Raw genomic sequence first — 226,072 nt, 5'->3', positions numbered from 1 at the left:
TTTGAGATCCTGCAGTCATTTAAGGTGATAAATTAGCCTTCATTATCCTCAAGGAGCTTGAGAAACCATGAAAGACTCGTCAGAGGATCATGCTGAAGATGCAACAGGCAGCATCTTGCAGAGAAAATGTCCCATGCAGCACAAAAGATGGTCAAATGCAGAGGATGATGATCGAGGCCAAGCCTATCCTCCTCCCCATCCTTCCTGTGGCCCCCTGTGATGCTCCTCTGGCAGTGGGAGAGGGTTCTCCAAATTCCTGATGGGGCTGGGAAGGGGGAGTGCTTGGATTTGGGACACCTGCAGCAAGGTGATCATACCTGGCACCCAGCTCAGGTATCACCCCCCTGCAGATACCCCTCAGCCAACACTCAGGGGCTGCCATGCCTTGGATAAATGCCTAAATATTCCCTAAAAGGCTAAAAAGGATTTTTTTTCTTTCTTTTTTTTTTTTTCTGAGCATCAAAGGAGGCTTTGAGGTGAGCATCTTAAATATAAACATCTCCAGTTAAATGAGATGAATCCTGCCCTGTGACTGGTGTAGCAGAAGAAAAATGGCCCTGTGAGGTTCTTGCTGGGACACCTTGTTCATGGTTCCTGCTCAGTGAGCATTTTGTGATGTCTAAAGAGCAGAAAAACAGGGGGAAAAAAAGAAGGAAGAACAGAGTCTCTCCCCACACCCTGGGCAGGTGGTCCATGAACTCAGGTCTCCCACAGCCACAGGCTGAAAAAACACTTCTGCCCTTGCCAAAACAGCCTGGGAAGAAACTGCATTATTTTGCCTGACAATTTTATTTTGTGCCTGAAACAAAACCGATTGCCAGCTTAATGGCACTTGTATGCTGGCTGGTGGAGGTGGATCTGGGCATCAGGAGGGCTCAGCTTTGCCCTGGCAGGCTGGTGACCTTCAGATGGGAGCATATCCCTGCTTCCACCGCTTCTCTTCTCAAGTTTGGACTCAATTTTGGAGCTGTTTGCATCCAGGGCTGCCTCTCATTATGTATGTGGGTGCTGCCTGCCACAGCAGAGATGTGATCTTGCTTGTGGCCTCTGCAGCTCCTCTAGTACAAATAATAATTTCCATCCCATCTATTCTTTTGTTTGCTACTGATCTATATTAAACAGTTGGTGATGACTACATTTATGGGTGATTATTGCACTTATGCTGTGTTAAATCTAAATGTTTGTTTATCTTTATGTGGTCTCAGTGTATATGTTTGCACGGCTTTTAACTTTATGTATTGCAGAGTTCCTTAATTATGAAATCAATAAATTTTTTAAACTTGTGGCTGTTGCACAGACAGAAAACCCCCACACACACACTGTCCGTGGCTGTTTGTGACAGTGATCCTTGTCTTGAGCTTGTGGCAGAACACAGAGCTCAGCTACAGGAATAGATAGTTTGGTTTTGTTTTTTTTTTTTTCAGTTTGTTTGGTGGTTGTTTTTTTTTTTTGTGCTGGTAGCAATTAGTTCTTTGTTAGCTTGGCTCGTCCTCTAGTTCTTATCAAAGCCTTCCTCCTGCAAGCTGTTCTCATCTCCCTGGAGGCTTGTGGACTTCCATGAAAGCCATGACCTGTGAAGGTCAATGCCCAGCGGTGCCTGTGGAGCCAAGGAGATTCCACAGGCACCAGTGGACAGAGGGATTCAGTGCCCAGCTTGGCCATGGATGTTTCTTGACTCACAGGCCACTGACAAGGATTCATTCCAGACTTTCAGTAGCTCAGTATAGAAGCCATTCCCTGTGTCCTGTCCCTCCAGGCCTTGTCCCCAGTCCCTCTCCAGCTCTCCTGGAGCCCCTTTAGGCCCTGCAAGGGGCTCTCAGGTCTCCCTGGAGCCTTCTCTTCTCCAGGATGAACATTCCCAGCTGTCCCAGCCTGGCTCCAGAGCAGAGGGATCCAACCCTGGGAGCAGCTCCGGGGCCTCCTCTGGACTCTCTCCAACAGCTCCACATCCTGATGTTGGATGCCCAGAGCTGGATTCCATGTGGGATCTCACCAGAGCAGGGCAGAGGGGCAGGATCACCCCTTTCCCTTACTGCCCACGCTGTGGGATCAGTCCACAGAGGGGTTTGGGGCTGTCAGCACACAGGGCTGGGTCATGTGGAGCTGTATGAAGGAATTAGGATTCGCTGAGCATCAAAATCATCTTTCCACCATTCTGGGAGCAACACACAACACCCAAAGCACCCATTTGCTTGATTTAGGCTCTGCTCCCACTCCTGTTTCCCCCTGGCTGTGCCTCCGCTTCCCTCGTGGGGTTGTAGTAACACGGGAGCACGTTACAATCATCAACATTTCTCCCACTCCCGAGAGTCCTGAAGCTCCTCCAGACGATTAAAACCTGTGAATTGACAAATCCATCAGGCAGTGCCCACTGCCCAGCACTTGGTGCTGCCTGTCACTGGTGAGGAGCTGCCAGCCTCCCACGAAGCAGGAGCTGTAGCCACTCATGTAAACACGAGCTAATCAGCAACCAGCATTAGAGAAGTGTAGTCAGGTGGTGACCCCAATTTCTTTTATTTCAGGCTGTATTTCTCAAGCAGCAGCAGCAGCAGCTCAGAGCAGCTCTGACTCTTTCTTTGCCACTTACATCTAATTAGGATCCATGCCCACAACGAGCAGAAGCATCTATAATTAAACCAAACCACAGTGCAGGGGTGAGTTCGCTGAGGTGGCTGAGTGTGGCAATTTTTGGCGTGGTTGGAGGCCAAATGTTTGGTGGGAAATGACCACAAAGCCTCTCACTGTGGACAAAGAGCTGCTGGGAGTGGGGGCACACACTCCTTCCCAAAGTGCTGCCCAAAGGATGGGTCTGGAAGGGACATCCTGGAGTTGCTAGAGATGCCACAGCCAGGATTTTGGTTAAACCCTGTGCATGGGCTTAACCAAACTGCCAGTCAGCCCCAAGCTCAGCATCTGTAGCTTAGCAGTCCTGTTTTACCACCGTTTTGGGGGTAAAAATGAGGAAGGAAAGCAGAGCCATGTTAGCACACAATGTTAACTCTCCTTAAAATTGTGATATTTACACCAGTATGGGTGTATTCTCTGTCAGTACAGGTAAATTCACGCCCCCCACACACATCTAATTAATAATTACAATATGATGTTTGGGAATGTGCACGTCTGAGGCCAACCTAGACCACTGATTTAATCTTTAAAACCCCATCTTTAAGCACGCAGCGATTCCACCCCTAGAAAATATCAACACAAACATGTCAAATCTCACGCAGGCTTGCCTGAGATTGGACAGATGATTCACAGAATCGTTAAAAAGGAGGGGAAAAAAATCACTTCACTTAGCCAAAATTTATTTGGTATCACCACACAGCTCTCAGTCTCTCCAGCACCAACCTGAAATCACCTTTCTCGTGTTAAATCAGGAATAGCGAGGGGTTCTAATTATGGCTGAAAACCGGGGAGAAGGAACTCCAGATCCAACTGCAACTCTAAGGGAAACGTGGGAGCACAACTGACATCCAAAAGCAGCCTGTGGATGTAAATCCCTGCTTGGAGCCGAAGGCAGGAGTCAGGTGCTTCCAGGTCCCTTTGGTCAGAAATGTGATATTACGACTCACTGGAAAACCTCAATTTTGTTACAGCATTAAAACACACCAGTGGCAGAGAGGCATCCCAGGGACTGGGTAATTTGAAAAAGACACATTCCAGCAATTACCTTTTTTTTTTTTTTTTTTCCTTTTTTCTTTTTTTTTTTATTCCCCCCTTTGAAATAAAAGCCGATCTTAATGGTTTCAATTATTTTTCGTCCAGTTTGCTGCCCTAGGACGGTGCGGAGTTTTAAGTACGGGCAGGAAATAATTTCCAAGGGGACATTAAATGCGTGTTCGTGGAGTAAAATATGTATAAATGCAGACCCCGAGAAATGGACTGCAAAGCATTTTATGGAGCTAATTCCATCAGGGGAGGGAAGGAGCCCACAGGTTCACTTGCACAGTTTGTAAGGTCAGTGCAATCCCTCACTGGGAATTATTTGCTTCTAAATAACTGTTGCCTGACTATTTTTCTGAAGCAAATCCCGAGTCTTCCAGGTGGAAACTGATACTGGGCTAAAAGCTCCCCTGCACACAACCTGCTTTCCCTCACCCAGAGAGGAAATGTGGGCCTCCTGAACGTGAAAGTAGAATCCAGGAGCTCCAATATTCCTGGTACTGGGAGATGTCAGGAGCTACAAGTCTGCTGGGTGATATTGGGAAAGACTATTCCAACTCCAGCCTGCCTCCTCCTGCAAGAGCTGCAAGGAAATGTTTCACATAACTCAACCCACACTGTTTTAAGAAGTCAATCCAGGAAGGTATTTGAGGTTTTGATAGTTTTCCAAAGGCAAGGCAGGTTTTTTTAAAATTTTTTTAAATTTTTTTCTTTTCTTTCTCAATCTGGAAGATGTCTCCTGAGACAGGAAGATGACTTCCAAGCCGGCTCTTGAACCATTTACGCTCCACGTGCTTCCAGATGAACTCCCTGTGAATCCTGAGGCTTCAGGCACTTGGCCAAAGGGAGCTGCAACCTGCAACCCACAGGTTACTCCTCACACCCCACCAATTCAGCCACCCTGAGGAAACTGGGACGGATCTGCTGATGGAATTGGGACAGGTTGCAGGGCTGGTAACACCCACTCACCTGAGCTCTTACTGGGGAGAGCTTTCATATGAGGACATCACCATCCCCAGAGAAATTCTGCTGACAGAGTGGCCAAATTAACAAATTCCTGTGATCAGGTTTCTTCCCTGTGGAGACTTCATGGACAGTAACAGAGTGACTTAGATGAACAGGGGATCCTGCTCCAGCAAAGTCAAAGCTTCCCCTAGGACTGAAATCCGTGGGAATTTCAATCAACAGGCAGCTATTTTGGATACTCAACCCATTAAAATTCATAATTCCCTTTGTAAGATTGGTGCTGTACTTAGCCAGGACAGAAAAATGTTGATGGGACACTCAGCAGAGGTTCTCTGTGGTCATTCAGTTGGCCTTAAATTCCATGGCCATTATCCTTAGGGCAGTTTCAGGGGGATAAATCACCCTCGCTGACTGATCAATCCTGCCAGAAGCTCAGAGACTGGAAGAGGCACAGCAAAGATAGATGGCTCTGTGGTTAAAACATGGGTTTATACCAACAGGAAGAGCAATTCCTGCCACATCTTCCACTGCAGCCTCACTGCAGACCGAGTTAGAGGGGTTTGGGTATTCGGACTAAAAACTGCTGGAGAGCAGGAGGCTGCACCTCCCAGAGGGATGGAAAGGCATTTGTGCTGGCTATATGTAAAATTTACTGCAATGAGATGAATAACAACAATTATTTCCTTTCTTCAGCTTTTCTGGGGTTGGTAAAACCAGGGAATCTCTGGCTGAACTGGACTCTTCCACTCAGAGAGCACAGGATTTAGCCAGGCTCTGGCTGAGGATGCTGCACAGACTTGGGAATACATGATGGAGACGAAGCTACAGCCCCTTTGGCCTGCCTGGGATTTGGTGCCTGCAAGAAAACAGGGAATTGGACCTGGCACTGATCTTTTCCTTTATTTTAGCCTGTTGGGAACCAAAATACCTGCCTTTTACTACACCTGAGTCCACACGACAATGGGGTCTTCTCCTCCCTGGCTGAATCTCTCTCAGCTCCCTGTGGGAGGTAAAGATGACCAGGATGGATCCTCCCCATCTGAGGGGATCTGCACCCAAGGGGTGTTTGTGCTTCCCTCTGTCTCATGCTCTTTTCCATTCCCTGCATGTGCCGCTCGCCTGTGCCAAGCCAGTGATGTAGTGAAGCTAAAAACTCACTGATGCATATTTATGAACGCCAGATAATATGTTAATTACGCTTTGCAAACACATTTGATTAAAAACAACAAAAAAAAATCAAACCAAAACAACAAAAATCACCAACACAGGGCCACCTTGTTTTGAACTGTGCTCTTCCCAGTCTCTCCAAGGAGGAGGTTTTGCCTGGTACAGGTTCTGTGTGTCAGCTCCTGTTTTGTCCACCCACTCCCATAATTTGTTTCAGATTTTTGACAGAGCCATAACTTGTTCTTTATTTCAGATAGGCCATAAGTTTCTGCTCTGAATGAACCTCTGTGCCTTGGAACTGGTTCTCCTGAGGTTGTCTCTACATCTGCAGAGTCCTCTTTGATAGGAGCTGTTCCCAAATGGATTTGCAAATATACTGTCAGGAATTATGGCAAGATTAAATGCCTTTTTAAAGCTTCATGGCTGAAATAAACACAACAAAAAGCAAAGAAATATTGTTTGGGGTGGATTTGATCAGAACTCATTCTTCTGAAGGGGAACTCCAAGACACCTGGAGAGGGACTTTGGGCAAGGGCATGGAGTGACAGGACAAGGGGAAATGGTTTCACACTGGTGGAGGGCAGAGTTAGATGGGATATTGGGAAGAAATTGTTCCCTGTGAGGGTGGGGAGGCCCTGGCACAGGTTGCTCAGAGAAGCTGTGGCTGCCCCTGGATCCCTGGAAGTGTCCAAGGCCAGGTTTGGACAGGGCTTGGAGCAACCTGGGCTAGTGGAAGGTGTCCCTGCCCAAGGCAGGGGTGGAACTGGGTGATCTTTCACGTCCCTTCCAACCCAGACCATTCTGTGATTTTGTGACTCTCAGACTCACGAAGAACTGGAAATAAGTACAACCAGTTAGATGCATGTTGGCCACAACAAACTCTTCCCTTTCACCTCTAAATATCTTTAAGAAATGAAAATGTTGACAGAGAAGGGCCATTCTCTCTCCTTACACTCACAGATACCCAGCTAGGTAAGGTTGTGCACCTTGACTGTTAAAAGAGATCCTATGTGGGCATCCAGGGACCATCTTAAATTGGATTCAAAGCAGGGATTTAAACAGGGCTCTATCCTCTTTCAGGGCAGTTCTACTGAGAGACAGAAGATCAGGCAGTGTGGGGTGTAATGTCTGCAGGTGAGAGAGTTTGGAGTGTGAGGAGGGGCTGCAGTGAATTCACATGGCTTCGAGTTCATCGCATTCCCACAAAAGGCTCTGCCCCGTCACACCTCCAGATTAGGGGCAGTGGCTCAGAAAGGATGTGGAGAAAAGAGGGTTATGTTCTGAAGAGGTCACCTAAATGGCATTTGGCATCTTCTACCTGCCCTCAGAGCAGGTGTGGCCTTGGTCAGCCTGAAAAAAATCCCCAGAGCAGCTGCCATCACCTTGTTACACCCTAGGGAAGAGTCTCCAAGCAGGAATCAATGCCCTCAGAGGGGCCTGGGGCTGCTCACCATGGTGCAGTCAGAGGCCTTGGCCCAGCCTTGGCTTTCCAAAGTGGGATACATTCCCATGAGGTGATCAATTATTACCTAAAAGTCCATAAACAAAGAGCAGTTCCCAACATTTTGCAGCAGCTCCAAACTGGACACGAATGCAGGGATTGTATCTTTCCACCTGCAGCTGAGCCAGGACAGGCTGCCTGAGCTGCAGAGGTGTTTCCAAACCTTTTTTAGTCAAGCACCAAGAAAAGATATTCAAAAACTCTTTCTGAAATTGATTCTGTTGTGATCACAGAATCACAGAATCACAGAATCACAGGCTACGCTGAGTTTGAAGGGACCCACAAGGAGCATCAGGTCCAGCTCTTAGCCCTGCACAGGACCATCCCCAAGAGTCACACTGATGTTACAACAGAACTTGAAAATAGAGGTAAAATTCACTAACTGCTTTGATTTCTCCCATTTTATTTGTTTGTCCATTTGTGGGTTCAGGCTTGTGTGGATTCATACAAAAGGGAAGGTTTGAAATCACGTCCCAGAGCTTCTCTGGGGATCTGTAGCAACACTCAGAGACCCATCTCTCCATCCAAAGGCTTTGCAATGTCCCCACAGTGTTTGCATCCCCATGGCACTGCTTTTCCCAGCCCTTTCTGTCCTGGAGGAGCAAAAAAAAAAAAAAAAAAACCCAAAAAAAAAAAACCAAAAAAACTGGAGCAGGATGAGAAAAATCCTGTGAAAGGGAAAGAATGATTCCTGGCCGGGTTCCATCCATCCGACTTTGTGTGTCATCAGTAGGGGATGCGTAAATCTGAACGAGTTGTCTAGACAGGCTTTTATAGCCGATGGAGAGAAAGAAGAACTTCCAGGGTGCAATTGAGCCCAGCTGGGAGAGATGAATTGAGCTCCAGAAGGATCCATCCCTCTTCTCCCGGCCGTAAAGCGACGTGGCGGCGATAAAGCCGCTCAGACATAACCGCCCACCTCTCGGCGAGCTGCAGTCAGCTGTGAAAAAGTCCCACTCAAAATAACCCACAAACAACTGCCAGCTTCCCTGAACAGAAATTAGGGAACAGAGTAGGAGCATCCAAGGGGAGAGAACTGCGTTGTGGCTGTCAGCTTCCCACCGACCTCAAAGCACGGTGAACTCATCTGACCTGCTCCAAACCATGGGTTTGATGCGCTGGATCAATTTAGGACAAGAATTGGGGATTGTGTTGTACCAGAGGGGTTGTGCTCGCTCAGGTTATGGTTTGGCAGCAGCAGAGAAGTTGGAAAGCATTAAAGAGAAGGCAAACCCCTGGTTTTGATTCACTGGACCAGAATTTAGGACCAGAATTCGGGATTGTGTTATACCAGAGGGGTTGTGCTCGCTCAGGGTATGGTTTGGTAGCAGTTGAGAAGATGGAAAGCATTAAAGAGGATGCAAACCCTCCCAGGGTGCTATGGGCTGTGCCATCTAACTCCATGAGATACGAGGACAGACCACTGAATTACACAAGGACTGCAATATTGCTGCAGATTTTCCTCACCAAAGGGGCTCCATCTTTTCCTCCTTCCCAAACACAGGAAAAAATCCTGAAAATATTCTCTCTTCTCCATCAGAGGCTCCATCAGTGCAAACATACACACACACACACACTAGATACACAGTCATTCTCCAGGTTTGCTTTTCAGATTTGTCTGTTGACATTTCCCCTCCCTCCCTCCCTCCCTCCCTGCATCTCCTGATTTTTCACTTCCCCCACTCCACGGAGGCACCGGCGCCACTCGATCCTTTATATCATTCGCCGTCATTGGGAGAAGCCGGCTCTGCTTTGAAAAATTATAACGAGGAAAAAAAAAAAATTTAAAAAGGAAAGAAAGGGGGTGAAGAAATAATAATAACATTAAAAAAATAACAGGGAAGAGGAGCAGAGGAAAAAAGAGAGATGGGGGGAAAAAAAAAGAATGCCTGTCAGCTCCAACCTGCTGCCGAGCCGGCGTGCACACAGGTTGCCTTTTGCTCGGCGCACATCAATGCCTCTTATCCTCCAAAGTTATTTCCCCTGGAGTGAACCTATCAAAGATTTTCAGCCTCTCTGGAGAGAGCAGTTCCAGATAACACTGGATTCCCTTGTCAATTTTTGCCTACCAGGCTCTGGCAGCGTTTTCTACCTGACACTCTGATCTTGACACAGGCAGGCTGGAGCAGCGTGTGTGTGTGTGTGTGTGTGTGTGTGTGTGTGTTTCTGGAGCTGTTTCCCCCTCTTTACAAGCAATGCAGATGCTTTCAGACTGCAGAGAGGAAGGGAAAACCCAGTAACAGTTGGCATCTGTACACACCCTACTCATCTGTGATTCCTGTGGTGTCTTGCCCTCCTTGTAATTACAGTAATTAATATAATTATACTAATAGTAATGATTGTTATTTAGGGCGTGCCAGATCTTTCCTAATACAGCTCTTTCCCTGGAAATCCTGGGCCTATATTTGTAAAAGAAGTCACTGTAAGATTTCCAAATAAACTCTCCTCACAAAAATCCTGCTGCTGCAACAGCTGGGAATTGAGAAATATCCATCCCCTCTCCTCTCTTGTCTGTGCTGGAAGGACCAGCAACTCCAGCAGGTTCCCAGAATGTCTCCGGTGGTCAGACAGGCCTTTCTGGTCACTTGTGATTTATTTTTGGTTGGAGGAGAGAGGTTGGTAAGATCTGATGGGACTGACAGCCCAGCTGGGTGGTTTGCTCAGCCTTCCTCAGCAAAGGAGCTGAGGCAGAGGCTGGTGAGAGGAGAGGCTCAGTGCAACCCCTAAATCAGCATCCCAAGAAGCCATGTAATTACCTAGAGGGCCCAGAGCTCATTAGCCTCAGCCATAAAATCAGCAGTTTGTAGGTGCTGTAACTCAGGCTGGACCAAAGGGTCGGCACGAGGTGCACGGCACAGCTGCTGGGCTGGAGCCTCCTCCTCGACCAAGAGCTTCCTGAAGCTCCAGCACAGCTCACATCTCCTGTGCAAAACCAGTCCCCCCAAACCCAAAATCATAAGTGCCAATTGATGACTTCCTTCTATGCTGTGGGTTTCTCACGAGCTCTGTATCCCAGGATGACTCTGGTGGGTCACCCGACCTTCCTCCTCCCTCTGGAGCAATGCTGTCCCCATCCCATGGTGGAAGTCACTGCTCTGTGATTATTATTTGCCCCATGTATGATCTTCCAGCTTTCTACACGTCACCCAGGTCCTGCCCTGGAAGCAGCACTGCCCCAAGGGCAATGTGAGGCCCCCTGAAGGTCTCACTGGTGTGGGAGGAGGATCCTTGATTGCAATCAACAGTAGCTGTCTCCAACACTAAGTCATTGAATCACAGAATCATAGAACGGTTTGGGCTGAAAGGGACCTTAAAGACCACATAATTCCAACACCCTGACATGGGCAGGGACACCTTCCACTAGACCAGGTTGTTATTGGGGGATGTATAAACAGCAAATGATTCCTGAAGGCCTCCATGCTGAAACCAAGTTTGAAACTCAGCAGCTCAGTGGAGCCCCTCAGCAGCAAATCCAGCCCTGGAGAGGACAGTTCTAACTGCAAGCTTTGCTCAAGGGCTCACCTGTGTTACTCCAGCCCTGCAAATACACTTTGGAGACCTGGGCTTCTGGTTGGTTCATGCTGTTCCCCTTCTGGGAATTTCAATGTTTGTCAATTCCAGGAACACCCAATAACATTTTAAAGGCAGGATGTGAAATTGGATTAAGTGGGACTCAGCCTTTGAGCAGAGAAGGTGTAGTGGCTGTGCTTAAAGGCCAACAGCAATCTCTCCTTTTTCCCTGCCTGGGACCTTCAGTGAACCTTGAATGGTGAAGCTCACAGTTATTCCATTTCACCTTGCAGCTCTCCTGCTATAATTGATTATCTTTTTCAGCTTACTTTTTCTTTTTGTAAATGCCATGAATGGATTCGTGCTGCACATCCCTGTAAACCAGAGTCGCTGCCCTGCAACAATTGCTCCCTGTTATTCTCCCTTTTGTGCTCACCATGGGAGAGATGCATCCAAATAGGACAGAAAAATATCACTCTATAAACCCTGAAGTAGGTGTGCAGCATCTAATCCAGCCATCCATCATCTCCCTGCTCTAATCTGCCTAAAGTCAATGGGAGGGAGAGGGAAGAGGCAGGCAACAATAACAGTATCATGGTAACGAGGAGAGTGGTGTTGGAGTGGATTGTCTGCTCGGGGAGCACTGGGAGGGCTGTGTAACCTCATGCACACCTTCCCTGGGCTCTGTGTCCTGGGCAGGCATTGATCAGACACAAAAGGGCACTTGCCACATGAGAATAACTCTGTTATTATTATTATTATTATTATTATTTACTTCATGTACTGCTCTGGCTCCCTAGGCAGGTTGCAGCCTCAGTCTGTTCCTTCAGAACCCCAAAACAGAGGAGTTCATGGCTAAGAGCATGTTTTGCAGCCTCATTTCCAGCTCTGCTCAGGGGTGGCACTTTGGGGTCAGGCAGCTCCTTGGGCAGTCAGGAGGTGATTGTGCCCCTGGACATGGGGTGTGGAGCATCCTTCCCTCCCAGAGCCCCAGGAGATGTTCCCTTGGGATGCAATGGCAGCCACCATCCCGCTTAAGATCCAAAGTAAAAATGATCTCTGACAGCTTCAGCTTTGCAAAACCTCCATTTTCCCACCAAATATCATTTCACAGAGTCACAGGATGGTTTGGGTTGGAAGGGTTCCTTAAGACCATCTTGTTCCAACCCCTTGCCATGGGCAGGGACACCTTTCACCAGACCAGGTCAAAGGGAAGCCTGGAACAAACCAGCTCCCTGCTCTGCTCTGAAAAACCCCATTCCTGGTGTCCCAACAAGCTGCAATCACAGCCTGACACTCCTGCTGCCTCCTCCTGTCCCAGGATGTGTCTGATGGTGTCAGAGGGAGTAATGTTGGCACAGGAGTTGCACTCAGACCTTCTGCAAATGGCACCACCTAATGTGAACTCAAAGATAAACAACCATCCAAGGGCTTTCTCCCACGGAAATCAGGCATGAAAGGCACAATTTCATCTCCTTAGAGGGTTGTTGGACTTCTCTAGTCCTCTCTGATGCCCAGGTACCCAGGAAGAAACAAAGGGATTCTGCTGTAGGAATTAATAGGATACCAAGGAAAAGGATCTTTAGAAATTATTCCAGTAAAAAACAAAAAAAATATGAACAAACCAAACAGAAACAAACCTCAAATAACCAACCAGGAGCACTTTGGGGCTGTATCCTCCTCTCTCCTCCCATCTTGGTCTCACAGTGCAGGCTGCCCTCTTGAAAGAGATGACAAAGACAAGAGGTGAGGAGAGATATCAGAGCAAACACACATCCCCAAGGGCTGGGTTGCAGGGCTGCTCCTCTCTGAGGCTTTTCAGGAGCTGCAGGGATGTGGCAGCAAAAATGCAGCAACTGGAGCTCGAGAGCTGCCAACATCCTGATGGTGGAGCGAGAACACGGGACCCAGGAGGAGCTGTTAATGCAGGGTAGGTGCTGAAGCAGCCTTAATCCATTTGGCAAATTGGTGCCTGACACTGCATAAAACTGTGCACTGAGAAATCCAGACAGTGTTTGGGTGAAGTTTGGCAGGGTGTGATTTGCGTTCGCTAATGCACGGTCTGCGACAGCAAGGGAGAGGAACCCTGGTGTGTTCAGAGGAGACAAACCCTGGTGTATTCCTGCCTCTGCAACAATGAGGCATTTTAAGGGGTGCTCAGGCTGGATCTGGAAGGCAGAGGTGGCTCCCATGCTGTTCCCTCTGCTCTGCTTTCAGGGCAGGTCTCTCCAGTTTGCACATTTGGGTTTAAGGGCCTGGCTCGCCAGCAGATCGTCACACTCAGTGGTTCGTGGATGGAACTGAGCCCAAATCCCTCTTCTGGATACCCAGCTCTGCCTCTGCTATTAAACCTAGATAACAACCAAGTTTAGTGGCTGCAAAAGCTGCCAGGTCATTGCAGCTTTATTCAGTCACAGAGCAGGTGCTTTTTGGGAAGTGAGTTTTGCAGCCTTCCCTTAACCATTGTATGCCCACAGCCTGCCTGCAAGGTTAATCCATCCCTGCAGGATTAGGAGTGGGAAGAGCAGTCCTTTCCACCCCTGGCAGCCAGCAGAGGATCTGCTGCAGGGAATCTTTGTGCTGGAGGTGTTCAGGTCAGAGATGCCCCCAGGGCCTCTGAAGTGTCTCATAGTGAGTTTGAGAACTGGTTGCCAGATCTGAGAGCACCAGAAGCCCTGGATGGGTGGACAGATGGATTACTGGGTGGACAGATGGATCAATGGGTGGACAGATGAGTGGATGGATGGATGGATGGATGGATGGATGGATGGATGGATAAATGGTGTTACCCAGCACTCAACACTGCCTAAACCCCAGAATCACCATGGCAAGTTCCTATCCAGCAAGGACCCCACTACAAATGCCTGGGAAAGGGACCTCTCTATTTAGGAGGCACTCAGAACTTTTGCTTTTCTCTCAGGAATTTGTCCAGCAGCTTTCTGAACCCGTGAAAATACCTGCTGTGAGAAAGCAGCCAGCAGAACCCCACCCCACCCCAAGGATGTCCTGGTGTTTGTTTTCACCTGGTGTTTGTTTTCAACTCGCTCTCTGCAAAGTGCTGTCTGCCTGGCAGAGCTGATGCCTCCTGGTTATTGTATTCCTCGGTGGTATTCATGGCTTTACAGATGTCTACAGGATGTCATTCCTGGCTCTAAGCCACAAACCGAGCAAGATTTGCAAGGAAATGAGAAACTTTGCCATGCCTGTGCTCCTGGCTCGCTGCAACTCACTCTTGCCTCCAACAGCAATTTATTTGGGAGCTCTGTACACACCACTTGAAGGTGGAATCACCTCCCCTAACTGTTGAAATCTGAGGCATTTTACAAGCCATACATACCTGCTTTAAGGGAGTAAAAAATCCCTCTGTTGTCTGGCAAAGGACTTCGACCACCAGCTCTTGCAGAGTCACCTGCATATCTTGGCTGGCTGGATCCCACCTGTAGGGCATGGGGAGGGAAATTCAGCCTCCTCCTCCTCCTCCTCCCCACACACCTCCTTTGCCACCTCAGCTTCTCCACCTCCTGGCATTATTTAGAGGCTCAATTAGTTAATGGCTGCAAAGTGCTGGCAAGATGGATAGCACTGGAGGAGCACTGTTCTTGGGAAGTACTGCCATGGCTTTCTTAATAATGAAAAAAAAGAAAGGCACCTGAAAAATCTGTGGCTAGAAGGGCCCAGGATGTCAAAAGAGATGGACAGTGAATAACTGAGAAGGGGACTGGATTCTAATTCATCTTCCAGTTGGTATTTGTTTCATTTTTCTCTTCAGTTTAAGTGTCTAAGAACAAGGTAAGAGGAAGAAATTTTGTTGTTGACTTATGTCTCTGATAAAGGGCAAAAAACCCTCCAGTGCACAACTGAGACCCTCCTCTGCCTTCACTGCTTCTTCATGGTTTTGCTATTTCTAAGGTGAAAAGTGGGCAGGGAGGAAAAAAAACAGCTGAAAAAACCCTCTTCAGATTAGTTTTTAATATCATAAATAAGTGGGAAAAAGTGCTAAGGCTGTTAATGTTCTTGTCATAGAATCAGAGACTGATAGAGTCATACAGTCATGGAGTCATAGAACCATTGAATCACACAATGGTTTGAGTTGGAAGGGACCCTAAAGACCATCCAGTTCCACCCCCTGCCATGGGCAGGGACACCTTCCACTAGCCCAGGTTGCTGCAAGCCTTGTCTAACCTGGCCTTGGACACTTTCATGAATCCAGGGACAGCCACAACTCCTCTTTTCCAGTCAAAACAAGTCAGGAAGGTGAAAATTTCTCTCCAACATGTTTTTGTTTTTTTTTTTTTTTTTTCTCTGCTTTTGGCCCGTGGCCCTTTCTCTAAAAGCCTGGCTGGTGTCACTCCCCAGCACTGAACACGCTCAGGACTTCAGGCCTCTTTGAGCTTTTTCTGCAGCAGCTGAACTCCTGCAATACCTGAGCCAGCGCTGAGCCTGGTGCAAATTCCCCCCAGCAACCAGGAAATCCAATTTTCTGGACGTGGCTAAACGTGTGCGGTGTGTTGGTGGATTAATTCACGGAGCTCGTTGCCTTCTCAGTGCTGTAATTCCAGCTCTTCTCTTCCAGGGGAGAGAGGCAGGCACGGGGATATTTTCACACCATGGGGCCACTCACAAGTACCACGGTGGGGTGCAGGAGCAGCAGGTAAGATTGGGCCTGGCTGGAGGTCAATATGACTATTATAGCGCTGCCAAAGGTTTTAAGTGAGCAACCCAGATGGGTTAATTCTGATTTCACAGATATTGATGGATCAAAAGGTTTCCAGCCACTCCAAAGACAGTATGCATGTATGTATTGTCCATTATGGGATATTTCCTGAATAAATTGGCCTAAGTCAATAAATCACACCTGCTTTTTTGGGTCAAGATGGAGAGGAAGAGCTTTTATTTAGGAGGCAACACTCTGGTTACGCTGTGATACTGCCCCACATCCTTCTGCTCTTTGCATTTGTACAGAGGTTTTTCCCTCTGTGCCCAAGGACAGCTGCAGGTTTTGCTCTGTCTTGCCTTTTATCCAGGAATAAGGTAGCACCAGTGGATCCCCTAAAAGCATCTTCCCAAAAGCAGATATAGAATCACAGAATCATTTAGGTTGGAAAAGACCCTTAAGGTCGTCGAGTCCAACCATTAACCCAGCACTGCCGAGGCCAGCACTAAATGGTGTCTCTAATACCACTATTCCTGCACTGCTGGAGTCCCTTCCATAAAAATCAGAGCCAGAGAACTTCACTTCCTCCATGTAGGGCTCTTTAATGGTAACACCACTCCCAGAGACAGGAAGATAATTGATGTTTCCATCCTCCTTTACTTCGAGGAGGAAACTGAGGGCCAGCACAGCTGTGATCTGTGGACATTGCAGTGTGTGTTTCCCCACGTCCAGAATTTCCTCCAACCTATGTTTTTTCCACCTTCACAAGGCTTTTTTCTACTGGTCCTGCTGTGGGAGGACCCACCACGGTCAGCAATGTCACCACTGTGTCCAGCCTTCACCTGACACACGTGTGACATCTGCTTCCTGTGTGGTGTGACCTGCACTTCCCTTGTACAACACAGAGGACAAGCTCTCTGTCCACCAAGAAGCTGGACAGTGTCAGTCCAGCTCCTAAATCATCAGGGGCACAAGTGGTTCATCACAGGACCCACTGCAGTCATGCCCCAGAAGGTGCCAAATAACCCTGCGGTGCCACCAGGGGCACAGGGTCACCAATGCAGGAACCTGAGTTGGAAACCATCACTTACACCTTGTTTTTGCCTTTGCAGTGAAATTTTGGGGACCCTCAGGAGCTCAGCTCAATGGGATCCATCACCTGCAGCCTCCCAGAGCCTGCACAGGTCGGGACATTTCTGCCAGCAGACCAGTTTGGTGTTGGGGTGGATCTCAGAGCACACCAGGGAGGGTGGAGGAATAGTTTTTGCTCTGTTTCATGGGTGGGCAAAGTGAGAGGTCACCAGAGACATTCTGGGCTATGCAGGATCAGCTGCAGATTTGGGAACACACCCAGGAAAGGGCTGGTGCACGTGTGAGTGAGTGTGTGCACACAGGGCATGGCCCCATCAAAGCAACCAGCAGAACCTCCAGTGTCTTCTCCAGAGCAAGGATTTCACCCAGCAGCTCAACCCTTCTATGATTTGAACACCCTGCACAGCCCTGATGGCCAACCAGTTCCTGCATCCCACCCAGTGCCCCCATTCCTGCACCAATTACAGCATCCCACAGGTTCTGTGGGGATTCACTGGAGCTTCCTGGGGCTTGATGGGAAATGGTAAAATTGGAAGCCTAAAGAGGCCTTGAGGTGATGGAAGCTTATCTTAGATAAGAAAATGAAAAAATGTGCATCAGATGGTAGAAAGAAGGACCTTATGTTATCATACAGGACACCTGAAACATCTTACAGACTGAACGTGTTCTGTCCTTCCTGCTCCCAGTTTATACCCAGTCTCTCCCCACCCATCCCTGTTTTCCTTCTAAACTCTGATTTCTCAAACCTTCTGGAAGCAACCAGACAAGAATGACCTTCCACTCCTTCCATTAAAGCCATTCTCCCTCTCCCTTTCTTTTTACACCTGTTTATATCCGTTTCAGACACATGGAGAACCTCACCCACAGTGTTTTCCTGGGATATTCTTTCACAAAATGGACCATTAAACCTAATGTAATGATATTAGCAGAGTCTGTGGTATTAAGCAGAGTAGCATTTAGCACTTAAAAAATATATTTAGAATATTAGAGATTGGGATTGTTTTCTCTTTGCAATGCTTAAAGTGAGGGAGAAGCACATCAGCAGAAGAATCGAGTTGGGATTCCAGTCTGAAGAGTTAAAGCTGCCTGGACCACTGTGATTTTGACTCCTCTAGGTCATTATTCTATAATACAAGGCCTATCAGTATTTGAGAATATTACACTGGGCTTTGGGAACTTTAACTCTGCATTTTCTTGCTCTAGTGGGTTTAAATCCTAATCTAATGTTCCATTCAAATAGTTCTTTTTCTTAATTTTTTCCCCCATTAAAATAGCCATTTTTCTTAGGTTTTTTTATCCCAACCAATTAACTTGGAAAGATTTTTGAGAGTGAATTTTAAAATGTGGGGAAACTGGAGAGATTGACTAAATTCCTAAAAAAAAAAACCAAAAAACATTTTGGGGTTACTTCAAGGGAAAAGAACACACCATAAACCCACTTTTTTTCAAGGTGTGTGATGTAACAAGACCTTTGTAGGAACAAGATTCAGATTCAGCCTGTTCACAAAGACAGAGCAATAAGCCCATCAAAGGAGCTTTATTCATTTTGTTTCGTGTGAAAGTATGTTTCAAAATATGTAAAATCCCCCTCCTTGTGTTCCTACTAAAAAAGATTTTTTTTTTCCACCTTTCTGTCCTTCCTCTGCGCTCACCTCTCCTCAAATCCTTCCTTCTTTGTTCTTTTACCAAGTAATTTTTGCATCACCCTCTGATTCCACGTCCTGGGTTTGCCCCACTTCTCCAGTCCCTGAGGACTCACAGGTTTTATTTAAAGATCTTTGAGACACAAAGATGTTTCTGTGGTTTTTCAGAACACTGGACAAATATTCAGTAATTATTATTATTATTATTATTATTATGATTATTAATTCTCATGGCTTGTGAGCAGGGTTGTAGCTTTACAACCATCCAGCAGTTTGCACCATCTATTTTAGATGGCAAAACTATTTTAGACACTATTTCAGACCCACTATTTTAGACATTCCTCATCCATGTGCTGCTTATCCAGCTCATCAGAGAGAGCAAGGAATACACTGTGCTGCTGCTGGATGTGGTGTTGTGAGCAAGAGATGTGCCCAAGGTCACTTATTTAGGTTTATTTGTTACTTACCTGGACACCCCGACTCCTCCTGACTTGTCCAGGAGTAAAATGCTACCAATTTACAACAACACAGCTGTTAATAGCAGAGATGTAAAACTGAAGAGGGTTTAATGGATAAAAATGGTTTTATAAAGATGGAAAAAAGGAGTGGCAGGCACTGCTGGTTCACAGGACACAGGGTCCCTTTTCATTCCTTGCATCCAGTGATGCTGCACCAAGGCCAGCTCTCACATTCCCAAACACGTTGAAATAATGCTTCCAATGTAAGTTTATCCCCAAAAAATACAAGGAGATCAGCAGGGAAAACTAATATATCCAAAAATATTCAGCATGGAAAACAAGTAAACAAATAGTTGGAGGAGAGAACGGGGTGACAAGAACTTGGCAAGCTCTGAGAGGGGATTGAGTGGATGATCCAGGAGCACATCTGGATCCCACAATAATCCAAGCAGCTGTAATCATAGCCTGACACGAGGATTGTTGTTTTTATTACTATTACAAACGTTAATGAAATGCTGAGTACTCCCATTAATTCCTTTCCTACCACCCTGACCTCAAAGTCTGCTGGAAATCAGAGGCTTCTGTTGTTTCCAAACAGCCTTGGGATCAGGACATTTGACCCTCAGGAGAAGCCTGTTGCATTTCAGAGCTGTAACAAAGATACCTGGAGGGGAAAAAAAAGCAGGGAGAGAGTTAATATTTTGCTGTGTGAGGCCTGAAAAAAAAAAAAGCAAATCCTTCTGTGAAATAAACGGGGACAAATGTTGAGACAGTGTCTGCAAAAATGGCATCCATTGGCCACTGTTCTCCTCCTCATTATTCCTCATTTGTGGAACAAAATCAGGCATTATCTCCAGGGATGTTTTCAGACATAAACAGATGACTAGGCATGTCCAGATGATTTCTGCCATCGCCAGCGTTTATGTTTCATATCGTTTCATGGGCACACTTCAATCAGATTGTATCAAAACCCGTGGCCAGATCAGGGGGGTTCTGACTGAAATGAAGATAAAATGTTATTCAAGACGATTTACAGCTGTCCAAAACTAGATCTGGAAGGAAGCTGAGCCATTTGTTCACTTTCAGGGCCTCAGGGGTAGAAAGTTTTGTGCAGATTTGTATTTTTTTTTCTCTATAGTCTTACCAGCACTCACTAATAATGGCAATTTCTCATCTCCTCAGCGTATGTAGGACACCAACATTTCAGTCTTCAAACCAAGGGGCTAAATATGAGCAGATTTACATCTCACTTTTACATCTCTGCACATCCAGAGCATCTGATGGAGCCACAGAGTCTGAATCAGTCCCACATTTTTAGGTTTGCAGAGTCACCTCCCAGCTGTGTCCTCCTCTTTGTCACCCAGATGATTTGTGCTGGGCTTGAATCATACCCAAACACAGCCAAACTTCATCAGCTTGAGCTCTCAGTTCAAGTTTTCCAAGATACAAGTAACTTTTTGGCATATTTTTGCTCAGTCCCTGAGTTAGAGCAGATATCAGGACTCAAAACACAGCATTCCAACAGGGCTTTGTTATTGATGAGCGGGGATAGTTTGGGGTCTGGTGGGCATCACCACAGTTATGAACCACTCAGAATTATCCCAAAGTAATCTGTTGTTGAGGGCTTTTTGCCAGGGGAAGGGTTCAGATTGGGCACCATGTGAGCTGGGTATTTTGGAGACAGCAGGAATACTCCTTGGTCCGTTCATCTTCAAGTTTGGACATTGTTTGCTTGATCAGATCTAAGTGACTCTTTGGCACCTGTTTTCCATGGTGCACAAGCTGCCCAGTTGGATGAGGGGCAAAGAAGGTCATGAACTTCCTATGGATTTAGTTTCTTAGGGCAAAAGTGGAAGCTGTTGTGCTTGCTGCTCAGTCTGGTGGTGCAAGGAAAAGGCAAGTCAAGGACTCATCCTGCCAAAGGAGAAGGATCTTCTTAATTTGCTGCAAGTTTGCAGCTCCTGCACAGTGCCATGGGAAAGCTCTGAGGCTTTCATAGCTCCTCCACAAGATGGGTTGGAACCATCCTCTTATACAACAGGGGAAAACACATCAAAAGAGGGTTCCTTAATGAACCGCACGTCTTAACTTAAATTACATTTTTTTATTATTCCTTTATTTTATGCTGTTGGTTCACATCTCACAGCCCTTTTGCTGTTGCTGACTCTCTGTCCCCAGCTGATGAGAACCAGGGTGGTGCATCTTCCTCTCGCTGTTGCTGCGTGAAAGAGTCCTCTCCGTCGCGTGCAGATGAGACTCGGCTGTCACCCACACAGCAACCAGGGGGAAACCCACAGGAATCCACAGCTCCCAAGGTGGAAAAAGTATGAAGGAAAAGAAAAAAGTCAAACAACAGGCTGGCAGTTAGCAGAGAACTGGTGGAAGGGACTGGTGCTGCTCTGCCAGCGTTTGCAATTTTCCCACCGGCCCCGCGACGTCAGGCGGTGTCTCGAACCCAGAGAGGGATGGTGTGTTAAAAACATTTTGCTGAGGAGCAAAGCCAGGGCACGTGAGCCCTCCAGGCTGTGAAAGCAGAGGGCTGCAGAAGGACCCCAGGTGTCACTGCTTTTCAAACCCTGTTTTCCTTTTTTTTTTTGCATCTCGGAATGGCACTGGTAAGATTAATGCCCGGACCGTACCTGTGTTCTCCAAAGTTTCTCGCTCTGATGTCTGATCCCTGAAGATTATCCCCCACATCTTCTTCAAGCTCTTTCTATTTAAACATTTCCTTTGCAGAGTCAGCTTTCAAGCCCTGCATTTGAGAAAAAAAAATATTAAGCTGTTTTGACAGAGAAGAGACACGTATCAGAAAGGGGCTCTCTCTGCAGCAAGTGCCTCAGACCTCCCCAGCTTCTATTTATGCTGCTTTTTGAGCATAAGGAGGGTTTGCTTTTATCTGTCCGATGGATTTCTGTTGCTGTGATCATTTCTCCCCTGGGAAAGGTGTCTGTGGCTCTTTCCACCACCACAGAAACACAAAAGACCCCTTTTCTTTTTAGTTGAGGAACCAGTGTCGAGAATTTCCTGCTCTCTCACTTGGGGGGTAGGGACTGACACGCAAAGAACATCTCAATTGAGTATTGGCTTCCCCAGATGAAAAACCACTTACCCTCCTCTTCCCAGTGCCATGAGCACAAATGGTCTCTCCAACCACTATATTTGCTTCGTGGTAGGTTGGAAAAAAAAAAAGAAAAAAGAAAGGAGCAGCTTTGCTGATTTGTGGTTTAGAAGGATGTACAATCCATGTGTCTCCAGTAGATATTAAAGATGACGGATTGCGAGCGGAGCCGCCGAAGATGAGCACTGGGGGATGATAAATCGCCCTCCGACTTGGAGCAGAGCTGCATCGTGGCTCAGAGCGCAGGGAAAAGGGAAACCAGAAGACCCAGTCCTCACAATTAGTGTGAGCATCCATCCCACAAGTGTGGAGGGCTTTCTGTTTCCACGTGGAGGAAAGTGAATTAGCGTGCTTGGGGGCTGATAGCCCCACCAGATACTGCCCTGCTTGCCTTTAATGCTTTGATAAAAGGATGGTGACAACAAGATAGATAGAGATAATGCTCCAGGCTTCTTGCAGGAGAGCCATTATCATTAACAGCATTAATTAGCCCATAATACACCCTACAAAACACACCAGATACAGCCAGTCTAAAGGGAAGCAACCTGACAATTGTCAGTAATGTGATAGCTTAGCATTAGCATGCACTGATCACTGAATATCTTTATCTTCCTAACCTGGCCTTTCTGAGAGGGAAGGATTCCCAAGGCTGCCTTGCAGGCAGCATCTCCAGCCAAGTCATTAAAAAGATACATGATTATGGAAGTGGGAGCCACGAGGAGATTGGTAGCAGACTCCAGAACCTTTTGCTGTCAAGGCAGCCCCTGCAGGACTGGTTCAGTTGTACCCTTTGGAAACTATTTGCACTTCAAGGCACTTTAAGGTGGGACTGAATTGTTTCTAAACCTGACAGTCTTTCCCAGCAGAGGCTGGTGGTGCCTCTGGAAAGCAACTCAGAGAGATCTGGGAGGGGAAGGGCAGAGATTAACCCACAGGAGGTAACACAGAGAGACAGAGATAGAATTAGAAGTAGAACTGGAATTAGAATCAGAATTAGAATTAGAATTATCTATATCTCTATAGATGTACAGGTAGAATTAGAGTATAGCCCTAAACTAGGAGGTTTCACCCTAAAATCAACCTTGTCATCCTGTGGATGTGCAGAGATGATAATTTATACTAAAAGAGGATGAAGAATTTTACTCTTACCCTTGGTGAGCAACCGGACAAGAATCCAAGGCTCATTTCTCTAAGAAGAGACATTTACTGTGCAATCAGGTTTTTTTTAAGGCAATCATCTTCCTTTGCAAGGGATGTATCAAGTCCCAGAATCGCAGAAATACAGGTGAGTCCCTCAGCTCAAAGCTGAATCAGGGCCATGTAGATCACTCTCAGCAGAAGTTTATCCAAACTGTTTGTGCAAACACCTCATCACAGAATTTTACAGCCTTCCCTGCTAAGCATTTTGTTGTGAACATGAATTCTGGTCTCCCCTAGTGTCCAAACTAAACCTTCTTTGCTGAAAATTAAGCTCATTTCTCCGTATTTTTCTCCCAGTGGACTAGAAGAACTGCTCTCGTTGCTGTTTTTTTGAGCATTTTCAGCCTCCTGGAAGACCATTATTCAATGTCTGCTTGGCTTCTGTTTTCTCAGCTAAAGAAATACAACTCCTTCAGCACCTTTTGCTGATTACACAAGGAATCAAACTAAACCTACCAGAGAGGGTTCCCTTGCTCTGAGCACAAACCCTCTCTCAGTGAGGGGCTTTCTCTCCTCCAGCCTGGGTGAGGCTTTTCCCCACCAGCACTTCTGTGCTGAAAGGAATGGAGAGCTCTAATCTGACTGTTCCCGGTGTCTCAACAGCCTCTGGGAACCCTCCTTGGGTTCTGGGGAGGTCCCTGGGGTTTAGGCTGAGGTTTAAGCTGGTTTCTCTTGCCTGGCACTGGAGGTTGTCACAGGACCCTGAATCAGCCTCAGCTTTGAGAGAACCTTCACAGGGAGCTCCCAGAAAGAGTCTGAGAGGGTTTGAAACTCAGAAGTCCCCCAGTCTGATTTTAATAAAAACACAAAAGTGACACCTCTGGGGCATGTTTGGTCCCAGATGTTAAGCTTAGACTGGAATGAAACTCTGCTGTTGTGGAGAGAGACCTGAGCTTTGTTCAGCCTGGACATCCAACCTTTAGATGGCCTACATTTGATGGGATGGGTTAGGACTCTTATCTTTCTTTTTCTCTCTCACAAGCAGCTCCAGTCCAAATAGAAGGGAAAATAAATTTATTTATTTATTTATTTATTGACTTATTTATGCATTCATTTATTTATTTATTCAGTGGTAGAGACCATATTTATGTGCCTATCCCTTGGGTTGCAGCCCTTTTACATCTAAAAGTGTTTCTTTTGCTTTCACACAAACTGCTCCAGTCAAAACAGATGATTTATCAATTTATTTTGTGATAGAGGCAACATTTGTGCTCCAGATTCCTCGGGTTCCTTCACTTTTACATCTAAAAGCATTTCTTTGGTTCCTTAAGTGGGTGCTTTGTCCAAACAAATCCTTCCAAAATCCTTCGTGGACTCACTGTCTACATGGTCCCACGCAGACTGTGGTTATCAACACCACTGTTTTTCTCTTGGGGACGTGGTTTAGAGCTGGGCTTGGATTAATGGTTGGACTCAACGATCTTAGAGGTCTTTTCCCACCTAAATGATTCTGTGGGTGTCCTGTGAGAGGGAGGACAAACCTGTTTTAAAGGGGAATATTCCTCTGGACCTCAGGTCTTGCAATGATAGGGCATTGACACCGAGGGTTGTTTTATTCCAGCATTTTAGTGGTCATCTGGTAACTGCTTCAGCGAGGAGCAAAAAGAAATGCTGCCCATTCTGCTTGGGAGGAAGGGAAGGGAGGAATGAAATCTTCCTTGGGGGATGGAAAACACGGAAAATGAAACAGAGCAGGCAGCAGAAAGTCTGACAGCTGGAGCCTGCTGGATCTATGACTATTGACTGTAAGCCTGGTTAAGGTGGCAGTTATCAGTTATAGCATCATCCCACCTAAAAGCAGAAGAGAAATATCAATAATGAAATGTTAAAGGCACGAGGAGAAAAAGCAGAGCAGAGAGAGAATGTGAAATAATGGGACTGCAATGATTAAGACAGACAGAAAGTGATGGTGCTGCAACAACTCCTGGCAGCGCTGGGAATGAAAGTCTACATTTCATTGTGGGAAAACATAAAAGGAGATGGATTTGCTCTTGTGCTGCCTGCAGATTTTGGGAGACTGTAAAACAGTTTTCCTGGATTCGCTGAAGGAATTGCTTTGAGCAAATATCCAAGTCAGGAGGGTTATTCTTTTTTTTTTCCTTACAAAAGATACCTGGATATAGTACCTACACCTCCAGCTCTGGAGCAGAGGGATGGATCCACACCTCTCCTTGTACATTATAAGGTCTGAAACGGCCTGAGGTCAACGGTTTCTGAAAAAAAAGATAAATATTGAAGCAATCAGTTCTTTCTTCTTGAACTTGGTGTGTATTTCCCATTTCTGGTGGAGAAATTCAGCCCTGAAACACTCAACATGCATCAGTGTGTGTGAGCAGGGGTCAGGTGGGCACAGAGCATTGTTATAAATAAAGGGGAAATGTGTCCTTTCCCATTGTGCTGGGAACCAGGGCTTATTTCCCCAGAGCTCCACATGTCCCATTTTATTTATGACCTCTAATGGCACCGTCCCAAATGATGGCTGCTCCACAGATGGGCCTCGCTCCCCGAAGGAGACTGTCCCACAAATGCAGCTTTTCAGCAGCACCAGCCACTCCTTCCTCAGGATTTGGTGGCCAGCAGATGTGCTGTGAGCTGTGGACACCCTGAAGAGCCCCTTCCATTAGGATCAGGCTCATTTTTTTTCTCTCTAGAAGAAATACTGGGCAGTCACAAAACTTGAGGGTGTTTCTGAAGCACCAGGCCAAGTTACATTTCCTGCAAAGAGTTCCCTTGCAATGAAAGGTTTGAAGATTCCTGTGCTCAGGATCAGCATCCTAGATCCGTGGATCTCCTCCCCTGTGGCAGCTCTAGGTCTGTGAGTGTTTCTCGCAGGGAAATGCCACAAAATCTCTTTTCCTGATGTGAAATCAGCTTAGGAAACCTCTGCCTCACTGCCCAGCTCCTTTTTCCCACATCCACAAGGTGGGCCAGGAGACCTGCTGGTGGGACAGCACCAAAAATCATGTCACTGAAACAAAACAGAACCTCCTGTTGGTTGTTGGTGCTCTTTTGGAAGAGGGGTTGTGTATTTAAGGGTTGTTTCTCCACCAGGTTTATTTAGCAGGTTTTCAGAATCATCCCTACTCAAAAAATCAAGTTTGTGATGGAGCAGTCTCTGTCCTTCCCTCCTAAGATGGAGGCAGCTGCTCTCCCTCATTCTTTTACTCCCAGACCAGCCCCTGAAGTCCCAGAAAGGTTATAAAAATTAATGGTGACAGCAAGAAAAAGGGATCTGCCCTGACTATGCAACATCTCACCCCTAAAAAACCCGTGAGCGATGCCTGTGCTGTTGCTGATGAAGAGCCCTCAGGAGAACATCCCTTCCACCCCCACCCTGCTGAGAAAGCACCCACGTCCTCCTAAGCACCCAGAGAGAGACTTGATTTAGGTCTGGCTTATATTGCTTTTTTAAGATGAATGGGAGGGAGAAACGGGGAGAAAATCTTATTTATAGTGGCATTCAGAAGCAAGCCCAGGGGGAGCACTTACCTATGCAAGAGCTTTCATGCCCATCTGAGGCTTTATTCCATCTAACCCTGATTTTTTTTCTTGCCCAGTTTTCTAGGCTATTTCAGGTGCTAAAGCTAATCCTTCCTGCACCTTCCACCTCTTCTCCCTTCATTTTTCACTGTGGTTGGAGAGAAAGGTGAAAGCCAGATTTCCTCAGCAAGGCAGAGGAGAGCAGTGATGCAGTTACAGCTCTCAGATTAACATTGTGCAAAGACTCTTGTTAATAGCCAAGTCTGTCCATAGGATGGGGGTTCCTGTGTTGTCCTGACTCTGTGTTCAGTTTTGGGCCCCTCTCCAAAAGACTTTGAGGGGCTGGAGTGTGTGCAGGGAAGGGAAGGGAGCTGGGAAGGGTCTGGAGAACTCCTGAGGGAGCTGGGGGGGCTCATCCTGGAGAAAAGGAGGCTCAGGGGGGACCTTCTGGCTCTGCAAGTCCCTGCCAGGAGGGGGGAGCTGGGGGGAGCCAGGCTCTGCTCCCAGGGAACAGGGACAGGAGGAGAGGGAACGGCCTCAAGCTGTGCAAGGGGATGTTTAGACTGGATATTGGGAAAATTCCTTCCTGGAAAGGGCTGTCCAGCCCTGGCACAGCTGCCCAGGGCAGGGGTGGAGTCCCCATCCCTGGAGGGATTTAAAAGCCATGCAGGTTGTGCACATGGTTTAGTGGTGTCCTTGGGTTAATGATTGGACTTCATGATCATAGAGTTCTTTTTCCAAGCTAAATGATTCTATGGCTGTCTTGTGAAAGAGAGAAAAGAACCTGTTTTACCAGGGGAACGTTTCCTCAGCTGGCACAAACCACTGTAAGGACGCACTTCCAAAGGCCAGGATGGATGACGAGAGCCCCAGGATTCCCCACAAAGCTTCCCATGTTCTGGATGAAATAAGCACAGTTCATTGCAAGTCCTTAGCAAAACAAGCACACAGCTTGGTGCTTAAATTTCCCCACCATCCCTGCAATTTTTCTGTACAGCCAGCCAGGGCCATATTTATTTTCCCAGCATCAGCCCCTGCTTGTTTTACAGGAGCAGGACTTGACATACAGGGTGTCAGGCAAATAACTCGCCCAGTGCTTCAAAAAGTCACTGCAAGAGTCAGGAATCACAGCCTGGCACTGTGCAAATAAACACATCTCTCCTCTGGCTGTGTGGAAAACTGCAGGCGTGGGATTTAAGGGAAGGTGGGGAATTGGGAGTGGGGAGAAAGGTGTAAGGAAAGGAGCTGAGAGCGGCGCCTGTTCAATGAGTGTATTTGAGTGGGAGGCAGTTTTAAAGGCTGGCTTGTGGTAACTGCATCACACATCCACATTCATCTCTCTTTAAAACAGTCTGAGTTTCCTTTTTACTCACTACCAAGGCAACTAATTCCTGCAGGGAAACAGGGTGGGCTCCCACAGAGTGGTTGTAAACAGCAGCGATTGCAGACACTCCTCAGTTATTCAGAGGCAGTGGTCAGGCCCAGAGCAGCTCAGAAGGCACAGAGAAAACTTTCTGCCATCTAAAAACCCCTCCCCACAGACCCTTGGGGTCGACCCACTGAATCCACAACAGTGCAGGGTCCACCAGTGTGGACAGATGGGCACAGGATTGGTGGGTCAGATGTGCTGCTCAGGTGCTGATGGGTGCTCAGGCTCGCTCAGCTTCAGTCCAGGGTGCTGACAGTGCTGGCAGGAGTTTTCCTCCTCTCATCAGACTCCAAGCTCCTCTCCCCCAGCTCAGCTGCTCCGAAACCTGAGGAAGGAGGGGTGGTTTTGAAGGAGCTGGGAGCAGAGGGTGAGTTACACAAGGCATGTCTGCTCACACCATTAACAGGATTGATCTGACTCGTGAGCACTGCGGGTGTCACAGCCTGGACTTGACCCTTGGCATCCCACACTGGGACAGGGATGTCCTGGGAGGAGTCCTGAGCCAGGTAGCCTGTTGTGACAGGACAAGGAGGGGCAGCTTTGGCAGTCACCTCTCCCAGCAGGGCTCACAGACCTCAGGGAAGGAAGGGCTGGAGCTCAGCTGGTGGGGCCTTGGCTTAGTTACAGCATCAGTGGTGACCCCGTGGCCTCTGTGAGAAAGTGTGTGAGAAAGGTTGGACACCTCTGGCTGATTTATCCAGAGGCTCTGACACAGACCAGCAAGGTCCCAGCCCGGGGAAGTTTGTGGAAGATGGATAACATGGCACAGATATTAATGGGCCATAAGGGAAGGAGGCACAAAATGGCAAGAAGACACTGTACCTGACACTTGCCTTTCAAACATAATTGCCCTTTGTCTGGTTGATGGAGGGGTTTGAACCTGGAGCTTCTTATGCTGGAAGAACAAATCTCTGGGGGCTGCATGAAGGAGTGAGGACATCACTGTGCTGCTGACCCACCTTTCTGAGGTTCAGACCTCGAGCCCCCAGCCAGACATTCCCAATTAACCACCAGAACAGATGAGAACAGCATCTCCATATTAACCCATCATCACTGTCTGCCCTTGGACAAGCCTAAGAGCAACAGAGAGTTTCCCCACACGCAGCACCAGCCTTCTGGGCAAGTTCAAAGTCACCACTGGCACAGCCCCTTGTTTGTAGCTGTGCTGCAATCCACAGGGATGGGTTTCCATCCCACCAGCCACATCCAGACTGATCACCTGGTGCTCCCTCGAGACAAATAACCGCAGGTAAGTGCTACTCAAAATGCAGATGGTAAAAGAACCAGTCAGCCTGAACCTTGGCAGGAGTTTTCCCATTTTTCCTGTGATGAAAGGCTGAGAGGATTGGGAATGCTCAGCTTGCAGGAGGCTCCACGGAGAGCCTGTTGTGACATTTCAGTGCCCAAAGGGGCTCCAAGAGAGCTGGGGAGGGACTTTGGATAAGAGAATGGAGTGACAGGACAAGGGGGTATGGCTTCAAACTGCCAGAGGGAAGGGTTAGATGGGATATTCTCAAAAGCAACTGGAGATTTTTGGGTGCTTCCTTTCCACAGGGCCTATTTCATGTGGATAAAGAGGATGGAGCTTCAGGAAGCACAAAGCCTAATCTCCTGAGTGACAAAACCCTCTGAAGTGTTTCCCACAGTCCACCTAAATATTAAGTCCTCCAAATTCCCTCAGAAGTTGATTTCCAGTCTCTGTACTCCAGTCTCCATTTTTCCACATATCCCATCATCTACAAGGCCTGACCCTTCTCAAGGTTTGTCCACTGTGTTTAAACTGAAGATTTTAAAACAGGTGAAGGACAAATGGAGGTCTTAAGTGCTCCTCCCTCCCCATTTTCTGCTGGCACTGTGATTTGTCTTTCCTGGGACACACAGTATTACATGATTTTTGATTTCCAGATGAATAATGATAATGAAGAAGACGAGAAGAAAAAGATTCACTTAATTTTTCTCTGTTAATATGATTCATTTTATACTCCTGCCTCCCTCCTCCTGTTTACTCTGAGCTTTCACTGATTCAAGGATCTGTTCCAGGGTATTCACTGGAAACAACTCATCTCTCTTTGCTGTCTCTGCAGGAGGTACTATTACCTCTCACAGCTTAAATTCATTTTTTTTCCCCGTTTCTTTGTCTTCCTCCATCTCCAACCTTCCTCCTCCAGCATTCAGCTGTGCCAGAAGACAGCTCACCCCAAGTTCAGTGAAAGCACCACCAGTCTGAGGATGCTGGATAAGGCTGATGGTCTTTGCTAGTACCTCAGTGTCCCTGTTTGGGTCAGCACCTCTTCTCTCTCTCTCTCTCTCTCTCCATCTATCTATCTATCTATCTATCTATCTATCTATCTATCCATCCAACCATCCATCCATCTATATATCCATCCATCCATCTATCCCTGCCTAAGGAGACTTTCCTGGAGTGGTGGATGGAGAGGGCACAACTGACCCAGCCCACTGCAGGATGCCAAGGGCAGAGAGCAAAGGGGTCCCATGGCCATGGCAGAGCCAAGGGGACAGAAAGGGGAAAGCTCAGCAGGGAGACTCGTGGAAAACAGGCTGTCATTGCCTGCACTGACCCTTTCCCCCAGCTGAGCCAACGCTGCAGTTTTCATTTCCAGGCAGCAAGCTGGAAACCTTTCCTTCCCTGTCTGCAGATGCCAAAGGTGCCTGAGCCGAGCACAGGAGCTTTCAGGGCTGCTCATCCCAAAATGCACCACCCCAAACACTCCCAGGGCTGGAGTGGTGCTTTCCCCAGGCACTGTTTGTGTGTTCTGGCCTCCTGTCAGGAGTGGGACAGGCACAGCCTCTGCCTGTCAGACTGGGGGATTTCTCTCTCTCCCCTGTCTCGGTGCCTTTGGTGCAATGCAGTATTTTCTGCTCTGGCTGCTTCGCTCGCTGGAGCCCTGCAAGAGCTGGAGGGAGTGAAGGGGTTGCTCTGCAGACCTCTGGTCGTGCAGCCACCATCTCCATCTTTGGTGGGTCCCAGCAACCAAGCAGGAGCACAAAGAAGGAGTTTTACACCCTGCTCCTGCTGCTCTCAGCAAGGTGAAGGCTGGCAGAGGAGGACCAGCAAAGATGTCCAGTGAGGGGGCCAAAATTTTGGGGAGTTTGTGTTCAGAGCAGCTCAGAAAACATCTCGAGATGTTTCTTCTCGTGTCGGCTGATGCGGGGTGGGATTAGAGAAGACACCAGCAGTGCATCAAGTGTCACATGTGGGGTGGAAAAATGGGAAATTCAGAGGATTTCTGGCCAGCCAACAGGGAAAGGCCCATGTGCACCTCTTTGGCCAGGCCATGTCCACACCACAGAGAAGGGCTTGTCCAGGACCTTAAGGCACAACAGCCATGGATAAGGAAGGGAAAGGAAGGGAAATTTTGGCATAGACCTCCATTTCTCTCCTCCTCACTCCTGTCCCCCTAATGAGAGGCAAAGTTCCTCCTTCCCCAGCAGCCTTGGAGCTTGTTTGAAGCAATTTGGAGGCAATTGAATGCAAAGGAATAAATGAGTGGATATTGCAGTTTCTGGATGGCTGAGTCAAACCCACAGGCAGTGATTAGAGGCCCACAGTCCCTTTTATGCCCACAGTAAGAAAATGACTTAAATTTGTTCCATTTTAGCTCCAAACAGGAGGCAAAGTTGCAGTGGGCTGGAATGTCAGTTGTGCCACCTTTTAATATTCATCTGGAGGAAAACCAAAGCCGAACAGATTTTTTATTTTAATTTAAACAAAGTGTCAGCCGATCCAAAGCAAATTTCTCTGGCTTTGATCCTCTCCTATTAGTTGAGATGCAAAGAAATCACGGCAGGGAAAGCAGAGAATACACAAGTACAACTTCCCTACTGTTTCTCCCACCTTCATTTGCCCTACAAAGTTTCCAAGGCAGCTGTTTGCCCACCTGGTCCCTTTTTTTAACACCATCTATGGTGGTTCCTCACCTTTTTCCTCACCTGTTTGCAGTTCCAGGCTGAACAAAAACAGCTCCAAAGTGTGGACAAGTTGAGAAGGTAATAAGAGAGTTTATCTAAAGTCTAGTTTAGATACTGATTTTCTAAGTAACTTTGGGTAAGCCACTGGATTTTTTTCCCCCCTAAAACACAAACCTGCTGGTTGTACTGCCATAAAGCAGCATAAAGTGAACTAGATGATCTTCAAGGTCCCTTCCCATTCTGAAAACTGCAGGAAACTGGACTGGAAAATGCAGGGCAGCACATTTGATGCTTTAATTGTCCTTCTGCAGCTGGGACAAAAAAAAAAGAGACCCCAGTGCTGCACCTTTAGGGTTGATCCTAAAAGATCTCTCAGACCTCATCCATGTTGCCTTGTGGGTTGTGGGTTTGATCTCAGCATGGGCCCTTCATATAAGAGCTGGACTTGAGGATCCTTGTGGGTCCCTTCCAACCCAGAATATTCCATGAAATGAGAGGAGAGGGGAAGTCTTCTCTCACCAGCTTTACTCTCCAGATTTGGGGTTGTTTATTTGCTAATGCAGATAAGACACAGCAAGATTTAAAATGCATTTGTCAGCTCACAACTCTTGCAGTCGTGTTTTTAGGTCTCCTGGGACGTATCTCCCATGGCATCCAAGCCTGGATCATGGACATGAAACCTCCTCCTTTGCAAACTGATGGAAATTTCACATTTTTTTCAAGCCTTTCAGGGAAATTACAACAACAACAACAACAACAAAATTAGAAAAAAAAAAATCCAGAACAACACAGACACTTACATCATCAGCTGCTCAACACATATCCCATTTTCAATGGATTAAAAAAAAAAAAAAAAGGAAAAATAAAGTTAAACACCTCCTGGATGATGAATCTTCTTGCTGCTGTTGGTAACTCTCATTCTGGTCCTAAGTGCTGCAGTATTTGTGCTGCTGTTTTGCCAGTTTGAACGTGTTGGCCTTTTTTTTTTTTATTTATTTTACAGCTCGTATTTCGCAAAGGCAAAAATAAGATTCCAGATTAGATGGGGAGGACCCTCCACACCAACAGTATTTTCCAGAGATAAAGCCGGAGTTCAAGGTGTAGTGTGGGAGGTCAGTCTTCTCACAGCTTCCTTCTGTTCTTTTCCCAAAGAGCTCAGCTCCTGAGTGAGCTGCAAAACAATTTTGTTTATCTGTTGCTCTTGCAAAGTATGTTTGTTAAAAAAAAAAAAAGACAGGCACTTGGAAACAGCGGATTTCTCAGTTTTTAAGGAAACTGGAGTTTTGTTTTTGTCAAAAAGTATTTCTGATGAAAAATGTGCCCTTTCAGAGAGCCCCCTTCTTTCTTTTTTCTTTTTTTCTTTTTTCTTTTTTCTTTTTTTTTCTTTTTTCTTTTTCCTTTTTTCTTTTTTCTTTCTTCTTTTTCCTTTTTTTTCTTTTTCTTTTTCTTTTTTCTTTTTTCTTTTTTTCTTTTTTTTCCTTTTTCTTTTTTCTTCTTTTTCCTTTTTTTTTCTTTTTTCTTTTTCTTTTTTCTTTTTCTTTTTTTCTTTTTTCTTTTTCTTTTTTCTTTTTTCTTTTTCTTTTATTTTTTATTTTTTCTTTTATTTTTTCCTTTTTCTTTTTTCTTTTTTCTTTTTTCTTCTTTAATTTTTTATTTTCTTTTTTCCTTTTTCTTTTTTCTCTTTCTCTTTCTTTTTTATTTTTACTTTTTTACTTTTTTTTATTTTTTCTTTTTCCCTTTTTTTTTACTTTTTCTTTATTTTTTCTTTTTCTCTTTTTCTTTTTTTTTTACTTTTTTACTTTCTCTTTATTTTTTCTTTTTCCCTTTCTTCTTTTTTTTTTTTAACTTTTCTCTCTTCTCTCTTTTCCTTTTTTTCTTTACTGTTTTTTTCCCAAATTTTTTTTTTGTTTCTTTACTCGTTTTCCAAAAATAGTCACAGCAACAAAAATCAAGCAAACAAACCCAAGAACCTCTCATGGAAAAATGATGAAGCTGACCAAGCACCCCAAGCGAGAAGATCACGTTTCCCAAAATACCTGCAGGAGCCCCCATTTTTATCAGGAGAACTACATCCATCAGGAACTATTCCTGGCTTCATACAGGGACTCAGCCAAAACTCCCTCTGTTGTCTTAGAGCTTGGTCTCCTCCTTGAGATGTTGGATGCTGTGGCTTGGTTTTGGGTGGTCATTGTAGGGGCTCCATCACACAGGAGAAGAATCGTGGAATCATTTAGGCTGGAAAAGAACTTTAAGATCAGGCACAACCATAAATCCATCGTTGCCAAGCCCAACACCACTAAACTATGTCCCAAGTGCCCCATCTGCACAGCTTTTCCATCCCTCCTGGGACTGGGACTTCCCTGGACAGCCTGTCCCAGTCCTACACCACGGGCCAGAGAAGATGGACACTGTCCCTGTGCTGCAGCAAACACCAGTCCTGCCAACTGCAGAGTGTTGGGAGCCACTTTCCCACCTCCCCCTTCCTCACAAACCGTTTGGAGCTCAGCCACAGGCCTGGAAGGGAGCCCAGATATTCATGTTCCTGGACCTTGGCTCATGGCAAGCCAGTGTTTGGTTTTGAAAAACAACTGCTGATTAAACAGAAATCCCCCGCCGAGCAAACAAAAAGGATCCTTTTCCCCCACACCCTCCCAGTTTTGCCCATCCAGTTCTGTGCCTGGGCTGGAACGGGGCTGCTTTGCCAGACAAACTCTCCTTGGCAAAGTCCAGTAGCGTAGGCACAGCTTTGGCTCACACCTGTGCTGATGTTCCAGGAGACTCAGAGCCAGGGAGGTAGTTCTGGATGAGGGAAAAGGCTCTTCTCAAGCAGCTAAACTAACCCTCAGTCAAGCTGATAGGTGAAATCCCAAATGACCTTCAGTGCTTTCCATCAACCCTCAGGGTTCCATTTCGGTCCCCAACACCAGCCCTCGCCGGTGACAGCCCACAAAGAGCATCCTACACAGCCCTCAGCTCCCCCAAGACAAAATGGTGCTGTGACAACGCTGCAGCTGCCATTCCACCACGGAAATAGCTGTGATTTGGCCTCCAAGTGACCACAGCCACTCCTTCCACGCCAACCCAACACTCTGTTATCCCCAGCTGGAGTCTGGATTTTTATTTGCACTGCACGTGGCCCTGCTGCTTTCAGCCTTGGTGAAACTCTGTGGTGCCTGGAGCTGCACATGCCCCAGCCATTTATAAAGGAAATAAAGCAGACAATATTTGGGAACAAAAATAACGTGCTGTTTTGAAGACAGGCTGCTGCTGGAGGATGGCAGTTCTTGGCCATGAGCTCATCCACAGCGCACTTGTTAAAATGGTCTCTTCCACAGTTCATAGAATCACAGAATATGCTGAGTTGGAGGGACCCACAAGGACCATCCAGTCCAGCTCCTGGCCCTGCACAGGCACCCCAACAATCCCACCCTGTCCCTTAGGGCATTGTCCAAGCACTCCTGGAGCTCTGGCAGCCTCGGGGCCGTGCCCACTGCCCTGGGGAGCCTGTTCAGTGCCAACCACCCTCTGGGGGAGGAATCTTTTCCTGAGACCCGACCTAAAACTCCCCTGGCTCAGCTCCAGCCATTCCCTGGATCCTGTCCCTGCTCACAGAGAGCAGAGATGGGAGCTGCCCCTCTTGAGGAGGCTGCAAGCCCCGATCAGTCTCCCCTCTGTCTCCTCTTCTCCAGGCTGAACAAACCAATTTGATGTGCTACATCTCATAACCCCATGCTCATTGTTTCGTCCAGAAACTGTCCTCAAGTGGGAATAAAACCTGGCCAAACTCCCTTCCCAATTCTTCTTCCAGCTGACATCATTCCCTGTCTCTGGAGTATCCCCCTTGTGCCTGCAGAGTGTCGGACCACACGGACCGTGTTCCTCCCACCACACAACTCTTGTGCTTGGCCATGGATTAAGTTTGTGCTACCACATTTCCTGGGTCAACTATTAACACAGGAGTGCACCAGACTATCTGGGAAGAGATTTTCCAGGGAGGCTTTGAAAAGGAACCTCAACTGATCACTGAGCTCATCCGAAAATCTGGCAGCTCTCAAGAGTCAAGACTTTGAGATCACGGGAGAATCTTTCCTATCCTCACTTGCCCTTGGAAGGATCATGGAAACAGGAGTGCTTTGCTGCTTTTGATTCCAGAACCAGGAAGTTCAAGAACAGCATTAAGTTCAGATATCAAAGTGAGGAAAAAAGGGTGGGGGGGGAAAAGCCCCAAACCAGCTTGATGATGACATTTGGGGCAAGTCTTGCTCTTGTTCAAAATCCATACCCCCAACCCCAGTGATCTGGCCATGGAAACAGCTCGGTCTTGGGAGCCACCAAAAAATGGGATGGTCTTGAACATGCAACTTTCTTTCTCCAAAACCAGGAAAATTCAGATGACTTCTCTTGCCTTAGACCGGGATGGAACTAGAATCCATGCCCACGCCCACATCTCAGTGGTGGAGAACAGTCTCCTGCAGCTTTGCCTCTGAAATTTCTACCATTTGGGTGAGCCCCAGGGGCCGGGGCAGGACCACCCTCTTCCTTCCACTTCCTTCCCAAGTCCTTCACCACCCAAATGATCCAAAACAGGGGAAAAGCTGCCCCTCACCCACTTTGAGCCTGAGTTTCAGGACAAGGGAAAGCAGCTGCCTCGAAGTGTGAGCCCAGGACGATGTGGCCGCTCGTCAGACAACTATTGAAGTGCCGCGCCAGCATTTTTGCTGGCAGTTTAAAACACCATCAAGGCGTCATCAAACTGCCTTTCACTTCCAAACCCAAATGGCTGGTGGAATGGAGCCCAGAGTGAAATGCTAAATTGGATCCTATCAAATCAGCATCAGATCACGCAGGCTTAAGCGGGAATGAATGGCCTCTAACGACGGAGTTCATCATTATAAAGTAATGACAAAGGATACATAACCACTGAGGCCTCCAAGGGAGCAGCCAGCCACCACCCACCATCCACCCCCTCCCCTCGCTCTGTCTCCTGAGGGTTTTTTTCCTATTAGGGTGAAGCTTTTCTTGTGGGGAGTGTTTCTCTGCCTTTAACCGGCACAGGGTTCCAGGGGCTCACTCGGGATAAATTATTCAGTCAAAACGGAGACTCAATAAATCTCAAACGGCAAACAACGGGCGGTTCTCCCTTCAGACACACGTAGCCCACAAAACTAATCTCCTGCTGAGCAATTGGGTGCCCCACAGCAGCTGCTGATGGCAAAATTTACAGGGGGAGCGTTTGTTCCCTTCTGTGTATCTATATTTAGGTTGCCACAGGGCCTCCCCTTCCCACAGCGACACAAGGTATTATTGCAGGTGTGAACTGGTCACTGTGGGAGGGAGACACGGAGAAACAGCTCTCTCCAGCTCTCGTTTCGGAAAAGACCTGGTCATGCAAACCTCCAGCTATTTTGCTTGTTAAATAAGGACACTTAAAAAGCGGAAGGAAGGACAGAGCAGCTTGTGGAAGGGAATCAGGATTAGCAACCCCGTGTGTTGTCTTGGTGAGATTTAAGCCTCTCATGCGGTGGGACTTGTGCTTCTCTTTTTGGAGGGCATGGGCTTGGCATGAAATCTATACTGTTTAAAGCAATCTGATGCACTCTGGACCCAGCGGGCCCAGCTGGAGCAAAGTGAAGCCTCAGACCCACCTGCAGCACTCAAATCTCTGCTCCATCACCCAAGCCAGCTCCTCTTTTTCCCTCCTCCAGTATTCAAAGCACAGACTAAGTTTGTAGCATCTGGAGGCTGTTGCTGCTCCTTAAGGAGAACCAGCTCAAAACAGAGAAACCCCCCCCCCAGCACAGATTTGGTGCCAGAAACCAGTTGAAGTAACACTGTGGCTCGCACCAGCTTCGGCCACTGAGTGGAAATAGCTGTCAGTGGATCCTGGGTAGAGCACATTTCCCCTGGCTGAGGGAGGAGTTGGCCTTCTGTGTTTAAATCTCTCATCACATTGCACACCCACTCCTTCCTGCCATCTGCCAGGCGCGCCGTGCCCCGGGCCAAGTCTGGTGCCTGCTGCTTCTCCCCTCACAAGCCTCCCCAGCCCAGATATGCCCAAGTGCTTCTGCACACTCCAACTGCTCTTCTCAGCCCGGGAAAGAGCCAAGTTGGGAGCTCTGCTGCCATTTCCCCTACCCCCACATCAGCTGTGGCAGGAGTGAGCAACTGCTTTGGCTCCTCTCTGCCTCCCAGGGCCATCTGGACAACCTCAGGCCTCGTGCTAAGGGGGATGGATGGAGGAGGGCCAACAGCACCTTCGTGTTGTCAGCTGGGAAGAAAGTTATAGTCTGGAAGCGGGAGGTTTATGTACATACATGAAGCACTCACGGCTTCCATGAGCTCCTTTATGTCTGCCGAGTCCTCTGGGAATGGCATGGACTCCTAATGGATGCTGCATTAGCTAATCCAGTGATTCAATTACTTCTGTAAATACTCTCTGGTGGCAGGGGCTACTCTTCCTGTGCTCACTTACTGGAAATAGTTGCTCTGCCAGGGGGAGGGGAGAAGAGCTTCCATTATAAGAAGCATCCCCCTCTCTTCGCTTTGCTTTGTTCTTTCCACAGGTGCTCAGCCTCCAAGGGCACACATGGAGGCACACAGACATGAAATCCAGTCCCTCCATTCCTTGTGGGACACACACAAACCCCTCCTGGCTCCACCATCCCCAGAGCCCTGTGAGGAAGGTAGGTCACACCAGCTCAGCCCCAGTAGCCACCAGCTGCTGGGAGCTGGTCCATATCCACCTAGAACGGGCTGAAGCCAGAGGTGCTGAGTCCTGCTGACACAACTCTTGTCAGTCTAGGACCAGTTTCCAGGTGATGTCAGGGGTTGCCTCATCCATTTGCTGCGTGGTCATCTGTCCTCTGCACAGCAGTGTCTTCAGTTTTGGGCCCCTCACAACCAGAAAGACATTGAGGGGTTGGAGCGTGTGCAGGGAAGGGAATGGAGCTGGGGAAGTGTCTGGAGCAGCAGGAGCAGCTGAGGGAGCTGGGGGAGCTCAGCCTGGAGAAAAGGAGGCTCAGGGGGGACCTTCTTGCTCTCTGCAACTCCCTGAGGAGGGTGGAGCCAGGGGTGGTCGGGCTCTGTTCCCAGGGAACAAGGGACAGAATAAGAGGAAATGTCCTCAAGTTGTACCAGGAGAGATTCAGGTTGGACATTGGAAAAATTTCTTCATAGAGGGGACTGTCCAGCCCTGACACAGCTGCCCAGGGCAGTGTTGGAGTGCCCATCTCTGGAGGGATTTAAAAGCCATGTGAATGTGGCACTTGGGGACGTGGTTTAATGGTGGCCTTGGCAGCGCTGGGGCAATGGTTGGACTCAATGACCTTAGAGGGCTTTTCCAACCTAAACATTTCTATGACTCTCTGATCACTAAAGGGGACAGGAAAAGCACAAATACCGGGGTGGCAGACCCCTATCCAAGCAATCACTACGTATTCTACTGCCCAAATTAATACTGGGGGTTAAATGGGACATTTCTTCATTTCCTACCCTGCCTCTGCCTCTGGATGAATACATTTCAGCCATGGTCTTAGGTGTATCCATAGGCATCACCTGTGTGTCATACAGCAAATCCAGCCTCTCTTGGCTGGTGCTTTGCTGTGTGGACAGAGATTCATGAGCCTGAGATCAGCATTAGTCTCAGTTCTTGAAAGCACAGATGAGATGAAAGGCAAATTCATCGTGCTCAGAGGAATAAGAAGCTCGTGGCGGAGAAGAGCAGGTTTGATCCTGTAACGAAGGAATGCTGCAACCGGCTGCATCTGGTGGATATACACATGGAAATTAGTGTTCCCCCGCTGGAAAGTGATCAGCCAGACCATGGGAAGGGCTGCCTTCAGTCTCTAGTGGGTTTTACATAATAAAGCACTTATTTCTTAGAAACAGACAGAAAAAAATGAGGAAAGATTTGCACAGAATGGGAGTGCCAGGTACACTCCTTTTGATTTGTCAGGGATGAGCCATCAAAGAAGATCCACTTTTGGCTTAACTTTTACATTAGGATTTCTGTGTTCACTTTTGACCAGGGAAGAGCTAAAGGATACACAGAAGACATTGTCTGCATGGCCTTAAAATGGAAAGATAAAATCTAACAAGCTTCTACCAAAAAAAAAAACCCTTCATATGGCCAGAAAACACAAGACAGACATTCTTATGCTGCAGAGCACGAGAGATCAAATGAGCAGAAGAGATCAAATGGGTATATAAAATAATATATAAAACTAAAGTGTATTAAAAATAAAAATATGAAAACATATTTAAAAGTATACAGACACAAATATATATCTTCAAATAAGTAACTCTCTCTGCTCAAGGGAAGAATCAGGGTTTGCAATGTGCTGTTGCAGAGCATGGAGTCAAGTGATGTGGAACTTCATTAATTGCAGTTCCAGTCAGAGCTTGTCCCAGGCTTGGGCTCTCAGGGAGAAATTGCTATTTGCAAGTGGTTTAACACCCTGCTGCTGCTGATCCCAAGTCTGATGCCGAGTTCCCAGTTCAGAGGGGCAGGGAAAGTGCTGCTCAGCTCCCTGCTGCTATGCAAACGGGATGGCAGGGACCCTTCACCTGAGTGACTTTCCCAGGAGCAAAGTGTGATCAGGAAATTCAAATCCTGGCTATATCTCCATCCAACCAGCACAGGACTGAAATTCAAGGCCCTGCCCTTCAGAACCGGTCTCAGTATTTTCAGGAACCTCAAGCTTAGATACTTGAGTTTTGAGGGAATGAATGATATCCTTTGTGTGAGGACGACACCCAGGCTCATTTTGGAGGGAATTTTGTGCCAAAGGATGTTCCCAGCAGACTGTTTGGATGGAACCATCATGCTTTTGCAGGAGAACACAGTTTAGGTGCGTGGATATCATATTGCCAGGACAAGAGGAAAAGGCCTCAAGTTGTGCCAGGGCAGGTTTGGGATAGCCATTAGGAAAAGTTTCTTCACTGAAAGGGTGGTCAAGCCCTGGAACAGGTTGCTCAGGGAATCACCATCCCTGGAAGTGTTCAGAAGGCGTTAGGATGTGGCACCTGGGGGCTTGGTTTAGTAGGACTTGATGATCTTAGAGGCCTCTTCCAACCTTAATGGTTCTGTGACCTGTGCTGGGCCACCTGCTCTCACGACCAAAGACTTCAGTCTGGTTTACTGAGAAATGTCCATTCCGTGGTCCTACAAGGACTTTCCTGACCTGGGTGGGATTTCCATGGCCCTCAGGGCCAGTGTTGCCCTGCCAATGTGTCCACACTGATTTATTTAGGAGCTGGGTGCTGTTTAAGGGTAGCAAACAAGGCACTCTGCTCTAAAAAGTCCTTGTTTAGTATCAACAAAAACATGACTCCTTTTCCATTATCTTTAGGGAAAACCCTTAGCATAAATCCTTTGGTCATAGATGGGACACATTTAACGTGGAGAGGGTGGAGGAGAGGGAGAAAACCTGGAACACAGGACAGGCAGAAGGTATCCTAAATTAAAGGAAAAAGAACCAGATACCTTCACTTAAGGAGATTCTGGACCAACACACAACTGCAGAGCCACGAAGTCCTTCTCGACCCTCTGGAGCAAACCTCAGGCATTTCGGGAGAGCCAGGGGACCAAGGGCATTTCCCACCACTACTCGTACACCCTGCTGGTGGCAGTGATGGGGTTAATTCAGCTCCCATCTCCATGTTGAGCAGGCAGCTTGCCAGAGGCTGGAAGTCTGGTAAATAAGCAGGCACATCTTGGCTCCCTGGGAACAGATTGTTGACTCGGTTCAGCTCCGGGTGAGCTGCTGTCGGTAGCGGGGAGGGTTCAGCGGCCACGACTGCCTGTCCCTGTCACAGCCAGGCCTGCAGGGGCACTGGGGGCCTGCAAAGAGGGAATGGGTTTGGATCCCCACCAAGTCTTGCGGTCCTTGCTCCACCAGCACTCCCAGTCCTGTCTCACCTGCTGTTCCGTGGGTGTTCCGTGTGTGTCTCCCCTGGCACCCCACGGGCATGCAAGGCTGCTGCAGCTCTAGTTATGTCTCAGGGGCTCAAAGTCCCCCCAGATCTGTCCACAGTCCTTCCCTTCGTGCTGATCCCAATGCAAGGAGCAGCAGGTTTGTTTGGATTGCTGATTTATCTATCCTGGTGGCACACAGGGCCAAAAGACACCGTCATCATCATCATCCTGACGTGTTGTGGCAGAGACAATACACTGGACACTGCAGCTTGAGTTGGAGAACAACCACTTTAGATGAGTGACAGGGCACTGACAGGCAACTGAAACCTTGTAGGGTTCAGGTGGGGGTAAGGAGGGCACAGCAACCAGCCCCTCTCCAGGCAGCCCCCTCACCCAAAAGGCCATGGCAACTGAGCACCTCTGTCCACCCAAGGGGCATCTTCCCAAGACATTCCCCCCAAGATCCAGGGGGAAAACTGCCTTCTCCAGTATTGTGCCTGGGGCAGAACCATCAACTGAGCTTCACCTGGTAGAACCACATCATCAAATCCCCACCTAAAACCTGCCAGATCAGAAAATGCAGCTCCTCAGGAAGCCCGTGCACTGCAAGGGTAAACTCTGCAACAGGATCCATTCACAGGGGGGAAAAAACCAGCAAATCCACAGCTCACCCTGGGCTGTTCCCTCGAGCCAGAGCTCAGACACAGAATTATGGGCCTGTTATTTGGGCTAAAGGAAAAATCCATCAGAAGTCCTGGGCACAGGGCACGCAGTGCTCACTGGAGCAGCTTCAGCTCAGCCCAGCCGAGGCCAGGGTGGGGACTCCATCTGCTCCTGCCCCGTGGCAGTGCCACGCTGGCATTTTAATCGTGCATCCTCGGTGCAATTACCAGGAGCTACAAGGGAACCTTCTCTCCATGCCCCGTTTGCTCTCAGCGTGCAGCGAATTCAGAGCTGCTCTTCCAACATCGTGGGGCTGTTGGAGCAGAATTGGCCGCCGCGTCACGAAACCAGCTGGAAAGTTTGCAGAGCTGCAGCGAGGCAGGCAGGCTCATTTTTCTCACTTGATGAAAAGCCTGAAGAGCATTTTTATTAAATCCATTGAGGGGAAGCCCCGGGATGGGTGGCAGAAGGGGACAAGGGGTTGTTATGGAGAAAATTCCGCTCTTAAGTCACACAGAAATCTTGGAGAGAGGCCCAGCAGAGGCAAAATGAATTATGAAAAATTATCAACAGCTTCTAAAAGCGAAATGGCCACAGCACTGTAACAAACCAGCTCTGAAAAATACACTGTAAAAGCCCACCAGGAGATGGAATCCAAACTGTGTAACGGTACAACTTTATCACAGCCCATACAGCAGTCAGCAAACAAGCTTTCCCCAAGCTCAGACTGCAGAGATTTTGGGGGAGAAAGGTTGGGAACTTCATCTCTGCCAAGCTGTGAGCAGCCACGGGGCATGGCAGAGGAACAGCTGTGGTGGAAGCTTTCCAGGGCAGGGTATCACATCACACTGGTGACTTGGAGGGTGCCTAAATAACATAAAGAGAAACTGCAATATGGGCAGAGGTCCTTCTGCAGGCAGAGAGCTGCTGCCTGCCCCCTCAACCCAGAACAGATCCCACAGGATTTACATCCAGCAGCCAGCCGTCAAGTGATGGGCTGTGAGAAACATCTCTGGGATTATTTACAGCTTTGAAGCCCTGTCCTGTGCCTCGAATCCTCCCTCTGAACCCGTCCCAATCCATATCCTTTGCTTACTGATCCAGCTTTCTTTTGCTCCTTGGTGCCTGTTGCTGACCAGGGATTCAGCTGAGCCTGCTGCTTTTCCAGGCCTTTTCCCTGATGTGGTGCCAACTTCTGCCCCTTCCCTGCTCCTTGATTTTGTTGTATGGTCTCTCCACTGGTTTATTTACCTTCCATCCAGCTCTAATCACTTCCCTGCTCACCCTTTGAGCAGCAACACTCATGATTTGGGGACCTCTAAGACTGTCTCCTGTTTGGAGGAGAGCTGGCTTGGCTTCCAACAGAATCATGGAGTGGCTTGGGCTGGACCTTAAAGACCATCTTGTTCCAACCCTTTGCCATGGCCAGGGACACCTCCCACTATCCCAGCTTGCTCCAAGCCCAGTCCAACCTGGCCTTGGACACTTCCAGGGATGGGGAATCCACAGCTTCCCTGGGCAACCTGTTGCCAGAATAACTCATATTGTAACACAGAGAAAATCCAGGTGTCCCTTTTCCATTGCAGTATTTGCATTTGCAGCCTTACTTCTCCGTGGAAAGCAGGACTGGATGGCAGCCTGGCAGAAGAATAGGAGGTTTTACCATCAAAGAAACTAAATGCAAGTTGGCCAAGTGACTTACCATGGGGAGTCCCTGTGAAGGGAGCCTTCACCACCGGGGAGGATTTCAGTGGCAGATGCTCAGTGGAGTTGATTAGAGAGAAATAATCTCTCATTCTCAGACCACCCCTGGCACTCCCTCTCAATTCAGGTGGAGAAAGGGCCTGAAGAGAGAAATCTCTCTCCTTTTCAAGTGCTTCCTCCTCCACGCTACAAAGTGTTGTTCCCACCCTCGAATGGCCTGTGCAAAGTGGGAACACGCAGCACATCAACCTTTCCCTAGGAAGCAGACTCCCAAGGAACAAGTAATACCATTTTCTGCAAGTGAACTTTAAAGAGGAGGAAGCCTTTGTTTCTCAGATCCTTTTTAGGTGCTGATCAATAACGGAGCTTCAAACCCCCACAAACACGCCTTTCCCTGCAGCCAGACCAAGCCTGGAGGCTGCCTTTGCTTCCTTCTGATGATGGGCAGCCTTTCTTCCACCCCTTCCCGGAGGCTCTGGCATCAGAGCAGGACCCAGGGTCCGCACATTCCGTATTCCAGCCAGCAAACAGCTCCACATCCACCAGAGCCAATTAGTAGGAAGGGATGGCTGCGGTGGGAGCAGTGACCGATCCGACTTCCCGGGGTGGGCAGGGAGCAGGGAGGGTGACATCAGTGACATCTCAGTGACACAGGGCAGCCCATCTCAATCCCAGCTGCGTGTCCATCTCATCCATAATGCAGCTGGGCTGCTCCCTGCTTTTCCCTGTTGCTTTCGATACCGGATGAACAGGAAAATCACTGATCATTAGCAACAACAGACAGAGGGATCCCAAGGGCAAACTTTAGATTGTATTCACAAAATCAACTCTCCTCTCAGGCAGTCTGGCTCCCCGTGGCAGGTCTGCCGCTCACAGCAGCTTTAAAAATACAGTTTTTGTCTCAGAGGTGCCAAAAATCAAGGCCACCTTATGCCAGGCACAACATGGGTAAGTAGATCATCTCTGCCCTGTAGAGCTTAAAATTCAACCAGTCAGGACAATGTGTAAAGGAAACAAGGGGCTTAGAGAGGTGAGCTGACTTGCCAAAATCATCTTGGAAATTAGTTCAGGGCTGAGAATGGCACTGTGGTCTCCAGCCAGAGGCAGGATTGCTACAGCACGGTGAGACTGTCCCATTAGTTATGCATTTGAATATTCCAAGTGCTGGAGTGTTCATCATTTTTCTTGGAGGTTGTCCTTCACCCTGACCATCAGAAACTGATCTCTCTGATATTTACCTTGAAATACTGCTCTCCCCAGCCATAATCCTGTTTACTGCCCAACACAGTTTTCTCTCCTTCTCTGGTTTTTACACCCTCCAGAGATCTTTGGTGTTTTAGGATGTGCTTTTACCCGTCATTGCCCAGTGGAACTACACACCTGCTCCTTGATCCTCTCACTGCTCTCCCCTGAATATTTCTGGTTTGTCAAAGTAATCCTGTGCCAGGTTGCCAATACTGTAGTCCTTTGGAGGTAGTTGCACCAGAGAAAACTCCTGTTATTAGGAAATCAACGCTTTCCACCCAGAACTTGTGCCACCACCGTGCCATTGCTGACCTGCAAGGCGGACACCTTGGAGGTACATGACAGGATGGCACCAACGTGTCACACATTTAAGCCAAGCCTTGGCAAATTCGGGTCAATTTGAAGCCAGGGAGTGGCCTGGCAACTTCTTCTCATCAAATGAGGTGGGATCACCAGCAGTCCTCTTTGGGATGCAGGTGATCACTCAGTCTGGGTTTAAAAGGGTTAAAACAAAACTCCTGCCCTCATCTGGAGCACATAAACAGAAGTCAGAGCTCCTGATACCAATCTAACAGCACGAATGGTTGTGTCCAAAATTCTATGTCATTGCCAGGTAAAAGCTCAGGTTTGAAACAACCCTCCATGGGTGCAACACACCGAGATGAGAAGACCATTCCTTTGGCCAGCAAGGGAAGAGGCTTTGAGCAACATTATCCATCTGCAAAGAAAGAGAGGAATGCTTTGAGCAACCTGGTCTACCTGTGGCAGGGGGTTGAACAAGATGATCTTGAAGGTCCCTTCCACCCTGAACCATTCTGTGATTCTATGATTTCTTTTGCATCTGGTCTTGTAAGAAGGTTGTTTGGAATCATGAGTGTTCTGCAGAGCTGGAAAAGAATCTCCCAAGGATTCTTCATCTGTGCTGGTACCATGTAATGCTTTTTATTACTGATTCGGACGTGGGAGATGCTTGAATTTTCTGGGGGTAATGAAATAAGGGCAGTGGTTGGGACTCAGGAGGACATAACCATTTTGCAGGTTGATTTTAATAGTGAAGGTGAACAGGCACAGGAGCAGAGTATGCAATTTAACGTGGCTGAGTGTGAAATGATTCACAGGGGTAGGAGCAGCCTCTGAGCTAAGTGCATTTTAAATTATGCTGAATTAGTAGCACAAAGAAGTGAGATCCAGACTTAACCCACAAAATGAACACTGTACAGTGATGGAATATAATGTCTGGGGGGTGGGGTCAGGCCTCCCCAGGAGGTCAACAGGAGAAGCAGGTGAGGGCAACAGCAGGCTCGGATAATGACCATTAGGGTCATTAGAAGGAGATTCATTTGCTTCCCTTCCTCCTGCTGCCAAGGCTCATCCTCAGCTGCTCCTTAAAGCTGTCAGGAAACTGGGGCTGCTCACACCCTGTTTTCTGATCTTTATTACTTTGCCAAAGTTTAATTGGCCCAGCTGATGCTCCCCAAGCTGGGTGCCTGCTGCAGGCTGGTTAGTTGGTTATTTGTGCTGTTATCTGCCAGAGGAGGTGGAAGCAGGGAGGAGGGTGGGAGGCTTGGGTTTCAGTGGGAAATAAGTGCAACTCATTCCAAGTCAAAATGCACTGAGCAAACCATTAAAAAGGGTTGTTATGGCTTTCTAGGGGGAGCAGCTCTGACTCTACCATGCTCTGGAACAGGGATTTGACATGGGAAAGCAGAGATGGAGCCATTCTGATGTCTGGGGAAATGGCTTTTTCCATTCCCTGGGGGTCATATATTTGCTAAGCCAAAAAAAAACCTCCAAAACCTTGAGCTTCCCAATTAGTCAAGAAAGGCTTGTTAGTGACTTGGTGATTCAGTGCCCTGAGTCATCCATGTGCACTGGCCATGCCCCTTCCCCTCAGCCATCCAGGAAAGCAGCTGGATAAACCAGGGACACGGGAATGTTTGTCAGCACAGCACAGGGAGGCTGACCTGGGACCTTCCTTGCAACTCTCCCCTCCTTTTTAAGGCAAGAACTTGGAGCAAGGAAACCTTTCTCCATAAATTCTTAAGGGTGACTTTTTGGTTTTCCAGGCAATGAGTGAAGGAAATGGAATAGAATGGGATGGGATAGAAATAGAAACAGAAACATAGAATAGGAATAGAATAGAATAGAATAGAATAGAATAGAATAGAATAGAACATTTCAGTTAGAAGGTATCTACAATCATCATGTAGAGAATATAACATGTATAATATACATATTATATAATATATATAATATTAGATATTATATTAGAGAGACTATATAGAATAGAACAGAATATTTCAGTTGGAAGGTATCTACAATCATCATACAGAAAATATAATATACATATATAATATATATTAGATTTTATATGGAGAGAGAGAATAGAATAGAATATTTCATTTGGAAGGTATCTACAATCATCATATAGAGAATATAACATATATATAGTATTATATGATTATATATTATATAATATATATTAAATATTGTATATAGAGAGGCTGTATAGAATAGAATAATTTCAGTTAGAAAGTATCTACAATCATATAGAGAATGTAACAGATATATATTAGATATTATATGAAGAGAGACTATAGAATAGAATAGGATAGAATAATTCAGTTAGAGGTTATCTACAATCATCATACAGAAAATATAACATATATATTATATAATTTATATTAGATTTGATATGGAGAGAGAATAGAATAGAATAGAATAGAATAGAATAGAATAGAATAGAATAGAATAGAATAGAATAGAATAGAATAGAATAGAATAGAATGTTTCAGTCAGGAGGGACCTGCAATGACCATCCAGTCCAACTGCCTGTCCACTTCAGGGCTGACCAAAAGTTAAAGCACATTATTAAGGGCATTGTCCAAATACCTCCAAAACACTCACAGGCCTGGGGTATCCACCACCTCTCCAGGAAGTCTGTTCCAATGTTTGACCACTGGTGAAGAAATACTTCCTAATGTCCAGTGCAAACCTTCCCTGGCAGGGTTTTGTACCATTCCCACGTGTTCCATCACTGGATACCACCAAGATCAGCACGTCCCTCTCTGCTTTCCCTCCTCAGTCCCCTTTTTTCCAAACTAGACAAAACCCAGCAAGAGTAAAGAACAAAAAAGGAATGAGATAGAAGAAGACCTTGCCACAAGCAGACATTTGTTGAGAGCATCTGGACTGACAGACAGGTATTGACTGCACCCCAAACCACGGCAGGGCATCATTTTGGGATGGGTTTGGACCAGAAACTCCCCAAGAATCCTGCCTGTGTTAGTTTTTAAGCACTGACATAGCCTGGTGCTCCCATCTCACACTTCCTCGCTGTCAGCAGCCAGAAAGGAGACTTTTCTGCTCTCTCATGGTGATCATCACGGAGCACAACATCACCACAGCTGGCACAAGCCAAGGGGCTCTGTGGGGTGGATCTGAGAGACGAATCCCAGTGACAACCAACAGAGCAGGCAAGAAGGAGGAATTTATGGAAATGCAGCCTCTTTCCTTAAAAAAAAGAAGAGAAAAATTAAAAAAAAAAAAAAAAAAAAGAGAGAAAATTAAATAGAGAGAAAATAAAGGAAAGAGAAAATTAAAAAAGGAGAAGAAATAAAAAAGATAAATTAAAAAAGATAAATTAAATAAAAGAAAATTAAATAAAGATAAAATAGTAAAAAAGAAGAAATAAAAGGAGAAAATCTAGAAAAAAAGGGAAAAGAAAAGAAAGGCAGTTATTTATAACGTCGAGACAAAAGAACATCAGTGTTTTAAACTCAAAGCTACGAAACCGCCATTGTACACACTTGAATTTAACCCCTTTCCCATATATTCATTATATATAATCTTAATTACATGGTTTCATGGGTTCTGTCTGCAGAACTTGGCTCACAGGACACAAGTTGCTGACCGAGCCAGGCCCCAGGTCTCTCCCTGTCATTCCATGGGGGAACCCCATCCCACCCCTGCTTTTTCCACTCAGCACACGAGCCTTGCCCAAAAGGCAGGGTGACAAATCTCAAATTCTTTCCTCTGCTGTTGCCCCGTGCCAGAAGTTTCACTGATATGAACAACTTTGCTTTCCAAACACTCCCCTGAGCTGAGGCTGCAGCACAAACCTCCCAGGAAAGGAGCTGAGATACCGAGATAAAACCCACACATCCATTAGGGCTGCTTGATTGGAGCTGCAATGATTCATTTCTTTCCAAAAGGTCAGCCTTTTTTTTTCTTTTTTTTTTTTTAAGAGGTTTTCTTTGTTAGATCTTTAAGATACAATTAGTTTTACTGCAATTTAAACTATTTAACATTTTTACAAAGTACACCACCCGGTTTCAATGAATGGTCAACAAAGAAGGTTTTTTTAGTCTAAATTACTTTCTCTGTGTGTGTGTGTGTGATGAAGGGACTTTTGTGGTAGAGCCAGGGCTGGAATAGGGCTGGTCACAAAATAAAAATTCTCTCTTGAATGAGGAGAAATGAATAATCAAGGTTTAATTTTTAAAATGAAAAATCAAGGTTGAATTTTTAAAATACATTAGTGAATCTGGATCTTCTGCAAAGAACGAGGGGGCAAAAAGAAGTAGAGTTGTGGTTAGATTGTGTTTCTGGAATGAACTTAGGCCAAGCTTTAGTCCCTGCTCTGAATCAAGTAGAATCAAGCTCTCCTGAAATCATTCCAGGTTTTGAATAAATAACTGGAATATTCACAAGATAAGAGGCAGACTAAGGAGAGAATCACACACCCTCGAATTAATGGGTTTCCCACCTTCAAACGAGTTTCTGAATTTATCTGTCACCTAAAACCCTGTTCTGATCATCATAAACCTTCCTGCTCAATCCAGTTTTTCCATCTTGGGACATTTGGGACGTGTCTAAGTTTGGCACTGGTTTTTGTCCCCTCCTGTATCTCACCCACTTCATCACTTCCACCGGGTCCCACAGCCTTCACAATTCCTTGTGCAGCACAGGAGACAGACCCTGTGCAAGGAAACAGGGTCTTCATGAGAGTTTTGCTTCCCCCAATAACTCGTGGAAATGGGAGATTGGGTAAACCCTAAAGTTTTGAGGGGAAAATGCAACGCAGTCAGCAGGAAACACAGAATAACTCAGAGAATCACAGAATAACTTGGGCTGGAAAGGACCTCTGTGGAGGTCTCTGGCCCAGCTCCCACTCAAAGAAAGGTGAAATTAAGTTTGATCAGCTTTGAATTTAGATGAAATTGCTTGAGGTCATCTGCTTGTGTGGGTTCAGAAGAGAAATAACCCAGTGTTGGGGTTTAATCCCAGCCAGCAACTCAGCCCCACACATCCCAGTGGGATGGGGAGACAGTGGGAAGGGTAAAAGTGGTAAAGCTCATGGGCTGAGACAAAACCAGCTTAATAGGGAGAGCAAAAGCCAGGCAAAGCAAGGAACTGATTCCCCACTTCCCACCACAGGCAAGAGTTCAGCCATCCCCAGGACAGCAGGGCTTTACCACATGTAACAGTGACTTGGGAACACAAACACCATCACTCCAAACATTCCCACCTCGTTTCCTCCCGGCTTTAAACGCTGAGCACGACTCCATAAGGTTCTGGAATATCCCTTTGGTCAGTTGGGATGAGCTGTCCTGGCTGTGTCCCCTCCAAAGTCCTTGTGTACTCCCCAGGGATGGGGTGGGGTGAGGAGCTGAAAAGGCCTTGACTCACTGCAAACACTGCTCAGACTATAACAAAAACATCCCTATGTTACCAACTCAAAGCCAAAACACAGTCCCATATCAGCCACTGGGAAGAAAATTAACTCTACCCCAGCCAAAATCAGCACATCCAGGGATTTTCTTCGGAAGGGCTCAACAGCCATGTGCAGACACTCATCTCCAGGGGCTTTGCTGCCTCTTCTCAGGAGAATCCTGGCTGTAAATGTTGCACCTGAGCAACAAATTGCCTTGTCCACATCCTGTCTGTAAGGCATGGACGTGCCCATCCATTACCCTGTTGCAGAAACGTCAGAGCTTCATGAGCTGTTCCCAAACCTGCTTTGCTTTCCAGGTGGGATAACCACAAACCGCGTTCCCTGCTCTCTCTGAAGAGCTTCACAGCCCCCTGTCTGAAACACACAGCAGTTTAATTGCACTCATTAGTATGTTCAACATAATGTGACGCCAAAGAAACAAGCACTGAGCGTTCAACCAGCCAGATGCATGAGAAAGGTGACGTTCCAGGCCACGGGAGTACCTCATGGAGAGGCAGACTGGCTGACTCCCTCCCATCCCCAGTCCTTGGGCAATTAGAGCTTTCACCCTGGGCCCACGTGGGCAGCGGCCACCGGCACCCCGCCCTTTCCCAACTCGTCTTTGTAGCCTCAATGTCCTTTTAATGCCGAATTTTTGATGTAATTATTTATTTACGGGGCCGTGCAGCCTGGAGGGGCTTCGCTTACAAGGGTTGCGTGAGAAGACTGCGATCGCTCGGGCTCTGCAGAGGATGATTAAAGCACCGTGACTAAAGCGTTTCGAGCGATCTGTCCGAAAAAAAGGGCAGTGCACAAAGTGCCCTCTTCCTGCAGCTGCTGTCTGTGTTCAGAGGCAGATTTGTTAACTGCAGTGACAAAAGGGAGCTCTTTTTCTCTACTCCCCGGCGTTAATCAAATCCAGCGCGCGCTGGGTTTTACTCCTTCCAGTTGCCCGCTCAGATTGTTGACTCATTTCCAGGCAGCTCCACGCTCACCAGACTCTTGACAGCAGCGAGGTGGGAGACAGGTCCCCAAAGGCATAATTTGAAGACAGTATATTTTACAGAGCTGTCAAGAAGTTCTTCATTTGGGCTGCCGAGCCTTTATTACTGGTGACGTGTTGTAAGACAGAGAGGACCCAACTCGCGTCTCGGGTTTCAGGATGAGTTTGCAAGACTGATGGGAGGAAAAAAACCACACCAGAAAGAGTCCCTTCTCTTCAGAGTGGAGCTTATCTGAGCTGCTACAAGCCAAGTGAGATGATAAACAGGGACCCTCACGATCTGATTATCACAGTCACTTCCCAGGCTTGATACCATCGTTAATCCACGGACCACTATGAAATTAAACTGGCTGATCTGCCTGGATAGAGGCAGGAGTTGAATAGCTGAGGGATGATGAAAAGGAAGGGTGTAAAAGGGGAGGATGAAGGAATTCCTTTTCATCTCTTGGTTTATACAAAGCCAGCCTGAATATTCATTGTGGGTGGCAAAGTCTGGAGGAAATGGTGAGAGTTAAGAACCACAGCAATGGGAAATCTTAACTTGGGGAAGAGAAGTCTCATCACAAATACTTCCCTAAACTTTTCTAAGGTTTGTTGTCATGCAAACACTGGGTGGTACTTGCTTTTAGTAAGCAGGTGGAATTTGTTGTCTGACTCCAAAATGAGAAAGGAAGAACGAGAGGTGGAATTTAAGAGCATTTACTGGGATTTTAGAGCATTCTCCAGCTGGACAAAGCAGTGAAATGTACCTTGAAATTACAAAATCCCTCCTGAGGAGTAGTAGCAGCCTCCTACCCCACCTGTAAGAGTCAGGCTTTCCATGAAAACTCTGTGGTCCTGCAGGAAAAAAACAGCAGCAAAACCACAAGGTCAAGATGCCCAGAAAGGGGAGAGGAGGACGAAGCTACACCGTGAAGATGTAGGGCTTGAGATCTGCAAATACAACACTCACAGGAGGCATCTCACCAAGGAGCCAGTTTTCCAGAAGGCAGGACCCCTCCTCCTCAATAACCCCCTTCCCCTCCGCGAGTCTCTGAAGTAAAAACTGCCCCGAGCTATTGCACGCACCAGATTCACTCCCCAAAAATAGTTCCTCCTCAAACAGAGGAGGATGAAAGGCGTGAATTCCAACCCCGCCTGATTTTCCTGAAAGCGGCAAACTCCGCCGGTTTCGGTGGACTCTGCTCTGCACTGATGTCCCCGAGATCAGAGGTGGGTCTCGGTGACACGGAACAGTCCCCCAAATTGTCCCTGGCACCGTGGGCATCCTTTGGTCCTGTCAAAACCTCGGCCCCAGCAGCACCAGCTCCACAAAACCCCGGGCCAGCAGGAGGCTGGAGGGGCTTTCATGGAGGGAGGTGGGGGTTTGTCATCTCTCCTTTGAAGAGGCAGAGCAGCAGTCAGGTGTTCCAGCCCGGCTTTCACAAACGGAGCCCTGCGAGGAGTTACAAGGGGAGGGAGCCTTTTAATCTCTGAGCCGGCTACAAATCGAAGGTGAACCTCATTAACTTGGACACTTTGTGTGTTAAAAAATGAGGAGCGTTTCACCTAATGAGAAGCTCTTAATGGGTGTTGTTTTGGTTTTTTTTTGCTAAATTATCATATTAAGCAGAAGATAATTAACAAGCGTTTTCTTAATGTGGCGCTCTACTGATAAAATCTCATTGTCTATAAATCATCAAGACACTACAAAAAAAAAAAGAAAAAAAAAAACACCCAAAATTGCTTTTTAATCGTGTTGGGCATTATGGCCAAAAAGTACAGGACAATTTTAATTGTTGGGGAACCAGAAGGGAAGGACAAGAATCTCTCCTCTGCTGGGGGCAGGCATAGGATCTCTTAAGGTAAATCAAGAATTTAAAGAGGTTTTTTTAAAACATTTTAGAGTAGTTATGGGCACTGATATGTCATTATTGAAGTGCCTCCCTCCGAGGTGCAACGTGGCAGAAGTTTGAGAGCAAATGTCAGAGCCAAGGGATACTTTGGTGGAGATGGGGGAGTTTCCTCTAAAAACCAACCAAACAAGCAAAAGAAAAAACCTGGAAAGTGAGTCAAGATGAAAACTTTAAGGTACTTTTTGAAAGTAGCATAGAATCTTTAATAACCACTTGCTGCTGGGACCTTTCACTGTCAGAAAGATCATTATACACCATGCCAGGAGATATTGCAGGTGGTCCTCCAGTAAACCCAGTGCTGGCAAGACAGGTTGAAACTGGTGTCAGGCTCATCCCATTCCACATGAAGGTGCTCCAGCATTCTGTGTTTCCTTTTGTTTCTACCAATTTTAACTCCACGTGGCCATCAAAATAGTATCTAAGGGTTTTCTATATTAATTCTAACCCACATCTCTACATCCCCTGCTTAAAGTGATGTAAGAATGCTGTGGTTAAACCACAAGTTGATCTGCAGTTTCCCAAGTCTCTCCTGTTCCTCCCAGCCCAACTCTCTGTTTAGCTGGACTCAATGATCCTTCTGTGTCCCTTCCAACTTCCAGGAATATTCTCTCCATGAAATACCTCCATGAGACCATGGCTCTGCCTTTCATATTTATCATTTTTGCCCTCTCTGTCTGCAGGGGAATTTGGGCCAGGGAGGATTCTGCAGGGAGGAGAGGTGTTCCCTGCCCACATTCCCACAACACCTGCAAACTGTGCTGGCTCAGAGTGACACAGGAACGATTTTCTTCTTGGCATCCAACCGCTCTGACCAGTTCCTGCTGGGTCTGGGACACACCAGAGGGCAAAGAACAAAACTACAGAAATCAAGCTCAGAAGCAAAGAGGAGAAGAGCAAAACAGGGAGAAAACCTTCACGTCCAAACTCTTGCAGAAATCTTGGAGTTTGGATGTGAATGCTTCATTTCTAGTTGATAATCCATAGATATACAGAAGAGCCCAGCTGCTCTGGGGTGTGGGAAAAGACCTTGGATCTTTTAGATCTTGTGGGAAATCACAGAATGCTCAAACCGAAGGACCCTTCTGATGGTCAGGGTCAAAACAACGATGCAAACACTGCCCATCAGTCCTCAGTCCACCTGGCAAACACGCATGAACCTGGGCATCCAAGGAAAATAAGCTTAGCTACACCAACACCCATCATGTGTCCTTAAGATAAAAAGTCCACCCTAATATGGTCAGAAAGGAGCATGATGAATATCCTGATGTTCCACCTGCTCTCCATCCTCCCACATTTGATGCACAGAGGTAGAGTCCCAATGCAGAAAACCCCAAAAAAACCTCCAGTAGTTGATTGTGAGCTGCATCCTAAGCAGGAATGCTGGAGGGGTGGACGGATAGATGGATGGAGGCTGGTGAAGCAAAGCTGGGCTCCTGCAGGCTGGAGGTGTGAGGAGCAAGAGGGTGGTTTCACCACAGGAATTTTGCATGAGGAGCTGGCAGGGAATGGCTCTTCCCTGGCCTGTCTTGTGCCTCAGCACTGGTACCACCACGGACTGAGGGAGTGGGTGCTGCTCTCATGGAAAAGGGAGTGGCAGAGCTGGAGAGACAGCAAGAGGTGAGAACGGATTAGAGTGAAAAACAAGGGGAGGAAGGAGCAAAACAGAGCTCTCAGCACGACCCCACGTGCTGGGAGGGCATCGGCTCCAAGCACAGGCCACGCGTTTGTGACACACCCTTGGCACTTGCTTTTACATCCAGCAGCACAAGGACTCGTCAGAGGTAGCTGAAAAGACCACCAGGAGCCTTCATCCAGAGCTCAGGCAGTGGAAACTCTTCCATTAACACTCCCTCCCTGCCAGCTCCTCTCCTTTTCTTCCTTGTCTCACCTCTGGGTCGCGGCCGGCATCTCGGCTGGAATTACCTCGGGCTGCTGCTGCACCAGCTCTGACCTCTGCTGCCAGTGTTTTCGGGGCAGGGGAGAGACTGACGTGGAGTGCTGGCTGATCAGTGTGAGCTGAACGCCCTGCTCTGCTGCCCCCTCCAGCCACAGACGCGACGGGGTGGGGATGGGGAGGTTCTTTTCGGGCTGTTACAGCGAATTTACTCCGTGATTCGTAGGAAGGAAAAATCCCTTTGGAATTTAAAACGGCTGTTAGCTCCCCTCGGTGCGCCCGTGCCCGCATGTGTGTAATATATATACAATATCAACCTTTATAAGAATAAAACCTAATAAAAAGAGGGAGGGGGAGGGCTGCTCGCCAGCCTCGCAGGCACAAAGCGCTGGGAATGCGAAGCAAGTTTTATAATCACCGTGGCATTTCCAGCGCGTTTGGCCACAAAGGCTCCGGATTGAATTGCTTGGCATCCCTCTCTCTCCGGCTCTCCTTGCATCACAAAGCCTCAGAAGCACCATTTGAAGTTTCAAAAGGAACGTGGGGGTTTTTTTGTGTGTGAATGAGATAATCAGCGCCGACTAATCTGCCACGCGCCCCTCCTTGTAATCCGCACACCTCCAGCTGAGGGAACAAAGCCGGGTCCCGCTAATCCCGCGGGGTCCTGCCTTGGAGCTGTTGCGCGGACCCCGTGGCAGGAGAGGAGGTGGGAAGGATGGTGCTGCCAAGAGCAGATGCGCAGCCTGTGTTCTTACAGCCTGACCCCTTGTTCTGCATAATTGCAGGTAATGAACTTCAGGACTGAGCCACACCGAGGCACATCTGGGTGCCCGCAATGACAGGACAGAGGTGACCCCACTGACCAGCCACGCGGGATCCGTGTGGGAAAGCACCCGCTGCCAGGAGCCCCAGAGCTCTGAGCCCTGCGGGTGGGACAAGGTGGGTGATGCGTCTCGCCCCCGAGATCGCCACCTCCTCCATCACCCGAGAACAGGTTTTAACCACACCTTTATATCCCGGCTAGGAGGTGAAATCACTTCCCAGTCCGTAAATGGTGCCGGGCTGCTGCGCTGAGAGTCGCAGGACCGGGGAGAAAGGAAAACCCTCATGCTCAGAGTACCCGAGGGGGAGGGAGAGGAGCTGTGCTGGAGTCTGGGCTGCTCATGCATTTCACATACAGAGCCACCGGATCAAACAAACAGCAAAACCCCAGGAGAAATCCCAGAGGCTCTGAAATCCCATGTTTCCTCATTGCTATGGAAGAAGCGTGCGCTGTGCAGGGAGAGGTGAGCAGGAGCAGGCGTGTGCCTGTGGGTGTGAGCGTGCACACATGCACACCTGTGGTGGCAAAGAGCACGTTTCTGACCCGAGGGCTCACCCCACATCATCTGCAGGAGTCAATTTTGCTGATAAAAACAGGCTTGGAGCTGCCTCGGTGGAACAAACAGGAGCGGAGAACATCCGCCCTTGGGATCTAAACTTGCTGTGCTGTTACAGACCACACCTCAATTAAACCCACGAAAAGCTGCCTTCCCCTTTCTCCAAAATCCACTCCAGGAAAGGAGATGATATTCCTGATGTACTGCAGTGAAAGCAATCCAGTTGACTGTCTTTGGAGAGCTCTGCTCTCTCCAGAAGGAGGAATCTCTCCTGCATCCATACATGCTCATTCCTGCTCTGTGCCTCTCCAAAGGGAGCCATCACTCTCTTCAAAACACTCTCCCGTAGTCAGCAGTGATAGGCAATGTAATAATACCTTTTATTGGGTCAATACATCAGCTGGAAAGCAGAAGCCATCCCTTTCTGCAGGTGATGGCCAAGGATTGACCTATGTGAGTGTGCAGGCCGGGGTATTACGGCTCTTGGTCCAGCCCCACAGGCAGGAGGGAACATTTACCTCTCTTGGTTTGTCTTCTGGTGCTTTATTGCATTTCCTGTTTTCTGAGCTGCCTTAATAAAACATCTTTCTGAAGGGCTCTCCACTGTGTAGTAAATATCCTCCCTCATCCACCAACTTGGACAGGGATCAATCAATCAGAGGAAGTCCCTTGGGATGCCAGGGAGCATCATTCAAGGTTAGGGACCCGTCAGGCAGGTGACAGCAGAAGGATTGCAATGCTTCTGCTTGGAATTAACCCCCCTGCTGATTGCCAAAGAAATATTTTTAAAAAAAAAAACAAAACAGGATGGGAGAGTCCTCCAAAGATGGGGAAGGTTTCATCTCTCATACCCAGCTGGGTTTCTTTAAACAGCCTGGGGGAAAACAGGCATCCCTGAAATCAGCCATCTGGGTGGCTTGGTATGTAACAGAGAATTCCTTGGGCTCTCCTGCCGGTGGACATGGAGGTTTAACCGTGGATTGAGGGGCATCACAAGTGCAAGGACATGGGAACCTTCCCACTGATAGATGGGGCAGGACCAGGGTGTAACAAACCCCATGGGCAAGGCTTGGTGGGGGCTTGTTTGCTTTGTGCAGCTCGGGACCAGCGTGAAATGCAAGCCCAGGGGTGGCACCACTCTGGTGGGCACGGGAGATGCCTGGTGTGAACCCAGCCTGGCTGTGCTCAGTGACAGGCCAGGTGACAAGGCACCTGTCCCCATGGAAAGAGTTCCGTGATAAAGCCTTGACAACAAGGTTTTGTCGCTGCCTGTGCTTCCTTTGCGGGCGTCTCTGACATTAACCCTTCGGTGCTTTCCAGAGAGCAAAGAGGAACCCTGAAGATTAATTTATTGCTCCGTTATTAACGCATTAAACTGTCAATATCTGCCTTTGGTGGCCTGCAGTGCCAGAGGGGAGTGTGGCAGCTCTCCTGGAAGGAAGCTGCGACCGTAAGTAACGATGACCTTTTAATTGGTCCATTATAAGGTCGGAGCTTGGCCACCACACTGGGAGAGTTCACTAAGCAGTTAATCCATTTAGCAGAGCCCAGGTCTATGGAGAGGATGTAAGTGGTGTGGTTGTTGTCTAAGCTGCATTTGAGAGTCATTAAAGGGTTGCTTTTTGCAGGAAGAGTCGTGTTTTAACAGCATTAGCTCCCGGCCCCGCCAGGCAAGCCCTGGCGAATTACCCTGCACCGAAGCTGCAGCTATAGATTTCATCTTATAGTTTCTGTGAGTAATGAATGATGGCTCTCAGACATCCCAGAAGAGGCTTCTAATGGCAACTGGCACGTGGGAGCAGATGATACAGCCAGGGAGTGAATTAAACCCCGAGCTCTCCACAGACAGCTCCTCTCCAGCTGGGCCGAGGGCAAGAGGCTGAGTTCTGGGAAATGTGTTTCCAGGATGAGCTTCATGATTTCATACTTTCCTAATTTCATAATCTGTGTCCTTCAAAAGGCTTGTCCTAAGGGGAGGGGGGAGGCATCACTGTTTAGTTGCAGAACCAGACAGCACCCACCAAATTCTGTCCTCCAACGTGGAGTTCGGGGGCTTGTGTGGGATGGGACAACACTGATTCAGAAGGGTGGGGTCAGAGGAGGTTTAGGTTGGATATTAGAAAGAGGTTCTTCACCCAGAGGGGGTTGGGCACTGAACAGGCTCTCCAGGGGAGCACCAAGGCTGCCAGAGCTCAAGAAGCATTTGGATGATCCTGTCAGGCCCACGGTGTGACTCCTGTGGATGGTTCTGTGCAGGGTTGAGGGTTAGACTTGAGGATCCTTGTGGGTCCCTTCCAACTCAGCATATTCTGTGGTTCTGAGAGAATGGGGAAGGCTGCAGGGATGCCAGGAAGGCAATGTCTGTGTTCCCCTGTCCTGCACCATGGGGATGGTTATCAGAAGAATAACAACGGCCAGTCATTAACACTTGTGTGTTTTAGGGATCTGTAGTTGTTAAGAAATAGCTAAGCCCACACAGGCACAAAATGCTCGAGTCTGAGGGTGTGATTTGGAGCTCCAGGTCATTCTCTGTGAGTAAAGGGCTCCAAATGGTGCTGAGGGGACAAAAAAGCCACATTGCTGCAGCCCCTCAGCACAGGCTGGTAAATCTTTGTGGGCCCCCAATGAGCCCCACAAAGTCCCCTCTGGAGGCAGCACACCAGGATGGTGAAAGGGCAGCATGAAGGGCAGCGAGCAGCACCCACCAGTGCGTGGGTTCACTACAGAGATGCTCCAGGGAGAGCCTGAGTTAAACCTCAAAGCCAGCAGAGATGGTCCAGCTTCCTTCCCCTCTCTGCTCTCCCTGCCTTTTGCTCCGGTGGATCTACAGCAGGTTTCATCTTCCAGCAATGATTATACAGGGGACCCTCTTAAACCTTCCCTGGTCAGAAGGACAGTCCTGCACATCTCCTCAAAGACCCCCAGTCACCGAGGAAGGGGGAGGGTGGATGGAAGTGCTGGAGCAGCCAGGACAATTAGACCACAGTGTCCCTCCTCCTCGGGGAAGTGATGGGAATCGTGGTGTAGAGATCCCCAGGGACGAAAGCTCAGGCTGTGGAGGTGCAGGGCCAGCAGGACACACCCACATTGCTCAGGTGGTGAGAGGTGACACCAAGAGTCAGGGTTAGAAGGGAAACTGGAGCCACCCACGGCTCCTCCTGCTGACCAGGACAGCGGGATGTGCTGCCCCATCGACAGAGCTGCAACCTGCACGATCTCCACCCCTGCACACTCCCATCTCTCCGAGGTTTTTTTCCCCAAAGCAGATCATCATGAGGGATCTAGGGGGCTCAGCCTGGACAGGAGGAGGCTCAGGGGAGACCTCCTCACTCTCTGCAGCTCCTGCCAGGAGGGGGGAGCTGGGGGCGGTCGGGCTCTGCTCCAGGGAAGCAGCAGGAGGACAAGAGGGCTTGGCCTTGAGCTGGGCCAGGGCAGGGGCAGGTTGGGCACCGGGAAGGAATTTTGTCCATGGAGAGTGCTCAGCCATTGGAATGGGCTGCCCAGGGAGGGGGTGGATTCTCCATCCCTGGAGGTGTTTAAGGACAGGCTGGATGTGGCATCAGTGCCATGGGCTGGGTGACAGGGTGGGGTTGGAGAAGGGCTTGGACTGGATGTTGGAGAGTTTTTCCAACCTGGCTGATTCTGTGATTCTATGATTCTACAATTCTGTGATTCTATGATTGTATGATTCTGTCATTCTGTCATTCTGTCCTTCTATGACTCTATGATTCTGTCATTCTGTCATTCTGTGATTTTATGATCATCGTGGCACTGCCATGACCTCTCCCCCTGGTCCCATCTGTGTCCAAACCAACCCTCCTGCTCACAGCCCAGATCAGTGCCTGGTAAACAGAAGCCTCTTTGTGCCCAAGCCCTGACCTTTGACTCAGCTCCCGATCCCAGCAGATTCCATGTGTCCTGCTATTTGTCTTGCTGCTCCCTGGGAAGAGGAAAAGGAGCAGGGAGGCTGCACCACCAGGAGCTGAACGGAGCAGGGCTCTATTCTTGGCTCCAGCTCAGACTTCCTCCCTGACCCCTGGAAAAATGGCTTACTCTGTCTATTCCTGGGCAGCACAGGGTCATACCCAGCTGCTGTGGATGACCACTGGAAGTGCTCGTAGCTGTGGGAGGATCAAAGGCTGGAGGATAAATTTGTTGCTGTGCTCGAGCCTGAAATCCAAACCTGGACTTTCCAGAAGCTCAGATGGCCAAGGACTGTGAGGAAACAAGAGGAACTGTGGGGTTTTACTGCCACACTTTCCTCATCTCCTTTACCTTCTTCATCATCACATCACATCCCTCCACAGCACAGCTTCCTCCTCCTCTGTGCAGGTCAAATCCAGACCCCCATCTACACCTTTCTCCTCACCTCTGGGGTCATCGGTCCTACTGATGCTCCTCCATCTCTTGCTCCTGCACACCTCAGTCCTGGAAAAAAGGGCAAAGTTTTGGCAGTTCCCAAGTTTCAGGCTGCTAAGCCCAGTCTAGAGACGCAGACTCTGGGTCTATTCTCTGATAGCTTGGGTGTTTTACACCCGAAAAATTCTTGTGGGCAAAAATGGATCTCACCAAACGGAAGGAGAACAGCGGTGTTTCATCAGTGCACGTGTGGAGCTCACCGTGCCAGTGACCTTCTGGGCCCCACAGGCAAAGGCACAGGTCACCCCCAGCAGAAAGGGTTGCCACTGGGAGCTGTCACCACCCTAAGGAGGTCCTGCAGGGATGGGAGGCATCTGGGAACAGGCTCCTCCTTCTCTGGAGATATTCAGAAGTTGTCAGACACAATCCTGAGTGGATCCTGCAGAGAGGCTGGACTGGATGACCTCCAGCGGTCCCTTCCAACCTCCCCCATCCTGTGATTCCGTGACATGCATCCAAATCCTGGTGCAGGAGACTGGGGAAAGGTGTTAACTTGCATTATGCATGACAAGAAGGTCACTTTTAATAAACTTCAGTCAGACACCCACAGGTAACCTATGGATCCTGTTGGAAGGATCTTAGAAAAACCCTCCTGGGCATTGCCATGAGGGAAGGAAGACCCAACAGTGCAAGTTTACTGTGCTTATTGCCTTCCTGCCTTCAAGAGTTGCTCCATCATCATCCTCACAGCTGGTTTTCCATGGAGATGATGAGCCCCAACTGTATTTCAGACCATTCAGTGGCAGGAGGAACCAGGCAGGACAAAGCTGAGCACCCCTGGTGGATGCACCGTCCCCCAGGCTGGATGTGGGGCTCACTCCACCCTCAAGCCCACGAAGGTCAGTGCCCAAATTCTTAGAACTCATTTAAAATCCAGACACAAGATTAATTTGACTGACAAAGGACTAATTGGTTTCAGGACTAATTAAGTACATATACTTGTCTTTGCTTAATCAGTGAAATTTCCAGTGGCATTAAAGTGTCCAAGAACACAAATCCCCAGAGATTTAAAGCAAATAGTTAAAATCAACTTAGATCCAATTATCATATAAATCACTAACGACCTGGGTAAATTGGAAGCTCTTTGGCTCGGCCTCTGGGGGAGAATAAACCTGATAAAAATGAACATGCTACCTGGATTAATACACAGGCTCAGGGGACTCCACTGCAAATATTCCGACAGGACTTTTCCCGCTGACATTGTTATTCATCACGAAACGCCAGCGACTCAAAACAAACAGGTTTCACGGGAAGGTTTTGATGAAACTTCCAGCAGGAACTTTGTGTTCAGCACCCAGAGCTGTAACCACTCAAGAAAAGCCATTTATCCATAGCTGGGCCCATTCCTGCTGGAATCCTTTAACCGGAGGGCAATTAGTAATTTCTGGTCCTGTCTTCCCACATTCTGCTTTTCATCTTGCTCGTGGTCACAGTCTGATACTCCATTTATTAAAAAAAAAAAAAAAAAAAAAAAAAAAGAAGCTGATTAAAGACTTTGGGTTTGGTCTAATGAAAAAAGGACTTGCAAATCTTCGCAACTTGCCCCGAGAGAATCAAGAGTTTTTAAAAATTAATTAATTAAATGAAAATGGGTGGTGGACAGAGAACACCAGCTATCTTCCTTGAGCAATTTCAGTTGTCATTCAAACCACTCAAACTCAGATTTACAAATCTGAGGGAAGACCACAAAAGCATTTTGGTGGCTGAAGCCACACGATGGATGAAAGACATTACAGAGCAACAAAGAGGAAACACCTGTAATAGGTTTACTTTTTTCATCCACACTCAATTTTAGATGTAGGCCACAGGTGGTTCCCAGAAGACCTAATCTCCACTAACCACCTAAGCTGTCTCATCCTGACCTGTTTTTTTCTGCCAGTGCAGATTCCAACTTTATTCCCCACTCACGGGAATGTCAGGCTTGTAAAAAATTGGCACGTGAAGAAAAAAAAAGTAAAAAAGAAAAAAGGTTAAATATGAGAACAATATATGAACTGCAGTTTTTATGCACCCAGTGATTACAAACCCTAGGGTTTACACCTGCCAAATTGCAGTGCACATTAGGAAGTGCTGCCAACACAATCAAAGTCTTCCTGTCCCGACTTCAGGGTTGAGGCAGGAACTGCTCCCAGGGAGAATCCCACCCATTCCAGAATGTTTGTTTCACTGTGTGACTTCCTAATGCCCCAGCAAGGACTTAATGAGTGCAGAGAGGCATGAATGGGATGAAGAATTAACAGCAAATACCTCACCCACAGTGGGATAAAGTGATTAAAGAAATGTCCTTGAACCTCAGGCTGTGTCTCACAGGAAGAGCAACATTCCGGTGCACCAACCACCCCAAAAACCCACCTGAAATTAAAGTTCCACCCCAAGTGATGACCACAAAAGCAGCCTCTGCAGAGCTGGGTTTGTACACATGTTTTGGCCGTGCCCTTTTATTCCCAGCTCCTGCTCTGGAATCAGAGCACGATCCCAGGAGTTCTGCAGGATGTTGTTGAATCCATCAAACACCAGTGAGAGCCACTTTAAAGAGGAGGCCAACTGGAGCCCTGTGGACTGCAAGAGAGGTCTGCTGTGTCACAAAACCCTCCCAAAAGGCACATCACCTTGACCAGGGAACGTGGTTTTTAAAGGATGGGGCCCATTCAAGCCACACAGGGCAATTTTTGGGTGACCAAAGGACCCTCACGAGACCCAGACGAAAGGGATGAAAGCAAACCATGCCCTCCTCCCCACTGCCTCCCCTCTTCATCTCTGCCCTTCCTACTCCACTATTTTGCTTTGATATGTGCCCAGGAACTCTCTGTGTGCTTAAAAAACTTGGGTACTCAGGCAGGTAATAAATGTAATAAATATCTTTGTCGTTTCCCGGTGCAGAGCACTTCAGAGCTCGGGATGCGTGTTGGTGCTTCTCTTTTTCTTCCTTGTTTTTAAGGAAAAAAAAAAAAAAGGGGGTTAATAAATAGGCAAGGTAGAGAACAAAAGAAATGCACATTCCTCCTTGCTCAGCCTCCTGCTCCTCAGAGGTGTCCAAAACCTCTAAAAGATGGGCTAAGCCTCGGCAGCTCATCATCGTTGCTTTTTCCCTTGTATCATTAGGAGGATCATTAGAGGTCAGAGCCGAGCCCTTGTGAGGATAAAACAGCTCATAGAAATTTCAGCCTGTGGCAGAAGAATAAAGCTCTGATGGAGCCACTCACCCAAAGCCTTGTTGCTGGAAATGCCCAGCAGCACCGAAGTGTCGAGGATGTCGGGATGCAGGGTGGAATTACAGGTGCCCAAGAGAGGAGAAGGAGAAGGAGGAGGAGAGGCTGAGCTGCAGGGCAGTGGTGTGAATAAACTCTGGCCTCTGCACAGCTTGTGCTGCTTTTGCCATCCTAACTGGGTGAGGGAAACTCAGGGAGAATTTTCCCACAAAGGCAAAGGCAAAGCAAGGCTCGGTTTGAGAGACAATGATTGTGGCCACTGCCACAGCCCTGGGGATGCCACTTATAATGCAGTGTGCTGGCTGGATTATGGGAAACAGCCCATCAGGAGGGCTCACTCAGCCAGCATCAGGCAGCACCTACTGGTCTGTAGCCCACACAGGGGTGCAGACACACCTGAGCTGTCCTCAGGGCCAGGAAGAGGAGAGTTGGCCAAAGCAGGGCTGGAAAGATGCAGGTTCAAGGGTTATAACGGCATCTCCCTCCAGCTGGTGACAGCATTTGCTCCCAGAATAGAGATCTGCTCCAATCCTACAGCTCCCTGTCAGGATCCCAGACAAACTGATGGAGATGGACCCAATCAAGCCCTCACTGATGGACAAACCTCAAGGCCAAGGCAGGTGAGGGAACTGAGTACCAATCCCTCCATCAAGTCTGGGGCTGATGGTGCTTCAAAATGCTGAGAAAAAAAAAAATCAACCAGGGCTGCAAAGCGCGATTCCCACCTGGCCCCAAGGATTAGATGCATCCCTGATCCATGAGCGTGGATCACCCTGATGGCACTCCAGATGAACTGTGTGCTTTTAAGTCTCCTCCTACTTTTTATTCCATGCCATCACTGTGTTATGTTACCAAAGTATTCAATCTCGTTTTATATTCATTTTATGGCCATTAACTCACTGCCCAACACAGGCACCACGTGCTGAGCTTGCCCACCCAGACATTCCTCACCTTGGGAGGAGGCACAGGATGATTTCAAGCCAGACTCAGCCAGTCCACGGCCCTGGGCCCGAATTTCGAGGCTAAAAATATCTTCCCATCTTTGCAAGCACCAAGTCAGCTGCATGCAGGCAGGGAGGGACATCCAAGTGGAAAAACCACATCCTTCCTCACGTGACATGTCACATTTGGCCTGGAGAATTTGCTTTTCTCTGGGGAGTCGAGTCCTCATCTGTAAGTCGGTTCTTGAGATAAAAATAGGTCAGATCTTGTTTCCCTTCAGGGTTCTGGATTGTGGTTTGTTGGTTTGTTTTGTTGTTTTGTTTTTTTTTTCTCTCTTTGTGCTGGCAAAACCCTCCCTGGTATCCCAGGAAGCTGAATCTGGGATTTCCCTGCATTTATTGCAAGATGAATGACCTGCACACTTCCCTGCTGCTCCCAGCTTACCTGGCCTCGTTGTCCTCGGAGCCCAGAGCCCATATTTGGGATGGAGAGGCTGGAATTTGCTCTGCTGGCCGCCATCCATCTCCAGCAAACCCCAAAATTTCCAGGGGGGCATCCACAGGCAGGGCAGCTCAGCACCCACAGGAGCTTCACCGCAGTCAACGGGGTGCTGAGTATTCCCGGTGTCCTCTGTGGAATGTCAGCGCTGGAAAACACGGATGTGAACGGTTGCTAAGCTACGTGGAGCTGATGGGTGAACACAGGGCTGGCCAAGCTCAGGTCCCTAATCCATGGGGTGAGGGAAGGGGGATGTCTGGGAAAAGGGAACCACGGGATTCGCTGCTCCCAGCGCAGTCAAGGCTGCAAACTGCCTGCTGGGGCTTAAAATCCAAGGAATACCCTGGGAGTGGGTGGCATGAGGAAGCACACGAGGACTGCTTGAAGATGTGTCTTTTAAGACCATGAAGGCTTTAAAGAGCTTAGCCCCTTGCTGTAAAAATAAAATCAAATGCTGCTTTGCATCTCCCAACCCCTCTGAAGCTTCAAACACAGCCCTCGAAATTAACTAAAAAAGAAGAAAAAAAAGAAAAAAGGGAAAGATTTTACTCTGGAAAACCCCTCAACCATCAAAGTATTTTAAAAAACTATACTAACAAACAACAATGTTTGAAGTAAAGCAAATAAAAGCCACTCCCTGAAGAGAGGCAGTGACCAATAGAGCCAAGCTGGGAGCCTTCCCTTCCCATCCTCCCGGTGTCTCCACAAAGGTCTCAGAGCCCACAGATGTCAGGGCAGGTCCCTGAGTGACTTTCCTGCAGGTTTGGTGAAGTGGGGGCTTTTCCTTGACTGTTTCATTTCCCACCACTGCAAGTTAATGAAGAAAACCCACTCAACAGTCATGATAAAGCCTCCCAGGTGGCAGGAGGGGAAGAGGCACCTCCAAGTTGTCGTTATAGCGGGAGGGTTGATCCTCCCTCCCGTAACTCAGCTCTGAGAGCCTCAGGCCTGAGCTCATCAGGGTGACCTTTGCTTTAGCTCTGACCGGTTGTGGGACTTGCCAGTGTGGGCATGTGTCCCCTCAGGTCACATCCTCCAGGCTGAGACACCTCCCAGACACCTCAGAGCACGAGCCAAGGCAGACCTGAGAAGGTCCTCAGACACCCCCAGTGCCCTGTGTCATTTGTTCTCCTGGGAACTGGTGGTGTTAATGCCACACAAAGCCACACCACCTCTTGGTAGGTGCTTCACTACCGGGGCCTGGACTGGCTTGTGACCGAGGAAGAGATGTCCCAGCAGCCTGACTGGGGAAGGTTTATTCAGTGCCTCCAAACAGAGGATTTTGGGGGGGTATTTCTCATCAGAGGCACTTTTCATGTTACAGGGTTTCCCAGCAAGTGTTTTCTTGTCTCCAGAGCAACAGAGCTGTGTGAGCACAGAGCACAGAGAGCCTCGGTGCACCTCTGTGGGGGAAGCAGAACCAGCTCCCCTGGATAACTGGGCTCCCGGCCCTTCTGCCGTGGCCACCAACACTGGGACCAATTAGTGCCTCTGCACAAACCACTCCTGGCTGGATCCAGAGTGAACAACACCAGCAAGAGCTCTGCAGGCTTTTTGTACGGGGAGAAACGATGGTATTTGAATAGCAATCACTGTGTTTGACGAGGATTTGTGCTGTGGGGTGTCAGGGGAGATGTCCAAGCACTCACACACACACACACACCAGGGTGGCTGCAGCAGGGTTTGCTCTCACTCCTACAACTCCCTGACAGGAGGGGGGAGCTGGGAGAGGGTCGGGCTCTGCTCCCAGGGAACAAGGGACAGGATGGGAGGGAACGGCCTCAAGCTGTGCCAGGGGAGGTTGGGACTGGATATTGGGAAAACACTGCCCAGGGCAGGGGTGGAGTCCCCATCCCTGGAGGGGTTTCAAAGCCCTGTGGATGTGGCACCTGGGGACATGGGTCACTGGTGGCCTGGGCAGTGCTGGGTTCACAGTTGGTTTCTGTGATCTTATGGGTCTTTTTCAACCCAAACAATTCCATGATTTCTCTGATCATTGTCCTGAGGTAGGGCTAAGTCTCCTGCTCCTGCCAGACTGCTCTAGGACAGAAAAAAAATCCAGTGAGCATCAAGAGCCCCAGGTTATTCCTGTCCAGCTTCCTGGTGAGGAGGGAAAAAACCAAAACTGTTCTCATGGAAGCAAAGTACCCTATTCACCCAAGACCCCAGGTGTCAGCAAGGAAGCTGAGGAAGGGTTTGGTGGCCCAAACAAGTTCCCAACCCAGTAAGTGGTGCTTCCAGTTGTTAGAGGCACCCAAAGGACAAACACTGGTGCTCCCCCTGCTTTTGTTCTGTGTTTAATGGAGATGGGGACAAACAGGGATCACCAGCTGCAGTAACACAGAGGACTTAAGAGGGAAGAGATAAATCCCTCCATGTTGAGGATGCAAAGGACTCATCCATGGGATGTATTGCATCATCCACACACCCAAGGGATCTCACCCACCCCCTTCCATGTGAGATCAGCACTCCTGGACCCCCCAGATGATGAGCTGTGCTCAGCAGTCCAGCTCAGTGAGCAGAGGGTTGGTTTTAATGTCTGTAATGTCATTTTTTTGTCCCTTTTTTTTTTCCCTGAGCCTGTGGTGAAGCGTTTCCAGCAGCAGCTCCAGACCCAGCACTGCCTGGCAGAGGCCTGGCCACGATTCCTCCAAGGAGAAGCCAAGCCCAAATGAAGACAAAGCGCTGGGAGGTTGTGATGGACGACAAGGCAGGGCTGCCTCGTCTGAGCCGCTCGCACGACACCCAAACGGGGACACAAATCAATGCAAAGTGTTGGGACTCCAGAAAGAAAGGGAAAATCAGCACATCCATCACACTCAGACACACGTCCACTCCAGCCCAAAATGCTGGCAGGGTTTCTCAGCCCTGGCAGCAGCTGGATTAACACAAACTGGGAGGGACAAGCACAGGGCACGGGGTCCCTCTTCCTTCCCCAAGAGGCAGATGGATCCCTGTGGCCTTCAGCATTGCCACTGGATTCAAATATTCTTCCAAAGCACCTTCAAAGACAGGATTTAGCCCCATTTTAAGGAAGGGACACTGAGGGGGTAAGTCCTACCCCATGGCTCAGCTTTGGAGAGTAAGACTTAAGTTGGGGTTAAGAAGGATATTGGGAAGGAATTTCTGGCTGGGAGGGTGGGGAGGCCCTGGCACAGGTTGCCCAGAGAAGCTGTGGCTGCCCCTGGATCCCTGGGAGTGTCCAAGGCCAGGCTGGACAGGGTTTGGAGCAACCTGGGATAGTGGAAGGTGTCCCTGCCCATGGCAGGGGTGGAACTGGATGGGCTTTAAGGTCCCTTCCAACCCAAACCATTCTGTGATTCCATAGATGGGGCTGGAGTGGGATAAGAAGCCAGGCCACAATCAAATATCCTTTCTTTCTAGCTCTGGTGGGGCATGGAAGAGCCTCCCAGGGACCTCCTGTCCATCTCTCCATGCCACCACTCTGTTAGGGAGGTGACTGCACTGCAGTGCACGTGTGACTGTTCAGGCACCAGCCTTGAGTTTATTAAGCTGGGTTTAAGATCGATTCTTCTTCGAGTTGCTCTTCTCAGTGATTAGCAGTGCTTGGGGTGGGTTCTGGGCATACAAATGAAGCATTAGCTGGATTCCAGAGAGGTTGCTTGTTCAGTTTTACCTGATATCAGGCACTTTTGCAGTACCAGAGGAGGCAGTTTTCCTCTCCCCAGCCTGGATGTCTGAAACACGAGGCTATTCTACAGCCATCCTCTTCTTCCTGTAAATCCCAAAAAATCCATCCTATGAAACAACTGCTGCACCAGTTTATTAAGCTTGTCAAGACCATGGCTATCAGACAGCTCTAAGCATTTCAAAGAGCCTAAGCACAAGGAATACATTTATAAAAATCAGATTTAAGGAGGAGGTGCTAAACAGTGCAAAACATCTCCCCATGCACTGATGGCTGAGTCCTCCAGTGACACTTTCCCACCTTGAGGAAGTCATTTGGCTTCTTGCAGAGCCCTGGTTTCAGGCTGTCTGCAGACCCCTGGGGGTCCATTTAACTTGCTCATACTTTGCCATGATTGCAACCTGACTTTGCCCAGGATGATGCAGAAGGGCACATTTGCATTTGTCAGAGAATCATGGAATGGTTTGGGTTGGAGGGGACCTTGAAGCCCATCCAGTTCCACCCCTACCATGGGCAGGGACACCTTCTACCCTCCCACATTGCTCCAACCTGGCCTTGGACACTCCCAGGGATCCAGGGGCAGCCACAGCTTCTCTGCCCAACCTGTGCCAGGGCCTGCCCACCCTCCCAGCCAGCAATTCCTTCCCAATATCCCATCTCACCCTGTCCCCTTCAACCAGATTTGGGTGCTGGAGAGAAGGGCACCAGGACCAGCCTCCAGCTCCCAGTTCAGCTGGTTTGAACCTTGGTCAGAAACACTGATGCAGAGATCACTGAAATGAGTAAAAAACAGTCCCCTGAGCACTCCTGAGGCTCACCAGGCTCACACAAGGAGAGAGAGCAGGAGGAGCTCAAACTCAGATTTATGACTGCAAACTCGTTTCTAATCCTGCATCATTTTTGGGTCGTTCCCCACAATCAGAGAGGCTGGAGCAGGAGCCCTCCACATTCCTGGGACAATCAGCAAAGGGGAAAACTTGCAGGCAGCCCCCTGGGTGCTCCCATGTTCCATGCAAGGACCAGGAGACACATTATGGGGAGCACTGGCTCCTTGTTGCCCCCATAATACCCCTGATGCAGAGGGGATAAATCCCTCCCTTTGCCTAAAAAAGGGCTGCAGCTTTCCTGGGCTTCTCCAAGCCCACATCCTGATGGTGAGCCCAGGATTTTTTAACTAATGCTGATTTCTTTGGAAAGTGGGCTCGTGAAGGACTCTGCTAGGACTGCAAACTCTTGGACACAGGGAGCACGTTTTGTGCCAGCCCCTGTGGTGCCAACTACAGAAAGGGTGACCAGAGATGCTGCAGTGACCACAAATAATTCCCCTTTAATGGACCCAAAAGGAGTTTGTGCAGTGGCCAAACATCTGCCAGGAAGGGGTGAGGCGGAGTTCAATCCTGCCCCAGGGAGGGAAAGGACCTTCTGGACCTGTCTGGAAGCACTCAGGGACTTCATCCAAAACATCCAAAGCCTGCTCTGTGATGTCTCCTTCTGAAACCTCTATTTCACCAGCTTCCCAAAACAAGGGGTCTCCTTCCCCCAAGGCAAATGCACCCATGCCCCAGGTATCATAAATAAACCCCCAACAGCCCTGGATGCAAAGGAAAGGTGGTTTTGTTATCTCACTGGACTGTTTGAAGTCGCAGGAAGGGCTGGAATCTGTGAAATGGTGTTGGGATTCCGTGTCATTCCCACACAAAGCAGTGTCCCTCCCCACCATGCCCAGGTTCACCTGCTAAATGTTCCTTTTTTACCAACACAAAGCCAATGAGGAAGGAGAGGAAAATCCCAAATCTGCTGCTGCCTCAAAGCTCTCCCTGAGTACCCCAATCTGCCCACCCCACCTAAAAATGAGTCCTGATCCCCCGATCACAATAACCCCAACCTTCCTTAGCTCTGTATCTTCATTATAGGAGAGCCCAATATCAAGTTTTTATCTTTATCTTAAACCTTAAATAATTTTTTTTTTTAACCCCTCTGGAGCACTTGGAAAACCACTGGAATAAATATCTACCTTTTTTTAAGAGGAGCACACAGGAGGACTCAGCGCTGGGGAGAGCCCAGCAGCTGTGAACAGATGCTGTCCTGGGGTCAATCCGAGCCCTGTCGTCACTGCCCGCTGCCCTGACAGGAGCAGACACTCACAGCTCCATCTATTACAGCCAACCAGACAAGGTCAGGGCTCGGGATCAAACTCCAGCACACAATTACAGGTTCTTTTAAGCTCCTGCCAGGCTCCCTGTCACAGCCTCAGGCCACCCTGAGCGGCCTCGCAGCTGCTGGGAAGACCTTGGGGGTCTGACCTGGGCCAAAGGACTCTGGATATCTTAAGGATCATCTCTTTCCAACCCCCCCTGCCACGGGCAGGGACACCTTCCACCGGCCCAGGTTGCTCCAAGCCCTGTCCAGCCTGGCCTTGCCAGGATAGATAAGCTGGGTTTGGTCACCCTGTTTGGGAGAACAGGAAAATGCGATTGTGGGGACGCTGTGCTGTGTCTCAGGGCTGATGGGTGACCTCTGGGCACGTCAGTTAGGACAGTGACATGGACAAACAGCCCTGGGCTCTTCTGCAACCTCTCCTTTGAAAGTGCCGCCCCACTGTAGAGTCTTCCTCACACCAGGGTGGTTGAAGGAGGAATTTTGCCTCCTGTATGGAATTTTGCCTCCCAGACCCCCCAGGCTGGGCACCATGAGCTCCAGCTGGTGAGAACAGCGTGGTCCCTTGAGTGCCATCCCAGCAGATCAGCTGGTGGCTGCACAGCTCCTGGCTGAAGGAAAAGCCTTGCTCACCCTCAGGGCAGTTTGGGGAGAGCTGTAACAAATCCCCCCCCACCTCTCCCCCTGCACACACCAAACTTCAGTGCCTGATGCGCTTTTACATCCCATTGACAGTCTCTTTGCAGTGTTGGAAAGAAGGAGGAGGCCCCTTCCCACCTTTGGGGAGGACACAGCTGGATGGGGCAGATGTGGGATTTGTGGGGAGGCTGGGGGGGATATTCCAGCTCTGGCACCTCCCCCTGCTATTCAAGCTGGTCAGACTTGGGGAAAAAAAGTGTGCTGAGAGAATTTCAGTGTGCTTGCTGCCTGTCACCATGGAAACCCCTTCCCCAGCATCCCAGGGATGCTCCTGTTGTGGGGTGGCCACAGAGCCCTGGGAGAGGACCAGGGAAGGGTTATGGGGCAGGAAAAAGAGACGTGTCCCTGAATCCTCAGAGCTCTGTGAGCGGGGCGGGATCAGTCTGCACATCTCAGCCACGGGGAATGGCAAAGCTGATCCTTGCCTTAGCCCTGGCACTAAGTGGAAAGGTTGGGAATCCTCTGAGGAGCCTGCAAAGGTCTCTTCTTCCCAGCCCAAGCTCCAGTCAACACTGTCCCAGGCACAGAAAACCACCCAAACCCCAAGGTTTGCTCAGAAGGAGCAGCACAGATCCCCTTCTGCCTCGTAGGAAGGTGGTGAAGGGAGGATGGAGGAGACACCCAGGTCCCATGATCCCAGCCTCCCTCCCTCTCCTCCACCACCTCAGCCAGCTGATCCGAGTCTTTGCAAGAACCAGGTCTGCAGGAAAGGAGTTCTGGGGCTGGAGAAATGTTTGAAAGAGGCAAAACCCCGCCTTGAACCACGCACCTGCTTTGAGGTCGGCGCTCGGTTGCCCTCAAGGCAAACCGAGCTCAGGCTTGACTTGGGTGCGGGTTTTGCGGGTGTTTGTCAGTGTTTCCAGCCCGTCTCAGGTTTCTTGTTTGTTTTGTGCTCGCACAGTGTTTATTGTGCGCTCGCTGCCGTGTTTTACCGAACGGCGAGGAATGTGTAAACAGCGAATGATCAAAGCAAGAGATCTTCTCCACGTAAAAGCAGGCAAGCCAGATGGAGTTAATTAATGAAGATGTTTAGCAAGGCTGGGGTTTAGCTCCCAGAAGCACCCATCTAATCCAACAAACAACTTGTGGGGGCGTCAAGGAGCGCTTACGCTTTGTTCCTCCCTTTCCATTACAAAGAGCCGAGCGAAAAACTTTTGTCGCTGCCGTTTTCAAATCCAGGGTGAGGGGTTTTTGAGTTGACAGCACCGAAAAGGTAACTCTCTGCTCGTGCTGGGAGCATCCTCAGTCTGCAGCTCAGCCTTGATCCTGCTGCTTCAGGCGAGAGGGTAGCCGAGTATCCAAGAGCAAATTCCATGCTCGGCCTCTTTTCCCGAGCCTGCCAACAAGGGAGTTAATTATGGCCAACAGTAACGATGTGGACACGGCCGTGCAGCTGCAGCCAGCCAAGAGCCCTCTTCTCCATCAGGTGATAATTCAGGAGGTTATGTCAGGTTTTATTTTCATTCCACGAGATATCACCAGGCATAAACCCTTACGATGCCCCAGGGGACATCCCGTTCAGTCACTGCTCTGTGATCCACCCCGTAACTCGGATTTAAGGGCCAGCTTCGTGCCACAGGTTATTGATCAGCATTATCTGGCTCGGGCTGCAGCAGGATGGGATGACAATCGCTGCTTGGACAGCGAGGAAAGAGGAGCTGGCAGCCTCCTCTGGGACAGCAGGGATGTATGGAATTGCTGGGGGCTGCAGGGACAGGATTCCAGCAGCTCCCAGCAGGGAGAAGAGTGAGGTGCCTCAGCAGAGCGAGGAGATGGCTCTCTGTGCATTCCAGTCCATCAGCTGCATAATGGGAAACTGGGGGCAAAACAGCAATTCAGGTCTTAGCCACAGGATCCCAGGATGGTTTGGGTTGGAAGGGACCTTAAAACCCATCCAGTTCCAACCCCAACACCTTCCCCTATCCCAGGCTGCTCCAAGTCCCATCCAGCCTGGCCTTGGACACTTCCAGGGATGGGAAATCCACAGCCTCTCTGGGATAACCAGGTCACTGTGCCCAGGAGTCTGTGCCAGGCTGTGCCTGTCCCAGTAGCTGTGGATCAAAGGTTATTCCCATGGGGAAGCTGTGGATTCAGTGCCTGGGATGCTCACAGAGGTGGTTACAGCTCCTGTTGCCATGTTTGGCAGCAGGAGAAGGGATCAGGACCTCACAGCTCCTGTGGCAAGGAGACCCCTCAGCCCTCCAGGCTTTTACCTCCCCTTCTTTCCCCTGTCAGGGTGAACACCAAGATTTTTGGTGTCTGCCTGTTACATGGGGTGGAGGAATGGGATCTGAGTTTAGCAAAGCTTGCATGATTAAACACAGGTAGCAGTGCACACAAGAAGGTCTGGAAATCTCCCAGCTGTGTCATCTTCTCCTGCCCCTTTCACCTGGACAGATCAGCTTCTCCCGGCCCTTCTGAGAGGATCTCCTTTGGAGAGGGCAGTACAAGGCTGCCACTGCAAAATCCATCCAAACTCACCAAGTTCACCCTTTCTCCAGCCTCTTTTTCCACCAAAAACTGTGAGTGAGGTGAAGATGAGCAAGACCATTCCTGCTCCATCATCCCACAGCTCCTAAACTTTCCTGCTTTGGGACTCACTGAGCCAGGCCCTTCAGCAGCTATTAAGGTGGTAGAGGGATCAGAGGGCATCTTCATCCACGAGAAACTCTCTTATGTGATGTTCATCCTTGCAGTTCTTCTCATAAACCTGTTTGTTTTGAGGAAAGGCTGCTCAGCAACCCCAAGGTGTCGTCACCTCTCAGCTGCTGCGGTCGCACCAGGCCCTTGACAGAGATGGCAGAGATGCAGGAAAACATCAGGGTAATTTTATTTTATGGTTGTGCCACCCCTTCTTATCACCTACAGCTGGGAGCTCTTGAGTCAAAGCTGCTTCTTCCTCCAACTCCCCCTTCCAAACCCTTCAAACACTTAGAAGGGGTTTAAATGCTCCTCATCCAGCCAGTGAGTCATTTATCTCCGTGTGCCTCCAGATCCTGAGCTCAGGGGGAGAAAAAAAAAACAGGTGAGGATGCAAAGAAACAGATTTCAGACCTTCTCTGCCTAAAAAACAAAGAAATGTGCCCTTTCCCTTAATGAGGACCTGGTTTGGTTTTCCAAATGCCACGTCCCTTGGAGGTGTTCAAGGCCAGGCTGGGCAGGGCTTGGAGCAACCTGATCTAGTGGAAGGTGTTCCAAGGCAGGGGATTGGAATGAGGTGACCTCGAAGGTCCCTTCCAACCCAAACCATTCGGTGATTCCATGAATTTTCAGGCACTGTGAGGTTTCAGCCCCAAAATGACCTGGGGGACTTGCCCGATGTCCTCACACCACAGCTAAGGAAGATCAGACTGGTTTTTAAAACCACTGATACCCTCCCCATCTTCCTCAGGCTGCAGCCAGCCTCCAACCAAAGGCATCAGTAAGCAATAACCAATTTAAAAATCATCATTAAGGACTGAAAGGCTTGGCATTCACGTCCCCTCAGGTGGCTGTAACCACAGCAAATCAGCGTGGAACTGCAGTGGGTCCCAACTCAAGGCACATCCCTGGAGCCTGAAGTTTGGGCTGGAAACCTCTCTGCTCCCCATTCCTAAGCTGAGGACCATGGTCCCTGTTGGGAGTGAGACCCAGAAGGATCCTGAAACAGCCATTTTTGTGGCCTTGATAAAACACCTCACCAGGCTCTGGTCCATCAGAGCACAACTCAAAGATGGCCATTGATCGCCTCAGGAGCTGGTCTGATCCCCATCCAAAAAGTAATGAAGCATCAAAATCCCATTGATTTCGGTGGCACAGGGGTAGCCAAAGCATTTCTGAGGATGTGGGTCTGGCTGGGCAGGATCTCTGGTCCTGGAAGAAGGGGTGGATGGTGCTACATGAAGGCTTTGGGGTCTGGAAGGCTTTAGCTCCAGGATGGAGAATGATCTTCACTCTGAGAACCCACGGCAGGAACAGCCAAGAGAAAAGAGGCTGATTAGGAATGTTTAAAAAAAAATAGTAAATTATGCAAAAAGTTATAAAATTACCTTCTGGGAGAGACAATATTCTTAGTGGAAGTGGATCTGCTGCTCAACACCCCAATTTGTGAACAGGATGACGACCCCATTCTTTCAGGAATGTCCCAGTGTGGGACAACTTACTTGGAAGGCAGCTGAGATCCCCTCTGTCCCTCCCAGGACTGTGCTGCTGCTCCTCCTGAAAGAGTTTTAGCCCTGGAGTGGGAATTCCCTTCCCCTCAGCTCCCTCCCTGCAGGAGGGAAGTTCATCCAGGCTCCCTCCAAGAGCAGGGAGGACACTCAGGGGCAGTTCAGATGGTTCCAACAGGTGGGCTGAAGCATCCTCAGGAGAAAACACCTTCTTTTAACAACAAGAGAGATAAACCTCCTTGGGGACACAAGTTTAGGACACTCCTCCTGTTTGCATCTTCCATCTGTGGCAAATCAGCCTCTGCAAACACCTTGAAGAGTGTCAGGAACCTTTGTGCAAACTGGAGGGTCCTGGGCAGGCAGGACACAGGGCTGGGAGAGCCCTTGGACAGGGTAGAGACCAGCAGAGCTTGTAATTAAGTGCTTGGCTAATGAACCTCGACCCCCCAGAGTGTGTCAGAGTCGTCCCTTAGCAGAGGCCCTGAAGGCAGAGCCCAAAAATGGTATTTTCCCAGAAGGCTGGGAAGGAAAAAAACCTCTTTTTCCTCAAAACCCACTAACACTGAGGCCATTTGGTCCTTCTTGCAGAACCACAAACCCTCTGGATGAGGGACATTCCAGCATCCCATGGGGGGCTTGGAAGGGCTGGGCTGCAGGTCCCCACCTCACCACAGCTCCTGCTGCTTTTCCCAAGGACTGGGACACTAAAGAGAATTTTGGTTTTGTCCCTTTCCCCTCCACTGAGTCCCAGCAAAGAGAAGGGCACGAAATGAAAGCAGCCTGGGGAGAATTTCACCGGCAATATTTCACCCTGCCCCTACTCCCTTCTTTCCTACCGAGGATTCCCAGCCTGAATATTGAGTGCCCCGAGCTCCAAAACACCCTGGGAGGTGATGGATTGCTGCTGAATGCAGGCTGAAGTTTTAAGCCAACAATTACTTTTCCCTGAAGGCTTTTTTTCCTCCCCCCCCCAACCCCACCAGAAAGTGGGGGAACAAAACACCTCGGGATTGTTTTTTATTCCTGCACGGTAACTGGAATCTTTAAGGGATGCTGGGTTATGAATAGCTCTCATTACTGGGGGGGAAAAAAAATGTCCAGTGCCGTGGTGGTGGTATTTTTTTTTTTTCTGTGTGTGTTCCTACTGTATGTGCAGGGGATTAATCACCACTTTTAAGGAGGATCAGAGCTGAAATTATTAACTCTGAGCTGAAAAGGAAGGAGACCACTTAGAGCCTGCCTTGGATCCAGAACCTTCTCCTTCCCCCTCCTCTCCTGCAGGGAGGAGGAAATGAACCTCCCCAGGGAGGGCTGAGATGGACCTGGGCAGGATGAACGTTTGTAAGCCTGTAAATCAGAGTCACTTCTGTCTGGGGGTGGGGGAAGGGATTGCTTAAAAATCCAGAGGACGGAATCCAGGAGAAGGGCATGGATGGGCTGAACCTCCAGGGCAGAACATCAATGTTTGGTGCTTCTGCTGCTTGTTTTTAATTTGTTGGATGGCAAAGCGTGTGCCACACTTTGCACCCCCTCCCCCAAAAATCAAGTAATAATTCAGAAAAGGGTAAAAAAAAAAAAAAATCCCTAATCCAACAACATGAAGCACTGTTAATAAAAAGTGGGCTCTGCCTGAGTGCCATGAACTTCCCACAGGCAACTTTTGGCTCCCTTTGGGGACCCTTTTTTTGTAGCCCTCAGCATCTTGTAGCCTTGGGTAGGTTACAGGCTGAGATCCAAGGAGACAGAGCAAGTGGCACATGATCCAGAGGGCACCGGGGACGGCAGTGACAGCGGATATTCTGGTGTTTATAAATCAACCCGAGGAAAGTGGCTGTTTGGACACTGCTGTTCCACACCTGCCGAGCTCCAGGGCAGAGCTGCTGAAGCCCTTCAGCTTCCCAAGGAGCCACGGGGTGTCCCAGGGAGGGGACAGCGACCCTGTGCCTCCAGGACAGATCCAACACAGCCCCTTCCTTCAGCTCATCCAAAGGAAAACTCAAAAATAGAAGGAAGGGCACCCCCCCCACACACACACACTCACTCACTCAGTGGGTACATGAAACATTCCGTGCCCACACGTTCTCTCCTCCAACGCCCACGGAGCATTTTCCAGCCTGACACAGTAATTTCCACCAGGCTGGGGAAATGGAGGCATGAGAAAGCTGAATGAGACGCACAGGAATGCTCAAAATAGAACCCCCCACACCCTGATCACGGAATTATTCAGGTCAGAAAGGACCTCTGAGATCCCAGAGGTCACCTGAGATCCCCCTGTGCCCCATCCCCACCCTGTCCCCCAGCCCAGAGCACTGAGTGCCATGGCCCGGCCTGCCTGGGACACCTCCAGGCCTGGGGACTTCAAACCTCCCTGGGCAGCCCCTGCCAAGGCCTCACCACCCTTGCCAGCAACAAATTCCTCCTGATGTCCAACCCAAATACCTCAGTGACCTCCAAGTGGCACTTGGCGACCCTTGTGCGGATCAAAAATAATCACAGGATACCCTGAGCTGGAAGGGACCCTCAAGGACCATCCAGTCCAACTCCTGGCCCTGCACAGACACCCCAACAATCCCACCCTGTCCCTGAGGGTGTTGCCAAACCCTCCTGGAGCTCTGGCAGCCTTGGGAAGTGCCCACTGCCCTGGGGAGCCTGTTCACCCTCTGGGGAAGAACCTTTCCCTAAAATCCAACCTAATCCTGCCCTGGCACAACTCCAGCCCATTCCCCAATGATCTGGCTGGTTCAGCTGGGGAAACAAGGGGGGTGAGAGAACTTTCTGGACTCCTTTCCTTGAGACCCACCACGCAGAGCCTTCCAGAACTGTGTGGATGTGGCACTCGAGGACAGGGTTTGGTGGCGAACACGGCGGCGGGCGCCGGGTGGGATTTGACGCTCCTGAAGATCTTTTCCAGCCTTAACAACTCCGTGACCTCACCTCGTGGCCTGGAGGAACCTCAGACCTGCCTTGGGGCCCGCGGGGACCTCGGGCCTCGCCGGACAGCGGGAGGGGAGGACGTGAAAGCTGCAGAAGAGACCGACCCCGGGTGGCGGGAGGTGCAAAACAGCACCCCGAGCAGAGACCCTCCGGGAGCCCCGAGTCACCGAGGATGCTGCGCTCGCGGTTTTAAACACGCTCTGCCTCCTTGGTAACAGCAGCCCAAGCTGCAGAGGCAGCGGCAATCAACACTCCAAGCCCCCCTTCCTCCACAAGAATTGCCACGACGTCGGGTTTTAAAAAGCTTCCATTTAAAGGGAAAAAAAAATAAAAAGATCCCCCCCGAGCGGGCGCGGAGCGCGGGTGAGTCACGGTGACGCCGCTGCCCCGGCTCCCTGAGGATGCTCTCTCTCATTCTCGTTCAGGGAACACGCGGGGAATGGCTGTGCCACGCTCGGGTCGATGAACACACACTCCGGCTTCCCGGAATGACCCACCCCAGAGAGCCTGGAGCGGATTCCCAACCAGTGTTACTGGAGGATGATGAACATTCCTGGCTCCCCCGGGCGGTTTCCCCCCCCCCCCCGAACCTGCAAGAACGCTCGGGTTTGTCACAGCATTCCCTCGCTGCTCCTGGGACCGAGGAACAGGGAGATTTCCCCTAAAAAAATGAGATTTTTCCTCCTAAATCAATGGGTGCCATTGACCTGCTCCGGCCCCACCCGTGTGTCCCGTGCTCTGCGCTTCTCCACCTGATTCCAGGAGCGGGGCCTGAAGCAAAACCAAAGACATCAGGAGCCCTTTCCCTGCCCGTGAGCACCCGCTGGCCACCAGCCAGACCTCCCTCACCTCTGCAAACACCTCTACAGAACATCAGCTCTGCTGTTCAAAGGCAGCCACGGTGGGATATGGATTTCTTGTTTGCTTGCTTTTTAAGAAGAGTCGGATTAGAAGACACTCAAGCTGACTTTGACCTTTTCAAAACAGCCCAAGTGTTAATAATATTAAAACTGAGAGGGGGGGGTAAAAAAAAAAAAATCCTCACTGTCACCTGACATAAGAAATAGGAGAAAGACACAGTAAATTCTCATGCCTGGCAAAAATGGTTGCTGTCTATTAATGGATCTTCAGCACTTCATCTCCTCGCTCCCACTGCAGTTCACCCACTAACCCTTTGCAGATCTAATCCCTTGCACCACAATTAAATAAACCCGTGAACAACGTTGCGAGGAGGGGGAGCTGGTTTAAGGAACACGAGCATTGCTTGATATCAGGTTTTATTAAATAGTGAAATGGACTCCCAAGATGTGCCAAGTCCCTCCCAGCCCTGCTATTTCTATATCAGCAACAGATGAACGTGGAGAAGAACCTGCTTAGCTTGCAGTTTACTCGGGAATTCGATCTGCTTCCTGCAGCTCCAGCCTCCCGACGAGCCCTTGCAGCTCGATCTGTGCTGTCAGCCCTCCCTTTGGGCTCACAGGGACAGCTGCTCTGCCCCTGCCCACCCACGGCACTTGCCGAGGGAGGAGGGATGGTTTTCCTGCCCGGGGCGGTCAGAAAATAACTCTGGTTTCGCATGACACGTGAGCAGGAAAAAACTCCCCGAGCTGGTAGAAACAGTTCCAAGGCTGGGCTGGGGCTCTGAGCAACCTGGTCTGGTGGGAGGTGTCCCTGGGGATGGCAGGGGGTTGGGACTGGATGATCTTTAAGGTCCCTTCCCACCCAAACTACTCTGCGATTCCGTGAAATGCCTCCGCTGAACCAGCCCCGGGGCGAAGGGGTGTGTGGGCTCTTAATACAAGCAGGAGGGGATCAAACCTCATCTCCCAAGTGGGGACACTTCAAAATGGTCACCCAAGGAGTGTCCCCACCCAAAATATAAAATCTTAGCAACAAATACATCACCACTGGATGATCTGCTGCCTTAGGTCCTGCCCCAACCACGGCACAAGCACTCCCGGATGTCACCAGGTGGTGGCTCAAAAGCTTTTGGGCACAAGACCTCTGCCAAACAGGGTTTTTAGGTTGTTCTTCCTCCAGACCACCCCCTTTTCAGCAGTGTCAGACGCTGCTCCCCACCCAGGAGGGGGAAGGGTTAACCTGGCAGGGGGTGCTGCAGCGATTCAAGGCGCTCCCTCCAGCACTGTGGGCTGAGCCTTCTCTTCCCAGCAGTTACTGGCTTGAGAGAGAATCAAACTAATTACCTTGGTAATTACCAAACTAATTACCTCTCTAATTACCCAGTGTCTTTGTTCACATGGAGCTGACATCCTGGCAGGGCAGCCCTGGCTCGGTGCCTCCTGTTCTGGGGGAACCTCGCAGTGCCTTGAAGACCCAGGTCCCCTTCACACCTTGGTCCTCTCAGACCAGGGCCTGGGAATCTCCCTCTTCCCCAGGCAGGGGTGGATATTCTGACCCAGCTCCTTGGCTGGTGAATGCTGATAATCAAATTAAAGATGGACTTGCCCCAGGCCCTGTTGGATACCTCTCCCCACGACGGGAACAGCAGCTGAGAGCAACCTGGAAGGTGAGTTGGGATGACAGACACTCCTCTCCAACGGAGAGCTGGAAACAGCAGGGTGTTCACCCAGCAAAACCCAACTGGAACATCACTGTCAATGTGTTTCACATCCCCAACCTTATTCCCTTTTTGTTTTCCAGACCTTTATTTAATCTTGCCTTGGGCTCTCTGGGGACAGGTCTGGGAGTCACTGCTCTCCTGAACTTCAGTGTGACAGTGGGGGCTCAGCCCTGGAAACAGCCCCCAGCTCCTCAGGAAGTCACTGTGGGTAAAGCAGGAACCCAAATGGTTTCATTAACGCAGGTCATGAACCTGCAGAGGGTTTCCAAGGAAGAGATGGAGGAGGCTGAACACAGAAAGGACTCTCATGGCTGCAGGACGGAGCCCACCTTGCACACAGCCTCTCTCGCCCTCTCCTGTGTCTTCAGCCAACTTCCAAAACACACCCAGCTCAACACAAACTGTGCTAATTAAGGACTGCCTAGGTTAAAAAATTCTCACCTGCAGCTGTTTGAGTGCAGAGACACCCAAATCTAAACCCATCTGGCAGCACCCACCCCTCGATCAAGCAGGGCTGACCCCAGGTGGGCAGGGGAGCTGCAGAGTGTTGGTAGCTGGCATGGGACAAACACCTGATGATTTCTGGGTCCTGCAAATGAGATCTGACACGCTGGGCAAGGAACTTGGCGTCCCTCCAGTCTCTCTGGCCTTGCTGCTTGGGAAGCAAGAGGGACCTGCTGTGATCAACAGCTGGTGTTGGTCTGGGATCTGTGGGTGCTCACAGAGGAGAAAGATCACAGAGCCAGGAATAGTTTGCGTTGGGATGACTTTTAGAGGTCGTCTGGTCCAACCTCCCTGCCATGGGAAGATGGGGTTGCTCCAAGCCCCATCCAGCCAGGCCTTGAACACTTCCAGGGATGGGGCAAAGATGCATTATAAAGAAAACATTAGAAATCATCACTCTGCCTTTCCCAGACCCCATCAGCATTCACAGCTGGGGGGGAAGCTCCTGGAATTGTTTGCAGGGAATACTGCCTAGAATTTGTTACTTTGGAAAGGAGAACAAAAAGGACAGAAAAGGATCACAGGCTCACAGAACAGTTTGGGTTGGAAGGGACCTTAAAGATCACCCAGATCCAACCCCTGCCACGGGCAGGGACACCTTTCACTAGCCCAGGCTGCCCAGAGCCACATCCAGCCTGGGAAAGGCTCCTCTTCCCATCACCTCCTCAGCTTTTTTGCCTCTTTAGGTTGTCTCAAGAAGGGCAGAGGATGTGGAAGAGGACAGAGCAGTGACCAGCTCAGCTGTAACGTTCATCCCAGCCCACAGCCATCTCCATGGAAAAGCTGATTCCAAGTATCTGCTCAAAACTGTAACGCAGGGAGAGGGTGAAAAAGCCCAAAAAGCCAGCTCTGCCAGGTGATGTGAAGTGTGTCAGACGCACAGGACTCCTGAGGAAAGGGAGTCTGGAGTTCTGAGGGAGTCTCGACGCCGCCAAATGACACGAGAGTGGCAGAGCGGTGATTATTGTGACACCGCTGAAAGCTCTGTGATTTGTTCCACAGCCACTGAGCAAAGAACAATGAAAAGCTTTGATTTAGCTGTTACAAGCCTCGCTTTTCCATTTAAACCCCTGGGTAACGCTGCCCTTTGCTTACAGCTGATCAGAGCTCGTGAATGACCGGCGAGAACACCTGAAATTATTCCCTGCCGTGGGCAGGGAGTGTTGTGCCCTCGTCTGTCATCCCTGGGGACATCACCCCCATCAGCCCTCCTGAGAGCAGCATCCACCAAGGCTGAGTTCAAATGCTCACTCTGGCAGGGAGCAATCTATAGAGCTGGTTATTTCTGAGGAGATGGGAAGCCACTCCACTGGTTTTCCATATTAAAAAAAAAAACAAAAACAAGAAAATGAAAGGATTTTGAAGATTTCGGTGTCCCTACTGGCAACTGGGGAGGAGGAGGAGGAGGAAGCCAAAGACAGACAAAAGGATGAGGATGCAGGGACACAGAGGTAGAGGTGGCAAAGGCAGGCAAGGTGGTGAACTGAAGCTCACTCCAGAAACATTCCCAGAATCCCAGAATCACTGAGGTTGGAAAAGACCTCTGAGATCACAGAGCCCACCCTGTGCCCCATCCCCACCTTGTCCCCAGCCCAGAGCTCTGAGTGCCACATCCAGTCGTTCCTTGGACACCTCCAGGCCTGGGCACTCCAAACCTCCCTGGGCAGCCCCTTCCCATATTTAACAACCCTTTCCATGAGGAAATTCCTCCTGATGTCCAACCTGAGCCTCCCCTGGCGCCGTTTCCCCTTGTCCTGTCCCTGTTCCCTGGGAGCAGAGCCCGACCCCCCCCGGCTCCCCCCTCCTGGCAGGGACTTGCAGAGCCAGAAGGTCCCCCCTGAGCCTCCTTTTCTCCAGGGAGCAGAACACCCCCAGTGAAGCCCAAAACACACTTGGAACAAAGCAAGCAGGACTGGCTCCCACTGCTCAGGGCTGTCAGGACGGGAAACCAATAAACATTTGGCAATAACAGAGACCTCCCTTCCCCACACTCCCGATCCTACACAATCATCTGGCCTGAAAAACGTCTGCTTTTTCCTCTGTGCTGCCTTCCTCTGCCAATTCTGAGCCTGGCAAGGATGGATCTGCCAACTTCTTGGCTCTCTGTTGCAGAAGGGAACATTAGAGAGAAGAATTTGTGAGTTAGCTGATTTGTAAACACTGCAGCAAGTCACCATGTAAACATGCTGCCTGTGTCCCCATCGTTTCTCTCGAGCCATTTACCTGGCACCTGAAGTTGAACTCCAGGATCCCCCCTCTCCTACTGATTCTGCAGTTGCTTCACAGGCAAAAAAAAAAAAAAAAAAAAGCCCAGTTTCTTTTTGTAGCATAAAAAAAAATAATAAATCCTTAATTAAACAGCACTCACAGAGCATCTTGATAATTAGGAGAGTCACTGGTAATATTTTGAATGAATAATAAATGAGACCCACAGGTGCACTCGCAGTTGTTCAGGAGGATGTGGTTCCAACACAGCCAATTAGAGGAGCAGAACAGGTAAATAAATAGCAGAAGGCTCTGGCCACGTTGCTCCTTTGATATTGTTACTTTTCCCAGTGTGTAAAAAGCAATTTCTAAGATTGCTTGGTACAGTGGATGTGGCAGTTGTTGTCTGAACAAAAACTGGGCGCTTGCAGGAAGCTGGGCTGCAGTTTTAGGGGCTCTGTGTCCTTTCACAGAATCCCAGAATGGTTTGGATTGTAGGGACCTTAAAGCCCATCCAGTCCACACCCCCTGCCACGAGGCAGGGACACCTCCCACCATCCCAGGTTGCTCCAAGCACATCCAAACACTTGGACCAAGTGGCCTGGGACACTTCCAGGGATGGGGAGTCCACAAGCTCTCTGGGCAACAAGAGCTTGTGGTGCTGCATTCCCAAGGACTTTTTCCCAGAAGGGAAGTGGTTGATAAATCAGAACACACCATCACATGGGATCCTTTCAGGCTGTTGTGATGGCAAAGGGTCCCAGGCAGGCCCTGCTCCCTGGATCGAGGCTGGTTACGCATCGAAGTCAGCGCTTCAAAGCTCCAGCAACAACATCTGCTGGAAAACCACGACTGGCACAGCAGAGGGAACACCACCAGCCTCCGAGAGGTGGGAAGAGAGGCAGACTGCAGGCTCAGTCTTGTGCATAAAATAGATTTATTGTTGGTACGGAGCGAGGCGTGCTCGTCATCACGGACGAGTTGAGGGGCGCGGCAGAGCCGCTTCCCGTAAATAAAGGCCATGTCACATCTGAAGCGCTGGATCATTAACACCATTCCAGCAGAAGGCCTGGAGGGAGGCTTCGTTAAGTTTACATAATTTGTGAAATAATTTAAAGCACAATTTACAACCACACACACTGCAAGGAAAGCCCTGAGCCGCTGGCAGAAGAACCGCCACGTCCCGGCGCTCCAAGAGTTACAACCCCCAGCCTTCGACAGCAAGACGTGTTCGAGGAGATTCCACAATGAAATAGCAGCATTTGAAGGATCTCTCCCCTTTCTAAGGTCAGTGAAAAAGGTTCTTTTCTTCTCCCTTCCTTCAATCACCAGTAAGTGGGCTTTGCTAAGAGGGAGCAGCATCTTCGGACGCGCGATTTGGGGTGTAATAAGATCCGGGTCTTGGCTTTTCAAATGGTCACGCTGATTGAGCCCTGATGGCTCCTGCTCTTCAAAAACGGCTCTCCCAGTTCTCCTCTTTAGTGGTCTGCCCTGCAAATGGGCTGTCAGATCATTCTTGGGGCGGAAAAAAAAAAAAAAGGAAGCTCTTCTGCTGAAATTAGTTGATGGTCTTGTGCTTGATTTGGACAGCGCCTTTATCCTCCTCTCCCGAGCATGCTCTGCTACAGAAAGGGACACAGGGGAGGGGAAGAGAGAGGGAGAAATGTTATTTCAGGAACTCCCAGTTATCTCCTGAAGTTTGGCTACGATTCCTTCCTGGGATTTGCAATTCTTTTAAATAAAAATACAGAACAAAGGAACATTGTGGACAAAACACACCGTGACGGGGACAAGTCACAGGAGCAGAATGAAGCTGCTTGAGGACTCGACAGGGCAGTGATTTTGGAGGCCTGAGGAGCGGCAGGAATGATCCCTTTTCATCCCTCCTCATGCTCTCACGGCTCTGGTGCTATGGCTATTAAGGAAATTAAACCACCTGACCTTACAATAAGGTAAATCCCATTCCCAGCAATTACAGCCTGCAGGAAATGCATCCTGAACCTTGGGCTTCCTTAGATAACCACAGATCATGGAATGGCTGGAAGGGAACTTAAAGATCCTTTAGTTCTGACCCCCCCTGCCACAGGCAGGGACACCTTTGATCATCTCTGGGGTTTATGTCAGGAACAAACCCAAATTTAAACCTTGGAATCTCACAGGAGACCCACAGGTAGCTGACTGAAGTGTCTGAGCAACACTCTGGGGCCACACAGGGCACCTTCCCTCGTGAGTCTGGACTGCACTGTCACAGTCATGGGAATTAGGGCTTGGGAAAATCAAAAATACAGGGAATTAAAAACCACTTGTCATGTATGTCAACCAAATTCTCATGGTATTCCCCAAAATAAGCCTGCAAACCACTCTATGGGATGCAGCAGTGTTCCTGCAAGGGGTAAGGGCTGCACTTGGATTGGATTATAGGAAAACTTCTTCATGGGAAAAAAAAGGTGGTCAGGCTTCGGAACAGGCTGCTGAGGACAGGGGTGGAGTCCCCATCCCTGGATTTAAGATCCATGTGGATGTGGCACTTGGGGACATGGTTTAGTGGTGGCCTCGGCAGTGGACTCGATGACCTTGGAGGGCTTTTCCAACCTTAAAAATTCCATGATTTTAAGACACCTCCAAGGTGCCCCTGGATGATCACTGTCCCTGTGAGCACAACCATCCTCCAGAATCCACAGTGGAGGTTTTGTCAGTCCAGGCTGGCAAAGCAAAAGGAGTCAGTTTTACGCTCCCTGGGTGCTGATCCAAACAAAAACGTGGGAAAGTTTTATTAGTTAACAAAACCCCCAATCTCAGCTTGATGGCATCCCTGTGGAGATTCCTGGAGAACTCAGGGAGGCTCCTTTACCTGGTCCATAAGAATCCTCCTTTAATTAGGGCGGTGTTAAACGGGGGCCATAAAAAAAAAATCGAGGCCTTTTTGTGGCATTTCGGTTCACAATAATTTCACACCTTTTTCTGTTTGACTGGAAAGTGGTATCCAGTAAAAATACTGGAGGATGAGGCTAAAATCCTGGGTTTATTCTGATTAGGATGCATGATAAAGGACCCCTCTACCCCAAAACCTCAAATACTGGTTACAAGGCCGGAGGATAATGTTTTGCAGCCAGGCTGTCGGGCACCAGCAGCTGTTGGCATCACTCTCTGAAGTATTTTTAAATCTCACCTGCCTGCAGAGACTTGTATGCCTCTGAAATTCAATGGTTTTATAGGAAATCATTGCACAGATTCATTAAAGCATAGACTAGTTTTGTTTTTATGTAAGAATTAGAACCTTTTGTAGCCCAGAGTGGGGGAATAAAAAAAAAAAAAAACACCAAACCATAAAATGTGTATTTGAACAGCCACATTGTCCATATCAGTGGCTGGAAAAGTGGGAGAAGTGATTAAAATGCCCCTGGATGGTCCATATTAGTGCAGTGACTGGTCTGGGTGGAGATAATTCAGCCCTGGCAGCACAAATAAATGCCACATACAATCCTAATATCTTCCCCTTAATGGCTCCATTAGGTGAGTTTTCCTCTCCATTACTATTACAATAAAATGCAAACATTAATAACGGGGTTTAATTCACCTCACTGGCTTCTCATGACTTCGGGAAAAAAGATTTCAAGGGAAGATACAACAATGTGTCAAACTCCCCCTGAATTAACAGCTCTCCGGGCTTTTCTAAGAAGGGGAGAAAAGGACAGATAGAGACATGAGATTACAGACAGGATGAGAAATAAGGAGCACACAGAAGAGAGGTGGGGGAGATAATTATAAGCAAGATAGGGAAGAAAGAGGAGTCAATAAATTCAATTTATGAAAAGCACAGAGTGTGCTCAGCCCGAGCACAAGTGCCCAGACTCACCGCCAGGAAATCGGATTAGTAACTTATTTGGTTTTCAATATCTTCCTCTATTCCCTCTAGCAAATTTTCCTCTTCCTTTGTCTCTTGTAAGCCAGTGTCAGTTAACTTTTTCATTTCTGAACCCTGCTATTTATCCCCCTCCCCTGGCTCCCAACCAAGAGAAGGTAATTTTGAAGTACTTTATAACAGCGTTTTCAGGAATTATTTTGGAAGTGACTGCCTGGACTTGTGGGCAAACAGAGTGAAAATAATTACAATTACAGCTGCAGCGCAGGGAGGACGAGCTGGAGAGGAATGATGCTCGTTATGAAAAACAATTGCCCCTGCTTGCAAATATTTCCATCATAAAAGGCTTCTCCTTCCCTGTTATCATAAGAGAAGCCTCTCTGAATTCTCATCTTGAAGCACGTGTGAAACAGAATAAGAAACATTTGGGAAACACTTTTAACTACTTGACAGGCTCGCCTAAAGATCTTGAACACAAAAAAAGGTGTTTGGAAGGGTTCAAAAACCTAATGCTCATATTTATGCAATTTCCTTTTCCTGCACCTTCTGAACATGCATTAATTCCTCCTCATCACAGCCTTCTGAAGAAACTCCCATCAGATACAATCTCTAGTTAGAGCTTAAACATGTATCAGTAATTAATCCAATTTCTTTTGGTTACTTAAAAAAAAAAAAAAGACACGAAATTATAAATGCAGGGAAATTAGTGTTGCAGATGCTGGAGAATGCAGTGAAAATCTAATCCACCACAGAACAACCCAATATCCAGTAACAGGTGACACCAGGAAATGGCCTCAAACTGGGCCAGGGGAGGTTTGGATTGGATATTAAGGAATATTTCTTCATGGAAAGGGTGGTGAGGCATTGAAACTGCCCAGGGCAGTGGTGGAGTCCCCACACCTGGAGGGATTAAAAGTGTGGATGTGGCACTTGGGGACACGGGTCAGTGGTGGCCTTGGCAGTGCTGGGGGAATGGCTGGACTCCATGGTCTTAGGGATGTTTTCCAACCTGAATGATCCCGTGATTCTAATACTATTCACTGGCTTTTTTCCTAAAAAAAAAGGAGCCTGGTGCATTAAAAAATGGGCAGGAACAGAATCCCAGAATGGTTTGTGGTGGAAGAGAACAAAAGCCCATCCAGTCCCACCCCCTTCCACTAAACCAGGTTGCTCCAAGCCTCATCCAACCTGGCCTTGGACACTTCCAGGGATACAGGGACAACAAATATCCCCCAGAATTTATTAAAGGAGGTGATTTTAAATGGAACAGGGTGATCTCCCTGACACTTCCCCACCACCATTTCCTCCTCCCACGTCTCAGACACCACCAGACCACGAGCAGCATTGGACTCCACCAGGACTTTCGGGACAATCCTTTTTTGTCAGGAATGCAGGACAGCAGCAGTGTACCAGCAGAGAGGTCACGGAGAATCATCCTAGTCAAAGTCCTGCTGCTTTTCTGCCCGGGCAGAATCGAGGCCGGTGGAAATTATTAGCACGATCAAACACCAGGCGTGCTCTCTGGGTCTCTGCTGACACGTTAGAACGTGTGCCTGCACGTCTTCAAATATTAACTCGCAGAGTTTAGCAAGAATAAAGATCAACAGACTTCCCTAAGCCCTTTTTACACATCCTGCATATGCTCTACGAGCACATTTCCAACTGCCTTGTTTTAAGAACACAGCCGAGGTCAACGTTTGCATCTCTGCGTTCGAGAGATGTAAGCTGGGGGGAAAAGAATAAGCATTCAGGAATTTTAGCTTCTTTTAAATAAATTATGTACACATTGCTATCATTTTATGTTGCACTAATAAAGCATAAAGGTTTTAATCTGCACGCCCTAAAAGGATGGAAGAGAGGAGGGCAAGAGAAGGTGAAGGGCAGTAAAAAACAGTATCAGAGCCTTGGAGAACAAAAAACAGGAGAAATGAAGAATTCCAGCTGGTGGCCCATCTTTGAGACACCCATTAATTTCCCACAAATAGTACCATGTAGTTTAACCCCCTTTGTTTTTACTGCTAAAACTGCAGGTAGCAGGTAACATCTGCCAGCAGCTCCCAAACTAAACAACACCCTCCCAGGGGAAGGGACGGAAACCTGAGCAGTTCAACCAAGTCCAAGTGGCCTCCACAGAGTTGGTGAGAACACACAGGCTGGGAAATGCTTATAGACCAATGATAAACCCTTGTCTCCACCATTCCATGTCTTTCCAGGGTCCAGCTCACCTGTTTGGCGTGGTTGACACAGCGCAGGTACTGGTTGGCCAGGGCAGAGCAGCTCAGGGTCTCCTGAGCGTGCTGTCGGTAGCACTGGAGGATTTTATCCTGCAGGTCAGCACAGATGGGGTGAGACTCGTATCTCCTGGGGAAAGAGGAAAGAACTTCATGGCTTCCTGCTCAAAAGGATTTCAGCAAAGGCACAACTCTTTTTATTAAAACTGTTATTATTATTATAGAGTCACAGACAGGTTTGGGTCGGAAGGGACATTAAAGATCATTCACTTCCAACCCCAACACTATCCCAGGTTGCTCCAAGCCCCATCCAACCTGGCCTTGGACACTTCCAGGGATCCAGGGGCAACCACAGCTTCTCTGGGCAACCTGGGCCAGGGCCTCCCCACCCTCACAGGGAAGAATTTCTCTCTTTGGAAGTGCTCAAGGCCAGGCTGGACAGGGCTTGGATCAACCCGGAATAATGGAGGGTGTCCCTGCCCATGGCACGGGGTTTGGAACTGGATGGGCTTTAAAATCCCCTCCAACCCAAACCATTCTGTGGTTCTGAGCCTGACTTTGCTGATTGGCATCTATTTTACCACTATAAGGAAATGAAACACAGAGCACAAATGCTGCTCCTTAGGGGAAGTGACTTCTTGACAATCACTCGAGATGTTCCGCTAAAAAAAAAAAAAAGTAACGTTAAGTCACCTTGATTTTACACTGTGTACCTATATCAAACATCCCCCTTTCTCTTTTTCATTCATTACCCTACATCTGTGAAAGGCCTAAACCAGAATTTAAATGCGGTCCCAGGTGCTTCCACGCCGCACGATCTCCGAGTTCAGAACTTCTGTCGGCTCTTCACGGGAGGAGGATTTTCCCTTAATCCCCCCTCTGCTGATACCAGCACGCACTTCAAAAAGCACGGGAGGCATCAGAATGTACAGCCACAAACTGCTGCACGCACAGTGGTGATGATGGCATGGATGCTGGGATGGAAAACGAGAGGAAGCACCACGTAGACTCTCTGTAGGCTCCCAGCGGTGATGATTTAGACCCAACTAAACCAGAGCGCTCGTTTAAAATGCCTGTAACCCCGGTCTGAATTGATAAACCAATACAATAAACCATGAGTTAACAAAAAAAAAATACCCAGGGTAAACCTTGCTGTGCCTTTTATTCACAAGTGATTTTAAAGTGACTTGTTATATAAAGGTGAGGAGAGAAGGGAACGAGCTGCTGTGCGATTGCTGCGTAAGTTCTGTCAATGTATTTAGAGCAATTTCAATGGGGCACTCTCTAACCCTCGTTAAAAAGCTTTTTTTGATTGCTTTTTTTTTCTCATCAGCGACCAAAATCCATTTATTATCCCTTATCTGAATGCTTCCATGGATTCTGTACCTTGCCAACATATCAGAGCCCCCTCAGACACGTCGTCTCCTGCCCCTCTGTCACTTGTTTTCGTGCTCTGACTCTTCCCTGGTGACTTTTGAGAACGTGCTCTCAGCCCTGTCCTGCCCAGGCACTGCAGACCTGATGCCAAGTCGAAGTGAACAAGTCCCTTTTCCTTCAGCTCAGCTCAGCCCGTTTTCCTGGATTACTCTGCTGAAGGTGAGCGTTGTCCCCGCATCGATCCGAGCTGGGCTTGTTACACCCCCCGTAATGCACTCTTGGGAAAGCACTCCATGAGATTATTTCCTGGCACTGGATGGCCAGAAACCACGTGCTGCAGGATCTCCCCTTTGGGAAAGAACCCTTTAGGGTGACCCCACCAAAGGGTTTGCCTTGGATTGTTGCTGGTGATGGATCACAGGACTCTCAGGGGGATGGTCACAAACAGCAGGGAAGGTCCTCAGAAGGGGAATGAAATATCTACCTAACAGGAACTTCCTGAAGTTCCTATGATTACATCAATTAATCCTTAGATTGGATATTGGGAAGAAATTGTTCTCTGTGAGGGTGGGCAGGCCCTGGCACAGGTTGCTCAGAGAAGCTGTGGCTGCCCCTGGATCCCTGGAAGTGTCCAAGGCCAGGCTGGACGGGGTTTGGAGCAACCTGGGATAGTGGGAGGTGTCCCTGCCCGTGGCAAGGGGTGAAATGAGATGGTATTTAAGGTCCCTTCCAACCCAAACCATTGTGTGGTTCTATGAATAAGGGTCATTTTATAGAAGCACTTAAGGGTGTGTGGGGTTTGACTGAAGAAAAAGCCTGTCAGAAAAGGCAAACAGTGCAAACCCAGCACTTGTGTGTGGAATCCATTGTAAAATGGGGGGGTGTTCAATACCTGATAAAGAAGCTGGGTCTGGTGCCAGAGCTGACCCTGCTTGGAGCAGGAATTCCCTTCCCTGAACTATCCCACGTCCTGAGAGAGGGAGATCTGTATTTTGGGACATGGGGCAGGGAAAGTGTCATCACAGAATCATGGAATGGTTTGGGTTGCAAGAGACATTAAGGATCATCCAGTTCCACCTCCTGCCATGGGCAGGGACACCTCCACTAGCCCAGGTTGCTACAGCCTGGCCTTGGACACTTCCAGGGATCCAGGGGCAGCCACAGCTTCTCTGGGCAACCTGTGCCAGGGCCTCCCCACCCTCCCAGCCAGGAATTTCTCCCTTTTATCTAATCTAAATCTCCTCTTTTTCAGTTTAAAACCATTTCCCCTCATCCAGCCACTATCTGCACAGGTAAAAAGTTGCTGTCAATAAATCAGATTCTGCCCCATGACTGCATTTATTTGTTTAATTGCTTGGGGATTTCACAACCAAACCGAAGGAAAAAGACAAAGTGTTAGGAGTGCAGCAGGAGTGCCAGGGAGGGCTGACAGATTTCCATCTCCACTCAGTGCAACTCAATAACTCCTTCACAGAATCAACACGCCCGAAATCTGAAAGCAAAAAGTCAATATGAGCAGCAGCCTGAGCCGCGTGGCACGTTAGGAGCGACGTGTTTTTATTAAGTTTACAATTACTTGATCTGCTTTCCCTTCTCCAGCTGCTCCTCAAGCACCTCAAATATTCCTGTGTGGTGGAATAAACCTCCTCTGAGGGAGCCCCACACCCCCCCCTTCCCCATCGAGCTGATGCATCACAACCTCATAAAGGTAATAAGATGAAAACACAAAAGAAAACCAGAGAGAGGCAGAGAGCCTTAAAGAGAAATATTCTATGCTAAAGCATGAAAAGAAAATTTAATGAAGGGAACTTTGTAGTCATCTGGGCTCTCTCAAAGAGCATAGCTTATTGTGCTCCTGGGGGCTCCGGGGAAGGAGCCCCTTCATGGCATTCAAACAAAATGTCTACTAAAGAGGAAATTGGAAATCACCACGGTGAGCTTTGCGAGTTTTGTGATAAAACTGACATCCTGACTGAAGGAATCTGAATGGCTGATGAGTTTCCAGCTGTGCAGGTATCTGGCACAATCCCACCAGATCAGGACTCGAGGCAATTGTCGTAAAATATGGCGGGGAAGGGGGGGGGGAAACAGCGACGAAAAAAGCAGCGTGCGAGGGAAAAATAGCACCATTAGATGGGCAGAGCACCCAGGGCTTAATTTAATTCCTCATTAAAATGCTGACACCTATCAAAGCCATCTGATTTTATTTGTGCAACCCCTGGCATCTCAGGCTACCTCTGCAGCGCTCAATAAAAGAGCGCAGGCCGATCCTGCGGGTCCGAGGCCGAGCGACACGGAACATCCAACTGATGTAGGAGAGGAGACCCCAGCAGTGCTGGCAGAATGCAAAATAAAAGGCAAACAAGAAAAAGATGTTTCTTTTCTCAATGTTCTTATAATGCATGCAAAGATAAGGAAGAACAAATTGATGGAAACAGACGGTGAAACACAAGGAAACTGAGGCAAATCCGCACCCTCACGGCAAGCAGCCCATGAAGTGGAACTGTTTACAAGTGCTTTATGAGCAGCCATGGGGATTTTCAGAAGGATTTCTGGGAATTTAATCAATTGATATTGTCTATATCTAGTAGGAAATTCCTTCTGAGAAAGAGTGAATGGGGGAAAGCCTAAGGAAAGGGTTTAAGGATGAATTAATCACACAGAACCACAGAATGGGTTGGGTTGGAAGGGACATTCAAGACCATCCAGTTCCATCCCTTGCCATGGGCAGGGACACCTTCCACTATCCCAGGCTGCTCCAAGCCCCACCCAACCTGGCCTTGGACACTTCCAGAGATGAGGCAGCCACAGCTTCTCTGGACTGTTGGAAAAGAGGACGAGTGAGGGATAGAAAGGGGCATCACAAATCCTTCAGGGAGAAAGTAAATAGGGAATTGGGAAGCTGAAATGGGACCTACTGGGCTTCAAAGTGAAGATGTGTGACTTGAGTGGGACAGCACTGATGGGGACACCAGTGACAGGACCAGAGGAGATGATGTGAATCTGGGCTAGGAGGAACCTCAGCGCTGCTTTCACCTGACACAGTCAGGGTAAGACTTCACTTCTCATGGCCAGAGGGGAGAAAATAACTGCAAAATAAACACTGCAGTCACTGGTAGGCTGAGCAGTTGATGGATTTAGCTGAGCAGATGGACAAGGAAGGCCACATCTGAGATATTCTGCAGGGAGAAACATGAGCGCAGCTGAGGAGACCCAGAGAGAAAGTCAGCTCAAAGCTGTGACAACACCTGAAGCAGCAGCCAGGCAGCTGCACCCTCCATCATGACACCAAAAAGCTGCTGCTGAGCGGGTTCTTCTCAAAATTACCTCCTCCAAAAAGAGCCACTTCCAGCAGCATCGCCGCCAAGAGAATTTCCAAGCCTGGCTTGTTGTGTGGAGGAAACAGTCGCAAAACAAGATAGCAGGAGAAAATAAAAAAGACAAAAGGGCAATAGGGTAATGAAGGTTCTCGCATTATTTTTAGTTTTTACATTAATTTACTCCTTATATTAAATTATTGTCGAGGTTTCTCTTCGCACATGAAGCGGGTGACGAGTCGCGGGCGGGTTACGGAACGCGCGGAGCGCAAACCAAACGGTTCCTGCTCGTCTGAGAATCCTTTGGAAGGAACGACACGGCTCTGAGCGCTGGGTATCCACAGCTGACGGCACAAAGCGGTCCCTGCTCGAGCTGTGCCCACACAGAGCCCTCACACAAGCACCGTGTGGGAAGCGCTGCCAGCAAAAGATCAAGCACTGCAGAGCTGGTTCTTGCTTTTGTTTACGCTTGAACGCACAGCGTGACTCCTCCAAAAGGTGTGAAAGCAAGAACTTTCCCAACGAATCCGTGATGAAACGATGGCAGAGGACCACAGAGCTCTCTGCTCCACAGCAGAAAATGCAAAATCTCTGTGGCAATATTAAAGAAATGACTTATTTAGGGGGTAAATACAATTACTGCGCCTTTGATCAAGCCCAGTGTTAATATTCCCCGTGTTATCTTTAGGGTTTTTTTCCTCCCGAAATCCCAGCACCCACAAAATCGTAGGTTGGTAAATGTTTGCCATCCCCTCCTTTATTTCATCTCTCGCCCGGCCCTCTCAAAAAAAGCAAATAAAGATCTATTTCCAACATTCTGACCTTTGGAATTTAGGGACAGAGATGGGAAGGGGAGGAAAGGCCCATTCCAGCATTTTCACACACACACAGCACATGAAGACAGACATTTAATTATGTCTGGGGAGCACCGAGTCAAGTTCAATATGTTGACAAAAGCCTGGTTTAACAAGCAAGACTGGCAGATAGTTCTACTGACCTTTAGAGAGGGCTTTTCTTTTCAACCCAGTGGATGTTTCCCACCTGGAAAAACACCTGGTGAGTTGTTCAGGTATTGGTTCAGCTCTTTAGCGAAAGCGAAATGGAAACGATTTCTTGTGTTGCAAGAACTTATTTACTGCAGGAGGGGAGGGAAGAGAATCTCTGAGGTTCACAGGGAGAAGCAATGATCTTAATTCTGGTAAAAGCAAAGAAATACAGAACTTCAAGAAGCTGGAGATGGACTGGGGACAAGGCCTGGAGGGACAGGACACAGGGAATGGCTTCCCACTGTCAGAAGGATAATGGGAAGGAATTCCTGGCTGGGAGAGTGGGCAGACCCTGGCACAGGTTGCCCAGAGAAGCTGTGGCTGCCCCTGGATCCCTGGAAGTGTCCAAGACCAGGTTGGAGCAACCTGGGATAGTGGGAGGTGTCCCTGCCCATGGCAGGGGGTGGAATGACACGATCCTTAATGTCCCTTCCAACCCAAACCATTCTGAGTAATTCCACATTTGCATGTGCAAAGTTCTGCCCTTTCTGAAACCCTTCCTTGGGCTGGGGCTTACAAGAGGGAGACAATGGGATGAGGATCAGGAAAAGACTTCCTGGCTGTGAATCCTAATTTGACCAAGGAACAAGTTGCCAAGGTAAATCTTCAGGCTCTTGGGGACACTACATGAGGACTGGATCTCTTCAGCCTTGGGAAGGACAACACGAGATGGATCTGGGAAATTACAAGAGAGAGGCAGCCAGAGAGTCTTTCTGGCAGATTTACAATGATAAAATAATTCAAATCTTTTCCAAACCTTATGAAAAGCTGGTAGTCAGTGCTGGAGGATATTGGGGTCATCATGAGCTCATTTGGGTTCAGAAGATAATTGCACAGTAAGGTTTGAGGAGTCCATCATGAGATTACAACCCAAACTGCAATTTCTGGCTCGGGAAAGCCCCACTCCACTACTTGTTGGAGGTGAAATGGTATCACTGCATAATTCCTTCATTTTCACAGTGTTCCTTAAAAACCCACTCCCAGCTGTTGCCCAACAATCTCAGGACATCTCTGACCTGCTTACACTCCAAAAAGCTTGAGGGGCAAGCCATGAAAAGAAGACAAGATTCCCACCATCCCAGACAGACAAAACCAGTTTGAGTATTTCCATTTCAATTGATATAAATTGACTTCCATTATCCCAAACCACCATTTGTTTACAAAACTCCCCTCCCTGGGGAAAAAAGAAAAGAACAAAAACCCCCTGAAAACACAAAATACACCAACAATTATCACACAAATGTACCTCACACACAGCTGGTCCCTGCAGCTGCGTGCTGGAATTACCCAAATTTAGGATGCACGTCCCTTTTTAGCTCAAGGGGCAGTTTTTATGGAATAGCAGGATCCTAAAATAAACAACCACACGGATGATAATGACACAAATTACTTCTAACAGGGGCATGGACCCTTCTACAGCGTGGAAAAGATAATGTAGCAACTACAGTCTTTAATTAGAAGGAACTCTGGAAGGAGCAGGGGGATATATTATGTACCTATATATTATATAGAGAGAAATAACTCGGTCTTGCACTGATCAAACCCAGCTTGGCAGGTCCAGAGACAAAGAATGATCCCCTCAGACACTCCCAAGCACTGAGCAGAACGTTAAGTCCTAATCAGGACTTTTGGGGGGGGGTTGTTTCTGAAGGTTTAGGTGCAGCAGGGTGGTCTCCTCAGCTCCAGCTCCAGCTCATGGTGAGGCAGATCCAGGCTTTGGGAAGCTGGATGGATGCTCTGGCTGATGTTTCCAACAGATTCAGTTCCAGGACTGCTTGGATATGTTAACTACCATTACAAACTACACTAAAATACAATGTAATATGTCTAATTTGTAAAGGAAAGGTTAATTCTGCAACAGTTTAAACCCTGCTTCTGTAGGAAGTTGCCAAAAAAATACACAGTTCTATCCACTTAAATCACCCATCTTAATTTTATCCCTGTCCCTACATTAAATTTCCCACAGTAATGTTACATCACTGCGTGAAGAACACAGGCAGAGCCAAAAAAAACCCACTAAATAAGCAGCATAAACCAAACCCATGGCAGGGAACCACGTTGCAGATTTATTGCTGCCACTTATTTCCCAAGAGCTACAACTCACTGCAGGCTCTGGGAACGCCTGAGTAACACCATCATCCCAAAACTGTGGCAATAAAACCTTCACAGCACCTTAAACTACTGCACTAAAAAAAAAACCAAACCAACAACAAAACAAACCAGCCAGTTTTCCCTTTATAAAGGTGCTAAATAATATGTTTTAACAAGGAGACACGTTTCTCATCTGCAGCAAAGGTCAACTGCCACAGTAACTTGTGGTACGTTATTATCCAAATATTACTCTCCAGAGCAATATATATGTTTAACTATCTTCTCCAGCTATAAAAGGCCCAAACCCCTGTTTACTGGCCACAAAAATAAGAGATATTATGAGCAGAAGCAGCATCCAGAGAAAGCAATCAACAGTTAAACACTTCAAGCGTCGCTGCTCCCATGGGTGATGATTACTTGGGGGAACTGAAGGTTGTAATCTTAAGAGATAGTGGAATAAATGCCAATTTTTCATTTGGGCATGGAGTTATTTAACAAAAAAATAAAAAATAAAGGGCTTGGATTCACTGTGATAAGCCACAAAGGCTACATGTGCTTCTCCAGGTCTTGAACCGGGCCGAGGATGAGCCGCTCTTTTCATAAAACACAATCAGCCACAACAATAAAGTGTCATCAAGTACCACAAAGAGTAATAATCACCCTGAGAACACGCTGATAATAAGTGGGTACTGGGCCTTGCTATAATATATCTTGGGCTTAATGTGCTTGTACAAGGTGTCACAGAAATATTAAAACATAATGACCTCAACGTCCTTTTCAGAGCGTTGGCAGGGAAAAGGCACCTCTGACCACGGAAGAATCGGGAACTGACTCAGAGAGATGAGCTGTAAATCCCAATAATTCACGTTTTTTCATCGCTTCCGTTATTTGAAAATTATTTTTCGCTTCATAATTTTTCGCTGCTGGAACAGTGAACACTGCTGAATATTTTCCTCAGACTGCTGTAAGATGGGATGAAGGTGATGTTCCAAAGGGATGGAGCCCCTCTGCTCTCTCTGAAGCCAGGTTGGGAGAGCTGGGAATGTTCACCTGGAGAAGAGAAGTCTCCAGGGAGACCTGAGAGCCCCTTGCAGGGCCTAAAGGGGCTCCAGGAGAGCTGGAGAGGGATTTGGGATATGGGATGGAGGGACAGGACACAGGGAATGGCTTCCCAGAGCCAGAGGGTTAGATGGGAGATTGGGAAGGAATTGCTGGCTGGGAGGGTGGGGAGGGGCTGGACTGGATTTCCCAGAGCATCTGTGGCTGCCCCTGGATCCCTGGGAGTGTCCAAGGCCAGGTTGTACCAACCTGGGCTAGTGGGAGGTGTCCCTGCCTGTGGCAGGAGGTGGAACTGGATGAGCTTCAAGTCCCTTCCCACCCAAACCATTCCATGATTCTGTGAGGGTACCTGGAGAGCACTTTGACACCAGCAGGCAGAGGGGATTGCAGGGAAACTTCTCTGCCAACTCACAAAGATCTTCCAAAGGTCTCTCCTCACACTCTGTGTTCTGGCAGCATTAATTAGACACCAGGCTATTTAATGGAGCTTCCCTCTGATTCCAAGCGAGTCATTCTGATGCCTTGTGTTTTATAACCTCGGCACAGAGGATTTTCAAGCTCCTATTCCTCCTGCCAAGGTCTCCAGGTAGTCTGGGAGAGCGCTGCTTTCAAGTTAGTTAAAGTAGCCCAAGTTTGACAAACTTTAGATTAACCACCACAGTTTCTCCCAAGTTAGGTCGTGGCCCCTTGATTTCAACTGGTTCTCACTAAAGTTTTCCTGCTAATTGCTGCTGACTGAAGATTTCGACTCTGCTGCTGCCGGGGCTCGTCTTCTTACAAAGGATGGGACCAGGCTGAGAGGAAGAAAATGAATCCTCCTGCCATCCACAAATGAAAACTGGTGATCTTTGGCACCCCGCTGGGGTTTTTGGTTTTGTTTTTGAGGGGTCTAAATACAACACAGTCTGGAATAACCCTTGCAGGAGAACAGTAATAATTTAGGGGAAGATGCATCAGTGATGGAAATTGGAAGAGGAACAGTGGTTTTTTTCCACAGACCTTTCCTCCTCTTCCTCTTCCTCCTCTTTTTGGCATCCTGCAAACAGCTATAACTTAAATAAATAATTTACACCTCTTTCAGGTCATGGCACAAACAACAAAAGGTGTCTTTTGGGGGTGCTGCCTCTAGAAAGCAGCAGGACCTGATCCTGTTCATCCCACATGTGGGAAAGGTGAGTAGTTTAAAGCAGAGTGGGAGCTCCCCCCCCCTCAGAAGGGTTCAGGGAGCTCAGAGAGACAATAATGAACATAATTATAGTTAGTTATTGTTTGCTCTACTTACAACCCCATTTTATAATGCTCCTGCCAGCAGAGCTGGTTTATGTGATGCCTTTTTCATGCAGCAACCTTTTCATAAATCAGGGCAAAAGCAATACCAGGCAGTTTCTCCTGCAGCCTGTTTGACAATAAAAGTTAACACAGAGAGCCCTGGCTGTTATCAATCTTCATAAATGTGTCCATGATATGGCAAGTCTGTTCCATATTACACCAAGCCTCTCCCTAATGCATGCACAGGAGCAACCCAGGGGCTTAAGGGAGCTCCTAAATGCCTTTGGAAGGGGGAGCCACGTTAAGTGGCAAGGGAAGTTTGGAAGAAATAGCTGCTTTTTCTCATTTCTTTCTACATACAATAAAATGATTCCACTTTAGAGTGGGTCTAAATGTATATTCCTACAACAGGAATTTTCACATGTGAAATAAAGAACCCAGGAAAATGTGTATCACACTTGGGGAATTCTAGTAAGGAGGGGAAATTATCAGTATTTCAGTCGTTCCTTTCAGCAGAGATCCATGTGATGAGGATTTTTATATTCAAGCACTGAACTCCAGCAGAAGTAATAATTATTATTTCAGTACTACACACTGAATTGTTATTTCAGTAGTACACACACCCTCCTAAGGAAAAGAAGGGGGAATGTTTGATCTGTATTCCTTTGGATCTTCCAGCGCCTAAAGGGGCTCCAGGAGAGCTGGAGAGGGGCTGGAGACAAGGGATGGAGGGACAGGACACAGGGAATGGCTTCCCAGTGCCATTTAGATGGGAGATTGGGAAGGAATTGCTGGTTGGGAGGGTGAAGAGGGGCTGGACTGGATTTCCCAGGGAAGCTGTGGCTGCCCCTGGATCCCTGGGAGTGTCCAAGGCCGGGTTGGAGCTGGGAATAGTGGAAGGTGTCCCTGCCCATGGCAGGGAGATGGAACTGGATTCTCTTTGATGTCCCTTCCAAGCCAAACCACTCTGTAATTATTGGAAAAGAATTAATTTACAATGTTATCCTTGACAAGAGGGTGATGGTGGAATTTGACCTTCCCACAAGGGGGCCAAAATATTCAGCAGAGAACAACGGGCGAACGCCCTGAATTTGGCACTGAATTTATCAATAAACACCTTCCTTTTAAACCCCACACTGACCCCACTGGTGGTGACTTCATTTATTGAGAGGGTTACAACAATTTTTGGGGCCCAACTGCTGCACCTCCTTGAGGGTAAGGGAAAAGAGCACGCGATGGAAGAGAAGGGGCTGCACTGACAGCACAGAGGTTTGTCCTTCACACAGACAGATGTGTCCCCATCTCCCTTTGCTTCCAGGAATGCACATCCACAGCATTTGCAGGGAGTATTGTCCATCTCAACACACCCTTGGCAGGGCAGTCCATCTTCATCAGGTTTATAGCCCCACACAGGGCACTCCGGTGGGGCCCTCCAGACACACAATATCGTTTTATCTCTTCCACTCAGGTCCCTTCCCCGGGTTTAAACGTTGGCTTTAAAATGTTTCAGGATATTCTCGGATTTTATATCCCGGGCAGATGAATGGGGAGGCAGAGGACAGTGACACAGAGTGTGCCTTTATGGTTATTTTGGTTTTAAGCACTGACAAGTTCTCCAATTTCAGTTACAGATGCTCTGGATCTACAGCACCGCTAACGCTTTACTGCCCCATAAACTGTCCAGGGGAAGAAATTCTCCTAACTTTCTCTTATTATTTCTCTTATTTGTGTCTTCCTAATACTCTTTTAGGGCTGGAAGGTGCTGTGGGTTTCATGCTTCTAAGTGGAACATAAATATCAGGGTCAAAAATGCCCAAGCAGATCATAAATAGTTGGGAAATCCCCTCTAAAAACCAGCAGGGAGAGTCTGGACTTGCTTCAGGAGGGAGCTCATGGTCAGGAAAATTGGAAAGAGCATTTGTCAGGTACCGTAAAAGGTTGTAAAAAGTTGGTTCATGGCCCTTTTCTCCCCCAGATGTCAGGGCTCATCCTTTAAAAAGGCGGTGATCACCACGGAAAGAATCCAACAGCACGCTCAGGAAATAATTTAGCATTTTTGACAGAGGAATACTGAGAATAACAGGGCAAAAGTTAAAGAGAATACAGGGGAAAAATTCCTGTATAGGACACGAGTGTGGGTAGAGTGACACAGGTGGTCTGTGAGGAGGTGCAGAGCTGCCTTTGGATCAATTAATTGACTTTTTTTAGAGATGCCCATTGGAAAAGCTTGGGAAAATCTGGAAATTTCAAGCTAAAAATAGAATCATTGCTTTGTTTTTTGTTTGTTTGGGTTTTTTTAATAAGGCTTGGTGAGCTCAGGGAAAAAATTTCAAAATGGTCATATTAATAAAAGGTAATTAGTGTCCATAATTCAGTTATCAAATGACAAATTCTGCCTGATCAAAGGAGTAGGATTGATAAATCGTGTAAATTTAGGGGTAGAAAGTAGTAAAGCTCATGAGAGCAGGATTCCTGCTGTTCCCTTGGTCAAAAATGTACATTCTGGTATCCTGGTCAATTCATGGATAACAGAACTGCTTAAGAAACAAAATTATACTTAAAAAAAAACCCAAAACAACCCTAATTATCTTATGTTGGAAATGCCACTGAAGGATCAGCATAGAAGGCCAAAATATCACTGCTTGATTCTAATTAAAATGGAAACCAAAAGATGTGGTGACTTGGAACCTCTTACTGTAAATGAGACCTGAACCAATTCACTGAAAAAACCTCCAAAATATACATAAAAATATAAATACATATGTAAAAGATATAAAAATATCTAATATGTAAATCTATTAGATATAAAGATATAATACACATTATCTATAAATACATATACAAATATATATATAAAATACATATAATATATATACACACAAATATACCTAGAAGACATACATCTATATAGGTATAATATACTCTAAGAGGAAGAACTTTTTATAAAGCTGATGTAAAAAAATGGCAGCAATTAACCACTTAATTCCAAACTAAATTTGGCAAACATTGACCTTGGTCCACCCCCAAGCCCTAAGGGATAACAGCAATTTATGTCCCAGCATTTCTGCTGCTCCTCAGTGGAAGAAGGAGGATTTTACTTTTAAAAATGGAAATAAACCAGCAACTGGTTCTTGGACTGGGTGCTGGAAGTCCAGGGAACGTGTCTGACATCACACATTGTGCTGAAACCCTGACCAAGGTCCAAATCTGATGGAGATTCACCCGGTTGGGGCTGCCCTGAGCGAACAGGGGGCATAAAAAGCAATACTGGAAGATAAACTGCAATTACAAGTGCAGCCCTGCTCAGAGAACAGCTATTACAGCCCACCTGTTCTCCTAAAATCTTATGTTTCCCACAGTGGGATAGTTAAATTAAATATTTTTATACCATACAGCTTTTTTTTTAAACATTTTACTTTTAACACCATTTTGCTTTTTAGAGGCGAGGGATGTGCAACACCATTTTCAACTCCAGTAACAGATTTTACTCACAAAACCTTAAGTTTTACTTTTAAAACCAAACTAGGAGGTAGCAGGAGAAGCTTAGCACTTCCCTGGAAGTGTCCAAGGCCAGGCTGGATAAGGCTTGGAGCAATCTGGGATAGTGGGAGGTGTCCCTGCCAGTAGCAGAGGGGCAGAACTGGATGATCTTTAAGGACCCTTCCAACCCAAACCATTCTGGGATCCCATATACTTTATAAGACATCTGAATACTGTTTTTACAAACCTTATTTGCTGGCTCTGACAGCACTTTCCAACAAAGCACAAGACCTGACATTACTCCCCCAAAATGTTTAATGTATATTTTGGTTTTACCGCCGTGATTTCCCTCAGGGGGAGTCCGAACAGAAACGACTGTGGTTTGTTTTTTTTTTTTTCTTGATTTAGACCAAAACTACTGGAAAAAAAATTAAAAAAAAAAAAAGGGGGAAGAAGTGGTTAATTACAAGCAGCAGCAAATGAGCTGCAGCGAGAGCAGGAGGTGCTGTGAATGTAAATCAGCGGTGCCTGATGCAGCCCCAGCAGCTCCCGAAGTAATGAGATCCTGCCGCTGCTCCGGCATCCTGCTTTGATCACTCCATCTTCTTCAGGGGCTCTGATGGGAAAACAAAGGTCTGTGGCACTGACCTCCCTCCCTGCAGCTCCCTCACACACACAAATATTAGTGGCTGATCAAGGAGTGCTGTCTTTCCACCCCGTGGTTTTGGAGTGGATGGTGACATAGCCGGGGGGGCCCTGACTAAACACTACAAGCTCCTTGCAATGGGAAGTGTCATGTTGGAACATGTTGGAGGTAATTGGTGATTCATTCTTCACCCTGCAGCCAGGAACAGGTGAATTTCCTTTAAAAAAAATAAAAAAAAATCACCCCCGTCAAGCGCTGCAAAGCAAAGCTCCCCCTCCCCAAAGGGAGCTTTGATTCTGGGGGCCGTGAGATTTGTAGGATTTGATCCCACAGATGGCTCGGCCTCATTAAAAACATCCCTGGAAAAGGTATTTGTAAATCTCAGCCACCAAAGATTAGGAAACACAGAACAAATTAATAATAAAAAGGAAGAGACTGAGGGGTTTTAACCTTCCTGGCCGTAATTGGGAAATCACCGAGTCGTGTTTGTGGGAAATCCCAACAAAGGATGCTTAAAGCATTAAAAACAAGAGGCTTTACTCCTGGGGAGGGAGGAGGCAGCCAGATGTCCCAGGGCAGAGCCTGATGTTCCAACCACGCTCCTTGTCCTGGAACTGCAGCCAGCAAGGGCTGTCCTTAATGAGAACATCCATCAATTTCCAGGGGACTCGGACGATTCCCAGCACACAAAACACACCAATTTAACTCTTGGCCACTGAGGTGTGAAGGGAGAGTTTCACTCACTTGACTTCATAAAGAAGTTCTGTAAAATTACTTAATTTTCTCTGCAAGCAAACAGAGGAAACCTACAGTGGCTGAAACACGAGCATGTGCTTCCCCCTCCCAACACATCACACCAGACCTTCAGATCATAAAATCACCAAATGCTTTGGTGGAAGGGACCTTAAAGATCATTTCATTCCAATTCCCCCTCGTTATCCTACAGTAACAATCCTATAGTTATTAGTTATCCTACTACAGTTATCCTACTCTAACAATATCCTGCAGTAACTGCCCTACCCCACCTGTCCTCCCTCCCAGAAATTCTGTTGTTATCTTAATTATTAATTCATATAAAATTAAAAAATCTTAACTCATGACTCCATGCTCTACTAAGACTAATTTAAAGGTTGTTTTCTCCATTCCAGGCCCCAAAGTACCTCGCTGGGTGCAAAACTGGTGGTAGCCTGAGGGGAGATTTAATGAATGTATCCATGATTTCTAAAAAGGGGAGAAAAGATTGTGGCAAACACGGAGAGTATATTGGCTTGTCCTCTCCATTAATGTGCTACCTCAATTTGGAATAATGGATTTTAAAAGTTGACATAAGTCTTAAAAAAAACCCCACACAGTCAGCGCTTCAAACCTGTCTGCTGACCAGACAAGCACATTTGCATTTCACATTTAAATTGAGGTATTTCCACAAAAACACACGTCCCCAAGTGCAGACTCAGGATTCTGTGGAACAGAGAAACACAGGGATGCTGTGCCAGACTCCCCTGCTCAGAATGAATCTGCATCCAGCTAAAAAGTGCACAATTAATATTTCATCCGGCCCTGTTGAGTTCCCTCCCTCCTAATGGACTGTATTGATCAAAGGGAAGAAAGTTAAATGTCGGCGTTGCTGGAGGGGGAAACCAACGTTGCAATGTGTATGAAGTGATCACCATCTCGCAGGTAAACACATTGAATAAAGGGTTTATAGGATTCTGATTTTCTAAAGCTGTCCAAGGGATATTCTCTTGGATGTTTATATAACAACTGTGACCTCCAAAGCCCCTTCATCAAGTTGGAACGGGGTGATCCTCAAGGTCTCTTCCAACCCACACCGTTCTGTGTTTCTCTGATTCTAAGCTGAGCTGCTGGAGGGCAGAAATTCCTAATTCTTGCTTGCCTCTCCAGTCCAAGGCTGTGAATAAGGAATTCACGATGTGAAGGGTTTCACCAGCTGAGGGAACACCAGGGCAAAACAAAATCCCTTGGATAAAGTCGTAGAACAAAGTCAAACATGTTCCTTGGATGAGCTCTGCCCCTCGGCTGAATCCATCAGGATTCAGTCCTGGCTGAAAGAACTGAGCAAATAAACCAGATTCTGGTTTATTTGAAAAGAAAAAAACAACACAACATTCAAAGATGATGCTTGTGGAGTGGAACGTGTCAGAGCTCAGTCAACAGCACCACTCCAATCAGGGTAAGGAACTCTCCCGGTGCCAGCACAGCTGTTTGTGAAGAGGTGGAAGAGCAGAAAGAAGGAGAAACGAGACCTTCAAGTAGCTCTGCAGCTGTGAAAAGCTCTGTGGGCTGAGCTGAGCTGAGCTGGTGGTTATTTAATACTGGGCACTCCCAGAATAATTCATGAACAGCTTACGCTTCTCCACGGGATGTCAGGAGCAACTTGGGATCGCTGTCCCCGCTTGGAACACGTGACAGAATAATTCCATCCCACTCCCAGCCACAGCACCAGCAGGGCAAACAGCACTGAAATGATTGCTTCATGACAGAGCACCACAAATACTCGCTGGATTTGCAAGAGGAAAGATTAATTCAGGATGTTCCTGCGTGGAACTCGTTATCCTTGGCTGAGCAAAGGAAACCTGAAGGATCTGTCCAAGGATTTTTAATAGCTTTCCATTTTCTGTTATTGAAGAAACACTAGGTAGGGTTTCACAAATAATGTACTTTTAACTTCAGTTTTTTAAGAGCAGCCACTGTTAATTCACGGCCAGGTTGAGGCAGCCTGCTCTGGTGGAAGGTGTCCCTGCCCCTGGAAGGAGGTTGGAACAAGATGAGCTTTAAGTTCTCTCTCAACCCAAACCATTCTGGGATTCTTTAATTCTAATGAAGACACAAAAAGGATGACTAAGAATCTGAAAGTTTCTCACCAGGGGATCTGCACAAGCAGAAACAAGGCAGGAGTGATTTGCCTGGCTCTCTACAACACGGATTTCTGAGTTACAGCAGCATGGGAGTACAACAGGATAGTTACTGAGGACATTTGCATTAAGGAACTATCAATATTCCTAATTTACAGTGAAGAAGAGTCGCTTCAAAGTCACCATATGTGCCCCAACATCAGAGGGGTAATGAGGACAGTGAAATAAAGCCACACTCCCCTGGACTCGCTGTGATGTCGTCAGTAAAAAGCTTATTTCCTCTCTATCCTTCTTTCCCAGTGTCCAGAAAATCAGCATCCCTGCTCTGTGAGACAATTACATCTGAAGATCCAGCAGTGTCACTGTTATTCATTCAATGTGGCTTCATGACACGCTCTCTCAGCTTCACTCACAGTTCAAAAGAGTATTAGATAAAACACAACTTCAAGGGAACACTACCAGTATTTCAAATATTTACAGATAAGCATCAAACACAGCTCTAGTGGAAGGTGTCCCTGCCCACAGTCCCCAGACCATGGATGGATGATCTTCAGGCTTCTTTCCAAGTCTGTGGTGATAATGATGCTTTAAATTTCATTTTCAGTAAACATTAAGAAAGCAAGCTTTGTGACACAGAAGTCAGCAATCAAAGGAAGGCTGATGATTTGTCATTTATCCCCATTCATTCCGCCCTGAGTCAAATCAAACATCTTCCTGCCGAAGATATTTTCCAGATTGTAAGTGCATGGAGATAACTGAGTCCTCACATCCATCAGAGCGATGGAAATGATCCAGGATCACCTGAAATGGATCGAGCTGGTCCATAAAACTGCTTTGAAAATGTCTGGGATGCGTTTATCCAGTGTTTATCCAAACTGCTCCCCAGAGGAATTCCTCCTGATGGTTCCTGTCCAAAAGTCTCACACTAAGGGGAATAAAGCCACCAAAATCTGGGATTCAGAACAAACACCTCAACTTCCAAATGCTGCTAAGGATCCTCCGTGATTACAGCTGTTAGTGCCGGATAATTTCATCCAGGAATTTCCCTCAGGCTCCCCAGGGCAGTGGGCACGGCCCCCAGGCTGCCAGGGCTCCGGGAGCGCTTGGACAACGCTCTCAGGGACAGGGTGGGATTGTTGGGATTGTCCTGGGGTTGGATCAATGACCCCTGAGGTTCCCTTGCAGCTCAGGACATTCTGTGGTTCTGATCTCTATAAACCCTGCACTGCCATGCACGAAATGCAGAATTTGGGTTTGGTGTCGACGCAGGAGTTTGGAAGTGACAAATGATTCCGTTATTCCTCGAGCAAAATTTGGGGATTCAGTTACATTAGTGGGCAAAACCTCACCACCAGAAGGATCAGGCAACCCCCAAAGAAGCCCTGGGGTTTGGACCTGGGGGTGGGGACTAAGATTTTGCCCAAAAAAGCAGCAGCAACTCCATGTTGTCAATGAGAGCAGCGGAGCAGGAGGGGAATGGCAGGATATTCCGGAAAAAGCACCAGTGCAGGGCTCTGAATTCCACATCTCCCACAAGCAATCAAAACCCACAGAAGACAAAAAACGTTTGTTTTAGGCTGACTCTGCCCTGTCTGCTTAACTCTGCTCCTAAATGAATAATGAAAGATGTTCCCTGGCTCTAAATTCCACGGGGGGATACAAATGTCACCGAATTTCCCTCCTTAAAATTAAGGGAAAAACCCAACCAACCCCACAATCCCAAGGTGCAATTTGATTAGGGAAAGTTCAAATTCCCAGAGCCTGGCTCTTGCTGTAACACAACATTCTTTTTTTTTATTGTGTAAACCTCTCATTTACAACAGAGACATCTCTGTAATGGGATAAAACATTCAAGTTCTTTCAATAAAACTCAATAACTCATTGTAGACTGATTGTATAAGGAAAAAAAAAGGAAATATTTAATATATATAATAATAGTGTCCACTTCTCTTCACTCTAGAAAGAGATGTAGCATAAAAGGGGAAGAAATTCAAGTCAATAAAACTTGATTAATTGTAGACTCAATGTATAAAAAAACCCCAGGAAATATTTAATATATAATAATAGTATCAACTTCACCCTAGAAAGAGGTGTAGCTTAAAAAGGGCAAGAAGTTCAAGTTCTCTCAATAAAACTTGGCAACTAATTGCAGCTTAATTGTATAAAAAAAAAGGAAATATTTAATATATAATAATAGTACTTGACCCTTGAAGGAGATGTGGCTTAAAAAGGGGAAGAAATTCAAGTTAATAAAACTTGGTAATTAATTGTAGACTCACTGTATAAAAAACCCCAGGAAATATTTAATATATAAGAACAGTACCCAGTTCTCTTCACTCTTGAGAGAGGTGTAGCTTAAAAAGGGGAAGAAATTGAAGTTATCTCAATGAAACTTAGTGACTAATTGTATAAAAACCCTGGGGAATATTCAATATATAATAACTATCCACTTCTCTTTGCTCTAGAAAGAGGTGAAGCTTCAAAAGTGGAAGAAATTCAAGCTCTCTCAATAAAACCTGGTAACTAATTGTATAAAAAACCCAAGAAATATTCAATATACAACAACAGTGTCCACTCCTCTTTGCTCTTAAAAGAAATGTTGCTTAAAAAGGGGAAGAAATTCAAGTCAATAAAAGTTGGCACTTAATTGTAGTCTAATTGTATAAAAAACCCAATAAATATTTACGATGTAATAACAGTATCCACTTGAGTCTTTAAAGAGGTGCAGCTTAAATAGGGCAAGAAATTCCAGTTCTCTCAATGAAACTCGGTGACAAATTGCAGACCTGCCTCGATAAAGGGGGATTATTTGTAGGAACACCCCAGTTGTGTCTGTCAATGCTGCCCTCACAACCTGCAATCCCAGCAACCGGATCCTGCCTTAGCAAAACTTTCCTCCTTTTTACTTCCTAATTTTCCCCCTTTTTACTTCCTAATTCTCCCCTTTTTACTTTCTATTTGTTCGTCTTTTACTTCCTATTTTTCCCCTTTTAATTCCTAATTTTCTCCCTTTTCATACCTAATTTTCCCCTTTTTATTTGATATTTTTCCCTTTTTACTTCCTAATTTCCCCCTTTTTAGTTCCTAATTTCCCCGTTTTACTTGATATTTTCCCCTTTTACTTCCTATTTTCCCCCTTTTTACTTCCTAATTTTCTCCCTTTTTATTTCCTATTTTTTTACCTTTTTACTTGATATTTCCCCCTTTTTATTTCCTAATTCCCCCCTTTTACTGCCTATTTTTATCACTTCTTGTTTTCTAATTTTTCCCCTTTTTACTTCCTATTTGTTCCTTTTTTACTTTCTATTTTTCCCCTTTTAATTCCTAATTTTCTCCCTTTTCATACCTAATTTTCCCCTTTTTACTTGATATTTTCCCCTTTTACTTCCTATTTTCCCCCTTTTTACTTTCTAATTCCCCCCTTTTACTTCCTATTTTTATCGCTTTTTGTTTTCTAATTTTTCTCTTTTTACTTCCTATTTTCCCCATTTTTACTTCCTATTTTTTCCCTTTTTACATCCTTTTCCCCCCTTTTTTACTTCCTAATTTCCCCCTTTTTACTTCCTAATTTGTCCCTTTTTACATCCTATTTTTTCCCATTTTACTTCCTATTTTCCCCATTTTTACTTCCTATTTCCCCCCTTTTTATTTCCTAATTTCCCCCCTTTTACTGCCTATCTTTATCACTTCAAACAGGCGATTTAAAATCTAGAAAATTAGGAAAAGACCAGTTTTATTAAATGTTAGGACTGTGATTTGCTCTCCAAATTCCTCTTGGAAAACACTCTGATTTACGCAGATCGGCTGAAACATCCTCGACAATTATTTTCTTAAAATTCCTTAATTACCTCTGCAATATCCACCAGCTCCATTTGTGCGAAAAGGACCCCAAAATATTTGATTTGCTTGGGAAATCATTCACATATCAGAGGAAAAACCCAATCCCAAAGCCACTTCCCACCTCTGGCCACAAAGCCCAGCCAGAGCTCTCAGCTGGTCCCTCAGCATCCTCACTTTGGAATAATAAAAGTGAAATCAGGCAAGAATGAGATTGAAAAACCTCCCTAACACAGGGAGGAGACTCCCACTTAACAGGGATCTCATCACAACCTACCAGCTTTTGCAGATATCACGGGAAACCCTCCAAATTATGCTTAAATCAGACCTTGATCAGCGGTCACCTTGTTAAGGGACAGATAAATTCAATCCTCAGCACGCTCTGCACCATTAACCAGGACAAAGATTTACCGACACACCAGAGAATATCTAACAATTTGGGATGCTGAGAGCCAAAATGAGGTTTATCTCACACTTAAGGATTTCATTTGGGCCATTACCAGCAGCTCAAAAAGGGATTTTTCTCACCCAGAGTCAAAACAAAACACGGACCAAAAGAAAATCCCTCCAACGAAATGCAAAAATCGCGGCAGAATAATTCACTTTATGCAGGGTTAGAGCAGAGAGGAGAAAGGGTGTGAAAAGTTCCCTCTGTCTCCCCACTATAAAATGATAAATGGAACCTTCTGCCTCAGGGATGAACCAGCCAAAAGGGAAGAGGCCAAGGCCAAGGGTCACCGTCCCTTTGATCCATCAATTACTGGATCTTCATTTAACCATCTTCAGGACTAATAAAAATTATTTAATTTGACCTTCACTGCTCAGGGCAGAGTGAAGTCCCTAATTTAAATCCTTCCCATCATGCAGGCAGGGGATGAATACGATTGTAATGCAAAGTCAGAGCTACGTTTTTGGTGCTCCAGGAGAGAAAGGGAATATATTTTTAGAGTAGTTCGTGCTTCTTATCGACCATAAATTAATTAATATATACTAACTCTGCATCCCATTTCTATGCAGCTTATGGTTTCTATACAGTGGCTTCCAAATTCTTCCAAATTCCCTCCTTTTCAATAACCAGAATGGATTGATAGGATCTATGACGGGGGAAAAGGGGAATTATTGTGCATTTTAATGTGGATAAAAACTCCTCCAGCTGCCAGAATTAAAAAAAAAAACCAAAAAACAGGTGAACAGACTTACTTGAACCGAGATGACACTTCATCAGCAGCTTTTTGGTATTGCTCTGTGGTGACTTTGTAGAACTGGGCACTCTGGGAAGGGAAGAAACCAAAATAAATTCAGATTTCAAATGATATCATTTATATGCATCACAATATATACATATATATAAATACAGCTAATTTGGGTATTTTATCCATTTGAGTTGCTCAAAAACCCCTCAAAACCTGACCATGAAATGAAATACACACAAAATTTCAAAGATTACTTTTTAAATAAGTGTGTCCTCTTGGTTCTGGAAGGTCATGAAGGAGAGAGGGAATTCTAAAGAGACCCGGGGTAAGAATCCCATATTTAGCACAAGGTGTTCCTGGAGGCTTTGAAACTTCTTCATTAGAAAGGAAAATCAAAATACTGAATCCCTCCCTCTTTGCATGTCCCTGTTTGTGTTACTTACACTCATCTCCCCATCTGGTCTACAGGTGCTACTTCAGCCAAACTTCAAAGTCACACAGTAAATCAACTAAATTTTTAACTTTCCCTTTTAGTCTTCACCTTTAAAATGCCTCTGCAGGGAGTTACTGTGACATGCCAAACTTTCAGGTCGCTTCAATCAGTTGCTAATTTTAACTTTCATTTTCATTTTGAAAATCGGGCGGATCCAGAACGAATTTTCAGCTCCCTTAAAATGCAGGAATGGTTTTCACTCAGTTCCACCAAACCATTCCTTTCCAGAATGAAGGTGAGATGAGATCAGCAAGAAACAGAACTTCTCCATGTGTTAAAACAGCAAGGAGAGTTCCTGACCTTTGGAAGAAGGGGTAGGATATTCCAGAGGAATACAGGGATGGTGTGAGGTCATGCAGGGAGAAAATGAGAAGGGCCAAAGCCCAACCAGTAACTTAAAACTGGTCACTGCCACAACAGACAATTTAAAAAGTCCCTGTGAAAATATCAGCAACCAAGGGAGGGTTAAGGAGAACCTGCATCCTTTACTGGATGGGGGAGGAAACCCAGCGACAAAGGCCCAGGAAAGGGCTGGTAATGCCTCCTTTGCCTCAGTCTTGAAGAGTAAGATCAGTTGTTCACAGAATCAGAGAATTAACTGGGTTGGAAGAGACCTCCCAGATCATCCAGTCCAACCTGTGATCCAACCCCGCCCTGTCACCCAGCCCATGGCACTGATGGCACATCCAGCCTGTCCTTAAACACCTCCAGGGATGGAGAATCCACCCCCTCCCTGGGCAGCCCATTCCAAGGGCTGAGCACTCTCCATGGAATGAACTTCTTCCCAATATCCAACCTAAACCTCCCCTGGCAGAGCTTGAGACTGAGCCCTCTCTGTTTTACTGAGGGTTGCCTGGGAGAAGAGACCAACATCCCCCCAGCTCCCCCCTCCTGGCAGGAGTTGCAGAGAGTGAGGAGGTCTCCCCTGAGCCTCCTCCTGTCCAGGCTGAGGGCCCAGAGCTGGGCACGGCACTCCAGGGGTGGCCTCCCCAGGTCCCAGCACAGGGGACAATCCCTGCCCTGCTCCTGCTGCCACTCAGCTCCTGAGCCAGGCCAGGATCCATCGGCCCTCTTGGTCACCTGGGCATCCAGAGCCCTGAGCTGGAAGAGGGATGGGGAACAGACTGGACATCACATAATCCAAGGGGAAAGGGTCAGTGAGCGGCTACAGCACTTAAGAGACGCTCTGGTCTGTGGGGGGATGTACCCAAGGGTGCTGAGGGAGATGGTGGAAGAGCTCACTGAGCCATTTTCCATGGTTTATCACAGCTCCATGGTTTCCATGTGCTGGTGACAACATGTAGACATTATCCCAGGTGTGCCCAGGAGAGCAAGAGGCCAATGGCCCCTGGCTGGATCAGGAATAGTGTCCAGCAGGAGCAGGGCAGGGATTGTTCCCTGTGCTGGGAGCTGGGGAGGCCCCCCTGGAATCCTGGGGTCAGTTTTGGGCCCTCAGCCAGGAGAGCCATGGAGGGGCTGGAGCGTGTGCAGGGCAGGGAAGGGAGCTGGGAAGGGGCTGGAGAACTCCTGAGGGAGCTGGGGGGGCTCATCCTGGAGAAAAGGAGGCTCAGGGGGCACCTTCTGGCTCTGCAAGTCCCTGCCAGGAGGGGAGAGCCGGGGGGGGGTCGGGCTCTGCTCCCAGGGAACAGGGACAGGAGGAGAGGGAACGGCCTCAAGCTGTGCCAGGGGAGGCTCAGGATGGATATTGGGGAAATTCCCTCATGGAAAGGGCTGTCCAGCCCTGGTACAGCTGCCCAGGGCAGGGGTGGAGTCCCCATCCCTGGAGGGATTTCAAATCCCTGTGGATGTGGCACTTGGGGACACGATCAGTGGTGGCCTTGGCAGTGCTGAGGGAACAGCAGGACTCAATGATCTTAAAAGTCTTTTCCGAGCTAAAGAATTCTATGATCCCATATCCAAAGACAAATCACTGTAATGTTGTGATGCCTCATGTCTAAATAATATATACTTGGCATTTTTCAGGAGGTTTTTATAGCCTTGGCACAGTTGGATTTCAGCTCTAATAACTAAAGCACCTGGCTGCACAGTTGGAGGAATAAAGAAAAGTTAAAGCAGCTGAAAACTTCCCTAAAACCTTTTTTTTTCCCTGACTGATGGTGGAAACAGGTCGTGGAGATGCAGAAAGGTTGGGCTGGCACTTGCAAGAACTGCTCTGGAGCTCTGAGTCATCAGGAATCCCCAGGGAGTCCTGGCAATGTGGCAACAAAACTCTCACAGTCACACCCTGTGGGATTCCATCAAACCCTTCAGAATCCTCATTTTAACAACCTACGACTTTACCCCCTGGTTTAAAGTTATCGGTGCCTCAATATTGATTGTGAATCTTTAAAATATTTAACATGTTCCAGGCTGGGAGAGCTGGGAATGTTTCCCTGGAGAAGAGGAGGCTCCAGGGAGACCTGAGAGCCCCTTCCAAGGCCTGAAGGGACTCCAGGAGAGCTGGAGAGGGACTGGGGACAAGGGATGGAGGGACAGGACACAGGGAATGGCTTCCCATTGCCAGAGGGCAGGGACAGATGGGAGATTGGGAAGGAATTGCTGGCTGGGAGGGTGGGGAGGGGCTGGACTGAATTTCCCAGAGAAGCTGTGGCTGCCCCTGGATCCCTGGGAGTGTCCAAGGCCAGGTTGGAACAACCTGGGACAGTGGAAGGTGTCCCTGCCCATGGCAGGGGATGGAATGAGATGCTCTTTAAGATCCCTTCCCATCCAAACCTTTCCATGATCCTATAACACACATGGAAGGCACGATGCAGTCCATGGAAAATGTCATTCCAATTTTAATGCCGGCTAAAGTGACCAGCCTCATTTGTTCAAGACATTGATGTATGAAAAAGCAATAAGGCCACAACGTTTTTAGGGAAAAGCCTGTAAATGGAGAGATCACTCTTCTGTAAAAGTCAACGATGACACAGGGCCTGTGGTCACTGGGTTACTAAACGTGCCCTCAGCAACATCCATCTGTGCCAAATCGTGTTATGAGGAGGGCAGGTAAGAGAGCCCAGTCCTGCAAAACCAACTGAATGGAATTCCAAAAGACTCAGAACAAAACAAAAATAAAAATAAAAGGGAAAAAACCACATTTTTCTTTCCCACTTACAGATTTCATCTTCCAAGGTTCCTCCTCGTGAATTATAACCTCGGAACGCACCGAAATCGCGGAATGAGCTGCCAGCTCCACACCCGGGTAAAATTGTATTGCAAGGCTAATATTTTTACCACAAATTGTAACAAATTGGCCAAGACCTGCTGCAGTCAAAGGTCAGGCCCAGACCTCCGAGAGCACAGGGCTCTGCTGCCCTCCTGCCTCCCACACGCAGCCCTAATAACTCATCCATCCCCCGTTCCGAGGTTTCCACGCGCGGAACGTGGGGGTCGTTTATTTTTTCATAAATCATCGTTGGGCGGTGAGAAAAACTGCAGATGAAATCCTGCTCACAGCAGGGACCCCCCCTGGCACTCGGCAATCCCAGCTGGCCGGTGACAGCCACGTCCAGGTCCCCGGGATGGAGATGGAATCGATAGGTCCGGGATTAGGCGGCGACTGCGGACGGGGTGAGCGAGGACGGGTCAGGGGCTGAGATGATGAATAGTCCTCCATCAACCCCCCTGTCCCCTCCCACACCAACATCCACTATAATCTTATTTGGGCCGTGATTTATCTTTCTTTGGCCTGATCAATAAAGATGAACACAACAGTTGTAAGGATCGATTGCAATTTTTTATCATTTTCAAGCATGAGGGAGCATTTCTGACACAAAAACAATATTCTGGGTGTACCTGCTCTACTTTTTAATTGCAGTTCAAGTGATCAACTGAGCTGCTATCTATGCCACGAAGTTTTAATCCTGCAGGAGACTCGAGCTATCAAGGAATCATTTGTTATCTCAGATGAACTGTGCTGCGTTTCTTGGCTCAGGTGTTGCTTTGAAACTCACTCAGGTTCTACTTTAAAGATAAAACTTTTATAATCCAGAGATGAAGTTTCACTTAAAGAGCCCTCCCTAATCCTCAAGATAAAAGGGCAAATGTCATTTCCCTAAATACAGAGTAAAAATGATGTTATAATATCACTTCCTCAGTCTCCAGATAAATATCCAGGTATTATTCCCATCCCTGGAAGTGTCCCTGGCCAGGTTGGATTGGGCTTGGAGCAGCCTGGGATAGTGGAAGGTGTCCCTGCCCACGGCAGGGGGTGGGACTGGATGGTCTTTAAGGTCCCTACAACCCAAACTATCCTGTGGTTTATTCTGGACATATGTTCTGCATATTCAACATCCTGTTTAACTTAAAGAGGAGGAAAAAAGTTCCAGTTCTCAGTTCAGCAGCAGTGACAAAATACCTGGAAAAGGGCTGTGGATCTTCCAACAGATGTACCAAAAGCAGCTGTTTTCTCCCCAAAGTGGAAAGGGGAGTGGGAAGGATGCAGGGAAGAGAAGAGAAATGCAACAGCACCTACAACATTCTGCATCAAGCAGCCTGTGCATGAACACACAAAGCTCAACTGTGTTTGTTTCATCCCAGATATATATATATATATATATTTAATAGATATTCCTGGGATTCTTTTAACTAAATAAGCCACTAAAGTTGGAGCAAATATTACAGCCAAAAGATTTTGTCTCTTTGATTGAGGTCCCTGGGCATATGAATCATGGAATGGTCTTCCCTTACAGAATTGCACCTTCTCTTCTCCTCTTTAAAGTCCTCTCTGTTGCTGTGGAAGATGTTCCAAAGGGCTGGATCCCTCTGCTCTGGAGCCAGGCTGGGAGAGCTGGGAATGTTCCCCTGGAGAAGAGAAGGATCCAGGGAGACCTGAGAGCCCCTGGCAGGGCCTAAAGGGGCTCCAGGAGAGCTGGAGAGGGACTGGGGACAAGGGATGGAGGGACAGGACACAGGGAATGGATTCCCAGTGCCAGAGGGCAGGGACAGATGGGATTTGGGAAGGAATTCCTCACTGGGAGGGTGGGGAGGGGCTGGACTGGATTTCCCAGAGAAGCTGTGGCTGCCCCTGGATCCCTGGGAGTGTCCAAGGCCAGGTTGGATCAACCTGAGCTAGTGGAAGGTGTCCCTGCCCATGGCAGGGAGTGGAATGGGATGAGTCTGAAGGTCCCTTCCACCCCAAACCATTCCAGTGGTTTTGGCTCAGAGACCATTCACGTGTCGCAACCAAACGGAGTGACAAGTGGTGCCTGTTTCAGAGGCACCTTCCAAACCAGGGAACCGAGAGAAACACGGGCTGGCCCTGTGGAAGAGAAGTCAAAGAGAACTTCCATTTCAATCTAAAATCTATCCAATTTGCCCTGATAAATACACAGAGCCACAGCAAATATAAATAACACCATAATTCAGGTGGAGAGAAATGAGATCTGACCACGGACCCAAGTCTTTTCACCTTGGCTGCCCCTGAAATAATCTCCCCCGAACAAAAGTGAGAGAGCAGGAGCTTCTTCAGGAACATATTATGAAGGAATAAGAGAAGAATTATTTCGCTTGACAGCTGTGATTTCAAAGGCCTGGGTAAGAAAATAAATTCCTCCAGCCCCTCAGAAGGTCAGTGTTTTGTCTGCATGGGGGACCTCAAAGCACAAAGTACACGTTTTACTCTCCGCTGAAAATCTTCAGATTTGCAGCCAGGCAAAGTTCTGAAAGATCTCGTGTCATCCAAGCTGATATAAAAGATTATCAAAAGAACCAGGAGAACTTGAGATCCCTCATTTAATTTCACCAGAGACACATCACCTATATGCACTATTTTATTAAAAACCTGGTGAAAGGGTTTTCACTGCAGAAAATACCATTACTCACTTTGGCATTGAATTTTTTTTGGCTTTCAAGCCCTCTGGGCTCTTAAATCCCTGAACAGATTCAATGTGAGGGCATCATTCATGCAATCCACTTAATTATTTTATTTTATTTTATTTTTTTAATTAAATTTAATAAGTTACGTCGTTAACAGCTCATCTGACAAAGAGAAAAGCCTTTTGACTTCCCCACAAAAGGAGACGGATCTGCCCCTTTCTGCTTCGAGTTTTAGAGCTGGGAAAGACAAAAATGAGCCCAGCTTGACTCCTGCTCAGCTCAGCACCTGCTCCACCCACCAAAGGAACGAGGAGCTTGGGCTGTTTGGCACCTCTGAGAAGCAGGGGGGAAATTTTTAATTTAAAGACTTCTTTTTTGCCTTCTCATCCTCCCCCACGGAAGGACTCAAAAAGCATCCACAGGCAAAGATGATCCTTGTTCCCTGAATGGCAAATTGGAAAGTTTTCTTTGCCTCTCTTTTTAATCCATTTCTGCTACAGTTAAGCTTTCTTTTCTTTTCTTTTCTTTTTTTTTTTCTCCCCCTTAATTGTACTTTTGGGCCATTTCATCTCAGGATCTTTAACGAACCCACTTGTGGATAATACGAGGCATTTTGTTTTAATCAATTCTGTTGACACGCAGCCTGGGATCTGAGTGGCCTTAAAAGAGGAGATTTCCAAAGCCAAAACGAAGTTGTTTCACCCATTTCATCCAAATTCAAGACTGACACAGGTTTTTCCAAGACCTCTCCAACCTGGCCTTGGACACTCCCAGGGATCCAGGGGCAGCCACAGCTTCTCTGGGAAATCCAGTCCAGCCTCTCCCCACCCTCCCAGCCAGCAATTCCTTCCCAATCTCCCATCTAAATGACACTGGGAAGCCATTCCCTGTGTCCTGTCCCTCCATCCCTTGTCCCCAGTCCCTCTCCAGCTCTCCTGGAGCCCCTTTAGGCCCTGCAAGGGGCTCTCAGGTCTCCCTGGAACCTTCTCTTCTCCAGGATGAACATTCCCAGCTCTCCCAGCCTGGCTCCAGCCCTGGGAGCAGCTCTGGGGCCTCCTCTGGACAAAATTAACTGGTAGAAGAAATAAACTTAAAGCATCCAGACAAGTTTAATCTGTGAAACTGCCACTGCAAGCACAAAGTGAGCGAGGAGGGGAGGAATTAGGGAAGAAGAAATAATAAAGAGAGAGTAAGGCCATCTACTGTTGTGTCCATATACACCCAAATACCAAATTGTATCACATCACAGCTTTATAAATATGACCATTTTCATGGCACTTTCATTTGAATTCAAAACCTCTGCTTGTCACTGAATTGATTTTAATAAGCCATGGAAAACCAACCATAAAACATCATCCAGGTTCCCAAGTGATACTGCATCTTCATTGTGCCTCCAAATGATCTATGGCTGAAGTAATCCCTTCTGAAATGTCATCAGATCAGGCCTTTGCCTGAATTTTTAGATAAGTTGTTTTTTATACAAATCATGACTCCTCTCATTTGATGCAGCTGCTCCAGTCAGCCAACTGCTGCACGTTTCGACTCCAGAGATGAACCTGAGGACGTCCAATTCCTCATCCAGGGAACCTATGGAACACTTCAGACTCTTACTCTTGTTTTCACATCCTGTAATGAGCTAATTTTGGAAGGAGGGGACTGACTGCCCTCGTTGGGACTGTCAGCAGAACCCACCGGATGGACCAGAAGGTTCTGTGTGTGCCTGGGAATAATGAGGCATTCAGCTTTTGTGGGAATCTATGCAAATGGAGCCTCCTTCCATAAAAACAACGCTGAATTCCAACACTAAAGGCACCTGCAGAGAAGCACCCAAAGATCCCTAAATGAGAGGCTTCAACCCCGTAAGGAGGATGTTCAGGACAACTCAGAAATAAGAGAGTGAAGCTGTGGGGATAGATCAGGATATGAGCTTTTGTAGCACTCACTTTGTCCCACTTTTATGTGCAGTTAAGTGGGAGAAGTCGCTGAAAGGCAGGGAGAGGGAATTAAAACTGGAAGAGAAGCCTCACAGTTAAAAAGAAGGGGAGGCAGCAATCTGGGATCCTGGGCTGAGCCTACAGAGGGTAAGGAAGTCAAGGCTAAGACCAATATCAGGATTTTGGGGTATTTGCCTAGAGCTCCAAATGTCCTGCATTGGCTTAAATCCAAGTGCAATTCCCTCTCTTCTGCCTTTATAAAACCTGGAATTAATGTCTCTGGATCTGGACCAGCCTGTCCCTGTGACAGAAGAGATGTGTGAACTGTTGTGGACTGAAGGAGGATTTTGGACACCCAGTGTCACCACATGCCTGTTTCTGCAGAGGGGCAGAAGAGCAACTTGATACCCAAACAAAGCTGCTGGAGATGCCACAGGAAGGGACAGCCCTAAGACCCACTCAAAACAAGATCCTGGGATGGTGGAAGGTGTCCCTGCCCATGGCAGGGGGGTGACCTTTAAGGTCCCTTCCAACCCAAACCAATCCAAGACAATTCACTCCCCACCTGTGTTTGGTTCCACGACTTGTGTGGTTGTCAGAGACACCCAGTGGGGCAAAATCCTTAACTCAGTTATCAGCAGAGAACGGGGAAAACAGTGAATTCTGTGACCTTCTCACTTGAATTTCCAATTCTGCTTTTTCAGGCCCCACTAACTGGTACTTTTAACTGCAGCTATTAATGTCTCTGAAGTTTCTGCCCAGCTATGCTCCACTTCCCTCTCCTGCCCTGGTAGAACATTGATCTCTCATTTGTTAACACTCTGAGCTGCCAAAGAAAATGAAAACCTTTGTGAAAAGGACAAATCTATTCAAAGTTCTTACAGCTATTCAGCCAAGCATCTAATCTGCATGTAATTGTGGCACTGTTGTTAATACAAATGGGCTCAATCTCGGAGGTGCACGTGGGAATGCACAACTACATTTGTGTCTCCCACCAAAGACAAGATGCCTCATCTAAATTATTCCTGTTTATTTGCCTTCTCATCTCACCCCTTTCACAGTGTTACACATTTTGAATCATGTTCACCTCAAGAGCGAAAATTGGGTGCTATTTCTCCACATAATAAAGAAGATTTTGCCCCCCACCCCCCTTTAGAATGGCATAAGAACTTTGAGGCCCACAGGAATGGGAATTGCTGCTGCCAGGGGTGATGCCCGAGAAATATAAGCTGGGAAATCCCTTCTCTTGGTGGCATCAGGTGCAGGTGGGCAGGGCAGGAATTAGGATGATAAATTCCCGCTGCTGGTTGTTTTCATGGAGTTCATTATGGGCCACTTATGCCAAGGAAAAGCCACACCACAGGGCTTTGGAAGGGACCTGAAAAATGACCAAGTTCCAACCTCCTGCCATGGGCAGGGACACCTTCCACTAGACCAGGTTTGCCCAGGAATGGCTTATAAGGATACTCCACTATTTTATTCCAATATCCACCTGCTGTGTGTTATGTAAATACCATTTAAAAACACACAGGTTTGTCACAGCAGCACAAAAGTCAAATTAGTTTAAGTCTTCTATTACCCTTCATTCACAGCTGTATGAAAATAAAAGTCCAGAGGTGTTGGAGACTCAAGAGAAGATAATTTGAGGTTACCCATGAAACTGTTTTGGTAAAACTATACCAGAGACAGTGCTGAGTCCAAGGCAGTTCTTGAGTGCTCCACAGCCCAAAATTTTAAGAGGAAGTCTTAAAATCAGAGAAATAACCTGGGAAACAACTTCCTCAGGAGGGGCAGAGGAGGGGCAGGACTGAGCTCTGCCCTGGGGGGAGCAGGGACAGCCCCCAGGGAAGGGCTGGAGCTGTGTCAGGGCAGGCTCAGGGTGGATCTCAGGAAAGGTCCTTCCCCCAGAGGGTGGTTGGCACTGAACAGGCTCCCCAGGGTAGTGGGCACAGCCCCAAGGCTGCCAGAGCTCCAGGAGGGTTGGGATGATCCCCTGGGGCACAGGGGGTGACTCCTGGGATGGGCCTGTGCAGGGCTGAGGGTTGGACTCGATGATCCTGGTGGGTCCCTCCCAGCTCTGCATATTCTGGGAGTCTGTGAAAATCACTTTAACCACCACTTGTTCCCAACTCATTCTGGTTTGCTCTCAAAGCCACAGAGGTTCCAAACTGCTGGAAGGAAAAATATTTCCCTCCAGGGATAATTAAGCAGAGGGACAGAGATCCAAAAATGTGGCATCTCCGGCCTTGGAGGTCATCAAAGATCCAGCTGGACAAAGCCCTCAGCAACCTCATCTGTCTCGGGGCTGGTGCTGCTTCAGTTGGACCTCCCAAGGCCCCTTTCAGTCTGAACAACTCCATAAATATGTAAACTCACAGTCAGGGCTGGATCTGGTATCAGAGGGAAAATCTCTTTTGGCTTGCAGATGTGCAACCTGCTCTGAGGCTGCATCTGAAATTCATCCTGTGGCAGAAACCCAACACAAAGAATCACAGATTAGCTCCATCTTCTCCCAAATAAATGGAAAGTAGCTGGTTTATCTCCGTTTATCAGATCTCCCCCCATCCCTGCTCCCTCAGATTGGCTGCCTTGGGGCACAATGAGTGCAGGATTAGCATGTTTTGAGAAGCACAACGCTGCCACAAGGAACAGTTTCATGCACCGGCCCTCCAGAGACAGAGAGTGAAGTTCTTGGCAGAAATTCGAAAATATTCCATCTCCCTGAATCCAACAAACCCCGAGAGCAGTGGCATGGCATGGGCTTGTTCCTGTCTCTCTGTCACAGGTTTAGGAAGTTTTGTCTGTGGGTTTTTCTGAGCTGCTTGTGGGAACTTTCCCGGGGGGAAGTGTCTCAGCATCGAGACTGGGGACCAAGTGTGATCAATACTACCTAAGTCCTCATCTTCTGGGGGTTATGAGCTGCAGCATCCAAACAGGATGAGTTTAAGTGTTCAGAACCACTCTAATATTTGCATGTGGTCAGCCCAGATGTTTGGATGCTGCTGGCAGGAACACTCTGGATGCTGGTGCCGCTGTCAGGACGAGCAGCAGAGGAAGGGAGGGGGCAAAGTGGAGAGATCATCTCTGGCCACGCTGAGTTCATGATCCATGTCAAGCCACCCACGGGACACCGAGGCAGAAAAGTCTTGTATCAACTGCCTGACAGCTGATGCTGCACAGCAAAAGCAAACCCACGTATCAACACCACTTTTTGGCGGTGATGAAGCCGCTGAAGCGCTTCAGGGAGGGTCTCTCACAGCTGCTTCAAACACCATGTGAGCAGTGAGGAAACACCAGGGCTGGAACAGCGAGAATGCTGAGGATATAAAGAATTCCGTGGGGAAAAGCAATGGAGGGATTTCTTGGATGACTGATAAGCACCTGAATCCAAGAAAACTGCTTTTACACTCAGACCAGACTGAGAACTCCGCTCTTATTTGGCGAAGCGAGAACCGAAACGAGCTCAGAGCGTGTTTAAATCAAACTAATGGGGGAGTTTTCCAGTGCTCTTCCAACAGTGGATCCCAGCAGAGCCATCCTGCTCAGAAACTGCCTCCTGAAAGAAAAGCAGCCAAAGCCCCAGGCAGGTGGGCTTCTCCCTCAAAAACCTGCTAACACAAAACCCAGGACCTGCGAGAGCGATTCAGCGGCTCAGCGGGGCACAGCGGAATCCTCTGCACCAAATGCACTGATCTGGGAGTGAAAAAAGGGGCTGTGTTGCTCTCACTCAGGCAAGATCCACGAAATTCCTACAGCTGGATGGTGCACGAGGCCAAATAATTCAAATGCAGACTTCCACGAGCATTTATAACTATGTTTTGTGAGCTCTGACGATGATTCCCACTATCCACCGGGCTCTTTTTCCTGCCTTCTGTTCATTCCCCCCCACCCCATTCCAGTCTCCCTCCTGCAGTGCCCCTTCAGGCCGGAGCACCATAATTTAGATCAACTTCTCTGCGAAAAATCCTCTGTTACACACTTGTATCATGCCCAAATAACCCCAAAATGACACAAAACAACTGAGGGAGGAGTCACAAGGAGCAGTTCTTTCCAAAACACCGGAAACCCAACCACGATCATTTGCAATTCTCCCTCGTTCCTCCCAGTAACAGGTCCAGCCAGATAAATAATCCCCCTGGATCGATCCCAGAGCTGCCTGAGAATATATGGAAGCACTTGTAAGCTTTGATTTTTGCATTCCATTTTATGTAACACGTTATCAAGCAGGAGAGCACCGAGGATGAACTCGATGGGGTCAATATTTGGACTCCCTTTTCTCCCTCTGCAGAACCGAAGTGACTCTCAAAAGCTCCCACAGCTTTGATTTGCTCAAGTGTCCTAAACCCACTGTGGGAAAAGAGAAGTAAAATTCTGTCAGCAAACTCATGAAAATAGGTTCATGTGTCTAAAAACTTTTAATTGACTCAATTAGTCAAGTAAAAACACATCAGATGTCCCCTCAAATACTGTCACTAAATCCTTCTTCTGTCAACCACGGGTAAAACTCCCACTTCAAAAATATTCCACCCATTGCACGGTGCAAACACACACAGAGCATTTAACACTTGATTTTCCAGCACAAAAGCACGGCTCTTGTGAGGATTTCTCAGGTTTTTATGAAGTTCTTTCAATTTTACAAGTATCTGAAATCATCTCTCCCGTCAGTTCACGGCAACAATTCAAAGAACAAAATTCACCCAAGTTTTCTGAATTTAAAAGGGTCATTTTCTGCTGTTCAAAAAGCATTTGAAAAAAAAAAAAAAACAACTTCTCCACATCTTCTGACAAATGGAAGTCCAACCTCCACTATTCTCCAATAATTCACCTCACCTATAAACAGCCTCGTTTTGATTTTGCTCCTCCTGCTCAGCTGCAGGAGCTCCTCAAGCCATGAGCATTCTGCACAACATTTTAAACATATAATTAGAGAAAGCCTCAAAAAATTAAGTGACAGCAGCAGCAGCAGCAAACTCTTGAGAAGGAAGGAGGCTCATGAAAGCTGTTTGAAAGGTGCCATGAATACAGTCTGGGCTGCGCTCACTTCACGGGGCGTGTTTGGTTGGCAAAGAACGATCAGGAAGTGCTGAATCAAAAAATACTGCACTGCTGATAAAGGGACAAGACAACGAGGATATCAACAGTTTTTCCCACAAACACAGCAAGTGGAATGGACTCAGCTGCAGGGAACGACAGCAAGGGGTTTAGAGTGAGGATAACAGAGATTTCCAGAGTCTGACACACAGGGCAGGAGTGGAACTCCCAGGAAAAGGAGCTGCTGGAGCTCTGATTTCAGACTGGGGCTCTTCCTCTATTCCAAAATAAGGTTTTGTTCCTCCTTATAAAATCACAGAGTGATTTGGGTTTGAAAAGACCTTCCAGACCATCATATTCCACCCACTACCACGGGCAGGGACACCTTCTACTATCCCAGGTTGCTCCAGCCTGGCCTTGGACACTCCCAGGGATCCAGGGGCAGCCACAGCTTCTCTGGGAAATCCAGTCCAGTCCCTCCCCACCTTTCCCAATCTCCCATCTGTCCCTGCCCTCTGGCACTGGGAAGCCATTCCCTGTGTCCTGTCCCTCCATCCCTTGTCCCCAGTCCCTCTCCAGCTCTCCTGGAGCCCCTTTAGGCCCTGCCAGGGGCTCTCAGGTCTCCCTGGATCCTTCTCTTCTCCAGGATGAACATTCCCAGCTGTCCCAGCCTGGCTCCAGAGCAGAGGATCCAGCCACTGGGAGCAGCTCCAGGGTCTCCTCTGGACTCTCTCCAGCAGCTCCAGGTCCTTCAGGAATGTTGTTCCCAGGGCTGGGGCAGCTCTGCAGGGGGTCTCCCCAGAGTGGAGCAGAGGGGCAGAATCCCCTCCCCTTCCTACACCTCACAGAACCCCAGAGCTTCCAAACCCCATCATTTTGGCACGTTGTGTTCACTCCCAAAGTTTCCTGCAGAACACAAAGCTCTTGAAACCCAAACCCTCCCCAACAATCCAGAGCAGTCTCTTGTAAATAGTTCTGTCACCTGTTCCACTGCACTAAACAGGAACCCGCCTCAAACAGCACCAGCCCGACACGAAACCCAACCATTTCCTGCCCTAAAAGGTGAGATCTGTTCAAAAAGGCCACTGAGATGGACACTTGTTAAGCAAGTGATGCCAGAAATGAGTAAATAAATCGGAATCACGCCGTCACATTTCCAGGCATGCCGCCGAATAAAGTGGTTAATGGAAAAGATGGCACATTTACACTCGTTTCTCCAGGCAATAAATGGTGTGATGTCTCCTCCTATACAATTTATCAGGAGATTCGCTCTCTAGAATATATTTTGATGATTACATCGTTCTTCCCTTGCTTGGAGAAAGTGAGGCAATGAAAAAAAAGGTGAATTTTGTGAGGCCCTGGCAGAGGTTCCCAGAGAAGCTGTGGCTGCCCCTGGATCCCTGGAAGTGTCCAAGGCCAGGCTGGAGCAACCTGGGATAGTAGGAGGTGTCCCTGCCTGTGGCAGGGGGTGGAATGAGGTGATCTTTAAGGTCCCTCCAACCCAAACCACTCTGTGATTCCACGATTCCACGAATTCCTGAAATCCACAACAAGCTTGGCATGAACTCAGCTGTGTGAGCTGGCACAGAGCAACAATTATCTGCAATGCTTTAAAAAATACATATGGGATCAAACAGTAAAAAAATAGTCTGTGGGACAAGGAGATTCTTTGGGCTTTATGCTGGATAAATATATAAACAGTCACTCTTGAAAAGGATCTTTGAACTGGATTAAAGAGGCACCAGATACCAAAAATGGCATAATTTAATTAAGGGAGGACTTTTAAAACCATTATAATTATTTTTTCTGAGAATTATTAGACTTATGTTTGAACTCCTCTGCTATGGTTCATATGAATCTGCTTCCTAATTACCACAGCTCTGTTTTGGTGCTTTCCTGTGCATAAATCCATATTCCTGTGGGATTGGGACCCACAGAGGGTTGAACTGTCTGTATGGGGGGGAAAAAATAAGATTTCCAGTGGCAGGAGAGCATCTCCTCCTTTCAAACACATGATTATCTCCCCATATTTCAAAAGGAGAGGCCTTCTGAGGCTCAGCAACCTGCATGTGAACAGCAGTTGCATGGAAAAATCACAGCTCTCAGACAGAAACGTTCTTAGTTCCAAAGGTGTGAGGTGAGGGAACTTTTAACTCTCCCTGACACAATTACAGGGACAAGAAAGGTCCACCTTGGAAGCATCCACGTAAAAATGACACGTTATTTTTTCCCAGGGAGGATCTCACAAACACAGAAACTCGGTGCCAGCTCTTTCCCTCCTGGAGGAGGAACGGGGAGTCAGGGATTTTTAAGGAATCTGGGTAATGCCCAAGACAAATTGGTTTTGCTCCTTAAAGCGGAAACTTGGTCGGAAAGAAGTTGTCACAGGGCTTGTCCCAGAGTCCAATCGATTTTTCTCTCTCTCCTCTCCCATTTTCTCCAGTTTTCTTCCTACAAACCCTCCTGGTCATCTTCGATTTGAGGTTCCTCCTCCCACCTTTCAAGTTGCTATTTTAGTTTCTGGGGAGTTTCACAGAATACAGGAAAATACAGAATTTTGAAATTTCTGCACTGAATTCTCAATGCAGGGAAAAAAAAACCCTCTTCAACTCTTATTCCTGTGGTAAAGCCAGGTTAAAGGTGAGATCTGGGCCACAAATAATGGTATAAAAAGCTGGTAGATCTGTTTTCCTTTCTCTGCAGGGCTTAAAATGTGGTCACATCCCAAGATTTTGGCTCAGAGAGTCTGCGGCCAGACTCTCCCTGGTGGTAAGGACGTTGCCACAACCGCTCCTGTGCAGTTGAGGCCTCCTGCCCGTGAAAAGCACAATAAAATGAGATGAAAAATAAGAAATACCAACCCCAGGACAAGGTACAGAGCACAGATTTCCTCTCCAGAATCACATGAGCTGGATCTTTACATGAAGTTTTCCCAGAAAACCAGCATTTTCTGTGCTTGAACTGTGGAAACAAGGATTAAATCCACCGCCTTTATTTTTTTTTTCCCCTGTAACCAACCTACAGAATGGTGAACCAGCAAAAAGCTGGGTCAGAATCTCGGCTTTTCCTTCCCAAACCTAAACCAGCAGCCCAAAATCCACCCAGATGGGAAGGGTTCCGTGTCCCAGCAGCTCCTCTGGGCTCTCTCCCACCAAAGGCCGAGTTGTTAAGAAATTTGTTTGCCAGCTTAGATGGGATTGATCGTTTATTTCCCAAATTCCTTTCCCCATCATTTACTCATTAGACGCCTCCTCCTGATGGAAGGGGACATTTATTAGACTTTCTATTTATTGTGCTGGCAAATAGGAACATTGTGCAGCATTTTCCTGGGGATTCCTAATTTATCTATCGGTTACAGGACTGAAGCATTTTTAGGAGGAGGAAAAAATTAAAATATCACTCAGAGTGACAGCAGTGAAAATGAAGCCGGTGAGAGCCCGGGAAGGCTATTTCTGTGATTCCAGGATTCCAGCCTCGAGACTGACAAGACTTATTTACCAAAATAAATAAAACGTGGCACCATTTCACATAAACATTATTGTTTTCTAATGGGACAAATGACTAACCAGTGTTTAGGCAGAAAGGGGGATGTTTTCATCTCATCAGAGGATCTTTTAGCTTGGAAAAGGCCTTTAAGATCAAGGAGTCCAACAATCCCCCAGCACTGCCCAAGTGCCACATCCACAGGGATTTAAAATCCCTCCAGGGTTGAGGACTCCACCCCTGCCATGGGCAGCCCATTCCAATATTCAAATTAAAATGACAGGGATATTTGAGAAAGTATGAGCATATTAAAATAATAGAGAAGTTTAAGGGAAAATATTTCTATCAGATTCTGAGGAAGCTGAGACAGGCTAAAGGATTATTCCTGGGGAATTTTTTTCCATATAATATATAACAGTACACCCTCTAGAAGGTATCCTAAAAATTCAGTGTTTTTACTTCTCAGGGGGTTCAATTCAAGAGTTGCAGCATTTTCTAAATATGCTACCACAACAGAGAAATCCAGCAGACTCCCTTACTGAGTGTTGCTTTAATGCAGAGTTAACTTAGTTCAGGATTAGTTCCCAAACTTCAGCTCCTGATGGGGAGATGGTGGGAGGAGGGAACAGACCCAGTTGAGGCAAAAGCTGCTTATTCATTAACTCCCCATATGTTAAAGCAGTTTGCCATACCCTATGCAAAACACACCGTTTTTTAACACTCAGATGACAAATTCCTTCAGTTTGTTCCATTTTTCCTCGATTAAAAATCCCTCTCGTGATCCTTTTCTTTGCTCCCCGAGGAGGGGAAAGGGGAAAGGGCAGATGAAACCACCCAAACCCAGAGCAGGGACCGTCCCTGAGGGGGCTGAGGCAACACTGGAAGGTTTATCTTGGATTTATTTGTATCCAGGAAAGTGAGAGGAATTCCTAGGGGTAACAGGAAAATGTGTCCAGACTTCCCAAGCACCGGGAGCCAAGTGACTTGAACACAGATTGAAACACTCAGAGGAAAATAATGATCAATGATGATCAGTTATCAGAGAACTGTGAATAAATTCCTGTTCTTAAAGGACAGGAGGAGGGCAGTAGGTGCTGATAATGATAATTGTGGCACTGAGGAAAAGTGAAAAAAAAAAACAGCTAAAGCAGAAGGAATTTAAAAGCTGCAGGAGGAGAAAAGGGGTTTTGAAATAAATCATCTTTCCAAACCTACATGATACCCAGATAAACACAAAGCTCTGTATAAACAGCCAATTCCTGACAAATATTATTTCCATTTCTTTGGTCGGTAAGTCCCCCATTAACTTCCAAAATCTGCAAGAGTTTGGATTTTCCAATCAAAGTCTATTCCACCTCTCCGAGTACCTCTGCCTGACTCAGACAGCGCAACTGCACCTCCAAAAAACACCTCCAGGAAACAGCAGTGCCAAAATTCTGCAGGAAACAACATCCTAAGGGCAAAAAAGGGGCACTTCAGGGTGAGTTTCAAATAGCATTTTAGGCCAAAAAGCCTGATGAAATACAGGAAAAGAGGAGGGAGAATATCAACAGTTGGTTCTGGTGAGTGATGCAAGAAAAATGTAGAAAACCAGAAGCTGCTCAGGAAAAAAGAGCTGTAAGAATGATGATGGGTTAGGGAGACACCCCAGTGCAGGCAAGGTACAGGAAGAAAACTGCACAGCATATCTGAGAAGTCTTCAAAGATCACACCAGCCCTGGGAAAGAACAGCAGGAGGACATGGAACTGCTGGAGAAAATCCAGAGCAGGCCCCGGAGCTGCTCCCAGGGCTGGATCCCTCTGCTCTGGAGCCAGGCTGGGAGAGCTGGGAATGTTCCCCTGGAGACGAGGAGGATCCAGGGAGACCTGAGAGCCCCTTGCAGGGCCTAAAGGGGCTCCAGGAGAGCTGGAGAGGGACTGGGGACAAGGCCTGGAGGGACAGGACACAGGGAATGGCTTCCCAGTGCCATTTGAGGACAGGGACAGATGGGATATTGGGAAGGAATTGCTGGCTGGGAGGGTGGGGAGGGGCTGGACTGGATTTCCCTGAGAAGCTGTGGCTGCCCCTGGATCCCTGGGAGTGTCCAAGGCCAGGTTGGAGCAGCCTGGGACAGTGGGAGGTGTCCCTGCCCGTGGCAGAGGGTTGGAACTCAATGATCTTCAAGGTCCCTTCCAACCCAAACCATTCCCTGATTCTATAAACACACCCCTGCTCCAGGACTCTGAGTTATCCAGAATCCCATCACACCAAGATCCTCTGAAAACTCTTCACAAACCGAAAACATGGAATTCGCCATCTTCTTCCCCAGACTAAAACTACCACAAATCAAAACCCTTCCTAAACCCTCGCTTCGCTCATACCAGAGAAATAAAAAATAAAAAAAAAAGCCTGCAAACAACCTGTCTGAAACACATTAAAAATTATCAGGAGTTTTCCTGCACAGGGGGAAGAAAAAAAAAACCTGGAATATTAAGTTACCTCAGGTTCTGTTGTTCTCCATAAAGACACACACATACAGAATGGAAAACTAATCTATAAACAAACATTTAGAGAAACATCAATACCTCCTATTCAGCGTGGAACAACTCCTTATTTTGTTATTAAAGCAGCATTTCAGCCTGGCTATCGATTTGGGAACGTGATAGTGAAAGATGAGCCCGGAGCAGGAATTTTTCACGGCAAACACGAAACTTTTAGGGGGAGGAGGGGGGAAAAAAATATATGGGAGAGGTGTGCGTTTAATAACAAACATCTCAGCTGCTTAGTCAGAAATGGTAAATAAAAGATTGGGAGCAGGGGAAAAATGAAAGGCGATCGTGGGGAGTTGTGATTGTGGCTCGGCAAGATAGGGAGGAGGAGGATTTTAATGCAGGACTCCGGCGAAGGCTCCAGCCCGGGCTGTCACTCGGGGGCAAGGCTCGGATACCGGAATTGGGAGCAAGTTTTCCTAATCTCAACCTGCCAGGCAAGAAGCAATTCAACAAAAGCTCCATCCCTCCCCCCCCCCAAAAAAAAAAACCAGAATGGGATTTGAAGAGAGGAATATTCTAACGCTGGCAGGATCACAGGTCGGGGCTGACAGCTTCATTATGCTCACATTACGCTCCGGTCAGCGCCAAAAAGGGGGTTTTTCAGGAGCAATGTGGGAATACAAAGCACTGGGAAAGTCTGATGAACTCCTGCTTTTATCTCCCCGCTGCAGCACACGAGCTGAGACACAGAAAAGTCTCTCGGCCCAAGCACAAAGACGGGAAATTAATACATCTGGATTTTTCTCCTCAGGTTCTCCCACGGCGGCGATTTGGGAGAGCGGCAAGGACTCGGTGTGGCAGCTGAATATCCGCTGGAAAAAGGTGCCACAAACTTCACAGAAATAACACAACTCATTCCCAGTGATCTGGTGTGACACTCGCTGGAACTCATCAAATGGAAGCTGGAATGTATTTTATTGCCTCTATGGCAGAAGGGTTTGGAAATAGAGTTAATGCACTGACAGCCTGTGTGCGTGTGCATATATATTTATATATTTATCTGATACAGGGAGGGGAAATAAAGAGAAACAGAGCCAGCCAGATAGACAGAAACACCACAAAACCACCATGAATATATCAAAAAAAGAAGCAGAATAGGAATGATGGAGCTGTTCTCTCTCAAACCATGGATATTTAGAGACTGCTGGAGTAATTCCACGTCTTCACGGGAATAAGGACACCAAGTTTGCTGAGCTTTCCCTGCCTCAGGAAAGGCAAAACAATTTCCTGCTTTGCTGGATGCAGCCTGGAGTCTCCAAACACCTCCATCCCTGCTCCTTGGCTTTGGAAGACTGAAGGAACGCATCACGAACACGGGGAGAATAAACACGTTTGCTGCAGCAAAAACAAACTCCTAAACACGACAGGTGAGAGCAGAACCAGCCTCTGCTTACGAAATCCTCGCTGATACAGTCATGGGAGCCAAAAGAGTAAACAGACTGATAACTGAAAACAAGCAGAAACAAACAAACAAAAAAAAACACCTTTCAATCGCAGGGAATGGAGGAGTCCCCCTCTGTCATCTACATCTTGCAAAGTACAGTTTACCAATAAAAAAAAAAAATAAAAAGCAAGCCAGCAAACAGCTCCTGATTATTTAGCTGTTGAGATCTGAAAAGGCAAACAAGGCTCTGAAGCGTCTGAACAAACGTGGAACTCTCTCTGTTGGCACCTGAGAGCTCCTGTTGGTTCCAAACAGCCCCCAAAAAGCCTATTCCTGGCTGGGAAGCTGCTTCCCGAGCACTGGGGCTATCACTGCAAAGCATGTAAGGACATTCTAAGCCTTGAACAGAGATCATTAAGTTATAATTTCCCCACACAATTGGTATAAGCATTTCCCCCCAACAGGATTAGGCTGAATACAAGATCCCAGAATAAAGCTGCTCAGCGGCGAGGGTGGCAGTTTAGTGTCTGGTAAATTTGATTTCTCTGGAAATCCTGACACATCATAATAGCAAAATCCTATTTACTGCAGCAAGCAGGACGGATAATACCATTTAACACCTGGGAGAGGATGTGCCATCAGCTCAGAGCTTTGTGCTCTGTGTGCTCATCTTACCTTAAGGTTAATGCTCCTTGACAGCCTGACACGGGGAAGGAGAATCCCCAAATTAAGTGCTGGAACTCAGGATTTGCAAATCCTTCTCCAGCATTTCAGTCATGAGGAAGAGGGGATGCAGATAAGTGTATCACATTCCCCTGAACTTAATATCTGTATCCTGAGGCTGGGAGCAGGCACTGAGCTCTGCCTGGAGCAGGAATTTCCCTGCCCATTCCAATATTTGACCCCCTTTTCCCTGCATCATTTTTCCCTGATATCCAACCTAAACCTTCCCTGGTGCAACTTAAGGCTGTTCCCTCTTGTCTTGCCCTTTGTTCCCTGGGAGCAGAGCCCAACACCTCCCCGGCTCCAACCTCCTTCCATGGATTTTTAGGGAGTCAGAAGGTCCCCCCTGGTTGAGCCCCTCCCAGCTCCCTCAGCCTCTCCTGATCAGGCTTGTTCTCCAGGATAATCCCATCACCTCCCACCACCAGCACATTCACACTTGCTGCAAGTATTTCTAGGAAACTCTTCAAGCACAGAAACTTGGCTCCAGTGAGAAATAACCCTGATTAATATGGGGATGCATCTCTTGCTCATTCACACCGATAAACTAAGCAGTGGTGTCATACAGCAGTGTATTAAAATTAATTTCCTTCTGCTCCCATGACTTGGGGCACGATTCTCCTAATGAGGCATATTAGCATTAGGAAGCAGAGCAACAGGAAAATAGCTGGGATTGCTGAAGGAAATTTGAACCAGGGAGTCTACACCAGTCTCAGAGGCAGAGCACACACAGACACACCTCACTGAGAGCCTGTGTGATGCCAAATCCGTAAATGAGAAGCAGGAGAGGGTCACGATTCCTTCATTAAAAAACAGAGTAAAGCAAAAGCAACTGGGTGAGGGAACCCAGCTGCTCTACAGACAAAAATGAGGGCAACCCACGTGGTCTCAGGACATCAGAGATGAAAAGATGCTCATGAAGTCTGTAAGTCACCAGGGCTTGGAACTGACACTGAAACCAGTGGGACAAGGGAGAGAGGATGGAAATGCAGGAGCTGAACAAAACGATGGACACAAGAGGACAGAAGTGTGGGAGTGTGTGTGGATACACACCCAAGGATGCTGGAGAACAAAGCCATAGATGACAAGATGCTCAACCTGCCCCAGATCGTCCTTGTTCTCTCCCTTACTCTGTCTTTTTTTCAGAAAAATCAAATGGTTTAAAACGCCCCCAATGCCCCCCCATCATCATGGAGTCACAGAAAGGTTTGGGTGGGAAGGGAACTGAAAGACCAGCCAGTTCCATCCCCTGCCATGGGCAGGGACACCTTCCACTATTCCATGTTACTCCAACCTGGCCTTGGATGCTTCCAGGGATCCAGGGGCAGCCACAGCTTCTCTGGGAAATCCAGTCCAGCCCCTCCCCACCCTCCCAACCAGCAATTCCTTCCCAATATCCCACCTAGCCCTGCCTTCTGGCAGTGGGAAGCCATTCCCTGTGTGCTGTCCCTCCATCCCTTGTCCCCAGTCCCTCTCCAGCTCTCCTGGAGCCCCTTCAGGCCCTGCAAGGGGCTCTCAGGTCTCCCTGGAGCCTTCTCTTCTCCAGGTGAACATTCCCAGCTGTCCCAGCCTGGTTCCAGAGCAGAGGGATTCAGCCCTGGGAGCAGCTCTGGGGCCTCCTCTGGACTCTCTCCAGCAGCTCCACATCCATCAGGAATGTTGTTCCCAGGGCTGGGGCAGCTCTGCAGGGGGGTCTCACAAGGGAAGAGGAGGAGAATCCCCTCCTCCAGCACTGCCCACGCTGTGGAATGAGCCCAGGGCACGGGGGGGTTCCTGAGCTGCAATGAGTCATGTTGAGCTTCTCCTCCACCAACACCCCCAAGTCCTTCTCCCCAGGGCTGCTCTCCATCCATTTCTGCCTGGATTTGTGTCTGGGATTGCCCAGTAAGTAAATAATTAGGACAGCATTGGGCACACACACAGTCAGTGGTGACACCACTGCCATCTCTGCTTTTTCACTGCAGCCAAGCAGCACCATCAGCCCGTTAAGTGGGCAGCCAAGAACACAAACTTGTCTCAAAAGCTTAATGTGTGAACACTTCAATAACACCTTTCCATCTCAGTCAGTTGTACAGCACAGGGAAGGCTGTTCTCTGCCTCCTTTTGTTCAGCTCCCTCATATTGCTTTTGTTGCTGTGGAACATGTAATAACTAATAGCTGATGTGCTGTCCCTGACCTAGAAACACTGGCAGCTGTTCGGGGAATCGCCGGGTTTTGGGGAAGTATCAAAAGGTTTTTAGCACATAAAGCCAAATTTATGAACAGATATTCCCCCTGGAGAACAGAACTGTTAATGTTTTAGTATCACAGCTGTCACTGGTGCACAGTTATTCTGTCCTGTATTAATGCCCTGGAAAAGGTTGAGCATCTTCTCTCAGTCGCTGAAATATTTTATAATTGACAGACTTCATCTGGCACTGAATATGGATAATTTTCTCCATAAGGAGCACGCTGGGCTGACACTAATCTGTTCTGTTGTCATCTCCCTTTATTATCAACGTCTGCATTGTTTTTTCAGCAGCTCTGAAGAACACAAATAAGAAGCTCCTAATTGAAAAAGCTAAGTAATCAAAAAGCCAATTAATCATCGAGATGAGCTCTGACACCCGGTGATGCAACGCTCAGAAATACCACACAGGCACAGCTGAAGGGGTTTTAAAGTGTGCTCATTTGATGTGAGGATGATCTGAGGACGTAATTAGCATCCCCTGTCACAGGTGACAGACTCACACTGCACGTTCCTCCAGCCTGACACTGCTCCCCCCACACCTCCCGTTCTGCTCTCCCCCCTGCTCTGACTCTGCACCTTCCACCGAAACCACGGCACGTTTAGCAACGAACCATCAGCCTTTTACCACGCTCTGTCATTTCCAGGCCTTCCTTTTTTTTTTTTGGTAAACCTCTACTTCCATCCCGATTTTCCCAAAATGCCAGCCCGGGGAGCTCCCAGATGAACCTCGGCGAGGGCTGCAGGCCCCAGCCTCGCAGGAGGTGGAACTGCAGCGTCCACGACCCCTCTGCTTCTCCAGGTTTCCACTCCCTGATCTCCACATCCCTGAACAAGTTCCAAGTCGCATCTGGAGCCCAAGGTTCACCTCCTTTCAGACTGGAACAACTCTTTTTTTGTGTGTAGGACAGAGATGAGCTCGCACCTTGACACCAAACCAGGTGACAACTCAAAGCAGAGGGTTTTTAGCTCCCAAATAAAAATTCAGAGTGACAAAAGCAAGGCTTGGCATCACAAGAGCTCCACTCTGCAGACAGAGCAAACATCACCCGTGGTGTGAGACAGGGAATTCCAAACCACCTGCTGGGTGGTCCTGGAGAATTCCAAGCCCAGGCAGATGGGCAAGAGGTGGCAGAGCTGACGTATTTCACAGCACCTGGGGGGTGACACTCCAGTAGAACTCAAATAAAGTGATTTAAAGGTCGTTACCCTCCTTGCACACCACGATGATGCATTTTTATACACATTGAAACACAACTCCACATTGGAAGCCTTCACTTCTCGGCAGCAAGAGAAGGCACTGCATCAGCAATCCTCTCTTGACGTTAAAAATAACTAAGAATAAAACCTTGTTTTCTGAACAGGACCTTCAAAAGGTAAAAAGAAAAAGCTTTTTCCAAGACCCCTGGTTTATCACACCCCCTTTGCCATCAATCACTCCAGGTTTCCTTGCACCACACACACGGAGAGCACAGGTACAAACCACCCCAAAAGACACCAGTTTGGCTGAGAAACCTGCAGGTGCTTTCCCTCCCCCCCCCCCCACCCAAACCAGCCAGTTAATTCAGAATGAGGAAGGCACTCTGTGGGGTTTGGTTGGGAAGGATCTTAATCTGTAGCTGTTTAAATAATGCACCGATTTAGAACCATTAAACTAATTTCCCCTCATCCTTTCAAACTCTTTTTCATTGCCAAGAACGTGGGACTTCATTAATGTCATCTTCAAAAAGGCAGGACAAAGCACTGAGATGGTATCAGCTATGCCCTCTGCTTAAAATATTCATTAAGAGCAATTACACACACTGATAATTCATGCAACAAGCTCCTCTTCCTAATCCATAAAAACAAGGGGGTTTCTCCCGGCCTGCTAAGCTGCACAAATGAATATGTATCTTGTTAATCGTTCTCAAAACTAAAAATCCGAATTAATCAACAACAGATAAGGCCAGGAAGGAGGCAGAGGGGGAAAGGAGGGAAATGTATTCAAGGCTGGAGGTTACAACCAGCCTGGGAGCTGGAAAATGCTGACAGCGGTAATTATCTGAAATTAAGATCCCATAAAATAACACCCTATAAAGAGGGAGAGTGTTAACAGCAATATGTTACAGCACGTCCCACAGCCTGCCAGGGTGTTCTGTGCACTTGAGGTCCAGCTTTACTGGGAGAAAAAGGGCTTTTTAAACGTGGTGTAAACTTGGGATTAACATCCAACTCTCCACGCCCTGGTGGCTTTCAGGGGGAAGCACCAAACTCCACCCAGTGGAAGGAGAAATTCCCTCTGTCCTTCCACACTGCACAAGGAATTTTAAGGCTGGTGGGTGACATTTATTCACTTCCACTGGCCCTTCATCAGTGTTGGTTTTTTGATTTCTCTGGAGGTAATTCCTGTGACTGATGAAATCTCCCTGCAAATGGGAGGAAGTCAGTGAAGAAAATATTCTCACCATCAAACTTCCCATCTTGTCAACGCTGAGCCAGAGAAAGCAGCAGTTCAGACTATAAAAAAAACCTCCTCTGGCCACCGTTTTAACCTTCCCCTCCTTAAAAAAGTCATCCTGTTGAACAGTAAAACACAACCAGGGGGAGAAATGGACCAGAAAACTCTTTGTAAAATGGAAAATAAAAGGTTTACCCTCTCCTCGAGCCGAGCCAGCTGCTCTTTGTAGTAGGCATCGTGTTTCTTCAGCTCCCTGTCTTTCTCCTCCAGCTGCCTGGCCTAAAAAAAAAATAAAAAAAATTAATCAGCAGAAATTAAAAACTGGATCAGAAATATTGGCTACTGGGCTTTTTTCCCCTTCCCTCCCCAACAGCTGGGCCAGAGTTTGTCCAAACAGATTTGGAAATGTCACAGAAACAGAACCAAACAGGTCAGGCTGGGATGGATTTTTAATTTTTTTATTGGAATTCACTTTGTGAACTTAGGGAAACTTAATTCTAAGCATGGGAATGTTTGGAAAGCAGCAAATCCTTACAGTATCTGCCTAAAAGTGCATGAAAATGTTCTTTTTAGTTAATAATTACTCCTCTGGAAACTCCTCAGTTGGTTAAATATCTACTCAGTAAGTCAAAATCCTTCACCACTGGATCACTCCCATGCCCAGTAACCTCAAATAATACAGAATAAATTCTGAACATTTATATTCTCGACACCAACATCACCTGAGTGTTCATTTTTAGAGACATTTTTGGAGAATTTCCCCATATCTTCTATTAAGGAGACTCATTAGGAATCATAAAACACATCAAAAACCCCCCCACATGCACAGAGAAAAACATGCAAAGCCCCAGGTTCTCCAGTGAAAACGGGGTTTTAACAAGCCCTGAAGGATTTAACACCCAAATTATCAACTCAAACACATTCCAGGTCCACAAATATTAATAAAATATCTTTAGTGACTAATAATTAGCTACCAGTTAGCACAATTACACCACAGCTTGTGCTACACTTGCACAAACACAGGACTTTGTTCCCTTTGGTTTTGGGTGGGTTTTTTCTTTTTTTTTTGGCAAACAGCCAAGGAATACAATTAAAACTTAGGATTTTTAGTTGTCCCTTCCGCAGCTACTCACCTTTACTTCTATATCCTGAAGCATGTAAAAAAAAAAACGTAAAATTTAAAATTCAATTTATTATCTCTCGTGCACGTCATCACCTGTCATCCAGAAAAATGGGGGTTTTAATGAAACTTCAGCCAAAACAGCCCAAAAAGCACAGCCAAATTTTTATTTTTATTATTTATTTAATATAAACATAAATATCAGGTTTTTAGGTTGTTTTTTTGGGGGTTCAGTTCCCTGCCCCCTCAGGATAACCAATGATCAAACCAGCTGGATTTTACTGCATTAAAAATAAAGGGGGTCAAGGAGTAAATTAATAATCATGCTGCTTATTGTTCTATCAGTGATAGAGGAGAAATATTAATACTAAATAATCTATTTATCCAAAGGTTTGGGTCCCTGCACTGTGAAAGTAACTGGAAGATTGGGTAGGTAGGAAAGAAACTCAGAAAAAAGGAGTCTCTTCCACCCCTGCCACTTGCACAGTAACTCAGACACAGCAAAGTTCAGATAAATAAGTAATAAATAAAATTATTCATTTATACAGGGGACTATAAATATGCCAATAGAAGGGAGTTCAGTGCCAAAAGGAAAAATCTGGAAAGTAATATTATATTTATGGGGCCACAGCTACAAATCCTGGTGAATATCAATGAGCTGGGAGAAAATAATTAAGAGTAGCCAGGTATTCAATTAGCCCAACGCTGTTGTTTGGGTGTAAATGAGATACTGGAACAGGTTTGTTGCTTCTTCACAAAGAAATTCTGATTAAAAAAGGCCTTTATTTGGGTGTTTTCTGGGAGACACAGCCCATCTGCCCCCAAAACCACCCAAATTTAATACCCCCAAAAATACATCACTAATATTAAACATCAGTTCAATTCTGAAATTCTTCGGAATTTCTTCTTCACAATCACAGGGAAGTTGGATCAGCATTTAAAGGCCAACCTGGGTTTCGTTTTCCAAAGCAGGAGCTGGATTTGGCCCAGTCTCCAATAAAATTCCTGGGAATGGCTTCGTTTCCAGGATGCAGGGACACCTGGTGATGAAGCCAAACCCTCCCCCCTCCCACACTGGATACAACAAATGCACATTTATTTTCTCCCTTGTAAGGTAAAACAGAGCAAATAAGCAGCCAACTGAAAACGTGTGTTTGGTAATTAACTGTAAAACATAAATAAAGGAATCTGGTTATCAGGATGCAACAAGATTCCAGGTGTGTGAAGCCACAAATTGATATTATTTAAGGGGAAAAAAAAAGAAAAAGAAGGAAAAAAAAAACATTATGAGGTAGTTTAATAAAAGTTTGCAGGCAGGTTTCAAATTTAGCAGTCCCAGGTTTTCAGCTGCCCCTTGGTGCTGACTCAGCTCCAAATCCATTAAATATCCATCAGGTTTACAGTGGAAAAACCCCTGAGATGGGTCCGGTTTGTGTTTTCCTGGGAAAACGATGATCTGCTTCCAAGTAAGAGGTCCGGGGTCCAGCCTGTGAGGGTCCCGTTGTTAAAACATTTATTCAGCCTTTCAGAGAAGGGTTTGGGTTGGGAGGGGACCTTAAAAATCACCTGCCCCGACCCCCTGCGATGAGCAGCGACACCTTCGGCTACGTCAGGATGCTCAGAACAATCTCCCTCGGATGTTTCCGGGGATTTGATGTCCATCAAACTCCTCTGCCCAGCCTTCACAGCTGATAAAATCAGATTTCAAAGGTTTCTTCCCCATCAGTGTAACAATGGCCAGCAAACCTACGCTCTTCATCCCCCCTGCGCAGCCTCCCAATAAATAATTCTCGATTTCCACGCTAAATAGATGTCGAACGGCCACGTTTTTATACTTTAAGCTTCCATTTCAACACAAACAGGCAACAGGGGGAATTTATGGACGTTCCCAGGAACACGTGCTGCTCCCTTCCCCCTCGAAAGAATCGCTTTTTGAAGCCTTCAGTATTCACAAAAATCACTCCTAACCACACCAAATCATCCGGACGCATCACTCGAAGAGGAGGCCGTTAATTTTCATTTCCACTCGTAAAAAAGGTGGAGATTCTCCCCGAATTAGAGACGGCATAAAACGTGTTCTTTGACAACTGTAATTAAAACAAGCTTTTGTAATTACCACTAAATGTGCTACAGTACATTTTCTCCAAATAATGAAGTCCTAAAAGAATGAGCAGCGCAGATAAAAAAAGATCACACTGAGAGGAGGGTAATGGGGAAAAGGAAACAATTGAATTTATGAACATTACGGATCTGGTCTCTGACGGAACGTGTGACGAGAAGCCTCATTTACTAAATCTCGTTATAGAGCAAGGGAGGAAAAAAAAACCAAATGTAAATTGTGCCAAACAAAGGAGTTACAGATTCCAGTTTCCAACGTGAGCCACGGGAATATCAACTCAAATCCACGGGAACGTCGCCCTCCATCAGGACAGAAGCTCGTCGATGTTGTTGTTCCGACAAGAGGAGTTTCTGTTAATATGTCAGAATAAAAAGCTGAACAAGGAAAATCCCAGAATTCCAGAATCACTGAGGTTGGAAAAGACCTCCAGGGTCATCGAGCCCACCCTGTGCTCGATGCCCACCTTGTCCCCCAGCCCAGAGTGCCACGGCCAAGCCTTCCTTGGGCACCTCCAGGGGTGGGGACTCCAAACCTCTCTGGTAACTCCTCCCAAAACGTGGGATAGCTGCTGGAGGAGGTGGCTGGTTCAGGAGAGCTGAGGGACCCAAAGAGACCTCAGAGGTGACAGGGCCAACTCAGAGGCCACACCTGGTACCCCCCAGGCCGTGTCCAGTTGGGATTTGAAAACCTCCCAGCACGGACTGGGAACAACCTGTGCTGTGCCTTCTCCATCAGGAAGGTCTCCCAGGCTCTGTGCAGGGACAGGGCTCCAGGAGGAGGAGCAGGAACAGCAGCAGGGAAGTTCTGAGTCACTCATCCCTTGAGAGAACTCCAGCCCGATTTATTTTATGATCCCACCCCGAAACACGGGGCAGAAAAACCACACAACTGCAACAAGCGGCTCAAAATGAGCAATTACAGAATCACAGACTGCTTTGGGTTGGAAGGGACCTTAAAGACCATCCCTGCATGGGTAGGGACACCTTCCACTATCCCAGGTTGCTCCAAGCCCCCTCCAACCTGTCCATGTCCAACAGAGCCACTTCCCCCCAAATTCTGCTCCTCCCCCCGTGAACCATCCAGTCCGTTCAGCTTCGGAACAACAGACCCTGAAGACTTTATTTGCTTGAAAATAAAGATTAAAACACACTCCTGACCATTCCACTTGTTAGAAAAGCCTCGTGTTTCCACCCAGCCACAGTTCCAAAGGGAAAAAGAGCCGCTGTACCCCACAAGTGCCCGTCAGAGGGAACGAAGGAGAGGCTTGACTTGTTCCTGAAACTCTACCCTCGCTTTTCACTCCACCAGCACAGTGCAAGCAGATCAAACACCTGTGTACAGCTGCCAGGTGTTTGCAGCAATTCAAATATTGTCTGTAAGCGTTGCTGACAGCTTCTGGTGTTTCACTCAGATGTCAAACGTCGTTTTTCCACCAAACCCAGGACGGCACAGACTGCTCCGTGTGAGTCAAAGTGGGTTTCTCTCCATAAAAACAGAGAGGGAGGGTCATTATCCCGTAAAATTCAGGGGAAAAAAACCTGCCAATGAACAGATTTAGGATGATGTTCTACTTCCATCCCTGTTGCTACACCACTTTTGTATTAAGTCATCGATATTTTTGCCCTTTTTTTTTTTACTGTGTTCAGGATTGATCTAATGATGATTTTATAGGAGTACTCTGAAATTCCTGGATTAAACAATAGATAACTAAATAAAAGTTATTACTAAGCACTGTGAGCCAATATTTGATGTATTTTAAAGCAAAACACGATGCAAAAAGCAAAGGAAAACATAAGAACTTCCAGAAGTTCCCCACTGAAATCCAAAACCAAGTTGGTGAAAAGAAACCTGCACCTCGTTTGTCTCATACCCAAAGATGAGAAAATACAGAGAATATGCAGAGCAACTTTTGAAATCCAAGCTTTGCACCCAGGACTTTCTTCAGGATTCTTCCTTTAGGGATCATTCATCAGCACTCTGATTTTACATTATTATGACTATTAAAGTCCCACTTCTTTTGCCTTGTAACCTGGAAATTCAATAAACAGCAGTTGCCTGATTTTTTTGGGTGTTCAAGCAGGCACCACTTAAAAAATACTTTAAAAACACAGAGAATCTGTCGTCTTAAAGGCATTTCATCTGAGTCCAACAGGTATTTTATTTTTGGGGAGTGGTATCTTGTTAAACTGAACTCTCCTACTTATTGATAAACCAACCATCAAAACTCATGGATTCTGCCCCAAATTATGCAGCCACTCTGTTTATCATTATTCCCAGAGATTTTTTTATTCCCATTCTATCAATAGGATATTAAAATATCCTATTTCCTTTTTCCCCCACTGACAATGACACAAATGTAAACAGCAGGGAATTTAGGACAGAAGTTCTAACTCAGAAACAAGCTTTTAAATGTGGTATATGATTAACAGTGAAACATTCAGGGATTCAACCCCAGCATGTCCCAGGGAACATCATTTTGCTCACTTTTTGGGAAGGCCACAGCTTTCCCAAAACCACCTTTTCCTCACCAAGATACAACAAAAAAAAAATCCCCATGGTAAAGGAAGTTATTTAAAGCTCATTGATCCTAAGTGATAAGTTAATATCACATAGTTCCTCTTTAAATTATTAAATACAAACTCAGGTCCACCAAAGCCTTGGGAAAGCAGGGGGAAAGAGCAGGAAGCACAGGGAGGAACGGAGTGATTTAATGCTCTTTGTATTTTAATTACCAAATTACAATGCTGCTCTTTCAGCCTTTTCTTTACAGATTCAGCGACTTATTCCGCAATAAACCCTCGAGAGGATTCCCACCTGGAGTAAAACAGCCCTGAAAGGGGCTGGGATTGATTTAGCCATTGATTATTGGGGGAGCATCTTCCTTTCCTATAACCCTGTCATTGAATTTCCGCGCCCAACTTCCACTCGCTGCGCTTTGATTTCTCCTCTGATTTATTGCAGAGCCTCCAGGGCAGAGCCTGAAGTCACTCCACATCTGTGCAGTGTTTAACATCATTATACTTCGAGCTCTGCTGGTGTTTGCGTTATTTCAACAGGAAGAAACAATATCCCAAGCACGGGAAATGTTTGAAGTCGAAGGGAAAAGCAGATTTCATACAAGACGGGGAGGGAAACAAACACTTGGGTTTTGTAAAGGACATATTGGAATAAGGAAAATAATTTATATCGGGGGGTTTTTTTTTAAGCCCTGCCCAAATAAATGGTATTTATATGAGTGTGCCAGGAATTTGGGATTGGGCAACTAAACAAACCCTCAAAATTAAGAATAGAATTAATTAATTGGAGGCAGGAATTGTATTTAAGAGAGGGACTGATGTAACATTCCCATTCCCTGCTCTGCCATCCTCCTCATGTGCATTTCCTGCATGACATGAGAGGATTGAACATTTCAGGGCAGAGGCTGTTCCCAAAAACACGGCTCTACATTTTACTGTAAGTTTTTTGTCACAACTGGAAGGAATAAAACAGTTTAATAGGATATTAAACTGTTTAACAGGATATTAAAAAGAACCTCAACGGTATCTTACACCGATAATAAAAATATAATAATGATAATGATGATGATGATGATAATAATAATAAAATAATCAAACTAAATGCTCAAAGCCCACCCAGTTCCACCCCCTGCCATGGGCAGGGACACCTTCCACCATCCCAGGATGATCCAATCCCTTTCCAACCCAGCCTTGGACACTTTCCAAGGTGGGAAGCAGCGAGGACGAACAGAAAATGTCACAACTTGGCAGGAAAATTCTGCACCAGCCACGTGAAGGATTTTAGATTCTGAACTTTAAATTCTGAGTTTTTATTCTGCCCCCAAAGCCCCAGAGAAAGACTCGATATTCCTGCAGGAAAACTTGTCCCCTGCGTCACAAGAGGCAATAAAAGCAGGAGATTCACCAAGGGAAGGGGCAAGAGGAGAAGGCACCACCCTGAGCCCACGTTATTTGATATAAATAAAACCCCAGGCCCTCCCAGAGCTCTGGTCACTCTCTTTATATTTATATTCTGGTCACTGCAGCAAAAAGCTTCAGCGAAGAAAGAAGCTGGAGATACATAAAGCCCAAAGCCACGAGGAGTGCTCTGTGTACACGAGAGAGGGACACAAACTAATTAAATGTTCAGAGAAGGTGAGCCAGGCTCTCTTATTTACTCCTTCTCATAATACAAGACCCAGGAAATATTCAGTGAACGGTGAAATTGAAAAGCAACAAATTTGAAACCAATTAAATGCATAATTAACCCGCAGAACTCGCTGCCACAAGTTATCAGCGAAGCCAATCGCTCAGCAAAACCCCAAAAGTTGGGATGTTTGCATCTGAGAACGTCACAACTCCTCACTCTGATAACAATCCAGTGTGTTGAAGCCTGTCATGGATGGATTATATTCCATAATATTATATTGTGGAGGCCAAAGGAGGCGACTCCTCCTTGTCCCACCTCTGGGTTACAAAACAGCTCTGAGGAACCGCTTCATTTCTCGTGGGGTGTGACAAAAAAACCCTCATTTGAGGCCCAAATTTCAGCCCCTTCCAGTCAGTTGCTGTGCTGCTCTATTTCCACAACCAAGAAAAAAAAAATAGCCTAAAATCAGCCTTTTTTTTATCACTCAGGATGACAATTTACACGGGATGACAAAGATCTACACCAAGAATTTCAAGGCGCCTTTGTGTGTGGGAACAGCTAAACAGTGGAAGGAACGGATGGTAAATGAAACTCAGAGTACAAAACAAAGCAAAATATCCAATCAGCAGGGGGAAAAAAAAAAATAGCTAATGAGTAAATTTAAATAGTGCTGAGGCAGGAACCCAAATGCTGAACTGGTGCAATGACTTGTGCAGCCGGAGAGGCTGCAGAGCGTCCCCGCTCAGCGAATTTCCACCATCAGCCTCATTGTTCCCAGCACTGAGAAACCCAGGCAGCAAAAAGCACAATTTCCAGCTTGAAGTAGAGAAAAAAAGTGCTGAGAAGCACTTTGAGAAGGACAGGGAATCCATGCTCTGGGTTTGCCAAAGGAAAACCACCACTGAAGGCTCCTGGAGCCTCTCCCTTCCCAGTTCCACTTTCCCTCCTCTGCTTTGCACCTTCCCAAATTCACATAAACCCACTAAAACTGTCCCAGCTGGAGCCCCCACTCTGCTACAACACCTCAGCTGCTTGAAGGTGTCAGGAGGAATCAGGGGACACCCCTCCAGCCCTGGGAACAACAGCAGGAGAACCTGGAGCTGCTGGAGAGAGTCCAGAGGAGACCCCGGAGCTGCTCCCAGGGCTGGATCCCTCTGCTCTGGAGCCAGGCTGGGACATGCTGGGAATGTTCAACCTGGAGAAGAGAAGGCTCCAGGGAGACCTGAGAGCCCCTTGCAGGGCCTGAAGGGGCTCCAGGAGAGCTGGAGAGGGACTGGGGACAAGGGATGGAGGGACAGGACACAGGGAATGGCTCCCAGTGCCAGAGGGCAGGGACAGATGGGAGATTGGGAAGGAATTCCTGGCTGCAGGCTGGACTGGATTTCCCAGAGAAGCTGAGGCTGCCCCTGGATCCCTGGGAGTGTCCAAGGTCAGGATGGATGGGGCTTGGAGCAGCCTGGGATAGTGGAAGGTGTCCCTGCCCATGATCTTTAAGGTCCCTCCAAGCCAAACCATTCTGGGATTCCACAACCCCAATTTAACTGCAAATAGGAGGAGGATACAACAATAACTAAGATAAACCTGAGCTACCTGGTATTTTAACTTCTGGAGGTACAAATGTTCTCAGCCACCAGGAGTATCCTGAGATTCCCTTTCTATTTGCCCAGAGTTTTAAGGGAAAAGAGAATTGGAGCTCCAGTGCCAGGAGCTTCTGGCTCCAGGACATTCCCCACCAACAAAATCCACAGAATCCTTCCTGCATCTCCAACAACATGACCCTAAAACTGAGGAAGCTCCACCCTGGGCTGCAGGAGGAGGAGCTGTGCTCTCACTTCAGCTCCTTCTGCAACCTCCCAGAACAGTTATTCCCTTTAATTTTCTCTTTTTTTTCTGGGGGAGGGGATGTCAGTGATGTTTGTCAGGAGTCTGGGTGGTGAACCAGAGAAGCCACCACCCAGACAGCTTCTCCAGGAATGCTCTTTATTTTAACATGAAAATTTTACTTTGGGGGTGAGAGAGTCTGGAAGTGAAAGCAGCCACTTAAAAGCGCTTCCCAGGAAAAAAAAGAGGTTTCATCCCAGTGAATGGAACACTTCAGGAAAATACCAACTGCCAAATAACTTCTATAATAAAGGGGGGGAAAGAAAAACCCCCCTCTTGTGGGAGTTGCTGAAACATTTCAGTTTTACACCATCTTTTTTTGTGCTGCCCGACATCCTCTGAGTGTGCTGGGAAGCAAAGCTCTCCCCTGGATTTGTGAAGTGGTTTTTTTTGTTTTTTTTTTTTACTGCAAGCCTAAAAATCTATTTGTCATGCACTACAGACTCCTGTACCCACAGCGAGAATTAATGCTTCATTTTCTGAACGTGGAGAGAAACAGCAACTATTTGCCTAAGTAATGCCACTGGTATTTGCATGAAATTGGGAACAGCACAGAATTGCTCAAATTAGATTAATTCAGCAACGATCCAAGAGTTACAACTTTGCTCTGGCCCTTAAAAAAAAAAAACAGAACAAAACATGACTGATCATAAATAGGGGAAAGGATCTAATAAAATGTTTATTCAGCCCTTCTAATGCAGAGTACACGACACCCTGCTGAGGTTTCAGGTTATTAAACAAGATGTGGCTCTGCCAGGGAGTGGGGAAAAAAAAACCTGGAGCGGGGATTGAAGGAATTCCTGGCTGGGAGGGTGGGAAGGCCCTGGCACAGTTTGCCCAGAGAAGCTGTGGATGCTCCATCCCTGGGAGTGTCCAAGGCCAGGCTGGAGCATCCTGGGATAGTGGAAGGTGTCCCTGCCCATCTGGATGATCTTTAAGGTCCTTTCCAGCTCCCTCTAAAGGGATTTTCTTTTTTTTTCTTTTTTTTTTTTTCATAATTTTGGGTCGAGAGGAGTAACACAGACAACGTCAGTTAAGAGATTTTAAAAAGGAAATTTCAAAAGAAATAAAAAAAAAAAATCCGTTTTTGCACCTCAGGAAACAAGAAATAATTTTTATAATATACATTTTACAGATATAGCTATAATTAAATTTAATTGTCTTGCTACAGCCTGCAAGATATCACATCTTGTCTGCAGGGCAGCAGCAATTCAGACTGAACTGACACTCTGCCTTTGTTTAACACGTCCAGGGATGAGGAGGCCAAAAAACTGGGTTTCCAGCTGAGATCTCTGTTTTCTCAGAACAAACCCGATCTCTGACCACACAGAACGACACAAAAATTATTTATATATGTGAGAAAACACTCACAGGCATCTTCTGGTGTGTTTAGAATCACGGAATGGTTCGGGTTGGAAGGGACTTAAAGGATCCTCGTGATCCACGGGCAGGGACACTTCCACTGTCCCAGGTTGATCCAACCTGGCCTTGGACACTCCCAGGGATCCAGGGGCAGCCACAGCTTCTCTGGGAAATCCAGTCCAGCCCCTCCCCACCCCTCCCAATCTCCCATCTGTCCCTGCCCTCTGGCACTGGGAAGCCATTCCCTGTGTCCTGTCCCTCCATCCCACATCCCAAATCCCTCTCCAGCTCTCCTGGAGCCCCTTTAGGCCCTGCAAGGGGCTCTCAGGTCTCCCTGGAGCCTTCTCTTCTCCAGGATGAACATTCCCAGCTCTCCCAGCCTGGCTCCAACGCCCTGGAGCTCTGTTAACTCCTATTTTCCCTTCCCAAACACCCCGGGCAGGCTCAGGAAAGGCCCATTTTTCCCTCTTTATTCCATGGAGCACCACTGCCCTCTGCCACATTCCCATCTCCCAGCCCCAATTTACGGGAGAGCGAGGTCAGAGATTTCCACGGCCAAGTTTAAAAGGGATTTTGGGCCCGGGAATCCTGAGCAGGAGCACAATCCTTTCTGCTGCCAGTGACTCACAACACCCAGCTCAGAGCCATTCCCAAGGAAAGCTGGAGTCATGAATCTCCTTTAGCTGGAATGTCGCTGCAGGTGCATAAATCCAGCTCCTGTAAAGTAAAATTCAAGAGAGTCTTGTTTGCTTTTATGAGACCTTAATCTGCAGCACGCAGCGAGCAGTATTTTTTGTTAATGGTGAGGAAATAACCTCCTCTCTCCTCTCAAAGCCAACTGGAGTCAATTAAGGATATTAAAAAAAAAAAAGAAAAAAAAAGCCAGTTTCCCGTGAATTTTTAGCTGTAAGGGTTCACTACAACAGAAGAGAGGAACAAGGGGTTTATTTTTAATAAGTCTGTACCAAAATGTGCACGTAAACAGAGCTGCTGCATCAAGCAACACTTAAAACCAACAAGAAACATCCCCCAAACCCAAAAAAATTGAGATACAAAGTGATTATTTCTCAGACTGGAATCTGCTTATTCAAACCAGATATATGACCTCACACATATATATTAATTTCTTGGGCAGAATGAACATTCAGAATGTCCAACTTAAAGCCAAGGGACATAAGAAAGGCGGGCAGGGATTTGGAATTCCTAATCCCACCAAAATCTACAGCTGGAAAGCAAATATTCCTGCTGTGGGCACGCAGGTGGGGTTTTTCCCCCACTCTGAGCGTTATCACTTCGCCCTTGTGAGTGGATATACACGTATTTACACATTTTTTTATATCACCTTTACACAATTTTATATATTATTTATGTACTTGACTCACTACCAAACTCCAAAACCCACCAGCGACTTCAGCGGGACCAAAACCAGAACGTTGATGCTTTTACTTTGGTTTTTTTTGTTTGTTTGTTTGTTTGTTTTCAATGTAACAGGGAGTATCAAAAGAGCCTGAATATTTGACTAATCTTCCCTTTGTTCAGCTCCCAAAAACATTTCAAAGCCTCAACTGCTCCCAAGTGACAACAGGATTTTAAAGGGTTGGGTTTTGTTTGGTTTTTTTTTTTACAAAGATCCATCCTTGTAGTTGGAAGCTCAGGATAAAGGCATAGAAATGGTTTCAAACAGTATAAACCAGCATAAAATAGCATAAAATAACAGATTAGGGGGTGTAAACCCAGGTACATCGGGGTGTATCTTTTTTACAATCACTTTTATCCTGATATTCCCCGTGTATTAACTCGAGTTTTTCCATCTAATATTTATTTATGGGAGGAATAACCGTGACAAGTATTTCATTCCTCTGACTGCTCACAGGCACATTTACAATAAAAAAAGGCATTTAGCAGAGCTGGCTTTGTAAAAACCCAGGTGTGGCTCATCTCCTGCTCCAGGTTACCTGAACCACCCCCTCCATGCCATGCTCTGGTCAAGACTGGGATAAATTAAGGGAAAAATGGAAATAAATGGGAGAAGTGGAAGGATCTGGCAATAAAATGTGGTATAACCCTCTACCCGAAGGCTACCAAAGGTGCAGGAGTTTGATGATGGGTGAGGAGGTGGAAGATGGGGGTTGACTTCTCCCTGAACGTGGATTTATCCAAAGGAAGTCAGGGAAGGGATTGGGAAGGAGAAGGAGCTGAGAAGGAACTCCAAGTGCTGCTGGAGGAACCAGAACTCATCAATTAAACAGTGAACTGGACAAGGTGGGCCAGGAAGCCTCTCCCCCTTTTTCCCTGGCCGTGATTCCCTCAGGGATGGACGGCAGGAGACAAGAACTGCGTGTTTTTTGGTCTGCAAAAGCTTTTAAAAGCAAGATTTTTGATGTGACACCAAGGAAAACCACCAAAAAGGACCAAATAAAGGAGAAATGGTGACACTGCCAGCAGGAAATCCCAGCTGGACACCAAAGGACACCAAAGGTGACCAAATCCCAAAGCACGGTTCGAGAGCCTGATTTATCTGAACTCCACCTGGAGGAAGGGCCAGGAAAATTGGGAGTTTTCTTTATTTTTTTTGTTTTCCCTGATGGATTTCCTTAAATGAAGATGCACCCACAGCATGAAGGGGAAGATACAATCAGGCCTCTGTTTTCCTCCCGATGTCTGAAGTAAAATGATTTCAAATATTTTCAGAGGTAGGAAAAAAAAAAAAAAAGATGTGAAATGCTCAGAAATTCATAATTACTCTTGTAAGCAATTCAAAGATTGCCTTGGTATTAAAAAAAAAAAAATCCTCTGGATAAAAAGGAATAAAAACATCTAAGAGCCCGAGTTAAACGGAATAAGGTTAATAATTTGTATTATCTTATCACTGAGGTTTAGACAGTCATAAAACCATAATGGCAAGGAAATTTAGATTGAAAAGAGAAATTATGTCTATAACCTCACCCACTGTTCTAAATATTAAATTTTACAAAATTTAATGATCTGCCTATTAAGGATATCATATCAGGAGCCCAGTGGAGAGGGAGGATCTCTCCATTCCTTTTTAAAGCCATTCCCAGTGCTCCTGGCTAATGCAGCCCCTCTGGAATTACAGGGCATGGAATCAGTACAGCTCATCACCAGAAACCCAGCTCCACTCTGCCTCCTCCCCAAAATATTGGGCTGTTTATAAACCCACAGGAAAAAAAACCAAAAACATTTACAGGCCACCTCAAAAATCACTTCAGGCTTCAAAGAGGGATCCTCCTTCCCAAAATCATGGACCCAAAACTCCTGAAAAGCTTCATCATGTCAAATAACCAAGCTGAAAACACAGTTCTTGACAGGCACAGTTGTGGGGGTTTTTTTTTCTGCTTTAAATAAACCACAAATATTCTATTTTATTTTATTTAGAAGCATGGAGTTCATTTTTAACTACAAATATCAGAAATGTTTAAAAAAAATAAAAAAAAAAGAAAAAACCTCAGCAAAAAAACCCAACCAGCCCAGAACCCCATGCCTTGAGAGGGATCCTAAGCCAGGAAGAAATGAATTTAACCCCATTATTTTCAGGGCCAGGACTGGAAAGACAAAGAGCTGCTGAACATTTGGGGTGGAACCTGTGGCACTTGGATCTGCAGTGGGACAGAAAAAGCCAAGTGGCACCTTCAGATGAGAATCCTTCCTGATAAATGAAAGCAGGGCACTCAGAGGGTGAGAAAGAAATAAAAATTAGAATTTTCTACAGCTCTGCCCCACCATCTCAGATTCTTTCTTTTTTTTCAAATGCAAGATCTTTTTGGTCTAAAATTGCTTAAAATTATGGTGATAATTCAACCCCAGGGCACCTTGGATTTTGTGTCTTCAGAACCCTTTTTACTCAGCTGTGGGAGCTCCAAGTTGTACCTTTGTGATGATCACGAGAAGACCTTCAAAAGCCAAGAAAAAAAAAAAACCTATAAATCAAAGTACAGTTTGGGTTTTTTTGGAGGGGTTTTGGTGGGTTTTGTTTGTTTGTTTGGAATTTTTATTAAGAATTGAGCTTTTCATTGTTTTAATCTTCTCAGAAGTATCCACATCCCTGGAAGTGTCCAAGGGCAGGACTTGGAGCAACCTGGGATAGTGGGAAGTGTCCCTGCCCATGGCAGGGGGTGAGACTGGATGGTCTTAAGATCCCTTCCAACACAAACCATTCTGTGATTCTACAACCAAATTTTTAGGGAAAATCAACCTCCTTTAGCTGAGCCTGGTTTTCCAGAGGGGTTGGAACTGGATGATCTCCAGAGGTCCCACCCAACCCCAGCTATTCCATCATTCCACCACCTCTGTGACTCCAGGAAGGAGTTCCCAAGTCTCCACTGCTCACAGGCAAAGTGCAGGTGATAATTTAATTCTAAAAATAAAAAAAAAGACCTTTTAAAACAATGTTGCAGAGTCTTTTCAGAACCTCAGGTGACTCTGGCCCCACCCAGGAGCAGACTGAGCACACCAAGCTGCGCTGAACACCCTCAAGTTCAGGGCTTATTTATCAAGGAACCAAAAAATGAGCAATTTGGGGTGATCTGCTCCAGCAGCCACCCCTGGAAAAGCATCCCCCTCCAAAAATGAGTCACTCTGAGCAGTCAAGGGCTGAGGCACTTAAACCACACCAGCTGTTCCTCAGCCCACACCAAAGTGCTGAGCCCCACGAGTACAACAGACACTCAAAATGACAGCAGCAACCCAGGCATGGCAAGAAACAGCCCAGTGTAAGTTGGTGTCTTCAGGAGCAGCTCAAGCTGTTTTTAAGTCTGGTTTAAAATGTTTCTGGAGATCTGCAGCTTTGGAACTCGGCACTGCTCACTGATTCTGTAACAACTCTCTCCTGGAGCAGAAAACCTCACCAGAGAGCTCCTACCCGCATGCAGAAGTTAAAAACTCAGTTCAGCTAAAACAAGCTTAGTCAACAAGTTACATCTGATCACAGAAGGGCAGCATTTGGTCCAAAAAGATCAGTTGGGCACGTTCCTAAATGTGTGTTCTCCCTTTAGCTCCACTATGGAAAAAAAAATCACTTTTTATACCAAAAATAAAAAAAAAAAGAGAGAACAAAATGCAAATCACTTCAGGCCTTGTTGTGGCACAGAGTTTATTTATCCTACACTGGTTTGGGTTGGAAGGGACCTTAAAGATCATTGAGTTCCAACCCTCTGCCACGGGCAGGGACACCTTCCACTGTCCCAGGTCGCTCCAACCTGGTCTTGGACACTCCCAGGGATCCAGGGGCAGCCACAGCTTCTCTGGGAAATCCAGTCCAGCCCCTCCCCACCCTCCCAGACAGCAATTCCTTCCCAAATCCCATCTGTCCCTGCCCTCTGGCACTGGGAAGCCATTCCCTGTGTCCTGTCCCTCCATCCCTTGTCCCCAGTCCCTCTCCAGCTCTCCTGGAGCCCCTTTAGGCCCTGCAAGGGGCTCTCAGGTCTCCCTGGAGCCTCCTCTTCTCCAGAGGAACATTCCCAGCTCTCCCAGCCTGGCTCCTCCCTAGAGGAGACTCCACATCCTCAGCCTCTTCCAGAGCCCCATCACCCTCAAGGGAAAGAAATTTGCCACTTGCTGAAGAAACCCCTGGGCACTTGGAACTCTCTTGTTGCCCAGAGAAGCTGTGGCTGCCCCTGGATCCCTGGCAGTGTCCAAGGCCAGGCTGGAACAACCTGGGATAGTGGAAGGTGTCCCCGGGGCTGGAACTGGATGAGCTTTCAGTTCCCTTCCAACCCAACCCATTCTGTGATTCCATGAAATTAAACCAATGTTTGATGAAATCCTCCCCCCTCTTGCCTCTGTTTTCCATTTGTGTCCGTGGAAGTGCCACAAACCCGGGGGACAAAAGGCAGTGAGGGCTCAGACACAACCACAATTCATCTCCTTTCACCCCAAAATACTGCAGCTGGTGTTAAATCCTTATCTTCCACACGGACAACTGTTCCAGGGATTACACCCAAACCAGCCTAAAAGGTCATGGAAAGGGAAATTAAAGACAGGACTGGTGATTAGGGACAGAAGGCTCCGCTTGCTGAAGCTCATTCTCCAAAATTCCTCCCCTATCTGAGCTGCATCAGCTCTCCCCAGTTCAAGTTACAGTGGAGTTTCCTCCAGGAAATTCTGATTATTAACTGCAGCCCTTCACATTAACTTTGCTGAAGGGGGAAAAAAACCAACTGATGTGGAAACAGCTGATGATGGCAACAAAACTCACCACCTAAAATTAAACTGCTGTTACGTGTTGTGCTGCAAACCGAAGTGACAGAGAGAAATTCTGTGTAGAACCATCATCCTCAACCTCAACAAGTGAAAAAGAGGGAAGTTCCAGGTGATTCTGCCAATTCTGTGTGGGAGGAGCACTGTGAGAGAAAAGATCCCCACAGAAAATAAACTGGTATCCGTGGAGAGTTCTTCAAAAAATACCCCCAAAAATAAAATACCTGCGTTGGGGGAATTCCCATGGAAATATCAGAGCAGGGCTGGAATTGCTAAACTGCCACCCACGTGCCTTAGTTTTGCACAGAACCAGCCCAAATTACGTTTTATTGTTAAAAATCCTCTTTTCCTAACATGTTATTAATCTGAGTCACATTCACTCTGTTTTTATTCCACTCAACTTGGATTTCCAAAGGCAAAATTACTTTAAAAAATCAAGAATTGTTAAAATATCTCTACTTTTAAATCTTTATTTTAACTGAATACAGGGGGGTTCTATTTTGCTTATTATTAGCACACCCATCAGCTTGAAAATAAATTTCCTCTGAGCAGAAAAAGAAATAAAAAAAACAACTAATAGGGAAAATTAAAAAAAAAAAATCTCTATTTTCTTTCTGAAAAATTTTTCTCTCAAAGCTCAGTTTATTCCCCCTTTAAACCCTTCTCTGAGTTAATATATTGACAAAGAATTCTGGAAAGGAAAGCGGGAATGTCGCTGCACTGCAGGGAATTGCCACATGGGGGATCCCAAAGTGAATGGACTTACAGAGGAAGTCAGGGGGAAAAAAATCCCTGACATGGAAAAGGTGGAAAATGCAGTTTTGACTTTTTAAAATGACAAGTAAACCCAGATGTATTTACACAGAATATCCCTGTATTGTTCACTAACCAGCTTTAGAAAAATATCCTCTTTTTCACCTCCTCTGAAGCCAGATTTATACCGGTATGTCCTGCTTCCAGCAGTACAAAATCCTAAAAATCGATAATTTTACTTCTTTTCAGTCCCTGAATATTTTCTATTTTGTAAAAAAGGACAACTCAAAAATAAATTGCCCATCTGTAAATATATCCCCCCTAACAAATGTGTCATGGCCATTAGCATACATGTCGAATCTCTATCTCATACCTAATATTTTCAATATTATTTCAAGAACCCACAGTTATTCACACCTAGAAATAAGCCTGAGCTCTAAACTAAAATACATTTCATTCTGTAAGTGAATTAAATTTGGCTGCTCTCAAAGAGAAAAACATCATCTACTACATGAAAGGCAAGGTTCAAAAACATGAACTGTCCAAGGTAAGTGATAGAAAACACAGGTAAAACATCCCTTTTTTCATCTTTATATGTCAGTGCCCATTTGTTTTATCATATTTATCAATTTGGAAGTAGATCTTTCTGAAGACCATCCCCTGATTAAAAATGTACTTCTCCAAGTGGGGCTTTAAACAGGATTTTAGATCAAACCCTCAGAATAACCCAGTTAGAGAACCCAAGATCAGAGTCCAACCATTCCCAGCCCTGCCAAGGGCACCACTTGACCCCATGTCCCCAAGTGCCACATCCACAGGGATTTGAAATCCCTCCAGGGATGGGGACTCCACCCCTGCCCTGGGCTGGACAACCCTTTCCATGGGGAAATTCCTGCTGATGTCCATCCTGAGCCTCCCCTGGCACAGCCTGAGGCCGTTTCCCCTTGTCCTGTCCCTGTTCCCTGGGAGCAGAGTCCGACCCCCCCCCCGGCTCCCCCCTCCTGGCAGGGACTTGCAGAGCCAGAAGGTCCCCCCTGAGCCTCCTTTTCTCCAGGATGAGCCCCCCCAGCTCCCTCAGGAGTTCTCCAGCCCCTTCCCAGCTCCCTTCCCTGCCCTGCCCACGCTCCAGCCCCTCCATGGCTCTCCTGTCCGAGGGATCCCAGAACTGCCCCCAGGATTCCAGGGGGGCCTCCCCAGCTCCCAGCACAGGGAACAATCCCTGCCCTGCTCCTGCTGGACACACTATTTGGGATACAATCCAGGTGCCCTTGGCCTCCTGTCCCCCTGGGCTCACCAGCACCCCCAGGGCCTTCTCCAGCTCTGCAGCCCCTCTGGCCCAGCCTGGAGCTGCAGGGGTTGTTGGGAACCAAGGGCAGGACCCGCCCTCGGCCTTGGGGAACCTCATCCCTTGAGATCAGCCCATGGATCCAGCCTGGCCAGGTCCCTCTGCAGAGCCCTCCTGCCTTCCAGCACATCCAACACTCCCACCTGCAAACTGCCTGAGGGGCCCTCCATGCCCTCACCCAGCTCATCAATAAAGACATGAAACAGGACTGGCCCCAACACTGAGCCCTGGGGGCACCACTGGTGAGTGGCCAGCAACTGGACACAGCCCCATCCCCACCACTCTCTGGGCTCAGCCACCCACACAGCTCTTTCCCAGCCAAGGGTGAACCTGGCCAAGCCATGAATGAACAGCCCTAATTCCCACCTGACCCCTCTCAGACATTTCTGTGGTTTCCAGACATCAACAAACATGATATTTTTGCTGCCATGTGGTTTTCCATCCTCCACCACAAAATGTGTCCTGTTTTAAACAGACTTTTGCTCCTGGGGGTGAGGTTTCCAAGGAAAAGAGACCTGGCATCAACCAACTGCATTTCTCCTGAAGCTTTTGGTGGCCACCAGGAGAAAGGTCTCGAGGTCACCAAGAAGATCATGAAGTCCAAGACAGGACAGATGGGCTGGGAGAAGGACAGGGGCCACCACTTGTGGTCTTTACCAAAAAATCTGTCCCCTCCAGGATGGACAAAGGAGGGAAAAGCCACCGAGACAGTGACCAAAGAGGCACCACAGAAAAAGAACCCCATCAGTCTATTCAAAAACCTATTATTATGCCTTTCAACAGCAACAACAACAAAAAATGCTTGTGTGGAGCTACTAAAAATTAATTATTATTATGTTTTGAACAGTTCAAGCCAGAGCAGGGTGTTTTTGAGGGGATTTCACTTTCCAGGCCTCAGCTCAGAGCCAGGAGCTGCTTCAGATCCCACTTCACCCCCTGGCAGGTGCTGCTCTGATCATTCCCAAGAACTCCACCTTTAAGAATTTTGGGGCTGCACGAGGACTCTGCTCAGTATTTTGTTCTTCCACACAAAGCTGGCCCCAAATAAATTCTGGCTGCTCAACCAGATCAGATATAACATAAAAATATGGGCAGTATTAGAGTAAAAAGCAACAGGCCAACAATTCCTGCTCTAGGTACAGTTACAGCCTTGATTAGAAGTCATTAAAGCCCCACACAAAGCTGAGACCAGAATGGATGTCAATTCAATGCCCTCTGTCCTGAAAGCCTTGCCTAAAGTCAGGCTGCTGATCCATTTTAGGCTGAGCTTATGCTGGTCTCGCTCTTTCTCTTCTGTCTGGCACTCAGTCACAGTACACTGAATTTCAACAATACAAGGACTGTATTTTTCCCATTTAACAGTGAAATTTCACTTGAATCTTCACACCATAAATTGCTGCTGTGTCCTACCACAAGGAAAAAAAAAAACCTATTTCTGTGAATAGTGTGAGATAATGTACTTAATTATATATTTAACTTGTAAAAGCCCTTTGAGAGCCCTGGAGATAGAATCCATTCTATGGAAACTCTCTTTATTAATAAAAGTACTTATACCAATTACTTTGAACTTCTATAGACAGTGCCTGATTTCAAACTATTTTAATCAATCCTCACAAAATCTCTTGGCAGTGCCTGGCAGGAGAACACAGAGGAAAGGGAGCTGTGGTGGTTCACTGGAGCTACCCATTCTTTATGTTTATTATTCATCCTCGCCCTGCTTCTTTAATTAGCCCCACAAAATCCAACCACCCTGCTTTTCCAGCCTCCTGCAAGTCCCCCTTTATTAAAAAAGTGATTACACCCCTTAATCTGGAGTTAATATTGGAAAGGCTTAGAGAAACGTTCCAGGCTGTGCTGCCCACAAAGTAACTAATCATTTCGAGGGATTTAAATTAATTTGGGTCCGATGAGATGAATTCAACATCATCTTCCAGGTGCAGCTGCTCCCCCCTGGAAAGGTTACTGATCCCACTGACACGCTCCCAGGGTTGTCCACGTGAATCCATTCAACTATTCCAGCCAAGAGACGCTTCCCAAAGAAAATTAGGGAAGCATTTGCATGAATGGCTACTTGGCCAGTTGGTGAGGGACACTCATCTCCAGCAGGGAAAACCTGAGGAGCTGCTGAAGCCTTTCCTTTCCTTCACTGATATCCCTGGATCTGGAAGATGCTCGTCAAAGAGACCAGAGTGTGGCCACAGAGTGAAGGACAGGGATGAGACACTGATGGACCTTCCATTCCAGCCTGGGATCTTCTGGCTGCCAAAAACTCTGAAATTCTGGGCAGTGGGATGTGAGAGATGTGGGATGGGATGTGGGAGAGCTGGGAATGTTCATCCTGGGGAAGAGAAGGCTCCAGGGAGACCTGAGAGCCCCTTGCAGGGCCTAAAGGGGCTCCAGGAGAGCTGGAGAGGGACTGGGGACAAGGCCTGGAGGGACAGCACACAGGGAATGGCTTCCCAGTGCCAGAGGGCAGGGACAGATGGGAGATTGGGAAGGGTGGGGAGGGGCTGGACTGGATTTCCCAGAGAAGCTGTGGCTGCCCCTGGATCCCTGGGAGTGTCCAAGGCCGGGTTGGAGCAACCTGGGACAGTAGGAGGTGTCCCTGCCCATGGCAAGGGGTGGAACTGGATGATCTTTAAGTTCCCTTCCAACCCAAACCATTGTGTGACTCATATTTATGGAATGATTTTACACAAGAAATTACAAATGCCTTGAAAAGCCATGGAGTCATTTCTTCAGCAGGATTTGAATTATTACTTGTGGTAAAAAACAAGCAAAGCTTTATTTTACAAGCCCTGATTTTCTCTTCTACTGAGATAAAGTGAACCATGGCACAGAAGTGCAGGTTCCTGGGACTCCTGTATTCCAGCTTTGGAGCAAAACCCATGGAAAACAACCTTACACCACCCCAATTTCTCTCCACCTGCCAATTTATGTTAAGCCTGGGCTGGTTCATTCTCAGGATGGTGCTTTGTGATTTAAGTGGAATCATCATCAACTGCTCAGCCTGCAATTAAACCACCAAGGCCAGAGCTGGGACTGTCACCCTTTTGGAATCCAAGAATCCCTGGAATTCCCAACACCACTGACCAGATTCCCATCCCCATCAGGTGGCTTCACCCAAATCACACTGCCTGCTGTTTCACTGACTGTTTTACTGACTGACTACCCACTATAAATGTCCATCCTCTCCACAGATCCATTTCTTAATCATGACAAATTTTAGCTGATGTGTTTATTCATCCCCGGCCACACTGTCTTAGCATACACAAAAAAAACACCCAAAAAAAAACCAGCATGTGAAGTCAAATCAAACTTGAAAGACTGGCCAATTGTTTTCTTCACATTTTTTAAACCCAAGGCTGCATTAGCTAAATTTCACGATTCCCCTAAGTGCCTTTAAAATTACAAGCAATTTAGCCCCTGATTCACTTCCCTGCAGGCTCTGACTCCGTGCAATTTTTTCCCCCCTCCCCGTCCCCCCCCCCCATCTCAATTATATCTTAATATTATGGGGGCTGAAATGCATTAAATAAATCATATTTCACAGCAAAGCAATAACACTTACATGCATTTTCAGAAGAAATTGTCCTGCGTTATAAATGTATTTATAATGTCATTACCTTATTTTCCACATCAGCCAGGAATCTCAGGAAGCAGCAACTGCTCCCAGCCACGGATGGGAGCTTTCAGGGAACCTTATGTTTATTGTGCTGCTGCCAATTAAGCTAGTTTAGTTAATACAATACAACGTTTACAAACAGCAATTTACCCACTGTATAAACCCGCTCCCGTAATTAGCGAAACGCTGGCATTGATTAAGATTTAATGTGGTTGGGGCTGCTCCCTGCAAGGAGCTGCACAGGGGGGATGTCCTGTTTGGCTGAGGGCAGTTCCCATCTCCTGGCAGAAAAGCAGGGGTTTTATTATCTCCCCAAAGTCTTTCCTGCCATATTTCACCCCGTCCTGCACGGGTCTGACAGGAGCAGGGAAGAAGAAAGAGAAATTTAAGGTGTAATTGCACAGTTCTCTCACACAGACCAAGAGGAGCTGATTGTTCCTTCACTGCAAAGTGAATTTAAGGGGATATTTCTATCACTGGGACCCACTAAGCCTGTTCAAAAGTATCTTGAGGAAGACACACACACACAGAATTTATGCCATCAGTTCAAATTCAACAATAATTACTGATAATTAATGCAAACTAGAGACAAGTATCAATTGTTCTATCTGCAGCACCAGTGAAGTGATGGGCATTGAACACACCCAAGGAACGTGCTCAGAAGCCCCAAAAACTGCACCAAATAAACACAAATGTCTGAATGTTGAGCAAATTACCAAGAATTCTGAAAATCTGAGTCAAACCCAACTTCTAAAATGGCCCATTTTATAAATGCCATCATCCAAACGTCCGTCCAATCCTCACAGTTTGGGGTTTTTAGCTCTTTTTCTTTACCTCCAAGCCAGTTTAATTTTTACACTCCTATTTTGTTTGGGGTGTTTTTAACTATTTAAAAAAAATAGCAAGTTTTCACTGGCAAAGCAAAGAGCACAAAGCAGTCTAAAAACCTCCCTGTAAGTTTGAGAACGCTACCTAAAAGTTCAGTATGAACTCGAAAAATCATGAATATTCTGTCTGGGAATACAGACAACCTCATAATATTACCTGAGGTGCTTGGACACTTTTGGTAATGATAGAAATAATTCATATAAAATTATTATATAAAGTAAAATGACTAAAACTATTTATAGATACACTGCATTTTTTTCCCTGCTCTGGTGGGTGGCATCCCTGACCACGGCAGGAATAAGATGATCTTTAAGGTCCCTTCCCAACCCAAACCATTCTAAAATACGTTTTCAATCCACTCCCAGATATCTGTGGAGCTCAGAGCCTCTCAAGGACTCCCTTTCAAATGAATTTAACCCCGTTCCACCCGTGGGGGAACGGCGAGGAACGAGGTTTGTGTTCCAGACAAAGTCAGGGAAACGATTATGTTCATTAAAATGCTCCTAAAATGTCGAGTTTATCATCTCTGCTACAGAACAGAGCAAGCTGAGCATAAATTATTTATGATGTGTAACAGTTTAATGGAGTATAAAATAGCTTTTTTTTTTTTTTTTCCCCCTTCTCACTAGTGGTACAAGTCCTGGTTTTTTTCGTTGTTGTCAGCTCCACACTCGGAGATGTTCCCGACCCACTTACAACTGTGACATGCAACGATGTTTAAAATCGTTCTGTATCGACTCTGACTTAAAGGAATTACTTACACAACCTCTTTATTACTCTCTTAAAGTGCTATCACAGCGCCCTGCTGAGCACACGCTGCTGAACGGCTGCAAATTCCAGTAAATCACAGGGACTGCTGTCGGTTCCTCCCGAAATTTAGGAAGGTTTCCTAGGAGAACCTGCACTAAAACCCCTGCTGCACTAAAATCGACTCTCATTTCCCCCTGTGGCCACAATCACTCACTCCAGAATCCTGCAGGACGTGCTCCACTCTCAGGGAATGTGTGAATTGAGTGGAAGTTTGGGATCACCCCCGGGAACAAAGGGATTTTGGGACCAAACAGTTAAAACCTTAAATCAGCAGGTGATGAATCAGGAAGGAAAAAGGGGAGCCAGTGTTCAACCAGTCACTCCCACCAATGCTTCACACATGGTTAGGAAGAATAAATTGTTCTGATATAAAATCCTGGAATGGTTTGGGCTGGAAAGGACCTCTGAAGATCATCCAGTTCCAACCCTGACAACTCCCACTGGCCCAGGTCGCTCCAAGCCCTGTCCAACCTGGCCTTGGACACTTCCCTGGATCCAGGGGCAGCCACAGCTTCTCTGCGCAACCTGTGCCAGGGCCTGCCCACCTTCATCATATAAAATATCCTCCTTTTATCCCATCTAAATCCATCCTCTTCCAGTTTAAAACCACTGCTCCCTGTCCTGCCACTACAGGATGTTTCTGGTTTATTATCAGCAGATTTTATATGACAGATGTAGGTGTCATTCTAACATTTATATCTTTTAGGGGTTTTTTATTTTCTCTTTTCACTCATATATTTTATTTACCTTTCCATTTGATCTCATATTTTTATCTTTTATCCCTTTATTTGAGTTAAGTTGTCCACACAATGTAACACCCACATTTCAGCTGGGGCCCCTCAAGCCTCTCCGATTCACAGAGACATGGACACTGCCACGGGATAATCCACTTCCCAAACTGAAACAGGTCAGAACCACATCCTGAAAGCACCTATTTCTCACAAATATCAAAGAGACCTGAGGGTGGAAAGTTCTGGAACAGCTGATTACACCTGGAACTGCCAGAAAATGCAGGCAGGGAAACTGTTGCTGTGTTGCCAGTGGCTGTTCAGGGATAACTTGGATAAAAGCTTCCAGCAAGGCCACTACACAATAGAGGATTTAAATACTAAACTTCTTAGCACAGACTGAAAATTCCTCTAATTAGAGCCGGCCATGCTCTGCATAATTAGCCAAATTTGAAATCAAAGCCGATGAATAAAGCTGATTTTGTGAGCAATTATGAACGAATCTCCCTCTTTCCCCCTCCAATTTATGGTCAGACTTGCACTGAAAACTACTGGGAAGAGAAGGAGGTGTCTCCTCATTGTTCCACCGGCACAAAAGCCTCGTGTCATCCTCTCCACAAAACAAAATTCCATTCGTTTTCCACTCCACAGACCCTCAAGCTCCAGTGGCAGAAGCAGAGAGAGAAAGATGCTACAGCTCTTCATCTCCACTTTTTCTGAGGGCCTGAGCTAAAAAAAATAAGAGAAAACCCTTCACTGATAATAAAAAGTTTCCTTTTGTTCTGCTGGGAAGTTTGAGCATCCAAGGAATGTGGTGTCTGCCAGGAAAGAGGAGCCCATCACATCAGTTTTAGGGCACCTCCTCCTTCTACCTCCAATAAAGTCCAATTAAAATTCATTTATGTCCATAATAAGTTTCTGGGAGGCAAAAAAAAAACCCCAAGAACACAAAAAAATAGAGCAGAGAGACCTCCACAGTTTCACAGAACACACCAAGTCCTCCTGGGAGCGCAGGGATTTTAGGGAATTCCATCTGCAATTATTCCTTCCACCAGCAGACATCAGAAGGGGACAAAGAGCTCCAAGGAATCACAGGAAGGAGCTGTTTGTCCCGAAAACATGGACAAAGGGACGTGGTGGTTCTTTTGCAGGGAGAGAAAAAAAGAGTGGAAAGTCACAGAAAAACGGAAAAGAAAGAAAAAACAAGGATATAAATGAAAACTGGGGTGACTGAAGGCAGGAGGAGGGGATGGCAGAGGTGGGAAGGAGCAGCAGATTTGAGAAAGAGCTGAGATATCAGGAAAAGTTCAGACAGGAACACGTCAAAGGAAGCAATTTAAGAACAGAATTTGGGGAAAGAAACAGCCACATGTAAAAAGAAGAACTAAAACCCAGATGTGACCCCGTGCAAAATCGGGATTGACACAATTCCCAACTGCTAAAACTACTTTGTGTCTTCAGGACAACCTGCAGAAGGCACAACGATGTCCTGGGTCTGCCCAGCAGTTCACAGGGAATAAGAAGTCACATCACTCTTCCCAAATTTCCCAAAGATATGAACTGATTTATCTTTCACTGGACTTGGGAAAGATGAAGAAGGGAGAGTCGTTTTTTAAAATAGGAGAAAATTACAGTCAAGAAAGCTACACCAAAACAAAATAATATGGCAAAGTCACGATTTCAGAGTTGTTTTATCTGATATTTCTTATCTGTTGCCTTTCAGCTCTAAACTCTGTGTTTACACAATCTTTAAATCTCACTTCTTTATCACCTTTGCCCTTTCTGGGGCCTTGTCAGCACTCCCTGAACAGATAATTCCAGCTTTTTCCATCACATCCCACATCCAACGGAATGCTGCAGCCCTCCAAAATTAAAACCCACCAACCTGAAACACTGGATTAAAAAAAAGGTCATTTATAGCACTCTCAGGTAAATTAACACTTCATCTCACAGCCTTACAAAGAGAGCTCAGAGCAGGGAAATCAAGACCAACCCAAGCAAAATTTCAGTTAAAGAATCACAGAATTTGGGTTGGAAGGGACCCTCATCTCACTCCACCCCCTGCCAGGGGCAGGGACACCTCCCACTATCCCAGGCTGCTCCAAGTTCTCCCATGGCTGGGTTGCAACCAGCACGTTTCAAGCCAGAAATTCAGAATATCCCTCTAAATTAATAACATCCACCCTCAGAACTATTTAACCACTGCTCATAAAAGGCACTGAAAGTTTTCTTGGAGTCTGCTTTGTCCAGTAAATGAAAATTGTCCTATTAATGGGAATGTTGCCCAGCCCTGGACCACTATCAGTTTGTATCAGGATTCTTCACGCTCATCTTCCAGAACTTCTCTTGTTCCTGCAGGCAACAAACCCCTCACCTGCATTTACCCCTGATGGATCCTGACCACCAGCTTTCCTGCTGGAAGATCAAGTCACTCTCCTAGAAAGGCTTCATCTTTCCATGAGCCTCCAAAACAAACAGGAATATGGGAATAAAATTGCCAGCGCTGGAGAGCGATGTAGAAAGCAAGAAAGAAAACTTGTGAATAGTAAATTGAAGGGTTGCCTTAATCAGAGAATTCCAGGATGGTTTGGGTTGGAAGGGACCTTAAAGACCATCCAGTGCCACCCCCTGCCACGGGCAGGGACACCTCCCACTATCCCAGGTTGATCCAACCTGGCCTTGGACACTCCCAGGGATCCAGGGGCAGCCACAGCTTCTCTGGGAAATCCAGTCCAGCCCCTCCCCACCCTCCCAGCCAGCAATTCCTTCCCAACATCCCTCTGGCAGTGGGAAGCCATTCCCTGTGTGCTGTCCCTCCAGGCCATCAGCAATAGTCTCTCTCCATCTTCCCTGCCGATCCCTTCAGGCACTGCAAGGCCCCAACTACGTCACCCCAAAGCCTTTTTTCTCCTCCAGGCTGAACAATCCCAATCCTCCCAAGTTCTTTCCTCTTCCCAGCAGAGCTGCCCCATCCCTCTGATCATCCTGCTGGGCCTTGGCCTTGCTGAACACCACGAGATTCCCACATCCCTCCTCCCGAGCTCGTCCAGGTCCCTCTGGATGTCCCCCTCCCTCAGATGAGGGACATGCTGAGGGTCAACATCCCCTCATTTTCCTCCAGGTCAAAGTCTGTCCAGCTAAAAACCCAAAAGTGACTTTTAGGACACAGTAAAGCACAGGACAACACGACAGGCACTGGTTTTTTGTGCCGTGCCTTCGCTCACTCGCAGGTAACACCTTCAAGGAACGGTTTTCCCGAGTTCAGGATCCTCTTCCCACGTCATTACTTTCAAAAGAAGCAACCACAAGGTTGGTTTTTGGTTGGTTGTTTTTTTTTTCCTCATGCAGATAAAAAGTGAGAAGGAAAATTAAAATATTACATGAGTTGCTACAGCGTAAAATAAAAGATCCAGGTGACCTGATCTGAGAACTTCTTGGAAGAAGCCCCTTTATGGAGGTAGAAACAACCTCCCCCATTATCCTTCCTCGCAGGATCCTCTTGCCTTCCTTCAGAGCATTAAAAAAAAAACAATACAGATCTCCTACAGAAGTGTCTCCTCACACCAAAACATTAAGTACCTGAAGTCATTGCTGAGAGCCTTGATGTCACAGCTCGAATATCCGGTATGTGTGAATATTTCGGTTGTCTTACCACCAGAAATGACTTGTCATTGTTTCATGCAGTGATTATCTTCCCTCTGAGAAGATTCCTGAGCAGCCTTTCTGGCTCCAAGGGCAGAACCCACCCAGCAAAAGGCTGGAGAAGTGCCCTCCTTGGGTTATTCACAGCTTAAGGACACATATGAGGTCACAAAAGAAGGCTGAAAGGCAACCTGTGCCCTCCAAAATGAACTCGTTCCAATCTGCTCTCCCATTCACATCACACGCTGCCAAAACCATCCCCCCACCCCTGCACCTGAAACTCCTCTTTCAAAGTCATGGCTTTCTGCCTGGCTGGATTCTGGATGCCCTGGTGGAGGTGATTTGGGGATGCAACCATTAAGGGTGTGCTAATGAGTCGGAATTGTGGCAGCTGCTGCAGGAAGGAGGCACAGCCCCATTAACCATCCATCAGAAACTCCCCTGGACCGCCTCATTTATTTCCCCTGCACAGCCCAAGGGGGGAAAAAAGGGGGAACAGCAAGACTTGCTGCTTCCTCTGAAGCAAAAAAACTCATAAACCACTTACTTGTCTTAATGTCACGATCCCCACTGTTTATCTGCAGGATAATTAGGAAAATGAGGAGTAATGAATTTGAGTTATTTATTTATTTCGGTCGAAACGTGTTCTGAATTCAGGCATCTATTAAAAAAAGAAACAAAACCAAAAGGCACTGCAGCATCTTCCTGCACCAACAGAGGGGAGGGTCCTCCAGCATCACAAGTTCCTAAAAGTAATGCAACAGGAAGTATCATCACCTTCTCCTGCCAAGGCTTCCCGAAAATCTTTGTTGGGATAACTCTCTCATATCCTTTTCTTCCATTCCCTACAAGATTTCTATAAATCAAAGTATAATTTTCTTTTTTTTTTTTAATTGAGAGCGACAAATAAGCTTCTCCAAACCCACACCCTGGGGGGAGGAGAGAGCAGAACACACAAAAACGGTACAACCGAGGCTGTCATCGCCACAATTCCTGGAAGGAGAGGTGGAATTTGCAGCTACAAACTCCCCCTTCCTGCACCGAGCTGACACACTGCAATTAAAGAGCCCTCAGCCTCCAGAGGGGTTGGGCTGTCAAGAGAATAACTTTTATTACCGAAATAAAATGGCGTTTTTAACATCCCAAATTTATTAACTCTTACACTTTACGCTCTTCCCTTGGGAAAAAAAAAAAAAAAAAAGCAGGAGGCAAACTGGTTTTCCCTCCAGGCAATAAACCTACCACAGAACAGATCACACAGGAAATACAGACAGAAAGAAAATAAATTATTAGGATTCATATTAAAAACTCCACAAACTTCACATGACATCCTATTCCACTCCCTGAAACACCCTGTTTATTTGGATTTGTGTGCACCTGCTTTAGAAACCTCAGCACCTGCAGCTACAACGCTTGAGCATCTCCAGAAATCCCAGACATCCAGTGGGATCCTGATAGGAAAAGACTTTAAAAACCCCTTTAAATTGCATCAGAAATGTAAAATGATGTTTAAAAGAGTCTCCCCTCAGGCTCTTCTCCAGGCTGGACAGACCAAGTGACCTCAGCCACTCCTGAAAACACCAGTAAAATAAATCTCCTAATTCCCATACCCTCTGTTCCCCAAACAACCTTTCTTCTCTCCTCAGTCTTCTAATTCATCCCAAAATAAGGATGGTAAAAGAACACTCTAAAGGAGGGACACAAGAAATACATCCCCAGCCAAAATTACCTTGATGTGAGAGCAAAGAAATACTGAATTATCTGAATATTGAATGAAAGTCAGAGGAAGAGTCTCAAATTGTTTTGTTGGAATGGAGGAGCCTTTTTTGTGCTTTGTTCCAAGACTTGAGTCAAATGAACGTGTTTTAGTCCCTTGCCTGGATCTGTACCATGTCCTGTCCAAGGACAAGGCTTTGATTTGGTGTCAGATGGTTTTTTTGGTGTCACAAAACCGGTAGGACATCCAGGAATAATCAAAAAAAGGAGCCTGGATTGGGATGTTCCCAGGCCAGCACCGCCCTCAAAGCTCCAGGAGAACCTCACTTAAAACATCCCTTTCAGGGAGTCCTGAGGGCAGAAACAAAACTCCTCCCTGGAAGAGGGGAGGTGGAGGTAAAAAAAAAAAGGATTATTATCCCGACTTTTTTTTTTTTTGCCCGTGCATGACAAGGAATGATGACATTCATTTGGGAAGACAGCCCGGCAATTTTGTTCCCATTCAATAAAAAAAGGGAGTAGCACGAACAAATTGGTTAATGAATGGGGGGAGGAGGGAGCAGGGGGGATTATGCAGTGGAATCCATAAAAATGAACTCCATTTGAATTCCACCCAAAGAACAAATTGATGGAGCAGCAGGCTTTGTAAAGCGCTAGATCTTCATCTGGGCGCTGAGAGAACACGGTGATTAATTCTGCTCCTGTCAAACATCTCAGGGTTTGCTGGGGAGGGATTAAAAAAAAAAATAACAGGCTTTAAAATGCTGCCTGACTATCACAGCACGTCCCTCTCACCCTTCAGAAAGGGATCTTAGAGGAGAAGAAATGCTCGTTTCGGGTGCTTTGCTCGCCTTCAAAATTTCCTCCCTACTGTGGTTTGGTTTTTTTTCCTGTCTGTCAAACTTTGACATAGAAAGGGGGGGGTTTTAACAAAAAAAGGCAATTAATTGTTACATACAAAAATGATCCCCCCCAAAAAAATAAAAAATTAAAAAAAAAAATCCATCCATAACGTGTTGCAAGTGCAAAACTGAGGGAAGGAGGAAATCATTTCTGTTGTTGCACTGAAACAAATATTTGAAATGTCAGAATGGACATTTTGAGAAGAGAGACGTGGGGGGAAATAAATGGCAACATCTCCTGCTTCACAGGCAGTTTGAGAGAGGAAATAAAACATTGGCTTCACCTCCAGCACCGAAAGTGCCATCACCCAAAGGCTACCTGAGATTGTTTTTACTCTTTAACTCCATCAAGATGGGGGGAAAATCGTTCACTTATCAATAAAGCCATTTTAGGTGGCAACTCTTTGCCTTTTCTCCAAGGCAAATGTGTATTTGTCCAGGTGAGAAAATCACTCACGACTCCCAAAGATCTGGAAAAAAAATTATTCACCATCTGTATTTGAACAGCAGCGGTTTCTTGCTCATCCAGTGGATTTCACATCTATTTAAGGCCCCAGGAAAGACAAGAAAGACAAGATTTCTATCCCAAACACCTCGAATTTCCAACCCCAACCCTTTATTGCTCCAGTGGAAATGCCCAAAAAAGAGGGAGGGTGAGTTGTGTGTTTTCCAGGTGTGAACAACCTGTGGATTTTATCCCAATTCCTTCTCCAAAAAGCAACCAAACCTCTCTCCCCAAGAACCAAACACACAACAGAAACACAGATCACACCCTCAGCATTCCAAAATAACCTCTTCCTCCTGGATCCTACAACGGGAATGGCCCAAAGCAAGTGCTTTTTACCCATTTACAAGATGCAAAAAGATTATTTGATGCAGATAAAACTGCTTTTTTAAGCCACAAGTACAACAGAACAAGGCAAAAATAACCATGTGCATGTACTTAAAACCCCCAGAATCTCAAATTTTAAAGAGGTTTCATAAAAAATTCCGCTTCCTAAATTATAAAATTGAACAGTGAGAAAGGAAACAACTGTCAGCAGATTTAATTTTGCATCACATGGTTCCCAAACCTGAAATCCCACGTTCAAACAGGAGCCTTCAGGATTTTTTCCCCCCCTAAATTGTGAATTCCAAGCCCTGCTCCCGCTGTACTTCCCCTGCAGGAAGCAATCCTGTCTTGCCTCAGGCTGTGGAGTTCACTTCAAATTATTTCAGAACCATCTAAAAAGATTCTTTTGTTTTTTTTCCTATTAAAATGATGAATGAGCTAAATGAGGTGTGCAATAAATAAATAAATGCAGGTTTGCAAAACAGGCTCTTACTCCTGAGAACTAAGGCCTTTTAACTCACTTAGTGGTTCTTCCCCCCTGGTGTTTTCCAGGGAAGTCATCCTTAAAATAGGGTTGGGAAGGAGCAGGAAGGGTCAGGGAATGATCTGGTTATGGAAAATAGGGATCCTCCTCTTGGCAGGGGTAACGAAGAGAGGACAGGCAGAGGAAAGGCAGCCCAAAAGCAAAGCTCACACCTGGGTTTTACACCTCAAACAGGAGAAAACAGCCAAAAATCAGATTATCACAGTGAGCTGAAGGGCTAAAAAAATGTGTTTTAATATAAGGATACTTCTACCAGATTGATTCTATTTGGGTATGTTTTTTGTTGTGTTTTTTTTTTTTCTTAACAAGGAATTGATTAATAGAAATCCTGGTGTGGAAAATGATTTGCAGAACCCAAAGATAGCTGAGCTCCACCAGATCTGCCTCTCCAACAGGTGCTGGAACACACAGGGAAATAGTTACAATTGCTTTAGTAAGGACACGGATTCCTAATGGTAGCAGTAATCAAATTGGAATGTTGTGGTTACAGGGCAATATTTCTGGGCCTCTTCAAAGGGAAATGGGACTTTAATGTCACTGGCAGCTCAATAAAAACCATTTTCTGACAGGCAGGGTCCTAATGACAACTCATTTCAGCCCAGACACTGAAGCAAACGTTCACAGGGAAGTCCAGGTCATTAGAGGGAGCTGGAAATACAACAGGTGCTCTGTAAATATTGAGTAAACATTGAGGTTTTTTACTCCCCATTCTCCCCCCGACTCCCATAACGACTCAAGTGATGGGACATCAATAAACACTTTATGGCAAAGCCACCACATTTAAAGCCACTCCACTCAACCAGTCACAATTTTTGGATTTGGCACTGATTTTTTTATTGGTACAAATTATTTATGATTGGAGATTATTTTTATTTCTTTTTTTTTAGCAAAAATCTCCACTGCTAAATATGTTAAAGAGCAGGACTCCTGTCTGGGTGAATAAAATAACACAAGCAGCTTTTGGAGTGATCATAAGGACCAGAACCAAAATTGTTTTATGGCTGCACTGAAATTAAAGGCTTGATTTATTCTAAAATCCTCTTTACAGAGGGAAGGGCAGAAAAAAATGCCATTAGATGCTAAAGGAGGGGTGGGAAAAAAGCAGTATTTTTGAGCAGTTGCAGTGGTACAGGCAGTTCACTCTGTCCTTCAGTAAAACCACTCAGAATTACTTTGCAAATGTCACATCTATAAAGTAAGTAAATCTAAGAGTACAAAAACACCCCCTTGGTGGCAAGGCCAGTTCAGGAAGTTCTGTGAACAGTAAATTGAAGGGTTGCCTCAATCAGAGAATTCCAGGATGGTTTGGGTTGGAAGGGACCCCAAAGATCAGCCAGGTCCAACCACGACACCTCCCACTATCCCAGGTTGGTCCAGCCTGGCCTTGGACACTCCCAGGGATCCAGGGGCAGCCACAGCTTCTCTGGCAAATCCAGTCCAGCCCCTCCCAGCCAGCAATTCCTTCCCAATCCCTCATCTAACCCTGCCCCACCCTCACTCCTGCCAGGTCAGGAAAGTTTAATTATGTCCAAAATACCCCAAGACGACGACATGGGAAGGCTTTAATAAAGGAATCAAAGCAGCCACCTTGATTTCTGCTGAATTGAGCAGCAACAGTTGATTAAATCCCTGCACTGACTCCACGAGGGACTTCCAAGCTTTGGATCCCAGTCTGCAAATTCTGCTCTAAATCATAACATTTCTGCCTTGGCTGGCACAAACATCAGAATTAAGTGGTTTGCAACCCTTCAGATCTCCCCAAAAAGTGTTTCTGAGGGAGCTGACATCCCACCAGCCCACAACGTGCTGGGCCAGCTTACACAGCACAGAAGTAATTCAGGTACAAAGAGACCATTTAATCCATTTTTTTCCATTTGTATGAAGAGCTAATTCTAACTTTTGGGATGTTTAACACTCTTAAATTACTTCTCTCTGCAATTATAAGCAGCAACTGGAGTTAAAATTGTTTAAGAATGGGAAATACGACTCCAACCTAACAATTTGATGTCTACTTATTAAAGCTGAATTAGCACCCTTTGTACAAGGAAAAGCAAAAATTCTTCCTTTCTAACCATAATTTCTTTTTCCTTTGCACTGTTTAAAACAACTCAGCAGCAGCAAGGAATTTATTTTGCTACTGACATTTCAGGAACACTCTTTTTTTTTTTCTCCTCCAGAAAGAGTCTGACAAATCAAATGTGGGCCACATAAAAGACCAACCTGCAGCAGCGCTCGACCAGAACACAGAATTACTCCCTGTGCCCGACAAAGGGCACAGAGAGACACGTTCCTCATGTTACAGATTATTAAATCCAGCTTGGACACAAGAAACAAATACACAGGGAGCATGAGAAATGAAGCCAAAGGAATAAAAATAAAAATCTGACCAGGTAGAGGAAAATAAAGGAGGAAACTCATAGAAAGGATTTGCAACCCAGTGAGAATTACTCAATATTTTCATATTTAGGCCAATTGTAAAGAAAAAAAACAGACAAAACTTTCTTGCTGCTTTGTTACCTTCTTCAAAGAATGAGCAGCCACGGTGGAAATGACAAATCTGCAGCATTAGTAACAAAAAAAAAGCTCCAAACCCCTCAGTAATTATGCAAATAATAGTCCCCATTATAAATCTTCAGCTCCTCAGGAGCTCAAGGCCACAAACCCCTTCTCTCTCCCCCATAATATTGAGAATATAAAGGTTTAAGGCATTAAACTAAGGCTGTATCTTGGTTATAATTCCTCTCCATTTTCCTTTGTTAAAATGGCCAAATATTTGTTTACAACACTGAAATTATTCTTCACCCAAAACGTCACCACAGGGGTGAAAGAGCACCGAGAAAGGGCTGGAAAAGATGTCAACAGTGAGGGGAAACTGGTTGGGGTTTCAGCTGGGATTTGGAAAAATAACAACAGATTTGGTTCCTACTTGGAAAATAAGAACAGATTTGTACTCACACACCACGGATAAAGCCATTGCTTATTGAGGTGACTGAGTGCTAAATTACCAACCTGTAAACCTGAAAACACGTGGATTTTAGTCCAGATTAGTTGCTGACATCAGCAATCCCTTTTATTTTCATAGGAACGCTCATGCAATATTTTCAATTTTTCCCTGGAAATACCAATTGGTTTCCTATTTATGCTCAAGCATCTCTAGATTTTTCAGGCATTATTCCTCAGAGAATAATGATTATTGTCCCCAGAGCCAACAGAGACTCCACACAGCAAGTTAAGCGCCGTGTACACCAATTTATAAATCTGTCAGACATTTGAAACGCGTAATGTCAGTTTTCCAAGGGAAAACAGCCCACCATATGTTCCAACTTCCTCGTCAGGACGTTTTCATCCGTCTGCTCTAACGGAATACCATCCTCTGACACACAGTTTTCCCTCTGATCCGGATCCAAGGTTCGAAACAATCAGCAAGAGCTCTTAAAACAGAGAGATCCGACTGAAAATAAAGCGACGCAGCCATAAAGAGAAAAGAAGGAACCAAGAGATATTGCACCTTCTACCCACCCTCCCCTCCTTCCACCTCTTTCCTCTGCTCCCAATGAACCTGAAGAGACAATTCCAGGACGGATCTGAGGGTTCTGGAGGGGCTGGAGCACTTACAAAGCGCTGGGCCTTCTGCCGCTCCTCCTCGGTGGCCGCCCGCTCGCGGAGGATGGCGCGGGTCAGGTGCTCGTTCGAGGAGATCCTCTCTCGCTCCAGCAGCTTCCCAAACTCATCCCGAACGAACATCTGCTCCTGTTTCAACCTGCAGAAGGTGGAGGGAAAGGGGAGGTGCGTTTTCCAAGTGGGATTTGAAAGGATTTTAAGTTTGTTCCAGTGGCGGGATTGAATTACTGGCGGTTTCTCAAAGCGCCAAAACACAAACATCCACTGGGAATTCCAGAGGTTTATCTAGGAATTCCAGAGGTTTATCCAAAAGGAATTCCAGAGGTTTTCCACTAGGAATTCCAGAGGTTTTCCATCTCAGATATAACTGTCCAAATCCGAAAGTTCCAAGTCTGAGGATCGCTATTTATTAAATCATATAAAAACACAACTCATTCAAGAGCCTTGTGAAGATGTGGTTTTAAGTGACAAGAACACACCCAGAGCTCTCTGCTGGTTGGTTGGGGTTTTTTCCTGGTTTTAAGGAATCTTCTTTTCCAGGGAAATCCTTCCTTTTCCCACCAGTTCCCAGCTAAAAGCTTTTCTGCACTGGGATGGTGCTTTCCTACCTCTAAACACCCCAGAAACCCAACTCCTGCACCTCTCTCCCAAAACCATCCAACCACCACAACCAACCTCTGAGAGCACGAGATGAAAACAGTTCTTGAACTTGTTGCAACAGAGTTAAAAAAGACCATAAACACATTTGAAATCTTCGCTGTGGTGCAGGAGGCCAGCACACAGCACCTGATTTTCAGGAAAATACACAGAAATGAACTGCTCTAGTGAGTCAAATTCATCTGTCGCGCTGAGCGTGGTGACACCGGCACGGAGTCAGCACCGGGGAACTCTGCAGTAATGGCAGTGTGAAATTCCAGGTTTTAAAGAGATTTTATTTAAAAAAAAAAAAAAAAGACTGATGGAGAAGAAGCTTAAGTATTCTCAGTGCATTTATGTGTTGTCAGGGGAGTTCTGGAGAAGAAATCCTAATGAGTGGGGGTCACTTTGTAAAAGGTACCAGCATTAGAGCACATTACATTCCTCCCCGGGGAACGGATTTAAGTGAGGTGGGGAAGGAAAAAAAAAGACAATTACGGGATGTATTAGTTCTGTGCTCAGCTCCAAGCCCCCTGAAAGGCTGCAACCAACTGGGAATCTTTATGAAAAGTTTATTAAGCTGCATCTTCAATTACTCCAGCAAGAAAGAGAAAAAAAAAAGGAAAGTCAGATTATGCAGACACGGACCCAATTCCATTAAGTGATTTCCCAAGGTCCCCCCCAAATTATTCCAGTGGGATTGACATAACAAATCCTTCCTGCAATCAATGGCACAGTCAAAACATGCTGCTTGTCTTTTGGATCGGAGACATCGTGTTTTGTCTAAAAAGGAAAAAAAATATGTCAAAATAGAAGCCTCGGCAGCTTTTCCTGGCGAGAGACAGAGAAGGCATCGAGCGTTTCCTGAGGCTGAGGGAAGATCCTTCCTCATCCTTCCTGGATTGGACTTCCTGCAAGTGGCTTTCCCCTAAAAACGCCTCTTCTTCGTGCATGCTGGACCTGCCAGTGATTAAAGGAGGTGAAATGTATTTAACACATAAAATATCTGAGAAGTCCAGCCAGGTCGCAAACTCCAAAATTAAAACTAAAAATTAAAAACCAAACCAAACAAACAAACCGAACCAAGAAAAAACAACCAAACAGACCCACTGAGAATTAGACCTTTACATCTAATTCTTCTTTACACCTGATTAGGTGTTTACATCTAATTCTTGGCACGTTATTCCCATATTCTCAAGTCTCCTCCTCCTCTTCCTTGCCTCTGGAATTGTGAATTGGAAAGAAAATCACACGATTTCACTGGCAAATTTTATGCCATTTAGGCCAAAAAGGGATTTTAAGTCTTTTGGAAACGCCCCAGACTGCCTTGCACCTTAAAGCAAAAATTTCAAGTCTTTTTTTTTTAATCAATTTATTCTGATTTGTGTGACCAGGATTGTACCCACACGACACAATAATAAGTAGGTAAATTCCTGGAGCATTCACTGAACTTTCATTTAGGGCAGCTTTTATTCACACCAAAAAAAAACACACCAAAAACCTAAACACCCATCTCAAGTGATTGAAATTCAGCAGAGTTTTCAGCTAAAAATAAGCAGGATTTTGAAGTAATTTTCATTTATTTGAGTTACATAATTGAGTGGCCTGTTGGAGCTTAATGGAACAAACAGAGGCAGATCCTCCTCGTGGCAAATACTCAACCATATCAACCTGTTTCCTTGACATCATAAATTCATTTTCCTGGCATCCAGCACGTGCTGGTGCTGAAGAAAAGGCAAACATCAGCAAAATAAATTGTAAAAAAAAAAAATAAATAAAATAAAAGGAAAATAAAATAAAGTAAAATAAATTAATAAAAGGAAAATAAAATAAATAAAAGGAAAATAAAATAAAGGAAAATAAAATAAAATAAAGTAAATAAAGGAAAAATAAAAGAAATAAAAGAAATAGAGGCACACCTGCAATTTGTAAGGAGTTAAACAGCCCAACTTGTCAGCACCACTGCTCCAAGAATTCCACAGGAATGGGCTGTTTAAAGTGATATTTTAAATTACAAGATATAGAAGACATCTCTCTCTCTCTATATATATATATATCTTGTAATTGAATATTATAATAGTATATATAAATTATATGTATTTATATATTTATATAATATATTATAAATATTATAACTAGATTTATATGTACATAATATTATATTTAAATATATATTTTTATATGAATTTTAATTACAAGCTATATCACATAAAGGCTCAGGTTAACGGTCGTCCTGTTTGAGCACAGAACTCCACTGACAGCCCGTGTTTCGCTGCTCATTTGCACAGAAAAAGGGTTTAAAAAAACAAAAAAGAAAAAGGTGCTGAGGCAGCAGAGAAGGCTCCAGGCTCTACATCTTCCTCCACAAGTGACAGTTTGAATAAAACCCTCCTAAATAATAATTACGAAACACCGTTCTAAGGAGTGTTCAGTGGCTGATTTAACCACGTGTGATTTGCGGGGCAGTCACTTCTCCCCTGGAAAACATAAAAACACACATAAAGCATCAGGAACCACCCCCAGTTAAGGTCTGGCTCGACACCCGTCACTATTTCATGCTCTCAACTGCTTTGTGGCACAAAAAAATCACACACAGAAAGGCAACAGCTCCTGCTTTTTTCCCACAGCTCCATCATTAGGAACTTCAGCGCTGCTGAGTTACTGCCCTAAGAAAATTTATGGACTGGCACTTCTGGTGAGAGGCCGAGTAAATCCTGATCTGGGGATCTCACAAGATTTGTGTCTCTCAGAGAGGCAAAAGGAGTGGTTTTGTCATCGTGTTTTCATATTCGGGTTCCGCTCTGAGGCAAAATCTGGGACTGGTTTAGCCCTCGAGTCGCTTCAATCGCCGCGACGCTCGGGGCACGTTCCACCTAAATCAGATCCCGTTCGGCCTGAACACAAACCCAGCACGACCCTCAAGGAGCAGCTGCACCAACAGACAGGTGAGGAAGAGTTCTGAAAGATGCTCCATCGTAAACATGTAAGCCGCTTTCTGTTAGATTTGGATTTGTGGAGATGTGGGCGAGAGGTAGAGACCGAATGTGACTAAAACCTCCATTCCAACCACGTCTGAAGCTCATCTCCAAGCCAAAACCACTGTCCCCAAGCAGACAGGAGGGAGCACCCAGCCAGGACACCACACTCATCCAACAGATCTGCTGGAGCATCACAAGCACCATGGGAAAAAAAACCAAAAACAGTAATTTCAATTGTTTAGGTTTGGAGCCCCCATCCCTGGAGGTGTCCAAGGAAGGCCTGGATGTGGCACTCAGTGCTCTGGGCTGGGGGACAAGGTGGGGGTCAGAGCTCTTTTTCCCCCTCAGTGAGTCTGTGATCCCATGGGTTTGTACATCCCCAGGGAAGGAGACTCCACAACCCCTCTGGGCAGCTCTTCCCGTGCTTTGTCACCCTCAAACTGAGGAAGCTTCTCCTCATATTCAGATGGAACTTGCTGTGTCCCCGTTTGTGGAATCACTCCTTGTCCTGTCACCGGGCTCCACGGACAGGATTCCACCTCCCCTCAGATACTGATGGACCCTGATGAGATTCCCTGCTGGAAGCTGAAGAGCCTCAGCTCCCTCAGTCCCTTCACCATCTTGGCAGCCCCTCCACGGACCTGCTCCAGTCATTCCCTGTCTTTCCAGAGCTGGGGAACAACAACACCACGATCATACAAAGCAAAAACCACGGGGAAAATCATTTCTCAATTAAGTAACGACTTACAATTAATAACTGGCATTATTAGCAGGGCCAGCAAGGTAAGAGAAGGCTCCACTCTCCAATTAGTAATTAGAATTTGAAATTTAGAAGTTTAAGAACCACACCAGAAAGCTTCTCTGATGGGCCAGGAACTCTGTTTTCTGGATCTGCAGAAATCCAAAAACCCACTCTAAGGAAAGGAAAGATAAAACTTGGAGGAAAACTCGAAGTTTTCATCCTTTGCAGATCCATTTTTTAATTAAGCTCAAGAGAAGAAAAACTGTTCTTTTTACCATGTGGATTTATGAGATGGGATTCTCACCCTGCACAGCATGACCCATGTCAGCCACAATAACAAGATGACTTAATTTAATTCTGAAATCCAGAATTCCCTCCTTTGTTTACTTCAAAATACCCATTTCTGTTCTTCTTGAAAAACACCTGCAGGTGTTAATTAAGGAAAAAGCACCTTTTAATTCACAAACAACAGCAACACACTGAGAAAAGCTAAAAAATATCAGGTTTGTGATGGCCACTCCATGGTTTATTCTACATTAATCAAGAGTCTGTAAAATCTAAACTTGGCAAACAATAATATACTGAAAAAAGACAGAGAAAATGGCATTTTCAGCCCTCATTTCCGGACATTGGGAATTTATTGCGCCATCAAAGCCTAAAACATTTTCCTTTTGCTGTTTTTTCCAGGGAAACCATCGCTTGCCAGTTGTTTTATCTCTATTACAGTCTCCAAGCTGCACAATCTGATGGATCTGTGGCTTTCCAAGATAAACTCACCCACGTCTAAAGCGTGAACCGTGTCGTTTTTCATTCCCACCGAGCCAGCAAAATCTGAATATTTCCCGTTCCAAAGCCCCCCAGCAGGAAAAATCATCCTGTGCCCGATGAATTATGGAAAAACCCAAGGAGGTATCAGTTCCATAGCACCCAAAAACTGACTCCAAGTGGAGATAAAACACCAGATGTTTACACTGCAGAGGATTCAACGGGGTTTTTTTTGCTTCCTTGGGCACCAGCGAGTCCATTCATGATTTCTGACAGGCTTGCACAACATTCCCAAAACGTTTGGAACAATCCAGCTGCAATATTAATGAGGGGATAACGTTCTCTGAGTGCTGAGTTTCAATATTTAACGAGCAACCAGGCTGCATGTGCCGTGGAAAGCCGTGCCTGGAAATCACAGGAGTTGCTGAGGGATTGCAAAAGACGTCAGGAAAACGAGTGGAAGCTGCACTGAGGGTCCAGAGGTGTGAAATGGGGATTTCTCCTGCGTGGTTCCAGAGGAATGACCTCAAATTCATCTGATTGGGCAAAAATGTAACTCAGGACAGGGAGAGAGAAACAAATCACCTCAAAGGCCACGCCTTGTCCTTCACCAGAGTCTCAGACAACTCAAAAAAGTTCTAAACTGAAGTGATTTTCTGCCACTGTTCGCTCATTAAAAACATTATTCTCTTCTCAGGTAAGACTTTGCACACTGCAGGTGACAGGAGCTGCTCCTGACAGTCACAATAACCACATTCTGAATATCTGTCCTAAAATTTCATCTCTGAGCATTTCAGATGGTGCAAATATTAACAGAAAATATCGTTTTTCTGCACCGTGGTGTTAAAAAGGACGCTTTGCCTTCGATGTTTTTGGGCTCATATTGGCCAGCCTGGAGAAAAGGAGGCTCAGGGGGGACCTTCTGGCTCTGCAATTCCCTGCCAGGAGGAGGGAGCTGGGTGGGAATCGGGCTCTGCTCCCACGGAACAGGGACAGGAGGAGGAGGAACAGCCCAGGATGGATATTGGGGAAAATCTCTTCATGGAAAGGGTGGTTAAGCATTGGAAGGGGCTGCCCAGGGCAGGGGTGGAGTCCCCATCCATCCCTGGAGGGATTTCAAATCCCTGTGGATGTGGCACTTGGGGACATGGGGCAGTGGTGGCCTCAGCAGTGCTGGGGAACAGTTGGGCTCAATCCTAAAGGATTCCAATCTAAGTTATTCCACGACTCTGTGACTGTCAGCTCAAGCTTTGAAATCATGGAATACAACCTCAAACAGGAACAGGCAGATCCTCAACCCCAGATTCATCATGGTTTCATTAGCGCTTAATCCAGAACTGTTCAAACGTGACGTGGGCCCAAATCCCTCCCCACTTGTTGCACAAGCACAACCAGAACTCTTTGAGAAATTCATCCCAACTGGTCAAGAGCTCCCGTGACTGTGGCAGGGAGAGGGAAGAGATCACCCCTGTGAGAAGCTATCGTTGCACTTCTTATTATTAAATTTAATGAGAACCCCACACTGGGAGAGCTGGGAATGTTCATCCTGGAGAAGAGAAGGCTCCAGGGAGACCTGAGAGCCCCTTGCAGGGCCTAAAGGGGCTCCAGGAGAGCTGGAGAGGGACTGGGGACAAGGCCTGGAGGGACAGGACACAGGGAATGGCTTCCCAGCACCAGAGGGCAGGGACAGATGGGAGATTGGGAAGGAATTGCTGGCTGGGAGGGTGGGGAGGGGCTGGACTGGATTTCCCAGAGAAGCTGTGGCTGCCCCTGGATCCCTGGGAGTGTCCAAGGCCAGGTTGGAACAACCTGGGCTGGTGGAAGGTGCCCCTTCCAAGGCAGGGGATGGAACTGGATGATCTTTAACCCAAGTCATTCTGTGATTCCATGAAGTTTGTTATCCAACCCCAGAAAACACTGGATAAAATACAACTTATCCTGGGTAAAACCATGTCCCACCTTGCCCCACGCAACCATTTCTTTCCACTGCCTGAAATTCCCCCCCACTCCAAACTCCAGACCCTCCAAGCAGGGTCCAGGCACCACCTCTCAGCAGAACACACTCATCCATCTCCCTTTTCCAGCTGCCTTCCAACCTCAGCAAACCATCTGTCAACTGAGAAATCCTTGCTCGAGGCCACGGGATTTCCTGTGCCAGTCCCTGATCAAAAGATCCAAGGCTCTGATCTCAAACCTCAGTTACACACATAAATTAATTGAATTTATCCACATTTATTTATGGACAGCTTGTGAACACCCAGGGCAACAAGGACACTGATTCTTGCCAGTGGTTGAGCTGGAGATATTCAGATTATGCTGATGTTTTTAGTGTTGGAAGAGGGGGATGAGTAGAAGGGGGGGCAGGTTTTTTTGAGGGGATTTTATAACTACACTTCATAAAGCTTTTCAATCCTGTGCACACAGATCAGTATTTCTAGATAGAGACAAAACAGATGAGCAGATCTCTACCTTTATTGCCCGAGGCACGAGGAGAACCCGAGGCAGAACAGCAAAAACCGCTTTCCATAATTTGCATGTGTATTTAGCCATCCACACAACTCCACCTGAAACGACTCCCCACCTTAATATCTCTCCTCTTGGGATCTGCAGAGGCAGTCGTGGAATTATGACAACATTAATTATCCCTTAAAATGAAGTGACAGTTCCAACGTGTGGGGTTTTTTTATTATTGTTATTGTTATTTATAAATGTTTCTCTGCTGTGTCTACTCATCTGCTGCTTCTCAAAACCAAAGAGCTCAGCAGTTTGAAATAAAAGGTTTCTTTAAAATTGCCAGGGGGGAGGAATAGTTTTTTTCCTCCTTCCTACCTGAACCCGAAATAGGAAGCAATATTATTTTTGTGGATGCTCACCGGCTTCCTCCAGTCATCTTCCCATCTCTCCTGGAAATAAACTGATCAAGATGAAGCTCGGTGCAGGAGCTGGCAGGTTTTAAAATGGGAAGTGAAAAATAATCCCTCGGAAAATGGGGGGTTTATAAAGGTGGGAGTGAATTTACAGCTCTTGCTTTCTGCAATTTCCACTTCCCGTCTCCGAGATTCATCTCCCCCTGCACCGAGAACTCGGCACTCTGGTTCTAATGGGGAATCAGAGCAGGGACAGAAATCTTGGAGAGCCACTCTGCCACTGCCAAGTGCCTTTTGTCCTTCACTGAAAACACCAAGGAGAGTTTCACAGATTTCTAAGACGCTTTTGATACTTTCCAAGCTCATTTTTTTCTGTTTCCTCGGCAGGTAAAAATCCTACACTGAACTTTCCCAGGTTTAACAGCTGGTTGGAAAAGGCATCAGCTGCAAAAGGACTCATTTTAGAGTTAAATCTCTCCTCAAACCCCAAATTACTTCACACTCAATCTTGGCTTCTCCCCTCACCTGCAGAGGGACAGTCTGACCCTCCTCATTCCCTGTTTTCCTGCATTATCCCATAGTCTTTCAGCCCTCAGGAATATCATGGCTGTTGAAGGATAAATCCACTATTAATCTTCTGCTCTGTGTGAGATCAGACGAGGGGGGAAAAAAGGGTTTGAGAGGGAAGGGGGAATGGGAGCAACAAAACCTGGGAAGTGATGCCAAAACTCGCTGCTGCTCCACGATTCCCAACCCTGAGGCTGAAGTGGCCCTTTGGATACCCAAAAGAAACAGGTTTAATTTCTTTTTTTTAATGTTTTTATAAGACCAGTTATACACAATAAACTTGAATCATGGACCATCCTGAGCTGGAAGGGACTCGTAAAGAATTGGTTTGTAAATGAAGAGCCCTCAGCAGGGCCTGGCATTTCCTGATTCACTCCAGAACACACACTCTGATACCTGATCTACAGTCCAGAAAAGCCTTCCCTGCAGTCCCAGTTACCATCTGAAGTCCTCCCTGCAGTCTCAGTTACTCTTTGAAGTCCCCTTTCTACCACCTGAACCTCTTCAAAGGTGTAAGAAGAGAGGTCCAGCTCTGGTGCAACTCTGTCAATTCTTCCCTTGCTAAAGGTGATGATCCCTTGGATAATTTCCAGTTAATTTATAACAACAAAAAAAAAAGATTAAACTCTTATTCCTGACCTATCACAAGCCAAAACAACTACAATCACTGTTACTCCTTCAGAGTATTCCCAGCTTTCTGCCCTGCTGTCAGTAGTAGAGAAATGCAGTTTTCCAGATTGTTTTCACTCTTAATCCAAACACTGCCAAGTGGTAGAAAATCAGATAACAATTATTTCCAAAAAAAAGGAGCTTTTCGTCCCCCATGAGAACAATCCCCCAAGAAAAAGCAGGTTTCCCAATTCAACACAGCTGGAAAACCATCATAATTTAGGGGGAAAATAATCCTTTCAGGAGTTTCCCCACCACTGCACCACCCACGTGAGACTGAGGTACATTAACATGCTCTTCATAACTCCAGCTCACTAAAACACAGAATGAACCTTATAAATAAATCAATCCCTTGATTTTTTTTCCCCCCTTTGTTCTCCTACGCCAGGAAACCGGAGTGAACGTGCCATTAAAGCAAGAAATCAATGGGAAGTTTTAAACCCCCCCAGCATCGATTTTAAGGCAGCAGTTTTGGTGTGCAGCTTCCCAGAGGTTCCTCCCCGATCCTGCTCTTCCTCCTTCTCCCACTTTACATCCCCACTGGTGGATGTGTCGTTCTCTGATGCATGAGCTGCAGGTTTACTCAGAGCTTGTTACCTGTGCCCTGTGCTGCTGGGGTGGGATGAGGGTGTTTGGAAATGCAGAGGTTGGGAGGAGTTTGTAGTGTGGAGCCCAGAGAGCAGCGTGGAACAGACCCCGGGGAAGGGCTGGAAATCTGTCTCTGCACTGCTCCAGGAAAGCATTTCCCAGGTGGTTTTCATGAGAAAAGTTACCAAGGAGTAACCCAAGAGTTGTCAAAAGCCATCCCAGAATAATCACAGGATGGTTTGGGTTGGAAGGGACGCGAAAGATCATCCGGTTCCAACCCCACTGTCCCAGGTCGCTCCAAGCCCTGTCCAGCCTGGCCTTGGACACTCCCAGGGATCCAGGGGCAGCCACAGCTTCTCTGGGAAATCCATTCTAGCCAGCAATTCCTTCCCAATATCCCATCTATCCCTGCCCTCTGGCACTGGGAAGCCATTCCCTGTGTCCTGTCCCTCCATCCCTTGTCCCCAGTCCCTCTCCAGCTCTCCTGGAGCCCCTTTAGGCCCTGCAAGGGGCTCTCAGGTCTCCCTGGATCCTTCTCTTCTCCAGAGGAACATTCCCAGCTGTTCCAGCCTGGCTCCAGAGCAGAGGATCCAGCCATGGTTCTAATGGGCTTTTTGGGTGACCACACCAGAGAAGAAGGAGAAGCCACTGCAGGGAAGGGATAATGGAGATCCCACCAGGCAATGACAAAAAGACCCAGAAAGCTGGAGAAGGGCTGAATAAGAATAAAAAATAATAACAATAATATTAAAAACTCCGGTAAAGAAACTGTTCCTTTACAGTTTCAGATGAAGTCACCTGGAGAAGTTCAGGCACGTTCCTCAAATCGAATGAACCCATTCCCAAGGTCTTAATTTTAAATAAGTTAATCCTGCAGGGTTGGGACTGTCTACACAGACATACTGAAATAATTAAGAAATATTTAAGATACTTTTATCACTTCAACTCCTTCTTAATAACATTTTAAGCAAAACCTGCACAATTCTCAGCGCTGGGACTGATCATTTTCTGCCTTAAAGAGTTGGCAACAGAGTTACTGAAGGGCCACCAAACCAAACCAAAGTCTATTTTTAAGCCTTTCCCTACCTTAACATTTCTATTTACAGTAGGAATTTTCTTCTAAGTGAATGCTGGAATGACAGGAGATGTGATACAGGAAAATCCAAGTTCAAGGAAGCAGGGAATAGAATTATCTGGGTCTCTTGGGACCTCTGGGTCTCTTGGCAAATAACCAGTTTCACAAACTTTCCATCCCTCTCTGTTATGACACTGCAAAGTAAGTCAAGAACTTTGTGAAACTCCACCAACAATTATCATTTATTCCCTGTCAGCACTGTCAAACTCCACTTCTTGTGTCCATCCTCTCGTTTTTTGGTCACCTTGAGCACCATCCTTGGAACTGCAGTTCTGACACATGAACTGGTCACATCTGCACCGATGCAGCCACTGCAAATTCGGCTGCACATCAGTAATGATCAACTTTTCTAAATGGAAACGTTTTCCAGACGAAACATTTCAGATGTTCAAGGACCAGAGGGAGAAACAACCCTGAGCAAAAAGGAGGAGTGATCATTGATCCAACCCCTGGCCCTGCCCAGACAACCCAACAATCCCACCCTGTCCCTGAGGGCGTTGTCCAAACACTCCCAGGTTTGGGAAGTTCCCACTGCCCTGGGGAGCCTGGTCAGTGCCAACCACCCTCTGTGGGAAGAGCCTTTCCCTAAAATCCACCCTGACCCTGCCCTGGCACAGCTCCAGCCATTCATTCCCTGGATCCTGCCACTGGCACAGGGAGCAGAGGTGGGAGCTGCCCCTCTGGATGAAGCTGCAGATCCCGGTGAGGTCCTGAGGGAAGAAAATCCTGTGGGAAGTTCTTCCATTCTCTGTGGGGAAATCGAAGCTCACACCTCGCTCTCACCTGATCCAGAAACTCAACTTGGAGCAGCTTCACAAAGTTTGTAACCAACTCAATCACACACAAAAAGGGTTGGACACACATGAAAAAAACATGTGGGAATAGGAGGGATCAGGGGGATGCAGGATTTTGTCCTAAATCCAGGTCTAAACCACTGGTTTATGTATAATTTTTCAAGCGTGAAACAGGAGCTGCGGTTCATGTATTGTGGGTTGATTAAAACACAATTTAAGAGTGTTCTTTCAGAAATAAGAGCAGATCTTCGCTGTATGTAGCAAGAGGTAAGAGGAGCCCATCTGTACTGGGTATGTATGTGTGAATAAATAATTTATATAGAAGTTAAAATTAAAACTCCCTTCGCAGTCTGAAATGAGTAAAACACGTTTTGCAATCAAATAAAAATGTGGTCACACACTGCACACAGAAATCAGCCATGAGACAGTTGGAATCACACAACAAGCTGTTGAAAGCTTCAGATATTTATATGTTTAAATGCTGTTTCACTTCAAGACTGGAAAAAACCAGTTAATTTTGAGAAAAAACCCCAATATTGTTGAGGAAGGAACAAGAAAATATTCAGTAAATATTCAAAATACACCATCGATGGGAAAACAATCCACGAGATGAATGTGGAAGTAAAAGAACCTTAATTTTTTTGTCACATAATACTGACAAGTGCCTTGAAAGTCGTGGGTTATCAAATGAAATTGTTAATATATTGGAAGCAGTTATAGTTTTGTTCTGTTTTGTAACATTGCATTAATGTGTTTGGTTTTTACATCACAATTTATTACAGTTTGCATTTCATGTTTGCATCACCCAGAACACTCTGTACATGCAAGACAAAATAACTGAACAATGTGCACTCCTTTAAAAGTTTTCAAAACATAAACCTCAACCAGAATTCAGCCCAGGAGGACCTTAAAAAAACCCTTTAAGAAAAAAACATCTTTTAAAGTTGTGTCATCCAAGACAAAAAAAAAAGCCTCTACGCTCTGTTTGAGATGCAGTTTTATAATTATATATATAGTGTGTAAAAATTATAATAAAATTAGGAAAAAACTAATGGAAGGGACCGAAAAGCATCACATTTACAAAATGCTGATGTTGCAAACCAGACATTTGCACATTTTAACCACAATTTAACTCCAGTTTTGAGCGGCCAACACGAAGCTCAACCATAACCCAAGTTTTCCTGTCAGAGCTCAGCTCCTGAGAGAGGAGATTTCACTGTAACTTATTGATTTCCTTTATTGCTGATGCCAAAAAAAAAAGAGAAATAAAAAAGAAAAGCCTGTTTTGTTGTGGGTTTTTTTTCCCTAGGACATTATAGAGTCCTATCTAATTATATACCCCATCAACCAAACTCAATTAAATAATAATATGATGATGTGTAGGAAACAACCCAGATAGATGCAGGTTTAAGTAGTTCTAATTGCATTCTAATATTTTTTAATCCATCATAATGAGCTTTTCTTCCCATTCTCAGAGATGGGGGACAATGTGTAAGTTAATATTTATATTCAGTGTGTCGTTATCTGTTTGTGGCAATCACTGAAAATATAAATAAACACACTAATGGACTAATAAGTCCGCTGAGTTCACCAGACACCAGAATCTATTTCCAATTTAAACAGGAATTTTTAATTGCTGAGAATGGCTTTGCCCAGGCCTATATATAAAAATTATTTCAAAGATCTTCTACCAGAAAAGGGTTTTAATAAAGTATTTTGCATGTTCAAAGCAACCCCACTGTACTAATAAACCAGCTCTAACCCTGCTGCAGCTGCCAGAAATCTCTGGAATTGATAAAAATGACAAGAATGACCATTTTTTACTGCAGTGAAAATGTCCCTTTTGAGCAGCCAGGTGGGTCACAAGGCCCCCACCCCTGCCCTGCTCTGCTGTTTCTGCCCCTGCCCCACCAAGTGATTATTTGGACTCCAGAGAAATCAGCAGACTGAGCTTAAAATGCTGCAAAAAAATCAGGCTTAGGGGGTCGAAAGGGACTTCGAGCAACACTTCAGATCAGCTCTGACGTGGAAATTCCAGTTTATTTGCTGTTTGAACAGGTATTTAATATCAAAAACTCGCTCAATATCTCACCTGCCGCTGTCTGAGGGCACAAAATTCAGCTGTCACAGGAAGCAGCTAAATAACAACAAAAGTTTAATTGAAATCCTGTTTGTTATTAATGAACCCACCTCCTCTTTTGGGCCTCAGAGTCTCTCCTGGCTCGTTCTAAGGCCAGTTCTTCAGCTATTCTTTTCTTCAGCTCTTCATTATTAACTGCAATTAAAAGAAAAACACAATTAAATGTTAACAGAACACAAAATATTCCCAATTACAGAAAACAACTTTATAATGCAGTGCTTTAGTTTGTTTATTTGCTTTTTTTTTTTTCTACAGAGCAGCTTTTTGTGCTTTAAAACCGGCTTGGAAATTTTAGCACACAACAGCACTTCGTTAAAATTCCTCTTTTTAAAAAAATTACTCTTCTTAAACAGCTTTTCAATTAGCGCAGCCCTTTGGAAAATTAAACAACATCCACTGGATGTTTAAATTAAATGCATTTTTCTTCAGAATTATCTCTCTGTAAAGTAAAACTGGGGGGATGGGACAGAGGCATAAATAGTAAAGTCATAAAATGCTGGGTTTTGTTCATATAGAAGCAAAAGAAATGCCTTTGTGTAAAGAACCAAGCGTTTTCAGATGGGTATTTTACCCAACAAAGCACTTACAACATCCCACATATCCAGATTTCTGGTTCCTACCGTTGGACAAGGGTTTTGCCTCAAACCCTCCTGATTTTGTTTAAACCAGCAGACGTGAAGGGAATATTTGCTTCCCTTGGATGCTGGCAGATGAAATAATGGAAGCCTGGCTAAGAAATGAAAAAGCAGGGAAGCAACTCCCTCAAGAATTTGAGTTGAGTTTTCCACACAAAGTTGGAAAAGCGGGAGAGTCACCAATCCTACAAAAACTACCAAAATCCACGGAAATCCCAATCCTGCCTGGAATAAAGCTCTGCCTACGCCAGCTGAAACTCTGCCCCGCTCTGGAATTCCAGGACAGGCAAACAGGTCATTCCCTCATTCCCACGAAGCTCAGATCTCACTCCGTGGGGAGCACAGAGGCACAAGTGATCCCATCCCAAAACACCCAGAACCTGAGCAAAACAAAGGTGCTGAATTTAAGGAGGTGAATGAAACAACCCTCTGGAGCAGCAACAAAACCTCTGCTCAGGGGGGCTCAGACTCAGGGAAGGAGATTTCCAGGACATCATCCCCAGGATTTACCCACAAATGTTATCCCAAAGTCCTTATTCCCCGTTCCCACAAGAGTTTCCCTGAATCCTGAGTGTGCAATTCCCCTCATCCCGAAGCAGTCTCAGGAAAATGGGAGTTTTATGAACGGATGAAGCAGCTCCATAATTTCTGGGAGTCTTGGCCAAGTAATTCAGTTATAAACATCTGAAGGGAAGCAGAAGGAATCAAAATCCCGGAATCAATCTCCAGGGAACGCTGAGACGACACAGAGGGAAAAGCAGGGGGACATTTGAGAGAGCCCAGCCGAAAAATATTAACAAAACAGGTGCAAATTCTGAGGTAAACACGACCCTTTTCACACATCCCCCCCACAAAGCCGGGTGGAAAAGCAAAGCCCTGCTTTATTGGGAATATCTGGGCTGGCAGCAGCATCGATATCTCGTCGAGCAGCATCTGCATCACGAAATTTATCGTTCTGGTGTGCACAAAAAAAACCCTGAGTACAAGAAGTCCAGCAGACCGTGGAATGGTTTAAGTCGTAACGAGAGGAGAAAAGCCAATAAAGACATTTGACCTTAACAATCAATTAAGCTGCTCATTGATCAGCCAGATACTAATAGGGAATAAAAGTGGAGCCATAGATCATTCGGTGGAATTATTGTAAAGATACAAGTGGGGAGCTCCCAGATGGGAACTCTGTGATGTTTCAGTTAAAAAAAAACACTGCAGTTCCACAAGGGGGAGGGATTTGTTCCAGGGGGAAGATGCATTTAAAAAGAGAAAAGTTAATTTATTGCAAAAGAAGACTGTAGATAAATGAATAATATTTCTCTGATGGCAATTTCTGCTCAGATTACAGGGCAATAAAACAGACTCTTGACTACTGGAGAATGTTAGAACCTGGGGGGTGCAAGACTGCTAAAATATTAATATATTAATATAATTATATTAAAAATTAAATTAAATTATTTTTTAGCCATTCCCACCCCCCATCCCCTTTAATATTTTAAGTTCTTCAGAGTGCTAATGCACAGCTCCCACCACCAGCCAATTTGGAGATCTGATATCTTTTATTGTCCAACTATTCCTTTGGAAACATTTGAAAAACGTGGTCCTTCCTCCCTCTTAATGCACAGTTTCAAACTTCAAAAAGACTACGGATAAAATAACCAACTGTTCTTATTTAAACCATTTTTTAAATTATTATTATTATTATTATTTTATTATTTAAAACATGTTTATACACTGCAAGGACACATAATTGGTTCAGGTAACTTCCCCTCCCCAAACAAACACACAAAAAGGGAAATTCAGATCCTTTTGTATTTAAAGCTTTAAGACCTGAAAGAAAGGGGACAAAACAGCCAAGGATCGATCTGGAGAATCCATAAATCACATCCAATATCTGTCTATTGGCCAAAACCTGTGACCATGCCCAGGGAATAAAAAGAGAGGAGTTCCAGAATAAAAGTTACAGCATTTATACTCCAGTTTTCCATTCAATTATTCCAGTTGGCATCATGTCTTCAGATGGACCTGAAGGGTGAAAGGATGGGAGTCCCTCTCACTGGGATGGGGCTTTCATTGGAAAAGAACAGGGCAGGCTGGGAGTTGTGGGAGCACAAAACACTCTCCATGTGGCCACAGAATTCCAGGATGGTTTGGGTTGGAAGGGCCCTGGAAGATGATCCAGTTCCAACCCCGACACCTCCCACCAGCCCAGGTTGCTCCAAGCCCCGTCCAACCCGGCCTTGGACACTCCCAGGGATCCAGGGGCAGCCACAGCTTCTCTGGGAAACCTGTGCCAGGGCCTGCCCACCCTTCCAGCCAGGAATTCCTTCCCAATATCCCATCTAAACCCACCCTCCTTCAGCTTAAGGCTGTTCCCCCTCATCCTAACACAACACCTGGGAAAGGGAAGGTTGCAACACTTTCCCATTCAGTCTTTTCCAGAAGAGGAAGACACCAAGATTCCACCCAACAACCTGAAAAAGGGCTTATTCTGCCACCTTTTTAAAAGGCCAGGAACCCTGATTTCTCTTAAAAACATATTTATAAACAAAAAGAACATGCAAAGCCATTTGTTTAACCCTTAGGATTGATCCTCCCACTTGGGGGACAGGTAAGAAACCAGAAATCCAATGTTTCCCAGATCCAAAATGGGATGAGTACTCTGGAGAGTTACAGGGACAACGGAGGAGGACACAGGAGAGAAGGGCCCTGAAGAAGCTTCTTGTTTCCCAGGAAATCCTGAGGGTTCAGACATATAAAATGTGCTCCATTTTGGAACTCCAGGAGCAGTCTCAAAGACAAGACAACAATTTTTGAGGAGCTATCAGCAATTTTATCCCTCTCAGGTGGGTGCACGAGGGCAGGTGCAGCTCAGCTACTCCCACAGGATTTGACTCCAACTCCTCTGCTCTTGCTCATCCCAAGATCCAAATCCAGATCTTTTTTTCCTCTCATTCTAAAACAGTTGTCTCATAAAAAAAAATAAAGAAACAATCAGCAGGATATCAAGACTCCAACCCAAAGCAGTAAACAACCCACCTCGGGGAAAGCAAGACACCTGCAGCCTCAAAACCGTGAGCCTGAGAAACCAGGAATGGGATATGGGCAAATTAATCAAATCACTTCCAGCCTGCAGAGCTGGGAATCTGCCCATTAGCCTCTCATTTGCAAAAAATCATTAATGGAAGCAGCATTTGTATTAGCAGGCAGCTTCAGTAAATTCTCTTGAAAGGGCAGGTGCATTAAGTTATTAATGAAGAGGCACTTAGGTTTGATACAATCAAATGCCTTTTAGGAAACGCTGAGCTAAATGATATGCAGAGAACGGATTTATAACAAAAAGAAAAGAAAATAAACAAGTTGATTTAAGCTATTTAGTTGAGTTTTGCTGCTAAAAACCAGCGAACAGGAGATCTTTCAGAAAGCAACTTCTCCAAGAGACAGTGGAATGTGTGTCCCTGCAAACAAAATGGTCTGGGTTGGAAGGGACCTTCAAGATCATCTCCTTCCAACCCCCTGCCATGGGCAGGGACATCTTCCACCAGAGCAGGTTGCTCAAAACCCTGTGCAGAGTGGCTTTGAATAAATAACAGAAAAAAAGGCAGCTCTTGGTTTCTATTCCTCCTTCCACCACACAGGGTTAGAAAACTGCAAATAGGGCAGCACTTAAAATATCTTTAGTTTCATACCATTATTTGTAATATTTGAAATTTAAAAGTAAATTCAAAGGACTGGATTAAAACAAACAAACAAACCACTAAAGAACAGTAACAAGGTGCAGGATATATAAAGTGGGGTTGGAGAACACTGAGCATTGCCAGGAGCAGGAAGGCTTCTTTTAGTGCTGGAAAAACTATTTCCCAGCGAATTCCTGCAGCATTTCTTCCTCCAGCACTTGGTACTGGCAGCTGAGCATGAGGGCAGTGAAACCATCGATCCACCAGGGCACTTCAGCAGGATAACATTCCCCTGGGATGAGGAACCTCAGGGCTGCCTTCAGCGCCATCATCTGCCTCAGCTGCTGGCAGGGCAAGTGGAGCTCTTGGAAAACATTCCAGCTAATGAAGATGTCCGAGGGAAAATCCCTAAGTGTGCATTAGGAGCCATAAATATTGAACCAGGAAGCCCACAAGGACAGCCTGGTGCCTTCCCAGCCTCAGCCTGGGGGCTCACACACACACCTTAAAGGTCTTCCACAACTTTCCCACCCACCTTCCCACTTCAGATGTGTCACATGTGAATAGCAGAACATGCAAATACCTTTGATTTATTCTTTCTGCTTAATAAAAGCTCCAGTTGGGGTCTACACTGAAATTCCACAGGTAACAAAAATCTTCAGGATCAACAGGAAGGAATTGCTGGCTGGGAGGGTGGGGAGGGGCTGGAATGGATTTCCCAGAGAAGCTGTGGCTGCTCCAGGATCCCTGGAAGTGTCCAAGGCCAGGCTGGAGCAACCTGGGATAGTGGAAGGTGTCCCTGCCCGTGGCAGGGGCTGGAATTGGATGATCTTTCAGGTCCCTTCCACCCCAAACCACTCTGTGATTTCATGAACAGCAGCCACTTAAGTTGAACGGCAGAGACAAAATATCAAATCCCTAATTTAATTTAGAAAGAGCAGCCAACTAGATAAATGACAGGCACTCCAGTAATACACAATAATTTCCACTAGACCAGGAAAAAAAATGATGCATTTCTCATTCAGTTAAACAACCAGAAAATCCTGTTCCCTTTCCTGACATTCTCCCAGTTGTCTCGAGCACAGAAACAAAATTTGGGGCACCCCTGAACTCAGTTCCTGGAAGTCCAGGCTGAGGTGTCCTGGTAAATCCATAAATTCTCCATGAGGCCACACAAATATTCACTGCACACCAAAGAAAAGAGGGAGATTTAAAACCTAAATGTGATTTCAATGTCGATTAAGGCTGCAGGAAACACTTGGTGTGCTCAGATCACGTCAATGACACCATTCAATCTGCCCCTCCTGCCTTAATGATGAGTTTTCCAAGAGCCTGGATTTGCTGGGATCAGAATAGAAGAGGAAGCAAGACAATGATGTAATTCTTAGTGCACAATTATTTTTAAAATTTAGTGGTTTTCAAACACTCTTTAACCCTAGAATAGTCAAAATTAGCCTTGCATTCAATGAAAACATAACGGACCATCCCTTCATTCCTTCAGCACTAAAAAAACCACCCTAAGAAACACTAAAATAAATAAGTTATGTGCTTTAAAGAGCAGCATTCAAACTGCTGTGGGTTTTCTTAATTATTATTTTAAAGAGCACTCTGAAAAATGAACTCTCTTTTCAGCCTCGTACTAATTCATCCAGCAACTCTTCCCCTGAAATCCCCAATTCCAGGCACTTCCTCCCATCATGAATTCAGCACAAACAGAAACCACGTCTCCAAGGACAGAGATTTGTATTAACTGTTAAATATTGGTAATGTGCAGCAACACTTTAACGAGCTCCCAGCATAATTAAATAGAAACCCAGCACAATTAAGTGTGCATAATTTAAAAATATTTCATATTTTTCAGTTTCCAAAGGCACCCTTGCATATGTTACGCTCTCCGTTTTACAATGTAAATTGTGGGTTATCAATCCGTTTATTCTGATTTAAATTAGAAACAAGACCGTGCATGAGCCACGAGTCACAAAACAAACTTAGTTCCTATTAGAGTTGGAACATTTTCCTTTCAACAGCCCATTAGTGTTGGAGCTTTAGCAGTAAATCCCAAGGGATTGAGGAGGGGAGGAGAGGGCTGGAAAAAAATAAGGGAGAGGAGGATTAGGAGGTTTGTGTCAGGTTGTACCTGCCTGGGCCCGACAGGGATGTTTAACGAGGACAAATTTGCAACTAAACAAATGTCCTGATTCATTACCAAAAATATGGAATCTTGACACGGGAGGAATGTCCTGTCAGGGAGGATTTCAATTCCACATAACAGCTGACAGACGAGGGGAAGTTCAAGAGAAGAAACACGAAACGTGGGCGAGAAATCTTGAAATAAGTGACAGGCAGCAAATAAGTCATTTCCCACCAATAAGTGGATTGAGTTTAAAAAGCCAGTTAACAATTAAAAAAAAAAAAAAATCACCTAATTTTTAATTTCTCCAGGAATTCCTGCTGTGGGAGTGAATGTTGGGATGTTCTAAAGTGACTTTTTCACCCATGTTGATAACCCATCCTTTCTCCCCCCACTTCCAACAGTGCAAGATGTGAAATAATCATTTTTTTTATTATTATGATTTTATTTCAGCCCTAAGACATTTTGCCATCCCCTTCATTTGAAATGATTAATTAAAAATAACGAAGCAGAAGCCTCACACACCTTTAGGAACCTGTCCCTGCCTTGGATTGAACACAACAGTCAGGAGTTGCTGTTTCAGATGGGTGAGTAATCCCCACCCTACACACACTGGAAGGCTTTTCTTGCTCACTACAATGGATAAAAGCATCAGCATTCCCTAATTCCACATTAAAAAAGTAATAAAAAAAAAAAATAATCACATTGTAAGCAACGATAAGAAGGATTTCGTGATTCCCCTTTCAAGAGGATTAAACGTGTGGTGTCCTTTCAGGACAATTGAAGTTGTCCGGTCCCTGATCTTTGTGGTTCAGAAGTTTATTGTAAAGCCATTTTATCTGACAGGATGGGGGAAATTTACTGGGATCCCTTTCATCTGCTCGGATAAAAACGCTTCTAAACTCTTTCACCAGATGTATTTGCACAAACTCCTTCCACCACTTAGAGTGAAATAATTATGTATTTCTCCCCAGAACAGCCAAGTAATAGGGTTTATTAACGAAAACATCTCAAGGGCCAAGACACCCCCAGCAGCTCCAGGGCCTTTCAAAACCTCTCCATCCCCTTCCTATGGACCCAAGCTCTCCCAGATCCCCCGGGATTGCTGATCTAAGAGGGTTCACCACAGTCTTGCATCTCTCCATGATTCCCCTGGCTCTGCCTTTCCACAGCTGGACAAAATAATCATCTTTCCAGGGCCTGAAGGGACTCCAGGAGAGCTGGAGAGGGACTGGGGACAAGGCCTGGAGGGACAGGACACAGGGAATGGCTTCCCAGTGCCAGAGGGCAGGGACAGATGGGAGATTGGGAAGGAATTGCTGGCTGGGAGGGTGGGGAGGGTCTGGACTGGATTTCCCAGAGAAGCTGTGGCTGCCCCTGGATCCCTGGGAGTGTCCAAGGCCAGGCTGGAGTAACATGGAATAGTGGGAGGTGTCCCTGCCCCTGGCAGGGGTGGCACTGGATGGTCTTCAAGGTCCCTTCCCACCCAAACCACTCTATAATTCTCTGATCTCAAGGGTCTTGTCCAACCTCCGGGACTGGTGAAGAAATCCAGCAGGAAGGAGGATGGAAAGAACGATGCCAAATTTTCCGAGCACTGCTAAGGTGGAAGGGGAAGCTCAGGGGGATCCAGAGAGGCAAAGCTACAATTAAACCAGGAAAAGACAAGAATGATGGAAAAGAGAGACCTTTCTAACAATTCTGCTTCCCCATCTGTCCTGAACACAACTCCCTGAGGAAACTTCTGGGGGTGCAACAAAACTCTTAATTTTCAAACCAATTAATCTACAACATGCATTGCAGGATACAGCAGTGGCTATTTTCCCTCTGCAAATCAGTTCAACACAACAAAGATAATCTGTGATCTCTAAACTGGCCAGTGATCAGATCAGAACCCGCTGCAACAGTGCCATTGCCACCAAGCCTTGGCAAGATTTCAGAGGACACGTAAATCAACTCATCACCCTCGAGAAATCCACCTGTGACCAGTGTGGCTGAAACTGCCTGATAAATTCACAAGTTCCTCTGGGGAAGAAGGAAGAGAAAACTAAATTACACAGGAGTCCATAAAGCAGTGACAGTGGGGGGGAGGAAAACACAAGCAGTGAAAGTGTGTCTTCACAGGTAAAGGTTAATGAAAGAAAAAAGGGTGTCACCCACAGATAACACCCGTCAATACATCTGGTGATCCCATTGAACAGATTTCCCAGGGGTTGGGAGTTGCATGGAAAGATAAATCCAACACATCAAACTCCTGCACCGGACATTTAAAGCCCCGTAACGACCAAGCCCCGAGTTTTAAAGGGATTAACAGTTTTCCAGGAGAAGCTGATTATTAAGAGGGAGTAAAGGTCACTTATCTCCCCATCAAATCCTAATTTCATTTACCAGTAGGTCCCAAAGGATTTAAAGGACCTTCGTGCCAAGGTCATGTGGGAATCCCTTGGAAAGGGAAGCACAGGAGCAGCTCCAAGGATTTCCACTTTCTCACATCCCACACAGGTTTGTTTTGGAGAAGAAGCTGAAATAAAAGCACCACAAAAAGAACTCCTTGCATGGGCACTGGGAATTTATTTCTCCCAAGGAAAGGGGGGTCTCCAACTCCAGCAAAACCAGCTTTATATTTCACCTAATTTATATTTCAATTTAATTATGTTGTTGCCAGCTCGGAAACTGTGTTGCTGTTTTTAATAATAACTGCAAACAGGTAGTAAATAAATAAAAAAAAAAACAGCTATGATGTTTATGGCTCTTTTCACTATTCAGAAATGACACAGAGAAATGCTGAAACATTTAAAAGTCTCACAAAAACATTAATCCAGCAGCTGCATTTTTAATGATGTGCAATGAGATCTGCTGATAAAAATAACGTTGTCAATGGGCTGGTCCCTCAGCTGGTGAAATAGTGGCACCAGCCCTACAACTTTAGATCATAAACTAGTTAGATTTAGTGGTTTGGTGTTATTAGTTGTTAAAAAAACAAGGTATTACAGATGGAGGCCAATTAATAATCCAATTCCACTCCAGGAATAAACTTCCTGGAGTAGGTTAATCCATCACGAGCCAGCAATTGGAAAAGCACCTCAAAACACCAGAAAGTGGATTCAGGAATTGAATTAAAAGTGCAGAGAGGAAAAAAAAAGAGGCTGTTCCAGTGGGTAAGAGGTGAAATATGAAAATCTGTCAGCAAAGATGCTCCCAGTTAGCTCAGAAATACAGGAGAAATTCACTTTTTTCCTTGTGTAAAACAATCTCTTTTCTCCTGAATGAAAGCAGGCAGTGAGCCCAACAGGCAGGCACAGAAACACAATTCCAAAAATTCCAGCTTCCTGAGGTTTTGGATGAGCACCAAAGTCACTCTCCAAGCGCTGCCTTTACTAATTCTTCCTACCAATTCCTGCTGATATTTCTTTTTCCTCCTTAAATTGAATAATACCATCTCCCCTGGCTCTGAGAAATGTCCATTAGTGGCATCAGGGATAGGTTGAGTCCTTTCTCTCAGGATGAGATGATTCCTCACAAAAGAAATCCCCAAGAAATACAGAAAATCGTAAAGGGGGGGAAAAAATAATCAAACATCTTGGATGAACTGCTCGACTCTTTCAGTGTAAAATTCCAGAGGTTAAGGAGAACCAGAACCTCCATCTCACATCCCCAGCCTGAAGGAGTAGCTTGGAATAGATCCTTGGTTTTTAGGGGATTAACAAGAGGTGAAATCAAACACGGTCAATGAGGCTAAAAACGGGAATCAGGTAAAGCAGCTCCTGAATTGCCAGAGGGGCACAACAAAGTTTGTAAAAAACAGGGAATAAATGTCCTCTCCCTCCTTTTGGAATTTAGATTTCAACCAGCAGGTTGGAGCAGCACCTGAAAACGGCAATTTTCAGGCTGCTCTCCCCCCAAAAATTCAGTAATAGTTTTCAACACTGTTATTATTTTAGGGCACTGAAAGTCAAGGAGTTCAGTGCACATGGAAACTAGGATGGGGTGGGGGGGAAATGGGAGCAGGAGGTAAAAGTGCATCCCATTCCCCCGAGGAAAAGGAGTTTCTGAGCGGGACCTGCTGTTTTAACTAAAGAACAACCAGCACAAAGCCTTAAAGCTGCACCAAAAAAAAAAAAAAATACACTTAACCTGCCTCATCTGACAAGTGATGAAGAGCTTTAGTAACACTTGGCTGCTGCCTGAAGATGAAAGAATAAAACAAAGCTTCTCTTCTCATCTTAATGTGATAAATCACCCATTTAAAGTGTTCTTTTCCATCACGCTGAAGATTCTCTGCCTGGTAAATAAATGGTGATGGGAAGAAAAGTAGCATTTACCACGAGAAGAAAAAGGTTTTATTACTCGGGGGGGTCTGCAAGTTGTGTTGAGTTGAATAAGTGGTGTTTTTCAATAATATAAAGGAAAAAAAAGAAAAAAAGCATTTAAACTCCTCTACCACTTCGAGATAAATTGGGATAAGAACATCTATTGTACTCTAAAACCAGAGAGGATTCCACACAGCAGAACAACAATTTCCTTTCTGGTGTTCTCAAGACCGACACCGGTGAAATCAAACAGCTCTAATTTGGTCAGTGGGTTTATTCATTTAAAAATATCGATACTTTTGATTTCGTTCCTCAAGATTAACCCCAAAAAATCATTCAAACTGCTCCAAATGACTTCTATTCCAACAATGCCTTCAATGACAAAGCCCTTTATCTTTGCCACCATCTGGTCTTTTTGGACCCGTAATCCCAGGAAGGTCTCTGAAGGACAAAGGAGGAATGGGAGGGAATTTATCCCAGAGTATCCTGCAGGAGATTCCCAACGAGCAAGTGGCTCCAAAACAGGCGTTTTCTTCCACCAAATTCCCATTTCTAGTGGAGAATGGAACCAAGATGAAGAAAAAACTACACAGAAACAATCAAAACATCAACTTGAAGTGTGAAATAACTCCATGCTCAGAACTAGTAGAAGGCAATGGCAATAATTCCATAATTAGTCCCTAAAACCCGTTTTTGCAGAGGGCTCCATGAGCTTTGCCCAGCCTTTTTCCCAGGTTTACTTTTCCTCTGTGTTTTCCCAGTTTCTGGCTTTGAGCTCACAAGAAATAAATACAAGGACCACACTTACAAGAAGTCAATACAAGAACAGTTGTTTTCCAGCGTGATTTTCCTGCTAAATCCTGGAAGATCATCTGATTTTAGCAGGCACAAAGCAAAAAGCAGGTGGTTCTAGCTCTCAACTCCCAAGAATTGCTAAGGAAATGCTTTAGTTGTGCTCATTAAAGAGAAGGTGAATCCACTGCCTGAGACCTGGGCACTTGTACAAGGACAGGGCCTGACAACACCCAGGGCTCTTCCTTTAAATCCCATTTGGAAAATCCCAAGTTCTCTGTCAGCTGTGAAATGAGAACCCCCTAAATCAATTAAATGTCCCCCTGATGCTTGACAAAACTCACTGAGTTGGGTTTCTCCTTGACCCTCATGTAGGGAAAACACCCCCCCAATCCCACAGGCTCTTGAAAATCGAATTCCTCCATTTCCAGAACCCTTGGAAACATCAGAATTCCCACCTGGCCTTGGAGACTTCCAGGGATGCAGGGGCAGCCGCAGCTTCTCTGGGCAACCTGTGCCAGGGCCTCACCCCCCTCACTGTAAAAACCTTCTTTAATCAAACTTGAAATTCTGTCATGTCAAACTCCTGACTGATATTAGCACAAATGTCATTTCTTGGAGTATATTTAAATATATTTAGGTTAAATATTTAAAGTGGGATGTTTCTGGGTGGTTTTACACCAAGTTACGATCACACCACACGTGGTCAGACAGGAGAGCACGAGATGAGGTCAGCTGTAACTCCACATTTTAGGTTAAAAAGATGATATTTGCAGGAAGAGTTTCAGCACCTTTTGCCTTTCATTCTTGTTCCACCTTTAGTTTAAAGTGCCTCCCATCAACGGCGAACCTTTAGCCCCCTCAAAAATATCAACACACCTCACTGCAAATAAAAGTTATCTGCAGGGAAACTCTGGGGCAACGCAGTGGCAATGCACTGTTATTATTGTTATTAATAATAATATTATTCTATACTATTATTCTGTGCAAACCATGGCCTTCCAGGCTCCCAGTGGTCCCAGTGCCAGCTCAGTGTGTTGCCTGAGGGTTCCCACCTGATTTATGCCAGGTTTGAAGTACCAGTGAAGTGTAAAACCCTTTCTGAGGATACCCAGAGCTGTGCCCAGAGGAGAGCAAATAAAACGCAGCAAAAGCAGAGCCCAAGCTCTCCTGGATCCTGAAGGAAGGGGGTGAATCCACAGCCTGAGCTTTTTTACAGGTGTCTCCCAGCAAAGGGGATCAACCCCAGCATTGCTAAACCTGATTTTTTGTTTCCTTTTCTAAAAACAAGGGGAATCCTACAAACTAAAATCACAACTGTCAGTTCACTTCATCCCTCAGTTTACACAGAGAAAAACAATGTTGTTGCAACCCAGAGGTGGATGAGCAATTAATCCCTCAGAGGGCAAAGAACTGGCGGGGTTTGTTTGCAGATGGGGTTCTTGTTTAACTGGCACAGGTTTAGGCAAACTCTGTAAACCTCCAGGCACTCACAAAAACTGAAAACACAAAATTCAGAGTCACAGGCAACGCTGCAGAGCCTCCAACAACATCAATCATCCCAGTTTTCCTCCTTTTCCCACGCAGTACCTGACTAGCCCTAATTATTGATATCACCAGGACAGGCTGCAACTCCTAAAAAAAAAAATATATATGCAATAAAAAGAAATCTCCCTAAAAACAAAGGAGGAACGAGGGCAATGACTCTGGGGTCAAAGTCCTCAGCCAGGTGGCAGGAGAGCATTGCAGGTGGTCCCTTCCCACCTCCAAAGGATCCCAAACGCTCTGGGTTTTCACACCCAAACCCTGGAATCCTCCAGGCTGGGAGGGGCCACGGGAAGTTTATTTTTATCAACCTCTCAGCTCCAGGCAGGCTCAGCCTGGAGATCAACCCAAAACTGCTCAGGGTTTTTCCCCACTCCCACCTTGAAAGCTTCCAAGGATTGGAACACAACAGCCATGCAGTTATCCCAGCCTGGATCCAAGGATCCTGGGAGAGCTGAGCACCTTGCAGGTGAGGTAAATGACACCTGTGCCTCCTCCTGACCCCCAAATCCGCTCATTTTCCATCCTCATGGGGGCCTCCTTTTTACCCCAGAGCTCTGTTATCAGCTCCCAGTGTATCCATTCACGTTCCCAAGGGCTGGAATGCACTGGTTCTTCCACTTGGAAGAGGTTTGTCCTTGAGGATCTCACATCTTCCCTGAGTGTATCCCTCAAATCTGCCTCTTATGTGACCTCACCAACCTGCTCCCTGCATGAGTTTTGCTCTCCCAAAGCTCAGTTAAATCCTGGTTGTCTCTCCAGTTACAGCCTAATTCTTCAAATCCTCATTCCTGGGCATCCCAACAATCCAAAACTCCACCCAAAGACAGAAACCAACCCCCAAAAAAAAAAAAAAAGACATCAAGCCCCAAAATTCAAACCCTGACAAATGCAAAGGTATAACCCCATTCCTGAGGAGGCACCAGCTCATTTTACTCCACAATAATTAAAATTTGTGACATAGTCCTTGACTGATTTTTCTCATGAGGACACAACAATAACAGTTACAACTAAAAAAAGGGGGAAAAAAACGTGTCCTCTACATCATCTGGTTCTGCAAAAGGGGGAAAAAGCTTGTCTGAGGTGCTGAGACTCCTGATAATTCAAGCATTTATTCTTCCTCTCTCTTATTTTTTTTTTTTTTTGGTCCATAATAAACCATTAGTGGATTTTCCAATATCCACTAAGCAAAAATGAATTAAGGCATCCCCTTTTGTCTGCTCTGACTGAAGATTTAGGTATAATACACAAAAAAAACCCCACCCTTGTTGTCTGAGCAAATTACTTTCCATCGATATTGCTTCAGGAATTACAGGCAGACTCGAAAGATTTTACACTTGTTAAATATTTTAGTGCATTTAATCTCTCTCAGAAGCCAGGAAGCGATCCAGGCAGAGCTCAGATGCTCTGAGATGTTGTGTTTAGATGTCAGGTGCCCGTGTAAATGGATGTAATTTCATTTTCTGACCCCCAAAGCGAAGCCAATAAATTCCTCGTCATTGGTGAACACCAAAATGCACGTCCTTTCATGTAACATAATCCCTAATTCCTCCCCCAAAAAGCCATCAAAGACTTCACTTGAGGAAAGGCCTGGCTGGAGCAGCTCTAATGTTTCTCCCTCCAGACATCTTTTTTTTTATTTATTTATTTTTGTAAAGTGCTCTTTGCCTGGAATAGAAAATTTAAAAAAAAAAAAAAAAGCTAAAATCACTTGGTTTTCCAAGGTGGAAAACGCTCAAGGAATTCTTAGAATCACAGGATGGGTTGGGTTGGAAGGGACATCAAAGATCATCCAGTTCAACCCCAACACCTCCCACTATCCCAGGTTGATCCAGCCTGGCCTTGGACACTCCCAGGGATCCAGGGGCAGCCACAGCTTCTCTGGGAATCCAGTCCAACCCCTCCCCACCCTCCCAGCCAGCAATTCCTTCCCAATATCCCATCTGAACACACTCCCTGTCACTTTGAAGCCATTCCCTGTGTCCTGTCCCTCCATCCCTTCTCCCAATCTCTCTCCCTCTTTCCTGTGGACTCCCCTCAGCTGCTGGAAGGCAGTGAGGTCACCCCAAAAAAGCCTCTTTTCCAGGCTGAACAATCCCAGTTCTCCCAGCCTTTCCTCACAGGAGGAACAGAACTTCACCAGAACAAGACTCAGTGTTTAAATAAGCAAGAATTTCCCCTTCAGAGCTCAAGAATCATTTGGGTCTTTGCTTGTTCTGTGGGGTTTTTAACAATAATATGTTTTTAAATGTCTTTAACAAGCTTTTAACAATAATACTGTGGGAAAACCAGGTCTGATGAACAGATTGTTTCACACTTAAAATGTCAGAAGAAAGCAAAGAGGAGCATAAAACTCCTCTAAAAATCCACACAAAACGCTCGTAAAGGCGAGGCCAAAAAAAGTTAATGCTGAGAAACTCCTCTCTCCAAAAGGGCAACGAGGCCCCTGCAAAGCTCTGAAGGGTCAGTTGGATTGTCCTTCCTCCCTTTTAAAAATAAAAATAAAAAGCACAAAAGCAGGAAGCAAAGCTGCACCTGAGGAGCGGGGGGATCTCCCAGCGGGCGAGGAGGGTTCCTTCATCCGGTCAATGAGGCTGTCGGAGAGCTGCAAAAACACAACACCACAGCACAGTTATCTCATTTCCCAGGAAAATGAACCCAAAATTAAAAAAAAACAGAGCCCAGAAAGCCAATATAAGGCTTGACAGGTGGTAAAATTTGATTCTTGGTGCAGGAAAAACTTTCTTTCCCCTCGTTTGCCCCCCAAAACTGCGCTGAACAGCAGGGTGGTGGCTCTCACCAAAATGATGTGGGAAATTTGGGATGCAGGGAGAAGGAAAGGGAACAACACCCTGGGACTCGGTGCCTGTCATTCACCAGAGCTGTCACCTGTCTCAGTTATTTGGACACAAACATCCCACAGTGCAGGAGGAACAAATCCCGGGAAGGCCCTGTAGGGATTGGTGCAACAGAAACAATGGGGGGGTCAAACACCAAATTAATTGAAAGAGTGTCCCAAATCAAGCAGAAAAATTGTCCCAAATCAAGCAGAATCCAACAGATTCTGTGGGAACAACACCCAGTTTCAGCTCTGCAGGAGCCCATGGATAAAAGGAACGCAAGGAAAATAATTATTAACATAAAAGCTTCGTTTGCAACTCATGGAATCACAGGATGGTTTGGGTTGGAGGGGACCTTAAAGATCAGCCAGTCCCAACCCCAGGGACACCTTCCACTATCCCAGGTTGCTCCAGCCTGGCCTTGGGACACTCCCAGGGATCCAGGGGCAGCCACAGCTTCTCTGGGAAATCTGGGATAGACAAACTTTGCTCTGCCTGGAATATATAAAGATATGTTACACTGATATTACTGTCACCTACTTGCCCGAGGGTATTAAATGACCATGAATTAAAAACATCCCTGTGCTTTGCCAGAATGAACTGTCAGGGCTTGTTCTGCTCCTCCCTGAGAGCAGGAATAAAAGAGGAGTTATTGTCACCCCCGGGATGAGCCACACGCTGCCTGCCCTGGGGAAATTCCCAAGGTGCAAGAATTCCTGAAGTTCTCTGTGTCACAAGTCCTTTCCTGCTTGCCCAGGCAACCCTCAGTAAGACAAGAGGGCTTGGGCTTCAGCTCTGCCAGGGGAGGTTTAGGTTGGATATTGGGAAGAAATTCCTTACAGAGAGAGTGCTCAGCCCTTGGAATGGGCTGCCCAGGGAGGGGGTGGATTCTCCATCCCTGGAGGTGTTTCAGGACAGGCTGGATGTGCCATCAGTGCCATGGGTCTGGTGATCCCAGCGGGGTTGGGATCAAGGGATGGACTGGACGGTCTCGGAGGTCTCTTCCAACCCGGTCGATTCCGTGATTCCATGAATTTTTAAGTTCCCTTCCAACCCAAACCATGCCGGGACACCGAGGGAGCGGCCCCGCAGGAAGCGGGACACGGGGAATGTCAGGACACGGGAAAGGGAGGAGCTCCGGCGTGTGGAGGTCACGGAAAGGCAAACCCGGCTCCTGCAGTCACACACTGATCCCAAAACGGGCAGGGAACACCCGCGGGGCGCTCCTTGTCCCGGCTGGAACAGCGGAGAGGGGAGAAACCAGCGGGGCAGAGGGCAGGGAAGCGAGACAGGGACGGGGCAGGCAGAGAAAGGGGCAGGCACAGGGATAGGACAACACGGCGGGGCAGAGGGAGGTGGAAGCGGCGGGTCAGCCCGGCCCGGGGGGTGACTCGGAACGGCCCCGCGCTCACCCTGACGCCCTTGACCACGGTGATGTTCTCATTCTCGTCCGCCTCGAAGGTGACCCGCCGGGTGCTGCCGCCGCCGCCCATCTCGGGACGGCCCCAAGGAGACTCTGCGAGCGCCGGCTGCCAGCAGCGCCGCCCCGCAACAACGGCGCCGCCCATTGGCCCGCCGCGCATCTACGAGAGAAGAACGGCGCTTCCCATTGGCTGGCGCCGCGCGTTGCCATGGGAACGGCGCGGCCCTCCCCCGGCCGAGGGGCGGCAGGGACCGGAACCGCGCGGGGAGCTTGTCGGGGAGAACTTGGCCGTGAGCAGAAGGACTACAAGTCCCGTGATGCTTCGCGGCGGAGGGCGGGGTGTGGGGCGGCCTCCCGCGCGGAGCACGCTGGGTAATGTAGTCCTGATCGTCACTGATCCTGCCGGGATCGCTCCCGGGAGCCGCTGAGGGAGCTGGGGGGGCTCATCCTGGAGAAAAGGAGGCTCAGGGGGGACCTTCTGGCTCTGCAAGTCCCTGCCAGGAGGGGGTAGCTGGGGGGGGTCGGGCTCTGCTCCCAGGGAACAGGGACAGGAGGAGAGGGAATGGCCTCCAGCTGTGCCAGGGCATGTTTAGAAGGGATTTTGGGAAAATTCCTTCCTGGAAAGGGCTGTCCAGCCCTGGCACAGCTGCCCAGGGCAGTGTAAAGTTCTCATCCCTGGAGGGATTTCAGATCCCTGTGGATGTGGCACTTGGGGACACGATCAGTGGTGGCCCTGGCAGTGCTGGGAATGGTTGGACTCCAGGATCTTGGAGGACTTTTCCAACCTAAACAATTCCATGCTGTGGTGTGGGGTGAGTGCCCCAGGCTCCTCATCCCCTTTTCCACCCCATGAAATTCCCATTAACACATCCCCCTTGGCCACATCATTTCCTCCAAGAGGTTAATAACGTTATTAACTAACACCTGATCCATTTTCCTTCTATCCTGCAAAACAACCTGCACCTGGATGTGGCTGTTCTGGGGCTAAAACCCTCCCTGTGGATCCTGGGATATCCCATCTGAGTACACCTCGTTTTGTCTCTCATCTGGTCCCTCCTTTTACCTCCTGAAGCCCCAAATTTTCCGCTGGGACTTTGTGGCAACACACAAATAATAACAGCCATGATCTTTGGGAAACCTTATTTTTGGTTTTTTTTTTTCCCCCCTCCTTTCCAAGCCCTTCTTGTCTTGGCTCAAGGAGTGAAAGCCTTTTGGGTTTTCATGGATGTCAAACCCCTTTCTGAGAGGGGGCTCTGTTGGGAATTCAACACCCCTCTGTCTTCACACTGAGCACCAAACTGAGGAGGTTGAGTTTCCTTATTTTTCTCTACTGGGAGTGGGTTTTAGGGGTCAAACTGCATTTATTTTTAGGGGTCAAACTGCATTTATTCAGTGAATTCCTGGAAACACCCAGCCCCCAAATCAGAAAGCAGCTCTTCCCATATATTTGGGAGAGTTCAGTGAAAACATCCCCTGTTCTTGCTGATTTCTATTTAGGAATGGAGGTTTTAAGAGCAGCTGTTTCCTGCCAGGGTTTTGTTTTGTTGGTTTTGGTTTGTTTGTTTTTTTTTATGATTGTTTTGTGTGACTGGAAATTACAGTTTGGAAACAGGCAAAGATTTCAGGACAAATGGGCAGAATTCCATCTCCAAAGGGCTCTGGGGGGGTTGGATGTGCCTGGGAGGTTCCCTGGCTGTGGGAAGAGCGGGGCTGAGGAACCCCAGGATTTATGGCTCCCCTTTAATAGGTGGAAATGAAAGGCTCTTTGCTGCAGGCCAAAGCCATCCATATGTCAGGGCCTTCTCTCTGCGGGCTGTCAAAGCTGTTTGAGAGCTCTCTCAAGGATGGTGCTAAATGAAAGGAAAAGTATTAGAAATTAAACTCAGGAAAGGCTGCAGGAAGTTTGGAGCCCAAAAAAAATCATTTATTAACCGGTGGCAAATAATTACTCCAGTCCAGCTCACAACTCTCAGGAGCAATTTGCAAGCAAGGAGGAGAAGCTGTTCTGTGTAAAACTGCAAACAGTTTATATGTTCACACAAATAATGTGCTTTTTTTAAGAGTTTTGGCCAGGTGGGACAGCACTGACTGCATCAGTTCCCTTCAGTGGTTACTGGGAGGACGTTTCTGCTGAGGAAAAAAACCAACATAAAACAGGAATGACAAATAAAAGGGCCTCAGGCATTACCCAGCTGTTAATTGTTCCTGATGTTGATGGATCTGAGCCCACTTCGGCCTTGTGTGAGCAGGAAATCCATCTGGGACTGGGGAACTTCAGGTGTGTCATCCTGGATCTGGAAAACAAGCAGGAGCTTTGAGTCACAGAGCCAGAGAATCTGGGAAGGTGGAAAAGCCCTCCAAGATCCTGGAGTCCAACCATTCCCCAGCACTGCCAAGGCCACCACTGATCGTGTCCCCAAGTGCCACATCCACAGGGATCTGAAATCTCTCGAGGGATGGGGACTTCACACTGCCCTGGGCAGCTGTGCCAGGGCTGGACAGCCCTCTCCAGGAAAGAATTTCCCCAAAATCCAGTCTAAACATGCCCTGGCACAGCTTGAGGCCGTTCCCTCTCCTCCTGTCCCTGTTCCCTGGGAGCAGAGCCCGACCCCCCCCGGCTCCCCCCTCCTGGCAGGGACTTGCAGAGCCAGAAGGTCCCCCCTGAGCCTCCTTTTCTCCAGGATGAGCCCCCCCAGCTCCCTCAGGAGTTCTCCAGCCCCTTCCCAGCTCCCTTCCCTGCCCTGCACACGCTCCAGCCCCTCCATGGCTCTCCTGGCTGGGGGCCCAGAACTGACCCCAGGATTCCAGGGGGGCCTCCCCTGTGCCCCCTAAAAGGCTTAGATGGTGGTTATTATTATTATTATTATCATCATCATCATTATCATCATTATTTTCATAGTTGTTTGTTATTATTATTATTGTTGTTATTGTTATTATTATTATTAATATTAGGTTAAAATCCTTGAGTTTTTCTGGTGCCACGTGCTTTTCCACACACCCATTCCCATGCCCACATTATAACTGCCTGATCCTTTGCTAAAACACGATCCTTTTGCCCAGCCTGGTCCTTGTCTGAACACATTCCCTGCTGGTAAAACCATTCCTTCCCCTGCTCAGCCCTCAGTTTTTCCTGGCACAAATTCCCCTCGAAGAGCAGCGAAGGGCGGCGTGGCCAGACCTTCCCAAATAAATCCTAACGAGCCCAGGAACAACTCACTGTGAAATTGGAGTCTCAGGGCTTTCAAACCGCCACGGGAAAGCCGGGATGGGGGAGGTGGCAGCGGCTCAGGGCTCACCTGCTGGCAGGGGAGGATCGTCCTGCTCCGTCACCCTCACGGGGAGCACCTCGTGCTGGGTGAATTTGCCCCTTCCCCCCTTTATGGGCAGCTGTTCCTGGGAAATGTTCAGCATGGAAGGGCTTGGAGAGGTCCCAAGTTGCTCATTATCAGCAGTGAGCGTTGTAGCAAAGTCTGTGAATGCCCAGAACATGGAATTAGTGGTCCCTGCCTGCTGCTGGGAATGGGATTTCATGAGGAAGTCACGTATCCTCAGGACATACAGACAGTCCTGGAAGGGTGGGGTTGGAAGGGACATCAAAGATCATCCAGGTCCAACCCCAACACCTTCCACTGTCCCAGGTTGCTCCAACCTGGCCTTGGACACTTCCAGGGATCCAGGGGCAGCCACAGCTTCTCTGGGAAATCCAATCCAAACCCCTCCCCACCTTCCCAGCCAGCAATTCCTTCCCAATATCCCATCTAAATGACACTGGGAAGCCATTCCCTGTGTCCTGTCCCTCCATCCCTTGTCCCCAGTCCCTCTCCAGCTCTCCTGGAGCCCCTTTAGGCCCTGCAAGGGGCTCTCAGGTCTCCCTGGAGCCTTCTCTTCTCCAGGATGAACATTCCCAGCTGTCCCAGCCTGGCTCCAGAGCAGAGGGATCCAGCCCTGGGAGCAGCTCCGGGGTCTCCTCTGGACTCTCTCCAGCAGCTCCACGTCCTTGTGCTGTTGTTCCCAGGACTAGGGCAGCTCTGCAGGGGGGTCTCACCTGAGGGGGCAGAGGGACAGAATCCCCCCCTGTCCTGCTGTCCCCACTGTGGGATCAGCCCAGGGCACAGGGGGGTCTGGGCTGGGGCATCTCCAGATTCTCACCCACCAACACCCCCAAGTCCTTCCCCTCATGGCTGCTCTCCATCCACCCTCCTCCCAGCCTGGATTCCTGCTGGGATTGCCCTGACCCACCTGCAGGGCAAATAAATCCCAGCCAGCCAGTTCCTCTACACGAGCTTTGCAAACTCCCCTGAAGAGCTGGTTATAAGAAAGGGCAGAATTGCTTTGTTTTCAGCTCCTGCAGGAGCAGCAGGTTCAGGGCTCACCTCAGAACTGACCTTTCAGTCGTTATCTCACTTCTCATAGTCAGAGTTTTATTGTCTTCAGTTCAAGGCCAGAACCTGCCTGGGTTTGGCCTCAGACTCAGCAGCCCCTCACTGGCCACAGTTCCATGGGCTTTAAAGTGTAATATATTAACATAATGTCATATTAATCTGTGATTATTTATGTTGATACCCTTTTATCTGACTGTTGGATTTGTATCCAGCCCCACTGTCACCTCCAGGACCACATTTGATTCATGGCCTCATTTCCTTTTTTTCCTCCCACTGCTCACAGCCCTTTTTTTTTATTATTTTTATTTTTTTTTAACCTCTCCATGGTCCATTTATTAAATGCAGAGTTAGAGACACAATTAGAACTTACTCAGGTCTATAATGCCTGAATATTGAATCTTTGGAACAATAAAAATCCCTTCCCAAATGTTTCTTATCTGACTTTTCTCTTCACTCAGCCCAATTACCAATTGAATGACCAAAAAAAAAAAAAGGAGGGCCTGATTTGAGCAATTCCAAGCAATGAGTGTGTGAATAATCCTGGAATTCCCAAGCACTGCAGGAAAAAAAAAAAAAAGGCAGATTGGAGAGACCTGAGGATGTTTCAAAGTGTTCAGATTGTGTCCTCTGGAGAACAGTCCTCCAGACTTAAACTCAAATTAAGCTTCATTCCAGCACCCAAAGATTGAATTATCATCAGAGCTGACCCTCCATCCATCCCTCAGTACAAATAAAATCCAAATTAAGGTATTTCTGGTGACACAGAGCACTCTGTGTGTTGGGGGGCAGGGGTTTTTTCCCAGAATTTGTCTTGTTAATGCACAGAAAGGACTAAAGGGCTGCAGAAATGAAGGTGGGGGTTTCACAGCCCAGCATCCCATGGAGTGCCCTGAACAGAAATCCCTGGATTGGGGTGATCCCTGCCTGTCAGGGGTGCTCCCTGCCCGGCTGCAGCTCCCTTTGTGAATCCAGGAGCTGGATGGAGCCGAATTCCAGCTGCTGCAGCACGAAAGCAGAAGGATTTAGGGTTGGAACATCAATGTTCCCTGAGCTCCCCCAGCCCCCCGTGGAGTCCTTCATCAGGGATCTCATCAGGGAACTCGGCTGGGCTGGAGCATCATCTGGGACACATCCAAGGGCCTCCTGCCAGGAGCATCAAGGACTGGGGGACTCTCAGAGTGGCCCGGGGTGGGGGCTGTGCATCCACAATCCCCTTTTGATCATTATCCGTCCTTTCTGCTCCGCCTGAAGGGAGGGAGAGATTGAAGTCACCTCCGTTAATATTCACTTCTCTCACCGCATCATTAGGACGCTTCCCTCCTTCCCCTCGATTCTGAAATGCAGAATTCCTTCCTTGGAAAAGGGTTACCTGATGTTCAGCTGGTGGGTTTTGAGCTTGGGCTGCACAGGGTGGGGGAAATGGGATAGAAATGTGGAATAACAGCCTGGATCTGGAGGGATTGGCTGTCCAGGGGGACCTGGACACTCCATCCCAAGTGACATGGAAACCCTTCAGAGCTGAGGAGCTCAACCTCAGCCTGAGGGTGGGGTGGCCACCACGGGAAAGGCACTGAGAGAGGAAAAAGGGAAAAGAAAGATAAGGACAGAAAGGACTTTTCTGCTGTGCCAGGTGGGACCTCCTTGAGGGAGCGCGTGGAGAAAAGCTCAGGGACCCACAGGATGGGGAATTCTTTCCTGTCCCCCACCCCAAGGGCGTTTTGCAAAGAGGTCTGAAATAATTCAGGGGGCTTGGAGACAAATACTGACAGATCTTGACCCTCTGCCGTGGAAGTTTCGCTGTGATTTGTCTCTTCACTCATTAGAAAGGTGAGGAGATCCTTCTAAATCCTCACTGCCCTTGTCCTGCATCCCATCCCAGTCCCTTGGGAGTCATCAGGTTTTAGGACATCACCCCCACTGTTATTAAAGGGGCTTTTTTTCCTATAATTCAGCTTGTCCAGCCCGTCCAACACAGCTCATGCACTAAGTGGGAGATTTAAAAGTGGGGTGGAACTTCAAAATCACGGAATCTTAGAACGGTTAAGGTCGGGAAAGGCTTCCAAGATCACCCAGTCCAACCATCAGACCAGCACTGGGTGATCTCCAGAGGTCCCCTCCCACTCTCATGATTCTGTGTCCTCAGGTGCCACTTCCACACAGGTTTTTTTTTGGACACTTCCAACGATGTGGACGCAGCTTAAAAATAGAGCAGGAGCATGCAAAGCTCTTCAGGCTTGGGAGCTTGTTACTGATCAAAATTCAGAGCAATTTTTAGTAGCCCTGGACATTCATTCCTTGAAACCCTTCCATTCCCACAGGGAAACCCACGCCAAGTGAACCAGCCTCAATCTTATGGAGGATCTCTGGGGGAAAGTTAAACCTGGGGTTAAATCCAACGGCCTGAGCTTTGCTGGAGGAAAATGGATCAACATCACTTGGCCACACATGAGTTGTGGAGTTTTTCATCTCCAGGGTGTAGCAGAGGATGGGTGTTAAAAGCAGGGAAGTTCAATTTACAGGGCAAATCTGCGAGGCTTTGGGGCGAAGCTGAAGGAACAGGAAGATCCTCTGTGTCCCACCTGGGTGCCACAGGAACTCCTTGGGACAGGCAGGAGGTGGCAGGAGGTCCCACTGGATTATCTGATGACTGCCAGGGGTGTTAAAAAACCATGTACCTGTGGCTGCCAAGGATTTATCCATCATCAGTTAATCTGCACATCGTGGGCGTGTGGGACAGCAAAACAAGGCCAGACTCTTGGACTGCTTGGAAAAGTCAGGCATTTCCTTGGATCAGATCAGGGGCAGCCTGTGGAAACAACAGGGGGCTGTCCTGTCTTATTGCCTGTGTTAAACACCTCAGGCTGTGCTGAAGTTGTGATTTTAGGAAGGAATTGATGGCTGGGAGGGTGGAGAGACCCTTGTCCAGGTTGCCCAGAGAAGCTGTGGCTGCCCCTGGATCCCTGGAAGTGTCCAAGGCTGGGTTGGAGCAACCTGGACTAATGGAAGGTGTCCCTGCCCGTGGCATGAGATGATCTTTGAGGTGCTTTCCAACCCAAACCATTCTGTGATTCCCAGAAATGGGAGCTGGCTCAGCCCAAACTGTGCTGGCCATGAGCTAAGCACGTGCCTGATCTGTTTTCCTAATCAGATCCTTGTAAAACACAATAAACCAACCTAAAATGAATATTGCTCCACCACTCCACATCTCTGCACGTGTTTGATCCCGTTTTGGGCAAGGTTTTTATCTCTGCTGTTCCGCTCTCACACCCCTCCCTCAGCGCTCTCAGGTTTGGGTGGGGAGATCTCCAGCTTTTCCAGGGAGTTTTCCTGTGAAATTTGCTCTTTTCCTGCCTGGAAGGAACCCCTGCAGTCAACTGGCTGTGTGGTTGCACCAGAGGCAAGGGAAGCAGAGCATGGAGTGGGGTGTTACGTGCCAGGATGATCAGGAATGGCGGAACAGCAAACGGATTAATTCTGCACCACCCCAGCAGATTATTTACCCAGTGAGAGCCCAGCACGGGATCTTTTGTCTTGTTTCGAGCCTTGCTGGCTAATCTGTTTGATTTGGCAGCTTGTAAACAACTGGTTAATAAAATTTGGGGATGTTAAACCCAAGTGGCGAGCGAAGGGCAGCCAATGCTCACAGCAGAGGGCACGGGAAGAGCCGGATCGTTTTCTAATCGACGGGAATGGGGAACAGGGAACAAAGCAGGGAGAGGGAAACAAAGACAGACACCAAAATGAAGGTTCTGTGACCCCACCTGGAGTGGAGCTGTGTCCATCTCTGAGGCCCCCAGCACGGGGAGCACATGGACCTGTTGGAGCAAGGCCAGAGGAGGCCTTGGAAATGCTCCCAGGGCTGGATCCCTCTGCTCTGGAGCCAGGATGGGGGAGCTGGGGGGTTTCCCTGGAGAAGAGAAGGCTCCAGGGAGACCTGAGAGCCCCTTGCAGGGCCTAAAGGGGCTCCAGGAGAGCTGGAGAGGGACTGGGGACAAGGCCTGGAGGGACAGGACACAGGGAATGGCTTCCAACTGGAAAAGTGGAGATTTTGGTGGGCTATTGGGAAGGAATTGCTGGCTGGGAGGGTGGGGAGGGGCTGGACTGGATTTCCCAGAGAAGCTGTGGCTGCCCCTGGATCCCTGGAAGTGTCCAAGGCCAGGTTGGAGCAACCTGGGCTAGTGGGAGGTGTTGGGGTTGGAACTGGATGATCTTCAAGGTCCCTTCCAACCCAACCCATTCCCTGATTTATGATTATGTTTTGAGAAAGCTTTAACTTACACCGAGAAATACTTACAACACATGGAGCTTAAATAACCCTCTGCTCCCTGCCCACAAGGGCATTTGGAAATGCAGCACCTGCATCCCTGTTTTACAGGCTCAGAGAAGTGAGGCAGAGCAGGGGAGATCTCCTCAAGATCTCACAACTCGTGGCAGAGCTGAGAGTTCCTCAGCGTTTACACCGTGAGTAGAGTCTGGCCTGATTCCCTGGACTCTGCTCTGATTCCCACCCTGATCCAGCCCTGTGGCTGCTCCACAAGGCCTCTGACCCCAGAGGGGTCCAGAACATTAAACACATGATTCCACAGCGTTCCCTCCTGCAGGACACCTCCTTCCCTGCCCGGGATGAAGTCGTGGGACTGATGAGCAGCGAGGGGAGGGGTCGTTTCCACATCCTGGGGCCGTGTGTGCCCTCACACTTCACTTCCTGCACACCATCCCCAGCCCAGCTCTCCAGGCAGTGATTAATGCTCTCAAGGACTTCTCCATGGCAACAATCAATCTGCCATTCCCCAATTTTCAAGTGCTTCCCGTTGCCACACTAACAGTGCTTCCTGTTCAAAGGTGTGTGTTGTGTCCTGTATGTTTTCTAAGCGGCATTTTAGCTTAAATTCCTGTATTTCCTTTCATCCCAAAAGGATTCCTGAGGTAGGAGTAGCAGGGTACTTTCCCCTCCATGGGATGTGGTTGCCTGTGATAACTGGGAACATTTTTGCCCTGTATTTCCCTTGGGGGTCAGTGCAGAAATGATTACACACTGCAGAGGTGCAGGAGCCGATGGGAGCATCGGAATCCATCGGACACCAGGAATGGGAAAGGCAGGAGGTCCAGGCAGACAGCAATGGGAACAGCAAGGAGCAATTTTCCCTTTCAATCACCGAGCCTGTGCCCAGCAGTGCGTCCTCAGCAGAGCCCAGGATGTAAATTGGGTTTCTATTTTCGTTGCTCAGAGGTAAAAGCAGCAACAGATGGTGCTTTGAAACACTAGTAATTTTGGCTAATAGAGTCACTGCTGCCAACTGTCCTGTCCTCCAAGTGGGGATTAGATGTATTGTTATCAATAAATAATGCCTAATAATGAGGCAAACAGGCCAAACCCTCAAGTCCTTGGTCCTGAGCAGCTCCCCCACTCCCCAAGGCTTTGTGCTCATGCCTTTGGGTGACAAAGTGTTTTTACTCCTTCCATCTTTCTGATCCACGTTCCCAATCCTTTTTTTTTATTATTATTCTTTTTAATACACCTCCTGTTGGCACACAGTCCTCCAGGTGCCTCCTCACCTATGGGAATTCCAGCCAGTTGTGTTGTATTTTATTATTCCAAGTGGAGGGAGCAAGCTCAGGAAAGGTGGATATGGTGGTGTGGCTGTGGGGCTCACAAGGAAGCTCATCCCCATCAGCATCCCGGGAATGTCATCCCCCTCTCAGTGAAAGCAGCACCGTCTCAGCTCTCTCCACACTTTGCTCATCCAGACCCATTTCCCTGTCAGCTCTGCCAGAGAAAGGACTGATGATTTAAAAACTTGGCCCAAAAACTTGAGAGCAGCAGTGGCAGTAAACATTAGTCACTGTAGCAAAGTAATTTGTTTTCCATATGGCATTTTCAATGGAGTGTGGAAGATTCACAAGTGAAATAATAATTACAAATGAGGAATACTTTGAAAAAAGATGTGGTTTTCTCCCGGTGCATCACTTAAAAGGGTTTCTAATTAAGTCAATACTTGATTATGCTGGAGATGACACCGGCTGCCAAATTACAGTTTGTTGGGTTTTGTTCTCGGGGAAAGATTGTTCCCAAGGGCAGGAAAATTCCTGCATCTATTCAGCCTGCGGTGCTGCTGAGATGGAAGAGAGGTGAGAGAGGTGTTTTCAGTCCCTTGGGAAAACCAGGAGGTGAACATTTGCTTAATAACATTCCTGCCTGCAGTAGAAAATTTTGCTCAGCAAGATGAGGGTCTGATATTCCCGATTAAGCCACGTCCGAGGCAGATGCTCTGAGATGCCCTTGATCCGTTCCTGGCTGAACACAAAGCCAAATCAGAGCTGGCAATTGTGCCCCAGGGAAAAAGGGAAGGGGCTTCATGCAGATCTCAACCCTGAGATAACAAAACCCCAGCTCACCTCATTCTCCTTCCAAATCCTTGTTGTGGACGGTTGTGTCACCACCCCGAGCTCTTCCAGCAGGAGTGTGATGTCCACGCTGAGGGTTCTCCTCCTCATTCCTGGGTGTCCCCTGGGTGTTCACACCCCTGTCCCCACCCAGGGCTGGTGTTTGCTGAGCTCAGGCAGCTGGGGCAGGAGGCCCTTGGCCAGGGGGCACTTGTGGTCACAGGGACACACCAAGTCTGGAGATGCCTCGAGACCTTGTGGTGTTGAACCAGTCCAAGTGGTGGCCACAATCCCATTTACCAGGTTACAGCTCCAGCCCAGGCTCTGGAGCACTGGGAGGTTTGGATCTGGAGACTCAGTCTTGAAACACAAAACCACAAATTTTGACGGAGATCTGAGCTCTGTCTCAGCTCTCAGCTCACTTTTTGGTCTCACCTTTTCCGTGGGGATTTACGCAGCGATTTTCCACCTGCCAAGGGGAGGAAACATAAGACCGATTGGTTCACGCTCCCTTGTAACCAAACTAATCGACAACTTCACCTCAAACACTCATTTTCCTCCTCACAAAGCAGGCTGGGGCCAGTTCTCCCTGATTTTCACTGCCAGTCAATCCCAGAGAACTTGCAGCAGTGCCACATCCCCAGGAAAGATTTATTTACCCCCTGTGAGCGCTTGTTTTGGGCACTACAAATGCTTTTCTTTCTTTCCTGCAACTTGGGGCTCATCTATTCACATCTGTGGACAGATTTGGATTGCAGTCCTTGTCTTTTCATGGCTGCACAAACTGAGGGCAGCAGAACAGGGGCTGAATTAATCCAATGGCCCTCCCTGAAGGCAGCCCCGACCTGAGGAGTCAGATCCCACAGGGAAATGTCCACTCCCATCACCTTTGCTCCTCAGGGGCCTCAGAACACTTTCAGGGTAAGACTTCTCAAAAGAGCCTGCAGAGAATGTAATTCTGGCTCGCACTCAGCTGGTTTTGGGAAGGGCCCAGGCCAGACTTCTTTTTGTCAGGATTATCCCAGAGGGCCACGTTGTGCTACAGGATATGGAGGAATATCCATACTGGAGGTGTTCCACTCAGTGGGAATTGTCACCAGAAGAGATGGACAAATTATTTCGTGGATTCACAGAAAGATTTGGGTTGGGAGGGACCTTAAAGACCATCCAGTTCCGACCCCAACACCTTCCACTAGCCCAGGTTGTTCCAAGTTCCATCCAACCTGACCTTGGACACTGCCAGGGATCCAACCTTGGTATGGAGATGGTGTGATCCACACACATTAGAAATGTGAGATACATCTCCTCGATGTGGAACTCAGATGAGCAGCTCCCTCTTTGCACAGCTCAGTCCACAGCCCAGCTCAGCCAAAACAGCTCAGTATTAAAGAGATAAATTAGAACCATTAAATAATTAATGATGGGAGGGGGGGGAAAAGGCTGCTAAAACCATGAAATACCTACAGGGTAATAGCAGTTGTATCAGATAGAAACAGTGCATTAGCAGAGAGGATTCTGAGCTTTAATGTGTGATCTGAGGCTATTTTGTGTCTGGGAACACGCAGTGCTATTGCCATGGAAATTTATGAACAAACTCCTGGAGGCCACGTTTGTTTTCTATTTATTGTTTTTCCCTTGACTTCCATCCCTTCAGGATTGCCAGTGCTGGAGGATAATTGATGCTGATTTTTGATCTCCTGGCGTTGTATCATCACCATTTCCCACCTGGGTTTGGGGTGGGTTTTTTTGGCTGATGGAATTCCAGGACTTCACGAAAACTTGTAGAAGTCGGGGCACAGATGCCTAATGTGCCCATCAGAGATATTGTCTCTAAGTCACTTCCATCTGCCCTCTGCCCACTTTCCCTCACCAGGATTAGGCTGAACGTGACAGATTTGGTGCAGAAAGCGCCTGAAGTGCAGGGGGGAGGATGAGAAACCCCAGGAGAACACAGGGCAGTGAGCAGAGGAAAAGCCTTGCCCCCCAGGACCTCCCCAGAGAAACAACCCTAACAAAATCAACTTCCCTGTCAAGATCCTGGCTGGGAACACAGAAAGAGTCACATCACATTTAAAAGATCTCAAAAGAGGGTTCAGTTGTGTCGCTGTGCAGTTCAAGCCCTTAAAGGACTTTACTGTTAAGACTCTCCTGGATGTTAATTGAGATAATGCAGGTGGGGTTGTTAAAGTATTTCTGAGGTGACAGCATTTTAAATGGTCCTTTCCAGCTGCTGAAAACTCTCCCAAAATATTGCTCTGGGAGTGAAATTTTCCACAGGGTTCATCTTCAGATCAGGGGGACTGTACTGGAGTTGGGAAAAGGTGCCTTGGCGTTATTTTGGGGTGCACGAGCCACTGTTTAACCCTGTGCATCAGCAGCGCCCACGGGAGGGTCAGGGTGGATTTTAGGGAAAGGCTCTTCCCACTGAGGGTGGTTGGCACTGACCAGGCTCCCCAGGGCAGTGGACACTTCCCAAACCTGCCAGAGCTCAGGAGCGTTTGGACAACACCCTCAGGGACAGGGTGGGATTGTTGGGGTGTCTGGGCAGGGCCAGGGGTTGGATCAATGATCCTTGTGGGTCCCTCCCAGCTCGGGACTTTCTGTGATTCTCTGGCTCTGTAATGACAGGACACGGGAAGGGGGGATTATACCACGTGTGGAACTGCAGGGTGGGGGATTTGAGAGGGAGATCACGGAGCTGGAACGCTGCCAGGTCACGGGATTAACCCCCTTGCTGCTGGGAAATGCTGAGGGGTCTCTGATGGACCCAAGCGCTGAGGAGCTCGTGTGTTCCCCGTCTCATCTCCGGCAGGAGAGGGGGAATTAATTTACCCTCTCTGTACTGCAAGTGTCACAAAAGATCTCCCTTCCCAGGCAGATGTTGGCTGCCAGTGGGAAGCTGAGAAAACGCCAGTTTTAATTAAAAGCTTTATTTTCAAATACAATCCGGAGATTACAAGCGGCGAGAAGGAAACTTCTCCGCTGGGAGGCTTCAGTGTGAGGCCCTGAGCAAAACAGCAGTAATTGAAAGACAAGGCCTAATTCCCCTTCTCCCAGCTGGGTCCAACACGAGGCAGGGACATCAATCCAGCCCTTGAAGGAGGGCTGGCAGCATCTTTGCCTCTGTTGTCAGAGGGAAAGGAGCCAGAGCAAGGCTTTGCCACCCTCCCGGCCCTCCTCTCTCAAGTCGGCTTGTGAAGGAAAAAAAACAAAGGAGAGGGGCAGAGCTGCTGGGGGAGAAGGATGAAAGGAACCTGTGCAGATTCCTGTTGGAAAATTGTGGTTTCACGTTATTTTGGTGTGTCTACCCTAATCCTGGGCACCTGTCCACTCCCAGGTGGTTCTGGGTCCCAGGGACCATTTTCCACCTCAAGTGGACACGTAGGAAGAGCAGCCATGAGCACTCTGTGCTGCTTTAGCTGGATGGAGAGTTTCCAGGGCTTTTGTTGGACACTTTTAAAGGAATTCACCTTTAAAGGAATTCACTTTTAAAGGAATCCACTTTTAAAGGAACTCTTTTCTTGTTTTAAAGAAAAAAAAGTCAGCTCATATCAACAGCTCCATCTGTTCCACAAGTCAGCCTCAACAAACCCACTCTCTGTCTGTAGATTTGTGGTGCCTGCACATCAACTTCTGACTCCTTGATGGGTCTGTTCCACAGCCCCTCACACTTAATGCAAGTGAAAATAAAGACTGCAGAGTGAGTGATCTCCCTTCTGGATGGGATCTAATCCCTGATTTCAGTCATCCCCACGCCATCCTGTCGTACAGGGACAACTTCAGCAGCACTGACTGAAGTTTCTCTGCAGTTCAGGCTCATCTCTGCTCACACAGCAGTAAATTTTGGTTTGGACAGTCCCAAAATCAAAAAATTGTTTGGGTTGGAAGGGACCTTAAAGATCATCCAGTCCCACCCCCTGCCACGGGCAGGGACACCTCCCACTATCCCAGATGGCTCCAACCTGGCCTTGGACACTTCCAGGGATGCAGGGGCAGCCACAGCTTCTCTGGGCAACAATCTTTGTGGAAATTATCTATCAAGTTCTATTTACATATGAAAACAGATTTAATAACAACAAAAGAGGAAGAAGAAGAATGCAGTTTTTTATTGCACTGATGAAGGAATGTGGAATTGCTTTGAAAGGCATCGTATTGTGGCCAAAACAGTGGGGAAATCAAGAGTTAAAAGCAGAACTGCAGAAGCCCTTCATAGAATCACAGAATATCCTGAGCTGGGAGGGACCCACAAGGATCATTGACCCAACTCCTGGCCCTGCCCAGACAACCCAACAATCCCACCCTGTCCCTGAGCGTGTTGCCCAAACACTCTCTGGGCTCTGGCAGGTTTGGGAAGTTCCCACTGCCCTGGGGAGCCTGTTCAGTGCCAACCACCCTCTGGGGGAAGAGCCTTTCCCTAAAATCCAACCTAACCCTCCACTGGCACAGCTCCAGCCGTTCCCTGGATCCTGCCACTGTCACAGGGAGCAGAGATCAGGGTCTGACTCTTGTAAGACTTGAGGATCCTTAGATGAGGCAGCAGGAGGGTCAGCCATGCCATGGATTTATGGGAACAGACATCCCAGGCTGTCTGTCAGGCTAAAACTACCACAGCTTGTCCTCACATGAATCACAGAATCACAAAATCAACCAGGTTGGAAAAGCCCTCTGAGATCATCCAGTCCAACCCTTGATCCAACCCCACCCTGATCACCCAGCCCATGGCACTGATGCCACATCCAGCCTGTCCTGAAACACCTCCAGGGATGGAGAATCCACCCCTCCCTGGGCAGCCCATTCCAAGGGCTGAGCACTCTCCATGGACAAAATTCCTTCCCGGTGCCCAACCTGCCCCTGCCCTGGCCCAGCTCGAGGCCGAGCCCTCTTGTCCTGTTCCTGTTCCCTGGAGCAGAGCCCAACCCCCCCAGCTCCCCCCTCCTGGCAGGAGTTGCAGAGACTGAGGAGGTCTCCCTGAGCCTCCTCCTGTCCAGGCTGAGCCCCCCCAGCTCCCTCAGCCTCTCCTCACAGCACTCGTGCTCCAGTCCCTTCAGGTCACACGGGTGACCCTTTTGCCAAGTCCTTGTTTCTTAGTTTTTAACGACCTGAACTCGTTAAGACTAAACTGGGGCAGACCTGCAGGGCTTTTCCTCCTCCTCCTCCTTCCCAGCCCCTTTTCCCTGCCCCTCCCAAGCCCTGCTGCTGTTGCAGCACACCAGGCTCTGTACATACATTTAAATGTAATAAGATAGATTACAAGGATTGATTTTCCCCAGGGCCGGGTCGATAAGGCTGTACAAGCAGGGGATGTACAATGGCTCAGGAAGAGCTGGCTGGAGTAGATTAATTAATGAGATGCAGCACAGAAACAATCCAAGGAACCGCAGCTCCTCTGGGCTCACCTGAGCTATTTAGTGAATCTCTGGCGGCATCGAACGCTCGCTGCCAACCCCAACAACACACAAATTTCTCTCGGAGCAATCACAGCAGTGGCAGAGCTTTTGAAGATCCAAAGGTTACCCTGCCCTTAACTCTCGCAAGGAGAAATCACAGTGGGAAGTAAATAAACTTTTGAGCGGCGCAGCGCTGACCCACCTAATCTTTGTTGAGATCTAAACGGGGGAAATAAAAGAACCTGCTGGAAATTCTCTGACTGGGCTTTTTGGTTCCCAGGGATGTTCAGTGTTTGGAAACAACAGGGGGGAAAAGAAAAAAAAAAAAAAGATGCTGCTTTTTGGCAGTACTGGGAAAAATATATTGGGTCATCTGTATGAGCTGGATTTTTATTCATAGAACCATGGAGTTGTTAAGGGTGGAAAAGGCCTTTATGATCAGGTCCAAATGTCACCCCAGTACCACCACCATGTTCACCATCAAACCATGTCCTCAAGTGCCACATCTGTTCCTTTTTTGAACATTTCCAGGGATGGGGACTCCACCCCTGCAGCTGTGCCAGGGCTGGATATCCCTTTCCAGGAAGGAATTTTCCACAGTATCCAGCCTAAACCTTCACTGGCACAGCTTGAGGCCGTTTCCCCTTGTCCTGTCCCTGTTCCCTGGGAGCAGAGCCTGACCCCCCCCGGCTCCCCCCTCCTGGCAGGGACTTGCAGAGCCAGAAGGTCCCCCCTGAGCCTCCTTTTCTCCAGGATGAGCCCCCCCAGCTCCCTCAGGAGTTCTCCACACCCTTCCCAGCTCCCTTCCCTGCCCTGCACACGCTCCAGCCCCTCCATGGCTCTCCTGGCTGAGGGCCCCATTTCCATCCTGGCTGGGATTTACCAGGCTCAGTCACAGAGCAGTAAGATTTTCCTAACAGGTTGCTTGACCTTTTCATTACCATTATTTATGGGCCAGTAATGTGCAGCATCTCTTCAACCCTGCACTGAGCACTGCTGGCTGAGAGGTTGATATTTTAAGGGAACTTTTCCTCCGCTCCAAGTTTATTATGGCTGAATGCAGTGCTGTCAACATCTGACATTTATGGAGTGTGTTTAACCTCTGCTAATACCTGAACGTTTTGCAAATGAAGCACCCAGGGGCTCAGCTGCTGCAAGTTTTCATACCTTCTTTGTTACCACCAGAGACATCCTAATTTACACCAAATGTCTCCGTGTGGCCAAGCAAGGCAATGTCCTTAGTCAGAACAATGGATTCTTCCAGAGGAATCAAACTTTGGGGCACTCTGCTGCTGCTTGATGATTTTTCCTGATCTTCAGGAGAGATGGGGATGCCCAGACCTTCCCTGTGGCTTCCAACTTTTTTTTCCCTAATCAATTTATCAGCATTCTCTCTCCCTTCTTCATATCCTTCCAGGGATCCAGGGGCAGCCTCAGCTTCTCTGGGCAACCTGGGCCAGGGAATCCCCACCCTCCCAGCCAGCAATTCCTTCCCAATATCCCATCTAAATGACACTGGGAAGCCATTCCCTGTGTCCTGTCCCTCCAGGCCTTGTCCCCAGTCCCTCTCCAGCTCTCCTGGAGCCCCTTTAGACCCTGCAAGGGGCTCTGAGGTCTCCCTGGAGCCTCCTTTTCTCCAGGGGAACCTCCCCAGCATTCCCAGCCTGGCTCTGTAGTAAAAACCTGTGCAGGCAGTCCCATCAATGGGGTTTTCATTATCTGGACAGACAATATTATCAAATATGATATCTAGAACAGCACTCCATGGCTTGGCATCACTGCAAGGAACAGGAATGCCGCTGCTTTCCCTCCTCCCTCTCCTCATTTTTATCACACCAATTCACTTACTCTTCAATTTATCGCACTGCTGTTACTCTGGGTATTTGAACTGATCGGTTGCTGCTGGAATTTAAACTTCTGTGTGTGGAGCACCTGAAGTTTTCCTGGGTGTCTCCAGTGTGTCCATGTGGAGCACCTCCTGCTGTGGTGGCCTAATGGCAACAGGATCCCATGGACAGCCAGGACCCACTCCAGCTGCTCCTTTGACGTGCTAGAAAAGCTGGACAAAGCCAAGGGCAGAGCTGCAGGCTAAACTGCTCACAAGGCAGATTGTCCTGGCTATATTGTTATTACCTAAATTATCCACTGGTGGAAGCAGCAAGTACAGTTCTGGGAAGCACGTGGACCAGGTGGAATGAAGGATGAAACACCTCCCACACTCAGGGATAAGTGACTGGGAGGGGATTGAGTGTGTGTAGGAGCAACTGCTTTCTGCCAGCTGACATTTGGAATTACTGCCACTGTTTGTCATTCTCCGAGTCACAAAACAACTTGCTGAGTGTTTTGCAGAGAAGAGACCCCAAATAGAAACCAGTGATCCATTGTAGGGGGGATTTTCCCTGGCTGAGGGTAACCAGGAGCGGCCAGGCAGGAAGGGAGCTGGGAGTTGGGATGGCCAGGAGGCTGAACAGGAGCCAGAGGGTGCCCAGGGGGCCCAGAAGGCCGATGGATCCTGGCCTGGAACAGGAGCAGGAGCAGGGATTGTGCAGGGAAGAGCAGCGAGGCTGGGGAAGGGACTGGAGCACAAGTGCTGTGAGGAGAGGCTGAGGGAGCTGGGGGGGCTCAGCCTGGACAGGAGGAGGCTCAGGGGAGACCTCCTCACTCTCTGCAACTCCTGCCAGGAGGGGGGAGCCGGGGGGGTCGGGCTCTGCTCCAGGGAACCAGCAGGAGGACAAGAGGGCTCGGCCTCGAGCTGGGCCAGGGCAGGGGCAGGTTGGACACCGGGAAGGAATTTTGTCCATGGAGAGTGCTCAGCCATTGGAATGGGCTGCCCAGGGAGGGGGTGGATTCTCCATCCCTGGAGGTGTTTAAGGACAGACTGGATGTGGCATCAGTGCCATGGGCTGGGTGACCAGGGTGGGGTTGGA

At 46.9% G+C, this 226,072-nt stretch overlaps 1 protein-coding gene across 4 annotated transcripts; it reads right to left on the bottom strand.

Annotated features, from left to right (window-relative positions):
• Positions 1-86,085: 86,085 nt before the first annotated feature.
• Positions 86,086-207,114, bottom strand: CHCHD3 (coiled-coil-helix-coiled-coil-helix domain containing 3). 4 transcript variants are annotated; one of them, XM_050325231.1, is made up of 9 exons: positions 206,982-207,114; positions 205,265-205,334; positions 189,699-189,783; positions 175,762-175,906; positions 140,651-140,665; positions 139,713-139,796; positions 113,460-113,530; positions 91,259-91,394; positions 86,086-86,793 (listed from the first exon to the last, which is right to left on the bottom strand). In XM_050325231.1, exons 1-9 carry the CDS (start codon positions 207,060-207,062, stop codon positions 86,767-86,769), a joined length of 714 nt encoding a protein of 237 aa, XP_050181188.1. In that variant the 5' UTR covers positions 207,063-207,114; the 3' UTR covers positions 86,086-86,766. The 4 variants fall into 4 exon arrangements, with proteins under 4 accessions (XP_050181188.1, XP_050181189.1, XP_050181191.1 ...); XM_050325232.1 differs by having other exon boundaries at positions 86,086-86,790; positions 206,982-207,099; XM_050325234.1 differs by lacking the exon at positions 140,651-140,665 and having other exon boundaries at positions 86,086-86,790; positions 206,982-207,098.
• Positions 207,115-226,072: the final 18,958 nt, after the last annotated feature.

Source organism: Myiozetetes cayanensis, unplaced genomic scaffold (assembly GCF_022539395.1).
Source record: "Myiozetetes cayanensis isolate MyiCay16 unplaced genomic scaffold, myiCay2020 scf3, whole genome shotgun sequence".
Classification (NCBI taxonomy): domain Eukaryota; kingdom Metazoa; phylum Chordata; class Aves; order Passeriformes; family Tyrannidae; genus Myiozetetes; species Myiozetetes cayanensis.
This window is presented reverse-complemented; position numbering and strand designations above follow the sequence as displayed.

Coding starts and splice junctions, on each gene's coding strand:
- CHCHD3 (XM_050325231.1), bottom strand. CDS start 207,062: ATGGGCGGCGGCGGCAGCACCCGGCGGGTCACCTTCGAGGCGGACGAG. Junction 113,531..139,712: donor TGGCTCGGCTCGAGGAGAGG/GTAAACCTTTTA, acceptor TTCCCTTCCCAG/AGTGCCCAGTTCTACAAAGT. Junction 91,395..113,459: donor GAAGTGTCATCTCGGTTCAA/GTAAGTCTGTTC, acceptor CTCTTTCCCCAG/GAGATACGAGTCTCACCCCA.